The 272,084-nt window shown below is 32.8% G+C and overlaps 6 protein-coding genes and 1 long non-coding RNA gene across 18 annotated transcripts; 1 reads left to right on the plus strand and 6 right to left on the minus strand.

Moving 5' to 3' along the window:
• Positions 1-7,480: 7,480 nt before the first annotated feature.
• On the minus strand, positions 7,481-28,183 carry LOC134700533 (uncharacterized). Of its 5 annotated transcripts, none has more exons than XM_063561915.1 (9): positions 28,099-28,183; positions 20,912-20,990; positions 18,454-18,514; positions 14,307-14,469; positions 12,481-12,768; positions 11,700-11,766; positions 11,344-11,414; positions 9,163-9,240; positions 7,481-8,452 (listed from the first exon to the last, which is right to left on the minus strand). In XM_063561915.1, the coding sequence occupies exons 3-9, from the start codon at positions 18,487-18,489 to the stop codon at positions 8,130-8,132; spliced, it is 1,026 nt and encodes a 341-aa protein (XP_063417985.1). In that variant the 5' UTR covers positions 18,490-18,514; positions 20,912-20,990; positions 28,099-28,183; the 3' UTR covers positions 7,481-8,129. The 5 variants fall into 5 exon arrangements, with proteins under 5 accessions (XP_063417985.1, XP_063417984.1, XP_063417986.1 ...); XM_063561914.1 differs by lacking the exon at positions 28,099-28,183 and adding an exon at positions 23,094-23,190; XM_063561916.1 differs by lacking the exon at positions 28,099-28,183 and adding an exon at positions 21,729-21,769.
• A 36,188-nt stretch (positions 28,184-64,371) lies between these two features.
• Positions 64,372-91,788, minus strand: LOC134700559 (fibronectin type 3 and ankyrin repeat domains 1 protein-like). The gene is made up of 8 exons (XM_063561938.1): positions 91,689-91,788; positions 91,177-91,292; positions 90,518-90,616; positions 88,647-88,754; positions 79,015-79,086; positions 66,666-66,717; positions 65,979-66,138; positions 64,372-64,516 (listed from the first exon to the last, which is right to left on the minus strand). Exons 1-8 carry the CDS (start codon positions 91,786-91,788, stop codon positions 64,372-64,374), a joined length of 852 nt encoding a protein of 283 aa, XP_063418008.1.
• A 1,900-nt stretch (positions 91,789-93,688) lies between these two features.
• On the minus strand, positions 93,689-104,829 carry LOC134700520 (uncharacterized). Of its 2 annotated transcripts, XR_010103911.1 has the most exons (6): positions 104,766-104,829; positions 101,156-101,241; positions 98,492-98,611; positions 96,697-96,779; positions 96,127-96,150; positions 93,689-93,767 (listed from the first exon to the last, which is right to left on the minus strand). It is a non-coding gene; the product is annotated as an uncharacterized LOC134700520 (long non-coding RNA). The 2 variants fall into 2 exon arrangements; XR_010103912.1 differs by lacking the exons at positions 93,689-93,767; positions 98,492-98,611; positions 101,156-101,241; positions 104,766-104,829 and adding an exon at positions 93,797-93,880 and having other exon boundaries at positions 96,697-96,930.
• Positions 104,830-131,866: 27,037 nt separating this feature from the next.
• On the minus strand, positions 131,867-160,009 carry LOC134700487 (myotubularin-related protein 9-like). 2 transcript variants are annotated; one of them, XM_063561876.1, is made up of 16 exons: positions 159,917-160,009; positions 155,584-155,752; positions 153,986-154,151; positions 152,186-152,337; positions 151,712-151,840; positions 151,026-151,128; positions 150,158-150,211; positions 149,200-149,304; positions 145,946-146,071; positions 142,539-142,641; positions 142,063-142,201; positions 137,459-137,543; positions 136,575-136,644; positions 135,499-135,598; positions 135,064-135,191; positions 131,867-132,567 (listed from the first exon to the last, which is right to left on the minus strand). In XM_063561876.1, exons 2-16 carry the CDS (start codon positions 155,728-155,730, stop codon positions 132,483-132,485), a joined length of 1,692 nt encoding a protein of 563 aa, XP_063417946.1. In that variant the 5' UTR covers positions 155,731-155,752; positions 159,917-160,009; the 3' UTR covers positions 131,867-132,482. The 2 variants fall into 2 exon arrangements, with proteins under 2 accessions (XP_063417946.1, XP_063417945.1); XM_063561875.1 differs by lacking the exon at positions 150,158-150,211 and having other exon boundaries at positions 150,972-151,128.
• Positions 160,010-160,163: 154 nt separating this feature from the next.
• On the plus strand, positions 160,164-198,801 carry LOC134700523 (zinc finger C2HC domain-containing protein 1A-like). 6 transcript variants are annotated; one of them, XM_063561906.1, is made up of 12 exons: positions 160,164-160,200; positions 169,423-169,478; positions 170,392-170,514; positions 171,060-171,071; positions 174,960-175,098; positions 176,342-176,493; positions 178,159-178,246; positions 182,485-182,579; positions 187,608-187,762; positions 190,002-190,031; positions 191,896-191,913; positions 194,643-198,801. In XM_063561906.1, exons 1-12 carry the CDS (start codon positions 160,185-160,187, stop codon positions 194,950-194,952), a joined length of 1,194 nt encoding a protein of 397 aa, XP_063417976.1. In that variant the 5' UTR covers positions 160,164-160,184; the 3' UTR covers positions 194,953-198,801. The 6 variants fall into 6 exon arrangements, with proteins under 6 accessions (XP_063417976.1, XP_063417977.1, XP_063417979.1 ...); XM_063561907.1 differs by having other exon boundaries at positions 160,177-160,200; positions 182,488-182,579; XM_063561909.1 differs by lacking the exon at positions 191,896-191,913 and having other exon boundaries at positions 160,177-160,200.
• An 11,261-nt stretch (positions 198,802-210,062) lies between these two features.
• Positions 210,063-235,938, minus strand: LOC134700518 (GTPase IMAP family member 4-like). The gene is made up of 2 exons (XM_063561902.1): positions 235,835-235,938; positions 210,063-211,196 (listed from the first exon to the last, which is right to left on the minus strand). The coding sequence occupies exon 2, from the start codon at positions 211,177-211,179 to the stop codon at positions 210,310-210,312; it is 870 nt and encodes a 289-aa protein (XP_063417972.1). The 5' UTR covers positions 211,180-211,196; positions 235,835-235,938; the 3' UTR covers positions 210,063-210,309.
• A 7,035-nt stretch (positions 235,939-242,973) lies between these two features.
• LOC134700560 (uncharacterized) lies at positions 242,974-245,076 on the minus strand. The gene has a single exon (XM_063561939.1). It carries the CDS (start codon positions 245,074-245,076, stop codon positions 242,974-242,976), a length of 2,103 nt encoding a protein of 700 aa, XP_063418009.1.
• Positions 245,077-272,084: the final 27,008 nt, after the last annotated feature.

Raw genomic sequence — 272,084 nt, forward strand, 5'->3', positions numbered from 1 at the left:
TTATTTATTACAACATTTCGATGTGTTTACTTTATTTTACGTGTGTGAAATGAGTTTTTCTTTTCCTGTATTATCTGTGTAGTTAGTATTTTCACTCTTGTGTTGTCAATGTTATGACCACCACGACAACTTATTAACGACAATAGCAATCTTTACAATCAGATATAATAACAATTGATTTGAAGATAAAAAGAAAAGGTTGTGATAATGTTATAGCATATATAGATGGGCATTTTTGCAGGTTATATTATTATCAGAACGACCTATGTAAACTATAAGTACAGTAATACGTATAATATTTACTTCCTAGATATGACTCTGAAGGTCGGACTTGCGGAATTTATAACTTTATGTTTTTCCTTCAAAAGCTTTGATCGTAAAAAAGTGGGGTCCAACTCCGGACCAACTGGATCCGCCACTTGTGCAAAGAACTGTCAATAGGAATGTATGATCATATATGAAATCGTTTTTCATAAATTTGAGAATGGAAATTGGGAATGTGTCAAAGAGACAACAACCCGACCATAGAGCAGACAACACACATCATGTTTATAAATAAATCAACAGGTTGGGGACAATCCACCCAAATAGGGAACTGTTCTCCAAATGAGTAACAATCTCTCATTTGAGTAATCATTTTGTAGTGCAAAAAACTATCAAACTTTTCTTAAAAGAATCTTTATCTAAAGCGGCACATATTCATGAAAAATGCAGCAAATTTTCCATAAGATGATTACCCCATATCTTCATTTACTGAGAAGATACAAGCCCTTGAAAAATTATATAATTTGACTATTTTCAAGGCTACCTACTTTTTTAAAAGCCATAATAAAAATATAGTTCTTTGGTAGAAGTTGTTCCATATTCAATGAATTTTTGCCATTTCACATAAAAAAAATAAAATTTTTTTTTACCACTTTGAAAATTATTCAAATGAGGGATTGCTACTTGATCATATTTCACATTTTGCTTTATTTAGACAGAGACTGCCTCTTAATGAAATCACAGCTTTGTCGATTATCTATTACAAATCTTCATTTTGATACTTTTTTGTAGATTTATTCAAGTTCATTTCGAAAGACGAAGAGGATTGTATTCAAATCTAACCATCCAAGACTTGGAGGAAGATAATTTTCGAAAAGATGGCATTGGAGTTACAATATTTTTATCTATACTTTGCGTTGTCGGTGTATTTGGAAATGCGCATGCGTTTCTGATTTACACTTTCCGTTTTAAAACAACGAATTGCCGTGTTTTTGTTCAATGGCTGTCAACGGTAGATATTGCAGTATGTGTTATCTGACATTTAAGTATGACATCGTTTGCAAACTATTTCGTTTTCTTAAGCATGTTCTGGTGATGTCATCCAGTTTCATGTTAGCAGTCATTGCAATCCACCGGAAGAGAAAATTAGGGACTTCCCACGACAGACAATTTACACTAAAAAGGGCACACATTGCTTGTTTTGTAGTTTTAATAATAGCAGAACTTATCTCTGTACCAAGTGTTTATTTACTGGTGCTGTAGAAACTGGAACTTTGGATGTAGAACGTTACCAGTGTACAGTCGACCCGAAACATTTTATTTTTTTTATTATATTCATTCCTTTTTTATCGGTTTTATTAAATATTTCATACATAATTTGCATTATCGCATAGTCAATTGTTATACAGATAATTACAAGCCAGATTAATAGTAGGTTATCTACAATGCTGCAGACAAATGTGTATTTACAAAGAAGCATCAGTGATCAAAAGGAAAAGACACGTGATAAAACTGAAAAACCGAATGACAGTCTTAAATACTCGCGGGATATTTCATTTTTATTTTTATTCATTGCGGCATCAACTATGTCTTATATTGGATAATTGTTAACTGTGATCAGTTTTCTAATTGATTTTATCAATCCAGACGCTACTGGCTCCTTTAAATCCGTGTCGGCCATTTTGTACAGAGGATTTTTCATTAGTAGTGCGGGAAATCCTGTCGTTTATCTTTTTCTGGAAAGACAGTTCAGAGTGGAATGCAAAATCATTTATTACAAAATTGTTTGGAAAATGTTGTTTGAGCAAGGAAATAAAGATTACCGTATACATATCATTCATAGCAAGGAAATAACGATTACCGTACGGTATAAATATCATTCACAGCCAGGAAATAACGATTACCATATAATTATCTAAATAGCAAAGAAGATAGCTACAACCGACCGTAAAAGGTCTGTATATATATATATATATATAGCCAGTCAAGGTCGTTCAAAACTTTGAACATCATCATAACTGTAACCGTATAAAATTAAGATCTATCGATACTGACGAACTCATATGAACATACAAAAATCACAGTCCTATCTTTTGATCAGTTGGTATAATAGTCTATTACAATTATTCTAGATGTTCTCTTACACACATCTGTTAATATTAAAGTCAATAGACAACTTTCGAGTGCGTTAATTCCGTTAAAATTTTCGGTTTTAGAGAACATCATTCGTGTGTTTATGGACGTCGTTCAAAATTTAGAATTCTGAACAACAATCTAGTTTATCCTTCAGATCGAATGACGAACACGAAGACGCTTGATGAACTTTAATAGAAACAACTCGAAAGAGAACTGTTATTTATATGGCTATTTTGTTCTGTCGATTTTATAAATAAATATATCTGGCTTCATTTAGTGAGATATATTATGGACATAATTGTGCAAATCATGATACAAACATGACATTTGGTATACAGGTGAACTAAATGATAATAGAAAAAAATCAAGATGGCCACCTCGTATTTTACAAATGGCGTCATATCTAATTGGCTACATTACGTAAATCCTTTGAAAGCTGTGTTATAGGTAAAATCCAATGTAATTTTTGATACAACGTCAATTACAGTTCCTAAAATACAAGGAAGCAATACATAAACGACGAAAAAGTGACTTCCGGTTCCAAAATGGCGGCAACAATGTGGAAAATTTTCATTTATTTTTATTTTTCCTCTAATTAACATGATATATGTATATCACTTAATTTTTGTTAAGTTTAAATACCTAGTTTGGTTAAAAAGAAACGTTGCTTATCTGAAATTATCTGACAGTTGCCAACACACAACATGTACAAGGAAGGCCAGATCGGTACAATGTAGCATTCACAGTTACCAACACAGCTGGATCTCTTGCATCCTGATATGAAAAAAGGGTGCAACGGCAACCAAAGAAGTCCGTTTTGGTTTCCAACTGTAATTTTTTTTATCCATACCCAGTGTTCAATACCTGTCGAATGCAAAAATATCACAATTCCTGTTGACCCCACCTTGATATGCTTGTTTTGTATGTGCTTCGGGAGAGAACCTTTGGTAGGCATTATAGCAGCATAAGGCCGCTGCATCCTTGCAAATGAATCAAATATTGCCTCTTTGACAGCAAATATTGATGTTGCCATACATGATGAAAACAAATGCTTTTCTGATGTCCATGTCTGTGTCTTCATACTAAATTAAAGCAGGCAAAAACGTCCGTTACATTTAAAAAATACGTCCCATGTCTGCCAAGCTGACCTCTTTACTATCCCCAAAAATGCTGACACATGTTCACATCCACATAATGCATGGAAGGAAGGAATAGCAGCTACACGAGGACCAAACTCATTTGATATTTCATGAAAAGGAAGCCATCATAAGTCTTTATTCCTTCAAAAACCTATCCGCAATGTTTTCACACCTTATAATCTTGTGAGTGCTATAATTCCTAATACTGCTACATCTATGGCAGTACTACTTGACATTACTTTTATCAACCATTTATCATAGACACACACTCGTGTATCTGCTTCTTCAAGATTACAACGGGAAAGCTGGGAACTATCAGTATTAAATTTGCAAAAAATATTTTCACCTTGGGTAACATATTATATAATAAGCATTTATATTAGTTTCTAAAAAAACTACGATGTTGGCAAAAAAACATTAACAATTCTGTTTTGTTGTCATCTTCACAGAGAAAATATTCCAAAACTTTGACGTCTTACCAGAACCAAACTATTCTCGTCTAGCATCAGCACATTGCCTTTTCTCGTCCCAGCCTTTAAATTATTCATTTAAACATCAAATACAATGTCTTCTGTTCAATATTTTTTCACGCAATTTTTTTAAAAAATAAATCAGTATGACATCATTTGCATAATCATCAAATATTTTTGCACGTGGTGGCCCTGGAATTAACTATTGCTGCCCAATCAACGATAACTGTGTCAGTGTTTGGAATAGTTAATGGCAAATGGCAAAATGTTTCAAGTATACCCACTTCCTGACATTTAATACCATTGTTTAAGTAACATCCTTAGACAGAGACATAGGAGCAATAGGTTTCCCTGGATAAAGAAATCTTCCAAGTCAAACGGTCTAGAACAGAGTTTGCAATCCTTTTTACAAAGCAGATTCTTCTTCGTTTTGCATTTGCTTCAAAAGATCTTTGAACTGTTTGGCCCACTATCTTGGAGTTTATATACATATCTTACCTGCTTCCGAGTTATCAATTTCATTAAAAGAGTCCATTTAGTACAAATATTATGACTGCCATAGAAATGAATTTCCAAACTAATCCATCACTTTAGAAACCTTAGAGGTTTTTCGAAGAAATCCTTTGTGTTTTCATAGAGTCTTCATGATGTCGTTCATCTGTTCTAGAATGACTTACACAAATAGATCTTTCAAATTCATCAACCAGTCTACTGACGTCTGGTCCAGCTACCATCCATCGTCTCAAAGAGATCTTCTGTTTAACCTATGGCAACAACATCGCCCTTCATAATTGCATTATTCTGTTTGTGTGCCTGATCAATTGGGATATTAGAAAACAACTTGCTGGTCATACATACAGTGTAACTACTATTTGTAAATTCCATCGCTACATGTGAATGATGTTCGTCAAGAAAAGCCATAAAATTAACTTGGAGATTGTTCGGTAACCATCGAGCATAATTTACGATGAGTTTATTTACTAGATGAAATCCCAATAATACGATATCATGCTTTAATACTATAGACTATTTTAAAGTACGATTTCAGACTCATGAAATGAGCCTACTACCGAAAGTACAAAAAGTTCTTAATTCATAATTGAACGCTAGAAATCAAACTGTTGTCGAGATGTTTCTTACACCAGCTGTCTATCACATTATCGAACATCACAGAATCATGAGATGTATTTTCTGCTTTTACGCTTTCAAAAGTCGACATAAATGATTCATACAAAACACATGCAGTTATCTGATGTACGTATCTAGTCCTAGGTACAATTGAACATACATGAACATGAACAGATTGTGCCGTTCTATATGAAGCAATATCGGCTTCAGTGAGGGCACTTTTCCATCCGTTATCACACAATATATGACCCAGAATTAGAAAATAAGCCATTTCAATGTACAATCCACCCAAATATGACTATTTACTTATCTTCGCCGTACAAAGCTGGCTATTCCTACTGAATTTGAATAGCCAATACTAAAAGTGGTTGATCTGTAGCTAAAAGTGATGTTTGCCCGTGATTTAGAAAGGTAAACACTTTTTACCTCTTATCCATCGAATGCTTGATTATTGCAACTGAATTAAAGTGTTTATAAACAGTGGCATCAAAGAAGTTACACTTACTTGAACAAAATAGCCTAGACTTTTATAGGAATGAAATGAGAACCAAGATATGTTTACGAAATAAAATACTCGTCTGTGAGATGAACTACGATTTACACCAGTGTGCCCTGGTAGTACGTGGAAGTCACTATTAAATATGTTTATAAATAGTTTTCGCATGCACAAAATTGATAAACTCATGTATTTCATAACTTTTTAAAATGTTATCAAATCAATTTATAACATCATTTAAAATCCAAAAGCACTAAATATAAAGTGAATTGTTCAAATATTTATGTGTGAATTTTGATATATTTTTGCGCAAACCCTGAAGAGTCAAATATCTTTTTCTTGTGTATACAGTCACTTGTTGCGGAATGTAGCCATCAAACGTGATAATAAGTTTACCGAAGGTTACAGAAAAAGTTTTCTTGAAAAAAAGTATTTTCGAACTGGAAAAAAAAAGCAGTTTTTAAAAAGGCCGTGGCCATCTTGAAAAATTGATGTTTTTTTTAATGGTCAGCGTTTTTTTTTCTTAAAAAATATATAATTTTCTTGCTTCGTGCTAATTTTCATGCCTGTATCATCATTCGCACAATTCCCTCGATTTTGCTTGCTAAGATCTCCCACTGGTAAAAATAAGACGATTATATCGTTTGATCTTTGATAAACTTAAGTTTGTAATCGTGTAAAGTATGTTGGCTTTTTTAAGTGTCCGATTAAAAAAAAAAAATTATTTTTCACTTCCGAAAGTACTGCTACACATTTGAAACTTTTTTTCATGTTTCTTTTTTTTTACCGACACGAAATAGCTTATTGTTTGTCATCATCGACGAGAATATAAAATACAATAGACATGATAGAAAGTTACAAGTTAACTTAATCATGTTTATATTATATACCTACAAGGTGTTATTGACTTCCGGTCAATTATTAAGACCAAACAGGGATTATCTCAAGTTTTCATGTAGTTTAGGGCAAAACTTATGGCCTGCGTTAGGTAAGAATTTACCTTGATTTAAATGCAATCTACAGAGTATACACTAAATATTTAATTTGTGTTTTAATGACAATAAAAGTGTTACTGTACAATTATCTATCTTTCTTTATTTTAAAAATTTCGGCAGTAACAACTCTCCGTTTATTAGGCTGAAATAAATACCGTTTACTCATTTACTCATTTCGATGACAAAAACGAGAGTTCTTTGATATAACCCTGGTTCTTCACTTTGTCGCTTATACACTTAGTAGTGACGTTTAAGTCTTGAGTAGCAGCGTAAAGCTCTCGAATATTGAATGAGTTTGGAAATGTGTATGTATATATGTATCCTAGCCTGTTGAAACTGGTATATTGATACTGCCGGGGGAAAGGGGGGGGGGGTATTCGTCTCGTTTGTCATAGAATTTTGTACAAAGTTGACGGCTTATGTCTTATTCGAGGTATCAGTCTAAATCAAAGCGGAAGAAGACGTTTCTATTGTGTCTTTAAAGTCTTGTTCATGAGAATATAAAAATGGAACCCAATCAGAAAAGAATGGTTTGTTAATGGAAAGAGCATAATCAATATATTTGAACGTGAAATTAAATGATCTGGCTTCATTGAACGTCTTGCTTTTGGCAAGTGTCTGTAAAGGAAAAAAAGAAGAGGTCGACAAGGAGAGGCGCACAGTTTGTTCCGCTGTGTAGCATGCTTCACCTTTTTGTACACTATACAGATACAATGCCATATGATATCGCAAAATAATACCGTTGTTGCTTATACTTCCAGTCTATATTTGAAAGCATTGTGGATTATTGTTTTAGATTCATTTCTAGTTTTACATGCGATAGTGTTGTGTACTGCGTTGAAATAAATAAAAAAAGAGATAACATTTATTTCAGAGATATAAAAATATCCAGGAGTTCAAAAGACAAATAACTGACCACTTCATTGGTGAGTTTATCTGGACACACCTGTCTATAGATGGAGTGGTATTAAATAATGGAACCGGTTAAACACCGCCCAGTCAAGTTATACCGAAAATCCTCACTTATCAGGAGAAACTGGAACTTTTCCCGTAGTTGTTTTATGTCTATGGTACACAAGAGTAAGCTGTAAAACAATTTTGTTTTTTTTGCACCTCAACATCAGTATTTATTTTGGTTAATTAAGAGAAACAATATGAAAAAAAATTAGTTAGTTCATTGTAGAAGAAAATTAAGACGGGTTAAAATAGAAAAATATTATATAAGCAGATAAACTGCACCTTACAACCAGCATGAATTTATAAGATGACAATACGAATGCTCGAAATCAAGGCTTCAAATAAGGTAAAGTTACTTTAAGTCAGTCGACGGTTCTGCAGGCGTGTTCTAGTTTTGTGTATAGCAATGAATTACACAAATAATCCTAAGTATCGAAGGAACAACATGTTTATCCGAAATTGAGTTTTGTCTCAAAATTTTTTCAAAGTTTCGTTCACACATGGTCATACATGATTTGATCATCGTTCATATTACTGCTCTATGTTAAGTGTTCCTTTGACAATTTTGAAATGCTATCCTATCGTCATCTGTTACAACTGTGTTTTCTATTCCATAAACGAGGTCATCATATTCCGAATATCTTTTTAGAAATGTTAGAAATTTGATATAACCGTTTTCGTCTCCAGATAAAAGTTCTCCCATTAAGATCCTATTCTTTTCTTTTTGTAATCGTTCAATTTCTATCGAATCGCCTTCCGTTTCATTCAACAAATTATCAGATACATCTTGATCTACCAATAATTGTACTGTTGTGTTGTTATCTGTTAAACGATCGCCATATAAAACATCATTCCACTCTAACAATCCTACAAATATTTACAATGTTATTTTATCAAATTCCTTACAAGTTCAGTATCAAATGAAATAAAAGTACTACAAAAAACATGAAATAATATGAATACATGACCCAAATTAATGCAGTTACAAAAAAATGTAAATAAATCGAGAAAAATTGAGAGATCATTTCTCCTCATTTTGTAACACTCGTACAGACTCAAAATACTTAATAAGTTTAAAAGTTTAAAAAAAGATATACAATGCTTAGAGCGATTTAAATAAACTTCATTTATAAAAGTCAATTATATCCGATGTCATTGCAAACGAAGTAATGATCTATGATTTTTGTGTTAGGGTTATAGAGCGTTGACAAGGCAATTGTCTCTTGCAACAGCCAATCAACATATCCTCCTTCTTTTTAAATATATCGAAGCTGTTTAATGGAAGGGTCATTACATAGTGAGAACACGCGTTACGTTTGAGCAGAAATGAAAAAGCCATCCAATGGAGCAGATGGTATGGTTTTGCTTACACATAGAAAGATTACAACTGGAAAGTTAAAAACATCAGCTTTGTGATTGATTTTATTTTAAATTACCTGATAACGTAGTGAGAAAGAAATCATATAGATTAAGTATGATCAGGGTAGTTTTTTGCTTGTGATTTTAGATCTGTTCACCTGTTTATCAATAGCATAACATTTTATTGTTATCGAACATTATATTGAAAATATACATACCAATTACCGCTAAAACAGTGATCATAACAATTATTAATGCTTTGCTGAAGTAAACATATGTTAATCTATATGTTCTGCCTGTAACGAGAAAGATTTCTGCTCATATGTTTTCAATACACGATCGCGATACTGTTTTTCTGTACCAGAAATAACCTAATATATATATATATATATATATATATATATATGTGTAGGACTCTAAAGTGCGATGGTACTATTAAGTGCGATGGTCACGCTAAAGTGCGATGATCTACGCTCAAGTACGATGATGTTTCGCGCTGAAGTGCGATGATTGTTTGTTTTCTTAAGTGCGATTGAACAAAAGAGACAGGTTCAAGGGCACTAATGTTCATATTTTGTGTGTTTAATATGTATGTATATATGTTTATTGTGTTTATTGTATTAATATATGTTGGTCACAAACTGTAAAGTTTATATGACAATAAAATATTTGATTTGATTTGATTTGATTTGTTAAAAACAAGTCTTTTTGCAAAATCTAGTTTGCTATGATAAACCATATAATGCGATAGGCTTTTACTTTACCGGTAGTCTTATGTGACTGTTTCTAAATTTAGAAGACTGACCTAGTAATAATTGCTAAAAGTATTGATTAGGTGTCACAAAATACTATATTTCCTTTAAATAATTTTTTAATAGCTCGGTCGTATTGGATTGATTGTTGGTTGCTGTTCAGTGGCAAATGTTTCATGCATGTTCAGGACGAGGGACGTATTGGATGTAGCTTGCCGTTTACACAGCCTATTAATGTAAATACATACCCTTAAAGTTGTCAGTTGCAAATACAAAATTCAGTCATTGTCGGGATAAATACAATTTTTTTGAACAAGCTTTAATTTGAATGCGAGATGAAGGGGTTGTAGGTTGAACTTCCCCCTTTTCGTAGCGGGTATTAACACATGTTATATCTTACTTTACAATGTACACATGATGTGTTTATGGACAATTTATGATTTACGCTTGAACACGTGTACCTTTATTTTACTTACGTTTATTTTCCTCAATAAAATCGACAATATTTTAACGTAAACGTAAACATTTATATCTGATCTGTTCGCTTCAATTATTTATTTCATCTTACGGCATGTTCATTTTTTGGTTTGTATAAACGACTGTTAACGTCATTATCCAACTACGTTTCGTACGTCTATACTTTCGCGGACCATCGCATTTTAGCGTATGAAGGCATCGGACGTTAGCGTGGACCATCGCACTTTAGCGTGACTATCGTACTTTAGCGTCCCCAACACACTTTAGTGTCCTACATATATAACGATATATGCGCTAACATTTGGTCATATCATCAATGTACATGAACACATATATAATATCATGCTTGTATTAGAGACAAGAATCCAATGTCTGGGAAACTTTTGACAACACAACTGTCAGTTCACTTATAATGTTTCCGTAGCTTTGTAATGAATTTGGCCTTTTAACATTAAAACTTTTGATTCGAGCATCAATGATAGGTCTTGTATGGTTGACGTACCATTCATCCGGTGTTATCAATAATATTTGTATATACCTACTATCTCTGTGTATTTTATATTGAAATGATTACAGGATATATCAGATAATGTATTTCTGGCTTTCATCTGTCATTAGTCAGGAATCTGTCGTTTGTTGATGTGGTTCATAAGTGTTTCTCGTGGCTCGGTTTTTAAATACTAGTATATTAGACCGTTGGTATTTCCGTTTAAATGGTTTCACATTAGTAATTTAATGGGATCTTTATAGCTTGCTGTTCGGTGTAAGCCAATGCTCGTTGTTCTTTGACCTATATAATTTTTTATTTCTATAGATTGTGACTTGGATGGCGAATTGGCACATTGACACTCATACCACATCTTCTATATCTATTAAACTAAGTATGTTGGACACAGGTGAGAACAACTGACCAGCTCTCCTTTTTTTTTAAATTATTGGTCGATCTATGACTGAACATTGGTCTTTCGAATGCTAATCAAAATATTTCCGATTATTAAATTTCCCTACTATCAATGATAACAACATCTATGGATCATGTTAGTTTTGTTTGATACAAAGCATGCAACATTGAGTAGTATAACCCTACTATGAAATTCTTTTTTTTCTTGTTAAATTTTATTAGAATATTTATTGTAATTTGCCAAGGACATACATGAGATACTTACTTACCTTCATAATAACTACTTCTACCGTCGGTAAATCTGTCTACTGATGTTGAGGACTCATTCTTTTGTGTTGACCTGTGGAAAGTTATTTTCGAAAAATTCACCAATCTCAATAGAAAATAAATGTAAAAACTTTAACTGATTATACAGAAAACAGCAAACCTAACGTAATAATTGTGGTTTGCATGTCTTGGCCTTTTCATAGCCAACAACACTTTTTTGGTTTTGACTGTTTAAAGGAATTGAAAAACTATTCTTGTGGTGTAAAAAAAAATCCATTCATTAAAAGTAGTAAGCATGCAACTGTAATATTGAATGGTTTTACTGATTTTTTTTTTATCATATAATCAATAAACTTACGGTCTGATAACAATTTTTGGACAAGATACATTCCGAACAGCAGAACCAATAAAAGGACAAAGTGTATCTGTAAGTGCAAAAAACAATGAAAGAATCTAATAGAATTGAAAAGCATTATGAAAATAACGTAATATATAATACACATTTTGAATATGACATTATCATAAGTCAAATCGAAGTAGAAAAACTTACGTTTATTGCTGATACATGGAATAGAGGGATTGTGTGCCTTGACATTTAGGTTTAAAACCTTCTTTACACTTACATTTCGTAGCAGATACACTAATAATGTGGATAAATTATGTAAGTTGAATTAACTAAGAAATGCGATAAAAGTAAAATAACAAAAAAATGAACCCCGAGGAAAAATTAAGTCCCACAATCAAATGACAAAATTAAAAGCTCAAACACATCAAACAGATACAAATTGACAACTGACATATTTCTGACAGGAATTTTCGTATGTCGAAAATGATTGTTAAACGTAACTAATTTAGATTTTACAACTTAATTGAATTCATAGTTTAAACTCGGATTTTAAGAGGAAAAAGTCCGTTTGATTTGCAATGCTAGAATCTGAATCCAAATTGAAGATTCGTGTTATCATCCCTTATTATCAATACAGATGTTTCAGTAGTATAAAGAACTAATGGATCAAACTGACCTCCATAGTTAAAAGATAATTACAGAGGAAGACTGCCACTGCCACAAATTATCTTGTAACTATGGAGGTCAAAGTCTGAGAGTATATATTAACGTGAAGTTGAATATGAACATTTACCTTTATCATTACATGAAAGTTTGTGACAGGAGCAATCTTCTTGTGATGGTATACAATAGCAGTTGTGTTTTGGCGTGGTGACAAATATGTACCCTTGTGAAGAATCGCATCCACAAGTTGCATCATTTCTCATACTTCCTTCACGGTGGACGATTTGACCCTTTTCATTACAAAATGACTTTTGATACACACACTTATTGTTACCATCAGTTGAGAATGGGAAAGGCTGATATCGGTTGTAGCTGCATCCTGCTTTGTTGAAATATGGTTCAAAAATAAGTTTGCTGCCTATATTTGAAATAACAGTAATTTGATATAGATTACTTGCATTATAAAAAAGAATACAGTAACAAATAGAAAAACGTGCTTTGATTGCAAGATGACAAATTAAAAAAAAAGACACAGATATAAACAACAATAGGTCACCGTTCTGTCTTCAGGAATAACCAAAAGAAAAACAGTACATTAAGCAATGTGAAAAACAACAAAACTACGTTCTTTGAATATGAAATGTCACTACGGCCACAAACAACGAACGTGTTGTTAGTATTTATATATATATTCCGTATCAACTTTACAATAATAATACATGATGGTCTTGATGTTTAGATTCTGCGTACTGACGTTGTTTATTATCTTAACAACATGTTATATTGTATTTTCATTTGTCTTTTTTCTATTACTAATATTACTTTTTCTGTTGAATAGTTTTCTATGATATCCATTTAACTTGGCTCGGTACTTGTACATCCCGTCAATGTGTTTGTGTTTTCTTTCAATTTTGCTAGTGTGTTTTGTATATGCGACTTTTTGATTTTTGTTGGTTCTTAAAACATGACTCTGTACTTTTAAAGATCCTGTCACTATCCTATCAGTATGTTATTGTTCTATAATATGTCATTATGTTATAATTCTATTAGAAATTAGAAAATACGTTGAACCACAAACGTCAAAATTCATCTATTTAGTGAAATGAACCATTTGTGGATTCTCAGAAATTCTATAGAACTTTTTGATTAATTGCAATCTCGGTCTATTTCTGAAATTGATTTTACATAATTTTGATTTTTTAACCCTGCAAGCTAATATTGCCCAAGTGACTTTAAAAATTGTTTGTTTAAATATTGAACGACAAAAATATGTGACGTATAAATGTTTTTGATGTCAGACACGCGAAATGGTTTCTTTTAATTGTAAAACGATGCTGGCTGCTGTACCCATATTTTGACTATTTTATTGATCATGTCTGTTTAGTTTACGCATCATTGTGAATATAACGGAATTTTATATACAAAGTGAGAGGTTTAGCGCTTTAAAACCAGGTTTAATCCACCATTTCCTACAATTGAAAATGCCTGTACCAAGTCAGAAATATGACAGTTGTTGTCCATTCTTTTTTTAAGTGATTTGTCATTTGATTTTGCCATGTGATTAGGGACTTTCCGATTTGCTTTTCCTCTGAGTGAGTATTTTTGTGATTTTACTTTTTCCATGTGATTAGGGACTTTCCGATTTGATTTTTCTCTGAGTGAGTTATTTTGTGATTTTACTTTTTCCATGTGACTAAGAGGATGAAAGAGCCGGTTGTTAAACAGTAAAACATTGCCAACATTGTAAAACATTGTTGGAGAGAGTCCATTGTTGGAGATGCTAATACACCTTTACGAGGGTAAGTTTCTTTTTCGACATTGAGTTTTAATATCACTTGGTAGATTTCGTCTATCGCTTTCTCATGATTATATAAAAGGCTCGTATTTGACTTTTTTTTCTTAAATAGAGACTATATGAAGAGGTAATAGCTGGTTAATAAATAATAACAGTTTTACCTGAGCTGCTGTAATCGAGTCCATCACAGGTCTCTCGATACGAATTCTCTGGTGAACGTAATAAACATACATAGCTCTGACCACAATAAAATTTTCTTGCTCTCAGACGCCAATGTCCTGGAGCTGGACATTTAAGTTCATATACCAATGTAACAACAACGAGCTTTAAAATATCAAGAGTTATTACGAACATAACTGTTTCATTGTGATCATATCTGTTATCAATATATCAAATTATATGATAAATTTATGTCAACATAATAACTATCAAAAAATCTCTCCTAACTACCATTGATTATCAAATTGTAATATTAACAAATGTTCTCTTTTCTTTTGTCTCATTAAAGCTATGGGTATGGAACTATTTTTTCTAAAATAATTAGCATAAATGTTCATAGAGACCGTTCATACACACTAAACGTGTTAAATTTAAATGTATAGTATTACAATGTATAGATTTCATTTGACACTTAAGGATGTTCGCTTGTCATGTTTTGGGTTTTTTTGTCAGATTTTCGGAATCTTCTTGTTTTATCCATTTGAATTCCTTAAAAAAAATTGCCCTTGGCCCCCCATTTTTAGCTCACCTGGCCCAAAGGGCAAAGTGATCTTTTCCCATGACCTTGCGTCCGTCGTCCGTCGTCCGTCGTCGTTAACTTTTACAAAAATATTATCCGCTGAAACTACTGTGCTAAATTAATCCAAACTTGGCCACAATCATTATTGAAGTTTCTAGTTTAAAAAATGTGTCCGGTGACCCGGCCAACAAACCAAGATGGCCGCCATAGCTGAAAATAGAACATAGGGGTAAAAAGCAGTTTTTGGCTTATAACTCAAAATTCATTGCCTTAAGAGCAAATCTGACAGTGGTAAAATTGTTTATCAGGTCAAGATCTATCTGCCCTGAAATTTTTCAGATGAATTGGACAACCCCTTGTTGGGTTGCTGCCCCTAAATTGGTAATTTTAAGGAAATTTTGCTGTTTTTGGTTATTATCTTGAATAATATTATAGATAAAGATAAAATGTAAACAGAAATAATGTTTAGCAAAGTGATATTTATAAATAAGTCAACATGACCGAAATGGTGAGTTGACCCCTTTAGGAGTTATTGTCCTTTATAGTCAATGTTAAACCATTTTTCGTAAATCTTAGTAATCTTTTATAAAAATCTTCTTCTCTGAAACTACTGGGCCAAATAATCCAAACTTAGCCACAATCATCTTTAGGGTATGTAGTTTACAAAATGTGTCCGATGACCCTGCCATCCAATCAAGATGGCCGCAATGGCTAAAAATAGAACATAGGTGTAAAATGCATTTTTTGGCTTATAACTCAAAAATCAAAGCCTTTAGAGCAAATCTGATGAGGGGTAACATTGTGAATTAGGTCAAGATATATCTGCCTTGAAATTTTTAGAAGATCGGATTACCAGTTGTTGGGTTGCTGCCCCAGAATTGGTAATTTTAAGGATATTTGGCGGTTTTTGGTTAATATCTTGAATATAATTGTAGATAGAGATAAACTGTAAACAGCAATAATGTTCAGCAAAGTAAGATTTACAAATAAGTCAACATGACCGAAATGGTCAATAGACCCATAATGAGTTATTGTCCTTTATAGTCAACTTTTAACAATTTTCAAAAAATTTGTAAATTTTTACTAACATTTTCAACTGAAACTACTGGTCCAAGTTTATTCAGATAGAGATAATTGTAAGCAGCAAGAATGTTCAGTAAAGTAAGATGTACAAACACATCATCATCACCAAAACACAATTTTGTCATGAATCCATCTTCTTCCTTTGTTTAATATTCACATAGACCAAGGTGAGCGACACAGGCTCTTTAGAGCCTCTTGTTTCTTTTATAAATCCTTTACATGTATAATTATAAGTCATCTGTAATAGCTTTATAGAATCGTTGTTATTTTCTAATAGTTTTTTGAGAACGTACACTTGTCAATGATTAAGCTATGAAAAATCAAGATGGAATATATTCCCGCCAAAATTGCAATGGCTAATATCTTGAAAACAGGCACATTGACCTAGATAATTATGTTTTTTGCTATTTCCTTTATTAATCACCTATCAGTTTATACTAGTGTAATGAAAAGCCTGTTAATATACATATGTTACGGCTTGAGCTTGTAATATTAGATGTAAAATGTATGACAGTCAATAAAATTTGATATTGCAATGACAAAAACAAAAACTTTATTCCCAAACATTAAATGTTTATACACAAGTAAATCATTTCGTTTAATATCAATCCCGAAAAGCACGAAGGATATTTTAAAACAAAGTAACCGCATTGAATAGTCACCAGTAAAATATAAAATAAAATAGCTAGTCTGCTATGAAATTGGATATAACTAGTTTTATTAATATGATAGGACATTGTTATTTTATTGGTGAATCAAGTTGATCCAATCTTTATTTGTATATCGAAATATGACCGTTAAAACCAAGAATCGTTCATAAAATTCCTTTACTGCAGTCAGATTATGGAAATGTATGACAGCATATCCATATACTTCTTTATTCCCTTTTTTTTTTTATTTATTGAAAGCATGTTGTCTTGCAATTTGCAGATATGAGCAACAAAATTATACTTAAACAGGTAATATAGACTGATAGACAGTTTTTGTTTATGGTAAAAATGTCAGTATTCACCTCAGAAGCTAACAAAACCTTTAAATAAACTTATTAAGAAGTTAGATAGTTACGATACTGTTGTCAGGTTAGTTAAGATTGCATATTTTGGCTTTAATTTTGATTCACGTATAGGGTCTTTGCATCGGAAATAAACACATTTATTTAAAAACCAGTTGCTAACATGACACGGGTTGTGTTCATCTCATATATGTTGTGATGGTATGAAACTAAACCTCTAACGGGAGGGATTGTGCCTGATATTCATATGATGAGGACATAAGCTTTAAATCAGTGTAATTGAAGTCTTGAGCTGGCATGTCAGTTCACTGCTAGTAGTCTGTTGTTCAGTATTATTGTCATTGTGTTTAGCTTTTTTTGTGACATCTTCTGACATCAGACTCGGACTTCACTTGAACTGATTTTTAATGTGCTTTTTGTTATGCATTTACTTTTCTACATTGGTTAGAGGTATAGGGGGGAGTTGAGATATCATAAACATGTTCAACCCCGCCGCATTTTTGCGCCTGTCCCAAGTAAGGTGCCCCTGGCCTTTGTAAGTTTTGTATTATTTTAATTTGAGTTTCTTGTGTTCAATTTGAAGTTTAGTATTGCATTCATCATCACTAAACTAATATATATATATTTGTTTCGGGGCCAGCTGAAGGACGCATCCGGGTGCGGGAATTTATCGATGCATTGAAGACCTGTTGGTGACCTTCGGCTGTTGTCTGTTCTGTGGTCGGGTTGTTGTCTCTTTGACGCATTCCCTCTTTCCATTCTCAATTTAATTTCAATATTAATATAAAAGTTTGTGGTATGATTGTCAATGAGATAACTTTTCAACACCGATAGCTTAGCCCCAGGCCACATAGAACATCCCGAATTCAAGGCCAATACAGAAATAATCTTCAGGGGAGGATACAGCCCTTTTAAAAAGTGGGTTTCCAACCCAGGAGACTTGGGGCACGGTTACAACTATATGTCCCTATTCAAATGCATTGATCGTCCTAAAACAGGGTTCTAATTCCAAGCGGTAAAGGAGGAGGGAAGAGATCTCATAAACATGCTTAACCCCGTTGCATTTTTGCGCCTGTCCTAAGTAGAAGCCTCTGACCTTTGCATGTCTTGTATTATTTTTACTTAAGTTTCGTGTAAATAATTGGAGTTTAGTGTGGCGTTCACTGACCCTCGTCTAGGTTTATTAGTATCTTGAACATTATCAACAATGGCTTCGTCAAACACATTTCTAAGTTGGCATTGTTTTACTGTTAAACAAACTGCTCGATCATCCTCTCAGTCACGTAGAAATACTTACAACACGTTTGGTGACCTTCTACTGTTGTCTGTTACATGGTCGGGTTGTTGTCTCTTTGACACATTCCCCATTTATATTCTCAATTATATTTACACATTTTAATGAAATAATTTGGACGTAGTAAGTGTAGGAATCAGTGTGGTTCTTCACAAAGTAAGGACACAGAAATGTTCTTACCTGACAAAACCAACATAGGAAAAGTGTTTTCATCATAGAGAGTGTAAAGAGTCAAGTCAATCTACAAAAAAAAATCGTATGCATGTTTTACTTTAGGATTCCTTGTCATGATTATATATACACTGCTTTTAACTATCAATCGCATTGGATTTTATTTTATTCCGATAACATAAATTAATATGTTCTTCAGATGTTATGCTCATAGATATAGGAAGAAGTGACATGAGTGTTAATGAGTCAACTCTCTTTCCAAGTCACAATTTATAAAAGTTAACCATTATAGGTCAAAGTACGGTCTTCAACATGGAGATTTGGCTCACACCGTACAGCAAGCTATAAAGGGCCCCATAAACTTAATAGTGAAAAAAACATTTAAACAGGAAAAACAACGGTTTAGTCTGTATAAAAAGCAAAAAACGAGAAAAACTTATGAACCACATAAACAAAAGATAACTACGGAACATCAGATTGGACAGGTGCAAACGATTGCAGCGGGATTCAACTTTTGATGGTACACACTATACAATATAAATTGTAGTGGCTTAACAAAATCGAAAAACGTAGTAGCACAAATTTACACACAATGCACGTATACATTTGATCTAAGCTACAATGTTTTCAAAAAAGGGAGAAGGTGTGGTTTTATTTCAATTGGGCAGTATTTGAAATTTTCGAGAAATGGAATTTTAACGGTGTCCGATTTCGTACGAGATTTGAAGATGCCGAGGACTTTTTACCGTCAGCACCGAAATTGTTAAAATTATCTCTCAATACGGTCTTAAACTATTCTAACAAAATGTATAGTATTGATTTTTTACATTAAATGTCATGAATCAATTTATGAATAGGATTTTTTTTCGTTGAAGCGTCGTCTTCGTCATGCAGGAGTTGTCTCTCTTTGCCTACTTCGTCGAAGTGCCTCATTTTTCTTTACCGCTCCTCTCGATGAAATGTAAATCCTGACGGTGAACAACATGGAAAGCATTGCTGGAAGTGAAATGAAGTTGACTGACCAACTGTGAGCAGAAGCAATTTGAAACAGACGAATAAACAGTCAAGATTTGACTCAAAATAGACCGCACGTTTGGTGGTGATAATCGAGATCGACTTGAAATCGGGTGGAACTTTCACTTTCAGACAGAGCCTCCAGTTTACACGCAGGTAATTTTGCTGAAAGGTCAATATCTAATTGATAGGTGACAGTCATACATTTTTTTTCAATTGTTATTAGTGGCGGATTCAGAACTTTTCCTAAAAAAGGGGGTGCGTTCTAGTCATGCTTCAATGATCCAATTTATAATCAACCAAATTTTTCTCACAAAAGGGGGGCCCAGGCCCCTCTTGGATCCGCATATGGTTATGACAACCTGAATAAGGAGGGGCCAACCGTTTGATTCTAGTTGTTTTAAGGAGATGACGGCAATATCAATACTTTTGCGTCCTATCCCCATCTTCAATGTGTCCAAAGAGAAAAAAATGGTTGATAATATAAACACAACCGACAACCTCAAGAAAGATGAGTGAAGAAATTAGGGAATTTTATCGACTTGTCATATATTTCTGATAGATTTCCCGACCTATTCACATATGTTTAAGCCTGAAGAGGTGACATATTCAAGCAGCATGTCCTTTCACATTGTATATATTTGATATTATAGGAAGTGCCCCATTATACATATCACCGAAATGCCAACATAGTAAGAGACAATTTATATGTTTAGTCTCTTTTGTCGAAATCTAGTTGAAAGGTTTAATCAACAAAAATAAAACAATAACTTGAGAATCGTTTTATCCGAACACAGAAAAAAAATAGTTACTGCAACGACATTACTTAAACCTTAATTTGATTCTAATTAAACCAAACATACATTTATACCGCGAAGAGAAATAATGATTATCGTAAAAATAATGAATAGCCAAGGGCTTTGTGTTTCTCTTTAGTTATTTTCTGTAGTGTTTTGTTTTCTGTATTTATCTGTTTTTCTTGTTTTGTTTAAAGGGCGTTTTCACTTTGGTCTCTTCAATTTCTTTCGTCTCTCGTTTATGGAACGTCAATAACCAATTACAAATAATCAAATCTAATTCCAAAGCTCAAATTACTGTTGTACGAGGGAAATCAAAAGCACCTTACATTAGCTCATGTAGTTTTTATTAAACCAAGTGTGTAATGTTCCTTAATTTCATGCTTAGTTATATAGAGACTAGTTTGTTTTGAATTGTATCATATGCAGAATATTAACAAAGAACACATAAGATTGAATTGAAGGGCCAACACAGTGGTATGTGTGTGTATGTAGACAAAATCATTTCTTTAGGTGATTTTTTTTGGCTAAATCATATCATAACAATATATGAACTAAAACATTGAATGAAGAAATTGAGCAATGATTTTCAAGAGTATACAATACTTCACTTATTGATACAAGATGGACATTTCTCGTTCTTTTACAGTACTTACACTAATACATTATGTATATTTGTTCTGTTGGCTCCTTCGTCTGAGTAAATATACTTACAAACAAACGAACAAAAGGTGTCTGAAATTATCAAATGAAACATATGACTTGCTGTTGTTGTCTGCATCTACACTCCATCGTCATGATCATTGTTATAATATATATATTGAACCACAACGACTATCTTTGATAGACACCATTCTAATGTATCAATCAAATTGCAGGATGCATTTAATCATACGCCTTTTAAAATATAATATGATGTCGCAGGTAAATAAAGGTATCACAACAAATTCAATGTCCAAGTGTTTATTTTAATTTTCCCCTTTTGTCTTTCAATTACTGACACAATTGTTCACTACAGTGCATTATCACAAAACTAACCACACAAATGAGTTGTGAAGAGGAGATATGTACATACATTGTATATCGTTTAATATACTTATTATATTTGAACTTCAACTGATTGGTCCAATAATCTATCTATTATCTGCATGTAAACAATACTATGTGTGCTTTCAATATCAATATCATTACTTTTAGGAATTAAAACAACAGGTGATACTTTAAAAATACTTAAATGCCACCTTGAACTCTCACGATTGTTTTAAAAAGTACTTTGTAACAATACATACACATATAGGAAGGTACACGTATAGTGTATTGAATTAACAAGAACTGATAAATTACCAACAGTTGAAATATAATGACACCCTCGTACTTGATTTCAAAGTTTGATGCAGACAAATGTGAAACTACAAAACAGCAACTGATTAACGTAAACATGATAAAGCAACTGATTCAAATATAAACACTTACGTTTCAATCAACGTGATCTGTCAAGCCTGATGCGCACAATACAGTCGTCGGTATTTAATTTAAGACATTTTTTCGTGTATTCAAATCAATTCACACTAGGTAAAAAAAACTTAAAAAATTGCACACATTCATTGTAAAATTGATTTGATATATCGTACACACGTTGGGTATTGTTGTCCTTATTCTTTTTTCACATTCAGTTCCAAACCTAAGTTTTAGAAAGCTTATGTTGAAATCATGTAAAAATTGGCTTGTTGATAATAAATTGTCTTTACATTTAGGAAAGACGGAAAACATTTTATTTCGTCAAAAGATTTATAATGTTAATGTAGATGATTTGTCTATTGAATGTGATAGTTTTTAAATTGAGGGTTAATCAAATGTGAAATATTTAGGTATCATTTTGGACAATTTGTATCTGGTGAACAAGTTGTTGATAATATTATTAAGAAAGCTAATCAAAGACTAAAATATTTATATAGATTTAAAGAACATTTGTCTCAGCAATCTAGAAAACATTGTGTACTACATCCATACAATGTCATCTTGATTATGCTTATGCTTGTTAGTGAATGCTTATCCAAGAAACTTAAAGACAAGTTTCAGGTTATTCAAAATAAAATTATACGGTTTATATTTTATCTTCCTTAAAGTAAACGAATCACTGTAAATGAATTCGAAAAATTGGGATTATTGAATGTGTGTAACATAGTGAAACAACTTCGTCTGAATCATGTATAATACAAAATAATGACAGACATCAAGTATTATGCAAATTGGGTTAAATACCAAAAGGTGCTTCTTAAAAAAAGTTTAAATGTCATCTTGAACTATGACGACTTTTTTCGTAATCAAAACATTCAAACGAAAGTAGGTACATGTAAAATACACTATATAGTGTATTGAATTCAAAAGAACAAATGATTGTAACAAACAAAACCAAGGAGTAAACAAAGACTCACTAAAAACGAAAGGACATTTACATCAACATCTCCGGAAGGGTAAGCATTTCCTGCACCGTATACGGCAGCGGTCGTGTTATTTCTTTGTTCAGTCCGGTAATGATGGAAGGTTTTTATGACTGCGGATGAATATTAGATATGATTTCTGACACACTTTTGTCATAATGGCCATTCAGCTCATGATGGCGACCGTAAAATTTCTTAAGTGATGACCTTAATTATAAGATTTGAAGCGATTTTTTGAAATGAATATGCTGTGTTATGGATCAGTAGTTATCTTTTCATACACAATTAAAAGGTGTTTGCACCTATGTTTTGAGTTTAAAGTGTGATGCCAAAAAATAGAAAACTACAAAACAACCGCTGTTTTACTGAAGCAAATGAATCAAATATTAACACTTACTCTTCCAATATAGTTATCTATCAAGCATGAATTAATCTGTTCGTCGGTATGTGTTTTTCAACACTTACTATTCTACCAGAACGATGCTTTTTAATCTTCTAAGCATGAAGAAAACTGGTCATCAGTGTGTATTTAGCAACACTTACTATTCTACAAGGACGGTATTGTAATCTTCCAATCAAGAAGAAATACGATCGTCTGTTTGTATTTGTCGACATTTTGTTCATGTGTATAAACCGTATCACGCCAGGTAAATGATTTGTATAAAACAAAATTTTGAATGAACAATCGGTTTCTTTCATTTCAAGTTCATTCTGAATGGTCAACATGTCACCGTGGAACTCGAAACTTGTTTTAAGTGTAGCTAAAAACTCTAAAGGCAAAAAAACAAATACGCATATCACATAGAAAATATTGAGAAAGTATGCTAATTACGGATTATGCAATGAATGTGTTTGGGCTAGACAACCTTCATTTGAAGGATTCAACATTTTATAACCAGTAAATCAACAGAAAAAGGTATACGATCTAAAAGGTGTGGTAAAGTTCACAATAAGAGAAAAAAAACACCATAGGACACTATAATTTAACAAAAGAAACGAGGAATGTGTCAACATCGTACTTTATTTGGACGTTTTAACTGTTTTGGATTCGAGCGTCACTGATGAGTTTTTTTGTAGACGAAACGCGCGTCTGGCGTATATACAATATTTAGTTCTGGTATCTATGATGAGTTTATTCATAATCAAAAAGTCAACTAAAGAGCAAAAACGTGTCCAAGGTCATCAGTGGGTTAATAATTCAGTATGTTTTTTTTTTTATTTCAACCGGAAGCAGGTTTCAACTCGCTCTTAAAATAATGTATTATAGTTGTAACATGACACTACTTTAACTCCAAAACGTACAGAGGATGTTGACTATGAGCCACCATTTTCTACATTTGAAAATGTCTGTATTAAGTTAGAAATATGACCGTGCTCCATTCGTTTGATGTGTTTTATCATTTGAATTTGTCATTTGATTAGGGACTTTCCGTTTTTATATTTTTTTAGCTAACACCAGCTAATTTCTAGAAATGAATATCAGTACATATTGTGTACAACTGTCAACCCTGTCATGATCTGTTAAAGTGGCGAAACAAGAAAATACGGTATTGTTGTTTTGAATTATTGAATCGTTCTCGTATCCGTCAATGTCTTGAAATAAGAATCTATACATTTTATTAGATATCTTCACTTTTCTGTGGAAAGACCTATTGGTTTTTTTCTGATTATTATTATTATTATTAGGTCTTTCCACTGTTTTGTGGAAAGACCTATTTGTTTCCACTGTTTTTCTAAAATTATTAGGTCTTTCCGCTTTTCTGTGGAAATACCTATTGTTTTTCTTCTGTTTTTTTTTTTTTTTCTTCCGCCTAATTTTGTTCTTGCGATAAACATTTGTTTCGCAATATGTCGCTTAGATATTTGGTATATGATATCGAACAGTTTATGCGCTTTTGAAATTTACCCTGCGTAAACGAATACTTTTCTTTGTAAGAGTTATCTCCCCAAACACTGTTTTCCTTGTGAGCGCAACTCCTTCCCAACCGTAAAATATTATGACAAATTTATTTTACAAAATTGCTCGTTATATCCTTCGCATGATTTGTTCTATTTTGACCGAAGTGATATGAACGCTCCATATCAGAGTTATTTCCCCTGATGCATTTGATATAAGTGATATGCATTTCTATCTTGTAAACCATAAGTGCTAGAGACCAAGGATCTTTTGATTTGAGGTCCTTGGTCCAAAGAAATGAAAATAAGGTCAAGGTCAAAGGTCAAGGTCAAATTCTAAATTTTGATTTTGGCTTATTTTCACTCTTTTTCATTAACTTTATAAGATTTCGACAAATTATTTTTACTAAATTGTTAGTTGCGACATGTCGTAACTTATAAATTTTGATTGGAAGGGTGCGTAGACAATAAATGGGAGTTTTTGCCCCTTTTATATTTAGAATTATACGTAAAGGGATATTACTCATGAACCATACATAATACAGACCTAGGGTCTTTTGATTTGGAATCCTTGGTTTATTACCTTAAAATATAGGTCAAGGAAATAGGTTAATTGGACGTTCTAGATTTTGACCTTTGCTTGAAATTCATATTTATACATCATTAAGCCATAGGAACTGACTTTTCAACTGAATTTTAATATTTTCATATCAGAATAGATACTTATTGGTGGAAAGACCTTCAATTGTTCTTTGACCAATTGGTTTTTAATTATTATTTTTTTTTCTTCTTTCTCCACTATTTTTCTGACGGTGCTTTTGTGGTTCGCAAGATGTCGTTTAGATTTTTTTTGTATTTGATATCGAACAGTTAATACGATTTTGAAACTGACCCTGTTAAGCCGAACACTTTTTATTGTAAGAGTTATCTCCCCAAACACTGTTTTTCTTGTGTACAAATCTCCTTCGCAACCATTAAAGATTACGACAAAACTATTTCATGTATTTGCTCGTTATATACTCAGGATCGTAAAATTAATTTTACTACATATGGGATATATTTCGCCTCTTGTATTTTTTATAAGAAATATGTAGTTGTTATTAGTAAACCAGGAGTGATAGAGACCTAGGATGTTTTGATTTTAAGTCCTTGGTAAAAAAACAATGGTTTAAAGGTACTTTTGATACATGTACATGTAACTATTTACACCACTGGGTCGATGCCACTGCTGGTGGACGTTTCGTCCCTGAGGGTATCACCAGCCCAGTAGTCAACATTTCGGTGTTGACATGAATATCAATAAAGTGGTAATTTTTATAAATTTCCTGTTTCCGAAAACTAAGGATTTTGTTGTGCCAGGCATAGATTACCTTAGTCGTATTTGGCACAACTTTTTTGAATTTTGGATCCTGAATGCTCTTCAACTTTGTACTAGACTTAGTTTTGCTTTATAAATATTTGGATATAATCGTCACTGATGAGTCTTATGTAGACGAAACGCGCGTCTGGCGTACTAAATTATAATCCTGGTACTTTTGATTACTTTTAAAGTGTACGCTTACATAAAATTATAGTTTTCTCCCCTCTTTTGTTTAAAAATACGCATATGATGATGTAACTCGTTAACCAAATATAATTAAGACCTAGGGTCTTTTGATTTGAGGTCCTTGGTTTATGACATTGTAATTGAGGTCAAGGTCATAGGTTAATTTGACGTTCTAGATTTTGACCTTTGCTTTTACCTCATATGTATACATGATAAAGCCATGGGACTTTTTGCATTAAGTGCCAAGCAATTTGACATCGAAAAGGGAACCGGGAGTGACTCTGTGTAACCTTGAAGTAGCTATTTTTTGTACTTTTTTTAATATAAAAGTATACAGAACTATATATTTTTTTGTAAACAGTGTCAATTGATGTAACCGAAGTTACATTTTTCAAACCAGTAGTAACAAATTATCACCCTAATTAAAAAAAATATTGTACAGAAAGCATAATTTTTTTAAATCAGCATACTATAAGCTATCATTTGACGCTGCTAATGACTTGTGGAAAGACCTTGTTAATTATTATTATTTTTTTCTTCTTTATGTTCTTCTGCAACTTTTTTCTGACGGTGTTTATTAACTGACCCTGTTAGGCGGAACACTGTTTATTGTAAGAGTTTTCTCCCAAAACACTTTTTTCTGGTGTACAAATCTCCTTCGCAACCGTTTAATATTACGTAAAAATTATTTCACCAATTTGCTCGTTCTATCCTTATGATCTTAACAATAATGTTGAGCGAAGTGATCCGGTCACTCCATATGAGAGTTATATCCCCTTCTGGATTTAAAATAAGTAAAATGTAAATGGAATTGGTAGACATAATTGATAGAGACCTATGGTCATTTGCTTTGAGGTCCTTTGTCCAAAAAAAAAGTGTCAAGGTCAATGGTCAAGGTCATTTCTAAATTTGGATTTTGGCTTATTTTCACCTCTTTTCAAACACATATTTTAACTTAATTGTTAGTTGCAACATGTCGTCACACATACATAATGGTTTAAAGGGTACGCTTACATAAAATTAGAGTTTTCTCCCTTCTTTTATTCCAAATTACGCATATGTCTGTTTAGTTCACGCATCATTGTAAATATAACGAATTTGATGATACTGTCGTACAAAGTAAGAGGTTTGGCGCTATAAAACCAGGTTTAATCCACCATTTTCTACATTTGAAAATGCCTTTACCAAGTCAGGAATATGACAGTTGTCCATTCGTTTTTTTATATTTTTTGTCATTTGATTTTGCCATGTGATTAGGGAATTTCCGATTTGATTTCTCCCTGAGTTTAGTATTTTTGTGATTTTACCTTTGATTTAAATAAATACTTACTGTCTTGTTACAGATGTCACATGTGGTGCAGGGTCTGCTAACCCTTCCGGAGCGCCTAATCTTGATGGGGTTTGTGTTGCTCAGTCTTTAGTTTTCTATATTGTGCGTTTCGTCTACATAAGACTCATCAGTGACGCTCAGATCAAAATAGTTAAAAAGCCAAACAAATACAAAGTTGAAGAGCATTGAGGACCCAAAATTCCAAAAAGTTGTGCCAAATACGGCTAAGGTAATCTACTCCTGGGGTAAGAAAATCCTTAGTTTTTCGAATAATTCAAAGTTTTGTAAACAGAAAATTTGTATAAATGACCATATAATTGATATTCATGTCAACACCGAAGTGCTGACTACTGGGCTGGTGATACCCTCGGGGACGAAACGTCCACCAGCAGTGGCATACCGACAAATAAAAGAGTACTGTAACACGTTATTAAGACGACAAACAACGTCACTACGCAGAATCTATACTGTTTACAATCGTGTATTAATTGTAAGTTGATACGCAGACGGATATTTATCGACAAGGTCTTGGTACCTTCAAATGAACGTTTTTAGAAATTCGTGTTATCAGTGTAACTCAGCAGATTATATAATATTATGAAGCTTTGTTGTTTGTTATTTGATTCTTACAATTTGAGTGTTTAGTCTTTATATAAACAAACCACTGCTTGGTTTTTTGTTTGGTCTTCGTAAATCATTGGAATCCACATCATATCTCCTTATTTTCAAGTAAAATCATCAATTGACTAATATTATGAAGCTTTTGTTGTTTGTTATTTGATTCTTACAATTTGAGTGTTTAGTCTTTATATAAACAAACCACTGCTTGTTTTTTTGTTTGTAAATCATTGGAATCCACATCACATCTCCTTATTTTCAAGTTAAATCATCAATTGACTAATCCATTTCTTCAAAGACAAAGCAAAGCCTAAGAGATAGACCATAGACGTGTTAACAAACTTAAAAAAAGAACAACAGAAATGTACTTATGCCAAATTATAAAAATATACTTATTTGAAACAAATAAAAATACATACTTTAAAAAACCAGGGTAATACTGCTGTTTTCCTTATACAGAAGCCAGGGAATGACTTCAATCTGCAAACAATTTCAAACAAAAAATTATGGCACCTTATTAGGTATTACTGCCTTTTCATATTGGCACACTTTTGCTACATACATATTGCACACATATATATATATCACAATAACAAAACACACACGTTGGGTCTTTGAGATTAAACAGCAAATTAAAACAACAACCAATGAAATTTTTCGTACTAGATTAAAAAATGCAAAACAAATTTTATAAGTAAAACGTTTCTTCACGTTATATTCGACGATTATACTTTTTTAACGCGGTTGGAATCACTCCAAAAAATGAACATTCAGACAAATGGTCACGTATTCAATTTCCCCAAAGCTGAGAGGCCAGTTTAAAAAAAAAAACATTACAGACTGTTTATCAGCATAAAAACTGAAAAAAAACAAAAATCATAAGTCCTCATTAGTCGTTTTTTTTTCACAATTTCTTAACTACACTAGTGATCTTTCAGGATAATAACATGAAAGCAAAACGTTCCCGATACCGCTAAATTTAAAATTTTAATTCATAATTGACGATTATCGAACCTGAATTTGAATCAAATGTCAAATAATGATTTCGAATATTTTCAGAATCAAGACAAGGTTTACATATTACCACAATTGGTTTTTTTTAACATTGAAAGATGGTCCTATTTTCTTTTAGACAGCGGAATACCAAATAAACACTGTACCATGTCAGGAATATGACATTTGTTATCCATTCGTTTGATGTGTTTGCCGCTTTTGTTTGTGCCATTTTATTAGGAACTTTCCATTTTGAATTTCCTTTGGAGTTCAGTTTATTTATCTTTTTTCTTGATACTACTGTTGCCTTTATTTATGTAGTAGCAGTTAAAATGTTATGTGGTTTATGGACCAAAATAAAAAGTTGTCAAAGAACAAATATCGAACACACAAAAATAATTACTTGATATCAATTGAAAACCTTGAATTAGAGGTATGTTAAGTGCTATATTAACTGTTTTTCTTCTCATATATCTATCAATACAACACATAAATGGTTATGTAAAACATCAAGCACCAAATCGGCTATGTTCGTGGTCTTTTTACTTTGCAAGTTGTTGTTACAAAAAAATAAGTTACAATCAGACCATTATTTTGACTAATGTCTAAAGTTCAGTTTATAATCACCCATGTCTACGTATATGAACATGATAAATTAATGTTCTTTCAATAGTATGTCAACAGTATAACAATCTAACAACTACACAGCTACTTTTCCAAAAGTACTATTTCAGTACTAAAATCTGGAGTACTTGAAATCTACTTTTCATATTCAGTACTATTTTGTTACTATAGAATTATTGTAATATTTAGGTACCTGTATTTTACAGTACTTTATTTGTACTTGAAATTTAGGTACTACAAATTTGTGGTTACTACCGTCACATTTCCAGCATTTTGAAAGTTTGTCTATTCTAAATCTCTTAAAGTTACGATTTCCAAATGGAATATTGTGATCACTTTTGGTATTATTTCTGTACCAAAATATTTAGTACAAATCAAGTACTGTAAAACACAAGTACTAAAAAAAATAGTACTAAATATAAAAAGTTAATTTCCAAAACTACATATTTTTAGTACAGAAATAGTACCTATGAAAAAGTAGCTGTGTATAATTGTTTCAAAAACTGTGTTATTGAGTACTGTACACGTAAAATACACATTTGTATTTATTAAATATCCGTTGGAGAGAAGCCTATATTTAGAAATTAAACACACATTTTAATTGTGTAAGATAACATTCAATATTATTGAGGGTATTGTACCCACTGTTGATCATGAGCAGCGATTCGCCATAATTGTAAAAAAAACACTGCAAATTTCAGAATGATTGCCTCATTTCAAGGACATGTGTCTTAATGTTAATAATGGTGGCATGTTTGTTCATGGACATACATGATTATTTAGGAATGCACTGTTTTTTGCAGTCATCCATTTTTCTTATTTTTTAGAACTTGAATAAGAAAGACAGTGTCACTGCCCTATTATTATTTAATTTTCTTTATTTGTTTTATTGTTTGTAATTGATAATATCATAAGTATTTAATCTCATTGTGTTTGTGTAAATGAATAGTGTTTTTTGTAACATAATAAAAGAACTTTCATCGAATTTATTATGTAAAGTTATTTCTACTTACATTTTAATTGACTATGACACTTGAATAACCAGTAGATCTTTCATTCCTTAATTTCTACAGCCAACACTTTATAGAGACATCTTCCAAACATAAATACATCTGTGTATGTAAATCGGTGTATTCCAGGTAAATGAACTTTAAAAAAAACAAATATTGAGTGAATTATCGTTCTTTGTCTTTCAAGTCCATTCGGAATACGAAATATTTATTGTGTAACCAGCACAAAATTATACATGTAAATATAAAAATAAAAAGTCTAGTATTCTCATTAATTTTTTAAATGATAATGGCCCCCCTTTTTTTATTTTACTTTTTGTTGCAGCGAATCTTAAAACCTCGATTTAATGCATGATTATACAATTATCTTAAAAAGTTTCTTTCATGTTTGTAGAGCATTGCAGATACATTTCAAGTATCCGGTATTTAGAGATAATTAAATTCGCACTTTGAAATTAACAAATATATTCCCAAAACAAAATTGAAAATTGAAACTCATCAAAGATATAAAGCTTCTAAATTTGTAATTTTGCGCCGCATCAGTTGCTCGAATCAAAACGGTCATAGGGTGTACGCAAATTCGAAATTGAAGCCGATAAACAAAACAAAAATACTTAGAAGTTGTGTGTTTAATACGGCAAATGCGCCTCTTGCATTTGGGATAGAATAACCGAGAGTTTAGATTGATTTAACATTTTATAACCAGTAAACTAGAAGAAAATGTAAACATGTACAAATTAGTGGATGAAGAATGACATTTTTGAAATTAACAAATATATTTCCAACAAAAAATTGAAAATTGCAACTCATCAAAGATATCAAGCTTCTACATTTGTAATTTTGCGCCGCATAAACAAACCAAAAAACAAAAATACGGAGAAGTTATGTTTAATACGTCAAATGCGACTCGTGCATTTGGTTAGAAAAAAACAAAACTTTTGATTGATTCACCGTTTTATAACTAGTAAATTAGCAGGACATATATACATGTACAAACTCTGTGGTGAAATATGGATCCCAGTAAGACAAATATTCACTAAACAACAAAGGAAAATAGAAAACAGAATGAAAAAGGGGAACGTATCCGCATCTGCAGATTTATCAAAAAACAGTATGTGATCTCCCTCTATTTGAAGGACGTGAGGGTACCTCTAGTTGGTAATTTCTGTGACATGTAGTCTCTTGTGAAGAGTTGTCACAATGACAATCATACCACGTCTTTTTAATTTATATTTTGAACCTTGCGACATTCTTTAATTCTTCTTTCAGGTACTAGTACATTGTTTATGTCTTATCATTGAATACCCCATATTTCAGCCAATATTTTCATCTCATGAACTTGAATTAAAGATACTAATGATACTAGTAGGAATGTTCCATAGATATAGGAAGATGTGGTTTGAATGCCAATGAGACAACTCTCCATCCAAATAACAAGTTATAAAAGAAGCCATTATAGGCGAAGGTACAACCTTCAACACGGAGCTTTGGCTCACACCGAACAGCAAGCTAAACACGGCCCCCTATTGATTTCGTCAACCTAGGCAATATCCTTCATCATAAATTAGTTCAATCGAAAATACCTTCTTGTCTCAAAGACCAGTCTGTACCAATCATTCTTATACCTATACCAAACCTATTGCAACTAAAATTTTCAATTACGAACACGTTTTGCAGGATCTCAATATTGACGACTTCAAGTCTAAACCTACTGGTTGCACTTGTGCTAGTTCCCAATTCACATATAACCCGCTGGCCCCGTTATTACCGATGACCTCAACATTGTTAATAACACTTCTTTACGAAATGTGTTATCGCAAGATCTAAAAAAATATCGTGAGCCTAAATCCATCAATTGAAAATACAACTTTAAAATGTTGATGGATTCAGTCAAAGATTATATCAGGCAATAGGCTAATCGCGAGAAGGAAGACGTAGACACTCTTTCCAAATGGATTAAGGCAGTGAGGTCGTTGATACAAACCAGAATTAAGAAACTGAATGGGTCTATCAATGTCCATGCAACGTCAATCGTTAACGACCTAAATGTTGAAAAACACTTATCCTACCTTCATAACAAAAAAGTTGTTGTCCCCGCAGATAAAGCCCAAAACAACATCGTTTTTGTGTTTGTAATATTTATTACAAGTACTGCTTGATAAACGAATTAGGTATTGCCAATTCACTTGGAAACGCAACATATACCCTCATAACACTTACCAAAGAGGAAATCCTGAATAATCATAGGTCTGTTCTATGATCCTTTTGGATTTCAACCAAAGATGAAAAACTGGATCTTCCATCACTGTATTGAATGCCAAAACTACATAAGTGTCCTCACAAACAACGGAATCAAAGACGGGCTTAAAAGATATTGTGCAACTGCCTATTCTAGAGGTGACGTGAGTCAAATGTGGCTACTTAAAAATTCCAAATATCTTTTAGAGTACATACAATCTAACTCTCTTTTATCTTGTAATAGTATTAAAACATTTGACTTATCTACACTTTGCACAAGTATTCCACATTCCAAAGTAAAAGACAAATTGAAAGAATTGGTATTGCTTTGTTTAAAAAAAAAAGAATGGCCAACGTAGATACAAGTATCTTGTCTTAGGGAGGGAAACATCATTTTCTTGCCGACTTGTTTCTTTATTATTATGAGCCTGACTTCATACAGGAACTTATTAGGAAGAGAGATAAGAAGTAAGCAATATCCTTGAACTCTACTTTCCGCTATACAGGTGATGTTCTTTCACTAAATAATTCAAAATTTGGTGACCATGTTGAACGCATCTATTCCATTGAACTAGAGATAAAGGACAGAACAGAAACAGTTAATTCTGTCTCATATCTTGACTTACATCTAGAAATTGACAATGAGGGTCGGTTGAAAACAAAACTTTTAAAAAAAATACGACAAAAGAGAGGATTTCAGCTTTTCAATTGTGAACTTGCCATTTCGTAGTAGCAACATTCCAGCAGCACCTGCATACGGTGTATATATCTCCCAATAATACGATATTCTCGTGTTTGCATTTCCTATCATGGTTTCCTTAATAGAGGATTGCTGCTCACAAGGGAGGTATTAAACCAAGAGTTCCAAATGGTGAAGCTAAAATCATCACTTCGTAAATTTTACGGACGCCATCACGAGTTGGTTGACCGTTATTGAATAACCGTTTCACAAATGCTATCTGATATGTTCCTTACGTAGTAACTACAACCCTTCCCTTTCATGAATGTGACCTACGGAATAAGACTATTTACCGGATTTGTTATCAGATAAGCAACACGACGGGTGCCACATATGGAGCAGAATCTGCTTACCCTTCTTGAACACCTGAACATCCCTAGTTGTTGGTGGAGTTCATGTTGTTTATTTTAACGTTTTCTATGTTATGTCATGTGTAGTATTGTTTGTCTGTTTTTCTTTTTCATTTTTAGCCATGGCTATGCCAGTTTATGTTCGATTTATGAGTTTGACTGTCCCTCTGGTATCTTTCGTCTATCTTTTAAAATGACCTGTACCAAGTCAGGAAAATGCATTCGTTACCTTATAGTTCTTTTTTATGTATATTGTATTGTCGTTTGTTTTTTGTTGCAACTCTGGTTTCTGTTGTTTCCCTGTTTTCTTCTTACAGTGTATGTTTCCCTCGATTTTAGTTAACTTGTTTCCCGGATTTGTTTTCTGTTATTCGACTTATAACTATTGAACAGAGGTTTACTACGGTTGTCTTTACTTTAGTATGTAAGTATATGTTCAATGAGAAGACAGACAGATATAAAATATTTATTGTTTTCATTTCCTATCACGTGTTCTTGTTAATTGTAGATTGATACACCACCAAAACACCCGGCTTCCTTAGCATTGCTTTTAATCACAATGACAAATGAGCTTTAAGCACGATACACGTGAACTAAAAGTTACAAAGACGTTGTTCGAAAATAACGCGTTCCATCTATGTCAGACACGAAGTAGACCCTATCACTAAAAGACGAGGTTATATTTTTTTTCAGGCAATCCCCGATTTCAAGGTACACCAATTTTAGAGTTCAAAAACTAATTTTAAAAAAGAATTAACCCTGCAAACCAAAAAAAAAGAAGTTATTAAAACTATTGAAGAGTCCAAGTACTGCGTCATTGAACCGATCATAGTATGAAAGATTTTTCTTTTATTTAATTGTACAATTATATTTAACAACTTCTCCAATACCGATGTTTGAATAAGATTTCAAGGATTTACAAACACATGATATAAAGATATCATATATTCAGAATATGAGGTAAATGCCAATAAGGTGCGAAACGGGTTTGATCATTATGTTAAATGTTGGGAACGAGTTGGTACTTTTGATTGCGAATTGACAGAAAGACGAAATGGTCAGTGTACAAAATGAATTGTAACGCCATACAAATAAGCTTGCAAAAGTAACAGTTAAAAATATTGATGGGATTAGAACTACATGTAGTTGATACTTATAATTTGGCATTTGGAACAATCGTATTTTTATTACGATTGATGATGACCTCATTATACTTAAGGATGTATTCTTCTGACTTTTCAGTCTCGTTCAGTCTCGTTGAAATCTCGTTCTTAAATTATTTCCAAAACATATGATAGAAGTGGAAAATATCAATGAATTTTAAAATATCATAATCAAACATAACTCTGCGAAAAAATTGTGTATTTACCATGAACGGTTTTTGAATAATCCATTTTTCAAATTTTACGACCATTCAAGTCAGTATTTTTAGTCAAAATTTTGAGAAAATGGGTGAGGGATACAAAAAATGATTTTACAAGAATAATATACATCCCATCTCATTTTGGTCTTTTCAAATTTCTTAGATATGTATTTTTTCAATCATTTATAACAAAAAAGTTGAATTAATATGCATTTTGTTCTTTAAAATGAGAAAAATCATAAAAATACAAAATTGGCATTATGGTAAATTTTACACAAAAAAGCATCATAATATGATAAAACTTTCTTATATTAACACCTACCTATAGTTTTTGTAAGTTAAATTTATTCAGATTGGTCCACTTCATCTTTATGGAAAGTATGAAAAAAAGTTTAATTGTGGAACTGTGATTTTTTTCACGATAATAGCCCAAAAATAGGTAAAAATCGATGAAAAGTGAGAAAATCATCAAAATTGGGCATTTTCAAAGGGCCGTAGCAAAAAAAGAAGCACACCACCATATGATTTTTCCTTCACCAATTGTTTTGTTACAGTCTTATAAACCTAAAAATCAGGTTAAGAAAAAAAGTTTAATTCTAGAAATTTTTGGCTCCTCAGAGGTGTACATCCTTAATCCTCTATGTTATAACTGGATCGGAGAAGACATAATTTGTTTATTAGTTTAATATATTATGTGCTTTATTTATTTGCTAGTTAAAATTTGTGTTTTTGCTGATCTGATTTCCCCTTCAATACAAATTTTTACTTCATTGACTTAATGTTCCCAGCTAATTCGTTATGCATGCTATATGGCTTTCCCAAAGTGGTCAGAAATATATGTTTTTTTTTGGGTTTTTTTACAAAAAAGCAGACTGATCTGAACGACAAATATACTAAATCAATATCAGAATGCTTAAGCTATACACTATAGTCAGTGTCTAATGATGGTTTCCGCAGTTCCGAATGATGGCATAACTTCTATTGTAAAATTATCTTTCTAGACATCAAGTCTGAGTTCAAACTATTTTTGATTATCCAACCCTGTAAACCACCTTGTCCTAATGTAAGATTGAAACATTATCAAAAAGAAATAATCCACAACGAAATTGAACATAAAAATTAAAGCATACGCTATACATGTATAACGTAAGGATATCATACATCATGTACATCTTCTTGCCATCCTCTTCTTATTTTTATTTGAATCGGAGAAGCCAGTTAATTCAACTTCACATTTAGATATATTGATGATGTTCCGAATAACAATCCATACTTCTCTGATTGATGTCCATTACTATATATCCCATAACTAGGAATTACAGATGCAACAGACACGCCTCACTTTTAGACTTTAATATACCTCGAATTTGATAAACACGGTCATCTCAATACCAGAATCTAAAACAAAACAGACGATTTTAATGGGAAATTATCCATTTCCCCCACTTTAGTAGCAATATATAACTTCGCCTGCATATGTGATATATATTTCCCTATTTATTTGGTCTTCTAGAGAATGCAGCTCCTACTCTGACTTTGTGAAACGTCACTAATGTCTTCGAAAAATGTGAATGAACCACGGGTATGACAAAGAACGTCTCGTCCTTTTTCTAAATGTTCATCGGAAGGTATCATAGCCTTGTTGATAAATATTCCGTATCAATTTTACAAATACAGGATGGTATTGCAGTATAGATTTTTGGTAGTGACGTTGTATTTTTTTATAGTCTTTATGAATATTACTTTTACTGTTTAGTCTGTTTTTGTCGATTGACGTGGCTCTGTAATTATATATCCCGTTATTGCGTTATTGTTTTTTGGTCGATTTTTGGTATTTTTGTTTTCATTCTTGCTAATGTGTTTTACCTGTAGCCTTTTTTGTTTTGTTACATATGACGTAGACCTCTACTTATACATACCGGTATACCTTATGGCAATTTGGTCTAATCAAGAAAAAATAACAGTTATTTAGACAACTTTCGGTGTAGGTCATCAGTAACGAGTCGAGTGAAGGAAACAATTAAAAAAGCGACCAATAAGAGACTTTTATAGGTTTTGATTCACCTATTCGAAATCCAAATTATAGTAAAAAAATATTTGGTTGAAGTATTTACGATAGTTTAAACAGGTCCCATTAAAAAAGTTCCATGCATGGTGCATTGTTTTAAGAGGGTCCAAGATATCGTCATTTGAATGAAAAACTTATCTGGAATTGAAGAGCGATGAGGTGTAATACGTCATTGTGTCATGCTACATTTTTATTTTGTATTCTTGTCTTTTATTTTTACTAATGTACTTTGTCTTTATGTCTTTTGTTGCTTCTTTATTACCTATTTTGTTTTGTTTTATAGTATAAACGATTATAATGCAATGTTGACTGCTGTTCCCCTATCCATTCGTTTGATATGTTTGACCTTTTTAGTTTGCCATCTGATCAGGGACTTACTGTTTTGAATTTTACTAGATCAGTATTTTTTGTAATTTTACATGTGTATCAGGATATGCGTACCCTTTTGGGGCATATGTGATCCCCCTAGTTTTTTTTTATCATCTTTCGTTTTCTATGTTTAGTGAACTATTGTTTGTTTGTTGTTTGTTTTCTATTTCTTTGTCAGCTATGTCGTTGTCAGTTTTTTTTCGACTTATAAAATTGAATTTGTTTGTGGTATCTTTCACCTCTGCTTTTACAGGAAAATGACCAACTACAACAAAACACAGAGTACTACATCTAATTATTGATTTATTTGATCAAATATTAATTGTATAAAAGTCATATAATATATTCTTTACTTTAATGCAACAGTTTTAGTTGTAGTAAATAATGACATGTATTTTTATAACTTTATTGGTAAATATAGCTATACTCATATATATTACAGATAGTACATGCTTGATAAAACATCCTTCAGATTTATAACTTTATTGGTAAATATTGCTATACTCATATATATTAAAGATAGTACATGCTTGATAAAACATCATCCTCATAGAATTAAACCTCAATTCGAAAAAAAAAATCTATTATAAAAGCTTTACATGGGCAGATCACATAAAAATTCTCACTTTCAATCCATTCCTTATTTTTTTTTTTTAAATAATTCAAAATGTCGAAAATATATCTTATACAGTTCAGTTTTCATTGGACAGAAACAACAAATCGAGTTAATTTCAAACAAATTCTAGACCATTAGGAAAGGCAAAAAAAAATAGTATTTATCATGACATCATTCTGTCAATATATATAATAAAAAAAATATTAATTATAGGAAAACTAATCCCAGAAATTAAATCATCAACGAGTGACCGAACAAAACATAAATTTAACCTTGCGCATAGTGCATGTGTTTTTTTAATCAGGGTTGTTCGATAACGAAGTGACTATTTTAGTTATACCATTTTGTGTAATTATATGTAATTAAAGTAAAACAATGAAAGGAATTATATCTTTTTCTTATAATTCACAATTTGTTTTGATCAGACGTCTTAACAACGCCTATTGCTGTATGACGTCAGAGGAGTGAAATAATCACTTTTATTTCACATGTGAAATTATCAGTCTTTATTTAACTGGGTAATTAATATCTCTCAATTTAACAAAAATGAATAAAGAATTCATTGAGCTGTTCATCAATAATTTTAAACAAGAACAGATAGAACGATTGCCATCCTGTCTAATAGAGGGTTAACCCTAAATTGATTAACACATATTTTCCCGACAAACCGTATGCAATGTATTACCCCACCAAATGACTCGTGAATCTCAATAAAATGCTGAAAAATCATACTGAAGTATAAAAACAAAAAAACTAAACGTCGCAGGAATTAACATTGAAATGCCATGCACAATTAAACGACTCGAGAATCAAAAATATCATGCCTTGCAATACTGCTACATGTACGTAATAAGGACTAAACGGTACAACTTCCCGTGTACTCACATTTTAACTTATATACAATAGACAAAAAACGTATAATAATCAAAGGTACTGAGGAATACAATGTCTCACAAAGGTGCATTAAATGAAATGAACAATTTCATGATTTAAGAAACAGCTATAAATAGGTCAAACAAAAGTAATGAATGCACTCTTTAATTGTAAGAAACTAACTTTCAAAAATGGTGACGCTGTTTTGAACAAAATACTTGGCTTTGATCACACATTGATCAAAGCTAAAATCAAAGGGATACCCTTATAATTTCTATTTTCATTTGTTAATAACAAGGTTGAGGGAAAAAATCACCTTATAACTAAATATCCCCGAACTCCTATCAATATAACATCATATACCTGTCGACCTTTTTTTTTCAACGCAGTTCATGACCTGCATTGAAAAAAAAAGAAATCTCAGGTCATAACGCGTACGAACATTATTTCAATTTCAGTATTTAGGGGACATTTCTTTTTATTCAAATCTAACACTTTCCTGAATAAGTTCTCTGGGGTATATTATTTTTCCTTCCATGCCTCACTGTACCCTCTCTCCTAGAATCATTCATTGTATTATATCAATTTACAAGCTAAAGTACCTTAGTGTTTTTTTTAATCTCTATCCAAATATTCAGCGTTTATATACAATATATATATTACATAATATACTAAAATATTCACAAACCAGTGGTAAAAAGTATAATGACAAAGACATCAACACAATAATAAAAAAAATAAATGCAATGATAACTTTAGTCGCTTGCACCAAAATGTTTCATGCATGCACTTTAAAAAGTTTTCCAAAACATTTCTCATAAATTTTACTCCACACAAATATTCAGTTGTTATACACTGTTTATCTGAATAGCTTAATAAAATCGACATTACTATTTACATTTTTAAGTTAATTCCTTCTTGTTAAAACATCTCACTATACATAACTTGACTAAAGTCCTTGCGTCTCAGTATTTATCATTAATTGCAACCTCTACTTAACTGTGAGGGTTTCAAAGCCCTTATCAACTCAAAGGATTCTTGTTATTACAATAATAACGCATGGAAAGAAAGTAGAGATGAATAAAATACAAATCATTTAAACAACTTGTTCTTTTTCTTAACACACAGGTGTCTATCTTTTCTCTGTACTTTCACTTTCACTGTTGTTGTACATCTACTTGTCGTTGTGTTTTAACTTGTTGATTATTGCTAAGTAATTCTTCTGTAGACGTATTTTATAATCTGGAACGTCTGGTAGTTCTAAAATAATGTAACAAATGTGTTATTAATAAAATATTCAGTAACATGTCTTCTTACTGTCTTTTCATTCACTACTATACAAATAGCTTCCAGTATAAACCAATACATTGATTAAACTATCAACATGTACTCATTGAAATCCGCTGTAGTTGTATTTATCTTATAATGCATAATGAAAATAGTTTCTTTTCATCAATAATATTTTAAAACCATTTACAAATGTCATGTTATATAGTTCAATGGATATTGTAAAGTAATATGCCATCAAAGAAAGCATTTAGTAGTTTCAATTCTATTTTTTCTCCTTTTTGATATTCCTGATTATATTTGTGGTTTATAAAGATACAAATCAATAAAACAAAATCATCAACCATTAATCTATCAAAATGATTATCGTAAATAATGAAAATATTGGTGTAAATAAAGATTTGTAAACAACAATGTATTTGTGCTTGTTTTATCTATTGTCTTAACCCTTCTTGATTGCTTTATTATTTTGGCTACAAATCGATTAGTCAACCAATCTTTCCTACTGTCTTATAATGCGAAATACACAATAGTAAGATTTCTTTGCGAACAACATTTCTAGCTAGAAAATACACCCAATAGTTGAGACCATACAAATGAAAAGGGTAGAATAAGTATAAAAAGAAGATGTGGTATGATTGCCAATGAGACAACTATCCACAAATGACCAAAATGACAAACATAAACAACTATAGGTTACCGTACGACCTTCAACAATGAGCAATAAAAGGCCCCGATATGACAATGTAAAACAATTCAAACGAGAAAACTAACGGCCTTATTTGTATAAAAAAATGAACAAAAAACAAATATGTAACATATAAACAAAACCACTGAATTACAGGCTCCTGACTTTGGACAGGCACATACATTAATAATGTGTGTGTGTGGGGGGGGGGGGGGGGGGGGGGGGGGAGAGGGGGTAACATGTTAGCGGGATCCCAACCCTCCCTCATATCTAAGACAGTGGTATAACAGTACAATGTAAAAACAAACTAACAGTTGAAAAAAGCTTAACTCATCAGATGGACAAAAAATCAAGTGGACGTAGTAGCATTCTTGATGCAGTAGCACTTATTATTAATTAGTGCACACGATTCCCTTTTAATGGTGTACATTTGTTGTCCATACAATAAGGGAACAGTAAGACCTAAAGAGCTGTACATTACACTTTTTTAAAGTGTAAATATGCCTCAGAAATTGCATTGTACCATGAACAAATAGTGTATACATTAAAAACGTCGAGTTGATTTAATTTTTTGAAATGAAAAATACCAAATTTTGTAAAGTATTTATTAACTCATGATTTACCTATATTGACCCTTCTTTTAGCATTGTTATGAGCGTAAAAAAAAACAATAGTAGGTATCTTATTCTCTCCATAGTGAATGGCTTGATATGTTTTTTAATATAATAAGTTGAAATTAGAAAATATGATATCCTTGTGGCAAAGTACTAACAGTAGGAGTGAAATACAGGTTGTCAACCGGAGTGATGGACTTTCGAATCATGATATGCTATGCAAGTTGTTGTGTATGGTATAATATAATAGTACAGTTTCTAGGTTTATTACAGCTATTTCTAATATAAATAAAAGGATCAAATGCACACAAGGGATCTCTATGCTATTTTTTAGGAAGACAAATACACATATTACCTGTTTTAGTTGGTGGTGGCACTGAGCTTTGTGAATTAGACTTCAATTTTTGTGCTAGACCTTTGTATCTTCTATTTTGCATTAAAACATCAATACAAACAGATTTATTAGGCTCTCCCCTTTTGATTACTATATCTAGCATTGTGTTTTCCTGGTCAGTATTTTGTTCAATGGTGCGTCTGTCGTCCACTGATATCACTAACTTTGTTATCATTTGATCCAACATGTCACTAAAGTCTGATTTGGTATCTACAATTGTATAAAATGACACACTAAACATGAATGATATAGACAATAGACAATATTCAATAAGAAAATGTGGTCATCAGTGTAATGAGACAACTATTCATCGACCAAAGGACAAAACAATTATAGGTCATTGAAAAGCTTTAAATTAAATGAGCAAAACGGAAAGCTGTAAAAGGCCTTAATATCAGATGATGTGAAACAATTCAAAAGAGTTAAACACAAATGCTATACAGTTACACTAAAATAAAACAAAAACAATAGAAACAAGTGAAACTGTGAGGTACTTCTCACTGATGATACCACCGCTGCAAGTGGATATTTTTAATAGTGTAAAAATATATGTAGGTGTTCAGTTAACAGGAAGTTGTTGAGTGATGAAACTGAAAATGCATCACAAAGTATAGCTGACTTATATCAACCCTGAAACCAAATTTTAGAAACCTTGTTTTATAGTTCCTGAGAAAAAAATGACGAAAATTTTCAACCTGAATGTCATGTGTAAATGATGAAATATTGGGTAGATAGAAATTTGTTGAGTGCTGAATCTGAAAACGCATGAAACGGGATAGCTGACTTATACAAACCCTAAAACACAATTTTAGATATCCTTTTTATGTAGTTCCTGAGACAAATAGGACGAAACTTTTCAGTTTGGATGTCATGTGTAAAATAATGTAAGTGTTTATAATTTTTTGACGTAATGTATCTGTTCTCAAAATGAAAATAAAAAAACAACAAAGGAATACAAAAATAAAATACAAAATATATCACTTACCTTGACTCGTATCTTCCTGTTGAATAAAAAGTAAAATATTTTAAAATATGAGTAAAATTAGTTAATGATTTATATGTATACCAAACTTCACACCATTGAATGAAAGATGGTGGTTACTAAAAAACTATAACACAAGTGGTTAATTGAGATACATTTGTAGTTCGGGTGCATGACATTGAGAACGTGTTGTTTTCATCTTATTGTAGAATTTCTTGTCTAATCTTATTGTCCTGTATTCTTTAAAGATATAATCAATAGACAGCAACCATTGTATTCATTCACATTTTTTTTAGAATTTATTAACACCACTTGCTTGGTAGAGATCTTTTGTGTTATTTTGCTGCTGTCTTATTGAAAAACCTCTTCATATATTAAGCTTCTTATGTTGTTGTTGTGGTTCTGATGCAACAATAGAATAGACAGTTTTTCTGTTATTTAATTTGAGGGCCATTTTACATTTTGTTCCAATTGTAAAATTTTAAACAGGTTGTAGTCTTTGCTGGTAGATTAATGTGCTTCCCTATTGACTGTCAGGAAATGCATTTGATTTTCATTTGTCATGTCATTTTCTAAACTATGCTGAAGCTGATTGCTTATAAAAGTTGCATTGGTGATTTATTGTCCACACTCTTTTCTACAAATATCAACGTATTGCACTTCAACAAAGTAATAAAGAAAGCTATATTTAATGTATTTGAATATAATGTTTCGCTGAGTCTGATACGACCACCTGATCGAAACCTAAACAGCTGGGGCAAAATTGGATTGGGATCAACATTTTGACATAATATATGTTTCTGACACAAAATAAATGTGGTAAAAGATCTTTCAAATCTGACGCGCAATACTGTGCAATTGAAGATTTCTTATTTAAACTTTTAAAAGCTTCCACGTAAATTCACATGTATTGTAATCTATGTGCAAACACTTTGTCGATTTCGCTCTGTTAAAAATTACAATTTTAAAAACCTTACCGAACCTTTATTCTTATTCTGAGGCATAACAAAAATATTTTTTGCATTAGAGATCGGAAAAATGTACAAAATCATAATAAATTAAAATTCCGCGAAATTCCATTAATGATTTTGGCGCATTAACGTCGTTTCAAAAGATGACGCCATATGATTGAAAACCCCAAATATTAAGTTTTTTTCCATTGGGTTTACTTTGTAAACTCGAATAATAGTGCATTAAAATAAAGTTTTGCTAGGTTGGTGTTGCTTTTTTTCTATTATATTGCATTATTCGTACATTTACTGATTTCAGCGAGTCAACATGGTGGTTCCTTGGTTACAAAATGTCAACAGTGAATTTGACGGTAGCTTACGAGAAAACAATGTAAATTAAAAAAAAGACAAATGCTGGGTTTGAGAATTAGAAGAATCAACCACATTTTATCTAGCGGTTATTTAAGAAATGATTCATGCAAGCTACAACAGTGAATTTGACGGTACATTACGAGAAAACAATGTAAATTAAAAACAAGACAAATGCTGGGTTTGAGAATTAGAAGAATCAACCACATTTTATCTAGCGGTTATTTAAGAAATGATTCATGCAAGCTACAGATTTGTTAGATTTGTTTTACATTTATCTAACAGTGGGTATAATAGAACAGCCCCACACACAGCATACCCAGCCTTGCTTCAGTTTTTTTATGACCGTATCTGTCCTATAAGAATCTAATAATTCATGAAATCCATAGATTTGTTGTAAATTTACATATGGCCTGGGTCGTGATATTTGAATTGTATTCGAGCGTTAGCGAGGGATACAATTAACGCTTATCACGGCTCAGGCCATGTGTGAATGTATGAGCCTTGATAAGCGTTAATTGTATCCCTCGCTAACGCTCGAATACAATTCAAATATCACGACCCAAGCCATATGTAAACAGAATTGAAGGAAGTGATACATATTGGATTAAAATATTGATTGCTAGTTTTCTCTCCCTATTTAACAGAACAGGACTTGCAGTAATAATTGTTTTTGTAATCATAGCATGAAAGTATTCTACATTATCAAGCAATAATGGCAGCTTTTTGTAAAATATTTAGACGATGTCTCCTTAAATGATACAACTTCTTACGTTTTTCGATATACATTGAGATAGGCTGGTGCTTTCGGTGTCAGATTTTACTACAGAGGCAGCGTCGGAACTCTTTGGAGGCTGAAATGATTTTCAAAATGTTAGTAAAATGGTCATCATTGTCTGAATTAGAAACCACAACGTCAAAACATTTAAAATCACATTACAGTTCATGTGTGAGTTTAAGCATTGATGCAATGTGACAATTTTCCCCAGTGTATATTTACATTTTTTTTAAATGTTAGGAATCAGAGTGTAAAAGATCTTTACGATTATCAAGCAATAATAACTTGCAAGTAAATAGTTGGACCTCATCAAATCCGTATTCATTTGACCCTTTAGCTGAAGATGGGTGACCTTAGTATTCAGCTAGAAAAAGGAAAAGAATGTCAACACTGAAATACACGATGATAAACATTCTTTTTACCTACAATATGAAATCAAACAGACCTAAAAGAAAAATCCAGTTGCATGTGATCCCTTTTTATTCATATTTATTTTGTCTCTATTGTATGACCCCAGGAGTCTTCTGATGTTATTTCTACGGTTGATTAGATGAGGTCTAGAAAAAATATATACACAAAACTGATACATATTACCAAATCCACACATTGATAATTGTTTATTTTAGGCTTTCTGTGATTTGAAAATACGTTTTAGTGTATTACAAATCAAATTTCAGAATTTAATGTACCATAAATTTGACAGCTAATACCCTGTTAATAAAAAAACATCTATCAAATGCTCAAATATTAAAATATAAGTGTCCAGCTCCTTATGAATTATTACATGAACATAAATGAACAGAGTTCTAATGTCCCCCGCGTTGAACATATTTGATCTATCCGAGGATTAAGGGAATTAACTAAAAGCTACACTTTGTATTTTTCTTTAAAACTGTTAATATCTTAGAGAAATTAATGATTCTGAGTAAATTCAATGTGACTGCCAATTTAATAAAACTTCAAAGTCCACAACTCGTCAAATATATTTGATAAGTACTTATTTTAAAAAGTATCAGATATTGCTGATATAAACCTATAATGTCAATCTCCTTAAAGAAGAATTGTACACATGTCTGATGATTGCACTATCAAACAATGCAATATTCCATATAAACAATATATCCAAGGGGCATTACTCTTTGATATATAATAGATCTTCAAAGATGTTGAACACATTCAAGACATTGATAATAGAGGTGATATCTTGTTTCGCCACAACTTATTTGCTCCAATCCTACTTTTGCGCCACTAAAAAGTAATCTAATCAATTTTGAAGACACCCAATAATATCGCTCAGATACCTTATCAGTAACGTGCTTTTTTGTTTGCATGCAGTTCTCAAAATTTGTCTTTCTCTTTCATAGTAATAGTCTGATGTAAACGATATAATTCCCCACTTTAAAAAATTGTATGTAAACGATTCACCTACACCCGATTAATTGTGAGAGCACTAACAATACTGGACAGACGGACCGACAGAATCCCGGTATTTCTGTGCTTTCCCCACCTCCAAAATGCGTTAACTACAGGAGTATGAAAAACATGTATTTGTTTTCCAATCAACAAGTTAAATTCATTTATTACCTTAACTGGTTGATGCTCTGACCATTCATTGTCATGTCTTTGGGTACAAATATCACAGAAATAATCTGTTTGCATATCATTCCATTCACAAGATCCTTTCACACAGTCTGGTTTTTGAAGGTAACATTCCAACTTTTGGTCAAATGTAACAGTTGTCATTTTGAATCTTCTACTTATTATTTGTTTTATTTCTGCTGTTACAAATTCAGCAATGTTTTTGTAATAACATTTATCAATGTTATCATATTGCCCAAATTCCCAAACCTGAATCTGAATATGATCGGCAAAAAACATTATAAGTAAATTGGTTGCCTCCAGTAACTTAAAGACGGCTTTGCTTTTGAAAAGAGCAATTGGCCGTTTATTTGTTCCACAGACAGGCACTTCAGCAATTTTGTACTTTCTGCTCAGTGAAGCAATCAAATGATTCTTGAGATGAGGTGGCAGAAACATAAACTTGATACACAACCAAGTTGATTTTTTGCAGGTTTCTGACACATGAAACATTTGATAAATGTCAACATCAGGGTCCGCTTTAATCATGCATGGTACATAGTAAGGAGGTTTTTCATTAGAAGCATCTTTGTCTGGTATATTCGGACGTATAATGATATCAAATTTCTCCATTACTCTTAGGATATGATCTTTATGCTCATATGCATTAAGCCTTTCCGAGAATTTAAAGATTGTAGGATTTGTTTCTAATATTTGTTCCAAAACTACACTATTTAATATTCCTTTCGTATTGAACTCATTCCATTCACTTGGAAATTGATGTCGATTAAAGTTTGATTGAAATTTTTCTGCTGTAATTATACATTTAAAAGCATTAGACAACCATTGTGTATCTAAAATTATATACTCCTTAAGATCCTCAAAAAAAACCAGAGCCCTAATTTCGTGATGAAATTTTAGAAATAGCATGAGTTCTTTTTCATTTAATGGCATTGGTGTTTCAGTTGAAATTTTTGAAAGGTCATCAAAGGAAATAATTGGCAACTCCTTTTTCATTTCTTGCAAATGTTTTTCAAGCTGGATAAACTTTAAAGGATACTTTGTATTCCATGTTGTCATTTTTCGGGCTAACTTTAAGACGGATTGTCTAAGGTTTTGGAATACAATATCTTCATCGGCAGTCATGGCAGTATTTGAAATGAAGTGTTCATCCTGTATATGTTTTTGTGCAACTTTAGGAATATCATTGACATATGTATCAATGCATTTTTTGCATAAATCCACAATCTGCAATATAATGTATGACTATATATATTCTTTATTAATCAAAGCACCAAGAAAATGTTAAATATTTAATGACCATTATCATGCAAAGAAAAGTTTCAACTGACAAACGAAAAATTAAAATTTCATTCAGTGTGTGAAGTGGTAAAGCAGGAAAAGTATATAAAGATAACAAAAACAAAAAGGAATTTAGAAACAACAACTACAGTTGAACTTCGTTATGTCGAACTGGGTTAAATCAAAAACAAGAATGAGTCGAAGTAATCTCTAGGTCCTGTTTGATCAAAGTATTATAACGCTAAAGACTCAAACTCGGTTGATCTGAATATTCAGTTAAGTCATGTAAATTTTATAGTCCAGTTTATGTTAAAATTAATTTTAATTGACATCGATGTCCCAAATTTTGAAAGTAAGAATTCTCGAAGGATACAGACATGTAACCTAATCTCTTCCAAAAGCTTTAAAATGTTTAAAATGACATGTTTATGATGACAAGTAATTAACAACTTTGTTGATCGTCCAAAAGAACATTAGTATATTGTACATATTTCACCTGACATAAAAAAAAAAAAGAAAAGAAAAAAGAAACGAATGTAATGTCCTAAGCCGAGATTAAATAAATCTTTAAAATTAAAATGCATTCATTAAAATGAATTAAAGAACTAAGACATTTATATAAACCTCTAACAATTAGACGTAAAGCAGACGACCTCATCATAGACCATCAGAAAGTGATTTAAAAAATTAGTGAATGATACATGACCTTTGTAAATATATGCAGATATGTGCACATGTTTATACTATTGACTTTTTTATACATGATTTGTTTGTCTGTTTGCCTTTTCGTTTTTAGCCATGGCGTTGTTAGTTTATTTTCGATTTATGAGTTTGACTGTCCCTCTGGTATCTTTTGTCCTTTTTTTTTATCGGTATTGCTGTGTTTAATTATTATGAAGATTGAATACACAATGATAAATTGTCATATCAATAAAACTAGAGGCTCTAACGAGCCTGTGTCGCTCACCTTGGTCTGTGCATATTAAACAAAGGACGCAGATGGATTCATCACACAATGTTTTTTGATGATGGTGATGTGGTTGTACATCTTACTTTACTGAACATTTTTGCTGCTTACAATTGTCTCTATTTAAAATGAACTTGGCCCAGTAGTTTCAGTGGAAAATTATTAAAAATGAGCTAAAGGACAATACCTCCTGAGGGATCAACTGACCATTTCGGTCATGTTGACTTATTTGTAAATCTTACTTTGCTGAACATTATTGCTGTTTAAAGTTTATCTGTATCTATAATAATATTCAAGATAATAACCAAAAACAGCAAAATTTCCTTAAAATTACCAATCCAGGTGCAGCAACCACATCAGGTTGTCCGATTTATCTGAAAATTTCAGAGAAGATAGATCTTGACCTGATAAACAATTTTACCCCATTTCAGATTTGCTCTAAATGCTTTTGTTTTTGAGTTATAAGCCAAAAACTGCATTTTACCCCTATGTTCTATTTTTAGCCATGGCGGCCATCTTGATTGGTTGGCCGGGTCACCGGAAACATTTTATAAACTAGATACCCCAATGATGATAGTGGACAAGTTTGGTTTAGTTTGGCCTAGTAGTTTCAGAGGAGAAGATTTTTGTAAAAGTTAACGACGCCGGACGTCAAGTGATGGGAAAAGCTCATTTGGCTCTTTGGGCCAGGTGAGCTAAAAAACACACTGTTCGAAGTGTCTAAGTTTACACAAATCTCATAAAGAAAAATATCTATTTTGTCCGTGTAAACATGTACTTGCGTTCAATTGTTTTTGGTTTTCAGAAATAAATAATAAGAAACAAGAAAAAGAAATGGCTTTTGTTTTTTATTTTTTTTATTTTTGGCTTGTTGATTATGATATAAAAAAAAAAAACATTTGGATAAAATTTCTGAATAGTGTCCGCCATATTATTTTTTTCATTCAATATGAACAAGGTTTTCATTTTTTGTTCATAGTCATCGAATTAAAAATAGGTCATTGTAGTACGTTTTCGATCAATTACTGGTAATAACCTAAGTTTTCTAACAAAATAGACTGCCCGAAAATATGAATCAAAATAAGATATTTTTCTGTATCTATCTTTAAAAAGTATTAAAACTTGCAATGAATTTAATTTGAAGATGTGAAAAAAAATATATACTGCATTACTATACTACATTAGCAAGGAGGTTACTACTGAGCAATTGTGAAGGCTAGCATGGCCGTTAAGTTTACAAGAAGGCAATTATTGGTAACACAATTTCAAAAGGGAAGTGATGTTCCATATTTTAATTCTCGAAGACTTCACAAGCTAGAAAAAAATGGTTAAAAGTTCCAGTTATTACAAATGTCAGCGTTGCATGATAGCCAAAACAATGTATATGGTCATGCAGCAAAAGTTGACTAAAAATGTTGCATTTATAAAACAATAACCTTATTTTCGCTTCATGAAAAAGGTCAAATCTTATTGGCTCCAACGTGCAGAATTAGGATTTATTTTCAGTTTTTTGTAAAATATGAATTTTATTTTTCTCTGGATATTTAAACCTTATTGGATAAGCTATCGATTAAAAGTAATTTCAATTCCGTGTCATCCAATCAGAAGCTGTACAAGATGCCATTCTCAGTAGCATCTTTGAATTAGAGTTATACGGCAGTTATCATATCAAGAGTAAATGTTTCAAAGATAAAGTCAATAAATGAAAAAGACATCATACCAATATACGACGCATCATTTTTTTCCCGGTCGTATTAAAAAATAATACAGAAGACCAGCTAAAACTTCAGCTCATGTCAGTTCAAGTTACTCTAACTGCTTAATAATTCAAAATATAAACCGAAAACTGCATGTCACCAATATGTTCTATATTTAGCAACAGTGGCCATGTTTATAAATGGATCGCTTTTTTCGGATAGAAATCTTGAAATATTCAGGTAAATATTAATAAAATTTGTTTCAAAAGAATTTTAAAAGCCAGGTGAGCTAAATAAACCAATTGAATTGTTTGCAGTGGTGAGAACAAAATGCATTCAGAAATTAGATTCAGTTGTCAAACACCCCATGACGCTTACTTTAAGCTTCAAGGATGTTCTTATTATGTAAAAATATATATCATATATTATTTAATATTTCTATAACATTTCTCTACTTGTCCTGTGACTCATTAATAAACATATCCTATAAATGCTATGCCATATTTTTAAAAAATCTCTAAATATACCTCTTCTCCAGCAATAGGTGTAACTTGGTCTTTATGTGAACCAACAAGAACTACTGGAGGGTCCTTCATATCACTTTCTGTTGTATTGTTACCAGGATATATTTTGTGATCATCAAGTCTACAGTAGCAATGTATTGAATTCATCCACAACTGAAACATTTCTACAAGGAAAAGATTTACTATCAGCGTTTTATTTGAATCGATCTATCCACATATGCTAAAAGTGAGGTAAAATATATCAAAGGAACTCAGAGGTATGTCAAATGAAATAAACATTTGAATTTTTAGTTGTTTATAAAAAACTAGAGGCTCTAAAGAGCCTGTGTCGCTCACCTTGGTCTATGTGAATATTAAACAAAGGACGCAAATGGATTCATGACAACATTGTGTTTTGGTGATGGTGATGTGTTTGAACAGCTTACTTTACTGAACATTCTTGCTGCTTACAATTATCTCTATCTATGATTAACTTAGCCCAGTAGTTCCAGAGGAGAAGATTTTTTGTAAAAGATTACTAAGATTTACGAAAAATGGTTAAACATTGACTATAAAAGGCAATAACTCCTAAAGGTCAACTGACCATTTCCGTCATGTTGACTTATTTGTAGATCTTACTTTGCTGACATTTATTGCTTTTTACAGTTTATCTCTATCTATAATAATATTCAAGATACTAACCAAAAACAGCAAAATTTCCTTAAAATTACCAATTCAGGGGCAGCACCCAACAACGGGTTGTCCGATTCAGCTGAAAATTTCAGGGCAGATAGATCTTGACCTGATAAACAATTTAACTCCGTGTCAGATTTGCTTTAAATACTTTGGTTTTTGAGGTATTAGCCAAAAACTGAATTTTACTCCTATGATATATTTTTAGCCGTGGCGGCCATCTTGGTTGGTTGGACGGGTCACGCCACACATTTTTTAAACTAGATACCCAAATGTTGATTGTGGCCAAATTTGGTTTAATTTACCACTTAGTTTTAGAGAAGATTTTTGTAAAAGATTCAGAGATTTACAAAAAAAGGTTAAAAATTGACTATAAAGGGCAATAACTCCTAAAGGGGTCAACTGACCATTTCAGTCATGTTGACTTATTTGTTAATCTTACTTTGCTGAGCATTATTGCTGTGTACAGTTTATCTCTATCTATAATAATATTCAAGATAATAACCAAAAACAGCAAAATTACCTTAAAACTACCAATTCAGGGGCAGTATCCCAACAATGGGTTGTCCGATTCATCTGAAAATTTCAGGGCAGATAGATCTTGACCTGATAATCAATTTTACTTCGTGTCAGATTTGCTCTAAATGCTTTGGTTTTTGAGTTATAAGCCAAAAACCGCATTTTACCCCTATGTTCTATTTTTAGCTGTGGCGGCCATCTTGGTTGGTTGGCTGGGTCACGCCACACATTTTTAAAGCTAGATACCCCTTTGATAATTGTGGCCAAATTTGGTTTAGTTTGGCCTAGTAGTTTCAGAGGAGAAGATTTTTGTAAAAGATAACTAAGATTTACGTAAAATTGTTAAAAATTGACTATAAAGGGCAATTACTCCTAAAGGGGTCAACAGACTATTTTGATTCTGTTGTCTTATTTGTAGATCTTACTTTGCTGAACATTTTTGCTGTTTACAGTTTATCTCTATCTATAATAATATTCAAGATAATAACCAAAAACACCAACATTTCTTTAAAATTATTAATTCAGGGGAAGCAACCTATCAACAGGTTGTCCGATTCATCTCAATATTTCAGAGCAGATAGATCTTGACCTGATAAACAATTTTACCCCATGTCAGATTTGCTCTAAATGCTTTGGTTTTTAAGTTATAAGCCAAAAACTGCATTTTACCCCTCTGTTCTATTTTTAGCCATGGCGGCCATCTTGGTTGGTTGGGCGGGTCACCGGAACCAATTTTAAAACTAGATATCCTATTAATAATTTTGGCAATGTTTAGTTAAATTAGGCCCAGCAGTTTCAGAGGAGAAGATTTTTGTAAAAGTTAACGACGACGGACGACGACGGACGCCTGACGCAAAGTGATGAGAAAAGCTCACTTGGCCCTTCAGGCCAGATGAGCTAAAAACCAGCTAATACTCTAAAGTAATTTCTCGGTTTTGATGAAAAAATTGAAAATCTACAATTTAAACGATGAAATCTGAGAAATTCATAAATTATATGACAAAAACATAGATAATATAGTTGTTAGAATACTTAAATGCAAAATTAAGATTTCAAGAGTCAGTATGAATAATGTTATAGGTGCCTATTTAGCTCTAGTAACATAGCCAATGATTGCAAAGAACTAAGCTAATTGAGTTTAACCCAGTATTGAAATATTAATTATCACTATATGGAATCATTATATTACAGAAACTTGACCAATTAAATATTTGGCTTTGAGCACTCCCAATAAAGGTTATTCCAGAAAAGCGCTCTGGATGCGAAACAATTTGAAACGTGTTGAGTTTAATGCTTACTAATCATGCATATTGATAAACGTTATATATTACCTTTTGCCTTTCTGTCATCAGCCTTAGTGAGATTTGTAACAACTAAATAAATCGCATCGGGAGATAAAAAAGTTTGATGTGTGTGATAAAATTCTTTATCTCCGGCAAAATCCCATAACAACAATGTGGCGTACTCCTCTTTGTCTTTAAAATCAACTTTAGATTCTGTCATGGTTTTAATAACCTTTCTTGCCTCTTCGAATACTTTGTTTGGCTGCAATGAAGCAACTGTAGATTCAACTTGAGGTTCACTCCCGAATGGCTTGACTAGAAGATTTGGTTTTTCAGTCTCTAATTTCTCTGTTTCATTAACATTTTTTCTTGGTTTGTTTTCCTTATTGGGTTTGCTTGCCTCGGCTGCGACTGGTGTATCAATCTTTTCTTTGTCTTGACTCAGCCTTTCTTCGATTGGTTTCAATAGTCTTGCATGGATTTCTTTTTCTTCATTTTTTCCTATTATTTGAAAATTTAAAAAAAAGTGTGTTAAAACTTATTTCATTAGTGACATATTTGTATTGATATTTGTACTGATTAGTCCACACTCAAATATATTTGTGATGCTAGTTCAAGGCACTTGAGCAACTTTTATCACTATTCTGTTTTCAGTTAAATATTATATATGCTATCATTTTGAATGTATTAAAATGCTAGCATTAAAAAAATTTCCTCAAATTGATTTAACTTCAGGACATATGAGACCAATTTTAAAATCATAAAATATCTATTGTAATCACCCTTGGCACGAGATAAGTTGAAATGCAAAATCTCGACACAACAACTTTGCAATTCTTATTCATACTTAAGGAAACTTCGAATTGCTGAGAACGATTTGTCTTTTATAAATATCAAAATCATACCATCTAATTTCTTCCATATGCCATCATCAGACATTGCTTTGCATTTTATTTTGTGAATTTCGATTCCATTTGTTCTGTCAACATTTGTAATGTCTTCACCAAACAGTCTTCTGATCATTGAAGTCTTTCCAGCACCTTTTTTTCCAACAACTACTAAACGTATGTCTCTCTTTTCCTCAGACCCTGACTCAAGTAATTTGAGGTACAAATCAATTGATTTTTTGTCAGCCATTACTTTTATTTCAGTTGGCACCATATCACCTAAAACGATATTTTTCATAAATGTTTTATTAAAGCATAGCATAACTTTACTCATCTATATACATATAACTATTCTTTAAAGTGCCTGTTTTCATTGTATGTAAGTTTTAGAAGTTTTGTTAGAATCTATAGTTTTAATTGGAAGTCTTAGTGAGTTGAATTGTCATGATTCGTTCAAAAATTTAATATTTAACTAGACTTAAGCTCGGACATACAGATGGACATGAGTAACACGTAATGCTCCCTTCTTTTCTATCTGGACTCACAAATCATAACAAAGTAAACAGCTATACAGCAAGATTCGTCCTTTTTATTCATATCTAAATTAGTGAAAAAATCAAACAGAAAATTAAAGTAGCATACTCCTGGGAACAGTATATCTAACTCCAAAAATAATTTCGTGATTTGTCTCCTTGTAATAAAAAAAATCCTTTTTTCACACAATAAATTCTTTGATAATTTAATACTTTGTATACATATAAATATAGATACTTACATTGATACCAGTGGATTATTGGATTTATCCAATCGAGATAGTTAAATTATCAATTTTAAAGTTCGAGCCGACTCAGCGAGTACTTTAAAAATTTTAATTTAACTATCGAGATTGGATAAATCCGATAATCCACGAGTAACTATGTAAGAATCTGTTTCTCTAATGATTAAAAAGACATTTTCTTTTTTTGCTTACCGAAAATCCCCTTCGAGTGCCTTTCACATTGCATGAAGTTGTCAATTTCATTAACACCTGTCATCATATTTTGGTTCATACAGTCAGCCAAAAAGGTCATGACCCTTAAAATCATCCAATGATCTTCTGAGATCACCAGCAACCACACGTTGATTAAATTTTTTTATACAATGGGTTCGAAAAGGGATAAATTGCCATAGAATTAGAGAAATAATAATACCACTTAAGTTTTTACCCATTCATTATATGGTCCATCTACTTTTTAAATCCACACAAATGCTTAAACTCAGTCACTTTTTGAAAAAAGAAACATATGTCCAATATTACTACACAGAATCCCACACAACTATTTTTGCAAATTGGCCCAAAATAGACTCAGTAAAATCAAAAAGAACTTATATTGATACCCAATAACTTATATTCCATATGATCTGCATTTTTGTTTCATATAGTGCTGTGGAATAAATTATCATTAGCACATCTCATTTCAATGGAGATTAGTTTGTCCTGCCCTTTTCAAATGTGGTCAATTGGTTCGAGCACACAGTTATCGTCCCTTGATTTTCGTTGTCCACAAATATAGTCCCTAGTGTGGACAGTGTGTTACTTAATTGCCAATCTGTTTTATACCCCTTCCAAATTTATTTCTTCATTTTTTATGCCCAAAAAAGCAAGAAGTGGGATAAAAGTACACTGTGAACAAATTTAATTCATGAATTTTAAAGTAAAGTAGTGATTTGGTTCAGCTGAAAAAGGTTAAAAATAAGCATTTCGGAAGTTGTCAAAAGATTTCAAGACCCCCTGAACCTAAAATTGTCCATATTTTGAGTTAGAGCCGATGAATTTTCTATTTTGATTTAATTTGTCCCAAAGTAGTACACCACACTGTAAAAATATTATTGAGAAAGCGCAGGTGGAATTTTTGTTATGTTCATTTATTGTCTAAAAGAAATGCACTACGAAATAACTGTGTTATAACTTGGACCAATTGACATTTTGATTATTGCTTATTTTACATAAGATTGTGATAAGTAAAATTAAAAGAAAACAAAGAATTGACCCAGAAATTAGAGACAATAATCGGACAAAATAACAGAAAACATAGCCTGAGGCCACTGCCACTAGCCTCTTAAAAATAATAGAAAATTAATGGTTCACAGTTCCATCATTAAAAATAGCTGATCTGCCCTGATTTTTAAATTCATGTAAGACATCAATGACATAATTCTTTGTTTTAATGTTAATAAAAATCTAGCAAGAATTGTGAAAGCTCTTACAAGACTAGACGGACGTAACATGTGATGGTATTTCTGTGTCCTCAGCAGCATGTCACATACGGGACAAAAACAATCAGGCCTCAGGGTATATATTTCCCAAATGAAAACCCTTCATTGACATGTTGAAGACAAACGGACAGAGAAATGAACAACGGTATACCATAACAATTCCTGTAAACAGGCGTATAAAAATGGGAAAAAAATCGTAAAATTTGCCATTGATGGGCAATAACTTCTATAAGAATTTGTCTAACAGTTTAGACGTTTATATGGTAAATATAAACAAGAGGCTGTCACAACGACAGCAAACCGGATTTATTAGCATTTATTTGTGTCCTGGCAATATCACAAGAACCATTACTGATGATTGGTGAAGTGAAAATTGTCAATATCAAATTTGACCTCTATTTTGTCATCAGTATCAACATATTAAAATTTGAAAAGCTTAGATTGAATGGTTTGTGAGTAAATGCAACAATGTGAATGAAAACACCATTTTACGATCTTTCAAGAACCATAACTCCTGAACGGTAAAAGTCAAAATCGTCATTATTGAACTTGACCTCTATTTTGTCATCAGTAACATCATATTAAAATTTGAAAAGCTTTGGTTGAATGGTTCATGAGAAAATGCACGGACACGACTGGAAACATCATTTTTCAATCTTTCAAGAACCATAACTCCTGAACGGTAAAAGTCAAAATCGTCATTATTGAACTTGACCTCCATTTTGTCACCAGTAACAACATATTAAAATTTGGGAAGCTTTGGTAGAACAGTTCATGCGTAAATGCACGGACACGACTGGAAACGCCATTTTTCAATCTTTCAAGAACCATAACTCCTGAACGGTAAAAGTCAAAAACGTCATTATTGAACTTGACCTTCATTTTGTCACCAGTAACAACATATTAAAATTTGGGAAGCTTTGGTAGAACTGTTCATGCGTAAATGCACGGACAAGACTGCAAACGCAATTTTTCAATCTTTCAAGAACCATAACTCCTGAACGGTAAAAGTCAAAATGGCCATTATTAAACTTGACCTTCAATTAGTTGTCAGTAACAACATATTAAAATTTTAAAAGCTTTGGTTGAAATGTTCTTGAGTTAATGCACGGACAACATTTGATTGCCGCCTGCCCGACCGACCGCCCGACCAACCACCCGCCCTGCCGCCCGCCCGCCGAGCATCCCCAATTTAATAACCTACATTTTTGTCACAAAAATCCGGTTAAAAAGAAGATGTAGTATGATTGCCAATGAGACAACTATCCACAAAAACCCAAAAATGACACAAACATTAACAACTATAGGTCACCGTACGGCCTTCAACAATGAGCAAAGCCCATACCGCACAATCAGCTATAAAAGGCCCCGATAAGACAATGTAAAACAATTCAAACGAGAAAACTAACGGCCTCATTTATGTAAATAAATGAACGAAATACAAATATGTAACACATAAACAAACTACAACCACTGAATTACAGGCTCCTGACTTTGGACAGGCACATACATAAATAGTGTGGTGGGGTTAAACATATTAGCGGGATCCCAACCCTCCCCTAACCTGGGACAGTGGTATAACAGTACAACATAAGAACGAACTATAAAAATCAGTTGAAAAAGGCTTAACTCATCAGATAGACAAAAAATACAAGTGGACGTGGCCGGGTACTTATACATCCCGACACAATGAACAGATCTGAGAGTCTACTCGCAGTTATCTGACAGCTCGTTCAAAGCCACTAACAACTAATAAAAAAAATCATGCCTCTAAGACTAAACACTCAATCCGTACACATCCAACGTACAATGGATTTAGTGTAAAGACGTCATAAACAGCCAGAGAAAAACATGACCTTGTGCAATGCCAAGTTACAGGTATCGACAGATTGTAGATCCATGAAAATGTATATGTTTATAACATACTAGTAATATTTAGTAAGCTTTTAATCTACTGATAACAAAATCGATATTTATACCAATAAAAACAATAGTCAATGATCATATTACAGTGTTGAATAGGTAACCGTTTAGTTTTAGAATAAGTTTATTTAAAGGAGTAACAAGTTTATATGGATCATTTCTAAATTTCCGGGCACGGTTAACAACATTTCCGTAAAAAATGAGGATGTGCTATCCCGTTTGAAATAAGTTTTCTACAGGTACAACCAAACTTCAAAACCAAATCTTTATATCTATGGAAAAATTTAGTAAAGGTTTTAAGTTATTTATGGTAATGATATCCCTGGTTTAATAATTTACATAGGTTGCAATCGTTAAAATCAAAAACGTCACAACAGACACGGGCATAGCGAACAAGTTGTGAAATATAAACACCGTAAAGCTCATTATTCTGAATATATGTTTTCTTTCAAATTTTCTCTATTTATAACGGTTAAAAAATACAAGACAAAACGTTTTATTCCTATGTTCAATTTATAGCAATGACAGCCATTTTGGTTGGTAGGCAGGAATATCTCACACATTTTTAACTAGATACCTTGATGATGATGTTGGCCAAGGTTGGTTAAAATTGTCTCAGGGTTCAATTGACCATTTTGGTCATGTGAACTTATTTTGCTGTTTACAGTTTATCTCCATCTATTATAGCTGTATTCAAGATACTAACCATGTGTAAAATGATGAAAGTGTTTGTTTAACAGAAACTTGTTCAGTGATTAATCTGAAAACACATCGCACGGTATAACTGACTCATTTAAACCCTGAAACGAAATTTCAAAAATCCTTGTACTGTTCCTGAGAAAGATGAGACGAAAAATATTCATGGGACGGACGGATGGGCAGATGGATGGACTGACAGATGGACTGACAGATGGACAGACAGAGGTTAAACAGTATTTTTAAAGCTGAGTTATAATTAACCTAAAAGTGGTACACTACACTGTAATTTCTTTATTGATAAAACATGATTGTTTTAATTAACATGTTTTGTTCTAAAAAAAAATGCACTATGAAATAACTGTGTTCTGATACGGAGAGTTGCTATTACATGGAACTCTCATGTTTGATCATATATTAGAATGAAGAACAGAAGGTTCTGAATGTTCTGAGCCATACCAATACCGCAATCTGTACCATAATCCGAATATCTATTATAACTGCAAATATCTTTGACTTACTATTTGTGGTTCATCTTAAACTGACCTAATCACAAGTTTGACATGTAAAATATATGCATACTTTTCAAAGTTAACAGACCATGATTGTGGGAAGAAAGGCCAAATGATCTCCATGAATATGAGATGTGCTTATTCTAATACACCTGCATATCAAACACTGTTGGTCTGCCTTAAATTTATCTAATCATCTAAATTTTAAGATTTATACTAAGTTAACGAATAAGGTTGATAGCCAGAGAAAGTTTGAAATTGACATTTTTAACAAGGCAAGTGACCATGATACATTACTTGTAAGCGAGCATGGAGATAGAAAACAAGTTGTCTAAATTTTGTTCTTGGTTTATAAAATGTTAACTGCCATTTATGGATATATTGTAACGCCGCCTCCCTGGTGTTAGAGTCGGCCACCAGAGAACACAGGGTCACACAGAAAAGGGATTTTAAAGGATCTATAAAGTGTAAGGTTCGGCGTCCCCTATTAACCGTCAGACCAAAACACGTTACAGAAAGGGAAAACGTATACGTGTATTTATATATAATTCTTAGTTATGAAATAAAATATCTGAATAATATAAAGTTTCATATTTTATTAATACATTATAGAACTAATAGACAACAACTTAGTTTAACACCTTAAATTGCATATTAATCATGCCAAAATCGCCAACAGAACTCAAAATGTGCACCTTCAATAGCAATGTCACCATCACCGGTAACCGTATTTAGCACAGTCACCGTTGATTGGTGACTATTTGTCACCGTCACCCACAACCTTAGCACCTATAACCTCAGCACCGTCACCGACAACCTCAGCACCGTCACCCGCACCCTTAGCACCGTCACCGACACCCTGAGCACCGTCACCGACAAGCCTTAGCACCATCACCGACACCCTTAGCACCAGCACCGACAACCTTAAATTAAAACAAAGGTAACGTTCAATAAGCTACATATTCCAGCATTTATTAAAGTTTGTCACTACCCATTCTTGTCGACCAAACACTCTGTCGTTTCTGTTGTTGTTTTGGTATTTATACTTTCGACTGACCAATGACAGAGCTTGTTACATATTGTTTACCAATCGGCAACCATGGATCATGTTAGGGAAACTCCCGTAATGTTGATACTGTTTGTAAACAACGATTGATCTTCATCAATAAAGATGGGTTTCGACTTTAAATTTATTAGTAGATCATTAGAACAGTTTTATTTGAGTTTATTGTATAATAAGGTAACTACCGCGAAAATACGGAATCAGTACGTGAACTAAAACTTCTTAACAAACTAACATACACAAATCTGTCGTATCATGAAAACAACAGCCAAAATAACAATGACAAGTTTTACACTACTTGTAACATTAGACATCTCACTAACATCTATCGTTTTATCCTCAATAATTTCGAGAAACTATACAGACATAGGTTTACTATAAAAAGGGGGGAATGTCGGCATTACATTGCCCCCACCTTTAAGGATTTGGTCCCCAAATACATTCGTTTTTAAGGTTTAATTAAAGTAGAACCAATTCATTATATTATTATTCTTAAGATGACGAACATACAAAAAGAATTACACGAATAAACTCATTCATGTCAACAACCTACACTTAAAGAACTTTTGTACTTTGATTTCTGTCCACTCTGGTTTCAGTTTTTTCCTCTACTTCTGATACTTAGGCTTGCAAACATTGTAAAATGTTTAACCAGCAAAACCATTTGATCATTCATTGCTCCATAAACACTGACCAGAAGTTAGGTCACTCATGTGTCTATCTCTATTGAACAAATCTGTCGTTTCTATCTATCCCTAAATAATTATTACTTTCTTTTTCTCTTAGTTTCCTATACAGCCCTATTTTGTATTACATATACCTATTTCACTTTAAATTATACATTCTGGCTTGCAAATATTGTAAAGATATTTAAGCAAACCCGCTTTTACTAAGCTTTACTCCATAAACATCGACCAATAATCTGGTCACTGGTGTTTATCTCTATTGAGCAAATTTCTCTTTCTATCAATTTATTATTCTTTACTATTTATTTTTCCAGTTTTTGACAACATTATTTGACATTGCCTAGACTATTTCTCTCTTTTATACATGTACTTGTATTCGGGCTTGCAAACATTGTAAAGATATTTAAGCAAACCCGCTTTTGTCAAGCTTTGCTCCATAGACACTGACCATAAATTAGGTCAAACCTGTGTCTATCTCTTTTGAGCAATCAATTACAACTTTAATATCTGATCTGGAAAATATGACATGTACACGCAGCCTTTCTTTCGGAAGGTGCCTCGTTGTGTACCTCTCGTTATTTTCAGATCAAATGTCTACTACATTCTTATTGATCAATTCTCAAGAATCATACCTTCAAAGTATACATTTGACTGGCCAAGCCAAAATATCTACATATCAGTATTTAACTGAGACATTCTTGTCATGTATTGAGCTTTTATCATCTAGCTCAACTCTACATACTCTTCTATTATTTTTTTTTAACATTTTACTCATAATACTAGTTTTGAGAACATTCTCTTGATAGGACTACCGACTAAGATCGTAATAATATATTTGCATCATGCTAGTGTGCTCAACAATTGTATAAAGCATTACTTACAACCAGAGTTTCTAACCAAATTATCAGTTGACCTTCTATTTTGTTTTTAATTTCTGCATCAGAAATGACCAGTACAGATCAGCATATTCACTTAACGTGTTCATAAGTTCTAAACAAATTATAGAAATATAGTGTTTAGCGCCACTGCAGTTTTTGCCTTTATTAATCATTTATATCTAGAGCGGAACTTCTACAATCTCTGCTACGGATATTCTACAGCAAGAGGCATTACCTCTGATTTTGAGACAAAGAACAACATCATCTTTAATTATTAAACAATCCTTAGTGAAAGGAAATCAACATCACATCTATACATAAAACATCTGTTTCGGTATAATAATTGTCCAAAACAAATCGGTCTTCACAATAAAAATTTAAATAAACTAGCTCCAACTAAAACGAGCGTGCGAACTTTTAATGCATATATACATGTACATCTATATAGTAGCCAAAACAAAACAACTGTTTTGATGGCACAACACAATATTAAAATAATAGTATTTACAGTGTCGAGAAATCATTCTCGCGGCTGACTGGACATTTGTCCGTTTTGCTAACGACGAAATTTTTATCAATTCTGTCTTGCCGGGTTATTTGTTCCAGACTACTTGCTGGAGTTTCTACTCCCCTTCCTAAAATTGGAGTGGACCTACTTTCCATAGCGTGCCTTTCAAATTTTGCAAACAACTGATTCATATCCTTTGAAAAATCGGAAAAACATTTTTCCATCCATAGTTTCATTTCTGAACGTGCTTCTGCCAGTATTCTCTCCGTTGTTCTAAAAATTTCAGAACTTTGTTTCTGTAATAAATTGTCATGCATAGTTGCAGCAGCTTCATCACCAATCTCATTGAGATGTGGACCAAACGTAACAACGTTTGAATCATCCATTTTATATAATTAATTTGCTTAAAGTACAAACACTAACAGACTCTATAAATCAATCCCACCGCTGCCACCAAATTGTAACGCCGCCTCCCTGGTGTTAAAGTCGGCCACCAGAGAACACAGGGTCACAAAGAAAAGGGATTTTAAAGGATCTATAAAGTGTAAGGTTCGGCGTCCCCTATTAACCGTCAGACCAAAACACGTTACAGAAAGGGAAAACGTATACGTGTATTTATATATAATTCTTAGTTATGAAATAAAATATCTGAATAATATAAAGTTTCATATTTTATTAATATCAATAATAATCCACGCTGGAGAGAATGGGTCTTGCAGGATTCGTCACGGGTCGGGTCAGGTCCCTGGTTCAGGATGGTCTTCCATAGATACACACAACTACTACATGTTTAATTCAACATTCAAGTAACAAGGTTGCCACTTATTTTGTATCTTTCTATAATCTTAATTAAAGGATAAAAAAAACACCCCTCTACATTATAGAACTAAGAAGACAACAACTTAGTTTAACATCTTAAATTGCATATTAATCATGCCAAAACCGCCAACAGAACTCTAAATGTGCACCTTCAATAGCAATGTCACTGTCACCGGTAACCGTATTTAGCACAGTCACCGTGATTGGTGACTATTTGTCACCGTCACCCACAACCTTAGCACCTATAACCTCAGCACCGTCACCCACACCCTTAGCACCTTCACCGACACCCTGAGCACCGTCACCGACAAGCCTTAGCACCGTCACCGACACCCTTAGCACCAGCACAGACAACCTTAAATTAAAACAAAGGTAACGTTCAATAAGCTACATATTCCAGCATTTATTAAAGTTTGTCACTACCCATTCTTGTCGACCAAACACGCCGTCGTTTCTGTTGTTGTTTTGGTATTTATACTTTCGACTGACCAATGACAGAGCTTGTTACATATTGTTTACCAATCGGCAACCATGGATCATGTTAGGGAAACTCCCGTAATGTTGATACTGTTTGTAAACAACGATTGATCTTCATCAATAAAGATGGGTTTCGACTTTAAATTTATTAGTAGATCATTAGAACAGTTTTATTTGAGTTTATTGTATAATAAGGTAACTACCGCGAAAATACGGAATCAGTACGTGAACTAAAACTTCTTAACAAACTAACATACACAAATCTGTCGTATCATGAAAACAACAGCCAAAATAACAATGACAAGTTTTACACTACTTGTAACATTAGACATCTCACTAACATCTATCGTTTTATCCTCAATAATTTCGAGAAACTATACAGACATAGGTTTACTATAAAAAGGGGGGAATGTCGGCATTACAATATTTCATGTAAATGCATTTCAAAACGGAATAAAATGTAGCCGTTTTGCAAAATTGCAAACGAAGGCATTTAATCCACCTAAGTCCAAATATTTATGATGAGATGTTTAAGCAAAATATCAAAATAACATTTCAAGACGTCATTATTATTTGGATTATATTGACCAAAGAGCAAAGGAGTAGGTCCGGTTAGGACCGATTTTGGCCTCAAATTTCAGGTTCATCTGACGAAAGATATTGATCACTTATTTTATTTGATTCAATTAATTTATGTGAAAGATTTTAACTAATTTAGTCATTAAAAACGCTCCGATTCAAGCTCAAATATGAAAAATCTACCAAATATGCTGAAAAATGTCACTTTTAAGATGTTTTTTGGCGAAAATGAAAGTGGCCGCATCCGTGTTCATCCTCAACCTTTATATATGTTATGTATTATCATCAAATACAACTTACATTTAAATATTATGGATGAACACGAATGCGGCCACTTTCGTTTTACATGAAAACCGTCTAAAATTTAACCAAAATGCTAGAATTGTGAAGATTTCAGTAATTTAGCATGTCAGACTTAATGGTGCTAGTACTCGATATATGTACATCGTATTGTCAAAAACAGTCACATAATGGAAGGGCAGACACTAAAATTACTGAACTGATAGATTGATATGTTTTCCTTCCGAGGTAATTTTGTTTTTTAAATCAGAGATTATGCATTTTTTTCATCCAACTTGAAATATACCCATGTCGTCTACTTGATATCTAATTGTTCTGCTAAACTATGTACTAGATAAATTGAAAACTTATGCAAATGGTGTTTTTAAAATAAAACACTTCGTAATTGAGAAGAAAATTGTAATTTTGTTTGTTTCTTTTAACTTTTAACTTTTTTGTCACTAAAGTAAACATTACAGTACACATTCATCACCTTCTCTAGCAAAGAGCTTCGATTCTTTTGTTCTATTTCAACCGGGTTTCCGACTGTAAATAATATATCAATGCTGGTCGTAGGCATCGTTAACATAATCATCCTGATCAACGGATCACCAAAGGCCATTTCTTCATAGGAAACAACGTCTGTTTACAAAATATTTTGTACACAGGTTGATAATTTTGTATTGGACAAATTTTTTTTTGAATGAACCCTACTCTTCAAGTATAAAGACACAGAGTAACGTTCGTCGTATCATGATTTCAAAGCTTTCAACATCGATTTCAAACAAATGCTTTGAAACTCTGAGTGTTCATGTCAAACGCTCACGTGATACAAAACGGACAAGACCTCATACAGGAAAGATAAAACCCGAGGATTCCGGTAAAAAAGTTTTGAGCGGGAAATACAAATATAAGATTTTTTGTAGGAACGGAAAAATAAAATAAAATCTTGCTGGTAAATACAAATAAAAGATTTTCAGGCGGAACGAATTTATAGGGTCGGTCGGTAAAGGGCAAACAAACAATATTTTAATTTAAGCCTCATCAATACAATGCAATTAGTTGGATAAAGTCGTACAGTAAACATGTTGTCATTCTGCAATTCCTAGAGTGGGGTATAATCATGAAAATGTGTTAAAACTAATGAAATAAAAGTCAATAAAAATTACCTTCTCTCTCTTGTCCAGCAGTGTCACCTGGAGATTTCTCTGACATGACAGTCTGAAAAATGAGTAATATGCACTGTAAATATATTTTTAATCATATCACTTGTAGAACTATTAAAATTTTAAGTTATAAACCACATAGAAATAACTAGAGGCTCTAAAGAGCCTGTGTCGCTCACCTTGGTCTATGTGCATATTAAACAAAGGACACAAATGGATTCATGACAAAATTGTATTTTGGTGATGGTGATGTGTTTGAAGTTCTTACTTTACTGAATGATTTTGCTTCTTACAATTATATCTATCATGAACTTTGCCCATTAGTAACAGAGAACTATATTTGGTAAAAATTTACATAAATTTACCAAATTAATGAAAATTGTTAAAAATTGACTATAAAGGGCAATAACTCCTTAAGGGGTCAATTGACCATTTAGGTCATGTTGACTTATTTGTAGATCTTACTTTGCTGAACATTATTGCTGTTTACAGTTTATCGCTATCTATAATAGTATTCAAGATAACCAAAAACGGCAAAATTTCTTTAAAAATTACCAATTGGAGGGCAACAACCCAACAACCAGTTGTCCAATTCATCTGAAAAATTCAGGGCAGATAGATATTGACTTGATTAACAATTTAACTTCTTGTCAGATTTGCTCTAGATGCTTTGGTTTCATAGTTATAAGCAAAAAACTGCATTTTACCCCTATGTTCTATTTTTAGCCGTGGCGGCCATCTTGGTTGAATGGCCAGGTCATCGGACACATTTTTCAAACTAGATACCCCAAAGATGATTGTGGCATAGTAGTTTCAGTGGAGATTTTGTAAAAGATTACTTAGATTTATGAAAAATGGTTAAAGATTGACTATAAAGGGCAATAACTCCTAAAGGGGTCAACTGACCATTTTGGTCATGTTGACTTATTTGTAGATCTTACTTTGCTGAACATTATTGCTGTTTACAATTTATCTCTATCTATAATAATATTCAAGATAATAACCAAAAACAGCAAAATTTCCTCAAAATTACCAATTCAGGGGCAGCAACCCAACAACTGATTGACCGATTCATCTGAAAATTTCAGGGCAGATAGTTCTTGACCTGATAAACATTTTTATCCCATGTCAGATTTCCTCAAAATGCTTTGGTTTTTGAGTTATAAGCCAAAAACTGCATTTTACCCCTATGTTCTATTTTTAGCGGTAACGGCCATCTTGGTTGGTTGACCAGGTCACGCCACACATTTTTTAAACTAGATACCCCAAAGATGATTGTGGCCAAGTTTGGATTAATTTGGCCAAGTAGTTTCAGAGGAGAAGATTTTTGTAAAAGATTACTTAAATTTACGAAAAATGGTTAAAAATTGACTATGAAGGGCAATAACTTCTAAACGGGTCAACTGACCATTTTGGTCATGTTGACTTATTTGTAGATCTTACTTTGCTGAACATTATTGCTTTTTACAGTTTATCTCTATCTATAATAATATTCAAGATAATAACCAAAAACAGCAAAATTTCCTCAAAATTACCAATTCAGGGGCAGCAACCCAACAACCGATTGACCGATTCATCTGAAAATTTTAGGGCAGATAGATATTGACCCGATAAACATTTTTATCCCATGTCAGATTTCCTCAAAATGCTTTGGTTTTTGAGTTATAAGCCAAAAACTGCATTTTACCCCTTTGTTCTATTTTTAGCCGTGGCGGCCATCTTGGTTGGTTGACCAGGTCACGCCACACATTTTTTAAACTAGATACCCCAAAGATGATTGTGGCCAAGTTTGGATTAATTTGGCCAAGTAGTTTCAGAGGAGAAGATTTTTGTAAAAGATTACTTTAATTAACGAAAAATGGTTAAAAATTGACTATAAAGGGCAATAACTCCTAAACGGGTCAACTGACCATTTTGGTCATGTTGACTTATTTGTAGATCTTACTTTGCTGAACATTATTGCTGTTTACAGTTTATCTCTAACTATAATAATATTCAAGATAATAACCAAAAACAGCAAAATTTCTTCAAAATTACCAATTCAGGGGCAGCAACCCAACAACCGATTGACCGATTCATCTGAAAATTTCAGGGCAGATAGATCTTGACCTGATAAACATTTTTACCCCATGTCAGATTTGCTCTAAATGCTTTGGTTTTTGAGTTATAAGCCAAAAACTGCATTTTACCCCTATGTTCTATTTTTAGCCGTGGCGGCCATCTTGGTTGGTTGACCAGGTCACGCCACACATTTTTTAAACTAGATACCCCAATGATGATTGTGGCCAAGTTTGGTTTGATTTGGCCCAGTAGTTTCAGAGGAGAAGATTTTTGTAAAAGTTAACGACGACGGACGACGACGACGACGGACGACGGACGACGACGGACGACGACGGACGACGGACGACGGACGCCAAGTGATGAGAAAAGCTCACTTGGCCCTTCGGGCCAGGTGAGCTAAAAATATAATACAAATGCTCCACATTACATGAAACATATTGAACACTTTTTCCTATTTTTCAAGATAAAAGAGAGATATATTTAAAAGTTTAAAGGGAACAGGTTTTTTTGAATTTGTAAAATCCCCTTGCAGGTATTTCTGTCCAAACAAAAATTACACATTATGCAGGAAAAACCTTATTGATCATTTTGACCAAGTGTTAAAGTTTTAAAGATAAAACACAGAAATGAAAATAAACAAGAGGCTCAATCAAACTTGTATCGCTCACTTTGGCATTTTTGCCAAAACTAAATTGAATTCATTACTTGATTGATTGACGGTGGTAAACACAACTTTCAGAATTATTTACTTCATCATTGCGGTAAATTTTTATTGGTGGAGGAAGCCTGAGTAGCCTCGGGTAACCATGGACCTTCGGCTGGTCAATTAAGATTGGAGATGAATGCACCTCACATTAGCTCATTGTCGGAAGCAGTGTAACAAGATTATTTTGTGAATATAGGAGGTATGTAGATCTTGACAATCAGAGCATTTTTGCTCCTGACAGATAGTTTTTCAATCAGTTGTGGTTTTCAAGATAAAAGACAATTAATGATTGATTAATTGTTGGTTCTTTAACATCCATTAGCAAGACAAATACAGTTAATGCATTTGACCCTCATGTTCTATTTATATGGCAGCCATATTTCGTATTTTAAGGCTATAATTCCTTTATCAGTCATCCAGTTGTTAAGGTTGTATCAGCAGTTTTATAGACCGTGCATTTCTGATTATTTTTGCAGTTTCAGTTTAACTTCTTAATCATTGTTTTCACAGATATTGGAAAGCATTATAATTTGTAAAAAAATGTCATTTAAGGTCCATAACTCCTATGGTCCATTGTTTTTGGTCAGGTTGACATTTTTAGATCATGTTATATTGATCTCTTCTGCTTAAAAAAAGAAAACAAGAATTTGCATGTTGGAGACTATTGCATTGCAATACAGCCCCCCCCCCCCCCCCCCACCTGTTAAAATTCATTTTATCAAAACAAAATTATATCTTGATCTATTAATTGTCATGTTGTCAACTATATAACAAATATTACATCAATATCTTCAACCATGACGGAATAAGATGTCGTAAACTGAGTACCTGCGCGAATCCCAAGAACCATAACTCTGCAAACTGATTATCAGAACCAAAACAAAATTTGATCTTGAACTATAACTTGTCAAGGTAACACTATGTACCAAATATCAAATCAATATCTTCAAACATAATAAAAAAAAGCTTTTTGAAAAATTGATTAATTGCATGAATTTTTCAAGTCCAAGGACGAAAACTCAGAACAAATATCCGAACTTGATCTGTAACTTGTCATGGTCAAACTATATACCAAATATCAAATCATAATCTTAAAGCATGACAAAAAAAATGTGTGGAAAACTGATTACTTGCATGACAGGACGATAACTCTTCAAATCAAAGCACCAAAGACGCTGTAGGCAGTTAAGTAAAAAAAAGCAGAGGCAAACTTGGCAGAACTTGCCAGAAGTTAAGACGAATATTGTGGAATAATTGGTGAAAATATTTATCTCGGCTATTTCTCAAGTATTGAATAATGTTTGTACCCTAAAGTTTTCACTATCCAATCCTGCCACTTTCAAAAGTTATGTCCAATTATTTTTTTTAATGTTCAATATCTGTGATTATGCACATACTATACATGCTGTACACTGTCCCATGTAAGGGGAGAGTTTGTGCCTGTCCATATTGAGGACCCAGTAATTTGGTTATTGTTGCTGTATATCATATCCATTTTTCATAATTGTTTTGTACATAAATCAGGCTGCTTTAGTTTTATTGTTTTACATTTGTAATTCCTGGTCTTTTAAAGCTTACTATGCAGTATACATGTAGGTTTTGCTAATATTTACAGGCTGCATGGAGGAATATTCTTATCAGAATAATAATTTCAATAATGGGGTCCAGCAGTGGTGTATGGTTTAATTCAACTATATTCTAGAGTATGAATATGCCATATAATCAGTTTTAGTTGCATCAGCTGGTGCACCTACATTGTATGCACGATCATCAAATCATAGCTGAAACTATCTGAAGTGGTGTAATTTTCTTGTAAGTTATATTACAATATATGCTGATGTTGTTATAATGGCCTAGCAATGAAACAACATTTTTTGGAAGCCTGTACGGTTGCCTAACTATAATTGCTTACTTTCTTCATTTGCATTTTGGTGGATATATATATATAGTTGTCTCATAATGATGCATTGGCTATCATTCCACATCTTCTTATCTTTATAATAATTTTACATGTCTTATCTATAATCAGCTGTTAATGCAGGGACATGTTTTGCCTATTTGTTATTTTGATAATGCAAATAATACAATTAAAATAGAAACGCACTAACATGTAAGATATATTCATTGATATTCAAAGACAATGATCCATGACTGATTGTACAGGGCTGAACAATCCCTATGGAAATAAGATGTGCCAACACTTATACAACTGCTTACCAAATTATTATTATGTTCAAATACCATTGACTTTTCATAAGTTTTCCCCTTTAAACAAACCTTAACACATATCTTATTTCTAAGTCATTCAATGAACAATAATGAGAGGGTGGGGTTATATAATATCCATGGAAATGAAACTTTTAAATACCAATATGTTTGCATACCAAATGGCTTTGACTTAAGATTACTGGTATCTTAAACTGACATAATTATAATAATAACAAAATAATTCAAGTAAACTAGTTAAAAGTTCAAGGTCAATAGATCATGCATATGACTGAGGGGTAAGGACCAAATATCCTCTATGGAACTGAGATGTACTAATACTTCTTCACCTGCATGGCAATCATCATTGACTTACGACGATTGGTTTCCTTCATAGAAAATAATCAAAAGCTTTATGAAATTTCAAAGTAACATAAGTTTCCAAGTAAAAAAAGAATAATTGAGGGGGTAGGGCCAACCGTCCTCAATAGAAATTGAAAGTGACAAAGTTCATACAACTGCAAACCAAATATCATTGACTGTTCACTAGTTGTTCCCCAATAACTGACCTAATCAAACACTAACAGATGTAAACTAAGTTTCAGAGTCAATAGACAAAGGGGACGGGGCTAAATAGTCTGGTAATGAGATATACCTATAGATGCTACCACAATTGCTTACCAAATATCATTGACCTCCCATAAACTAGACCTAATCACAAAATCACAAACTATATTTTTGTAATACATTGTTGATGCTGCCAAAACAACACACCTATATATACATGTATGCCTCTCTTTTTGACTCTGTCATCTTTAATTTTGGCAAGACAAAAATTCCAACAAATTTAATACAAATATTTTGTCCATCTTTTTTAATATTTCTATATTCTAAATTTATTAAATAAATCGATGCTGCATTTACACATAATTTGATATCAATTCGAAACGTTTATTAACATGTTTAATGTCTACTTCAATACGCGTCAAAATCACTACACTGTCCGAATAAGCTGAATTTTTAACTCAATTAATAATATTCATTTGTTGTAATTGCTGGTAATTTTATAAATAATTCCTGTCAGAAAGCTGAATCAAAACTTGTTGTATTAGTCGACACGATTAGACCTGGCATAAACAATCTTCAAAATTGTTCAAATATGTAGATGTACATGTAGGTATATGTAAATATCTTCATAACATCATACATGTAGTAGTCTAGAGTTTCATTGTTGTTGTGGAACTATAGGGGTGAATAGACAATCCAATTGCTACAGAGAATCATGTATTGTACATATACATGTATGTCTTGCCTCTTCTTGTATTAGCCATTGCCAGAGATTGGAATCAAGCTGAAATAAAAACAAATACAAATAGGTATAATATTATTGCTTTAAAATTTTGACATATGGACCATAATTTGCTATTGGGCTCCGTTTCCTATAACTATAGAAAAGTGATAAAAATGTGTATTACTATAAGAAAAGTCGTAACTTCATCTAAAGATGCCATTATTTTTATCAACATACAAGTGTATGCTACTCTTCCCTAGAAAAAAAAATAAAATTTCAAAGATTCTACAACCGTATTTTTGTGTCGTTTCTCGCGTTACTTATTGCTTCCGAAGAGCATAACGCTGACTGATTTATAGATAATCGTGACCGGCAAATTCGTAACTTTTGCTTTCAAATAACAAAGAACATCGACCAATAAGAATAGTGAGAAGAAAATGCCGAGAACTATAAGTATTTATGTAGCAGATGTAAGAACAGTGGCGTGATCTTTCTGTCCGATTTCGTAACACAATTTTTAGATGATGTAATCTGCTTTGTTGTAATAGAATTCTTTAAAACAATATGCAAACATGAACTCTCGCGAGATGTTCAAACAGGTAAATCCGAGATGATTTACATTCTTGTTTTGATCTTCGTAATAATTAAATAAGAAAATTACGTTGTCGTTATGCGTTACATTTCACACGAAACAGAAGTCCAGTTATTTATTAAAATTGTTTTTGTCCTTAAGTTCTAACCATTTCCGGTCATACGTGAAACACGTGACTAACATGTGATAACGCCATTACGGCCGGATGTACAAATTTACTAGGTCTAAACATTGTTTTTGTTTCCAACGGGATGTTAGCAAACATAATCTGTAGACTTGTTTCGTCTTGTTAAAAGAGAAAAATACAATTGTCAAAGAGATTGCGCCGGTGGTCTGTTATTTTTCCTATGTGCATAATGTTACATACGATCCTGTGTGAAAATAAATGCCCAATGACTTGACAAAATCGATTTCATATTTATTTCATATTTGACAGACGTTAGAACACACTTCGTTTCCCGATAATGACGTGAAGAGTCCTTGGAAAAATCAATTGAAATTACGTCTCTTATCATTGTACCAATGCTCATTGGATTGATTTAACTTCAGCAGTAAATATTACTGGATATTTTAGGTGAATAAATATATATTAATAACAAATACGTGTTAATATACCGTTACACTTAGAATGTACAAAGTTGGAATCCTGTCACAGTTTTTAATTATTATTTTTTATTCATGTTCTGCAAACACTTATCAGAAACGCAATAAACTTGTCAAAGGAGAAGTAAACTTTTACCATGCATGACTTGGAAGGAAGTACTTTATTGATTTTAGCCCACTAAAGTAGGTTAAAATGTGGAAACCATGTAGATGGTGTACAGGTCAAAAGTATCACATTGTGACTATTTTAAAGATTTTAATTCCAAGTTAAAAGTTTTTTTCTTTACTGGATTTAAAGAATGTTACATTGCCAATGATTTGGAATAAATTGTATATAACTGGAATATCAAAACCAAATATAAATACATTTTTTTTGCTTAAACATCAAGATACAACGATTACGGTATCCTGTATCAATGGAGAAAATATGGAAAATTCTGAATAAATTGTACTAATTGTTTTCAAAACAAGCACATATTTAGGAGTTCTATAATACTGTTACATTTAAGATGGATTTTAAGAAAAAGTATACTGTTCAGATTATTTTAAGCAGATTTTGCAATAAAATAAAACTAAAAAAAATGCTTTTGGTTTCTTATGGTTTCCTGTCAGGTTTAAAAAAAACTTTAATATAACATTGAAAATAGATTTTAAATATTAACATGAAGCAAGTAACACTAGTAATGGTGTTTATTTATGCCTTTTGAGTTACACATGTAACAGTCTGTAACACCAAAGCCTTAACTAAAAACACGATAAAGGAAACCATCTTGAAATTACCTTGACATCGACAAAATCTATAAATACGTATTCAAATGAGGTCCCGATTTAAATTACAAAGGCCCTGATCGAGTATAATGGGGTTTTACACAATACATACCAAGTACGGAGAGACACGATGACTTATATAATAACATCAGCTTGCATTAAATAATAAAATAAAATACTTATCCTCATACAATGTACAAATAAAATAATCAAGTACAAATTCAAGACTTATACAGAGAGGAAGTAAGTCAATGCTTTTCTTCTTCTTCTTTCGTAATTCCCTCCTGCTTTTAAAAATATTTACCTTTATTAGGATGGAATCCACCAAATTCAACAGCGTCACTGATTAAAAATAGCCGCAAAATAATATCCATGCGCCATTTGGCAAATTTTAAGGCCTTCATTACAAACATTTTCAGCGATGAAATTATTCTTACAATAGTTTACTTACATCTTCATCAAAAGCACAGAGGATAAAAAGCTTTGCAAAACTTTTTTATTAGCACTTTTTCAAATGGGGAACATCAACTGTTTTGGGAAAATCGACGATCATTTAAGGTAATCTTCCTTATATTTATGTTTTTTCATAATAAAAAGTGTGAAAAAAATGTCTGATTAGTTATAAAGTTTCTACCAGACCTGCCAGATCAGACCAATGGCACTTTTTTCAAAAAAATCCCAGGGGGAACCCAAATCCAGGGTGCTCGCATAAGGCAGCTTAACTGCCTAAAAATCATCAGATAGATCTGTAATTTTGTCATGGTAAACTATATACCAAATATTAAATCAAAATCTTAAATATAAACAAGAGTACACACGCTGAAATGTCTCGCCTTCTTTACTTATCATTGATCTTATGTTGATAGTCCTAAGTATAAAGCTTTATTAAAAACTGTCACATAAACTTAACATTAACCAAGATAACTAAACATAGACCAATGAACCATGAAAATGAGGTCAAGGTCAGATGAACCATGCCAGGCAGACATGTACAGCTAACAATGCTTCCATACAACAAATATAGTTGACCTATTACTTATAGTTTAAGAAAAATAGACCAAAACACAAAAACTTAACACTGAGCAATGAACTGTGAAAATGAGGTCAAGGTCAAATAAAACCTCCGCGACTGACATATAGATCATAAAATATTTCCATACACCAAATATAGTTGACCTATGGCATATAGTATTAGATAAAAAGACCAATACTCAAAAACTTAACTCCTATATTTGAATAGCCCATCCACTGTTGAGATTGTCCAGATTGGAACGTAACATCCGTACTTTTGTACTTGTTCATTTTTTGACGTCATATTATCATGTGACAACTACGTTGGTGGAAATACATTTGTTGTATATGAATATAATGGCTAAACAGTTGTCTTTACATACATTGTCTTAATTATCATCTATATACAATCCCTCCTATATCTATATAGCCCATACACACCCTTCTATATCTGTATATCCATCCACACCCTCTTATATCTGTATACCCCATCCTTACCATCCTATATCTGTAAACCCCATCCACACCCTTCTCTATCTGTATAGTCCATACACACCCGCCTCTATCTGTATAGTCCATACACACCCGCCTATATCTGTAACCCCATCCACACCCTTCTATATCTGTATATCCTATCCACACCCTCCTATATATGTATATCCCATCCACACCCTTCTATATCTGTATATCCCAACCACAGTGACACCCTCCTATATGGGACAACATCCCTAATGCGCCTCGAAATGAGGAACTCAAAAGTCACGTGTAAAGAAAAAATCTCTGTGTAGTGATATTGGACATGTTTCTATTTTTAACAAATGACTGAACTTAATCATTTGTGGTGATTAGGAAAGTAGAGGAACATATAATAAATGTGCAAAAAACTATGAAGCTATTGAATGTGTTCAAAGTATTAAATTTTCAAAGAACTTATTGTGTTAAAAAGGGGATATTTTACCACAAGGAGTCGCATCACAAAAGGATGTTCGGGGTTTGCTAATTTACGGAAAAAGTAATCTCACTTCGTACCCCGAAAATTTAACCACATATGTGAAAATGTCACAGCTTCGAAACGAGCTATCATACATATCCAAGTTTACAATATGGACTGATCTACAGGAAAAAACGTTACCATTACCGCCTAGCTATGTAAAAACAATTAAAGATATTGAGCCAATTTACAAAAAGATTAATCAAAATTTGTCAGAGTGATCTATGGATGATTTCACCTGGTACACCCGGGAAAATTGTGAAAATGATGGTAAGTATTTTTTTATTTATACCTAGATATCCCAGATGATTTTAGACGTATAGATCATAAAATATTTCCATACACCAATTATAGTTGACCTTCATGGCATATAGTATTCGATAAAAAGACCAATACTCAAAAACTTAACTTTGACCACTCAACCATGAAAATGAGGTCAAGGTCAGACATGTACACCTTACAATCATTCCATACAACAAATATAGTAGATCTATTGCATAAAGTATGAGAAAAACAGACCAAAACACAAAAACTTAACTATAACCACTGAACCATGAAAATGAGGTCAAGGTCAGATGAATCCTGCAAGTTGGACATGTACACCTTACAGTCCTTCCATACACCGAATATACTAGCCCTATTGCTTATAGTATCTGAGATATGGACTTGACCACCAAAACTTAACCTTGTTCACTGATCCATGAAATGAGGTCGAGGTCAAGTCTGACGAGCATGAGGACCTTGCAAGGTACCCACATACCAAATATAATTATTCTATTACTTATAATAAGAGAGAATTCAACATTACAAAAAATCTGAACTTTTTTTCAAGTGGTCACTGAACCATGAAAATGAGGTCAAGGACATTTGACATGTGACTGACGGAAACTTCGTAACATGAGGCATCTATATACAAAGTATGAAGCATCCAGGTCTTCCACCTTCTTAAATATAAAGCTTTTAAAAAGTTAGCTAACGCCGCTGCCGCCAGATCACTATCCCTATGTCGAGCTTTCTGCAACAAAAGTTGCAGGCTCGACAGAGATGATGTGGTATGATTGCTAATGAGATATTCGTTCGGCCTAACCAATGTTCCACTACAAAACTTTGTTATAAACAATGTCATAATATCTGTTCCTGTCGGGAAATAAAATCTATATCATTTATTCCGTTAGCAACATATACTGTAATATTTTTTTCCCCTGGAAATAATATTCCAGAATACTTTTTCCATTTGGAACTTATATAATGAAGGAACTTCTATTTCAAGACAGAGACAACTCTTCATAAGAGACCAAATGACACAGAAATTAACAAATGTAGGTCACCGTACAGCCTTCAACAATAAGCAAAGCTATAATAGGCCCCAAAACGACAAATGTAAAACAATTCAAACAAAAAAACTAACGGACTAATTTCTGTCAAAAAAAATGAACGCAAAACAAATAGGTAACACAGCAACAAAAGACAACCACTGGATTACAGGCTTCTGACTTGTGACAGCAATACGAAAAAAATGTGTGGAAACCCAATTGCTGGAGTGAATTTAGGAAGTCCTGCCACATGAAGAACACAAACTCACAACCTGAATGTTAAAAGCCTAGTGATACAGAACTGAGAAGTCAACTAGGTAAAGGATACTTGCAAAGTTTTACGAAGGCAAAGCCTAAAATACATTACAGTTATCTCCATTTTTAAGCATTCTATATAAAATTTAAAAAAAAAAACACAGTTAATTGTCGACATACTGTCTGTGAAAGAATATTATAAATCGAATTTAAAAAACTTGCTCTCGCCTCGTTCACTCTAGAATGAAGTATAAAACATCCATAACTTTTGTTGATTATTGAAGAAATCACATAACAATAAATTGGTGAATTGAAAAATGATGGCTTAGCTAGTTAAAGTCCCCAAATATATGATGTTGTCCAATCAAAATTGTGTTTACAAATTATTGCATTACAATTTAAAATCTTTTTTTCAAGACTAATGTTTAATTGTTTAACGATTTTTCTCCTGAATAATCTTGGTTTTGCAGCATTTGTTTTCTTGGCTTTATATTTCTTTATATTTTGTAATTTATTTTCTTCTTAAAGCATTTGTAATTCAACACTATATTTGTACCTGTAAGTATTCCATCACTTCTTTATACTGTCCTTGCATACATTCTGCTGCTAAGTCGTATGGAGTCTGACCCTGAAATACACATAACAGATAAATCTTTATATTGCTTTCATCTTTTTTATTACAAAGAAGACTTTTTTTAACATATATCTTACAATTAGTAGCTTGGTGGTGTTTTATTTTATTTTTACATATACTAACCATATCATTTTCTTTCATTAAATAAATCTCTTCAGACAACATTCAGATTATTGTTCACAATTTTCTGAAGACTTCAAATAGGCTTTTAACTCTTTTTTTAAAGGATATGAATAAATGCTTCATCTGTCCCCATTTGGTCTTGATTTTTTTTTGCAGTTTGAAGAATGATAAATGCATCCTTATATCTACACAAAGGGTGTGGGATATGGGGGGATTTTATCCTTAACTATCTTTTTACATTTTTTGGACACATTACAAATGTATTATGATTATTGACAGTTCTTTATATTCTTATATTATTCTCTATTCTTTATATTATTGTATCGAATTATTCTATTATTGTATCGAATTATTCTCTATTCATTAACTGTTTGCCTATATCTCGATAAACCCTCTACATCCTCCTATATCTGTATAAACCCATTCACTCCCTCCTGCATTAGTGTACCCATCCACAACCTTCTATATTTGTATACCCAATCCACATCCTCCTATACTTGTATTTCCCACCAACACCCTCTAAAATCTGTATATCCCACTCACACCCTCCTATATATGTATACCCCCTCCCCACCCTCCTATATCTGTATACCCCTTCCCTACCCTCCTATATCTGTATACCCCTTCCCTACCCTTCTATATCTGTATACCCCTTCCCTACTCTCCTATATCTGTAAAACCCCTCAACACCCTCCTATGTCTTTATACCCTATCCAAAGTCTCCTATATTTGAATAGCCCATTCACTGTTGAGATTGTCGCTGGAACGTAACATCCGTACTTTTGTACTTGTTCATTTTTTGACGTCATATTATCATGTGACAACTCCGTGGGTGGAAAACATTTGTTGAATATGAATATAATGGCTAAACAGTTGTCTTTACATACATTGCCTTAATTATCATCTATATACACAGGGGTTAAGAAATCCACTAGCCCGACACCCGGGATTACAACATTTAGACCTCTGGCTACCTAAACTTGTAACCCAATATGCCCGACGGACTAGTAACAAAAAAATCTTGGCGTTTCTAAAATTGAAAAGGGGAAATCCCCTCATCACTTTTCTATCTTAGCCAATCAGATTCGACTACGTCATCCGGGATTTCCAGAATTTAAACTGATTTTGTACAAGTTTTTAAATAGAACAAATAACTCTGGGTGGATCCCGTACTTTCAATATCGATGTGTCTGTACAGGGGGTGGTATTATACATTGCTTATGCAACCTGATTGTACCTCCTTCTGATTAATTTATAGCAATATAAATGTGAATCCCTTTTGACAGCAGAAACCTGATTTTGTCAGATATCAATTTGAAACATGTGCACATTTTATGGACGCCATTTTGTTTTTGTTTACATACTGTGAAGAAGCCTCAAGGTTACAATGTACCAAATGAAATTACATGGGCGCAGCCATTTTATGACGGAACATGACAAAGAGATAAAAATAGATGGCTCTCTGTGATTGGTTGTTATATCATTTTTAGCTCACCTGGCCCGAAGGGCCAAGTGAGCTTTTCTCATCACTTGGCGTCCGTCGTCCGTCGTCCGTCGTCGTCCGTCGTCGTCCGTCGTCGTCGTCCGTCGTCGTTAACTTTTACAAAAATCTTCTCCTCTGAAACTACTGGGCCAAATCAAACCAAACTTGGCCACAATCATCATTGGGGTATCTAGTTTAAAAAATGTGTGGCGTGACCCGGTCAACCAACCAAGATGGCCGCCACGGCTAAAAATAGAACATAGGGGTAAAATGCAGTTTTTGGCTTATAACTCAAAAACCAAAGCATTTAGAGCAAATCTGACATGCGGTAAAAATGTTTATCAGGTCAAGATCTATCTGCCCTGAAATTTTCAGATGAATCGGTCAATCAGTTGTTGGGTTGCTGCCCCTGAATTGGTAATTTTGAAGAAATTTTGCTGTTTTTGGTTATTATCTTGAATATTATTATAGTTAGAGATAAACTGTAAACAGCAATATTGTTCAGCAAAGTAAGATCTACAAATAAGTCAACATGACCAAAATGGTCAGTTGACCCGTTTAAGAGTTATTGCCCTTTATAGTCAATTTTTAACCATTTTTCGTTAATTAAAGTAATCTTTTACAAAAATCTTCTCCTCTGAAACTACTTGGCCAAATTAATCCAAACTTGGCCACAATCATCTTTGGGGTATCTAGTTTAAACTAGAGGCTCTAAAGAGCCTGTGTCGCTCACCTTGGTCTATGTGCATATTAAACAAAGGACACAAATGGATTCATGACAAAATTGTATTTTGGTGATGGTGATGTGTTTGAAGTTCTTACTTTACTGAACGATTTTGCTTCTTACAATTATATCTATCATGAACTTTGCCCATTAGTAACAGAGAACTATATTTGGTAAAAATTTACATAAATTTACCAAATTAATGAAAATTGTTAAAAATTGACTATAAAGGGCAATAACTCCTTAAGGGGTCAATTGACCATTTAGGTCATGTTGACTTATTTGTAGATCTTACTTTGCTGAACATTATTGCTGTTTACAGTTTATCGCTATCTATAATAGTATTCAAGATAACCAAAAACGGCAAAATTTCTTTAAAAATTACCAATTGGAGGGCAGAAACCCAACAACCAGTTGTCCAATTCATCTGAAAAATTCAGGGCAGATAGATATTGACTTGATTAAAAATTTAACTTCTTGTCAGATTTGCTCTAGATGCTTTGGTTTTATAGTTATAAGCAAAAAACTGCATTTTACCCCTATGTTCTTTTTTTAGCCGTGGCGGCCATCTTGGTTGAATGGCCAGGTCATCGGACACATTTTTCAAACTAGATACCCCAAAGATGATTGTGGCCTAGTAGTTTCAGTGGAGATTTTGTAAAAGATTACTTAGATTTACGAAAAATGGTTAAAGATTGACTATAAAGGGCAATAACTCCTAAAGGGGTCAACTGACCATTTTGGTCATGTTGACTTATTTGTAGATCTTACTTTGCTGAACATTATTGCTGTTTACAATTTATCTCTATCTATAATAATATTCAAGATAATAACCAAAAACAGCAAAACTTCCTCAAAATTACCAATTCAGGGGCAGCAACCCAACAACCGATTGACCGATTCATCTGAAAATTTCAGGGCAGATAGTTCTTGACCTGATAAACATTTTTATCCCATGTCAGATTTGCTCTAAATGCTTTGGTTTTTGAGTTATAAGCCAAAAACTGCATTTTACCCCTATGTTCTATTTTTAGCAGTGGCGGCCATCTTGGTTGGTTGACCAGGTCACGCCACACATTTTTTAAACTAGATACCCCAAAGATGATTGTGGCCAAGTTTGGATTAATTTGGCCAAGTAGTTTCAGAGGAGAAGATTTTTGTAAAAGATTACTTTAATTTACGAAAAATGGTTAAAAATTGACTATAAAGGGCAATAACTCCTAAACGGGTCAACTGACCATTTTGGTCATGTTGACTTATTTGTAGATCTTACTTTGCTGAACATTATTGCTGTTTACAGTTTATCTCTATCTATAATAATATTCAAGATAATAACCAAAAACAGCAAATTTCCTCAAAATTACCAATTCAGGGGCAGCAACCCAACAACCGATTGACCGATTCATCTGAAAATTTTAAGGCAGATAGATCTTGACCTGATAAACATTTTTATCCCATGTCAGATTTCCTCAAAATGCTTTGGTTTTTGAGTTATAAGCCAAAAACTGCATTTTACCCCTTTGTTCTATTTTTAGCCGTGGCGGCCATCTTGGTTGGTTGACCAGGTCACGCCACACATTTTTTAAACTAGATACCCCAAAGATGATTGTGGCCAAGTTTGGATTAATTTGGCCAAGTAGTTTCAGAGGAGAAGATTTTTGTAAAAGATTACTTTAATTAACGAAAAATGGTTAAAAATTGACTATAAAGGGCAATAACTCCTAAACGGGTCAACTGACCATTTTGGTCATGTTGACTTATTTGTAGATCTTACTTTGCTGAACATTATTGCTGTTTACAGTTTATCTCTAACTATAATAATATTCAAGATAATAACCAAAAACAGCAAAATTTCTCCAAAATTACCAATTCAGGGGCAGCAACCCAACAACCGATTGACCGATTCATCTGAAAATTTCAGGGCAGATAGATCTTGACCTGATAAACATTTTTACCCCATGTCAGATTTGCTCTAAATGCTTTGGTTTTTGAGTTATAAGCCAAAAACTGCATTTTACCCCTATGTTCTATTTTTAGCCGTGGCGGCCATCTTGGTTGGTTGACCGGGTCACGCCACACATTTTTTAAACTAGATACCCCAATGATGATTGTGGCCAAGTTTGGTTTGATTTGGCCCAGTAGTTTCAGAGGAGAAGATTTTTGTAAAAGTTAACGACGACGGACGACGACGACGACGGACGACGGACGACGACGGACGACGACGGACGACGGACGCCGGACGCCAAGTGATGAGAAAAGCTCACTTGGCCCTTCGGGCCAGGTGAGCTAAAAATGTGTGGCGTGACCTGGTCAACCAACCAAGATGGCCGCCACCGCTAAAAATAGAACAAAGAGGTAAAATGCAGTTTTTGGCTTATAACTCAAAAACCAAAGCATTTTGAGGAAATCTGACATGGGATCAGGTCAAGATCTATCTGCCCTAAAATTTTCAGATGAATCGGTCAATCGGTTGTTGGGTTGCTGCCCCTGAATTGGTAATTTTGAGGAAATTTTGCTGTTTTTGGTTATTATCTTAAATATTATTATAGATAGAGATAAATTGTAAACAGCAATAATGTTCAGCAAAGTAAGATCTACAAATAAGTCAACATGACCAAAATGGTCAGTTGACCCATTTAGGAGTTATTGCCCTTTATAGTCAATTTTTAACCATTTTTCGTAAATTAAAGTAATCTTTTACAAAAATCTTCTCCTCTGAAACTACTTGGCCAAATTAATCCAAACTTGGCCACAATCATCTTTGGGGTATCTAGTTTAAAAAATGTGTGGCGTGACCTGGTCAACCAACCAAGATGGCCGCCACCCCTAAAAATAGAACATAGGGGTAAAATGCAGTTTTTGGCTTATAACTCAAAAACCAAAGCATTTTGAGGAAATCCGACATGGGATAAAAATGTTTATCAGGTCAAGAACTATCTGCCCTGAAATTTTCAGATGAATCGGTCAATCGGTTGTTGGGTTGCTGCCCCTGAATTGGTAATTTTGAGGAAATTTTGCTGTTTTTGGTTATTATCTTGAATATTATTATAGATAGAGATAAATTGTAAACAGCAATAATGTTCAGCAAAGTAAGATCTACAAATAAGTCAACATGACCAAAATGGTCAGTTGACCCCTTTAGGAGTTATTGCCCTTTATAATCAATCTTTAACCATTTTTCATAAATCTAAGTAATCTTTTACAAAATCTCCACTGAAACTACTAGGCCACAATCATCTTTGGGGTATCTAGTTTGAAAAATGTGTCCGATGACCTGGCCATTCAACCAAGATGGCCGCCACGGCTAAAAATAGAACATAGGGGTAAAATGCAAATTTTTGCTTATAACTATGAAACCAAAGCATCTAGAGCAAATCTGACAAGAAGTTAAATTGTAAATCAAGTCAATATCTATCTGCCCTGAATTTTTCAGATGAATTGGACAACTGGTTGTTGGGTTGCTGCCCTCCAATTGGTAATTTTTAAAGAAATTTTGCCGTTTTTGGTTATCTTGAATACTATTATAGATAGCGATAAACTGTAAACAGCAATAATGTTCAGCAAAGTAAGATCTACAAATAAGTCAACATGACCTAAATGGTCAATTGACCCCTTAAGGAGTAATTGCCCTTTATAGTCAATTTTTAACAATTTTCATTAATTTGGTAAATTTATGTAAATTTTTACCAAATATAGTTCTCTGTTACTAATGGGCAAAGTTCATGATAGATATAATTGTAAGAAGCAAAATCGTTCAGTAAAGTAAGAACTTCAAACACATCACCATCACCAAAGTACAATTTTGTCATGAATCCATTTGTGTCCTTTGTTTAATATGCACATAGACCAAGGTGAGCGACACAGGCTCTTTAGAGCCTCTAGTTATATTTTTATTCTGGAAAGCATCATGAATGAAGTTTCATGCAAGCACAAATTTGTCCTTAAATGTATATGATGAGGGGCCGGAAATATTTTTTTATGTTGATCAAAATTAGAGAAAATTTTTTGCGAAATCGTAAGGTATCGTGAAAAACCCCAAAATTCACCAAGAAATGCCATGGGACCATATATATTTGAGTGTGGTAAAATCACAAATAGATATCGAGCTTCAATTAGACAACAGCAGTTTTTCCATAATTAGTTTATTAAAAACACCTTTTAAGGAGATAATTGCTAAAAATAGCATTGCCGGCAATGGGGCCACCATTTAGTACTTATATTCTCAAGAACGGTGAACCATGACCTAAACATTAACAGTCTTCAGAAAACTTAAACTTGATGCAATAATATTTCATCAATCATGATTATCTTCCTTGATATTCAAATGAATTCGATTTTTAAAGAAATAAAATTTATAACAAATACAGTTTCAGTTTCGAGACTGTGCTCAGGTTGTAATCTATTTATAGCCCACAATTAGCTTACCTGTGTTAAATGTAAATATTGACAATACTGTACATCATTTATAAAACAATTATAAAAGACTCAAACTATGGATGGTGATATTTATGTAAAAGAGGGACGAAAGACAAAAGGCAACACAGTCAAACTCATAAATCTAAAACAAACTGACAACGCCATGGCTAAAAATGAAAAAGACAAACAGACAAACAATAGTACACATGACACAACATAGAAAACTAAAGAATAAATTTGTAAAGGTCATTAAATCTATTTTAATAAATAGAATTTAAAAACTGAAAACAAATATGAGCATTAGATAATTAACCAGCTGATAATTCTTTTACACAAACTGATGATGTACAAAAATGTACCTGATAAAAACCCCTTCAATCCTAGCTTTTATATACCCATGTATAGCAGTGGTCAAGACTTGTATCATCTCCAGATTTGGTCAACTCATTATATCAGAATATTCAGTGAATATTCAATTATCGATTAATTGAATATATCTACTAATGGGATATTTTTTGCTGACATAAGTTTTGGGTATCCAATTTGCAAAAATCTACTGTACAATGGATACAAATTGTTATGTTTATAGAATTCATTGTTATTGCAGCAAACTCTGAAATTGTAAGGCATTCTAGGGCTAGCAGGTAAGTTTTGTTGGACTTGTAGTTCTTCCAACAGGGCTAGTAAAATCCTGCTACCAATAAGCCCTGAGCTAGTGAGCTATAACAAAATTTCTTAACCCCTGATACACACCCTCCTATTTCTATATAGCCCATATACACCCTTCTATATCTGTATATCCATCCACACCCTCTTATATCTGTATACCCCATCCTTACCCTCCTATATCTGTAAACACCATCCACACCCTTCTCTATCTGTATAGTCCATACACACCGGCCTATATCTGTAACCCCATCCACACCCTCCTATATCTGTATATCCCATCCACACCCTTCTATATCTGTATATCCCATCCACACCCTTCTATATCTGTATATCCCATCTACACCCTCCTATATATGTATATCCCATCCACACCCTACTATATCTGTATATCCAATCCACACCCTTCTATATTTGTATATCCCATCCACACCCTCCTATATATGTTTAGTCCATACACACCCTCCTATATATGTATACCCATAAACACCCTCCTATATGTATACCCCATCCAATCCTCCTATATATGTATACCCCATCCATACCCTCCTATATCTGTATACTCCATCCACACCCTCCAGTATACCCCCTCCACACCCTCCTATATCTGTAAACCCCATCCACACCCTCCTATATATGTATACCCCATCCACAACCTCCTTTAACTGTATACCCCATCCACAACCTCCTATATCTGTAAACCACCTCCACTACCTTCTGTATCTGTACACCCCTTCCCTACCCTCCCAAATATGTATACCCTCTCCACACCCTCCTATATATGTATAACCCATCCACACCCTTCTATACCTGTATACCCCAACCACACTCTCCTATATCTGTTTACCCCATCCCCACCTTGCTATATCTGTATACCCCATCAACACCCTTCTATATCTGTATACCCTTTCCACACCCTCCTATGTCTGCATACCCTATCCACACCCTCCTATGTCGGTATACCCTATCCACACCCTCCTATGTCTGTATACCCTATCCACACCCTCATATGTCTGTATACCCTATCCACACCCTCCTATATCTGTATACCCTATCCACACCCTTCTGTCTGTATACCTTATCCACACCCTCCTATGTCTGTATACCCTATCCACACCCTCCTATGTTTGTATACCCTATCCACACCCTCCTATATCTGTATACCCAATTCACACTCTCCTATATCTGTATACCCTATCCATCATCTCCTATTTCTGTATACTCCATCCACACCCTCCTATATATGTATACCCCATCCACACTGTCCTATATCTGTTCCCAATCCATCTCCTATTTCTGTATACTCCATCCACACCCTCCTATATATGTATACCCCATCCACACTGTCCTATATCTGTTCCCAATCCACACCCTCCTTATACATGAATACTGAATCCACACCCTCCTATATCTGTATATTGTTATTTTACAGTATTTCATGGTTTTTAGTGTTTACATTGATATTGTATAAATAAGGAAATTAACAAATATGAAAACAGGAATTTGAAGAAATTTCCAGTTGTCATATGAGTATCTATTTCAAATAATTGAACTAAATTTTTTGAAACTGCCAATAATATGAAATAAATAGCCAATTTTTATTTCCCCTCTTTTGAATCATATAAATATTGTCTAGTTAATTTCTTGATTCAAAAAATTATCTGTCAAGTCCCACCTCAAGTCTTTGTTTGCATCTGTTTAAACATTTAAAACACCATGAACACATTGCTTAGAATATTTTGATACCAATTAATAATTTTGTTATAATTGTCAAGACAACAGATTGTTGTTTGACAGTTTATTTACACTGGTTTTAGTCCAATCTTATTGTTTATCCATACACATTTTTGAATAAAAATAAACATTTCTGGTACAACTTATCACCCAAAATGTGCAAGTGGTCTAATTAAAAGCATTAGATGTTGGAAGATTTTGATAAAAATATTATGTTCATGTGTTTTATAGTAAAATTTAACCATCCAAGTCTATAAAACATTTTTATATGTTAAGTCAAATTTAAATAATCATTTGACTTTTGACTATAGCCTTTAAAAAATCCATTTGACCAACCATATCTTATACATCCTTTTAGTGATTCATTACTCAATAGTTGAACACTGGGTATATACTATAAAATATTACCTCATGTGTTTTTACCAAGGGATTGGCACCTCCCTGTTCTACCAGACATCTTGTGGTCTGTAGATATCCCCTCTCAGCAGCTGCATGTAAAGCTGTGTATCCATCGTTCTATAATATAACCAAATAACATGTAAATATTATGGACAATACTGTGTTATCAATATCAATAATATACAACATATCCTACAACTGACATTAAAACTTGTCTGATAAACTGGACAATGTTATATATCACTTGAATCAGTGGTCAAAACTGAATACAATGACCAGTCACACTTGTATTTATGTTGTATTAAAACAATAAATAAACATGTTTTGTTGTGAAATGTCAAAACTTCCATTAAACCTGATATCTTAAAAAAATATTTTTTTCAAGAAATGTGTAAAATAATTATATCAATGGATTCAGTAGAACAAAACAAACAAAATGAGACCCCACTTTATATGATTCATACACATCTTTGTTTCGTTAAAACTGTCTGATTAACAACAGGATTTAGCGTAGATTCGAATTCAGTATAATTGTTCATTTTAATCAAATATTTTTTTTAAGAAACATGAAAAGGAGTAATATTTTCTAATTCAGAACAATAATACGAGTAAAATGAGACCCCACTTGATATATTTATTACAAATATTTGTTCATTAAACTTGTCTAATTAACAACATGATTTAGTGTAGATTAATAGTAATGTGATCAGACTAAGTAGATAACATACATTTGTGATGTCGATCTTACATCCTGTATCAATGAGGAGTTTACAGATCTCCAGGTGTCCTTCCCAGGCAGCCCTCATTAATGCTGTCTCTCCATCATACTGGAATAATACAACTGACATCAAAACTTGTCTGATAAACTGGACAATGTTGTGTAATAAATATAAACAAAATATATATCACATGAATCAGTGGTCAAAACTAAATACAATGACCAGTCACACTTGTATTTATATTGTACATAAACAATAAATAAACATGTTTTGTTGTGAAATGTCAAAACTTCCATTAAACCTGATATCTTAAAAAAATTTTTTTTTGAAGAAATGTGTAAAATAATTATATCAATGGATTCAGTAGAACAAAACAAGTAAAATGAGACCCCACTTTATATGATTCTTACAAATATTTGTTCATTAAAACTGTCTGATTAACAACAGGATGTAGTGTAAATTCAGTATAGTCATTCATTTTAATAAAAAAAAATTTTTTTAAAGAAACACGAAAAAGAATTATAATTTCTGATTCAGAACAATAATACGAGTAAAATGAGACCCCACTTTATATAATTATTACAAATATTTGTTCATTAAAACTGTCTAATTAACAACAGGATTTAGTGTAGATTAATAGTTATGTGATCAGACTAAGTAGATAACATACATTTGTGATGTCGATCTTACATCCTGTATCAATGAGGAGACGACAGATCTCCAGGTGTCCCCACCTGGCAGCCTTCATTAATGCTGTCTGTCCTAACAACTCCTGGAATAATACAACTGACATCAAAACTTGTCTGATAAACTGGACAATGTTGTGTAATAAATATAAACAAAATATATATCTCATGAATCTATGGTCAAAACTGAATAAAATGACCAGTCACACTTGTATTTATATTGTATATAAACAGTAAATAAACATGTTTTGTTGTGAAATGTCAAAACTTCCATTAAACCTGATATCTTAAAAAAATATTTTTTTCAAGAAATGTGTAAAATAATTATATCAATGGATTCAGTAGAACAAAACAAACAAAATGAGACCCCACTTTATATAATTATTACAAATATTTGTTCATTAAAACTGTCTGATTAACAACATGATTTAGTGTAGATTAATAGTAATGTGATCAGACTAAGTAGATAACATACATCTGTGATGTCGATCTTACATCTTCTATCAATGAGGAGACGACAGATCTCCAGGTGTCCTAACCTGGCAGCCCTCATTAATGCTGTCTCTCCCCAACCCTGGAATAATACAACTGACATCAAAACTTGTCTGATAAACTGGACAATGTTATGTAATAAATATAAACAAAATATATATCTCATGAATCAGTGGTCAAAACTGAATAAAATGACCAGTCACACTTGTATTTATATTGTATATAAACAAACAATAAACATGTTTTGTTGTGAAATGTCAAAACTTCCATCAAACCTGATATCTTAAAAAAATATTTTTTTCAAGAAATGTGTAAAATAATTATATCAATGGATTCAGTAGAACAAAACAAACAAAATGAGACCCCACTTTATATGATTATTACAAATATTTGTTTATTAAAACTGTCTGATTAACAACAGGATTTAGTGTAGATTCAGTATTATCATTCATTTTAATAAAATGTTTTTTTTTAAGAAACATGAAAAGGTGTAATATTTTCTAATTCAGAACAATAATATGAGTAAAATGAGACCCCACTTTATATAATTATTACAAATATTTGTTCATTAAACCTGTCTAATTAACAACATGATTTTGTGTAGATTAATAGTAATGTGATCAGACTAAGTAGATAACATACTGGTGTTGTGATGTCGATCTTACATCCTGTATCAATGAGGAGTATACAGATCTCCAGGTGTCCTCCACTGGCAGCCCACATTAATGCTGTCAGTCCTCTATACTGGAATAATACAACTGACATCAAAACTTGTCTGATAAACTGGACAATGTTGTGTAATAAATATAAACTAAATATATATCACATGAATCAGTGGTCAAAACTGAATAAAATGACCAGTCACACTTGTATTTATATTGTATATAAACAATAAATAAACATGGTTTGTTGTGAAATGTCAAAACTTCCATTAAACCTGATATCTTAAAAAAAAGATTTTTTTCAAGAAATGTGTAAAATAATTATATCAATGGATTCAGTAGAACAAAACAAACAAAATGAGACCCCACTTTATATGATTATTACAAATATTTGTTCATTAAACCTGTCTAATTAACAACATGATTTAGTGTAGATTAATAGTTATGTGATCAGACTAAGTAGATAACATACATCTGTGATGTCGATCTTACATCCTGTATCAATGAGGAATCTACAGATCTCCAGGTGTCCTTCCTGGGCAGCCCTCATTAATGCTGTCTCTCCACTACCCTGGAATAATACAACTGACATCAAAACTTGTCTGATAAACTGGACAATGTTGTGTAATAAATATAAACTAAATATATATCACATGAATCAGTGGTCAAAACTGTTTTTTTTGTGAGATGTCAAAACTTCCATCAGAACTGTCATGTTAATTTTTTTTATTTTTTTTTAAGAAATGAATAAAATATTTACATCAATGGATTCATTACAATTCTCTGAGTAAAATGACATCTCACTTTATATAATCCTAACAAGTATTTGTTGATATAATGATTAAATCTGTCTGATTAACATGATTCAGAATAATGATCAATTTTTTTAAAAAGTAACTTTTTCAAAGAAATATAATAATAGTTACATTTCCTGATTAAGTGCGAGTAGAAAAACAAAACGAGACCCCACTTTATATAATTCTGACAAATATTTGTTGTCCATTAAACCTGTCTAATTAACAACATAATTTTGTATATATTAAGGAATGTGGTCAAAGTGAAGCAATAACATACATGTGTGATATTTGTTTTACACCTTGGTGTAAAAAATGTTCTTGTAAATATTCAAAGTAAGAACTTTATCAACTATAATTCAAAACAAACAAAAACAATTAATGAGAGAGAAAAATACCTTTATGCATTTTTTTTCTCTCACTTAAACTGTTAAATATAAAACAGATTTTGATTTAATATCAAATTCAGTATAATGATATAAATATCAGTTTCCATACAGATATATTATTATATTATGTTCTCAAGTAACTTGTAGTTGTGTGTTTTATACTGGTAATGTACAATCTGTTATGTTCTAAGGTAACTTGCAGTTGTATATCTTATACTGCTAATGTACAATCTGTTATGTTCTGAAGAAACTTGTAGTTATGTGTTTTATACTGCTTGTGTATAATCTGTTATGTTCTGAAATAACATGTAGTTTTATGTTTCATACTGCTTGTGTACAATGTTATGTTCTGAAGTACCTTGTATTTGTATGTTTTATACTGCTTGTGTACAATCTGTTATGTTCTGAAGTAACTTGTTTTTGTATGTTTTATACTGCTTGTGTACAATTTGTTATGTTCTGAAGTAACTTGTAGTTGTGTGTTTTATACTGCTTGTATACAATTTGTTCTGTTCTGAAGTATCTTGTAGTTGTGTGTTTAATACTGCTTGTGTACAATCTGTTATGTTCTAAGGTAACTTGCAGTTGTATATTTATACTGCTGATGTACAATCTGTTATGTTCTCAAGTAACTTGTAGCTGTGTTTTTTATACTGCTGATTGTGTACAATCTGTTATGTTCTGATTTTATACTGCTGATGTACAATCTGTTATGTTCAGAAGTAACCTGTGGTTGAGTATATTATACTGCTTATGTACAATCTGTTATGTTCTGAAATAACTTGCTATGTGTTTTATATACCGCTAATGTACAATCTGTTATGTTTTGTAGTAACTCGTAGTTGTGTGTTTTATTATGCTAATGTACAATCTGTTATGTTCTGAAGTAATTTGTAGCTGTGTGTTTTATATTTCTTATGTACAATTTGTTCAGTTCTGAAGTAACTTGTAGTTGTGTGTTTAATACTGCTTGTGTACGATTTGTTCTGTTCTGAAGTAATTTTTAGAACTTTGTTTGTTTTATACTGCTTATGTACAATCTGTTATGTTCTGAAGCAACTTGTTTTTATATTTTTTATACTTCTGTTATTATAGTTCTAAAGTAAATTGTTGTCGTGTGTTTATGTACAATATTCAACATTTTGAAGTTACTTATAGTTTTCACTATTTCACTGTGCTTTAATTTTAAGTAACATGTAGTTTTGTGTCTTTTTTGTACATGTACCACAAAAGGCTGTATCTTCAAATGATTTTTCTATAAATTATTAAAATAAGGTAGTTTTGAATGTGACTATTTTACTTACATCTTGATAATCAATGTCTGCACCATTCTGTAGGCTTAATTTTAAGGCTTCTATATCTCCATTCCAAGCAGCTGTAGTAAGTTTCTGTAAGTATAACATAGAAATTACATTTAATCTTGATAATCAATGTCTGCACCATTCTGTAGACATAATTTTAAGGCTTCTATATCTCTATTCCCAGCAGCTGTAGTAAGTTTCTGTAAGTAAACCGTAATAAAAATATATTGTAATGAATGTCCTTACTGTTAAATTAGGTAATAATTATGTTTTCTTCTGTTTAGCAATGCCTACATAAATTAGTAGTATCCTTCCTTCAAATAACAGACAGAGAGGAATTCTTTAAATATCATATAATTGTTGGGATTTATGCATTTTATATTATAAAGAAAAACACCAAGAGTGCACACACTGAAATGTCTCGCCTTCTTTACTAATCATTGATATTATGTTGATAGTCCTAAATAAAAAGCTTTATCACAAATGTCACATAAACTTAACATTAACCAAGAAAACTAAACATTGACCAATGAACCATGAAAATGAGGTCAAGGCATGTACAGCTAACAATTCTTCCAAACAACAGATAAAGTTGACCTATTGGTTATAGTTTAAGAAAACCAGACCAAAACACAAATACTTAACTCTGAGCAATGAACCGTGAAAATGAGGTCAAGGTCAAATAAAACCTGTGCGATTGACATATACATCATAGAATATTTCCATACAGCAAATATAGTTGACATATATTGCATAATGTATTAAATAAAAAGACCAAAACTCAAAAACTGAACTTTTGACCACTGAACCATGAAAATGAGGTCACGGTCTGAAGACACCTGCCAGCTAGACATGTACACCTTACAAGAATTCCATACACCAAATATGGCAGACCTATTGCATACAGTATAAGAAAAACAGACCAAAACACAAAAACCTTACTGTAACCACTGAACCATGAAAATGAGTTCAAGGTCAGATGACACCTGCCAGTTGGACATATACACGTTACAGTCCTTCCATACACTGAATATATACTAGATCTATTGCTTATAGTATCTGAGATATGGACCTGACCACCATAACTTAACCTTGTTCACTTTTTCATGGAATGAGGTCGAGGTCAAGTGAAAACTGTCTAACTGGCATGAAGACCTTGTAAGGTACACACATACCAAATATGGTAATCCTATAACTTATAATAAGAGAGAATTTAACATTACAAAAAATATTGTTTTCAAGTAGTCACTGAACCATGGAAATGAGGTCAAGGACATTGGACATGTGACTGACGGAAACTTCATAACATGAGGCATCTATATACAAAGTATGAAGCATCCAGGTCTTCAACCTTCTAAAATATGAAGCTTTAAGACATTAGCCGCTTTCGGATCACTATCCCTATGTCGAGCTTTCTGCGACTTGACAAAAATTGTTAACCTTCAAAAATTATTTTTTTATAGAATCATGGACTAGATTTGGCATATCCTTGATTTTTCTTTCTTGTAGTATTTTCTGGACTTTGACGTTTGTCCTTTTAAAGACACGTAATACACTTAGTCCTTTAATTGCCCCTACTTTTGTCCTTTTTAAGACATGCAGTTGTGTTTTTCATTCACTTAGTCCTTTAATTGCCCCTACTTTTGTCCTTTTAAAGACATGTACATGTAGTTGTGTTTCATTTACTTAGTCCTTTAATTGCCCCTAGGTACTTTCTCATCCTTTTTAATATCAGTTAGTAGAAATCTCTCTATTACTTTACATAAAGAGATACATATATAAATGAATGTAGACTGAATGAATGTAGATGTGGGATATTAAAAAGCAATGAGAATGTAACCTAACAAGAAAAAAAGTATGTTGTATCAGTCAGCTCTGTATACCATACAATAGATTCGTCTTATTTAACTCACATGAACTTAACAATGGCAAGGGGAGATAACTTCTGTATTTTTATTTTTTTTTTTATGTAGAAAAATTGTCCAAATATTTTTTTCAAATAACTCTTCAGACCTTCTTACAGTTACATATTTGAAATTGTAAACAAGGATTCTGAAGGTACTACATAAATAATACACTATCTCCCACCACCCCCTTTAAGGATATTTTTTTTTCTCTCCAACCTCCCGCCCCCACTTCCCATCTCCCTCAAAAGCTGTCCACCCCTCATACATCATGTACATTCATACCTGAAAAGTATTCCCTAAATTTCTTAAACTGCATTTTTGTTTGTCATCAGTTACTGAATACTGATTCAAATGCTGTTTGTGTCACCCGTGTAATGAGTAGAAATGTTTTAGAGTGCACCTTGCTTTGTCCCAGTTTTGTATTTTTTTGTTTTTGGAATAAGTAGTTTGGTAGTTCACTAAGAATTCTACTAGTTTTTGTCTAATTGTACACTAATGGGGAACAAAACCACACAAGGAGACTATTAAGTAAATCTTACCTCATGCCAATCCTCCATTATATCCTAAAAATAGAAAAGAAAAATTGTATTCGATATATACTGTTGAGTTATCATTGAGGTACATGTATTATAGTTACTGCCAATTAAAAATACATGATCATTATTGGATGTAATATACTGACCTAATATTTTTATATATTAATGTGACCTACCGAATTAGACTATTTACCGAATTTGTAATCACATAAGCAACATGACGGGTGCCACATGTGGAACAGGATCTGCTTACCCTTCGGGGGGCACCTGGGATCATCCCTAGTTTTTGTTGGGGTTCGTGTTGTTTATTCTTTAGTTTTCTACGTTGTGTCATGTGTACTATTGTTTTTCTGTTTGACTTTTTCATTTTTAGCCATGGCGGTGTCAGTTTGTTTTAGATTTATGAGTTTGACTGTCCCTTTGGTATCTTTCGTCCCTCTTTTAGATACTAATTTTAATTGAATAATAATAGCATTGAAACAGTGATTTATCTCAACTTTTCTGGCAATAAGACTGCACTATTAGAAGTTAATGAACTGAACTAAAAAAAAACTTGAAGATTTGATAACATACCTAAATGATGTACAAATGTATTCTACAAGCAGAATGTGACTCTTTCCATGGAACACCAGAACATCTGTTGCACTTTCCCAGGTCTAAGAATTTCAAAAGGTTTTTTTATCAGCTTTAAGGCACACATAAAAAATATCAAGAAACATTTTCTTAAAACACTATTGATAATCTACTAGAACAGTCACAATAAATTCAACTAGTTTTTTTTTTTATTTTCTATGTGCTTTTCCTATAACATAGTGGATGTAGTTAGAAGTTGTGTATAATCTTTGTTTTTCCTTCATTGTTGTTTTCAGCAGTGGATTTTTTCTTTTGAAATATTTAAGATTTATCATACCAAGGCTATTTATAGATAATTATATGGCACGGGTTTTGCTCCTTGTTGAAGACTGTTGGACAGCCTGTAATTGTTTATAAATGTGTCCTATGGTCTAGGAATAATGGTATCATTGTTAATCATACCACACCTCTTTTTTATCATATGGTATGGGTTTTGCTCATTGTCGAAGGCTGTTGGACAGCATGAAATTGTTTATATCTTTGTCCTATCGTCTAGGAATAATTGTATCATTGTTAATCATACCACAACTCCTAATTATCATATGGCATGGGTTTTGCTCATTGTTGAAGGCTGTTAGACGACCTGTAATTGTTTATATCTTTGTCCTTTGATCTAAAAATAATTGTATCATTGTTTATCTAACCACACTTCCTTATGATTATATGGTATGGGTTTTGCTCATTGTTGAAGGCTGTTGGACAAACTGTCATTGTTTATATCTTTGTCCTATAGTCTAGGAATAATTGTATCATTGTTTATCATACCACCTTATTTTTATACAATAAAATGATCACAGATACCCCTCCCTCTTAACATACTTAATGTACTTACAGGATTGAAGCTATAAGTAAGTTTTACAATTTGCCTAAAAATATGTTAAGTCCTGGACCATTTGAAGTTTCGAGTGAAAGGCCCTCCTCAAGAAATTCAATGGTCCTAAAATAAGTACTAATGTAACAGATTGTAGGCCATGGACCTTTGTTTTCCAAAATTCAAAGGTTCTCTCACAGAAATGAAAGGTTCCTGACCATTGGGCCCACACTAATTTAAAACTATGAGAAGTAAAGTAAGAATAATGTAATGGTGTGTTATATTGCCATATTTTAGGTTGTTGCTTGGTTCTTAACTAAAAGCTCTTTTCAAAAATGGCACTAGCCTATGCTGTGGGACCATAACTTCGAACAAGACAAATAGATCTGTGTCGCTGCATGCAATTGATTGAGGTAACATATTTACTGAAGCATAAATGATCATTCCTTAAAATCATAAGAGCCAAGAAATTTACATGAAAATTATCGTTGTACAATGAGTGTTGCAAAATTTCAACTATTGACAAACAGGGAAAAGCTGCACAGCCGAAAAAAAATTGCTAACACGCTACAACTCAAATTTGTCAAACTGTTCATCTAATATAAAATCATTCTCTTCTATAGAAGCCAAGAAAAGTTCAAAGAAAGTTTCATTGTACAATGAGTGTTGTATAATTTCAAACTATCGGCAAACAGGAAGCGACTGCATGGTAGATGTGAAAACTGCTTCGTCTGTATTGATTTACCTCATTTTAGAGAAGCAGCAAATATTAAATTTTCAAGTCTTTGGTTGAACTGTCCAGGGTTCAAACCCACCACCTCCCACACTTAAGGTTAACACAATACCACAACACTGTGAAGATCAACGAGGCAGTTTTTATGTGAAAAAACATTGTTATGCAATCTTAAAAAATACAATACATACTAATTAGATAAATACTGATGAATGTACCTCTGAGGTCAGCCTATTTTATAAGTATAAGGTTGTGCCATCATCTAAAGCATCTGTGAAAATTAACTATAAATCATATTTACTTGTTTAAGCCTGAAATATGTAAAATATATGTATCACTTAAAAATACTTCATTGGTACTTCTATTTATAGTTAACTGTTATGAATGTTTCTTATAAATATATCAATGTTTGTGTGTTGTCTCCTTGTATAAACCTATCAATGTTTGTGTTTTATCTCATATCAATGTTTGTGTATTATCTCCCTTTCTTATAAACATATCAATCTTTGTGTGTTATCTTCCTGTATAAACATATCAATGTTTGTGTGTTATCTCCCTGTATCTTATTAACATATCAATGTTTGTGGAATATCTCCCTGTTTCTTATAAACATATCAATGTTTGTGTGTTATCTCCCTGTTTCTTATAAACATATCAATGTTTGTAGGTTATCTTCCTATATAAATATATAAATGTTTGAGTGTTATCTCCCTGTTTCTTATAAACATATCAATGTTTGTGGGTTATCTCCCTGTATAAACATATCAATGTTTGTGGGTTATCTCCCTGTATAAACATATCAATGTGTGTGTGTTATCTCCCTGTATAAATATATCAATGTGTGTGTATTATCTCCCTGTCTCAATAAAATAAACTTTATATTAAAGTTATATGGTTTGCTACTGACCCCCTACGGATCCATAGACTAGAGGGTTATTAAAATCCATAGGGTTTGGGGCCAAAGGGGGTCAGTAGTTAACCGTATATAGGATATAGCAAATTTATTGCACATGGGATTTTTCCTGTTGCATTTTGTAGAAAAATAAACAATGAAATACAACAACATCAATAGATGACGTCACCATTAACAATAGACAGATGTCATGAACCCATATGAAATTTACTAACCCCATACGGATCCATTTGGGGTCACCATGTGACGGCTTTAAACCAATCACAACATCATAGTTCACCCGCGGAGCGATAAAAAGGTATAATGCGCAATTATTTCATTAACATGAATAAATCCTAAATGTTATGGCCAGCTTCATAAAAATGTAGAACTTGTCATATGAGGTTATTTTTGAATTGTTGACCTGTACACATCTCCAAATATTGACCTGTACACATCTCCTATATATTGACCTGTACACATCTCCTATATCTTGACCTGTACACATCTCCTACATATTGACCTGTACACGTCTCCTATATATTGACCAGTACACATCTCCTATATATTGATCTGTACAGGTCTCCTATATATTGACCTGTACACGTCTCCTATATATTGACCTGTACACATCTCCTATACATTGACCTTTACACATCTCCATTCTTGACTTGTTGGGTTGCTGTCTCATTGACATTTATCTCACTTTATTTTTCTTTAGGCCACGTTTTTTTAATTTGTTGGTTTACGGATTTTCTCCATGAAAAAGTCGGGTCGGTCAGTCGGAAAAAAAAAGAAAAAAAAGATCTTTCAAGACAGAAAACTGATATGCAAAATAAAAATATATTTCACCTTTCTAATATATGTTTGTAATACTATTTTTTCATCGTTCTTAAATTTTAGTTTGATAATTATTATTGCTCAGTTGTAAACATCGCATGACATTGTCTAATAATTTCCCGTAAAAAAAGGGGGGGGGATACACTGACAAAGACGAAATTAAATCGTCAATTCACAAACAAGAAAAACAGATTCACGTCAGTTATTTGACTTAGCTTTTAATCAAAACTTGGTGAAAAATAATAAGCACGAAAACTGATAAAGAAAAAAAAGTAAAAACGTCGTACGAAAATAAGTTTCAACACACGTGTCAAAAACGTAATAGACTCGTCCATTGCAAAAACGAGAATATCAGGTTAAATAATCTGTTGTCATGCATTCCCGTTTTTTTATCCAAATGGACGATATTTTTTTTATTATCTATGAAACAAGAAAATATCAAATGATTTGTTAAAATTCAGTATTTTAACTTGATGTCTTGAACTTCCACTTGTCCACATTTGGACAAGTCTATTTATATGAGAACATGCATCTTACGGACTGGTGACAAATAAGGGAAACGAACTTATTGTGTAATTGGTTTTAAACACAGGTTTCGTTCCGCAAAATTATTTGCGCAAACAACATTTCAAGGTCATTAATAATTGATTTGTCTATTTTTAGAAACGTAAACTGAAAGTTTCATTTTTCACAACAGAAAGGGTCATCACTTCTGTTAGTGATTAATGCATTTTATTTCATAAAAAAGAACATTTTAATTATTTTTCAGGGATAATGCATTTCTTAGGGTCGGCGAGAATAAAAAAAAGCCTGTAAATTCGATTTTATTTTTATTTTGGAAATCGGCAAAATCGGGTCGGCGGATCCGTAAACCAACAAATTAAAAAATCCTGGCCTTAGCACAAGTTCCATGCTTAAGTTCAACCAATCTATTTTTGAAGGCAAATAACACTGTAATGATGGCATGTGTCTTGTTTACTATAAAACATTAGAGTTATGGTATTTTGAATACATGTAAAAACTATATGTTGATTATCTCCCCTTATAGAGTTTGAATATTTTACATTGGAAACAAATTTCAATAGTAAATGATCCTATATAGTTCACTATACTGTACACTTACCTATAATAACAACTTGGCTGGACCAGGATCACATGGACTATAATAGCAACTTGACTGGACAAGGATCACATTGACTGGACATGGATCTAATAAATATAAATAATAGAAGTTCAAACTAAAAACATGGCTAAATAAGAAAAAGACAAACAACAGTACACAAAACACAAAATTAACAAGAATGTGTCCATAGTACACAGATGCCCCACTCACACTATCTTTTTCTGTGTTTAGTGGACCTAAAAATTGGGATAAAAACTATAATTTGACATTTAAATTAGAAAGATCATATCACATGGAACATGTATACCAAGTTTCAAGTTGATTGGACTTCAACTTCATCAAAAACTACCTTGACCAAAAACTTTAACCTGAAATTTGCACTATCATCATGATCATTTTCTATGTTCAGTGAACCGTGAAATTGGGGTCAAAACTCTAATTTGGCATTAAAATTAGAAAGATCGTATCATGGAGCACATGTGAACTAAGTTTCAAGTTGATTGGACTTTAACTTCATTAAAAACTACCTTGACCAAAAACTTTAACCTAAACGGATGGACGGACGGACGGACGGAAGGACAGACGGACGCACAGACCAGAAAACATAATGCCCCTCTACTATCGTAGGTGGGGCATAACAATTAAAGACTGAGCAACAGGAAACCCATCAAAAGTTGAGGGCTATCTCAGGTCTCCACATGTGGCACTTGTGTTGCTCAATAATAAGTCAGGGATGATTCCAGGTGTTTTTAAATGGGTCCCTTGAACATCAAATTGGGAATTTGTATCCCTATTGGGAATTTTTTATGCATACAATCTAAGACGAAATAATATCATTTTGCTGTAAAAACGGAAAATGTTTATTAAATTTCGCCTGTACACTGATTGAAGAAGTTATTGGATTGAGAGCAGGGAAGTTGTAATACATGAATAAACTTTATAAGATACCTTATATACTTTTTAAGATTTCTTATATACTTTATGAGATATCTTATATACTTTATAAATTATATAATCGTGTGGTCTAGTGGGACACCTACCGTGCAGGCAATTTGGTGTCATGATATCTCAGAAGCATGGGTTAGAATCACGGCGAGGAAAGAACAAAAACTTTGCAAAAGCAAATTTTCAGATCTTACATTGTTGGGTTGATGTTTAGACGAGTTGTATATATATACATAATGTACACAGCCAGGTGTCACCATCACTGCTGGTGATCCGATGAATAAATCTGTTGTAGAGTTGTCACTGGCTATCTTATATAATATAGAAGATATCTAATATCGATTATAAGATATCTTACATAGTATATACGATATCTTATAATATAGTTTATATACATGATATATTATATAGTTTATAAGATATCATATATAGTTTATAAGATATCTTATATAGTGTATAAGCTATCTCATATAATTTATAAGATATCTGATATCCTTTATAGGATATCTGATAAATATACAATGTACATACATTACTCCCAACACTTTAGTAATTAAATCGAAATCATTGTCTGTAATTTTCAAAGAAATCGAAATAGTTGAAACACGGAAAACGAAGAGGACCCTAAAATGAACTGGTTAGGAAACAGAAATATGCTCTTGCTCAACGTGGAAGTGGGGTAACAGGCGGCCATAAGTACAAAGAAAAATTATATGAGATATTAACCACTAAAAAAGTCATCCATTGGGTATTTTTTCAACAGATCATCTTTATTAACTTACCTTGAATCAAATGGATTTCAAATTGAACTGGCCAATTGTTGAATTCAGAAAATCACTTACAATAGTTTATATACTTAATTGATAAGATATTTAAAGCAATTGAACCAGTGAATTTTAAAATTATTTGGATCATTTTCATATCTTTTGAAACAGTTCCATAATGATGACATAGTATATTTTGGGGGGTAGGGGGAGGGGGGCATTTCATGAATGGTCTATCATCAACATTATTTTCAATCAGTTGCTTCACAGGGCGCAGCACTATACGACCGCAGATGTAGAACCCTGAACAGATTGGACAAGTATGGACACAACTTTTAAGTTTGATACAGCTATAAATGTGGATTGTGATTAAATAGTTGACACAACATAGGTTTATGTCACATTATGAATTTGGTTTAAGAAATGAAAATTAGAATTTAAATTTTTTAAATTGGATATTTAACTATTATGGTTCAATATCCAAAATGTAGATACATGATTATATTCAGGATATTATAGAATTCTAAAAATTAATTTTACCAAAGAACCCCATTTATTCATTTTTTGATGAAATCAAACAAAGTTTAATTTTGGACCCCGATTTGGACCAACTTGAAAACTGGGCCAATAATTAAAAATCTAAGTACATTTTTAGATTCAGCATATCAAAGAACACCAAGGATTCAATTTTTGTCAAAATCAAACAAAGTTTAAGTTTGGACCCTTTGGACCTTAATGTAAACCAATTTGAAAACGGGACCAAAAATGAAGAATCTACATACACAGTTAGATTCGGCATATCAAAGAAACCCAAATATTCAATTTTTGATGAAATCAAACAAAGTTTAATTTTGGACCTTTTGGGCCCCAAATTCCTAAACTGTTGGGACCAAAACTCCCAAAATCAATACCAACCTTCCTTTTATGGTCATAAACCTTGTGTTTAAATTTCATAGATTTCTATTCACTTATACTAAAGTTATAATGTGAAAACCAAGAAAAATGCTTATTTGGGCCCCTTTTTGGCCCCAAATTCCTAAACTGTTAAAACCAAAAACTCCCAAAATCAATACCAACCTTCCTTTTGTGGTCATAAACCTTGTGTCAATATTTCATGGATTTCTATTTACTTAAACTTAAGTTATTGTGCGAAAACCAAGAAAATGCTTATTTGGGCCCTTTTTGGCCCCTAATTCCTAAAATGTTGGGATCAAAACTCCCAAAATCAATCCCAACCTTCCTTTTGTGGTCATAAACCTAGTGTTAAAATTTCATAGATTTCTATTCACTTTTACTAAAGTTAGATTGCGAAAACAAAAAGTATTCGGACGACTATGACGACCATAATGATGACATAGTATATTTTGGGGGGTAGGAGGAGGGGGGCATTTCATGAATGGTCCATCATACCGACTTTTATTTTATTTTCCTGAATTGGGAATTTATATTCACAAACAAAAAGCTGGCCGATTTAAGGGCTGCTAAGCGGCCCTAAACTGTATAGTGGAATCATCCCTGTAAGAACAAAGTTTTCATTGGTTGAATACAATGTTGACCTCTTTCATTGAATGGTTGCTGTCTCATTGACATTAACATCCAATCTTCAATTCATACACCACAAGTGACTTCTTTGTAATGATTGCAATGGTTTGTTTAGTTTGGACTCCCTAAAGCAATTAATTACTCATGGAAAGATTGGAAGAGTAGCTTGAATAATTTCAAATCATGTTAAGATATGGTGCGGACAAAAAAGAACAGAAATAAGTGCTGGTGTAATACTCCTTTGAATTATCTCCCCTTTAAGAATGTTAACATTTACGATTGAAATTTAGTTCTGAATTTCATTTGATAAAATAAATAACCAAACGTTCCAAAACAATTTGACTATAATATTCACTTACCTTTACTAAATTATCAATTGACTGGACTTGAATCAAATATAAATGGACAGTAGATCTTTAAACTGAAAATATAAAATAGCTCAATTACAGTTTCAGATAAATATCGGTTGAACCCTTTCTGAACATGTATATATATATATACTTTTTTAGCCTGTGACAAGTAACTTGTTGTGTAGATTGCGTAGTTAACTTTTTTTCCTACTTATAAAAAAAAAAACTGTAAACAAGAAATAATTGTAACAGGATGCTGCTACGAAGTCACCCAAACAAAGCACTCAAAATAAGTCATTCCCACGGTCGCCTGACATTGAGCATGTTCAATACCATGAATACGTCCAATACAAATTGGTCTGGTCTAGTAAAGTGATATATGCACAAGTGACGTCTAGGTATTACACCTGTATGTCATTCAAATCTTCTTGATATCATGTACAGCAATATTCATGATTCAGGGGTGGGGATCTTGACAGTTTACAAGTTCTTAAACAGGCAGGAGATAAGGATAAGAGTGACCCTAGGGGACTAGCCTTTTATTTCATCTGATTTGTTTTATTATCCAATACAATAATATATATGGTTAAGGGTAGGGGATCACAACCGTTTACAAGTTTCAAAAAGAAGGGGGTGGGGTCACCCCTGTGGACTTCTTCTATATTTCATTTGATTTATTTTATTGTCCCATACAAAAATATATATGGTTTATGGGTGGAGATCTCAACAGTTTATGAGTTCTCAAACAACAAGGGGGTGTGAGTGACACCTTGGGACTCGCCTTCTATTTCATATGATTTGTTTTATTGTCCAGTACAAGAATATATATGGTTAAGGGTAGGGGATCTTGACCATTTCCAAGTTCTCAAACAAGTGGGGTGGGGCTGACCCAAAGGCACTCCCACTTTATTTCATTTGATTTGTTTTGTTGCCCCATACAAAAATATATATGGTTTAGGGGTGGGGATCTCAACCGTTTACGAGTTCTCAAACATGAGGGGTAGAGTTGACCTGACTCCCACTTTATTTCATTTGATTTGTTTTGTTGCCACATACAAAAATATATATGGTTTAGGGGTAGGGATCTTGACTGTTTACAAGTTTTCAAAAAGAAAGGGTTGGGGTGACTGACCCCTCTGGAGTTCCTCTATATTTCATTTGATTTATTTCATTGTCCCATACAAAAATATATCTGGTTTATGGGTGGGGATCTCAACTGTTAACAAGTTCTCAAACAAAAAGGGGTTGGGAGTGACCCTAGGGGACTCGCCTTTTATTTCATTTGATTTGTTTTATTTTACCGTATAAGAATATATATGGTTAAGAGGTGGGGATCTTGACTGTTTTTAAGTTCTCAAACATGAGGGGTTGGGTGGGGTGACCCCATGGACTCAATCTAAATTAAATTTTATTTGTTTTATGGTCGTGCGATCATTACTAAAAACCATGTGTGTCTGTCACTTACTGTTTTCAAGTTAGTCATTTGAAAATTTAAAAAAAAATCCCATAGGGTTCTATAGTAAATTCATCCCTTCTGTTGGCCCCTCAAAATACACCTAAATAGACCACAAAAAGAAAAATAATTTAAGAACTGAGCAAAAACTTTGTTTAGGAGTCTTAATAGCAAAAAGTATAATTACGAATTTTGTTATAGTCTGATTTTCTAATTTTCTAATGCCAAATATGGAAAAGGTCAAGTTTGTTGTGGGCTGACATGAGATGAAATACCATGATACTTAGAGAGGCCGGCAATGTCAAAATATGGCCGCCATTTTGTTTTCTTGAAGAAAAATTCCACAAATCATGTCATCTTTGAATTGAAAATTTACTACTTTTTCGTATATTTTCTTCTAATACAATTGTAAAATTGTCTTGTTTAAAACATAAATATTTTAAGGGAGATTGTTTTCTTTAAAGTATATTACTTTGTGTTGAACGGTTATTGTTAGCTTTCTAGCTGCATTTTTGACGTTTTTTGTTAAACAAAATATGTCGACTTTTTACGGACATCGAATCAATGTTTTATTTTCAACGGCAGCCTCCATATTTTATCATGCGAAACACATAAAAGAATTTATAGAATTATATTTTGATGATAAACAGAATAATCTTGTGTCATGCTTAGCAAATTATGTGAACAATAATGTGTACTTGGCAGGTTGTCGAGCTTTAGGAATCATTGATAAATTATGTACCGGTCCTTTATGGAGACAGATCGAAGAGTCTAAACATATTCTCGATTTAAACAACGTTTGGCTAAATTTCTACAATTTTTTAGATGAATTTTCGAAAGATTCCTCTGATTTACTACGCGGTAAAGTCATATATCCAGATTATACAATTAAAGACGAGGTTTATAACAGTTTATTTATGGAGTGTGAAAAAGAAATTGATATTTTAACAATAGAAGCTTTGCAAATTCTTTGTACAAACTTTTTAATTATTATTAAACGTCAGCTTGGTGATAATCTTCCCAGTGGCAAATTTAGCGTGGATAGTGCAGAAAATTTTGAGAATTTGAAAAACATTTCTAGAAATGTATCGACAACTAACATTATTTCTGGGCGTGACTTTGCAAATTTAGATCGTTTAACAAGGGAGAAACCAAATGCGAATACAATAGCGGTTGAAGGAATGATTTTATTTACAAACAATAAAACTTTACAATGGTTGGACAGTTTAAATCCTGATAAAAAGACAGAAGTTTTTAAAATAGCCCGGGAAAATGCTCCTAAAATGATTAAAAATTATAGAAAACAGAAAATTGTAATTAAAGAAAAACACATAGAATTACTCAACTAGAGGCTCTAAAGAGCCTGTGTCGCTCACCTTGGTCTATGTGCATATTAAACAAAGGACACAAATGGATTCATGACAAAATTGTATTTTGGTGATGGTGATGTGTTTGAAGTTCTTACTTTACTGAACGTTCTTGCTTCTTACAATTATATCTATAATGAACCTTGCCCTTTAGTAACAGAGAAAAATATTTGGTAAAAATTTACATAAATTTACCGAATTAATGAAAATTGTTAAAAATTGACTATAAAGGGCAATAACTCCTTAAGGGGTCAATTGACCATTTAGGTCATGTTGACTTATTTGTAGATCTTACTTTGCTGAACATTATTGCTGTTTACAGTTTATCTCTATCTATAATAGTATTCAAGATAATAACCAAAAACGGCAAAATTTCTTTAAAAATTACCAATTGGAGGGCAGCAAGCCAACAACCGATTGTCCAATTCATCTGAAAATTTCAGGGCAGATAGATATAGACTTGATTAACATTTTAACTTCTTGTCAGATTTGCTCTAAATGCTTTGGTTTCAGAGTTATAAGCCAAAATCTACATTTTACCCCTGTTCTATTTTTAGCCGTGGTGTCCATCTTGGTTGAATGGCCAGGTCATCGGACACAACTTTCAAACTAGATACCCCAAAGATGATTGTGGCCAAGTTTGGATTAATTTGGCTCAGTAGTTTCAGAGGAGAAGATTTTTGTAAAAGATTACTTAGATTTATGAAAAATGGTTAAAAGTTGACTATAAAGGGCAATAACTCCTAAAGGGGTCAACTGACCATTTCGGTCATGTTGACTTATTTGTAAATCTAACTTTGCTGAACATTATTGATGTCTACAGTTTATTTCTATCTATAATAATATTCAAGATAATAACCAAAAACAACAAAATTTCCTCAAAATTACCAATTCAGGGGCAGCAACCCAACAACAGGTTGACCGATTCATCTGAAAATTTCAGGGCAGATAGATCTTGACCTGATAAACATTTATATCCCTTGTCAAATTTCCTCAAAATGCTTTGGTTTTTGAGTTATAAGCCAAAAACTGCATTTTACCCCTATGTTCTATTTTTAGCCGTGGCGGCCATCTTGGTTGGTTGACCGGGTCACGCCACACATTTTTTAAACTAGATACCCCAAAGATGATTGTGGCCAAGTTTGGATTAATTTGGCTCAGCAGTTTCAGAGGAGAAGATTTTTGTAAAAGATTACTTAGATTTATGAAAAATGGTTAAAAATTGACTATAAAGGGCAATAACTCCTAAAGGGGTCAACTGACCATTTCGGTCATGTTGACTTATTTGAAAATCTAACTTTGCTGAACATTATTGCTGTTTACAGTTTATCTCTATCTATAATAATATTCAAGATAATAACCAAAAACAGCAAAATTTCCTCAAAATTACCAATTCAGGGGCAGCAACCCAACAACAGGTTGACCGATTCATCTGAAAATTTCAGGGCAGATAGATCTTGACCTGATAAACATTTTTACCCCATGTCAGATTTCCTCTAAATGCTTTGGTTTTTGAGTTATAAGCCAAAAAACTGCATTTAACCCCTATGTTCTATTTTTAGCCGTGGCGGCCATCTTGGTTGGATGACCGGGTCACGCCACACATTTTTTAAACTAGATACCCCAATGATGATTGTGGCCAAGTTTGGTTTGATTTGGCCCAGTAGTTTCAGAGGAGAAGATTTTTGTAAAAGCAAACGCCGGACGACAACGGACGACGGGCGCCAAGTGATGAGAAAAGCTCACTTGGCCCTTTGGGCCAGGTGAGCTAATAAAAGGAAAGAGGAAAATCTCAGGCTGCAGCAAAATAAAATGGACGAGCTGAATAAAATAAGGGCGGATGTTGAAAAAATCGGTGGTGAATGGAAATGTCAGAAAGGGCTAGATGATAACTTAAATAATATTGCAAAATCAAAGAAGATCGAAGCTGTAAAAGCTCAAATAAAATTTCAGCGTCTCATTTTGAAAAAAAATCCATCTGAAAAAGCCATATTTAAATTTTCAATTCAAGGAAGGCAGTTAGAACTTTGCGAACTTTTAGAAAACTTAACAAATTTGATGCAATTGTCTAGTTCCCCTGAAAAAGTCCAACAGTCAGAAATTCTTACTAAACTTATCATAAAAAGTAAAGAAGAAAGAGAGCAATTCATGGCTGAGCAGAGAGGTTCTATAATGGAGAAAATAAAGAATTTAAGGGGGAAAATTTCAGTTAACAATAACACTATAAAGGAAATTGATTATGTACCTCCAAAAAAGCGACCAAAAAAGGCTCTGTTACACTCTGTACATGAAACAGATAGCGACAATGTGTCAGATTTGTCAGTAGTGTATAACTTTAAGTTAGGAGATGTCGTTGCAATTGCATATTCAGATAGTTGGTATCCTGGTCAAGTTGAGGAAATAAGTGATGATAGTTTTGCAAAAGTCAAATGTCTGCATCCGACAAATTCAAAAAAAAATGCTTTTCATTGGCCAAATAAGGATGACATAATTTTAGTGGAAAATATCTTTATATTTGAATCTGAATTTGAGATGGGTGCCAAAGGACAGTAATTGTCGATCATTTGCCATTCCTGAAATAGAAAACATCAACAAAAAATATGAAATATATAAAGCAAAGTATTTTTTGGCAGGAATTTGCCCCAAAGTGGGTCAACAGGTGCAAAAAGCGTCAATTTTGCCGATTTTTCACCCCTTCTCTTGACCCAGAAGACCCAGGGTTGCTGGTTAAGGTATCCAGCTGTAGCCTGCGTGTAGAGTGGACCCTAGTGAACAAATTGACCCCAACAGTTGTTAGGTCGGAGTGAATCTGATCTTGATGCATCCGTCTACAGAAGGTCATTTGGACCCAAAATACTGAATTTCACAATTTTTGCAGATTTTTGACTTCGAATGGACCCAAAACCGGAAGTAGTTGTTTCCTATGCGTATTTCAATAATAATTATGAGCAGCAGTTATATGGCTGTGGGTTTGCACTATCTTTGCCAGTTTTATGCCTCTGAACTTCTTGTGTAAGATACAGATGTGAAGCCTACCCCTCCAGAAAACCAATTTTTAGCCAATTTCAATTTTCCAAGTCCATATTTGTGCTCAAAATGCTACTTATACATGAGAAACGTGAATATGGATAGCCTGAGGTTGACGGAACATGCATAACTTTTAAAATAAGTATCATAAAGTGGACTTCTAAAAGTATGGAACGCCATTGGAGCCAAATAACGGTTATTAGGGTCCGCCCGTCAAAAGACGGGTACCGCATGGTAAGGGTTAAGAACACTGCTCATTTACAAGCCCCTAAGGGGCAATTTTTGAAGTCCTTGCTCTTTGCGCAATCAGTTTCTTTATTGAATCAATGAGATGAAACATTGAACTTTAAACACAAATTATGAGCTAACCTGAGAAAAATTGTTAAAGGCATGTTTTCACATCTCAAAACTTGAGAATTTTTGTGGGATTATGAAAAAAAATACTTTAACAAGTAAATTTTTGAGAAAATTAAGGAGAAATTATTCAAACATTATAATTAACTTATATAAGTATACATTATTTACTTCTACTTCTTAACTTACTGTGTCTTTGAGATATAGAACAACAATAAAAGCACTTTGCTTTCTATGTGTGAGTTTTTGTTGTGCATGTACTGATAATGTGTAATAAATGGATACCACACATAGATGCCAACCCCCTTTTGACACAATCAGTAACAATCTATCAAATTTTCCGTAATTTTGAAAAGTTTTCAGTAATCATTCAAAAACGTGCAATTACCAAAAAACATAATGACAAGTGGTTGCAAAGTGATGTGCAGTAACATGTTTCTTCAACATGTTATCTGTAGTATGTATTCCATTCATTAATTGTTCAGATGTTCTCTACTCATACATTTTCGTTTCGTCAAGGAGAAGTAGAGAAAGGGGGAAAGCTACTTCATAAATGCAAGTTTGTCTCTTCGGAAGTCAATTAGTTACCAAACGATAGGACGATAACTCCTGAGAAAAAATTGGCATTTTCTAAATACTGGACCAAACCAGAAAAGAAATGATAAAAATCGGTGTTTTACAAAAGTGAACGGCGATGACTGGGAATCAGTAACTATTCAATTTTGACCGTAATAGTGTAGTTTTGATTGCAAAATCGGAAAAATTACAGAAAAATCGTAATAGTTGGCATCTATGTACCACATATCATATGTTTTTCCTTTATACATTTTATATTATTCATTGTTTTTCAATGGCAGCTTCAGAACATCCAGTATGTGCTTTTGGGTGCCTGTTTTACAAATTTTGGTAAGGTGGAACAATTAAAAACAGCCATCACAAAAAGTGATGCTGCAATATGCAGTTAAATTCATAGAAGTGAATACTTTTCTTCTAAAAATGGAACCATAGGACTATATTCTTCGCCTTTGGCATTACCAAACTAGTATTATCTTGAAGAACATATGATATATTAAAACAATAAATACTTAAAAACTATTTGACCAATATTATTTGTTGAATAAAAATACTAATAGAAACAATAATGATAATAACTATTATCATTTTTATCGAGCATACATCCCTGTATATCGGAGAATTCAGCAAAAAAACTAAAAATCAGGATCAAGGCGGTTTAAATTTTAATAAATCTAACGTATCAATAACACAACTTAACTGAAACACAAATAGTATTGTTACATTTGTAATTAATCATTTATTAATCCAGCCTAGCATTCCGAAAATTAATGTCCAACGTAACAATAACTATACAGTATTATATGGGAAGCAAGTTAACTCGTACCACCGAAAACTCGTACCACGTCAACTCATATAAAAAACGTTAACTCGTACCACTGGGAAGTCGTACCACTGTAAACTCGCACCATTAAAAATATGGACCATAATTTGCTATTGGGCTCCGTTTCCTATAACTATAGAAAAGTGATAAAATGTGAATTACTGTAAGAAAAGTTGCAACTACATCTAAAGATGCCATTTTTTTTATCAACATACAAGTGAATGCTACTCTTCCCTAGAAAAAAAATTTAAAATATACGAATTTCAAAGATTCTACAACCGTATTTTTGTGTCGTTTCTCGCGTTACTTTTTGCTTCCAAAGAGCATAACGCTGACTGATTTATAGATAATCGTCACCGGCAAATTCGCAACTTTTGCTTTCAAATAACAAAGAACATCGACCAATAAGAATAGTGAGAAGAAAATGCCGAGAACTATAAGTATTTATGTAGCAGATGTAAGAACAGTGGCGTGATTTTTGTGTCCGATTTCGTAACGCAATTTTTAGATGATGTAATCTGCTTTGTTGTAATAGAATTCTTAAAAACAATATGTAAATATGAACTCTCGCGAGATGTTCAAACAGGTAAATCCGAGATGATTTACATTCTTGTTTTGATCTTCGTAATAATTAACTAAGAAAATTACGTTATCGTTATGCGTTACATTTCACACGAAACAGAAGTCCAGTTATTTATTAGAATTGTTTTTGTCCTTAAGTTCTAATCATTTCCGGTCATACGTGAAACATGTGACTAACATGTGATAACGCCATTACGGCCGGATGTACGAAATACTAGGTCTAAACATTGTTTTTGTTTCCAACGGGATGTTAGCAAACATAATCTGTAGACTTGTTTCGTCTTGTTTAAAAGAGGAAAATACAATTGTCAAAGAGATTGCGCTGGTGGTCTGTTATTTTTCCTATGTGCATAATGTTACATACGATCCTGTGTGAAAATAAATGCCCAATGACTTGACAAAATCGATTTCATATTTGACAGACGTTAAAACACACTTTGTTTCCCGATAATGACGTGAAGAGTCCTTGGAAAAATCAATCGAAATTACGTCTCTTATCATTGTACCAATGCTTGTTGGATTGATTTAACTTCAGCAGTAAATATAACTGGATATTTTAGGTGAATAAATATAATTTAATAAAAAATACATGTTAATATACCGTTACACTTTGAATGTACAAAGTTGGAATCTTTGTCACAGTTTTTAATTAATATTTTTTATTCATGTTCGGCAAACACTTATCAGAAACGCAATAAACTTGTCAAAGGAGAAGTAAACTTTTACCATGCATGACTTGAAAGGAAGTACTTTATTGATTTTAGCCTACTAAAGTAGGTTAAAATGTGGAAACCATGTGGATGGTGTACAGGTCACAAGTATCACATTGTGCCTATTTTAAAGATTTTAATTCCAAGTTCAAAGTTTTTTTCTTTACTGGATTTAAAGAATGTTACATTGCCAATGATTTGGAATAAATTGTATGTAACTGGAATATCAAAACCAAATATAAATACATTTCTTTGGCTTAAACATCAAGATACAACGATTATGGTATCCTGTATCCATGAAGAAAATATGGAAATTCTGAATAAATTGTACTAATTGTTTTTAAAACAAGCACATATTTAGGAGTTTTATAATACTGTTACATTTAAATATTAACACGAAGCAAGTAACACTAGTAATGGTGTTTATTTATGCCTTTTGAATTATATTGTGCAAAATAAAGAAAATAAAGATTGGTTTCCTGTTTGGTTTCATGTCACGTAAACGGTGAATCAAAATGTATTATTTTTTTCTCGAAAAACTCAATTGTTCCATTCATACTATTCTAACACCAACACAACCCACAAAATAAAAGTTAAAATTTTAGAACTTATAAAAAAGGATACAAAAAGAAACCAAAGACCGAATACCAAATTATGGTCCATATATTAAAAAAAACCAATGTTTTATGTTTTTTTTTTGTAAAGTTAATAAAAATAAAGTTGAATTACTTGAATTATCTGGATTTAAATGAAAACTTACACAGAAAAGCGGAATGTTTTTTAAGCTTTAATTTTTAAAGTGATCTTTCAAAATAGAACTTAATACAGAAGAAAGTTAAAACATTGCTTCAACTGTACCTTAAAGACAAATCCTTCTATTCAGATCTACCAATAATATCTCCTTTAAATTTTATCTGCACTTTGGCCTAGATGTAAAAGCTTCAAAATAAACTAAAAAAAATTGGGGTCACTGACCTCTTTTTCGATTTGGAACACCATCTTTTTTTGAAGAATTTGAAAATCTTGACTTGTAGTTCTTTGCCATGTAAAATTTTATAAAAAGTCTGAATCACTTGAAAATTGCTTCTTTTGTTAACCTTATTGTTTGCAGAAACTACATTATTCGTATTCTTATTTTCGAAAGATCAAGAGATATCGATAATTTGCTATAACAATTTTCCCGCCTTTTTATGGTGGAACGTTGAGGTTAAATATAGTAATTTTAAAAAAAATGACCAATGATTTTTTCATAAAAATTCAACACAATATTAATTTTTATCTATTAAAAAAAAATAAAAAAAATAAAAAGTAGGGTTACCGTACTCTAAAAAAAGATATTCAGACATACATATATATTGTAAACAAAATTAAAATGGCGGGAACAAATTGCACCAATTCTGAAAGCAATGTTGTTAACAGTTATTTGTTTGATCGTTGTTATTGATATGGTTTTACACACAGCATTAAGTTTTCTCCACAGAAGTGTTTAAAAGATATATATGTGATGAACAAATATCTCAGTGACAGTTTTTTTTCTGAATTTATTTTTTGTGCTTTGTCCTGATCTGAAGAGTCGTCTTTTTCAACAGACTGATTTTCCAGTTTGATATTTTTGAGTACTTTTACATCCCTTACTACGTGAATCGGACGGCCACAGCTTGTATGTGCCTGTCGTAATTGTTGCCGGTTGTTACTTTGTAATATATGTGGTGAACTAATATCTCATGACTGGAGGTTTATTTTTTTGGTAATAATTATTTTGTTGCTTTGTCATGTTTGTGCCGATCTTAGTCACCTTCTTCAACTGATTTTTCAAGTTATTTTTTTGAGTGTGCTATAACACTACTTTTTCTAAAATTATAGTTTACTGTACGGTATGGGTTTTTGCTCATTGTTGAATGCTGTATGGTGACCTCAAATTATAACACTTTAGTAAATTATCAAAAATGTAGCAAGGTGCATTTTGAGGTACTGTAAATGACCACTACAATTTGGGTGCGTTTATTCTTCCACTGTCAAAACCACAAGGAGGCGATACAACTTGAATTAGCATACCTGTCAACCTGTGACGATGAAAATGCAGGTCATGACCTGCATTGAAGAATCAAATCTCAGGTCATAACGCGTACGAACTTCTTCGAGCTGAATTTCAGTATTTATGGTACATTTTCTTATAATGTATATCAAAGATACCAAAACATCAATGCATGTTCCCTTGGTGAAGTCATTTTAAATCCTATTATTTATTATTTTATGCACTTTTAAAGGTTTTTATAATTTTGTGCAACACAGTGTTATGTTCTTTACTTTTTGTTATCATCAATTTTAATTTTAGAATTTGTTTTCAAATGTATTTATGAAATGTTTGAGATTACTGGCTATGTAGCCTTTTAACATTCTAACATTGTATACAGTAGGAAATAGGAGTCTGATAAAATATAGTAATACAGTTAAAGGAAGTATAAATGTAAAAAATAATTTTCAACTTTTTTTTAAATATTGTATAAAAGTAATAAAATAATGAAGTTATTTTTCAATATGTATTTAAATTTTTATATTATCATGATTAAATCTTTTTCACCCATAAAACATAAATGCAAGGAATAATTTTGAATGGTGACAAATAAGGGGAAGTAACTCAATAGTGCAATTTATTTACGACCTAAAGCTGAGGTAAGGCTTAAATTAAAATATTGTTTGTTTGCAGTTTACCGACCGACCCTTGAAAAACCTCGCGACTGTGAACATTTTATTGCTTTAAACTTGAAGATTTTTTTTTTAATACCTCTATTGACGCGATCCGGAACTTTGGGTCCTTTCCGGTAATGATTTAAAGTCTGGGTCAATTACGCATTTCAAGTTCCGTTTTTCTTAGCTTCCCGTCAAGCGTTCATGTGACCATTTAATGATAAAGCACATGGAAATTGTTTAAGGGTATCCATGAAGTCACGTAGGAGTACTTTATGCTGTCGTCTCGTGTCAATTTTAAGACAAATAACAAACAAAACAGTTTATTAGTAAATTGTTTATACAGATTCAGGCACATGTAATCATGTGTGATGATATCATTGACGATGATGCAGCGGATATTCATAACTGACACGATAAACATTCTGTCTCAAACAAATCGGGTTCAGATTCTGTGGAGCCTGACTTTATGGAACCAATTTCAGTGGTTAAATAATTCGACAGCAGCTTGAAGTTAAGCATATTTTCTACAAATCGTTGTGAAGACGACAAAGATGAAACCACTCCTCCGTGACTTAAATCTTCATGGGTATCTGTAAACCCGCCTGTACGGAGGAAGGGCTCATTTGAAATGTTTATGAATAAGAAACTTCTTGATCATGCCAAATCAATAAGAAGCAACCCTAACTACACAAAGATGTAGAGAAAATGAATGGTTAGCTTGAAAAATAAATATACTCTCTCTATATTAAATCTTTCTTCGATTTCAATGAGTATGCTCCTTTAGGATAAGGGGGGCTGCCCCACTCATTGCAATTATTCTCTTTCTTACAATATTAAATATACCCAAACTGTGTGGCCTGTGTGAATTCAATTAAAATGTCCTTAGGAGCTATGCTGCCAAATTTTTATGCATTAAAAACATTTCAGTACAGACCATTTACTTTTAATGGGGTACTATGGATTTCACCCTAATCTTTAGATTTCTTTGGTTTTCATTAAAGCCTGGCAAAAATATAACCTTATCATATATAATTAAATATTGTTAGAAATATGAAAACAGTCTGATGTCTTAATACTTTTTTTCAAGTTGCCTTTTTTTTCAATTGAGGAAGATTCAATGGTTATTTTTTTTTATTAAAAATACACTCTTTAATAATTGTCTTATAAATCTATAATATATATACATTTTTCTGATGAAAATACTCTACTCATGAAAACATTCTAGTCAAGCAGCATACATTTCTGAATATATTTCTTTAAAAAACAGTTCTAGTCATAATGACATTCCTTGTTTATAAGTGTTCCAGTATTTAATAATTATATCATATTCTATGTCATAAATTGGATAATGACACTATGTTAAAGTTTCAGTTTTGGTTAAAAAGTTTTTTTTATCTGAAAATGCCTGTTCATTTGATGTTGGTTTTCAGCATGTCCAGTGTTAGTTGTTTTAAAATGTTGTTTTTTTCTTCACAAGAAACCTGGTTTAGTGTAACTGCTTTTTTAAACTGTATTTTGGCTGATAAAATAAAATATTTTTCCTACCTACCGACCCTTCAGTCTGAAGGTACAGTCGGAAAACTGCAAACAAACATATTTTTAAGGTTGGCCTAATTGGTGTTAATTAACAGTGTGTTTGACACCAAAGCTGTCAGTTGAAGCCATGCACTTAATGGGTCACTTAATTTGACAGTTTACATAGCTAGATGAACTTCCTGTTCATTGAAGAATTACGAATTTGCCGGTATTTCAAAGGAATATTACTTATGAAATCACTTTCAAGGTTGAAAATACGGGTGAAATCGGGTCATTTTCGGAATTCCCGGGTTATTTCAATGACCCGGCGGGTGTCCCGGGTGATCCCTCACAATTGTGAAAATCTCGGGTCACACCCGCAGAAAACGGGTCAGTTGACAGGTATGAATTAGATGGAAGTAAAGGAAGTCATACAGCACAGATGAAAATCTAGTATTACAAAAACCAGAAAGACCATATAAAATATACTAGTACCAACGCTCAGGAGTCATTTTCTTTTTGTTAACGATCGGCCTTTATCATGAAAAAAAGTAAACAAATTTTAAATGAATGCAAGAAATGCTACCTTTCTTAGTGTAACAGACAAAATTTAAAAGATAATGAATAGTTTTATTAATTCAGGTAATCTGAAATCTTTGTAGCTATTCTTTTGCAGGCAGTAACACAAGGTATGTCACTGACACTGGTTTCAAGTGTAGCCTGTACCATTGGTGTGTGGGTGGGGGGGGGGATGGGGTCCCCCTCCCCCCTTTTTTGTGGGAAAAACTTGGTTATTTAGGGAATCACTGGAGCATGACTGGAAGCGGGACCCCTCTTAGGCAGTCAGTGGATCCGCCACTGCTTGTAAACTATGACTATTTAGTATTACATGTGTGTATATTTTACTGTTGTTTGGAACTAGGACCACCACTGCACCAGCTGAGAGCATTTCAACTTGCACGTCTTATTTTAACATACTTCTTTGTGTATTCACAAAATATTGGATATATCTTCGAGTATGTTTGACAAAACCGTCTATTCTTACCATTTTCTATCCAATCGTTACAGGAAACATACTTTGACAGGCGGCGGGAAACTATTGTACTATGCATAATATACAACTCGTTACAGGACTTGTTTCCGGAAATTTTTCTGATAGGATTTTTTTTTAAAGTAAGACAGGTTGCAGTCGTACTGGTTGATCCAGGGGTACGTAGAGGGCGTACGCTACACGATCGTCAAAACAGTTTCTCATTGTTCTCACGATTTATATGATTATAAAAACGTTAAACAAAATCCGCTCTAAATATGTAATGTTCCGTCAGTTACTTTGTTCCGGCGGAAATTTTCAAATAGTTATTTCGTTCCGATGGAAAAAAGTCGAAAAGTTCCGGAAAAAAGTAGCTAGTTGAAAAGTCCCGGAACAATGTAGCTAGTTGAATAGTAAACCCGAACCCTAACCCTAACCCTAACAAAGAGGAACTTTGTGACTAGTTAAGGTAGCACACTACAAAGATGTTTTCACTCCCAATCAGACAACTTTTAACTGTTGTACATGTATTTCATTTCATCCTTCTTTAAATTTTATAAATGAGGTACCAAAAGAAAGAAGCCCTTGAAAGATTAATCTTTCAAATTGTGACAATTTCATTATGACATATAATTATTACATAATCAATTGTTATGTAATCAGTTGCTATATTGTGATGTCCACACTTGAATGAAATTATAGCTTCTTTGTTATTCATAGCATCACAAAACATTTTATAGATTCTTGTACAACACAGCTTGACCTCCAAAACTGTGTCTCAGATTTCCAAAAACATCAATAGAACAAATTTTATACCAAATTAAATTTAGTGATCTCTTGTGAATTGATGTTGCAAACTTCATTGAAGATTTATGAGAGAATGAAATACATTTAGGAAAAAATCTGAGACACAGTTTTTGAGGTCAAACTGTGTTGTACAAGATTCGATAAAACATTTTGGGATACTATGGAATAATTATTTCATAATGAAATTATCATAATTTGAAAGATATATCCTTCTTCTTTCTTTTGGTACCTCATTTATTAAATTTAAAAAAGGATGAGAGGAATTACATCAGTTTAAAGGTGTCTGATTGGGGATGAAAAATCTTTGTATTGTGCTACCTTAATAAGTTCCGTTTGACTTTTGTGGCTAGTATCTTTGTTCCCCTTTGAAAAGGTTCAAAGATAATATGTTGCGCATTTACTTTACATCAATTCTTCAAATGGAACTTTCAGTGGCGGATCCAGAAATTTTCATAAGTGGGGCCCCACTGACTGACCTAAGAGGGGGCCCGCTCCAGTCACGCTTCAGTGATTCCCTATATAAGCAACCAAATGATTTCCAAAAAAGGGGGGGCCATGCAGCCCCCCCCCCCCCCCCCCCCCGCCTCCCCCCTAAATCCGCCTTTGACTTTGTGACTGGTTGACAATGGTTGATAAGTTCCGTTGGAACTTTTGGGCTAGTTTGTTAGTTCCGGTTTTGACTTATTTGCCAAAGAGGAACTTTGTGGCTAGTTGATAAGTTCCTTTTGACTTTTGTAATCAGTATCTTGGTTCCCCTTTGAAATGTTCAATTTATAATATGTTGCACTTTTAGTTACTTTGCATCAATTCTCCAAATGGAACTTTATGCCTGGTTGAAAAATTCCGTCGGAACTTATGTGCTAGTTTGTTAGTTCCGGTTTTGACTAATTTGGCAAAAAGGAACTTTCTTACTAGTTGATATGTTCCGTTGGAAATTTTCAACTAGTCACTTTGTTCCGGTGGAACTTTTAAACCAGAGGAAAACAAAATAACTGTTCGACTAGTTAGTTCTTTCCGCCCGGAACTTTCCAACGTCGGAACAAAAAAGCATTTACAAATACACCTTATAAAAGGAGCCTCCTCGTGGGGTTTTTGATTATGTGATACATATTGCGGCAAAAACTGTTTTCTGTTCTTCTGTGTGGTAGGTCTCCCCATGTTAGATGTTCTATCATGTCACTAACGCTTGAGGTGTTTCTGTTTCGGTTAGTGACATATCTAGCAGCCCTTCTCTGTACTTTTTCTATTTTGTTAATATCCTCAGTAAAGTAAGGGTCCCAGACTGAACAGGCATATTCTAGTGATGGTCTGACTAAAGATTTATATGCCTGTTCCTTTACTGAGGTGGAACTGATGTTAAGATTCCTTCCCAGAAAACCTTGTACTGTTGGCTTTATTATGCCCCACCTACGATAGTAGAGGGGCATTATGTTTTCTGGTCTGTGCCTCCGTTCGTCCGTCCGTTCGTTGTACCGTTCGTTCGTCCCGCTCCAGTTTAAAGTTTTTGGTCGAGGTAGTTTTTGATGAAGCTGAAGTCCAATCAATTTGAAACTTAGTACACTTGTTGCTTATGATATAATCTTTCTAATTTTAAAGCCAAATTAGACATTTGACCCCAATTTCATGGTCCACTGAACATAGAAAATGAAAGTGCGAGTTTCAGGTTAAAGTTTTTGGTCAAGGTAGTTTTTGATGAAGCTGAAGACCAATCAACTTGAAACTGAGTACACTTGTTGCTTATGATATGATCTTTCTAATTTTAATGCCAAATTAGATTTTCTACCCAATTTCACGGTCTATTGAACATGGAAAATGATAGTGCGAGTGGGGCATCCGTGTACTTAGGACACATTCTTGTTACAGATGGTGTTTATCAGTGGCGGATCCAGAAATTTTCATAAGTGGGGGCCCGCTGACTGACCTAAGAGGGGGCCCGCTCCAGTCACGCTTTAGTGATTCCCTATATAAGCAACCAATTTTTTTCCCAAAAAGGGGGGCCCGGGCCCCCTGCCCCCCCCCCCCCTAAATCCGCCTCTGTTTATGTGACTGCTATTTTAGGTCTGATTGAATTGTCACGCCTAGGTATTTTGCCTTATCAACATGTTCAAGAATGTGGCCGTGTATAGAGTGTAGTTATATGCGAATGGATTTTTATTTCGGCTGATGGACATAACATTAATACACTTAATTGTCATGGTTAAAAGCCATTTTCCATGTATTATCCCAAATGCCTAGTGTGTCAATGTCTTTTTGTAGGGTTTCAAATAAAAATAGACTTGGACCAAGAACAGATCCTTGAGGCACTCCTGACCTCACATGGACATAGCCTGAAGTCTCACCCTCTAGATAACGGCTTGGGTGCGACATGATAAAAAGCCCTGTATCCATGCATTTGCTTTCCCATGTATCCCATAGTAATTTAGTTTGAGTGTTAACAAGTTATGACTGACTTTATCAAAAGCTTTAGAGAAGTCCATTATAAGTACATCTGTTTGTTTTGAGTTTTCAATATTTATAGTAACATCGTCTATAAATTCCAAAATATAAAAAAGAAGATGTGGTATGATTGCCAATGAGACAACTATCCACAAAAAAACCAAAATGACACAAACATTAACAACTATAGGTCACCGTACGGCCTTCAACAATGAGCAAAGCCCATACCGCATAGTCAGCAAATTTGAGTTTCCGCTCGTCAGTAGTAGATAGATTCCGTTTTCTGAAATAACGCCGCACCCTCGTGTGAAAAATCCTGGACCCGCCCTGAGTCTTGTATATTGACTGATCCATAGTCTTATATGGTAAACAAAAAAGCTGCATAGAAACAATTTCGTAATGGGACATTCCATTTAATATATGAAAAGCAGGGGGGATTATACCTTGTCAAAGACCCCTAAGAAAAATTTCAGGCAAATTTCAATCACTCTCATGCTTTTTTTTCTAAACCCCTCAGATGCCAAATTGTGCCAGCATTTCCTCAATTTTTCATATTAAGACAACAAAAGACCCATCAGAAACAAATATGGGCACCCTTCAGATAGTTATTTGAGCCAATCGGGCCTAAGAAATGGCTTTTGATGTCCCTCAGAAAAAAAACATCCACCTCTTTTAAGATATATTAAATGAGTCTGAATTGTCCAATGTACTAGTACTAAATGTGATCATGCGAACAGTTTTCTTGAAAGAAAACAAAAAAATGTTGCATTACAAAACATTATTTGCTTTGCAGTATGAAGATCACATAGAAAAAATTAAGAAAAATCTATCAATTGGTCGTCAATTGGCAATACTTATACAAATAAATTATAAGTGACCGCTGTCGACAATTTATGGAAGTATAACACAGAAAACACAAAAAAAAATTATTTCAATTAAAAGAAAACAAAAAATAAGGGATTTTGAAATAAGGTGGAGGGCAAAAAAAAATGTCCTGTCTATAAGTTCAATGACACTCCGGAAGGCGCCTGCTAGAATGTCCCTCTGGTATCTTTCGCCTCTCTTTTATTGATTTATTTCCACCTACACTAAAACAACAATTTAGGCACAAATCATTCGTCTTTTTTTTAGATATAGTTAAACATTGTTCATTAAAAAAAATATTTAAAAAAGTAAACAACATTGACATGACATAGTATGCGTAGTAAAGACGGAAAATTAGCATCTATCTAGAGTACCACTTGTAGTAGCAGGCGCCTTCCGGAGTGTCATTGAACTTACTTTTTGTGTTTTTCTGTGTTATACTTCCATAAATGTTTACTTTTTTAATTTTTTTTTGTAATGAACAATGTTTAACTATACCTCAGAAAAAGACGAATGATTTGTGCCTAAAGTTTAAATTGTTGTTTTAGTGTAGGTGTTGTCATCCAGAGGAAATAAATCAATAAAAGAGAGGCGAAAGATACCAGAGGGACATTCAAACTCATAAGCCAAAAACAAACTGACAACGCCATGGCTAAAAATGAAAAGACCAACAGACAAATAATAGTACATACAACAACATAGAAAACTAAACACTGAGCAACCCCATAAAAACTGAGGTTTATATCAGGTGCTCCGGAAGGGTAAACAGATCCTGCTCCAAATTTGGCAGTCCCGTCGTGTAGCTCATGTTAGTACAAATCCGGTAAAAAGTCTAATTCGGTAGGTTTCATTTGGGACTTTTTTGTCTAGGTCACTTTACTGGATCATTCAAATTGCGTGTGCAATGAATAAGGAAGTATGTATTCTTATTTAGTTGGACCTTTAAATAGATTAACCTTTCAGTGTTAGCAACCCATTGAAAAAGCACCGATAGTTATTTCAAATCATTCATTGCGCGATACACAAAGACGATTGAAATACATGTAAGACTTGTTTATAAGTGTATTTTAAACAAAAAAATTATGTACATCTTACGAGGTTTTACAAGTTTTATTATGAAGTCCAGCTTTTCTATTTGATATACTATGATTTAAATAACTTAGTAAAATAATAACTTGAATAGTTGTCTTCTCATATTCCAGAATGAGGTGCTCAAAGGGTATACATACTTGTAACATATGGTATTTAGCACCATGCAGTAGCAGATGGAGGCTCTCATAGAGGGAGGAGGAAATAGAGGTGTAAATTATTTGAAGCAGGCGCTCAATATTAAAAAAAAAACTTAAAACTTAAAACACATGTTTCAAAAGAAGATATATCCCTGATACGCCCATGTTCACAAAAATCTACAATTGTGTTTTACTCATAAAGGTCATTTAATGTAAAACACAATTATAAAAAATAACTTTACCTAAAGTTCTGTCTGAATAATGAAAAAGAAGTAACCAAACTGCCGAACTCAAAGAAAATTTTAAATCGGAGAGTCCCTTATCAAAAGGCAAAATCAAAAGCTAAAAACATCAAACAAATGGAAATCAACTTCATATCATATTGCTATTTCAAATAAATATTCAACAGAGCTTACTAAAATTACCTTTAAAAGTAGTCCTGTTGGTTAAAGAGAATTTCCATTTTCGTTTCATTTATAAACATTGCCGATTGTCGACACTTCATTTCTACATACGGGTATCTAGTACGGTAATACAAGACCCATCAATGCAATATAACATATATATGTTTATTGAACCGATACCAAAGATCAACTTTTAAAAGGCTTTTGTACATAATGCAAACTAGTTTGTGATTTTTCATATGTTAGCATTTACTTATAATGCGAATCTTTATGAAATAATGCAAACAGTTGAGTCATGTTTTTCATATTTAAATTGCAAAGGTAGCTGTTGTTAGAATGAAGTAAGCTGCATGCATTACCCTTTATCTGTTTATTCACTTATTGCAAGGTAAAATGTTGGAGTCTTAAGTAAATATTGATGGCATGGTGATGAGCGGAACAAAGAAATTTAAAAAACAAATTTAAAACCTTATTGTTAATGAGGATCTGTATGGGGTCCTTTATTTGTTTTCTATTTATGCTCTATGTTTATAGCAACCAATTATTCTCTCTTTTTTTTGTTTGCCCTACTTTACTTTATTCTTTTCTTTTTTGTTGCCATGTCTTTTGCACATTTTAGTCATATTCATTATTATATATAACAAGCGGTCGTATAAGTCTTGTGCAGGATTGGTTAGATACAAAACAAGCGTTTATATAAGCCTTTTATTATATAGGTTAGATTCAAAGAAAACGCCCTCCTGCTTAGTTGCCACACCACTGATTACTCAGGTATGTCATGACCACGAATAAAATTAAAACTTTTCATTCTGAATAAAATACAAGAAATATAAATGTGCAGGTGTTCGTCAATGAATCACATTTTGTTTGATTCTTATGTGGACTTTTACTTATATGAGTCTAAATGTACTTGGAGACAGGACAAGTTTTTTTTTGTCCTCCTCCTTTTTTTTCAATATTTTCTTTTCATTTCAATTATTTTCATATTTTTTTCTCTTTGTAATATTTCAACAAATTTACTAAAACAACATTAAATGGAGAATTTGCCATCAATTGTAGTAAAATTACGGATTTGTGGGGAAACGAGACGGAGGATAAGATAAATGTCCTGTCGGTGAGTTCAAAGCACTCCGGAAGTAGCGTTCTACTAAAAGATCACTCTAAGTGGTGATTTTCTATAAACGAAATCTTTACTATAAGTATACTATGCCATTTTAATGTTGAGTACCTTTTTTTAAATTTTGATAACTAAACTATTCTTCTAAAAAAAATAGTGTGTGTCGAATGTTTTATGTTCTTAGTGCAGGGTTTGGCATGCGGAAACATGAATCTATATTTATTGTCTTAATTACCTGACTGGATAATTCAAATGTCGTATAATCAATGATACCTGTGCATATTAAAAGAATAAGGAAGTTATGTCTACTTCGTTGTTAGATGGACATTAAAATATATTTATCTGCGTTTTAAACCCCAGTTCTATTGTTATACTTCGTTGTTAGATGGACATTCAAATATATTTATCTTCGTTTTAAACCCCAGTTCTATTGTTATACTTCGACTGAGTTCCTAAATGTCTGAAACAAGTGTAATAAAATTAACGGTACCAATTTTCTTGCACCAGATGCGCATTTCGACAATACATGTCTCTTCAGTGATGATCTGAATAGATCTATCGCTACAAATAACAATGGATTTTGACCTCAAGGTGTGGATAGCGGGTTTCTGGAAACCCCTGTGTCTACATGCCGAAAACACTAGGCATTGTTACTCATAACAATAAAAATTGTTTATTTTTTGAATATCATGAACATAAGAACTTACTTATTGTGTTCAACACATAGTGTGTCAAGATATAGATTTTTTTTTAGGAATTCCAATAGCAAAAGCAAGATTAAGCATCTATTTTGAATTCCGGAAGGGTGAGCAGATCCTGCTCCACATGTGGCACTGGTCGTGTTGCTTATGTAATAACAAATCTGGTAAATAGTCTAATTTGGTAGGTCACATTCATGAAAGGGAAGGGGATATTAGTTACGACGTAAGGAACATATCCGATACTATTGTGAAACTGTTATTCCATAACCGTCAACCAACTTGTAATGGCAATCGTAAAATTTACGAAGGGATGATTTCAACTTCACCATTTGGAACTCTTGGTTTAATAGCTGCCTTGTGAGCAGCAACCCTCTATCAAGACAATCATGATAGGAAATGCAAGCAGAGCATATCGTATCAATTGGGAAATGTATACCCATTATGCAGGTGCTGCTGGAATATTGCTACTTAGAAATGGAAAGTTCACAATCGGAATAGTTATCAAAGGTACCAGGACTATAATTTAGTACGCCAGACACGCATTTAGTCTTCATAAGACTCATCAGTGACGCTCATATCAAAATATTTTAAAGCCAAAAGAGGTACAAAGTTGAACAGCTTTGAGGATCGAAAATTCCAAAAAAGTTGTGCCAAATACGGCTAAGGTAATCCTTGCCTTGGATAAGAAAATCCTTAGTTTTAAAAAAAATTCAAAGTTTTGTAAACAGGAAATCTATCAAAATGACCACATTAATGATATTCATGTCGACACTTCGTACTGGGCTGGTGATACCCTCGGAGACGAAACGTCCACCAGCAGTGGCATCGACCCAATGATGTAGATAGTTATCAAAGGTACCAGGATTATAATTAAGTATGAGACGCTCGTTTCGTCTTCATAAGACTCACCAGTGACGCTCATATCAAATACAAAGTTGAAGAGCATTGAGGATCCAAAATTCCAAAAAAGTTGTGACAAATACGGCTAAGGTAATCTTTGCCTGGAATAAGAAAATCCTTAGTTTTTCGAAAAAGTTTTGTAAACAGAAAATTTATAAAAATGACCACATTATTGATATACTGGGCTGTTGATACCCTCGGGGACGAAATGTCCAAAGCTGAAATCGCATATTTTGTCGTAAAGTTTTGTTTTCAACCGACCCTCATTTTCAATTTCTAGATGTTAGTCAAGATATGAGCCCGACTTAACTGTATCCGTAGTATCCTTTATCTCTAGTCCGATGGGATAGATGCGTTCCACATAGTCACCAAATTTTGAATTCTTTAGTGAAAGAACATCATCTATATAGCGGAAAGTAGAGTTAAAGGATATCGCTAACTTCTTGTCTTTCTTCCTAAGAAGTTCCTGTATGAAGTAAGTCTCATACTAATAAAGAAACAAGTCGACAAGAAGAGGGTCACAATTTGTTTCCACTGGAATGCCGATAGTAGAAAAACATGTCCTCCGAACGTAACAAATATGTTGTCAATCAAGAAATCAAGCATCTTGATAATTTCAGTTTCAGAGAATTTTTTGTTTGAATCAGAGTGATCCTTTACAAAGTAGGATTTATCCCTCCCTAAGACAAGATACTTGTATCTACCTACGTTGGCCATTCTTAAGTTACACCAAAAAGGTTATCTTGATATAAAATTTAAAGGTGTCCAGTAAAACCCGAAGTAACGTCCTCCGTGATTCTGCTCAAATAATATCAGCACAATTGATAATCGATAATTGTAAAACGAGGAACACTTGCAGTAATTAATTACATGACGTTTTTCCCCTTTCGAATGATGTGTTTGAGCTTTTGGTTTTGCCATTTGATAAGGAACTATCTGTTTTACATTTTCGGCGATTATCTTTTTATAAAAAGTACAAAGATTATTAATGTTATATATTTCACAAAAATGTTGCATTGGTTACACATGATTATACAGCGTCATCATTTGGTTTAGATTTTTTTTCGAATCGCCTTAAAACATAATGCAGGGAAAGTTTAAATAGAGATGTTAAACCAACTCAAAATTGTAATACATGAAAATATTCGTGACAACCACACTCGATTCAAACAAAACAAACTATGTGCAGATCAATTAGAAACGTGAAGTATCATCCTTAAACAAGCCTGAAAGAGTTCAATTAATCACTTTATTCTGTTTTTATATATATATATAGGGACCTTGTATTTGACTTTAAAACATTGATTTTGTTGTGATTTATGGAAAGGCCTGTTTCTGATGCTCTCTTTTCATCCTGCTAGTTTGTCCTGCATTTGGTGGTGGTTTTGGGACAGCAACACAACGTCATCGGCAAAGTTTAGGTCATTCAGCTGGGTGAACATAGTCCATTGAATACAGTTTATTCTGTCTTCTGTGGGTGAACATAGTCCATTGAATACCGTTTATTCTGTCTTCTGTGGCATGCTTCATGATCCAGTCAACTGACAGGAGGAATAGCATAGGTGAAAAAAGACAGTCTTGTCATTGTTGAAGGCCGTACGGTGACCTATAGTTGTTAATGTCTGTGTCATTTTGGTATCTTGTAGACAGTTGTCTCATTGGCAATCATACTACAACTTCTTTTTTTTTATTTTTACCCAGTTGTAATATCAAATGCCTCTATTTGTTCGCCTCCGTGGATGATCTTACTCTCCATTCCTGTATAGGTGTTTCAGATGATTGTAACAAATTTTCATGAATGCCATAGTTTCTCATCAACTGCCACAACACACCTCTATCTAAGTTGTCAGAGGTTTTAGCGAAGTCGACAAAAACAGAATAAAGTGATTAATTGAACTCTTTCAGGCTTGTTTAAGGATGATACTTCACGTTTCTAATTGATCTGCACATAGTTTGTTTTGTTTGAATCGAGTGTGGTTGTCACGAATATTTTCATGTATTACAATTTTGAGTTGGTTTAACATCTCTATTTAAACTTTCCCTGCATTATGTTTTAAGGCGATTCGAAAAAAAATCTAAACCAAATGATGACGCTGTATAATCATGTGTAACCAATGCAACATTTTTGTGAAATATATAACATTAATAATCTTTGTACTTTTTATAAAAAGATAATCGCCGAAAATGTAAAACAGATAGTTCCTTATCAAATGGCAAAACCAAAAGCTCAAACACATCATTCGAAAGGGGAAAAACGTCATGTAATTAATTACTGCAAGTGTTCCTCGTTTTACAATTATCGATTATCAATTGTGCTGATATTATTTGAGCAGAATCACGGAGGACGTTACTTCGGGTTTTACTGGACACCTTTAAATTTTATATCAAGATAACCTTTTTGGTGTAACTTAAGAATGGCCAACGTAGGTAGATACAAGTATCTTGTCTTAGGGAGGGATAAATCCTACTTTGTAAAGGATCACTCTGATTCAAACAAAAAATTCTCTGAAACTGAAATTATCAAGATGCTTGATTTCTTGATTGACAACATATTTGTTACGTTCGGAGGACATGTTTTTCTACTATCGGCATTCCAGTGGAAACAAATTGTGACCCTCTTCTTGTCGACTTGTTTCTTTATTAGTATGAGACTTACTTCATACAGGAACTTCTTAGGAAGAAAGACAAGAAGTTAGCGATATCCTTTAACTCTACTTTCCGCTATATAGATGATGTTCTTTCACTAAAGAATTCAAAATTTGGTGACTATGTGGAACGCATCTATCCCATCGGACTAGAGATAAAGGATACTACGGATACAGTTAAGTCGGGCTCATATCTTGACTAACATCTAGAAATTGAAAATGAGGGTCGGTTGAAAACAAAACTTTACGACAAAATATGCGATTTCAGCTTTGGACATTTCGTCCCCGAGGGTATCAACAGCCCAGTATATCAATAATGTGGTCATTTTTATAAATTTTCTGTTTACAAAACTTTTTCGAAAAACTAAGGATTTTCTTATTCCAGGCAAAGATTACCTTAGCCGTATTTGTCACAACTTTTTTGGAATTTTGGATCCTCAATGCTCTTCAACTTTGTATTTGATATGAGCGTCACTGGTGAGTCTTATGAAGACGAAACGAGCGTCTCATACTTAATTATAATCCTGGTACCTTTGATAACTATCTACATCATTGGGTCGATGCCACTGCTGGTGGACGTTTCGTCTCCGAGGGTATCACCAGCCCAGTACGAAGTGTCGACATGAATATCATTAATGTGGTCATTTTAATAGATTTCCTGTTTACAAAACTTTGATTTTTTTTTAAAACTAAGGATTTTCTTATCCAAGGCAAGGATTACCTTAGCCGTATTTGGCACAACTTTTTTGGAATTTTCGATCCTCAAAGCTGTTCAACTTTGTACCTCTTTTGGCTTTAAAATATTTTGATATGAGCGTCACTGATGAGTCTTATGAAGACTAAATGCGTGTCTGGCGTACTAAATTATAGTCCTGGTACCTTTGATAACTATTCCGATTGTGAACTTTCCATTTCTAAGTAGCAATATTCCAGCAGCACCTGCATAATGGGTATACATTTCCCAATTGATACGATATGCTCTGCTTGCATTTCCTATCATGATTGTCTTGATAGAGGGTTGCTGCTCACAAGGCAGCTATTAAACCAAGAGTTCCAAATGGTGAAGTTGAAATCATCCCTTCGTAAATTTTACGATTGCCATTACAAGTTGGTTGACGGTTATGGAATAACAGTTTCACAATAGTATCGGATATGTTCCTTACGTCGTAACTAATATCCCCTTCCCTTTCATGAATGTGACCTACCAAATTAGACTATTTACCAGATTTGTTATTACATAAGCAACACGACCAGTGCCACATGTGGAGCAGGATCTGCTCACCCTTCCGGAGCACCTGAGATCACCCCTAGTTTTTGGTGGGGTTGGTGTTGAGAATATAATGCAAACATTAACGTTATGTTTCCCGTATTAACGTCTTATGTTTATGACGTTACTTTGTACCTTTGTATGGGCGCCTTAGATATTAGATTTTGAGCATAAAAGTAACACAACGCAAAGTATCAGGTTTCAGTCGTTTATTACAATACAGTTGGTGTTGCTTATGCTTTAGTTTTCTATGTTGTGACATATGACCTATTGCTTGTCTGTTTGTCTTTTTCATTTTTAGCCATGTTGTTGTAAGTTTATTTTTGATTTATGAGTTTGACTGTCCCTCTGGTATCTTTTGTCCCTCTTTATGGAATTCACAGAACGCCTTTTAATATATTCAGGTGTTAGCACAATCATGGAAAAAATTCGAATCTACAGGACAAGCTTGATATTCACATACCACTACTCAATTGTATGTTGCTAGCAGAATTAAAAAAAAGTTTGGAATTCACAGGCCACCATTTAAGTGTCACTGATTGACACTTTAACATAACAGACATAATAAACTTTATTATTTATCACAGAAGTACATACATAAACATGATTACATCAACAATTAAATATTGCACATATTGTCAAAAATATTTCATCACTTGAAAATATTTATATTCCTCTATTAGAGTTCAAATTATATAAATTCACAGTGCTGAACTGTAAACTAATTATATGACTTTAAATTGCAGTATACTGCATTATTATAATAATAATTACTTTTAATCTACCATGTAAAAAGATAATTTGATGTTTTTTTCCTTCAACACAGGATAAAATATTTTACTCCATAACACCAATTTTAATGTTCATATAAGACTTTAATAGTCATTCACCAATATTTAAGGAGATTTTAGAATTATGTTCTTTCGAGACCCACCAAATAATACCAATGCAAAAATATGAAAGACTTAGTCAGCCTTAAAAAGTTTTCTTGCAATTTAAAAAAAAAATCAATTTCTTGATAAGGAGCTCCATAACCTATCAATATTTTTAGCTTATTTTGGTTTTTTTAACTTCAACTTATAGTACCAATTTTAAATTCTATATTTTTTTTATTTCACCTATTTACATCCTTAAGACAAGATGGAATGTGAAAGTGTCTATCCTGGTATTTAAAATCTGTAGATATATATATCATAAATTAGTCCAGCAAAGTTTGTCCTGAATATTGACCTCATTCTGGTATACAATCAACACCAAGTTCTGAGGGAAGAATCAGTCCAACTCCTAGTGCTTCTCTTTCTAATGAGGCAAGTTGTCTGAAATAAAATAACAACAGTCATATATTATCAACAATAACAATCAACCAAAAATCAATCAATCAATTAATCATTCCAATGCAACATTGTTCATTTTCATTGGATATGTTATCAATTTTCATGGTGTCAATTCAAAATTGATGCTATGAAAATGTATTAGCAAACAAAGGCAACTTATGACAGATTTTAAATGCATGATTTGACGTTGGTTTCTGCCAATTTCTTTATAATGGAGATAAAAATAACTCATTTTAAGCTCTGATGACATTGAATGGCTAACATGTAGCCAATAAACTTAATTTGCTACCATCATCAAATCATCAATAAAGGAAATAAATTATAATTTGATGATTATCAACTCACTTGTCCCATTGGACATCTAATATGGTGATACAACTTGTCTGACACCTATTTTTACTTTTTGTTGGTGGAATGTACAAGTACCTTTATTTTTGTTAGATATATTTCTATTCAGTGTTCCAGCTAGGCCGTTTTCAGAGTGGTGCCCTGTGCCCTTTTTACAGTTTCCAGGGCGCCCTGCCTTTTTAGAAGATCGATTGCATATTAATTTGCGTATTGATATGATACGCTAATTACTAAATTTTACCTGGGGAAAAGTTTATGACTTTGTTTACGACCCCAAGCTAATCAATGATTATAACTGGTGTCATAATCTGTTGTTATAGGTAATCCGTTTATCGGATGGGTCATTAATGATCATCAACATTAATTGGTTCAAATAGAATCCGACAGTTGGCAATTATCTTTGAAGAAATGTGGGCACAATTTGCGATGTTTACCGTAGTTTCATGGAGGAAACATAATGACAGAAAGTTGGAAAACCATAATAAACTCATTGAAGACATTGTTTTACTTGTTTTCTGTAAAATAAACACAAAATTCAGACGTATTTGTCATTGACTGCCTTCATTTTTGATACAAAAATAACAAAATAGGCCGCCATATTGTGATCATATTTACATCATATTTACGTACTGTTATAATCCTCCAAAGAAGGAGCACACCCGAATAAAGAAAGATAACTCAATCTGATTTTTTTCCTACCATTGAGTAACCCATTTACATATTCTAAAATATGTCTCCATACTTCTTACTTAAGAATATATATGTTTAGGTATTTATTTTGAGTTATGGGAAAAGTTAAAGAGGGTCTTAGTAGCAGTGTTGGTAGGATGCCTTGGTCATCTTTTTCTGTATTCTTTATTTTTGATACTATTTTTCACTGTTGCTTTAATTTATATCCTAAAATTGTGAATTTACTTAGCACAGCTGTTTTGTGCTGTATTGCCATCAAGCACAGCAGAGGTAGAAAGGTGAAACTGGTAAAATGTGGTATACCATAGAAACAGTATGAAACACGTCACCTTTCAAAACATACTACATATAAAGTTCAACTGTGCCAAGCAATGATAAAATAACTTGTGTGACAAGCTGCTTGACAAGTTTTTCAGCCTTAAAAGAAGAAAGATAGAGTTCTATATGGGCTGATGATGTTGTTCTTGTATAACCTGTGATTCAACGAATAAACACAAATGTTTGATTAACATCTTTTATTAAAATATGCCCTTTTCATATTATCATATCGCGCGTTAAATGCCCTTTTTCAGGATTGGCACCCTGCCCTTTTGAAAACCTAGCTGGAACACTGCTATTTGTATCCATCTGATGAGTTAAGCCTTTTTTTGACTGCTTTTTATACTTTGTTCTTATTTTGTACTTTCCAGGTAAGAGGAGGGTTGAAATCCCACTTTGATGTTTAATCCCGCCACATTCTATCATGTATGTGTCTGTCCCAAGTCTGCAAGAACTTTCAGATCTGTACTTAGTGTCTTTTTGTTGTTGGGATGTACAAGTACCCTTCCGTGTTGCTGTTGCTGTGTAACATATTTGCTTTTTGATAAATTTTTTTAACATAAATTAGGTCGTAATTTTTTTCGTTTTATTTGTTTTACATTTGACATTTCAGGGTCTTTTATAGCTGACTATGGGGTATGGGCTTTGCTCATTGTTGAAGGTCATATGGTGACGGTTAGAGTGGTTGCAATTGAAACTTTACAGTAACTATTATAACTTTTTATTAAATATGTTGTCATTGTTATATATTTTATTGAAAGCACTTTACGCCAATATGGGCCAATGGCTTATACCATTATACATAATATACAGTTTACATATATAAAACAATGAAAATAAACAATGCAGACAGTTTGAACTATAATCCTTGTCTTTCTTTAAATTAATAATCATTTTTATAGAATGTAAAGGCTATGTGGAATCATGGAGTAGAGTTCACAAAAGTCATAACTGTATCATTATTTGCCTTCAATCTTTTATGTTATATTTCAGTGGTTATCATGTTTAATGGTTGTTTGGTATACTAATTTTGTTCACTTTTCACAAAACAACAAAATGAGACAAATTTGAGCTCTAACTTTATATCTATATCTATTTAATATCAGTAGTAAGTATGGTTACCTCCTTAGTTTGGTGACCTTTGACCTTAATTCCTTGTCATACTCTCTAATTTTACTGACTTCCTGCCAAGCCTCCTTCTGTTTTGATTGGTCAATTATTGATCTCTGGTATAACCCAGACCACAACACCTGAAAAAAACAAAAATAACTGAATATCTTGAATAGACGGATCAGATAAAAGTGTGTGAAGATGTAAAATTTAATACACTTACAACAGGTAAAGAAGTAAGTAGTATTACAAACAAGAATGTGTCCATAGAATACAGATGCCCCAACCAAACTACTTTTATGTTGGACAAAAAGACAGACAAATGGACGCACAAACTGAAAACATAATGCCACTAGGTGGAGCATAAAAACCTACTTTTCAGAGTACTTCAGATATGATATTTGTATATGGTTAATTTAATTAAAAGAGAAATGCTATATTACATACCAAACTTTGTGGAGCTACAGAGGGCCATATAACTCTAGGATTAGGATCATACATAGGATTAAGATACTTCTGTAAAACTTCTGGTCTTGCTAAATATGTCCTGTAAATAAAGTTAATTTTTTTTTTATTAAAAAATAGTTTTAAAGGAGTTGGATAAATCTACTATTCAGTGCTAAAACATTTTAACAAAAAACAAGTACATGTAACATATGTATGTCCTGTGTAACCTAATGCCAACATTTAAAATGGTAAACCAAAGTTGCACTTCCAAGAGGGGAGAAACAGGAATGATTTCAGTGTTTATACAAGTTCCAATAAAAAAAATGAAAAGATATTTTCTCAATTTATATTTTAAATACAGGTTGCCAAAATTTCAAACTATACAATATATACAATATTTTTTTTTATTGTCAATCAAGGACGCCCTAAAAGAGCGGTATAATTACAAGCAATTTGTTACAATGATTATTATTAATTCTTAATGATATGCAAATGACAAAATATAGAATAAAGAAAATGAGCCCAAAAGTAAAATTAAAACCACAGATATTTATATATGCATATATTGATCATGTAAAAATGATTTTAAGCTGTTTATGGATACCATTAGTGCCATAAAAGTTAAATTTGGTCTATGAATGATTCACTGGGTCAGCAAATTGGCATTATTTACATTTTTATCTGTTTATTCCTCTCAGTCCAGAGACTGATTATTAAATTACATAAGTGTTTTAGAACTTCTAGATTCTCACAACCTATTAGCCATATAAACATATTTTCATCATTACATTTCTTTAAGTTAGGATAAGAAATACAAAGTTCTTTAATAAAAGTCATTCTGTATGTTTCTAATTTTTTGCATCGTAGAAGAAAGTGGATCTCATCTTGCACCTCCTCCTCACAGAGTTTACAAACACGCTCATGAATGACCATAATACCATCCATCAATAAGGACATGTGTTACTTTTAAATATAGCAGGTACAAATTATGACTAGAAACAAGATAGTTGTAGCCTTTTATGGGGATTTTTTTTTTCAAAATAATGATGATTTAATTAATACTTTTCTTCAATTACCATAAAGAGACTGTTCTGGAGGACAATTTACACTCTTTTCTTTCCTTCTCATTATTGCACAGGAATGTACCTAAAAATAGAATAAAATATCCAATAACAACAAGCACAAAAAGACTGGTCACAAAATCAGGGACAAACAAACTGGTTGACACATGTAATAAATGGCTGACACTTGTGTGACATATATATGTTATATAGATGGCTGATTTATTTTTTAAATGGTCTATTTTAATGTCACCTTGTTGACAAATGATCTATTTTGATGACAACTTATTGACAAATGGTATATTGTGATAACACTTGGTTGACAAATGGTATTTTTTTATGACATCTGGTTGACAAATGGTCTTTTTTGATGACACCTAGTTGACATATGGTCAATTTTGATGACACCTGGTTGACATATGGTCAATTTTGATGACACCAGGTTGACATATGGTCAAATTTGATGACACCAGGTTGACATATGGTCAAATTTGATGACTCCTGGGGGATAAATTTAATATATGATTGACACCTGGTTGATAAATGTTTTTTTTATTTTGTTTGCAAACTGATTGGAATATGGTCTTTATGAATGTCATATAGTATAAACTGATGAAAATGTATATATGGTGGGCAAAGTGTATACATGGTTGATCAAGATGTATATGATTGATACATGGTGTACATGGTTGATATATGGTATCATGCTAACCTCTTTCTAATTGTTACCATGCCTGACGACATCTCACTAAAGGTTACCATACCTTATGACCTCTGACTTCAGATTATAATGCCAGATGGTTAACCTCAAGACATATGTCAATGTAACATGGTTAATCTTCTTCTTAATACATTGTAGACTGAACAAGATTAAGTGGAAGTTTTTGTTTTCTACTTACCAAATTGTGAAGAGTAGGTGTGTTCGAACAGCAGGATAAGAAACTCTTCATTGAATTCAAATGAACAAGGAAACTGTTGCCATATCTACAATGTAAACAACACTTTAATAAGTGAAACTGGGAGCTACAGCTCACTGATGATACCCCCGCCCAAATACTTGACAGAAAACAGGAAGTTTTTGAGTGATGAATCTGAAAAAGCATCATACTGTATAGCTGAGTTATATAAACCCAGAAACCAAACTTCAGAAATCATTGTATTGCAGTTCCTGACAAAAATATGTCGCAATTTTCAACTTGGATATTATGTGTTAAATGTAATTCACTGCAACCAATGTAATAATGTATATATGTACATGCCAGTGTAACAGGTCTGTCTCAGAGTATTTAGGACAACAATAAAAAATGTTTCATTGATAAATAGTTCATGTGTCCAAGAAGGAATAAAACTCTTTGTCGAATAGCCTGTAATAAACATATTTCACCCTGCTGCATTTTTTTTTAGACTGTCCCAAGACAGCAGCCTCTGGCCTTTTTTCTTCATGTATGATTTTAAATTTAAGTTTATTTATGTATTCCAGGGTTTAGTATGACATCCATCTTGACTGAACTAGTCAAGAGTTGGGGTAATTGTAATTGTAATCGTTAATCAGCTGTAATTGATTACAATTTTTCATGTAATCATTGTAATCATTAATCAGCCAAAAATCTGATTACATGTTATTTAAGGCCACGTTTTTTTTATTTGTTGTTTTTACGGATCCGCCTACCCGATTTTGCCGATTTTCAGAATAAAAATAAAATTGACTTTTCATGCTTTTTTGTTCCCACCGACCCTTATCAATGAATTATCCCTGAAAAATAATTAAAATTCTCTTTTTTTATGAAATGAAATGCATTAATCATTAACAAAGTTGATAACACTTTCTGTTGTGAAAAATAAAACTTCCAATTTACGTTTCTAAAAATAGACAAATCAATTATAACTGACCTTGAAATGTCTTTTGCACAAATAATTTTGTGGAACGAAACCTGTGTTTAAAACCAATTACAAAATAAGTTTGTTTCCCTTATTTGTCATCAGTCAGTAAGATGCATCATCTCAGAGAAATAGACTTATTCAAAAGAGGGACGAAAGATACCAAAGGGACAGTCAAACTCGTAAATCTAAAACAAACTGACAACGTCATGGCTAAAAATGAAAACGACAAACAGAAAAACAATAGTACACATGACAAAACATAGAAAACTAAAGAATAAACAACATGAACCCCACCAAAAACTAGGGGTGATCTCAGGTGCTCCGGAAGGGTAAGTACAAATGTGGACAGGTGGAATACATCAAATAAGTACTGAATATCAACAAATCATTTGAAATTTTCTTGTTTCATAGATAATAAAAAAATTCGATCATCGGGATAAAAACAGGATTGCAAGACAACTGATTTAACCCCATATTGTTGTTTTTCCAGTGGATGAGTCTATTACATTTTTGGACACGTGTGTTGAAACTTATTTTTGTACGACGTTTTTACATTTTTTTTCTTTATCAGTTTTTGTGATTGAAGATCATTATTAACAAGTTTTCTGGAATTGATTGAGAGCTACTACGGGAATCTGTTTTTCTTGTTTGTGAAATGACGATTTAATTTCGTCTTTGTCCGTGCAACCCCCCACTATTTTACAGGAAGTTATTAAACGATGTCATGCGATGTTCATGATCGTTGATCAATAATATTTCATCGAACTAAATGTAAAGAAATGATGACAAAACAGCAAATAAGACAAATATTTCGTTAGTGAGGTGAAATATATATCTATTTTGCATATTTTTCTGTTTTTAAAAATATTTTTTTTCTTTTTTTTTTCCGACCGACCGACCTGACTTTTTTATGGGAAAAAAATCTGTTAAACCAACAAATTAAAAAAACGTGGCCTAATTTAATCAATTACTTTTCAAAATATCCTGTAATCCTGATTACTTTCTGATTACATTCTGATTACAATGAAAAAAATCTTAAACTGTTTATGGTCAATAAATGAAAAAAATTGTTATTCTTATTCAATTTATATTGAACATGTTAAGATAGTTTGGTATACTTTTTGATATATAAAGCATGACAATTGGTTTGTATACTTCAGTAAATAAACAGCTGCGCCATGAGCGCATGATACGCCCAACGTCTTATGTGGAAGTTATATGCAATATTCATCAATAGTTTCTGAGAAAGTTTTAAGCAATAACCATATATAGTTTTTGAGACACGGCGGGAAACTCTCCACCCTGTTTTTTTTTTATAAAAAACTTAAATATCACTAAAATAAAATTTTGAATCAAAACCAAAAAGTTTAAAGATCTTTAGATTAACATAACAAAGAAGTGTGTAAAGTTTTAAGCAATAATCATAAATTATTTTTGAGATACAGCGCGACATGTAAAAAAAACCTCCCCTGTTTAACAAAATACTCAATAACTCAAAAATAAAATTTTGAATCATCACCAAAAAGTATACAGATCTTTAGATCAATATAATAAAGAAGTGTGTAAAGTTTTAAGCAATAATCATAAATTGTTATAGAGATATGGCACAACATGTAAAAAAAAAAACCTCCCCCTTTTTCACAAAATACTCAATCACTCAAAAATGAAATTTTGAATCATCATCAAAAAGTATACAGATCTTAAGATTAATATAACAAAGACATGTGTAAAGATTGTAGCAATAATCATTAATCGATTTTGAGATATGGCGTGACATGTAAAAAAAAACCTCCCCCTTTTTTACAAAATACTCAATAACTCAAAAATAAAATTTTGAATCATCACCAAAATGTATACAGATATTAAGATTAATATAACTAAGAAGTGTTTAAAGTTTTAAGCCATAATCAAGAATCGTTTTTGAGATACAGTGCGACATGTGAAAAAAACACACCCCTGTTTTAGTTACAAAGTACCGTAAATCAAAAAGTTTAAATCTAATTTTCACCAAAAAGTATACAGATCATTTGACCATCATAAGAAACAACTATATTAAGTTTCATGAAATTTGGATAAGTCGTTCTCAAGTCACAGTGCGACATGTTTACGCCGGACAGACGGACAGACACCGGATATGTGTATACCATAATACGTCCCGTCAAAATTTTGACGGGCGTATAAAAATTAACTATAACAGTATTGAAAAGTCATCAATAGCCTAAGTAGAAACATATAATACTAATATATGTTTCAGGCCTTAGCAAAATATATCGTATGATTTTTTGTCAACTTTGAATTGACAGGTAGGAAACCAATTAAGGTTTTTTTTATTGCAATTACCCACTGCGTATAGATGTAGGACACTGTATACATGTATGGTAAAAGATAAATCAGACATGTGATCATTTATCTAATTAGCACAAACATTTATTACAAGTTGGACAAATATCTTGTTTAAGATAAGCAAATTTTTGTATGTTTTGGACTGTACATGTAAAATGCAATGCTTTTTAGCACTTGTATTTTGTTTTCTATTTGATTATACTGGTAAATTCATTTCATCCATTCTTTAACTCCCATAAATTGCACCTTAAACAAATATCAATAAAAGTCTAGAATAGGTCAGAAGACAAACAGCAAACGGTTTTTATAAAGCTATATTCAATTGAAGTCAAAAGAATTCAGAGATTAATGATGATATCCAGTAACACAATGTTTATGTATGAATGAAGTGAACTTTTGAGGTTTATTAAAAAGATTAAGTTTGAAGTTATCATTTTATAATATACCAAACACAATACTTTCTAAATAATGCTATAGTTATATATTAAACATGTATTCATTCACATCATGCAAAATGTTTTGTTTTTAATTCATTGTAATCATGATTACTTTGCCAATGTAATCATTAATTTAATCAGACACTTTCAGAACTGATGTAATCATTAATTTAATCTAATCGTACAAATGACAAAGTAATTGTAATTTAATCAATTACATTGAAAGTAATGAGAGCCATCTCTGAAACTAGTACACATTTTATGTTTAGGGGCCAGATAAAGCACGTCATTTAGTGTTGGATTTTCTTGCTGTGTTGATGACCTATTGGACGATTACAGCTATTTTCCACTTTTTTCGGTTGTTGTCTCTTTGATACATTCCCCATTTCCATTCTTTACTTTATAAAATAATTAACTGTTGATTCAGAAATATGTCGTCTTTCTGTTATTCTAATATACATTTAGTAAATGTATAAAGCAAATATTGAAATTAAAATGGCAATACTTTAACAAACTCTGCAAGGCATTCAAAGTCAATGGAACTTAAGGTTTAAATTTATATGAAGGATAAATGCCAATAAAATTGCATTTATCAAATATCTATAAACTAAACTACAAACCAAATATGTGATTTTTTTATGTTCAGTTAACCATGGAAATGAATTGTGCAAATGCTAATACAGTTGCATAACTCATATTATTGGCTTATTATGAGTGGTTAATTTCAAAATAATTCAGTCTTTGTTTTGTGCCATGAAATATTTAATTTCAAAATAATTTATAGTATTTGCTTTATGTGCCATGGAATATTAATTTATTGAGAAAACTATGAATATACTAACCTGCCAGACACAATCTAAAAAGAGAAGAAAAATAGGAGATTCACTTCTCTGTTTAGTGATGGCAAATGCCGATTTGGAACAGCGGTCAGCAAATGGATGACCACCTTGTAACCATTCACGTTCTACTAAGGCTTCAAATCTATAAATAAATAAGATAAGGACCAACTTGTGTCAAAGGTCATCAAACAAATATTTTAATTTCACCATTCATGTCCTGCAATAATGGCTTAAAACTATAAAGCAAATAAACATGTAAAATGGCAGGTCTTTACAATGAAATAAAATTTTAGTTGTGTCACATTGTAGCATATTCTTTCATTAAGGAAAAATATAACTGATTGTTTCATTTTTATTCATTTAAGTCACCTGACATTAAAAATTAAACAAATATACAATTGTGGTTTAAATAAAGTCATATTTAAAAAAAGCTGCATTTAACTGCTTGAAAAAAGACCAAATAATCTAAAATTGTTTACCCATTAATGGTCCTACAGTCATGGTCCAATATAAGTTGTACAAGGGAGGTAACCTGTAAAGTTGTATCAAATCCCTCAGATCCATGGACCAATACTGAAGCCCCTGTAAAAATACAACAACAAAAACTCAATTATAGTGTGATGGACTAGCACAGGGGAGGTAATCCTGTGTTGTATCAAATCCCTCAGATCCATGGACCAATACTGAAGCCCCTGTAAAAATACAACAACAATAACTCAATTATAGTGTGATGGACTAGCATAGGGGAGGTAATCCTGTGTTGTATCAAATCCCTCAGATCCATGGACCAATACTGAAGCCCCTGTAAAATACAACAATAACTCGATTATAGTGTGATGGACTAGCATAGGGGAGGTAATCCTGTGTTGTATCAAATCCCTCTGATCCATGGACCAATACTGAAGCCCCTGTAAAATACAACAACAATAACTCAATTATAGAGTGATGGACTAGCACAGGGGAGGTAATCCTGTGTTGTATCAAATCCCTCAGATCCATGGACCAATACTGAAGCCCCTGTAAAATACAACAACAATAACTCAATTATAGAGTGATGGACTAGCACAGGGGAGGTAATCCTGTGTTGTATCAAATCCCTCAGATCCATGGACCAATACTGAAGCCCCTGTAAAATACAACAATAACTCGATTATAGTGTGATGGACTAGCATAGGGGAGGTAATCCTGTGTTGTATCAAATCCCTCTGATCCATGGACCAATACTGAAGCCCCTGTAAAATACAACAACAATAACTCAATTATAGAGTGATGGACTAGCACAGGGGAGGTAATCCTGTGTTGTATCAAATCCCTCAGATCCATGGACCAATACTGAAGCCCCTGTAAAATACAACAACAATAACTCAATTATAGAGTGATGGACTAGCACAGGGGAGGTAATCCTGTGTTGTATCAAATCCCTCAGATCCATGGACCAATACTGAAGCCCCTGTAAGAATACAACAACAATAACTCAATTATAGAGTGATGGACTAGCACAGGGGAGGTAATCCTGTGTTGTATCAAATCCCTCAGACCCATGGACCAATACTGAAGCCCCTGTAAAATACAACAACAATAACTCAATTATAAATGATGGACTAGCACAGGGGAGGTAATCCTATGTTGTATCAAATCCCTCAGATCCATGGACCAATACTGAAGCCCCTGTAAAATACAACAACAAAAACTCAATTATAGAGTGATGGACTAGCACAGGGGAGGTAATCCTGTGTTGTATCAAATCCCTCAGATCCATGGACCAATACTGAAGCCCCTGTAAAATACAACAACAATAACTTAATTATAGAGTGATGGACTAGCACAGGGGAGGTAATCCTGTGTTGTATCAAATCCCTCAGATCCTTGAACCAATACTGAAGCCCTTGTAAAATACAACAATAACTCGATTATAGTGTGATGGACTAGCACAGGGGAGGTAATCCTGTGTTCTATCAAATCCCTCTGATCCATGGACCAATACTGAAGCCCCTGTAAAATACAACAACAATAACTCAATTATAGAGTGATGGACTAGCACAGGGGAGGTAATCCTGTGTTGTATCAAATCCCTCAGATCCATGGACCAATACTGAAGCCCCTGTAAAATACAACAACAATAACTCAATTATAGAGTGATGGACTAGCACAGGGGAGGTAATCCTGTGTTCTATCAAATCCCTCTGATCCATGGACCAATACTGAAGCCCCTGTAAAATACAACAACAATAACTCAATTATAGAGTGATGGACTAGCACAGGGGAGGTAATCCTGTGTTCTATCAAATCCCTCAGATCCATGGACCAATACTGAAGCCCCTGTACAAATATAACAACAAAAACTCAATTATAAATGATGGACTAGCACAGGGGAGGTAATCCTGTGTTGTATCAAATCCCTCAGATCCATGGACCAATACTGAAGCCCCTGTAAAATACAACAACAATAACTCGATTATAGAGTGATGGACTAGCACAGGGGAGGTAATCCTGTGTTGTATCAAATCCCTCAGATCCATGGACCAATACTGAAGCCCCTGTAAAATACAACAATAACTCGATTATAGTGTGATGGACTAGCACAGGGGAGGTAATCCTGTGTTGTATCAAATCCCTCAGATCCATGGACCAATACTGAAGCCCCTGTAAAAATACAACAATTAATTGCTTCCCAGAGGTCCAACCCTGAACAGTTGGGGCAAAAATGGACACAATATTCGCGCTTGATACAGGTCTGAATTTGGATTGTAATTAAATATTTGACACAAATAGGTTTCTGACACAGAAGAACTGTAGTCAAAGAACTTATAATTGGTAATATAATTTGAATTTATATTCAAGTTATGCTTTTGTGCAATATATTAAGCTGTTTCATATTGACCCACCATCCACACACATAAAAAAAATCTTTTAACCATACCTTCAGAATATATACTCTGTGCTACAGTACAAGCACACACTACAATCATACCTTCAGAATCTATACACTGGGCTACAGTACAAGAACACATTACAATCATACCTTCAAAATCTATACACTGTGCTACAGTACAAGCACACATTACAATCATACCTTCAGATTTTATACACTGTGCTACAGTACAAGCACACATTACAATCATACCTTCAGAATATATACACTGTGCTACAGTACAAGTCACATTACATCATACCTTCAGAATCTATACACTTTGGCTACAGTACAAGCACACATTACAATCATACCTTCAGAATCTATACACTGTGCTACAGTATAAGCACAAATTACAATCATAACTTCAGAATATATACTGTGCTACAGTACAAGCACACATTACAATCATACCTTAAGAATCTATACAATGTGCTACAGTACAAGCACACATTACAATTATACCTTCAGAATCTATACACTGTGCTACAGAACAAGTACACATTACAATCATACCTTCAGAATCTATACACTGTGCTACAGTACAAGTACACATTACAATCATTCCTTCAGAATCTATACACTGTGCTACTGCACAAGCACACATAACAATCATACCTTCAGAATCTATACACTGTGCTACAGTACAAGTACACATTAGAATCATACCTTCAGAATCTATACACTGTGCTACAGAACAAGCACAAGTTACAATCATACCTTCGGAATCTATACACTGTGCTACAGAACAAGCACAAGTTACAATCATACCTTCAGAATCTATACACTGTGCTACAGTACAAGTACACATTACAATCATACCTTCAGAATCTATACACTGTGCTACTGCACAAGCACACATAACAATCATACCTTCAGAATCTATACACTGTGCTACAGTACAAGTACACATTAGAATCATACCTTCAGAATCTATACACTGTGCTACAGAACAAGCACAAGTTACAATCATACCTTCAGAATCTATACACTGTGCTACAGTACAAGCACATGTTAGTATATCTTTGACATGTGATAACCAGTTACTGGATTCTAACTTCGATAGCCATTTGTCCATACTACTGGTGTTGTCAAGAGATGCTGAAATAGAAACATTACAAACTAAACATCTGACATGTCAACAAGGGCACCACACAATGGGGAAGCAACTTAAAAAACAGCTATAAATCACTTTTTGTAATCAAAGCGCTGTAAGCACTGTAGGCAATTAACCAAAAACCAAGGCAAACATAATTATGAAAACTGTGGCAATGTTGCTTCAACTTTTTTTTTAAATTTAAAAGAACAAACATTAAACATTCATATATAATTGTACATTTATGTTCATTTGATGAATTAATCATTAGGGCAAATAATTCATATTTTATCAAGGTTTTCAATAGCAGTGGCCCCACGAACTCCACCTATATTTCATATGATTTGTTATATTGTCCCATACATGAATATATATGGTTAAGGGGTGGGGATCTTGACCGTTACCAAGTTTAGGTAATTTTTGTCTCTTCAAGTCTTGTTGATAGTTGTCTTATTGGCAATCACACCACATCTTTTTTTTTTATATAAGAAACTTCCAGCTATTTTAACTGACCTATCAAAATTGAGAAGAAAACAAGAAGTAATTGTAACAGGATGCTGTTACGAAGTCTCCCAAACAAAGCTCCCATAACTCGCCATTCATATGGTCCCATGTTCATTTGATTTGATTTTTTGTCCCATACAAGAATATATATGGCTTACGGGCGGGGATCTCCACCATTTACAAGTATTCAAACAAGAGGGGGAGGGGATGACCCCCAGGGACTTTACCTTTATTTCATTTGATTTGTTTTATTGTCCCATACAAGAATATATATGGTTTAGGGGTGGGGATGTTGACTGTTTGCAAGTTTTCAAACAAGAGGGGGTGGGGTGACCCCCTCAGGACTTTCCTTTTATATCATTTCATTTGTTTTATTATCCCCTACAAGAATATATATGGTTAAGGGGTGGGGATCTGGACCGTTCACAAGATAAAAACACATTCTCAAATTGAACAGAGTGGGGGTGACCCCCAGGAACTTCCATTTAATTTCATTTGATTAGCCATATTGTCCCATACAAGAATATATATGGTTTAGGGGTAGGGATGTTGACCGTTTACAAGTTTTCAGACAAGAGGGGGTGGGGTGACCCACTAGGGGCTTCCATTTAATTTCATTTAATTAGTTTTATTGTCCCATACAAGAATATAAATGGTTTAGGGGTGGGGATGTTGACCGTTTACAAGTTTTCAAACAAGAGGGGGTGAGGTGACCCCCCACGGACTTCCCTTTTATTTCATTTCATTTGTTTTATAGTCCCTACAAGAATATATATGGTTTAGGGGTGGGGATCTGGACCATTTACAAGATAATAGCACATTCTCAAATTGAACGGGTTGGGGAGGACCCCAGGGGACTTCTCTTTAATTTCATTTGATTTGTTTTATCATCCCATTCAAAGAATATACGAGGTTTAGGGGTGGGGATCTGGACCATTTACAAGATAAAAGCATATTCCCAAATTGAAGGGGGTGGGGATGACCCCCAGGGACTCCCCCTATATTTCATGTGATTTGTTTTATTGTCCTATAATCATTTCTGAAGACTACATGAATCTATCACTTACAGTTTTCAAGTTATATTCATTTAATAATTTTAAAAAAAATAAAATCCCATAGGGTTCTTAGTAAACCCCACCCTTCTTTCTGCCCCCAAAATACCCCTTAATAGACCCCAACGCACAAACAAAAGATTGATGGCTCACCTAGACATATTAGTCTAACATTCTATGAAAGCCTAAGTTAAACTTTGTTTGGGAGACTTGAAAATACCCCTTGAAATTGCAGTAATATGTTCAACTTGAAAAGCATTTAACATGCATTACCATCATTTATCACTGATAAAAAAAAAAAATACTGTTACCCGGAACATATATATATATTGTTAGATAAACTGTTCCCAGCTGTAACAATGTATTGGATTTTCAAATTAAAATTGGTGTACAAAATATTTTCTGCTTTTTCTTTCTTTTACATATGTCTTTTGGTTTTCAATTCTAGTGTTTGTATTTATTTACCATGCATAGATGTATTTTGTCACCCGTCTGGATTTTTTTAGTAGCCAAATCCGGGATTACCCTTATCCGCTTCCGGAATCGAATCCGATATTGTAATCTCGTAGCAGCCATTTTGGTTTCAATGTTGTTTTTGACAGATAGTGAGATACAATTTTTACTCGGATTTACACATTATTTCTCGGTGTTTTTATGTATAAAGCTAGCGATTGAACAAATTGAACATCGCTGTCATGAATAGTAATGATGAAAACAAGTGTGAGATCGTAATATTAGGAAACTTTGGCAAAAATGTTTGCAAAGTTATTTTTTTATATTCTTTCAAGGTCCGTCGGGCATGTGCATAGCTAGTAACCAAGTAGAAAGTCCGACTGCAAAAGTGGAAGGTCGCAGACCTCGCTAATTAGAACTCCTGCGTCCAAATTATAAAGATACGAAAATTTCGTCTTCTTTTAAATTCAAAATTGCCGCCAACAGCGTGATCAGTTGAACTTATATACATAGTTGATTACGTATTGACGACAAACAATATTCCTACGACTTTTGCAATTTGGGAAATCTTAACTACTTGTCTTTAGAGATTTTCGGCGATTAGATATTTCATACATTTGTTCTTTGACATCTTAGCCAAAAGCTCAGGAGATAATAAATTACATAAAGATTCCTAATGTGCTCTACTTCCTATGTACAACTTCAAAACTTTTGGGAAAATCGACGATCATTTAAGGTTTTTCTGGTCATATTTTTTGTAATCCAGAATGAAAAGTATAAAAAAACTGTCCAATAAGTTACAAATAATATAGTAGCCAGCTAGATGATAACAATGGCACGTATTTCAGCATTTATTGGGTAGCACACAAATCAAGGGTGCTCCCATAAGGCAGCTTAACTGCCTAAAAATCTGTGCACTTAAATTATGATTTTCAAAATTAAAATTTGTATATTTATAATTCAAAAATATTTTTTATTCAACTTTACACACAAATGATCAACAAAATAATTTTTGCCATAGCAAATCAATTTTGAATATTATTTTATATGTTTTACGTGGTAAGAACAATGAGCAGGAAACTTGAAGTTCTGTATAAATTAGTATTGACGTAAAATGAACCTACATTCCATCAATTTGATGAGTGAGTCATGGAAAGCTTGTCTCCTATCCACTGACTGATGTATCCGTCTCCACTGTGGATAATATACTTCAGGTTCATAACCTCCACCTAAAACAGAAATCCATTTAGTATGAAATTTATATATATAACAGAGTTCAACGAAGATATGACAGTTTCTAATCCATTTTCTACAAAAATTAAAGCTTCCATCTCTCAAAATTGACTTAGAATTAAGAGAAAGAATGAGTCCATAGTTCATGGATGCCCACCTCTCACTATCATTTTCTTTGTTTAGTTGAAATTGGGGTCAAAACTTTCCAATTTGGTGTTGAAATTAGAAAGATCGTCGTAGGGAACATGTGTACTATATTTCAAATTGATTGAACTTTTTAACTTCAGCATAAATTACCTTTACCAAAAAAACTAACCTGAATTGGGACAGACAAACAAATAGACAGACAGAAGAACGAAGGGACCAACTTACAAAAAAACGTAATGCTCCTAGGTGGGGCATAAAAATCAGTGATATCCATACTGACAAAACAAATCAATGATATCCATGACAAACATTTCTGTAGCAGCTAACAATGTTTAAAGTAAGCAATGGAACATGGTTCAATTTAGGTTATCTCCCTTGCATTAGGAAAATGTCTCAACTGTGGTAACTCCCAGTGAGAGTGTCTTTATAGTATATTTTCTCAGATATAACAGAAGGCAGAAGGTAACCTTGTGTCTATGATATAACCTTTGTTGCCCCGCCCCATTACAGATTTCACTATACCTTTATTCTGTGCTGATTTAGCAGCAGAAGGTGACCTTGTGTCTATGATATAACCTTTGTTGCCCTGCCCCATTACATATTTCACTATACCTTTATTCTGTGCTGATATAGCAGCAGAAGGTGACCTTGTGTCTATGATATAACCTTTGTTGCCCCGCCCCATTACAGATTTTACTATACCTTTATTCTGTGCTGATTTAGCAGCAGAAGGTGACCTTGTGTCTATGATATAACCTTTGTTGCCCCGCCCCATTACAGATTTCACTATACCTTTATTCTGTGCTGATTTAGCAGCAGAAGGTGACCTTGTGTCTATGATATAACCTTTGTTGCCACGCCCCATTACAGATTTCACTATACCTTTATTTTCTGCTGATTTAGCAGCAGAAGGTGACCTTGTGTCTATGATCGATATAACCTTTGTTGCCACGCCCCATTACAGATTTCACTATACCTTTATTCTGTGCTGATTTAGCAGCAGAAGGTGACCTCGTGTCTATGATATAACCTTTGTTGCCACGCCCCATTACAGATTTTACTATACCTTTATTTTCTGCTGATTTAGCAGCAGAAGGTGACCTTGTGTCTATGATATAACCTTTGTTGCCACGCCCCATTACAGATTTTACTATACCTTTATTCTGTGCTGATTTAGCAGCAGAAGGTGACCTTGTGTCTATGATATAACCTTTGTTGCCCCGCCCCATTACAGATTTCACTATACCTTTATTCTGTGCTGATTTAGCAGCAGAAGGTGACCTTGTGTCTATGATATAACCTTTGTTGCCACACCCCATTTCAGATTTCACTATACCTTTATTTTCTGCTGATTTAGCAGCAGAAGGTGACCTTGTGTCTATGATATAACCTTTGTTGCCACGCCCCATTACAGATTTCACTATATCTTTATTCTGTGCTGATTTAGCAGCAGAAGGTGACCTTGTGTCTATGATATAACATTTGTTGCCCCGCCCCATTACAGATTTTACTTTACCTTTATTCTGTGCTGATTTAGCAGCAGAAGGTGACCTAGTGTCTATGATATAACCTTTGTTGCCCCGCCCCATTACAGAATTGACCATTCTTTCATCTTCTTTACATCTTTTGTTGTTCATTCCTGTCAATGGCTGACTACACCTCATCATCACAGCCTGGAAGAAGGAATAACAAATATTAATTAATCATGGTCATCAATTTGAAGAACCTCAAATTATCACTCCAACAGTAGCAAATAAAAAAAAAAGATCAAATTAATATTTATTTAGAAGTGTACATTCACAGTTTAAAGTAATGTTAATCACAAATAACCTGAACCTTTCCAAAAATTCAGCTGGTGTTCACCTGGCCATTTAAATTTCCACTTTTCAATATTGTTTTCATGTTTTTATAACTAAGAGTTGATATTTGTACAGCCAAGTTAATCAAATAAATAATTAATTGGTTTTTTTTAAGAAAAAAAAATCCCATAATGGTTAATCTAACTTCACAGAGTACAGCAGCTATTGTATGTGTTCAATGGGACAGTTCACTTTGTAAATTAATAAATGGTCAACTGATTCTTGGGTGAAGTTTCACTTCCCTTACATTAAATCAATTGTCAATTTTTAGGGATTTTTTTCTTTGTAATCATATCTGAACAAATAGAGCAATATATAATCAGCTGAACTAGATATTATCTTAACCTAAAGTGAATTTACTATTCTGTATGAATAGAGATTTTTTTCATACTGGTACCTTTGTCTGTCTATGATAATAACTGAGAACAGGAAACCTGCCGTTTTGTCTGAACTGGGAAGCCTTTATAACTGTTTCATCATCTATAGATTTAGGTACAATCACAGCATGGGGATAGGATGCACAAACCTGTAATATCAATCAAATATAGGAATATATTCAAGTAAAAAAAAATAAAAAAAATACAGTAAACTTCTCCATATTAATTTCTTTGAGATAAAAACTTACCTTTGGGAGGCAAGTTATTCATCAAATTAAAGATTTACAGTGGGCAATACAATACTTTTATTCCTACTTAATTTAGTTTAAATTAGCCTTGTAGTTTCAGAGACTGACAAAATTAGAAGAGAGAGCATAAACATGAAAATGGCTGCCAAATGATATTTGATGCACCTGCAATATGTCACAATTTGTTCACTTATTAATTCAAACAGCAATCTTTAAACCTGGTGTATTCACCCTTAAGTAACATACCTTATAATCTTTGTTAACATAACTAAGTCTCCATTCCTCAGAGCAATCTTTAAACCTAGTGTATTCATTCTCTGGTAAAAATGCCTGCCAGCCGTCCTCTAATGGCTCAAATCCAGCTCGATAGAAAAATGGATACTTCAAGCTAATATCATCTATAAATAAATTCTGACTGATTAAAAACTGTTTATATACTGTAATTTTATTGTATAATACAACATGAAGCACTATTTTCCATGTCATTACATCATAAATGCAGATTACACATATTAGCTGCGACAGAATTGACCTTAGGCAAGTGCACCAATAGTTCTATACATGTACATGTAAAAGACTTTAATTGAATTTGAAACATGCAATTACGAAATAAAAGATGAATTTTGATCAATTTTATTCTTATAACAACTCAATTTTCAGACAGTGACAGACTTTCTGTAGATTTTTTTTCAACCTGAAATATAATTCATATAAATTGAAATACAAATGCTTATTGTTTCATATGACCCCTTTTTTCCTTCCGTACAACTTACCAACATGAGACAGATTTCCCTCCCCTTTTCCTTGTGTACCATTTACCAACATGAGACAGATTTCCCTCCCCTTTTCCTTGTGTACCACTTACCCACAAGAGACAGGTTTCTCTCCCCTTTTCTTTCTGTACCACTTACCAACATGAGACAGGTTATTCTCCCCTTTTCTTTCTGTACCACTTACAAACATGAGACAGGTTTCTCTCCCCTTTTCCTTGTGTACCACTTACTAGAAAGATTCCACTCCCCTTCTCCTTGTGGACCACTTACCAACATGAGACAGATTTATTTCCCCTTTTCTTTGTGGGCCACTTACAGGGGTAAATTCTATAAATAAATATTCGTCATCAGGGACTGCCCATTTAGGGGAGAGCTTTCTGTATAACACTGAAGTTATATGGTCTTCTGATTGGCAGATAATGTTTGTAATAAATATTTTTTGGTAGATGGATCAGAACTAGAGTTAAAAAAAAAAAAAAAAAAAATGCTGAATGTACTAATTTTTCTCCCTTCAGGGTTGAAAAGTAATGGGGGTCAGTATGGGAATTCAGTGCGAATCTACATTGTTTGTAAACAAGGCCATGTGAATGCCCAAAAATGCTGCATGACCCGATGTTTTTATTGTTGCAAAAGATAGGGCTACATTTGTACTTTCATGAATGATATATGAAAGATTTTAATTTCTAAAGGTAAATCAGGTATAAATTTATTTCCACGCATAGATTAGCATTAAAGTCAATGGGAGATTTTTTACTGAATTTACCCCTACAACATGAGACAGGTTTCTCTCCCCTTTTCCTTGTGTACCACTTACAAACATGAGACAGATTTCTCTCCCCTTTTCCTTGTGGACCGCTTACCAACATGAGACAAGTTTCTCTCCCCTTTTCCTTGTGGACCACTTTCCAAAATGAGACAGGTTTCTCTCCCCTTTTCTTATGGACCACTTACCAACATGAGACAGATTTCTCTCCCCTTTTCCTTGTGGACCGCTTACCAACATGAGACAAGTTTCTCTCCCCTTTTCCTTGTGGACCACTTTCCAAAATGAGACAGGTTTCTCTCCCCTTTTCTTATGGACCACTTACCAGCATGAGACAGATTTCTCTCCCCATTATCCATGTGGAACACTTACCAACATGAGACAAATTTCTCTCCCCCTTTCCATGTGGAACACTTACCAACATGAAACAAATTTCTCTCTCCCTTTCCATGTGGAACAATTACAAACATGATACAGGTTTCTCTCCCCTTTTCCTCATGTACCACTTACCAACATGAGACAGATTCTCTATTGATGATGCTACATCTAAACAGTCATCACCACCATTGAATTCTAACTCTATCATCTGCAAGTCTTTACATTTCAGAATCAGTACATATTTTCCATTGGTTTGGGTCATTTTTTTCTCTGTACTGTCTATAGCGCTGTGTAGAAGCTGGAATAACGTTTTTATAAACTGTAAATACTATAAGTTATTGACATTCATATCCGTAGATATGGATATTTTAACACCCTGAAGTATCCAAGTACACCCTGTGGCAAATGCAACAAATAAACTGGTATGGGTCAAATTTGGGCTCAATGTTGTGAGAGTTACGTCATAGACTGTGTGATGTTAATGTGGGTCATTTGCATATCTAGGTTAGAAGTCCAATTCATTGACAATGTGGGAGTCAAGTGATGCATTTACTTAAATGAGTGCAAATGATCTGCATAATAGGATGAACTCGTTAGTGGATTAAGTATCTAAGTATACAGACATCATGGATAATCTACAGAATTCCATATTTCATAAACTACCATGGAACTAAGGAAAACATGTGTGAAGTTCCCCAATGTAATGGGTAGCAATGTCCAGGGATATGGGTTAGCAACACCCAGGGGCTTTGGGTGTTGTAACAACGTGCGTTAACCAATCAAAATCCTAGAAATATACTAAGCCAGGGATAAAGATATATACATGATATATGTCTCACCTTTTTTGTTGTTTTGATAGTATAACAGTATAATCATAATGCTGCAAATATTGAATTAAAATGTCAATGCGTCAACATGTAAACCACCATGAAGAATGCCACATGCAGGGTGTCAGCTATGTTTGACACAGGGTGGCAATTTCGAAGGGGAGAAAAACTATAAAAGTAAGTTCAAGTATCAAAATTTCTTTTTTTAGAATTCTTAGTACCATATAAGATCATATAATGTATTGCACGGAATGAGCTGAAACATAAAATAGAGAAAGGAAATTGGGAATGGGTCAAAGCGACAACAACCCGACCATAGAGTAGACAACAGCCGAAGGCCACAAATGGGTCTTCAATGTAGCGAGAAACTCCCGCACACGTAGGTGTCCTTCAGCTGGCCCCTTCAAAAATATATATACTAGTACAGTGATAATGGACTTCATATTAAACTCCGAATTATACACAAGAAACTAAAATGAAGTCCTGTATAACAGTAGAAAAATCAATAAAAAAACATAATCTACAACATGTACAAGTTGGTCCAAATCAGGGTCCAAATACCAGCTTCTTACTTAAAATGAATTGGTTTTAAAACTAGTTTTTCATCACAATATATATATATGAAGTGTCGCTCGGGGTGTCAGATTTTTGCATCTCAAGGGGTAGAGGCTTTTAATAAAAATAGAATAGATTTGCATATAAATCAGTCTTTATCTTTTTAGTTCAAACACAGATCTACACATGTGTGTGAGGTGTACTGTTAAGATGCCTTTCAACCCATTTTATATTCATGATATTTATTAACTAATTTGTACAAAATACCCACAACTCTTCATGATTTTCTGGTCTTGAGGACAGTATTACAACCTGTAAGAGTTCAATAGATGACTCTTATTAACTTACCCACAACTCCTCATGATTTTCTGATCTAGAGGACAGTATTACATGATGCCCTGTGATACAAAGTGTACCAGTAACTGCTTTAGTAAAAGGACGTTTCATACAGACATTCTCTACTGTAGGGGTCTTGATAAATTCTGCAAATTCCATTTCTTAGAACATGTAGAACACACTACAAAAGAAAAAAATAAATGAATGCATATAAACTCTACAGACATGACAGGAGACGACTGCACACAGACTCTACGGACATGACAGGAGACGACTGCATACAGACTCTATGGACATGACAGGAGACGACTGCACACAGACTCTACGGACATGACAGGAGACGACTGCAAACACTCTACCGACATGACAGGAGACTACTGCAAACACTCTACAGACATGACAGGAGACGACTGCACACAGACTCTACGGACATGACAGGAGACGACTGCACACAGACTCTACGGACATGACAGGAGACGACTGCACACAGACTCTACAGACATGACAGAAAATGACTGCATACAGACTCTACAGACATGACAGAAAATGACTGCATACAGATTCTACAGACATGACAGAAGATGACTGTACACAGACTCTAAGAACATGACAGGAGACGACTGCACACAGACTCTACGGACATGACAGGAGATGACTGCACAGACTCTACGGACATGACAGGAGACGACTGCACACAGACTCTACAGACATGACAGAAAATGACTGCATACAGACTCTACAGACATGACAGAAGATGACTGTACAGTCATGACAGTACACATTGCTAATATTATAAATACATAAGTACATTTTTTTATTGTGTATCACATATGATCTAGAAAGGCAAAGGAGGATATTTGTATGGACATAAAATGTTTTGTGCATGAACCAAGTCATACTTTCTATTGTTTGTTATGGTATTTGCTTATTACATTTGTTTTTGAAGATAAATCTACTTTTGATGGTTGGTTCTAAATAACTCCATCTAAAATAATCTCAGACTATAGTGAATTCAGATACTAACTCTGCCTAAAAGTAAAACATACTCAGGCTATAGTGAACTCAAGATTTTCTAACTCTGCCTACAACAGATTCTGGCTTACATGGCTAAAACTAGCTTTGCCTAAAACAAACTCTGGCTATAGCAAATTCAGACAAACATGACTAATTAACTCTGTCTAAAACAAGCTCTGGCTAATGGAGACTTACTAACTCTGCCTGTACCAAACTTGGGCTAAATGGAAATCAGAAATTAAGAAGATAGGAATGTTGTATAATTGTAGCGGGGTTCATTGTAGAATCGAAATGAGGATGTAGTACCATTGTAATAACAATGAAAATGTAGGCCGCTAATACTGCAACCTCACCATGATTTATTGAATTTATTTTAGAGACAGTCATGTGTCATTAATGGATTATGCATCTCTTGTTAAACAAACATCAACATGATTCATGAATTTAAGCATTCATAAGGGGACGAAGTCCCGTATAACAGTAGAAAAAATCAATAAAAAAAATTAAAATAAAATAAAAAAATCGGGGAAATTTCTCGAAATCTTCATTATACTAATCATCATGATCATGAACTCAAAATCGTTAACTTGTTTTTGTTACTTTTTTTAATTCCTGCATTTGGCAATTTTGCGCAGAAATCTACAGTGTAATTCCTTTTCCCAGTCTGGTTTGCATGAATATTTGAGTAAAATATATATTTATCAGTCTAGTATAAAATAGGAATGAACGCAATACCAATTTCATTTTTAATAAATCCATGATATGAAAAAACTTTACTTTATGATGTTGTTTCTTTTACATTGCATATGACGTCATAACTTTAATTACGTCACAATGAAAATCCCTAACAACAGAACCAAAAAAGGAAACGCTACGGTATTTTCATTTTGAAATTAAAATATATTTGAATTAAAAAAAAAAATCATATAGATTTCAACCCCTTTCACAGGTAAATCCTGCCTCATATTACCTATAGATATATCTGCCATCTTTTTAAAATGCCCAGAGGTTTGCGTGCAAAATGGCTGTCATAGTCCTTTAAAAAACTTCAAGGGGCCTTCAAATGCATTTCAATGTGTTTTTGTGCTTCTTCATACTTTTGACCGATGCAAGACGTAACGGCCATACTACCATGACGGCCATAGGATGAAACGGCCATACCCCGAAAAGATGAAACGGCCCTAGTACAAAAACGGCCATACTTTGAAAAGACGTATCGTCCATGGTTTTTTTTTTTTTTTAGATGTTATAGATGAATTATTTTGATACTTATACATGGTTATTATAACTTTTAAATAAACTATGCTGTTTTTACATTATTTTTCATCTTAATTTTTGTTATATCATTTGTTTACTCATTATATATTTATCGTAAATGAATGTGTTTAATCTAATAAAATATTAAAATATCTTATTGTTTTCTAGATGATTGTTTGATATCTTATGTATAGCAAATAGAACAAAATGAATAAATATTAATGACTATATCCGAATGGGAGACTAATTTCTGTCATTATTAAAACAATGAGTTCAGTTTTGAAATATAAAAGAAGGTAATCAGCTGTAATCAAGTAATGATTAAGTTGGAAATTTAAGAAGATTGTTGAGGAAGACAGTATCAGAACATCAGACTTTCTCCGTTCCGTAGGCCATCTGTATGCACCACCTGTTCCTCAACCAGAGACCCTCCCAGAGTCCGACTCGATCTGAAGATTCCGACTACGAGTCAGATTAAGAGTTTATTGTAGTGACTTGATGAACATATTGCTTGTACTTATTATGTGTATACTAGTGCTTTGTTAAAATAATGAGTTCAAGATCGTAATATAGTGCATTTTGGTATGTTTGGTGCTTTTGTTTCAGTTGTGACTTTTATAACTGCATGTTTATGTTGTGACTTTTAGAACTGCATGTTTATGTATTTTAGTGCTTTATGATATAGGTTATATGTGTGAGTGTGAATATAAGTGTTTAAATATTGGGAGAAATGTGTATGCAGTGGAATAAATGAATGAGTGACAATAGCATATGAGAGAAAACGTATGAGATTGTTAATTTTAAAAATGTATATAAGATGAATGTCCTACATGTATGAACGAAATGTATATATGAATGGTTTGTGTGTGTTGTATGTATGATGTAAGGTTTATATGTTTGTTGTATATTTGTTTATCTGTATGACTGAATGAATAAATAAAATATATTAAAAAAATATCATCTTTTTGTTTCTTATACTAGAGTATATTGGTATCATTGCCCATAATACAATTTTCCATCAACAAATGCACAAAAATGGGAACATTTAAATGGTCAAAAATAGTATTCAACACAATTCAACACAAATAACAACGCAAAAAGAAACTTCAGTATGATAAAAATGAAACTGGCCATCTTTTATCATGTAATTAGCCAATCGGGTGCACATTCCTGTCAGATTTTACGGGTAATTTGTTTTGTTATTGGAAAATTCTGCAGCAGTCTCTGTCTTGGAAAGATGTTCAGCAAATAGAATGACTCTAAACTATAAGAAAGAAAAACAAAATATTAAACAATGTGTCTGATGATCATGACAAATATAACTCGAACTTGATGAATTGCCTTCCATAGAGTTGACCTTTACACTGTGTCCTGTTTTTAATTTCACCAACACTGATATTGAGAAGATTTTTATAGTTTAGAATAATATATATTTTTACGGATATAATAAAAAGATCTGTAACATGTGCTTGTATTTATATATCGACATTGACAGTCAACATTACTACAGTTTAAACTTCATATAAAATATGATGCCTTTATATCTCATTACAATAAAAATGATTCTTTAGAAAATGTTTACAACTGATAATGAAGAAATAATCAATATACTTACATAATATGGCCGTAACAAGTTGTAAACACGAGCGATGATGATCAAGCAAAGATAACTCTTACAAGAATAAATAAGATCGTATGTGCAGAAAAAAACTACTTCACAATCATATTTATGTTATTATTATGAACAAATACTTATTTTTCGTATTATATTTCATGTAATAAACTCAATAAAAAAAAAAAAAAAGTGTGGACGATACGTCTTACAATGTGTGGCCGATATGTCCCATGGACGATATGACGGTATGGCCGACACATCCTAGGGCCGTCATGGAAGTATGGCCGTCGCGTCTCGAAAGCCTTTTAAAAGCCTATTTAAAGTCATTGTAAAATTCATTGTTTTGTTTAAAATAGTGGAAAAAATTGCTCTTTAAAAATTTCTCTTTGGGAACCCACATGTGGGAAATCCCCCGCAAGTAGTGACAGTTGGCAGGTATGACTTGGTTGGTAAATATACCTAGATTTAGATATAAAGTCAGCTTCTGGTTTCGTGCTGAAAATTTATCATAATTTTTTAGACCGGAAGTTGCAGACAACTCTTTTATTTCCGAGGCAAATACGAGTACAAAAAATATATAATTAAAATCAACACAATTTCAATTTTTTATTTTCAAATAAAGGAAAATAAACTGTCCTTTTTTAAATTTCAAAAAACATTTTTTTATACCCTCAAAGAGTGAAAGAATTTAATTTTCTGCTGAATAGTGTCGCTGAATATTTGGAAGATGGCGGATTACGATGGTAAACAACTTGGTTGCTGACCAAAATATTGCTGTATTTTTCATATTGACATTAGCTTGTCGAAGTCAAGTTAAAGCTTCACTGCAACAATAATTCATCTTTCACATAAAATTTAGTTTTAGATTACCAGACAACCAACAAAATGTTTATTTTTTAACTTTGAAAATAAGTTTTGACAACTGCCGTGAGCTGGTGAGTGGCACAGGCACTTGTTTCTATCCAAGTGGGTCTTCCCATGGATAGAAACAAGTGCCTTTGGTGAGAGGGCCTGCTTTTACTTTAGGGACACCATCAACTTATTTTAATGGCACATTAGTGATATAATTACACCTTATTTAAAAAATAAGGCCGGATTTTGATTGGTTGGTAGCCGGTGTATTTTTCACATATTCTATCTATATATCTGGTTTTCCTCATTTCAAACGAATTAGCCTGTTTTTTACAACTATCACGGGTATCGGTGAAAATGCCGTGGTATCGGCCATTTTGGATACTCATTTAAAACACATTATCGCTTAAACTTTTGACACATACAACAATCACTTTCCATTGTGGCATCAGATTTTTTGTTTTATGTCTTTTTATGACATCAAAATTTTATGGCAACCTGTGTGGTATCCAGCTGTAATAGCGGACAAATAGTGATAATTGAGGTGTAAATGAGGCAGGCAATACCAGTGTAAGAGGACTAAGTCTGTATGATTTTTTTTCTTATTCAATACATTCCTTTCTTATTTTTATTTAAACTTCAAAATCTGTTTAAAAAAAATTCTGATTTTGGCTCTGTTGTAAAAAAGTTAAGCATGTTCATTTTGATGTTTAATTGTGACGTTATTTAAGTTATGTCATGTATGTATGATTTATATTCAATATAAACATGGTAGACAAAGAAACACTATCATCAGGTAAAGTTTTTTCATTTCAAAAAATTATTAAATATGAATTGGTATTGTGTTTGTTCTTAAAAGTTATATACACTTTATTGCTATTCCCGGCTGACCCAAGAATCTGTTCTGCTTGATCTTATGACGTCTTTTGATGGGATTCGTGTTGCTTATTCTTTCGCATGTTTAGTTTTCTACGTTGTGTGTGCTATTGTTGTCTGTTTGTCTTTTTCATTTTTGGCCATGACCTTTTCAGTTTATTTTCGATTTATGAGTTTGACTGTCCCTTTGGTATCTTTCGTCCTTCTTTTACAAAAATCACTTTTCCATTGTGGTGTCAGATATTTTGTACAATTGTTGTATTACAAATGTTTTATGGTGTCAAGACTTTATGGGAACCTGTGTGATGTCCAGTAATGGTAGACAAATAGCGATAAGGTGTATTTCACCAGGCTGATTAATATATCAGTAAAAATATTTTACTCAAAGTCTCATGTCAGACAAACAAGACTGGAATAAGGAAGTACAAAATGTAGATTTCTGTGCCAATGCATACATGTATACAAATGTATATTTGCGATAAAATAAAAATGTCTGAAAAATAAAAGTGAAGCAAGAACAATTTTGAGATTATTCTTCATGTTAGTCAATGTTAGCTATATTTAGTAGACTGATTTGTTTGAGGGAAATTTTTCAAAAATTAAAAAAAAAATAGATTTGTCTTTGTTTTTTTATTTTTCTACTGCATGTACTGAAATAGGAGACTTTATCCTCTTTTTACCCTCAGGAGGTTCTTCTCATGATTTGATTGATAGCTCTAGGTACATGTAATTCAAAAACTGTAAAAAAAAAAAAAAAAAAAAAAAAAAATGGAGAAAATGACTGCACTGTACTGATCTATAAAAGTTGAAAAAAGAAGTCTTTATTTTTTACAAATGAGTTATTTTAGAATGGATTGACATTCATGTTTATGTCATATATACCATGACTTTACTTAAAGACAGTGCTAATCATGTTAATAAATAAATTAAAATAATACATGTATAATTCCAAGATAGTCTACTTATAAATCCTAAAACTAATGCATAAAAATGTACATGTATGTGCCTTTCAGCCCCATAGATGTTCCTTCACCTGTTCAGAGAGCTTCAATCAAAATCTATTTGGTGTAATAAAACAGATATGTCATAATTGTAAAACAGTTTTGGGACCACAATTCCCTTGCCTTGTGGCTTGGGAAATTTCACAGTCCCTTGACTGACATTTTTGCAAAACTGTTAAATTAACTCCTGCCAACTCGCCTAACTTATGGAAATAAGTGAAATCTAGATAGATTTATAATAAAGGTCTTCAAACTCGCTAATATATAATAAAGGGCTGCGCTTTAGTGAATAATACGCCCGTTGCCCTTTTAACTTGTCTTTTATTGGAAAATTCCCCCTTTTTTTAGCATAAAAATTCATAACAAGAAAATGTGAAATCTGAAATTTATAAAAATTAAAAGGGAGTTTACATCAATAGATATAAACAATTCACCAAAGTTTCATGGACATAGGTGAAAGCCTTTTTGAGTTATTGTCCGAAGTGTTAAAAATCCCCCTTTTTTTTATGAATAAAGCCTCATAAATCCAAAACTAAAAATCTGAAATTTATAAAAATTAAAAGGGAGCTTACATCAATAGATATAAACAATTCACCAAAGTTTCATGGTCATTGGTGGAAGCCTTTTTGAGTTATTGTCCGAAGTGTTGAAAATCCCCCCTTTTTTATGAATAAAGCCCCATAAATCCAAAACTTAAAATCTGAAATTAAAAAAAAAACGAAAGGGAGCTTACATCAGTAGATATAAACAATTTACCAAAGTTTCATGGACATTGGTCAAAGCCTTTTTGAGTTATTGTCCGAAGTGTTGAAAATCCCCCCATTTTTATGAATAAAGCCCCATAAATCCAAAACTTAAAATCTGAAATTAAAAAAAAACGAAAGGGAGCTTATGTCAATAAATATAAACAATTCACTTAAGTTTCATGGAAATTGGTGAAAGCGTTTTTGAGTTATTGTCCGAAGTGTGGACGACGGACGGACGGACAGACAACGGTATACCATAATACGTCCTATCCCGGGCGTAAAAAAACTCAAATTGTTTGCCATATTTTTGAGATAACTGTATGCATTGTATTTTAACCATCACACAATAATTAGTTCTTTGAAAATTTAATACTTTGAATAAATTTATAACTCCATACTTTTTACACATTTATTCTATAGTCCTCAACTTTTTACACAAACACAAATGGTTAAGCTCAGTCACCATCACTCACTTGTTAAAAATACATGTACATGTAGATTATGATACATGTTCAATTTCACTATATATGCACACAGAGATTTTTGTTTACCCACAAATTTGGCATGCTTAGTATGACATCATTATCACAGAACTGGTATACTATTACATATTTGTTTAGGGGCCAGCTGAAGTGTGTGGTGTGGGAGTTTCTCACTGCATTGAAGACCCATTGGTGGCCTTTCGGCTGTAACTTTGTCTGTTTTATGGTCAGGTTGTTGTCTCTTTGACTTATTCCCCATTTTTTTATTCTCAATTTTATTGTACATTTGGTAAGCATGGTAAGAACATGATGATTATGATCAATAATGACATTTTACAATAAAGGAAATCTTATATATAGATACGTACATTTATTTCAGAAAATGCATTGAACTTAAAATCTTTTATAAATTTATATAATTTTTTTCTTGTTTTGAATTTAACTTAATAAGTTTCCCATAGATGGATTTTAAAATGAAGAAAGGCTGAACCACTGAAAAAAATTTTGACTGAAAAATGTGTTTACCTAATGTACCATCCCGTATTAACGTATTAACGTATTAACGTATGAACGTATTAACGTATGAACGTATGAACGTATTAACGTATTAACGTATGAATGTATTATGAACGTATTAACGTATGAACGTATGAACGTATTAACATATGAACGTATTAACGTATTAACATATTAACGTATCAACGTATTAACGTATTAACGTATGAACATATTAGGAAAACTTAAGCTATTTATTCAAACACCTTGTTAAAGAATTTGCGATTCATTTTATAAAACTCAAAAAATCAATTTCAGTCGCTGCTGTCAAGAGAAACCTAAGATGACAGAGTACTCATATACAGTGATACTACTTTAAATAATAAACTGTGTATCTTTAGATGATTTGATTTATATCTAGTATTTACATGGAGATGTTGTGATAAACACAGATACCGCCCAGAATTATTGTAATGCAGCGTTGCAATCTCTCAGCTTAAATGAACAGAAGCATAGTGTACACAATATCATTAAAGAATTTAAACCACCACCCTTATTGAGCTGTGCTAATCTCAAGTATCATTTATTTCCATTTATAGGACTTTTAAATGAGGCATAAAGTACACAGGCTTCTATTTAAAAATAGTTTAAAGATCTAATTACAGATAGCGTGTGGAATTTTGAATATATTTAAAATTAGACCTAAATTGAAATTGAAATTGATTAACTTTAAATGAAACGGAATGTTTTTAAAATATTTATTTAATTTAATTTGTTAAAAATATACAGGCCAGAAAGTAGCACAGGATAGCCATGACAATCAATGCTTTTGAATGGGGATATCTGGTTGGAACCCCCTTTATCCTGGGTTGAGAAGCCCCCTTTATCCTGGGTTGAGAAGCCCCCTTTATCCTGGGTTGAGAAGCCCCCTTTATCCTGGGTCGAGAAGCCCCCTTTATCCTGGGTCGAGAAGCCCCCTTTATCCTGGGTTGAGAAGCCCCCTTTATCCTGGGTTGAGAAGCCCCCTTTATCCTGTGTTGAGAAGCCCCCTTTATCCTGGGTTGAGAGGCCCCCTTTATCCTGGGTTGAGAAGCCCCCTTTATCCTGGGTTGAGAACCCCCTATTTACTGGGTTGAGAAGCCCCCTTTATACTGGGTTGAGAAGCCTCCTTTATCCTGGGTTGAGAACCCCCCTTTATACTGGGTTGAGAACCCCCCTTTATACTGGGTTGAGAAGCCCCCTTTATCCTGGGTTGAGAAGCCCCCTTTATCCTTGGTTGAGAAGCCCCCTTTATACTGGGTTGAGAAGCCTCCTTTATCCTGGGTTGAGAAGCCCCCTTTATACTGGGTTGAGAACCCCCCTTTATACTGGGTTGAGAAGCCCCCTTTATCCTGGGTTGAGAAGCCCCCTTTATACTGGGTTGAGAAGCCTCCTTTATCCTGGGTTGAGAAGCCCCCTTTATACTGGGTTGAGAACCCCCCTTTATACTGGGTTGAGAAGCCCCCTTTATACTGGGTTGAGAAGCCTCCTTTATCCTGGGTTGAGAAGCCCCCTTTATCCTGGGTTGAGAAGCCCCCTTTTATAAATGGCTAGATTGACTATGTACTTTTTCTTAGCCTTCATTGTAATCGTGTTAATTTTTCATTTTGAAAATGCAAACTCAGTCAGGGTGATCTTAAAGGGGCACTAGCTGTCAAATCCATGGTCACCGATTTGACTCAAATTTCATATTTGATTGATAACAATGTAAAACATTTATCCAAACTACCAGAAGTTTAGAATAAACAGTCTACAGAGCATGGGGTAGATAATATGTAGGTTTGTTTCGTGTGTATTTTAGTCCAGACGCCATCTCAATTAACTATAGATTTGACCTCAGATGACCATATATAAGCGATGTAAACATAAATAAAGATGTGAATAGATTAAACCAACACATGCAATTGGATTTTAATAGGTCTGTTTGATTTTATTTTATAGATTAAAAATATATATGCTACTCATTGTTTTAAACCGTATTAGAATGATTTTTTATGGATCGAATCAGTAATCAAATGATTTATCGTAGTTTAACTTTCATTGTTGACTTTCTTTTTCTTTAAATAACCAGAACACATTTACAGTGCATGCGTTGGCAATCCGTAGCTAGGGGTTAAATTAAAGTTCACATGAATACGGATTTAATGAGGTTGAGTTATTCACTTGCAAGTGAATAAGTAATTATCAATGTTTCTTTGCTTAATTTGACAAAATTCAACCATTTTGGCTGCTAAAAGCGAATTATTATTTCACTATTTCACTTTCATTATTGATTGAACAAAAAAAAATCTTACTTTGGATTTTTTGTTTATCTCGTAGCTAGTGCCCCTTTAAGGGTTTTTAGGAAAAACATCTACATAATAATTAATCTAGTAGATGATATTTAATTATTTTATTGTGGTCATCATGGTCATTAAATAAAAGATTTTTTTTTCATGTTATGATTATTTGACAGTACATGTGTATCACTGTATTTAATATATACATGTATCTTTAAGGTGACTAGCGGGTCTAAATCAAATTTTTAATTTAATATAGGATTTTGTTATATTTTTCTATAAATGAACTTTATCTTATACTTAATAGAAAAATGGGGAAAAAATGGGGTCACCGTTCATTTACCATGTTTACTCTCACAATCTGTCTTCGAAGAAGCATATATTTTATTAAATGTCCTTTTTTTCTGTTGAACTAATAGGAGAAACAGCGGTAATATCGAAATAAAAAAAAAGAACTAAATTACAGAAATAGCTTTAATTTTACAATTATTTAGTTTATGTACAGCTTATTCGAAAACAACACTAAAAAATATAAGTCACCAATGAGTTAAAAAAGATTTTTCAATTGTAATGCCAAAAAATGGCATTTTTGCACCAAAGGGAGATAATTTGGAGCTTTGACAATGATATATTCTTTTAAAAGTCATCAGGGGCCAAAACGAATTGATTTTTTTGAATGATTGTTGTACCATATCATTAAGTAACAACTACTAAAGGTAATAAATAAAATTTGTAATAAAAAATAAAAGTTTAAATTTTTTCTGAAAATCCTCCTTAACATGCATGACATGTTTAAAAAAACTAAATCTATAATTTAATGCATGTTTTACACAATGTATAATGACATATCATTTATGAAATTTCTTTTTAAATCTCATGACCTGCAAAGACTTGTTGGACAGTTGTTGTAATTTGATATTAGAGATCTATATAAGATTAAATGATTTGTCTATGAATGGATCAGTTGTGTATCATAACACGTCAGCTGTTTTCTCCGTTTAATAAACTGTTTGTCAGAAAGTTTTGTCAAATATGAAATGTTGCAAGTTAAATAAAATATACATCATAATACATTGAAATTGAAAGGGTGACATGAAAGATTAATGATTTTTTTTTTTTTAAATAACGCCAGGTTAAGTTCAGTGCAAAGTTGATTTAAACAAAATGCAATACTATATTTTAAACTATATTCATATAATGATATCTTATTACATGTTACAATCAAACTTCTGTAGATTTAATGCCATAAAAAGAAGGATGTTTACTGAAACCTGAAGGTCACTATAAATTAAAGTTATATAAAATGTCAGTGCAGCAATTTTAATGTATTATTGATGACAAGACCTAAACAATATTTGCAAAATTTTTAAAATGCTGTCATTTGAATTTTGCAATTTATTTGTCTTTGCTGCTTGTTTTTTTAAAATACAAATGTATTAATCAAAAGATCCCAAAATGGCTTTTTGGTCAGTTTTTTACTAAATTTTGCGGTAAAAAAACTTTCCAGCACAATTTTTGTCCTCATACTCAAGAATCAACCAATCAAAATACTGCATTTTGTGTTTCAAGCATGATTTTTGTGCTCCGAGCACTGAGCATAGATTTATGTACAATGTACACATATGTTAATCGAAATTCAAAAATGATCGATACTTTTTAATTTTAAAATGCAAGAGGCATGATCTATCTCATTTGTTCTCTGGTGTCTCGTTGGCAGCTGTCATACCACATTTTATTTTTTAGTTTATACATGTACATTTGTATGCCTCATCATACCTTCTCTATCCTTTCTTAAACACTTAAAAATTGATTAAAGCAACAACCAAGTTAAAGGTTTCTTCAGATATTGACACAATATATACATGATATAATCTGCTCTCAAAAAATACAAATCCCGTTCGAATGGTTTTACATTACTAATTTTTGGGGCCCTTTATAGCTTGCTGTTTGGTGTGAGCAAAGGCTCTGTGTTAAAGGCCGTACTTTGACCTATAATGGTTTACTTAAATATGAATTGTTATTTGGATTGAGAGCTGTCTCATTGGCACTCAAACCAAAAAATCTTCCTATATCTATATACATATATATATATAATTTTTGCTACATAGTTTTATGTAAATATTATGACAGTTTCATACACTTGAAACACAACAGAGTATATACATTTAATAAAACAAATTAAATAGACCAAAGAGTTGCATCAATATAATCTATACAATAACTTAAATGAAATAAAATGTAAACTTTAAAGTACTTTTCTTTGAGTGTATTACAAGTTAAGAATTTTAATTCCATGTGATTCATGCATGAGTTATTGTTGACTGTCACACCTGGTTTAATAGTATTGATGTCCATTAACTGTTACTGTAAATAAAATCGATATTATGACTTAAAGTAAATTATCTGATTTATAGATGAGATGATGAAAATTTGTTCATCGAACAAAAACAAATATGTCTGATGTAGCAGGTAAATGCAGGATTGTTATTTTTTCTTCTTCAAATTTCTTTCCCATCAAACCAGCTGTTCATCCAGATCAACCAACTTTTAACTTAATTAATAACTTGTTTGAGTCCTGATCATGGATGAAATATTTGCCACTGGACAATAAGGGAACAACAATCAATGGATCTTTTTATGGGTTCATTAATTTGTTGAACAATTTAGTTGAGAATTTATTATTTATTGTCAGAAGTGGTGTCATTAGTTTTCTCTAATTCTTGATTTATACTGTTCCTAATGTACAATGTATTGTTTCTTTGAGTAAGTTTCAGATGATGATTCTCCCAACATTTTTTTAGAAAGCATATGATTCACCCTGTCTGTCCGTCCTTTTATCCATGTGCCTTGTAAGCAGATCTTCTAATTAAAATTAAATGATATTGCTGAAACTTTACTTAACCTGAGGATTTGCATGTTAAAGAATAAATTATGGTTAAGGGGAGATAATCAAACATGCAAAATTTGGTGGTGGATAATAAGGATATACCTGTTTCTCTTACACATGTATATATATGGTTGTGGCTTGTTATCTATTACTTGTAGTTGTATGATGAGATACATGTATTTCTAGCAATTTTGCATCACACTGCAACAATGGCACAATATAATGTATGTACTGGTAGCAGACCGTTTGAACTGTTAATAATTGTGTTTTTTATTTAATCTAACATAAGTATTTTTTTTTGTTTACAGTTGGAGTGAGAAAGCCCTGCAGGATTTGTGGTAGACAATTTGTTCCAGAATCATTGGTAATTATATATATGTATACAAAAAAGTATCTCAGAGGCAGGTTCTTTATTTAAGGAATGACTAATATTTTTTCTGTCTATGAAGAAATAACATAAAAATTTGGTGCACACTGAATAACGCCTGTAGCGGGTTTAATAATTTAACAGTGTGCATCACATTTTTTATGTTATTTCGAATAGACAGAAAAAATATTACAGTAATTTCTTATAATTTAATTCTAAATTCCATATTAAACCGTAGAAAACCATGAAAAAACGTTGATGACGTCACGGTCACATGACTAAATTATGTCTATGGGCTGATAACAAAATAATGTCAGCCAATCAGAAGAGGCGTTACATCCAAAATAAATTATAAAAATATAGACCAAAGAGAAAAAGCAGATCAAATGAATGGATGATTACATGTTATTATATCCCTGCTTTATGTTTGTCTGTTTCTCCTGATGCTGGACCTCCTTATACCACTATTATAAATGTAGAATTCATGTTGACTGGAAAAAATTTAAATTAGTAATTCCTTTCCAGAACATTAAAGAAATGTTCACGACATTGATGAAAATAATTCCGTTTTTATAACAATTATTTATACGACTTTAAAAAATGTTGTTAAAACTGGTGGCATCATTTAAACCAATGAAATGTTTAATACTGTACTGTGGGTTATTTTCGTGGTGTGTAGATTTTCTCTTATTTTCACGGATAGAACAACATTACCAAAATAAGTTCCACCAATTTAACATGTTTAAAAGAGCTAATGCAAAGGTATACATAAAAGTTTTGAATCCACCAAAATATTTCGAACACCATATTTAATGAAAATCACGAAATTTTACACCCTCGGAAAAAACCTGCTATACCGTATGTAAATGATTTCTAAATTTACAGAATTGTTCAAATTAATTTTTTTTAGTCCAAGCATGAACCAATTTGTAGAAAGACTGCAGCAAAAAAGCCTAAAGTATTTGATTCAGCCAAACAGAGGGCGGAGGGTACAGAAGTCAGCTATAAACAGATAAAACAGTCTCAGAAAAAGGTATGGTTCCTTGGTGCACAGGACCTAGTACTGATTTTCAATGTTAATTACAAAAACAATTACACATAAAACTTCAAATTGGGAGGATCCTGATGATTAAAAAACAGAGAGGATGTTGTTTATCATAAATTACACACACAAACTCACAAATTAATAAGGCATGTCTGATTGTAATTGTATAATCACAAAAGATTGAATCAGCTGATGGACTATGAGTGCACAATTCTTTGAAAAGACAAAGCAGATGTATGTAGACTTAAGTAAAGGGAGATAACTCTTTAAATCAATATTGTGTTTATTATAAGCAGTTTCTTCATAGCTTTATAAGTTTTTTTGCGAAACAGAACTTTTATAATCTACATTTATATTAAAACTTTGAAGCTTAGAAAACAATTATAAAATGAATTTACACAAATGTACAATAGATATAAGAGTTATGTCCCTTATCCTAGGTCTACCTAATTAATCTGAACCAAGATTTGGTATTATTTACATGTATTCTTGTCAATATTAAATGTTATAATAAACTTATCGACCAATTACAGGCCAAGCAAGAGGCAAGTATAAAAACAAACAAAGCATTGAAACAGTCAATCTCATACTCAAAATCTTATTTCACTTATCAAACAATCTAATTATAATTAGTTCTCCGCACTTTCTCCTCGTTGTTTATATGTCACATGTGGGCCTGCGCAACATATAACAACAAGGCACAAGTGCTGAGAACTGATTTTGTTTAGATTGCTAATCATTTTCTGATGCAGTGATTTTTGGTAAATTTTACACTGAGAAATGTCAATTTTAATTTTTAGCCTTCATTCGTCAAAGATTCTGGAAATGGAATTTCTAAAAGTAAACAAAATGACATGCTTAGTAGCAAAGGACTATCATCACATCATGCTTATTTAGAAATTATACTGATGAAATATATCCTTCGTATTAAAATTGAAAAGTCATAATGCATCTGAATATTTGTCAACATATGTCCTTGATTTTACAGTTGCAAATTTAGTTACATTGTAGTATGGCTCTATTATACATTGCTGCCAGACTCAAATTTGCAGCATTTAAATCAATGGTTTGTGTTTACTAGTCTTGGAAATACAATTATTACTAATTGGCCAAATAAATAATTTCTTTTTCTTAAATTTCTTAAATTCTTTTTCTCTTTGACCAGAAAATATTTCATAAAACTGAATTGGAACAATTTGTGACTTGTCTCTAATTATCCCAAACAAAAATGAAACTTAAAAGTAAATTTTAAATGAACTAGAAAAAATTGAAAAAAAAAGATTTATTTAGTTGGCTTGACTTGTACATTTTAGGAGTAAATGAATATGATCATCGATAGGATTGTGACTATTAAAGTATGACTGTTAGGTGTACCCATCATTGTCGTAAATCATGCATCTTAAGACTCTGCAGAATATTTCACTATGAACCAAATATGAATGTCAGTACACTGGCATATATACCCTTCCATAGCAGTTGGAATTATTTTTAAAAAACCCAGTTCATTACAAAATCCCTGGATTATACTCCACTGTCAGTTACTGAATTAAATTTGGTGTTATTTTTCTCTTGTTTGATGTTTACCTAGTCTAAAAAGGATTGCTGTAAACCAAGTATTGTGGATTCAGTATTATATGAATAAAACAGTATTTTTCTCGATATCGCAAATATTAAAACCGCATTTAAGTCAAAAATGACAAAATCGCAATAATAAATGCACACAATGATTTCTGAATTTTCAATAAAACCTCAAGCTAAATTTGAAATAATTGCCAATTGGAAGTTAGTCATATCTTTGGTTCATAATGGAGTTTATGGAACATTTATTGTGTCATAATAATGTCAGAGACAGACTTATCTATCACATTGAGTCTTTGTTGTAGGAAGATAAAAATGAATATCAAATACTAAACAGTTAACATAACAAACAATTATATTATGTTTATCTCTTGAAGAAATATGAAATTATAGAAGAATTCTAAATTGATAGTGTCAAATATTTGTCCTTTTGTATCTTGATTTTGAGAATAAAAATTGTCATTTTGTTGCATGTCTCATCACAAAATGATGCACTCTGGGTAATATTTTCAAATGCACTTAACCAAAAACCCGTAGATTTTGAAACCGGGAATTTTAGTTTCTTGAAAAATAAGAGACAATTAATGAATAGATCTTAATGTAATCCTAATTGTGCATTTATTTGAGCTTTTAATATCACCAGTTTTATTGTTCATTCAGTTTAGCACGGATATAATGATTTTTACACAAACAGAGATCATTGATAAAATGTTATTATGTCATATAATAGATAAGTAATTTCACAAATTCTTTTTCAGAGGACTCTGACAGGACTGATAATATAAAAAAGAAGATGTGGTATGATTGCAAATGAAAAAAACTCTCCACAATGACACTGGAATTAACAACTATAGGTCTCTATACAGCCTTCAACAATGAGCCAAGCCCATACCCCATAGTCAGCTATAAAAGATCCCCAAATGAATAATGTAAAACAATTCAGACGAGAAAACTTACAGCCTAATTTATGTATTATTTTATTCATCCAAAATAGGATTACATTTTGTCCTCAAACTTGATATAAAGGACAAATAACAAATGAAAACAACACTTTATAGATTTCATGCATCAGAAGCCTTATTCTGGATTTACCTTCATCAGAGAGGCTCAAAGCCGAAAACTGAATATGTTAAAGCCAATAATGAATAAAAACTGAAACAGTTTAGCTACATTTGTACATATTGACCTAAAAAGAACTAAAAATGATCAACCTAGACATAATTAGATTTGACTGTATATATATATATATATATATATATATGTTACATTGAATTTGTATAATCAGGGATTATGTAGAATCCCTGATTTTTCAGGGAATATGTAGAATCACTTAAATCATTAGTAATTATATATAATCCCTGAAAATGACCAGTGATTTTACCTAATCACTGAACATTTTAATAATTATTCTACAAATTCCCTAATATAATTTCAGGGATTATGAATAATTTAAGGATCCTTTGTTTGATAAAAAAAAAATATAGACAAATTATCATTTTTTCCTTTCATATTCCTTGCCAGATGAAATAATATTGCTTTTAAACACAGAGGATGATCTTAAAGATATAACCAACACAGGGTTTGGAGATAAAGTTGAAGACTTCAAAATTAATAATATCAAGATTCCCTTTATAGTGATAAATTTAAATGAAACAGGCTATTATTTGAACTTGGAATTATTTTTAATTATGGAATTTGCTTAATTTCTTGAAATTTTAATAAATTCCATGTTTATTCGGTACATGTATTATAATCTTTTGAGCGGTTAATAACACTTTCCATACAATATATTTTGGTTAAATAGTGTTGTGCGCTGCACAGAACATTTCAGTACAGAATAAACATGGAATTTATTTAAAATTTCAATAACAAGAATTCAAGCAAATTCCATAATGAAGAATAATTCCAAGTTCAAATAATAGCCTGTTGTGTATAGTTTGTTTATTAAAAGCCAGCGTCAAAAAATGGATATTTATGTCCTATTTGTAAAACCACAGAGCATGTTATTTGTGGTACATGTAAAACAAATGGTGAAGAAGATTATGGAACATCTGTTTTTTGTTTTTTTGTTTTTGTTCAAATGAAAAAGAAATTCAAACAGAGTGACTGAGTCTGAGAGAACTTACACATCTAAATGTATAGAAAAACTAAGGATTGACAATTAAAACAAAATTTTAGAGGATGTTGGCATTTGGTGTTATATTCTCATAGCAATTCCACAGGGTAAAAAGGAAAGAGAATCCCAAAAAAACATAATTGTAATTGTTCATCAGAAGTCTGAAAAAGGATATCGCCTGGCCAAAAACATGGTATCTTGCTCGAACGAGTTCAAGGTTTGCTAATTCCCTTTTTTGAGGGGGGTACCTACAGGTGTTTTTACTGAACACTTTATTTCTCTTAGGCGGGTTATAAAATCTTATTCAATTTGTGAAGATTTATTTTTCTAAAATGTAGATATTTTGGTAAAAACAGATGTTTAGCATATCATTTTAATACATTGTGTTTAACATTTTAATATATTGTGCATACCATTTAAAGCAATAGGGTTATCATTTTGATATTTTGTGCTTAACATTTTACAATTGATGTTTATACAGTGTAATGCTGTTTTAATATGACTTTTATTAATTTTCTTTATAAATAAAACTATTTCACCATTTCAGTTATTATGTATAATCCCTGAAGTTTTTTCTAGTGATTATACATAATCCCTGAAGATTTTAGTGATTATATATAATCCCTAAACTGGCCAGTGATTCTACATAATCACTGATTATACAAATTCACTGTAATATAGAAGGTTTGTAAAGTGTAGTAATATACAATTTATTAAGAAATGAATTCTCTCTTTTCAGGTTGTAAAACCTCCAAAATCTAACTGGAGATTGCAGCATCAAGACTTTATCAATACTGTCAGAGCAGCTAGGGGTGTAACACAGGCTTTGGAAAGAGGAGAACCCCTGCCCCCTCCTCCCCCTCCCTCCATCAACCCAGGTAAGTCAGGGAGGAAACTCAGCTTCTCCTGTCCTCCCACCATTAACCCCTCCTCCTTATCCTCCTATAAACCCAGGTAAGTCAGGAATAAAACTCAGCCCCTCCTCCTCATCCCACCATTAACCCCTACTCCTTATCCTCCTATAAACCCAGGTAAGTCAGGAATAAAACTCAGCCCCTCCTCCTCATCCCACCATTAACCCCTACTCCTCCTCCTTCTATAAACCTACATTTTAGGTAAGTCAGGGATGAGACACAGGTTTTGTAGAGAGGATAATTCCTTCCCTTCCATCCATTAACCCAGGTAAGTCAGGTTTTATAGAGGAGAGATCCCCTACCCCTCCTCCCCTCCCTTCATTAACCCAAGTAACTTACTTGAAGTAAGTCAGGGATGTCTCACAGGCTAAAAAAAAAAGGAGTTACCCTACCCCTCTTCCCTCACCCTTCTTTAACCCAGGTAAGTCATAGATGCCAAAAAGGTCTAAAATATAGGATTTACCCTACCCCTCCTGCCACTCCCTCTTTTAACCTAGTTAAGCCAGGAATTTTATACAGGCCTTAATACGAGGAGATCACCAACCCTCTTTCACCTCTCTCTACGATTTCAGTTAATATGTAATAGGAAAAACAAAAAATGTTGTGTAACAATTCTTGACACAAAAATCATAACATGCACAGCAAAAAAAAAACAACACAAAAATCAAAGGAACAGTGCTTTTATTACTGTTCTTCATCTCAAATTTGTAGTGAGGTCTTCGACAATGAGGAAATTAAAGGTTAAGAGAATCTATAGCAACACCTGAGTGGAACAATAGAACACATTTAATGTTAAATTAAGCCAATTTTTTAAAAATAAAATATTCTTAAAAAAAGTGTTAGAAACTGAAATGGCTTTTACTGTAATAGACATTTGGCATGAATGTTTGTTCTGATTATTATTCAGACTAAATATAAAATGTTCTAACAAAGTCAATCTCAATAAAAGAATTCTTATATTTAACCCCCCAAAAAACATTGTTTTAACATTGTATACTATGTAACGTTGAAATGCTGTTACCTAACAGTGCAAATATTAAATCACCAATGTGAAGATAGAATATACTCTTTATTTCTGACTTTTTAGATTATGAGCAATGTCCCCAATGTGAAGATAGAATATACTCTTTATTTCTGACTTTTAAGATTATGAGCAATGTCCTTACTGTGAAGATAGAATATATACTCTTTATTTCTGACTTTTTAGATTATGAGCAATGTCCTTACTGTGCCAGAAGATTTAATGCAAAAGCTGCTGAGAGGCATATAAACTTCTGTAAGGAGCAACAATCCAGGATACCTAACAGGGCAACTAAGGGCGATCCCAACGCTAAAGCTAAAATGAATGCTCGTAATACGGTAAGATTAAATGATGGCTTGTAATACCGTAAGCTAAAATGATGGCTCGTAATACGGTAAGATTAAATGATGGCTTGTAATACCGTAAGCTAAAATGATGGCTCGTAATACAGTAAGCTTAAATGACGGCTTGTAATACCGTAAGCTAAATTGATGGCTCGTTATACGGTAAGCTAAACTGATGGCTCGTAATACGGTAAGTTAAAATGATGGCTCATAATATGGTAAGCTAAAATAATATTAAAAAAAACAAACTAGTTATGATAGAATAATGACATTTAATTGAGTTAAGTCAAATTATAGTACTATATGAAATAAGGAGATTTAGTATGACTGCAAATGAAACAAATATCTGCCAAAGACCAAATGAAAAAGATTATAACAGTATAGGTCAAAGCAGGGCTTCCAAAAAATATTTAAGCCAACCAAACATTTTATATCTGATCCCAATTTTGACCCCTAAGACTTAGTCACAAAAGGCAATTATGGTAATCAGATGGCCATCCCAATGATTGACATTAGATTAAAAAAAAATGATGCTTTGATATTCTGACGTAAACTGTTAAATTGGCAGTGCATCATTCAAAGTGTGCACATTAGCGTGCTCATATTTGCCATAAACACTTTATTTGTTCAAAATGACGTTGTCAAAAACTTTACTGTCGTTTTTAAAATCACATTTTCTTAAAACTGGATGTTGACTTGACAATGTTAAAACATGGACCATAAACTATTTAACATATATGTAAAATCTATGTTTGATTACAAAACATAACTGAGTGAAGAAGCTCTTTCCACATTATTTCTTTAACAAAATACTTGAAATGAATGTTAGATACAGGTATCAATGATAATTTTAGCATTTTTGAAGAAATGTAGGATGCATAATTAAATTTCCCGCCTGTGCACATGTGCACACGTGTTCTAGTTCATATAACATAGCTCTGATGATTTTTCATTTAAAACCTTTTTAATTTTTTATCAAATCATGTTTATAAAACATATTTCTTATAATTTTAATCTTTTGGACTTAATCAATTAGATGCAAACCGTTGAAATGTAAGAAAATAATTTTGAATAGACCGATAAATTTATACTATGTCCTGTACTGAAAGTAGTTTACCTGTCACCTGAACAGGTAGATTTCAGCTGTCCAACAACTTAAATAAGCCTTGATTAAAATTAGAAAGTATTCAATTAGTGGTTGTTTTGATAGTAAATAATCATCATGTCAATTTTATGACCGGAAATGTGTGGATGTTAAAGGCAAAAGGTTGGGTCAAAAAGATCGTGAATTATGTTAAAATGACTGAAAAAGCCTTGAAAACTAAAATGTAGATGACCATTTCATGCTTTGCCCAGCCAGACTTTTACTGGACATTATACAATTGTCCCGAATATATGACTGTTTTGGAAGCCGTGGGTCCAACCAACCTTTAACAATGAGCAGAACAAATACCCCATAACAAGCTGTTAACAACAATGAACAGAAATCTAACACTAGTTTTTTATCATTTTTATTTTTTTAACATAAAAGTTATTACAGAAGTGTTCTCACAAAATATAAGTTTCAAGTTATTTATTAACTTTTTATACAAAGGATTTCTCATTTGAACAAAGTTTGGATTGTATAATTTATTGATAGACTGTACTTGTATTTTACAGTATCAGGCGCCTAAGCCAAAGGCAAAAGCCAGCCCAGGAGGAGCAGGAGATAGTCCAGGTTATGGCAGGGCACCAGCTTCTCAACCAGGTAATGCATTGTGGGTAAATCATTGGTCTGTATACACAAGTATTTCACCTTTCTGTCAATTTTGTAATTGGAACAGTATCACAAATATATTGTATACGGTAGATTGTGATTTATATCTTGAAAGAAGAATTTGTTTACTTGAAAATTAAAGGAAGAAACTAAGCGATTACAGATTAATTTATGTCTGAGTTTATTTTTTTTAAATTATACAACAAGAATCAACCAAAAAAGTATGACAGAAAGGACCATTTTCAGTTAATGCATTCCTCAATTTGATTTCTGTTTGTTTTCATGTATGATTTATCAAGACACAAACTTTCACAAAAATAAGTACTGTGGGTACATTTATTTTCGTGGGTACCAATTTTTTATGGATTATGGAGAACTTACATATTCACGCTATTTATGATCATGGTTTTGCCACAGTCTGCATACAAGCCGATAGAAAAAATTTTATTCATTGAACATTAATTTCGTGGTTCACATGTGACCATGATATCCACAAAAAATTGGTGTCTGAGGACTAATTATGAATCTACACTACATGGACGTTAATTTGAGGATAAGAATGATACTAAGATAAATAGTTACTGAACAGAGAATTCTAATATTATTCCATTTATTTCCCTAGGCAAAAAATTGAAAAAGCCTCTGTCAAAAAAAAGTGACAAACAAGCAACCAAGTCTTCATCGTGTTCTATCTTATGACAAGGTATCTGAGATGTGTTTTATCCTTCATTAGAATGCTAATACCGAGGACATACAGGGTCGGCACTCGTCTGTTCTGATTTCTGTTGATTTTGGGTTTTAGGACAAATATTTACTATCACTTCCTTCATTGGTAGCAGCTGTTGGTCGAAATTGTTTAAGTGAGAAAATAAATTACATTTTAATAGCTCATCTGTCCTCAAGGCCATTTTGAGCTATTGCTTTCGCCTGGCATCTATCGTCTGACTAATAATAACTTCAGAAAATGTTATATGATTAATAGTTTTCCGTCTCCTTTTCCCCCTTTTTAGAACTCTTTGTCATGAAATTAATGTACCCAGTTGCATTAATCTCAATAATGAATATTAAAACTTGCAATAATTTCTTAATTTACAGTAGATGTTGACGTTTTGACCAAACCCCTATTCTCCTTATAAAATGACATGAGTTTATCATGCATACACTGCATAGTTAATGGGTGAAGGATACAGGCTACTTGGATTCTATAGAACTAAATAAAAAAGGAGATAAAAATATTTATTCAAAAATCATTGATAAATCAGAAAATGAGCTGACCCGTTATCCTCATAGTAAAAATGTAATACTGCTAAACCCATAATGATAATGGTGTTACAACATGTACAATGCTAAGTTACAATTTGACTTTACAATAATTAAATTAGTGGAAACTCACATCTAAACATATCTTATTTTTCATGCATGGCAGCCTAGTTAATACAATAGACAAAGCTTGTTCAACTATTGACTTTTTATTTTTTAGTCTAATTTTTAAGGTGATTGACAATTGCTTAAAAAACAATATTTGATAAGTAAATTAATGGCTTTATAAGCTAACATATAATGTTTGTTTCAAACATGCTGTTTTAGCTAGATTAAATTTTAGTGTTATGTAGGTAGAAACCTAGGTTAATTTAGAGAGCTGATATTAAAATCAATGTGGAGATTTTTTATTACATGAAAGGACAACGAAATATTATTAAATTCAAAATGTATAAGGACTAAAAATGGTACCCAACCCCTTGACAAAAATTAAGTTCGCTCGTTTGATTTTAATAAAATTTTGACAAAGTATTTACTTTGACCCTTTGACAAAAATATAAAAATTTCAAAAAATTTGAACCAACCATTTTATGAAAAAAAATACACTGGTTATATAGGTTTGACAAACACTTATTTTGATCATTTAGAAGCTTAATATTCACTAAACAACGCAGTGTAATTAAAGTGTTTAGCTGATTTTACAGAGTTATCTCCCTGTAGTGTTAGGTACCACATTAAGATGTACTGTATTGGGGTTATCTTGTGTTGATTCGTTTCTATATACTGAAAACCAACTTATTTTCACGGACATTATCACATTTAGCGGCTTGAGCCAGTTCACAACAATTCTTAAATTTACTTAAAGAAAACAGAAAAAGAATAGTCCAAGTTTGACATATTTGTGACTATTTATATTTGCAAAATTTTCTACTCATGAAAGTCGCGAAAAATAAATAGCTCGCAAAAAAAAAGCTGCTTTACAGAACACCATTGGTATTTTTCATTTAATTTAAAATTTTTAGTGAAAGAAAGAATAAATATCAGATTTGAGTTGATTAATCTACACAGTCATACATAAAAAAATATAAGAATTCCATTGGCTACAAATTCCTTGTCAAAATGGGTTTAGTAAGTCTATAATACCATACAGTATGCATTAAACTTTTAAATGAGACCCAGCTACTACATTACTTAATTATAAACCAATATTTAATCTATCAATTTATCTATTAAAAGCATAAGACATATATACACTGTAACTGCCTAATTCGACACCTGAGTATTCCAACAACCTGCTTTAAATGACACATTATCTTGGTCCCATAGTATACCTTATCCTTGCAGAAAAACCCTGAGTATTCCGACACTCTGCTTAATCCGACATTTCTTTCTGGTCCCCCTGTGTGTCAGATTAGGCAAGTTACACTATATATATTTATGCACATTGCACAGTTTTTGGTAGAACCTTTTTCCTAAATACATTCACAGTATATCTAACTTATAAAACTCCTTGATAACAATTTTCAATTCTTTTTATCATAAATTTGTCACCAGTTTTCGTTATTTTTATCTTTGACGAAGTATTTTATTTCTTCCTTTATAATAATGTATGGTAATTCTTTCCTTTTTTTCTTGTTTCTGTTATTGTCCATGGTGCTCATTGCTTCCTTTAGTATACATGGTATACTTCTTATCTTATTTCAATTGTAGTTTTATTTTTAAATTATAATATTTTTATATACATGTATTAAACATCAATATAGAAAAAGAGTAAAATCATTTAAATAAGGATTCGGACATATTTTTGGGAAATACGTATTCTTTGATTATTTTTTGTTACAGATATCTCCTGTTCTGCTTATAGAATGACTTTTTTGTACTAAATGGATTGAATTATCGACCCTATCTTAATAATTATTAAATTATCTCATCTATTGTTAAATAATTTATGAATTTCAGAATTTTAGCAGAACAAACTTAACCTGCTATAGTCCAATTTCAAATTCATGTATTTTCCCATATTAATGTAAACATCAACATCATCATAGACAAAATTGTGATAAACATATTACCAATGGTCTTACGAACTAGAAGATGTCTCTCAGTCACATCTCATCTGTTACTCTGCAATGAGATTGAGAAACACTCTGGTTTAAATAACCATTGATAATGTATTAACATAACATTGAAATTATCTTGATAACAATGATTCAAAATAAACATTACATAAGTAATCATGATTCATAATATAAAGATTACTGTAAACCAACTTATTTTCGCGAGCGATTTATTTTTTGTGACTTTCGCGAGTATAAAAATATCGCGAATATAAATCGTCGCGAATATGTCAATCTTTGATCTTTCCTTAATAAACTTCATCAAGTAAATCAGATAATCGGGAAATTATATAGACGCGAAGTGGTCAAGAAAGGGTAAAATGCGAAATAAAGTATCCGCGAAAATAAGTTGGTTTACAGTAATTATGTAATGCTATTAGTGGAATATAATCAAAATGACTGCTCCTGGTTGTTTTTTTTGCAATCCTATTTAATTTCTCATCCTATAATGTACAGAAGGTGTAAGCATGTTTATTGTGATCTCAGATATCTAGTCATAAGTCCCAATTTAACTTAACAGATACCATTAATTATACTCAAAGCCTAAATAGTGTGAAAAAAGAGGGAGGAAAGATACCAGAGGGACAGTCAAACTCATAAATTAAAAAAAAAGGACAACGCCATGGCTAAAAATTTTAAAAAGACAAGCAGACAAACAATAGTAAACATGAAACAGCATAGAAAACTAAAGAATATAAGCAACACGAACCACAACTTTATAACATCCACCTTGGATGTCTTTTCGTCAAATTTTGCTGGTATGATACACTCTTCCCATTAGCTATTCTGGTAATACATATTAATGATATTATTACTGATGTTTTAATTTTAATTTCTTAATTCTACTTTTAGCAGGAGTTGGTAGAACTCCCCCTGGTGCTAGTAACGGTTACGGTAGAGGTGGAACCAGCACTAGAGGGCGTTCCACTGGAACCACATCATATCAGGTAAGATTTTTGATAATCTAATTTACATATATTAGATTTGATAATCACTTCAAGTAGATATTAGGAAAACTTCACCTTACATATATTTTCAAGCCAATTTTTTAGTGAAATGCGCTTAACATTTCAATGGTTCATAATCTGATGCTTTGTGGGTAAATTGGTGAGTTAACTATGTCCTTTAAGCAATTGCTGTGTTAAAACATTCTTTTTTTCTAAGGGGGGGGGGGGGATTGCCCACAATTCCTATTTTTTAGAATTAGATTCATACAATCAGCATTTGCAAATTTATATAGTTCTATGTTTCTGGTTTTTTTTCACATATTACATAAAAGAGTAGTTCAATAATTAAGAAGTATAGTTTAAATGTAATAATAGACTTGATTTATACTTTTCTTTTGAGCTAAGCTTAGACACATCTGACAAATGTATTAGAAATGTGTCAAAGGGAGATAATTCAATAAAATCAAAGTTCAAGGGAGATAATTTTTTATGTTGAAAAATAAATCAGATTTAAAAGTATTTAAAATGGTAATTTAACTAGGACATCCATGAGGAGCAAGCTATAGAACCACAGCCACACAAACCATGGGCCAACCGTGTGTCATTTCGACCAAGTTTTTTAGAACCTGTCGATGAATTTGTTCACACGGTAAAAAATGTGATCTAATACTGCTTCTGCATGATAAAAAATGTTAACATTCATAATTTTTAACGCTGTAGATATGGATTGGAGATTCAGGATAAATACCCAAAAAAAAACATTTTGAAATTTATTTGACACTTGAATTCAGTAATAAAAGAAAGCTGTTGTATGCCCTTTGCGCTGGCATTCGTTATATTATGTCAGTCTTGAGTATTTAAATGTAAACAATATGGTTTTAATGATATATTTTTCAATCAAATTGCAAGAAAATCTGTGAACACTATAACGATTTTAGTTGTAATGCTTGAAGTTGTTGATTAAAAAAAGCTGTTGTATGCCCTCTGCGCTGGCATACATGTGTTATATATTATGTCAGTATGGAGTATTTATGGAGACCATATGGTTGTAATGATAATTTTTTCTTCAATCAAATTGACCACTTGATTTTAGTTGTAATGCATGATGTGGCAATATTAATGGAGACCAGTAACATACTTGTTTAATAAGTTTGAACCATTGCTGGTTGTACATGTTGTGTACGTTGATTAACCATTCATATATCAGTCAGCTTTATATAGCCAAGGGACTGGAGTAATTAAGTTATATTATCATTATACTATTTCTGTATTTGTAATTTGTTAAATAAAACAGAATGAGATTATTTTTCTGTCGTGAGAAAACTAGGATAAAATTTTCAATTTTTCAAGGTTTAAATTTGTTTGAAAGAACAGCAAAGCTGGTGTTGCCAACCAAGCTACAAATAATATCTAAACGAATTAACCACCAATCACAACACTTGAAACAACCTATTTATTGCCCAGACTGGGTTGAAATTATTTTTACTCACCATGCTTAACATAGTATTAGACGTTATATTGATGGGAGAAATTGCTTTTGCCAGTGTCCTTTGTTCACTAGTCTATAAAAAAATAGAATTCAAAATTTAATGGAATTTTATAATATTATCTGAAGCATTAGCTATATCACCTACCAAATATTGATTTCTAAATATTAGAAATGTGGTAAAATTCTAAACAAAGCAAGAAAATTGTTTAGTAAATGTATGATTTTTAGGGCAATGAATATGTTATATTAATATAAAGATTAGCAGTATGTTCTTTCTTTTAAATGATTTATTATTAAAATTCTAGGAAAATGTAAATATTGATGAGGTAATCTGTCAAGGAAATGTTTTTGAATAACAAAAAGGGGAGGTAATTGGTATTGTATATTTAACAAAGGGAGGTAATTGGTAGTGTGGAGTTAACAAAGAGATACTTTATGTTGGGATAACAAGGGGAGTTAATTCTGATAATTTTGTGTTGGATTTGTAAATTTAACTATAGGAGGTATTTTATATTAGTAATGAACATTGTACCCTTAAAAAAGGGAGGTAAATCATGTCTGGGATTGTACCATTAACAAAGAAGGGTAATTCATGTTTGGAATTGTACCATAAAAAACAGAAAGTAATTCATGTTTGCAATTGTACCATATTATAATAGGAAGGTAATGTAGATTAAGGGTTGAAAAGCTAACAAAGGGAGTTAATTCATGTTTTGGTTTTGAATTAACAATTGGGCTGATTGGGGGTAATTCTAACATGCTTGAATAGAAATAAAATCATGTTTTTAGGTGGTATGCTAATCTAAACATTGGGAAAATAACTTAGAAAAGCTTTAACTATTTAAGAAATCCTTTGACATTTTATTTTATATTATGTTAAATATACAGTTTATGCCCTGGCCATCAAGGGAGGGGCTATAAGTGTAACCCTTACCCATCTGTACATATATTCATATGAATGTCCCAACATTGGTTTTCATTCTAGAACTTTAGTTTGCTAAAATCAAATATTATGAAACTTATACACAATGCTTATTACATTGTACCACAAAACACAGATTAATTTTGAATTTGGGTTGTGTCAATTGTACCATTCAGGGCATTCTTGAGTTATATCCCTTTACTATTATATATGGAAAAGTAGTTGCAATTTTCAATTCACAATATTCCATTCTACATTTAGTAAGGTAAACAAATTCTATAATATTTTGTTTATACTGTCATACCACCTTCAGCAACGTTAGTAATAATAAAAGGACAGATTATTTACGTTATAGCTCAGGAACATATTGTCATTTCAATCTTCCAACAGTCCACACCCTCACATTTGAAGGGAAGATTTTAGGAAAATATTCTTTGAATGTGAAACATAAGTGTCAAAGGGAGATAATTCAGTTAAAACTCTTGATGTGTGTTAACCACATTGATGGCCGGTAGAAATGACAAATTCCTCCCGAACTGCTGTGAATATTCTACTAACTTGTGATAAAATAAGTACTAATTTTGAAGTGTTATTTGTAGCTTTGTTAATCTTCATGGGAGTCAAGAAATATTTATCTTTAAAAAAAACATAGTTCGCCAAAATATACTGTTCATTCAGAAATTGAAAATTCAGAAAAATCTGCATACAGATATATATTTATTTTATGTAAGAATGAGAGTTTTTATAATTACAAATGTAACCCACTAGTCTCATTATTCGCATTAATAAAAAAACCTCAATGTTATTTCATAATTTACAATACTCGAGATTTATGAAACAGTATTTAATTTTTAGACTGGTTTCCATCTCTATAGTAAGATATTCTGGTACTGTACTCGATCAAGAAAAAGCGACAAAAAAAAGTAAAATCAAGCAAACAATCTGCAAATTAGGATAAAAAAGAGTTAATTATTTCCCCAAGTACTGGTTTAACTTCTTTTAGTTGTTCATAGGGAACTACCATTTGATTTAAAAGGGGGAGGGGGGCTAGTATGAAATTCTAAAAAAAAGGCTGTACAGGAGCTTTGACTACAATAAAAAGGCAGGATGAGCACCTTGGCAGGCCAGAGAGAGTGAAAAATAAACAGGCAAGACAGGGATTTACAACTTAAAAAATGCAGGGCAACATTTTTCAATCCCTCTATAAAAATCAAATGATAGCTCCCTGACTTGACCGGGTACCAAAATGTCCAGCTACTACAGTGGAGGTAACCGACAAACCAAACTATAAATCCAAAGTCGGTAGAATGAAATCGTTCTATCGTTATATTGAATGAAAATTTATGGTACAGCAAATACAAAAAGTAAAGCATTTGAAGCAATGCTTATTAAATGCATGTTTTAGTATATTGTATACTTTATAGTAATATATCATTTAAAATTGCATTATAAGATATAAAAAAGAGGCTTTTTAGGTGATTAATCACCAACTGCAGTATTGTGTTATGTATTGTTGTAAGCTATGTTATGTCACCAATTTATGAACTTAAGTCCTGACCTATGACTTACTATAAATTCACCCCATACTTAATTATCATTACAATTATGATTATTGTCAGAAAATATTCATGTTCAATAGAACTAGTCTTAATTTCACAGAAAATATTTGTTTGGGCTGAAAATGACATCATTGCTAGAATATAGTATAACATATAGGTTTCTATTGAATTGAAAATTCATGTTAAAAATTGGCTGATGAAAACTTAACCAAATTTAACCTTCTAGCAGGATCAATTAGATCATTGTCTCGTGAATTTTTTTTACGTAGAAATTTCAGTTGCTGAACTATTCATTACTTAACAAGATCACTTTTAGATGTGTTCTTCCAGTCTTCAGTTTAAAGTAGACATTGATCATGTGACATAACATTGTTTACACTGTACACTTTTTAAAATATATCAAATGCTTTGTAGATTTTTTTCAGTGTTATTACTTTCACTTTGATTTAGGAAGCATGCTTCTGTAGATTTTTTCAGTATTTTGCTCACCTGGTTCAAAGGGTCATACTAAGTTTTTGCCATCACTTGGTGTTTGACATTCTTTGTCCATCATCTGTCGTAAAATAATCTGTCATGGTTGAAATTATTAAAAAGTCATGATTTACCAACTTTCATTTGTAACAAAATTATCAAATCGATCAGTCAGTAAGATTTAACCAAAAACAAACCAAATTTTTGTTTTAGTATTTACCCCGTATAAGTTAAAAACACTACAAAATTTGTAAACAATAATAAAGATATCCAGCTGTTGGTGATTTAAAAAATGCTCATATGGTATAGTATTATTTCTACCTAACAGAGTTATTGCCCTTCAAGAACTTTCTTTCAACAAATTTTGGCGATGTTACTTTTTATTTTTGTAAAAATGATTAATAGACTCAACAATGTTTAGCAATAGTAGATTAAAAGGAAATATTGTTTAAATTAATATTTTTTGTCCTTTGGCATATCTTTACCAGGTGAGCAATTCAGGCCCTCTGGAGCCTGTAGTTACTTTCACTTTGACTCGGGGAGCATGCTTTTGCTTGTTTATTTCTACAATTATCACAATTATATAGGCACAAGATTACTCTGACAATCAAAGTAACGGTCACGACAATGGAATGAATGCAGGCAAGGCCTTACGCACTGGCAGAGGTGGGCGAATTTACCAAGAGGCAAAACGGGACATTAAATCTGCCAGTAAACTGGGTTCCAACAATTCTTTGTTAAGGTACCAGTTATTTATTTTTCACAAGCATGAATCCTAACCTCTTTATGTTGGTGTTTGTTTAATGTTTTGACCTTTGTTTATATTTCTGCATCTTTATAATTTATCCAGAGCAACTGCTATTTGAGTTCTGTTTATTTTCTGTTATCTTAATTAGCTGTATCGCATGTATGTTTAAATGGTGTTGCCTTTGTATACACAGAATTTTGGATTACTAGTTTGCTGAAGAGCCATAACTCCATATTGTTGTCACTAAAGATGTCCTATTCTATTAGGAGTTAATTGGCCTTTTGGTTTGTCATAAAATCAAGTTGGTGGTTGACATGTTTTAGGCTGACAATTATTTTCTTCATCATATTATTGACTTATTTACTAGGATAAGGAGAGGGTTGTTTCTTAAAATTTGTTTAACCCTGCCACATTCTGTATGTGCCTATCTAAAGTTAGGAGCCTGTAGTATAGTGGTTGTCTTATGTTGCTGTATATCATTTTTGTTTTTGTTCATAATTATGCTCCATTTATGGGCATTATGTTTTTCAGTGTGTGCGTCCGTTTTTTTGTTCGTCTGTTCTTATGTCCCGCCTCAGGTTAAAGTTATTGGTCAAGGGGTAGTTTTTGATGAAGTTGAAGTCCAATGAACTTGAAACTTAATACACACATTCCCTTTGATACGATCTTTTTAATTTTAATTCAAAATTAGAGTTTTTACCCCAAATTCTCAGTCCATTGAACATAAAAATGATATTGCTAGTGGGGAAGCTGTGTACTATGGACACATTCTTGTTTTGTACATCAATTTATAGGTCATAAGATTTTTTTTGGAATAATTTTACATTTGTCATTTCATTGCCTTTACTATGTGGTATAGGTTTTGCTCATTGTTGAATCCCATACAGTGACCTATATTTGTTAACTTCTATGCCAATATGACTCTGTAGGATTATATCTCGGACATCTTTGTTTTATATCTGCAAGTCAGAATTAAAGTTATGCAGATAGTGTAAGTTAATTATTGGTTCAATTCAGTCATTCCTGAACTCCAGTTTATATCAGTATAGAATTAAGTGAGAGGTTTAGTAAGCTATAAAAACAGGTTTAATCCACAATTTTCTACATAAGAAAATGCCTGTACCAAGTCAGGATAATGACAATTGTTATCCATTCTTTTGACTTTGCCATTTGATTAGGGACTTTCTGTTTTGAACTTTCCTCAGAGTTTAGTATTGGGATTTAATTTTTTTTCTGTAAAGTCAGAAAATCTGTAAGGTGTAATAATGAGCTTTTTTTTAGTATCATAACTTCTTTTATTTCTAAGCTCAGGATTAGATGATGCCCCCTACAAGCCATTAAAAAGGAATCTTGACCTAGCAGATTCATTGTAAATTGGTCTTGCACTATGGATATGCATGAAATATTTGTCACTTGACATTTAGCAAACAACAATCTATCAATCAATGGTTCTAAAGTCTTCTGTCACAACAGTCTGCATGGTTAGCCACTTAAGTCTGATGCCCCAGATTAGTAAAATTTCTTTCAGACTAGTTAGTTTTTGCAAAACTTTGATTGGACCACTAAGAAAAAAGTCAGGATCTTGGTCTTAGGACTAGTAGTTGAAAAAGTTTTTGGTGCAGACTGTTACAACATTGCTATACTCATCAGAGAACTTACACTTTTGTTTTGTGAAACAAGAGGATTTTATTGTTTTAGTGATTTCTGTGGAAGATCTTATTGTGTTTCTATTTATGCACATTTTTATTAGTTTGAACTAAAACCTTTGTGTGTCTTCTGCTCTTTTCTTCAGTAATAATACTCAGCTTGTAGAAAGCTTTTTAGTGTGCTTTAAATGTGTTTAATATATGTCTACTGTAAAAATATATGTAATGTCAATAGTTTAATGCTTTTCAAATACATTTTCATGTTCCAGGATTTTTGTTTGCCACACCGTCCTCAATTTGGGGTCAGTCTATATAATATTTATATGTTTGCAAAATAATGACTCATGGTCTGCTAGATGTATTTTGTTTACTATATTGATATATGATAAAAGGATATATGTGTAAATGAACTTACTGCTTGTTCACACTGGTGTCAATTGAATCGAATTTTTGTTTAAGTCATTTGATGCTCAATTTTTGTGGTTTTAATTATTAGTTATCAAAAAGTTTCTTATGTACATGAGAAACTAAATTAGTGGGAATAATCTGTCTGATTTTTTTCTTAAATAATTTGATATGATTTTCAGCATGTCCCCGGCCAGTCTAGCTCCAGATTGGTATGTGGCTGTTCATTACTAACAAATTTTACAATTACATTGTTTAAATTTTGTTCACTGTTTCAGGGACGTATATAGACGTATATATAAGTCCTTGACTGTTTTAAGTTCACAGTATTTTGTATTCAATTATGTTACAAGTTGCACTTATTTGACTAAGAAATTGAAAAAAATATGCAGGGAAGCCATGATAAAATAATTTATGTTACAACTTATGAGTATAAAATAATATTTATGTGCCGTGTTGAAGCGAGTTTCTATATTGTGTATTAGACAGACATATAAGGTCTAATACATACTTACTAAAATAATTCAAACCCCATTGGCCTATTCTGTTTGTGGTTGGAAAATGAAATGTAAAGACAAAATTATTCTGCTTTATAAGCACACAAAATTGTGTCAAGGTAGCAGACTGCATATTCATTTCTCTTCTGAGATAATTAAGTTTTTTTCAAGTTTAATTTAATGTCATGATGATATGCCAACAACAAATTTTAAAGTCCGTCCATTTACTTTTTCATTTTAAGCATGCTTGTTAATAGACGTATTTACACTTGTATGCAAATTTTTCCACCATTACATAACATCACACAGGTTCCCGTAAACTTTGTCTTCATAATTCAGAATATTTGACGTCACAACTAAAGAGTGATTTTTGCTTGACGTCAAAAGGTTATTCTTAGATGAATTATAAGGTCATTCGGAGGCAAAATACAGTTAAATACCAAAAGTGTAAATACGTTAATTGAGATTTTGATGTTCCTTGTTGGAACATAGATGTATTACATCTATCATACTATAGTTGGGATTAGTAGCATGGAATGTTATATTACTCTGTGGAATCGTACATTTTAGAACTTTGATAAATTTATTCATCATTTTATGTTCTGATCAAATTGTTGTTTTACTAGACAAAATGATTTTTACTTAATTATTGGGCAGGATTAGGTTACACAAAAAACTTATGACTAAGATTATAATAGTAAGTCATGAACAATTAAGTATACTTCAGATACTCTTTGTCATAAGTTGTTTTGTGAAACCATCTAAAAAAAAAGTGTTTCCAAAAACTGCCAAAACACTCCATGGATTAAAATGGCCTTCACTTAAGTTAGTCACTTTAGGTAGATTCAAATGTCCTTCACCTAAGTAAGTCACTGTGATTAGTTTCAAATGACCTTCAACAAAATAAGTCACAATTAGAGATTTAAATGGCCTTCACCTTAGTAAGTTACTATGTGTAGATTTAAATGACCTTCACCATAGTAAGTCACTAAATGTAGATTCAACTGACCTTCACCATAGTAAGTCACTATATGTAGATTCAAATGACCTTCACCGTAGTAAGTCACTATATTTCAATTCAATTGACCTTCACCTAAGTAAGTCACTATATGTAGATTCAGATGACCTTCACCATAGTAAGTCACTATGTGTAGATTCAACTGACCTTCACCATAGTAAGTCACTATGTGTAGATTCAAATGACCTTCATCATGATAAGTCACTATGTGCAGATTCAAATGAACTTCACCATAGTTAGTCACTATATGTAGATTCAACTGACCTTTACCTAAGTAAGTCACTATATGTAAATTCAACTGACTTTCACCTAAGTAAGTTACTATGTGTAGATTCAACTGACCTTCATCATGATAAGTCATTATATTATATGTAAATTCAACTGACTTTCACCTAAGTAAGTCATTATATGTAGATTCAAATGACCTTCACCTAACTAAGTCACTATATCGAAACACCACAAGATGATTTTCAAAATGTAAAATAAGAAAAAAAAAATTATATTGCACATGAGAGGTTTTTACTACAGTTTGAGTAACATCACTTTTTTCACTGTTTACAGTCGAAGAATAAAGTCAGCGTAAGTTACAACAACATGCATGAACTACGTGTATAGCAATAATGCATGACAATAACACAAAAATTATCTAATAACATATAGCATAATAATTCATCAAACACTGCTGGTCAGGTAGATTGTCTCAATTCCATATTGACCATGGCAGGAGTCAGCATAGAGTGGGAAATGCTATTCAATCAATAAGTCCTTTTTGCCCACCTTCAAGTTGTTGAATGGACATGTGATATCCTTTTCCCATGATAAGAAATGAGCATACAGTACTAAGAAAGATGAATTGAGTTTTTGTATTCCCCTGCTTTGATAACTTTCTGGTATGTCCCAGGTTAAAATCTTGGTTTAAGGTAGGTTTAAGTTTTGTTTTATAGAATAAAAAGTATTCTTAAGGTGGGTTCAAGCATGGGTTTTAAAGTGTGTTAAATTCTTGGATATAAGGCAGGTTAAAGTCATGGTTTAAGATGTTTTAAATTCTTGGTTTAAGGTATGTTTAAGTCTTGGGTTATTGTTTGTAAAATTTTGAATCAAGACATGTTAAAGTGTTTGTTTGAGGTCAATTAAAGTGTTGGTTTATGATATGTTTAAGTCTTGGTTTAATGTAGTTTGAGGTTTGATGTAAAGGCATGATTAAGTTTATAGTATGTTACAGTCTTGGTTGAAAACATGGTAAAGTCTTGGTTTTAAGGCAGGTAAAAGTTTTGGTTTGAAGTAGGTTAAAGTCTTAGGTTTAAGGCAGGTATAAGTGTTGGTTTAAAGTAGGTTAAAGTGTTTGTTTAAGGTAAGTTAATGTCTTGGTTTGAGGTAGGTTAAAGTCTTGGTTTAAGGTAGGTTAAAGTCTTAGTTAAAAGTAGGTTATAGTCTTTGTTTAAAGTAGGTTAAAGACTTGGTTTAAGGTATGTTAAAGTCTTGGTTTTAAGGCAGGTATAACAGTTGGTTTAACGTAGGTTAAAGTGTTGGTTTAAGGTTTGTTTAAGTCTTGGTTTGAGGTAGGTTAAAGTCTTGGTTTAAGGTAGGTTAAAGTCTTGGTTAAAAGTAGGTTAAAGTCTTGGTTTAAAATGGGTTAAAGTCTTGGTTTAAGGTATGTTAAAGTCCTGGTTTTAAGGCAGGTATAAGTGTTGGTTTAAAGTATGTCAAAGTCTTGGTTTAACATATGTTAAATTCTTGGTTTAAGGTTTGTTATAGTCTTGGTTTAATGTATGTTAAATTCTTTGTTTAAAGTAGGTTAAAGTCTTGGTTTAATGTATGTTGAAGTCTTGGTTTAAGGTATGTTAAAGTCTTGATTAAAACTAAGTTAAAGTCTTTGTTTAAGGTATGTTAAATTCTTGGTTTAATGTATGTTAAATTCTTGGTTTAAGGTATGTTAAATTCTTGGTTTATGGTATGTTAAATTCTTGGTTTAAGGTATGTTAAAGTCTTTGTTTAAGGTATGTTAATTTCATGGTTTAAGGAAAGTTAAAGTCTTGGTTTAAGGTACGTTAAAAGTCTTGGTTTGAGGAATGTTAAAGTCTTTGTTTAAGGTATGTTAATTTCATGGTTTAAGGAAAGTTAACAGCTATGAACTGGAGGTAATGATTTGATCTACCTGAACTTCAGCATATATATTACATAGTTTCCTGTAATTTTTAACAACTGCATGCCGTGTCTTATATATTTGGGTGTCTAAGTACACGGTGATAATTATGACTTTAATGAGGCTGGGTTTTTTTAAATAATATATTTGAGCATATGCATGCATCGTTAAAAAAACAGCTGAATATATACATATATGGTTGGAATATTTACTTTTAATGAGGTTATGTTTTGAATAATATATTTTTTAAAGCAATTATATATGCATGCAAATATAGCTGCACGATATAAAAAAAGAAGTCTTTTTTTTTTTAAAGTTTAATATAGAAATCAATCATACATTTTATATCTTTGCTTTGTATATAAATACAATGAAGAAATGAGGTTTATAAAACAAAGTTGAAGCAGCCGATCAACCAATAATTCAGCTTTAAACCAAAGAAGTTCAGATGATGTTTTAATAATATTGAAACAAAGAGTTTGAAGCTTATTTGATATGACAATACAGCTTCATCTGTGGTCACATTTCCACAGGGCAAGACCCTCACTTAAATAAAATTGACTACTGTTACTATTTTTGTGGAAGTCGAAAAGTAATGAAAAAGACATGGACTACAAGTTATATTACTCTTTTTTCTTAATATAAAAAAAATATAACAAGAATCATTAAAAATATTCAAAAATATAACAGACTACATCAACTACTGTACTTTTCCCTAAAAAAAAAGACAAAATGGAGGTCAAACAACACAGAATAACACATGGTCAAGATAGCTGGACTTTATATAATATCACAAAATGGAGTTACTGTTAATTCAGAAATTATTCAGTGTTTTTATTTTTACGAAAAATGTGACTTGGCATGTTATAATCGCATTGATTTAAACTAATTTGTTTATATATATGAATTAAACTGTATTTTCTCAATATAGCAAAAATTAAAATGGCATTTTAGTCTAAAATGACAAAATCGCAATAAGAAATGCACACAATAATTTCTGAATTTACATTTACCAGATTTACATGTACATGAACCTTCTGACTAAATTAAAAAACAAAAATTGCAGCTACAAACATGATGAGTTCATGATGTTATAACTGGTTTCTACTTATGAAAAAGAGGACAAGAAAAGATTTTTTAAGCTTAATATTATTTATTTTTACAGGGACGCTATGGGAGGTAGTAAGTACAGCCCTGGTGGTAGTACTGGCGGTAAAATTTCTATTCACGGTGGCGGAAATCATAAAGAAGGAGAATCTGGTTACTATAGCAGCAACTCAGAAACAGAACATGTCAACTTACAATTCCAGCGTCGTATCTCTAGTGCTAGCTCATCTTCCTCAACTCATCATCATCATCACTCAAGCTCACAGTCTCAGAACATGCCTAAGTTTTGTCATGAGTGTGGAAACAAATACCCCATTCAAAATGCCAAATTTTGTTGTGAATGTGGAATGCGACGGATTGCTATATGACAAAGTTGTAAAATTATAGTTTGTTAATGAATTACGAAAAAATTTATATATTTTGTTAATGTTTGAACAAGTTATACAGATATAATAATGAAAAACCCTGTACTCACAGAAAATCTTTTGTTTACAGCAAATAAATAAAACACAGACAGGGATTATACAGGCCTCTGTAGACTTATCTGAATAAGAATTAACTGTGATATTTGTATAAGGTTGTTATGGATACAAGACTTGAAACATGAATATCACATCATAAAAGATAAATCTAGCTAAAAATTCTCAATGTAGATTGCTCATAAATAGCTTTTAATTGAACCGGTACTCTACCATATTTTTATGGATGGTAACAGTTAGGTGTATCCTGACCTCAAAAATCCAAAAATTTACTGGTTTTTTTTGGGGAGGTAAAGATTGCATCAAATGCAATCAAAGCCCTATGTTACTGACTTGATATATAAATCTTCTAAGGCTTATCACTACCTTTTTGATACACAAAGTATAGTGCATTGATCATAACATTCTGTACATCCTGTCCATGAACGTTTCCAGAAATTTACCAACATAATATACGCTCAGATATTCAAGTCAAAAAATTATGTTATATATATACACCTCTCAAAAGAAATTCCATAACTTTTTCAAAGTGCAGAAATCTGATATCTGTTCTAAAAATATATATGATGTCATTGTTAAAGTCATCTTTAAAATTGGAGTTATCTCCCATAGTCCAGAATTTTAGTTGAATCAACTACAACTAATGCTTTATTGACAATGCAATATTTAATTTTACTTCCTATTGATAAATTAACACAATCTTTACCCTTATGTGCTTTTAAGTACTTTCACTTCTAACCATATTACTTATGAATTTGATGTTCGGATGTAAACTGTTAAATTGGCAGCACATCATTCAAAGTGTGCACATCTTAGAAATATTTAACCCTATATTACTTTGGATGGTGGAGCTAGATGTTTCATCAATCATACAATAATTCTACTGATCTCTGTCCCATATATACTAGTATATAAAGCACTTTGGAGGTTAACAGCTAGGTGTATCCTAAATCCAGCAAATTGTGTTCATAAGCTGACATTGGGTTGTTCCAGTTAATATCTGATAATGGGGGATGGATGGTCCTTTCTGAGGGGTGTACAATTTATACATCTTAGTGGTGGAATTTTTTTTTTTTCATCTGACAGGTACACTTTTACACAACAATTTCTGAGGGTCTTGCAACAGTAAATAATTAAAAATAAGTACATCTTAGGGGTTACAAAAAATACCTATTTCATATCTTAGGGGTGCTTTGGAATGTAGACAGTTTCATTTTGTGTATTACCTGGTATTAGATTTAAAATTCTAATGGGTACAATCCTTGCAGTAAAAATTCTGATAGGTCAATTTTTCCCATGAAAGCCCATCCACCCAATATGAACAGGAACTCTACATCTGATAGGTCTTAATTTATAGATCTGATAGGTTAGTTTTTCATGATGTTTTTTTCTGATAGGTATGAACAAAAATCTCCCCATCAATCCCCAACTGTCAGAAATTAATTTGAATGGCCCATTGTATTGTTGATACCTAAAATGTTAAAAAGTTGTTCAATTTGCATTGTTTATTCAGAAGATCAACTTGCCATATATTTTTATATTTTTGTACAATTTTAACATTTGCCTTCACAAAAATAACTTTGATAAGATTGGGTGTTCTGTTTTTGAGCTGCCACCAGTTGAAACGTGATCATTATTTATTTGTGTGTTTTAGTGTTGATAGCTTGTATTATTCAGGTATTTTGTGATATTAATGTATGTAAAAACAAATTTGCTGCTTAATTTATTATGTATTTCAATAGGTTGTTTCATATGAATTTAGTTGCTGTCTTTGGTAGAAATTTGTAATTGCTGTTATGAATCAGAGATGGGTTTTAGCAGAAATCCTCTATTTTAAATTTATTGATCCATCACGATTTCATACATTTAATCTGTCATTATCTGAATGAACAACATCTCTTTTGTGTGGAATTCTCAAATTTTGTCATTTTTAATGTGATTAATTAAAGAATTAAGATTAAACTTAAATTGATTTGAAAATAGTTAGATGCACATGTTCATCCTCAAAAGTGTTTCTCATTTTACTACCAAACCAGGAAACCTGACAATTTGATAGAACATTTATGCTCTCTATACATATCGAAAAGTACCAACCTCATTTCTAATCTCTTCAAATACTTTTACCATTATTTTTTTTAAATACACATGTTCATAATACCTTTAAACCAAAATGTTTTTCAAATTTTATTTTTGAATTCAAATATATTGCTTACTTTGATAGGCTTTGTAACTGTAACAATCTATTAACACAAAAAAAAAAAAAAAAAAATCCAAAGGTTGGTATTAAACACAGCAATAGAGCAATTTAAATTATCTGTACAGTAGCTCATGTTTGTGTAATGAAATTTTTGGAATATTGAATAATGTTTTTCCAATAATTTAGAATTTGGTTTTAAAAAATGAAGATAAATACAATTTTAGTTAACAATCTGAATCATATTTTGTTTATTTTTATGCTAATGAAAGAAATCTCAAAATTTTAATTGTTCGATTGATTATTCTTTGTGTTTTGCAATTTTATTTATGCTCAGTGTTTAACACATGAGCTGCTTCAAATAGAAATCGACCTTATGCAAGTTCACGTACACATCTACATGTATAAAGCCTTTGGTCGATTTTGGAACATTCAAATAAAAAGATGAACTTGGGCTTATTTTGTAGGGTTCTTATAACAACTAAATTTTTCAAATAGTCACAGACTTTGCATAGATATTTTGTCAATTGTCAACCCGAACTAAGATAACATATGTACATATGTATTTATTTTTATTTGCATATGGTCGATAAAAGACGATCACTATCCGACGCAGCCCACTTAATAATAGATTATCTTATTTGTAAGAAGTATATTTTTCTTCACTAAGTGAAAAGTTTATTTATTATGTGATAAAGCAGCTAGGTTGTATCGCTTTATATGTACAATGTTTATATGTTACATTAATCATATGATATTATGTAGAGATTTTAATTCTAGTAGGAGGTACTGACTCAATATTATACATCTTAAGGTGGTACCTAACACTACAGGGACATAACTCTTTAAAGTCAGCTAAACGTTTTAATTATGTTTTGTTGTAAAAGGAATATCAAGCTTCTCAATGACCAAAATTGGCGTTTGTCAAACTGCTATATAACCAGTGTAATTTTTCTGACAAAACGGTTGGTTAAAAATTTTTGAAATTTTGAAATTTTTGTTAAATACATTGTCAAAATTTGATGAAAATTAAACGAGCCAAATTAATTTTAGTAAAAGTGTTGGGTATCACCTTATGCATTTCACTTTATGAAGTGATAAAAAATTTCCGTCCAATTATTTATTGCAAAATATTTATATTTGCTGACTGTGACATAAGATGTTTATTGATGTTTAAATTGAATCTGTCTTCTTAAATGATAGTATTATAATTTGGCAATCTCACTTTTGCATGTACAATTGTTTGGTATTAGTTTATATTGGCAAAATACTGTATTAGGTTGATAAAAATGGCAACATTTAGAAAAACCTGAGAAGTTTTACAGCTGAACTATTAGACTGTGTATTGTAATTTGTGCATACATATCCTTCTGTTTTGTTAGATGGACCCTGGATTAATGATAAATTTCAGTACTTGTTAAAATCACCTTCGTTTATCTAAGTAGATATTAATTGATCAAATTTAATAGAAAAGGTTTCAAATGATTCCTCATTGGCAATTATTAACCGCTTCTACTTTTTTATATAGGTAGGTAGGGATTATTAATTTATTTTTTTTGGGGGGGGAATCCAAAAAAAGTTCAATGTTTAAGACAGAAAATCAATGTTGGAACTAACAAAAAACTAAGTAGGCAAGATCAAATAATTTTAAATTTTATTTGTGGCCTTAGATGAATGAGTTTTGAAAAGTTTTTAATCGAATGTCGAAGCTCTTCTAAGATAAGGTATGACATAATTTTTTAAGACAATAACTTGCACTGTTTGAACATTGCAGTTTCTGTAGATAAATATTTTTATTACATTGGTTGCAATGAATTACACTGATTTTCCAGTTTAATAAAATAAACGATAATTTCACATGTGAAATAAACGTGGTTATTTCACTCTTTGACGTCATACAACAATAGGTGTTGTCAAGACGTAGATACCGGCGGATCAAAACAAATTGTGAATGTGTAGAAAAAAGATAGTTTCTTACATGTTTTACATTAATTTCTTTAAAAAAAAGCCATTTGCCAATGCAATAAAAAGAATAACTAATAAAAGAATTCAAATATCGAAAAATATTCAACTCATGACCGAACAACACTGATAATTAACTCATGCGCTATGCACATTAGCGAATTAATGTGTTGTTCAGTCACTCGTTGAATATTTTTCTCTATTTGAAATTAATTTGTTATTCTATAAATAAAAATTATATTAAATATAAGATTTATATTATTACATAATTGCTATTTTTAGATTGTTCGTCATCATTCCAATAATTATATATATATCTTGCACAGCTGTTTTATTTTGATGCTCATATTTTGCTTTACAATATATCTGTTAAAAATTAAATGATACACGTAATCACATCTTGAAAATTATTTGATGTCTGATAAAATTGGGAGTTTGTTTTTCAATAGGATCAGGATCTGCTTACCCTTCCTGAACACCTAAGATCGCCCCCTAGTGGGGGAAATGTCTGTCAATAGGATCAGGATCTGCTTTCCCTTCGGAGCTCCTAAGATCGCCCCCTGGTGTGGGAAATGTTTGTCAATAGGAACAGGATCTGCTTACCCTTCCGGAGCACCTAAGATCGCCCCCTAGTGTGAGAAATATTTGTCAATAGGATCAGGATCTACTTACCCTTCAGGAGCACCTAAGGTCACCCCCTTGTGTTGATTATTTTTTATCTTTTTCTATGTTGTGTCGTGTAGTGTTATTTGTCTGCTTTTCTTTTTAGCCATGGCATTTTCAGTTTGTTTATATCTATGAGTTTGAATGTCCCGCTGGTATCTTTCGCCTCTCTCAAATAGAGGGACAGATCAGTCGAGTAAAGACGAGTGTTGTGAATTAGTTATAGCTTCAGTTTAGTATATAATACTCTTTTATTTGCTTAACGTTTTACCGCCATTTTGACGTAACAATAGGCCTGCAACGTCGTCACTTGCTGACGTCTCTTTGTATATCTTGGACTCTAGTAAAGCATACAAAACATTGAAGACGCTTTTGTGTTACTCGCTTTTATTATCGATACGTCCAAACATTGATAAAATCAATTGATCAAGAGAATTTGTCAACACCATGGTCTATAAAAATATAAAAAAGCTCAAACATATCAAACGAACGGAACACTGTCATATACCTGACATCTCCTTATGTCCAAAATGGTGGATTAAATCTGGTTTTATAGCTAGCTAAACCTCTCATTGTATGATAGTCACATTAAACTCCATTATATTGTGAATCCTGTGATCCTCCATGCACAATATCTGAATCCTGTGATCCTCCATGGACAATATCTGAATCATGTGATCCTCCATGGACAATATCTGAATCCTGTGATCCTCCATGGACAATATCTGAGTCCTGTGATCTTCCATGGACAATATCTGAATCCTGTGATCCTCCATGGACAATATCTGAATCCTGTGATCCTCCATGGACAATATCTGAATCATGTGATACTCTATGGACAATATCTGAATCATGTGTTCCTAAATAGACAGTATCTGAATCCTTTGATCCTCAGTGGACAATATCGGAATCCTGTGATCCTCCATAGACAACATCGGAATCCTGTGATCCTCCATGGACAATGTCTGAATACTGTGATCCTCCATGGACAATATCTGAATCCTGTGATCCTCCATGGACAATATCTGAATCCTGTGATCCTCCATGGACAATATCTGAATCCGGTAATCCTCCATGGACAATATCTGAATCCTGTGGTCCTCCATGGATAATATCTAAATCCTGTGATCCTCCATGGACAATACCGGAATCCTGTAATCCTCCATGGACAATATCTGAATCCTCTGATCCTCCATGGACAATATCTGAATCCTGTGATCCTCTATGGACAATGTCTGAATCCTGTGATCCTCCATGGACAATGTCTGAATCCTGTGATCCATCATGGACAATATCTGAATCCTGTGATCCTCCATGGACAATATCTGAATCCTGTGATCCTCCATGGACAATATCTGGGACAATACCCCTAATGCGCCTTGAAATGAGGAACACAAAAGTCACGTGTAAACAAAAAATCTCTGTGTAGTGATATTTGACACATTTCTATGATAAACAAATAACTGAGCTGAACCATTAGTGTTAATTTAGAAAATAAGGGAACACAGAATAAATGTGTAAAAACCATGGAGCTATGAAATGTGTTCAAAGTATTAAAATTTCAAAGAACTTATTGTGTTAAAATTGGGATTTTTTACCATGAGGAGCGGCATCGCAAAAGGATACTCGGGGTTTGCTAAATTACGGTAAAATGAATCACACTTCGTACCCCGAAAATTTAACCACATATGTAAAAAGGTCTCAGCTTCGAAACAAGCCATCATACATATACAAGTTTACGATATGGGCTGAGCAACAGAAGAAAACGTTACCATTACGGCCTATGGAATAACAATTGCGCATATTGCCCCATCTGAATCCTGTGATCTTCCATGGACAAGACCTGAATCCTGTGATATTCCATGGACAAGACCTGAATCCTGTGATATTCCATGGACAATGTCTGAATCCTGTGATCCTCCATGGACAATATCTGAATCCTGTGGTCCTCCATGGACAATATCTGAATCCTGTGATCCTCCATGGACAATATCTGAATCCTGTGATCTTCCATGGACGATACCTGAATCCTGTGATACTTCATGGACAATGTCTGAATCCTGTGATCCTCCATGGACAATATCTGAATCATCTGGTCCTCCATGGACAATATCTGAATCCTATGGTCCTCCATGGACAATATCTGAATCCTGTGATCCTCCTTGCACAAAATCTGAATCCTGTGATCCTTCATGGACAATATCTGAATCTTGTGATCCTCCATGAACAATATCTTAATCATGTGATCCTCCATGGACAATATCTGAATCCTGTGATCCTCCTTGGACAGTACCTAAATCCTGTGAGCCTCCATAGACAATATCTGAATCCTGTGATCCTCCATGGACAATATCTGAATCCTGTGATCCTGAATGGACAATATCTACATCCTGTGATCCTCCTTGGACAAAATCTGAATCCTGTGATCCTCCATGGACAATATCTGAATCCTGTGATCCTCCATGGACAATGTCTGAATCCTGTGATCCTCCATGGACAATATCTGAATCCTGTGATCCTCCATGGACAATGTCTGAATCCTGTGATCCTCCATGGATAATATCTGAATCCTGTGATCCTCCATGGACAATATCTGAATCCTGTGATTCTCCATGGACAATATCTTAATCCTGTAATCCTCCATGGACAATATCTAAATCCTGTGATCGTCCATGGACAATATCTGAGTATTAGTATATATTACTAAAAACTCATTCACGCCATCCCTAAAGAAAGATAGTTTAAGAATAACTTTGAAGATTGGCTTTGTTTCTGATAAAATAGATGTAAAACATATAGAAAGAGGTTTCGTGGAAACCGAGCAATAAAACGTTGCATTTACGGACATGTATACAGTATATACAGATACCCAATACATTGATCCAATTTTAAATTATGATATTCAATGCTATCCTTTAATGAATGACAACTAAGTTGCAAAAACAACTAAATAGATGAGCCATCGTGTTTTGCATTTAGAATTATAGTTCTTGCAGCATATTTTTGCAGTTTGTATATGACACATGGATAACGCTATGTTTAGAAAAAATATCTCAATTTCAACGTGCAATTTATCGGATTGTTCTACGTTACATTCTAGATGAAAATAGCGTTGACTACCGATAACGACGTCAAATGCGATAAGTGTGGTTTTTGCTTGACGGGCGTCATATCTTTTAAAAATTGGAAAAAGATATTTCGCTTCAATTTACTACAAAAATAAAAATATAATCATTGTATAAAAGAAGATCCTCACATTTCTAAATTTACACATTAAACTCAGCGGATATGAACTAATTTAGCCATATTATGACTTTCCGAAAACAATAGTAGACAAGTGTCATTCAAAAAAGTTTAAAAATATTATTACCATCATTTGTTTTGTTTTTAATTCACCTTATACCTTTGTGAAGGCAGGACAAACATAAGAATATAAATGGAAACTTTTCAATTGACACTGATATTTGGGCAAAATAACCCCTATTCCTCTAAGTCCAAATTTAGAACCTCTCGGCTGGTTCTTTTCTTTCATGTTATTTCAGATCTAATGAATTATGTGCTCATTACTACTTAGTAATAAAAGATACATGCAGGCTGAAAATATTATAATGATTTTTATTTCTTTTTGGCCATATCCTGTCTTATTTATACTGAAGTGAGGCGAAAGACACAAAAGGGACATTCAAGCTATATGACCTTTTCATGTAAAGGGTGGTCATTTTTGTCGATCCTGCGAATTTGTCGCAGAAAGCTCGACATAGGGATAGTGCTCCGGCGGCGGCTACGGCTACAGCAGCGGCATAAGCTAACTTTTTAAAAGCTTATATATTTTAGAAGGTTTGAGAACTAAATGCTTCCTACTTTGTATATGGACGTTTCATGTTACGAAGTTTCCGTCTGTCACAATGTCCTTGACCTCATTTTCATGATTTAGTGACTAATTGAAAAAAAGTTCAGTTTTTTTGTAGTGTTAAATTCTCTCTTACTATAAGTTACAGGATAACTTTATTTGTAATGTCCATTTTTTTCAAGTTCCTCATGCCCGTCAGACAGTTTCCACTTGACCTCGTTTCATGGATTAGTGAACAAGGTTAAGTATTGGTGGTCAAGTCCATATCTCAGATACTATAAGCAATAGGTCTTGTGTATTCGGTGTATGGAAGGACTTAAAGATGTACATGTCCAACTGGCAGGTGTCATCTGACCTTGACCTCATTTTCATGGTTCTGTGGTTATAGTTAAGGTGGTATGGGTGTCTTCCTCCGTCTTGGATTGTAAAAAAACAGTGAACCAAAGGTCCAGATTTACATCAAGATAGCAAAATTTGATGCATGATTGCAGATATTTAATATAAATTTTCATTTAAAAGAACCATTTTATAAGAAAATAACTTATAAATAATAATATTTTTGTTTGTTTTAAAAAAAAAATTTAAATTGCCATTTTAAGGGGAGGTAACTCTAAAATAGTGCATTTTCTGAAGGATTCTAAATGAAATTTTCCTTTTTGTATTTTAGCCGTAAAAAACTTACGGTGACCCTATCTTTTCTTTTGAAATTCTCAAAGCATTGTCTGAAAGCTATCTTTTCCTTAAATATTTAACTGTTCTATCATTTTGTTTAGTTTCGAACCACAAAATGGTGTTTTTTCCTGTATAATCCATACAAAATGAGTCATTTTGTAGCGTCCTGTAGCTTGAGAAAATGCGCGGTGACCAATCGTTTTTATTATATATTTCAACATATATCAATAGATACTATGTTTTGGCAAAGTTTGAACAAATTCTATCATTTTTATTTTAGACTCCCATACCACCTTAAGTTTTTGTGTTTTGTTCTGTTTTTCTCAAACTATAAGCAATAGGTCAACTATATTTGTTGTATGGAAGAATTGTTAGCTGTACCTGCCTGCCTGACATAGTTCATCTGACCTAAACATCATTTTCATGGTTCAAATGGTCAAAGTTTATTTTTTGAGTTTTGGTCTTTTTTTCTAATACTAATTGCAATAAGTCAACTATATTTGGTGTATGGAAATATTTTATTATCTATATGTCAGTCGCCCAGGTTTTATATGACCTTGACCTCATTTTCACGTTTCATTCCTTAGTGTTAAGTTTTTGTGTTTTGGTCTGCTTTTCTTAAACTATAAGCAATAGGTCAACTATATTTGTTGTATGGAAGAATTGTTAGCTGTACATGCCTGCCTGGCATGGTTCATCTGACCTAAACATCATTTTCATGGTTCATTGGTCAAAGTTTAGTTTTTTGTCGAGCCTGCAACTTTTGTTGCAGAAAGCTCGACATAGGGAAAGTGATCCGGCGGCGGCGTTAGCTAACTTCTTAAAAGCTTTATATTTTAGAAGGTAGAAGACCTGTATATATATGCTTCATACTTTGTATATATAGATGCCTCATGTAACGAACTTTCCGTCAGTCACTTGTCCAATGTCATTGACCTCGTTTTCATGGTTCAGTGACTACTTAAAAAAGTTAAGATTTTTTGTAATGTTAATTTCTCTCTTATTATAAGTAGTTGGATAACTATATTTGGTATGTGCGTACCTTGCAAGGTCCTCATGCCCGTCAGACAGTTTTCACTTGACCTAGACCTCATTTCATGGATCAGTGAACAAGGTTAAGTTTTGGTGGTAAAGTCAATATCTCAGATACTATAAGCAATAGGTCTAGTATATTCAGTGTATGGAAGGACTGTAAGGTGTACATGTCAAACTGGCAGGTGTCATATGACCTTGACCTCTTTTTCATGGTTCAGTGGTTATAGTTAAGTTTTTGTATTTTGGTCTGTTTTTCTTATACTTTATGCAATAGGTCTACTATATTTGGAGTATGGAATGATTGTAAGGTGTACATGTCTAACTGACAGATGTCATCTGACCTTGACCTCATTTTCATTATTCATTGGTCAAAGTTAAGTTTTTGAGTTTTGGTTTATTTTTCTTATACTTTATGCAATTGGTCAACTATATTTGGTGTATTGAAATATTTTATGATCTACAGTACTACCTGTGACTTTATCTTATCAATGGTGGCCATAAAAAATATGTTGACCATGGTGGCCCTATATGTCCATCATTATACCCCCTGTTGCTTTTTAAATACACAAGGTATTAATCAAAAACTAGTCAAGGATGAAGGGAAATCTTGAATGCATTGAAGTGTTAAAATTATATAACTAGTTACAGGTCATGTGTCTCAGGTAAAATATACATGCATGTGTTTGTCAAATTTAATAACTGTGATTATGATTCAATAGTTTATTAAAGTGATAATGACAAGAAATTCAAAAATAAAATGAAATAATAAAACTAGTTGAACAAACAGCTTAATTAAAAAATAATTGTCTCATGACTATTAGTTTTGATATTATACCTTTTAAATAATTTTTGATCAATTTAAGTTAATTTTTATATTAAGTCTATTTTTTGGTAGTGAAGAATAAATTAATATCATTTTCAAATATACTGCAAACATTTACAATGCCTGCCTTTTTCTATTGACAAGGTGTTTCTCAAATGAATATTGTAAAATCAAAATGGTTTATTATTGTAGATAGACTGATCTGCATTCAACATTGTTTAACATATGATTAAGATTGTCTTTTGGACTTACCTAAAATAAAATTTTAGGCAATTCATTATTTCTTTATTGAATAAAATATTTATAAGTATTAGAAATATTCAATACAGCAAAATTTTATAGTATTTTTATTGTCATATGATATTTTAAACATGATCCATAATTTTTACTTTTTGTTCTTGGGTTAAAGACATTTTAATGAGAAGGTAAATAATTTTCAAATAGATTATCTCAAACTTGTTTTGTTAATTTTACAATCAAGGAATAGGTGTTCTTCATTGACCTACAAGAGGCACAGTTTACACATTCTATCCTTTCTAGGAATTTTATATTGTCCACTATTTTCTATTTCTAAATTATGACCAAAAATTCTCTACCTATTATCACAATCGAAATGACAGTTTTTATCATAAGTTTTTATTATTAGATTTTTCTTTAAATTCATTTTTTATAAAGGACTTTAAAAGTCTTCATTCATTTAAGTCCCTGCAATTATTAACTTTATTTAAAAGGCCTAGGTTGATTGAAATATTTTTTGTAAATGTATACCAAGAATATGTATCATGCCAGTCCAGCACCATCGACAATATAATACACTAAAAAAATGATTTAATTAATAGACCATTAAATTGTCATCATCTATAGAAGTGCACTTTATTTTTTCTGGAGACAAATTTTGAAAGAAATTAGAAATTAACCAAACTGAAGATAACATATTTATTAAGTTTCAAGACAATTTCTTTAAATAATTTCTTTTCATATGTTTCACTTGATTCAGATATATAAGAACATTTTTCATTATGATTAGCATTTTCAATGAACATTTATCAAAATTTGATGATAACTAGGTGGGCATTTGGAAAATAAGTCTTTTTGGTGATTGTTTGTGCACAACCATGACAACTCTTGTTTTGAGATTTGAAGAAAATTTAGTTTTTTCCTAAACCATATAATGGTAGTATTTCTAGTTTTCCTGAATACTATTAGATGTTAATATCAAAATTTATTGTAAAAGGATTGATATTGATCTTATTTTGTTAAGAAACCAAATTTTTTAATTACTTTCATTTTTTTTAATTTAAAATATCACTTGCATGATTATTAGTTATTATTAATAGTAATAACTCATATAATAATGTTAACAAACAGTTGAATACAATGTACATCATATACATTTATATAAACCTTTTACTTAAAAAAAACAATTATTAAAAGTCTGTGTATTTCCAATGCTTAAGTCAATAACTTTATCTTTGACTTTTTGCCATTTCTATTCAAGATTCTTACTAAGAAGAAATTAAAAGAATAAGAATAAAAAAAGTAAGAAACAAAACATACAAAAATGGAGAAAAAAAAAAAAAATATATATAAATTAAAGACAAAAAAAATAAATAAAATTAACAGACTAAAACAATATTTTATTCTACATTTTCAAAAAAAGGTGAAATGTCAATTTTAAAAAAAACCCAAGTTACCTGTACAGGTAAATTTTAATGAAACATATACCAGCTGAAAACTTCAACCCTGATTGATTTTAACAGGTAACATAATTAGATAAAAAATCTGCCTATGATTTATGACCCCCAATCATGCCAATAAATGGCCAACATCTCAAGATTGAAAACCCCAATAAATGTCCACCATTGGATGTTGACCATGCAAGAGGGTGGACATAACTAAGAGGAAGTCACAGGCTGTACTGTATATATGTCTGTTACGCAGGTTTTATTTGACCTTGACCTCATTTTCACAGTCCATTGCTAAGTATTAAGTGTTTGTGTTTTGTTCTGTTTTTCTGAATTTATAAGCAATAAGTCAACTATATGTGTTGTATTGAAGAATTGTTATCTGTACATGTCTGCCTGGTATGGTTCATCTGACCTTGACCTCATTTTCACGGTTCATTGATCAATGTGTCGTTTTCTTGGTTAATGTTGATTTTATGTGACCGTTGTAATAAAGCTGTATATTTAGGTCTATCAACATAATATCAATGATAAGTAAAGGAGGCGAGACATTTCAGCGTGTGCACTCTTTTTTTGTTTAGTTTATGTGACAGTACGTAGCGCTTTATAAGATGTTTCTTTTATATATTCTGAACGACTTTAGAAACGCAACACTAGATTATTTTTTTGTTATTTTTAAATGAATATGTGAATTATGCGGTTGGGACTAGTCTTGATGGCTTTAAAGGTTTTCATTCAGTCGATTTTTTGGCGATTCAGTTGATGGGAAAACATTTATGGCATGTATCTTTACGCAATCCGCACACGGCAATTTGATGAGCAGTTGACGTTGCGGCCGTAAACATGTCTGGCAAATGACCTTGCGTTATCAATTCTGTTGACGTTTCATTGTCACTACACGTTTATCTGTTCATTGATGGCCTGCAACAAATCTGGTCTAGTTGTATCGTTGTCGGAAGGACAGTAAGACGAGTTTTTGGAGTCATATAGTATGGTTGCAGCACGTTTATGTTTTCATGTTTGCAGTATTAGTAAGGGCTAATTCAGTTTTTTTATTTCTCAGTTTTGGCAATATGGAGATGCAATATTTTTAAACTGGTTTAAGTGAGGCAAAGGATTGAAAGAACTGTTTTACAAAGCAAAACAAACTGAAACAATTTTTCATGGGTCCAAAATTTCGCTTTAAGAAATTCGTGCGACTTCAAAAATTCGGTGTGTTCAATAACCACAGGTAAGTCAGATGTTGATTTGTTGTAAAGAGAAAGAAGTATGATAAGCATGAAAATTATTTGTAAGAGAATAAAAAAAGATTTGGTAAAAAAAAATCAACAAAATCAGTGTTACGGTTTTAAAGTCGTTCAGTATATTTTTTGTTATATATACATGGTACAAAACCTTCATCCTCCAATGCTAACTTATAGATGTACGTATCTGTCAAAAACGTTTTATAACTGAATATCATCTCATCTTATACACCCGTATTACCATTTTGTACGCCAAAAACGCATTCTGTCTGTTTATTGGTTTGCATGTGCCATTGGCTCAAGGATATTCAAGAAGATGCCTCTAAATAAACTTAACCTTTACCCGTTTGCATCTTTTTCATTTAAACAATCGTTCTAAAGTGTGGACTTTGCAGATTTGTATAGAGCACAATAAGATCGGATAAAACATACTGTACACTGAGCTACAAGAGTTGGGTAGCTGCATCAAATTTCATAAATAAACGTACGCCCGGTGAAGTTTAGTATATAATGAAATATTGTGTTTGTTTTGTATTAAATCGTATTTATATAATTTTACATTCTAAACCGTGTTTATTAGGCAAATAACACACATTTGCAATCAAAAGTTGTACGCTAGTCTCTCGAGAGATGACGTAAACTTTAAATAATATTTAATGAATGGCTATTATTTATTTTGAATTTATTGAACCATAAAACTTATTTTTGACTCTTCACATTGAATAATCCGTGGAGCGGATTATGTAAAATTTGAAGAGTCAAAAATTAGTTTTATGGTTCAATAAAATCAAAATAAATTACTGCCGTTCATTATAAATAAATTTCTATCAAAAATAAGGCTCAAAGAACTTTCTATATTATTTATCTTGACAATAACAATGTACACACATGTTGGCGTATGAATACACAACGTCAGAGAGGGCGTGTCGCCATCAAATTTTACAACATTGAAAATAAAACTAATAGTTTTAACCAATCAGAAGACAGTAAATACACAACATGTATTTATTCAACAATATTGTGATGATATCATAGTCGATGCAATAACTGCGGGTGAAAACAAAACTCGAGGTCAATTAAATTTTTAGCTTTGGTGTTCGTTTGCAAATGTTGGTCTATTATAAGACTTCACACTTTCCACAAATGGAAGGTTTGAGCAAACCTTCACGGCGAATATTTTCCATTTCAAACTGAAGTTGTTTTTCTCGTATTTTATATTGTTCACGAATCAACGCATCTGCTTCTTGTCGTATCCTTTTTTGTATATCAAGCATTTCCATTTGTTTTAAATTCTTCATTTCGGCAATTTTATCCTGAAGATCTTTTTCAGCTTTTGCATAGTCAGCATTGGTATAATGATGGCCTCCGTTATTCTTTACTATTTCATCAATCATATTTATAAGTCGGTTTACTTGCTCATCTGATTCATTTCCTTTTAAAGTATTGTCGAATGCTATCCAGCGATTATTGCACTTTTGAAGAAAAGATTTGGCATATGGACCTAAAGAGCTTATAAAGTCATCCATAGTAGTGCCATTTTCACGTTTCAATTCATCGTACCATGTAAACAAGACTATAACATGCTGAATTAATTCTTCACCGAAATAGCTAATAAAATGATCGACAGTGTCGATATCTTCCTGGGTAAATCGCCCAATTGGCACACAAAAGATGACGGCATGTGCACCCGGTGCTGTAAACCTTGTTACGCTTTTTTTTATTTCGAGTTGCATTTTATCATTGTCTGCACGTGTATTAGACACCCCTGGCGTGTCCACCACAATAATGTTCCTTTCAAATCTAGTTGCCACCCCTAATTCGCAAACTTGTGTAATTGACTGGGCGTTACATCCGCAATCGAATACAGCTTTCCCCAAAATAGTATTTGCCGTCTTACTTTTTCCACAACCTGTCTTTCCAATTACAACTATGCGTAATTCATCTTTATGAGCTATAAACAGGACATTTTCGAAACCCATTTGTGCCATTTTTCTAATATCAACATCTGAAAAGAATACAAGAAATAAGTATATAATGAAATCACACAATGTACAGCATTCTTATTTTAAAAATCTGCTATTGGTTTTAGAATAGTACATTTAGTGTACTTTCATAATTGATGTAGTAAGGAAACCAGAACGGATTCAAACAGGAAGATTTTATAAGCAGAGAAAACAGTGACCCTTTAGGGACGACATCAAAAGATCAATTTAAGATAAAAAAAAAAAAAAAAAAACTTAATTCAAATAGTTTTGGGTTGGGGGGTTGAACTGCTGCAAGATGTGGTTATCCGACATTTATTTTTACATATATCCATATGGGTCAATCAATTTTTCCCAAATTAAGTTTAGAGGGGGGGGGGGGGGTCAGTGAAAAAAATATGTGAATTAAGTTTTGTATCCTTCATTGAACTTTTGATGTCGTCCCTTAAGCAATAAGATTGTCTGATTATCGAAAAAGAGATTAAAAATCCAGGCTTAACATTATGCGCAGGTACCTTCCAATGTGTCAGCCGGTATGGCGTAAAAACAACGAATCAAAGAATTCAACTATACATATTTAGATATATAGGACAATGGTGTTGATTAAAATGATATTATCTATGTGGCCGAGGGGTCTTTAACAATGAAAACAGTGCAGATTGTGTTGTGTCGATGTCCCAATAGTACTACTAGTAATTCGAATCCCGACAGGGAAAGAACAAAACAATTACTTCCGCAAATTCACAGGTTCAATCTTGTGTTAATATTTGAAGTAGTTTAAACTTTTTAATTAAATAAAATGCCGACTAAGGTATCTTTGACATTTTTTTACAGCCATTGTGCGATGTCTCTTATGATAGAAATTTATTCTGTGATGGTGTCCCGAGGCATATATATATCATAAACAAGACTTTACACAACTGCGGGAGTTTTTGATTTTCAATGCCCTTTATTTTCGTGATTAATTTTACTTTCTATCTGAATTTCATCCAATTCCACACGGGCGCCTTTTCGGGGCGCATTGGGCATACTAAACCAAAAACCTGGTATCTTTGAGAAAGTCACTTTAGAATTAAAGCATTAACAGATACAACATTACAAATTGTCATTCTGCGTCTCTTAAGAATATTTTCTATATTTGCAGCATAAGTCAATGAAAACCGTTTATATATCAATTCAAGATTTACAACACGAACACTCTTTTAAAACCGGAAATGTGCTTTGGAAGGGTAATGGGTTCCCGATCTGTTATTAAACTTTAACCTTGGTAATTGCAAGTAAAATGGTGATGAGTTCGCATGTCACAATCGATGTCAAGTGGAGGAGATTGTGTCTATCGCAAATGGAATATGAATTTGTCGTAGTATGATGCATTTTATATTAATCGATGTTTTAGTTTTTTTACATTCTTCACAAAAATAAGATTATTATTATTTTTTTTTTTTTTCAAGAATTACATGTTTTGAACTGCGGGTAGGTATGTCATGAGCAAACTAATTGACAGTAGCTGTATGATTTTACACTGTATAAAGATTTCATTATTAAAGCCCCCGTCCCACTAGACCACGATCGCCTCAACACGTCCTCACTCACGGTGGGTATGGTTGTCCTGCGAGAGAACGTGCTGGTGATTTGGTCCTGTCAGGTGCTGGAGGGTCCTGATTCTATGCTGGTGGGTTTGTTTACATTGTATCAGAACGGCAATAAAACGGCTGTTTTGTTGCTTAATTTTTCTCTGATGCGTCAAAAGTACCATGCATTGTATATTACAACAATATCATATTGCAAAAGTCGTGCAAGTTCGTTAAACGGAATTGTCCTGACGCTGTGCTGGTGATAAAAAAAAACGGTCCTGGTTCTGTGCTATTATGTCCTGGTTCTGTGCCTTTATATTTTAGTAAAAAGTGGCATATATTCAAGATCATTGATGCTGTACTGTTATTGACTAATTATTAACTGTTGTCTGCTTTCTTGAAATTGACATTGTTGTGAATCTGTTTACTGTTATTAGGAGAGAAAAAATACCCCTATTTTTTTATTTTTTTTTAAAATTAACTGTAATCTTATTTATTGGCCTGTTAATTGAACCCTTCTTGCCCCCTTTTAAGATAAGAAAATATGTTTACGATTTTCGGGATTACGATCATTTTGCAAAATCACCAAAATACGTTGTAATTTATACAATACTTATATAAAGTAGATGATTTGGTATGTTTGTTGTAAATGGACAAATTTCCATAAGAAACCAAAGGAAGTATGTGTAAACAACCATACGTCATCGTACGACCTTCAACAATAACCCATAAAATAAAAATGTAAAAGGTTTTGCATAAAAATGGAGAGCAAAAAATATGAACAAAGGACTTTCTGAGCGTTTGAATCATATGTCTTTAGCAGCTTAAAACACATTTGCCTGTGAACAAGTGAGAGCTGACTATAAGAATGACAATAGTATTGCGGGTTTGTTTGGGGTGTTTTTTTTTTGGGGGGGGGGATAATTTAGAGCGAGGTTACAGTGAAAGTTTTAAGCTATAGTTTCCCGTAAGATTTAAAAGTTGTATTTTAAAAGAAAAATGTATCTTTAAAGCCTCGGTCACACCTTACCGGATAGCACGAACGGTCGCCTAACGGATGAAAATAAAAGTTGTCCGTTGACAAAATTGATATCCGTTGGGAGTCCGTTGATGTACTGACCGAATAAAACGAACGTGTAACGGATGAATAACGGACACACACCGGATATGCATACGTACGAGAAACGGACACGTACCGGACAGAACGGATATCGAACTTACATCCAACGGACGAGTACCGCATAAAACGGACACCTAACGGAAATCGTAATGGATAAAACGGATGAACAAGATATACGGCAAAATCAAAGGCGACAATAATAATAACAAAAATATTCAAAATGTTTCTATGTAACTGAGTTGGTTTGTTCTTCAAAATTCCGCCAAAGGGTAGTGTCTGGCCTAAATAAGAACTGCTTGATTGTGAAGACGTGCCTATACTCAAAGATTGATTATGAATAATAATAATTCATGAACCTTAAGAAATCTGACATACCAATAATTGGCATTTCTGACGCGAAGTTTGCAATTGGCATTTATCCGTTTCAGACCCGTTCATCATCCGTTTTGGTAGCAATACACAGTTAGGAAAAAACTTAAAATTGACACTCATAATTTTTAAACACCCTCTTTCCCTTCGTCTGACAAAGAAGGCTTTATATGTGTGTTATGCATGTATACTTATAGAAAGAGAATCTTCCATAGACTTGATTTCTAATAGTTATAAGGGTGAAATATAATCCCTTTTTTGGTGTAACCATGGCAACAATCTGCATTTCTTAGATACAAAATATAGCAAAAAAGGTGGGTGAACATGTCACAAAAGTCTCCAAAATTTGGTTTAAAGGAAACTTTCAATCAATTGCAGTGATACCTTTCCTGAATATATAGGTTTATATCTATCAAGTGGTCTAAAAAAATCGTATGCATTTCTGCTCGTTTTTCTATAAAATTGAATATTGAAAAATCGAGCGCAAAATCTTTGTTGATAAACACTACAACAATTTATGGACCTATGGACGGTACGGATAGGAAAATACGGACTGTCAATCATATAAATGGCCTATAAAACATGTTAAAAACAATCTAAATGTTCATATAAACCCACTAAGAAGTCTATATTATTCTTTAATTATCTAAAAATCAATTTTGTTGTACAAAATCTTTCATATTTAAAAAATTCACAGTGTACAATTTACTGTGTATTGCTACCTTTATCCGTTGTACGTCCGGTAGAAGTCCGTTTCTCGTCCGTTCAACATCCGTTTTATCCGTTAAACGTCCGGTAGAAGTCCGTTGGTGAATTTATCTTCCAGACGGATGTTTAACGGACACGTAACGGATACAAAGTGGAGGAGTACCGTACAAAGCGGACGCCTAACGGACGCCTAACGGACGTTCAACGGACCACTAGTAACCCGAATTTATCTTGATCGGACAAAAACGTGTTAACGCTGTTTAAATGAAATTAATCGTCATTTGATAAAGATTGACAAAAATTAAAAATCATTTTTAATTTATTTCAATGTATATCAAATCATTTTAATGCCAGTCAAATAGCTTCGCTTGCAGTCGTTCAATTTAAATCAAGTTGGTGGTAAGTTACGTCAAACAAATAGGCCACGCCCCCGTTAAACTATTTCAAACTGGTATCAATTCGTTTTAAACCGTGTTGCGACCCGAGCTTTTAACAGGTAAATCACTCAAGCAAAACAACATCGATGTATCTTTCGTTTATTTGTTTCAAACTTTATCGACTTAAAATTATATATATAAATGCGTGTATTCTTATTAAAGTAATATACTTCACAATTTAAACAAATGAATGATCAATACACATAACATATAAGGAATGTAAATAAAAAAATTATAAAATATTGATGCACGGTTTAAAAAAATCAAAACTTATGAATCTGTTAAAAATAAAATAGTTAGATGTTTAACATATTTTTGATTTGCCCAAATGCAGTAGATCTTTATCTCACATATTCGTTTCAAAACTCGCTGAGTGCTATGAAAACTTGTGACATGTAAGTAACGTATGGTCCATTGCAATGTCTTACGAAACTTTAGGTATTCCTGTATATTTCCTTTTCTCATTTTCTGTCTTACTATAGTGTACTCGTTAATTAAATATAGACACGGAAATTAAAGTGACTTACAAAAATTATTTATTTTTCAAATAGTTTAAATCGATGTATCTTATAGTTTCGGTCAACAACAAATATTCCCTAGCTGCATATTGATATATGAAATAGCTTGTAATAAAAACAATGATGTGTTAAATAATAAAATTAATGAACATAATGTTGACATTTGTTGAGTCTTGCACACAACATTGTAAATGAAGGAACAGCTCAATAAACTTTTAAAACTGTGTCAAATTGTAATATCGGTCACTGACGCGAAACGGGCGTTAATTGTGGAAAAGCAACACTACGAAAATTGTGAATTGTGGTTCCGATCTGTAAAGGGATTATTGTGCTGTCATGCACCGTGACTTACAACAAGTCTTGCTATAAATGAACATATATTCTGTTTATTTGAGATCAATTTTAGTCTGCGATAACGATGGGTTGGTTGATTTAAGTTTTACGACCTTGACTTGCTCTAAGTCGACATTCTCTTACGTCTAATGCATTTAAAAAAAAAACAAACGTATATTTACGTTCAGGGCATATAATATAAGTCTACCTACAAAATTAAAATCAACATCAACATTATTAAAATAAACAAGAATGGAAAAGAAACAATCATGCACTGTTGCTTTGATATATTTTTTCTTAACTATATTTAAGGGGTAATGTCTAAAAAAAACTAATTGTCGTACAAATAAAATATTTCATCTAGGCGCTTTCGTTGAAGTTCGCGTTACATATCAAAATGAATGTCATTGGTCGGAACTTTTGCAAACTTTCAATCCTGGTGTTCTCATCGAGGTCCGCGTTCATTTTTCAATTCAATACACAATATTTCATCTAGGTGCTTTCGTTGAGGTTCGCGTTACATAGTAAAATGAATTTCATTGGTCGGAACATTTGAACACTTTCAATCCAGGTGTTCTCATCGAGGTCCGCGTTCGTGATTCAATTCAATACACAATATGAAGTCCGATATGGTAAAAAAAAATATTTTAAACTCTACGATGTCCGAGTGAATAAATAGAATTTAGAAAATAAAACACTTTTACGATTTTACGTTGGACGTCCGTTCAAAGTTTTGAACACGCTCAAATTTTTCCACCGTACAGAACGGACGTCGACGGATAAAACCTACCGAGGCTTTACCAAATGATTTTTCAAGAGTGAATCTAGGAAAAACAATATTCATCAACAAACATGACCACTGTCTGTTAGAATGTATTTGAGTTTTAAGTTACAGCCGATTCCAATGTAGGCAAAGGTAATATCTTTGGTTAGCTTGCTTGTTATCTAAACCGTGAAGTCATTGTTAGGTAAGGTATACTACCCTCCTTTCGAAGTAGCCTGGTCCTACAGACAGAAAGATGTGTCATATGTCGGACTAGTCTACTCTTAAAGTAGGATAGTTTACATAACCTAACAATGACTTTTCTGTTCAGCAAGCAAGATAACCTTAGATATTCCCTTTTTCTACACACTCTTTGAAATCGGCTTTAATATTGCAAAAGTTCAAGCAATTAGGGCAAAACTTACCGAGTAAAAAAAAAATCAAAATGTCTATCTAACTTGCACATTTCAGAAAATTCAGATCAGATAACGAAACTGGATCCAGCAACATTTATAAGCAATTTCAAAATTTTGACCCTTACAGGATCTATTCACCACAAATATTCTCGTTATAACGAATCATTTTAAATACAAAAATACCAGTTGCAGCCTTTTGTTTGTCTATTAATATATGTTTACGGATAAAGTTATGAAAGGCAGCAGGGTCACCAGGATGAGGAGTCCATGTCATCTGAAATAAATGCTAAGCATAGATCTAGAAAGCGACAGATAATCATGACATTAAAAAAACTCTATTCTTTTCGACTTTTTTCGAACAAATTGACACATACAATGAATTATATGTAGTATTGTGGAATTTTTAACTCGTGTTCAATTCATTGGTTACACCTTTTACTAGGATAACAATCCTGTCAAGTATGAGCTGGGTAAAATATTTCAGAAAAAGAAGATGGAAATAGGAAAGTTTTCGTGCGTCAGGTGCAACAGCATACGAACAAATAACATGCCTCGTCAGGGTGGAAACTAAAAAGTCTGAAAATTTGATTTAAAACCTTTATTCGTTCCAACAAAGTTATTAAAATTTTGTTGAGGATTTAACCATCTACGACAACAAGATTTTTTTTTTAGAATTTACAGCTCTTCCATAAATATATGCAAAGCAAACCATTGATTAAATTGCTTGCTATGATTGTTTGGATGTTTGTAAAAGAGGGACGAAAGATACCAAAGGGACAGTCAAATTCGTAAATCTAATACAAACTGACAACGCCATGGCTAAAAATGAAAAAGACAAACAGAAAAACAATAGTACACATGACACAACATAGAAAACTAAAGAATAAACAACACGAACCCCACCAAAAACTAGGGGTGATCTCAGGTGCTCCGGAAGGGTAAGCAGATCCTGCTCCACATGCGGCACCCGTCGTGTTGCTTATGTGATTACAAATCCGGTAAATAGTCTTATTTGGTAGGTCAAATTCATGAAAGGGAAGGGGATTGTAGTTACGACGTAAGGAACATATCCGATATCATTTGTGAAACGGTTATTCCATAACGGTCAACCAACTCGTGATGACGTTCGTAAAATTTACGAAGGGTTGATTTCAACTTCACCATTTGGAACTCTTGGTTTAATAGCTTCCTTGTGAGCAGTAACCCTCTATCAAGAAAATCATGATAGGAAATGCAAGCACGGTAATTACGTATCAATTGGGAGATATATACCCCGTATGCAGGTGCTGCTGGAATGTTGCTACTTAGAAATGGAAAATTCACAATTGGAGAGCTGAAATCATCTCTTTTGTCGTAAAGTTTTGTCTTCAACCGACCCTCATTGTCAATTTCTAGATGTAAATCAAGATATGAAGCCGACTTAAATGTATCTGTAGTATCCTTTATCTCCAATTCGATGGGATAGATGCGATCCACATAGTCACCAAATTTTGAATTGTTTAGTGAAAGAACGTCATCTATATAGCGGAAAGTAGAGATAAAGGATATTGCTAACTTCTTATATTTCTTCCTAAGATGTTCCTGCATGAAGTCAGCCTCATAATAATAAAGAAACAAGTCAGCAAGTAGAGGGGCACAGTTTGTTCCCATTGGGATGCCGACAGTCTGTTTAAAAACTCGTCCTCCAAACGTAACAAATATGTTGTCAATCAAGAAATCAAGCATCTTGATAATATCGGTTTCAGAGAATTTTTTGTTTGAATCAGAATGATTCTTTACAAAGTATGAGTTATCCCTCCCTAAGACAAGATACTTGTATCTACGTTGGCCATTATTTTTTATGAAGCAAAGTAATACCAACTCTTTTAATTTGTCTTTTAGTTTGGAATGTGGAATACTTGTGTAAAGAGTAGAAAAGTCAAATATTTTAATACTGTTACAAGATGAAAGAGAGTTAGATTGTATGTACTCTGAAAGATCTTTGGAATTTTTAAGTTCCCACATCTGATTCACGCCACCTCTAGAATAGGCAGTTTCACAATAACTTTGAAGCCCGTCTTTGATTGCTGATAAAATGGATGTTAATAATTTAGAAAGGGGTTTCGTGGAGCACTTGGAAGACCCAGCAATATACCGTTGTTTGTAAGGACACTTATGTAGTTAGGTATCCAATACAGTGATGGAAGATCCAGTTCTTTATCTTTGGTTGAAATACCAAAGGAACAAAGAACAGACCTATGATTATCCAGGATTTCCTCTTTGGTAAGTGTCGTGAGGGTATATGTTGGGTTTCCAAGTGAATTGTATATACCTAATTCGTTTATCAAGCAATTAATGTAATGACTTTTACAGATAAAAACGATGTTATTTGGGGCTTTGTCTGCGGGGACAACAACATATTCATCATGGAGGTCAGATAGGTGTTTAGCAACATTTGGATCTTTGAAGATTGACGTAGCATGGGCATTTATGGACCCATTCAGTTTCTTAATTCTGATTTGTATTAACGACCTCACTGCCTTAATCCATTCGGATAGAGTGTCTACGTCTTCCTTCTCGCGCTTAGCCCATTGCCTGGCATAATCCTCGACTGAATCCATCAAAATGTTAAAGTTGTGTTTCCAATTGATGGATTTAGGCTCACGATATTTCGGACCTTTCGATAACATGTTTCGTAGAGAAGTGTTATTAACAATGTTAAGGTCACCGGTAATAACGTGGTCAGCAGGATTATATGTGAATTGGGAACTAGCACAAGTGCAATCAGGAGGTTTAGACTTGAAGTCGTCAATATCGAGATCCTGCAAAACGCGTTTGTAATTGAAAATTTTAGTTGCAATAGGTTTGGTATAGGTATAAGAAATTATTGGTACAGACTGGTCTTTGAAATAAGGAGGTATTTTCGATTGAACTAATTTATGATGAAGGATATTGCCTAGGTTGACGCCATCGAGACCTTTGTTGGCAAAGGAAAGATTTAGAAAAGATCTTTTCTCTTTTTCATCTTTTCCAATGCGAACTGGCTTGAAAAGTCTGTGACTAGCAATATCCGAAATTATAGCTTGTAGTTTGTATTGGTTTGAATGAGGGTTTGTAACAGTGGATTCCAAACATAAATTGAACAGAGAATGAAGTTTTGAAAGGGGTAATGAATAAAGTTTCGTGCGAATGTGATGAATACCTAACGGTTTTTGTATGCATGGCAGCAAGTCATTAATAGAGACATCATGCAGAGAGGGTGATGTATAATGACGATGGCCATGACTACGTCTACGTCGAGGAGTCGAGTTGAAAATATTCATCACATTCACCGAGTTACACGAAGGACTAGATAGAATACCTATACCATCAATTTTGTCATTGCAGCCATACGGTGTTGCAGTTCCCAATTGTCTAATCCAGTAGTCTTCTTTTTGTCTACGGAGAGTCGTTGAAAGATTAGGATTGTTCGAGCTATGGTATATTTTTTCAATAATTCGAACTGTCATAGAAACGATGGAATGATCGGGCTGATTGAAATGCTGGTATAGAATGTCGTTAGCATTGAGGTTAATGTCTGATCTATGACCGCACATACGTTTGTTTAGCCTTCCTTTAGTTTCACCGACGTATACCAAGCCGCAAAGGTTGCACTCTAATCCGTAGACGACATTTATCGATTTACAATTCAGATCATCGTAACTTCTGGTAAAATATGACTTCTTGGTCAAATTGCTAGTGAATTCAGCATATGTAATTAAAATAGCACAAGTTTTGCAGCCTTTGGTCTCACATTTTGAAATGCGACAGTGTTGTACTGTGTCATCAAAAACCAAAATGTCTTTAAGGAGAACTGAACAAGGCTGTATATGTGTAATATTGCTGTTGTCACTAGGACGACAGGTAAGTATTTTGTTTACTATATACTAGAATTTATTTGGACAATAAACATTAACTTCAATTCCTGTCAGTTTGTATTTGTCCAATCAAATCCCAGTTTGTATTGAACTCCGCCTACCTATTGTTTGAAAACATCCAAGCAAACATAACAAGCAAGTCAATCAAAGTTTTTTTTTTTGCATGCTTTTATAGAAGAGCTGTATTATATAATGCAAAGAAGCGTTTGAGTCTTACGCCAAAAAATACTATCAATTTCTTGTTGTCCTATGTAAACTTCCGTACCATTTCCTTCCATTCATGATCATTAAATTGAACTGTAAAATATTTCTTAATTCCTTTATAAGTCTTATGTTAACATAATTATGACAATAACTGTTGTCAGCACAAGATTCACTGCACACTTTTAAAGTTCTGCTTCATCAAACATTAAAATGTGAACTTAAGTTTTGAGACTTTTTTATTCGACACGATTGGGATTTTTGTATATGCGAACATGGTCCGTTTATCTATTAGTTGAAAATGCGGCTTAGAACTAGCGTTCAGTACCTGCGAGCATTCGTTGTTCAATAATATGTGTCTTTAATTGCGTTATTATTTTATGTGATGAATATTTGTGTTGGTACACCACTTTAACAATGAAGAAGGAAATGAGGAGGGTTGGTTGGGTGGAGGTTGGAAAGGGGTATGCGGAGCGCTAACAAACATGTCTATGCGACATGGGCTTTGATCATTGTTGAAGCATCAATGTAAGGGGCATTTAATATCTTAAAAAACTATTCTTATTTTAGATACTTAATATTGTTATTTGATATTGGACGAAAGATGTTGCCCTTTTATGTAATTATGTAATACAAGTTAACTTAAGATCATTTGAAAACACATATCAAACAGCCAGAGGATGCACAAGAGCTAAAATAGGAGTCATAGATCCTATTGACAACAATTATCTGCCCAATTTTATTGATTTTGTAATATTTATTCCAAATATGACCAACTTCTTATCCAAAATCACCAGCACCGTATCAGGACCCATCAGCACAATGACAGGACACAGCAGCACAGTATCAGGACATGAATAAATTGAGAAAATGCTAAATTTTAATAAATTGCAATGTTTTTTCACAAAATAGTTTTGTCGTGTGGATTGCGGTATAGAAAGCGGACTCTATGAACATTTTTGTTTTATTTTTTCAGTTCTAGATTTTCTGAAAATGAGCTTTTTCATGTAACGCTTACTGAAACAGTTTAAAGGGTCAACTTTTTAATGGTTTACATATGAACCAATAAGAAACAAAATTGAAAAATCTCAACTGTTTTCTTCCATTTTTTATGAGTGAAAACGTCAAAAGTCATCATTTTCGTCTTTGTTTACATTTTTTCATTGATCACCAGCACCCGTCATAGTGCAGTGACAGAATAGGAAAAAGTCGATTATTAAAGGGGTTTAATTTCACTTCACGGTACACGGCTAAAAGTTGGCACAGTCCTAGAAAAATGATTTTACTTGAATTTAAGATTGGTCGTCAAAAAATCGTATGGTGCATTTTTTTTTCAGCTTTTAGTCATCAAATTTGACATCAAATGCAGATCATAAGTGACATGCAGTTTGGCTTTTTATTCAAAAGCTGCCATCGCATATCTTTCTTTTTTGTTTTATTTAAACGTGAAACATAATGTTCTATGCATTAGACAAAAAGGGTTATCCTCAATGCCTTTTGATGACAAATTATGAAGGTTAAAACTACTGTTAACGGGCATATTTTGTGTTTTACCCGATTCCAAAATCAAACAACAAAGCGCTGATTAATGGATTATATCGTATCTACTATAAAGTAATAAAACTACATCTTTTCTTTTCATGTACACATGTTTTTATGAGGTCATATTGTTTAAGACGATATTTTTTTAATTTTAAAAATCTCTTCTCATCAATCATTTACTTAAAAATATTCCGGATAGTTGTGTCCCGTCCATGATTGGGCTGGGACATAGTTTTCCTGTAATATTTGGACTTGATATTACTTGTTTTTGTTGATTGTTTATTGTTTCGTTGAATTATTTTGGTGTCCGTAATTCTTTTTAAAGGTTGTGTTATTTGGATTTTATTTATTCAAAGGGCGAAATATAAGTTTTTCAATGATTTATTTAAGAAATAGGGATCTGACAAAATCCCCAAAAGATAACAAAACTAGAAAGTCCGTTGAAACTTTGCGTTATCATTTCAAAGAAGCAAACATTTTAATACCTTAAATAGTGCTATTTTATTAAATGCAGAAGTAGAATAATTGATTTATTTTTACAAACGTACAGTAAATTGAGGTATTGTGACACAGTTGATTGGTGTAATTCTAAATATAAACAAGATTGTGCATATAATTGTGACTTTAATTCATAAATGTACATCTATCATCGGATTCATTCTATTGGCTTAAAAATTGTTCATCATAAAAAATGTATACGAATGATGCATAAGTCTACATGACATAGTGATATCTACAGTTCGCACTGCAATTTGAAATGCAAAACATTTAAAGACCTAAAGTAAACCGTTTTGCTTAGTTCTATGATTTCAAAATTCAGATGTATTGAAGATTACCTTTCTCTTTTTTACCTACATTTTAGTCAGTCAGTACTTACATTTCCTAGTTAGCTTGTGATAAAGGATACTACAGAAATTAGAATGTTCGCTTCATATCTTGGCCTTTTTCTTTGATATTGAGACGGATTGACGACTACAAACAAAAAATCTATGACAAACTTTGGAGGGCGATTTTAACTTTCCAAATGACAATTCCCAAGCTACTAGGTCTCAATGTACTACACTCCTCTGCGCCATCGTATAATGTGCACATATCTCAAATAATACCCTATGCTGATGCTTGTTGAGTCAATACAGTCTTCTTGGACAGGGGTGTACCCCTGACTACTTAAAACAGGCCGCAGAATTTTAAGGGATATTCAAACATATTAGTCGACGATAATATCAAAACGACATGGTAAAATTAGGAGAACGACGTAAATGACAAACAAAATTCTGCAAAACTATTCATAGACCACCAAAGATAAACACGAAACATACTGAAAACAAGGTTATCTCGAATGCCCCCGGAATGTTTAGAAGATTCTGTTTCGTTTCTAACACCTGAGTGTCGAACGTGGAAATTTAATTTTGGTGTCATGTACCTAGTTTATATGAAGAACGTGCGACTGAAATAGACACAACATAGGTTTTTATATTACCGTATCATAAATAATGATACATTTAAGCTCTGTCGTGGCCCAATTCACTAGCACGTCTTTTTACGGTTTACAATTTTAAGTTACTAAGTGTCAGATCAGATCTGAAAATTTGCAATTAATTTGTGTTTCATTCCTGTTTGTAATATAATGATACTTTTGATTCGCATGACACGGTTAACATCTTGTTGAAACAAACCAAAATGAACTATATTTTGTTTTATCTGGAATTCCCAATGCTTTGTTTTAAACATAATCATTGGTAACTTACGTACGATTGCCTGTGTTTCTTTGAGACATACAGACAAAATGGCAGTCGGCTCAAGTCAAGAACTCGAAGTCACGGCTATCAAGGGTTGTGCTATGTGTACTATTGTTTGTCTGTGGGTTTTTTTCTTCATTTTTTGGCCACGGCGTTGTCAGCTTATTTCGACTTATGACTTTTAATGTCCCTTTGGCTTTTGTTTAGAGATATTTTGAGTTTCAAGCAGCAGGACAAGACGTTTCTTTCAACACAGGGTTCTTTTGACATTTGTCCTAGAGGTGCACTGATGTTTCAGTTGTTTTATGTCCCCAATAAAATAGATTGACATGGCCAAAGTGTATTTAGCAATGACGATGATGTCCAATGGTGATGGATAAAAGCTCGCTATATGTGGTACACAAACATTTGACCAACACTTTATTGCAAGGCATAACACGTTAGATGTCCAAAGTTTAACATTGATATTCGCAATATCATTATAGGATTCGTGGCTTAAGAATTTAGTCGTGTTCGTTAAACACTACGGACCAATACTGACATTCGAGATTTGCTAAAACTTCCACTTGCGAACATACGTATACCAGCCAATGGTCAGAATGTCCTAATAACGTCCCCGCATTACTAAAGTCATTTGAGGTCTAAATTACTGATTAAAGTTAGGTATATTTAGTGCTATGTCAATATATCCCGCATAAAAAAATATGATCTTGCGTCACTTAGTTTGGGATTGAATAACGGAAACGTTCTTCATTTTCAAACGAATAAAAGGCTATTCTTTCATAAAATATACCTTTTTAAAGTTGTTAGTTTATCTCGAAATGATTTATTTTCCTATTGATAAAAATTTATTTCATAAAAATCGTCATGACATTGTCAAAACTCAGCTATTAGTATGTTTTGAAATAATTTGTGTTGTCTGTTTTGCATGAACCGAGTTTAACGTATATGGCAAACACTTAAGTTTTCACTTTCATTGATGTATACTAGATGGTTATATGAATAAATACATATTTCTTCATAATTTTCTATAAAATTTGTTAAGTTTTGACAGACATTGTTCTTATAATTTGAAAAAAAATACAACATGTAAAACTGAAAACTATCCCCCTTTTTTGTACAGTCGCATACGTGTGTTCGGAAATCTCATATAATGATGGATTTTCTTTTTTTGGACGCAAAATTGAATAAGGAGGACAATAGATTTAGGATTTTAATCATTCTACTGTAAAAGTGGTATTTGAATTGGAGTTGGATATTCAATTTTAATTTTCCTTGAAAACGACATATGACCTTTGATCAAGATTTCTGAAAAAACTGCACCATATTTTCATTTGACGACCAGAAGAATCTCAAAGTACACATATTTCCGAATCCGATGATATATGATACAGCCGTGTACCATTTTTGACGATTAAAATTTTAGAAAACCGACTTTGGTCACTGGCCTATCAGGACCGAATCACCAGCACATAACGTTCTCTTGCAGGACAACCATACCCACCGTGTCACTACGACCATACAACGATTTATCCGATTGCAACACGCTATTACCACGCTTTTACTGTGAGTATAGCACGCTCATACCACGACCAAACTACTATCATAACACGTTCATACAGCGATCTTACTACACTCCCAGCAATAACGTAAATATCGTGTTCCAAATAAATAATGTATCATTCCTTCTTTTTCTCATTGATACGTAGGGATTCTCGAAAACAACACAGTCATGATAATAAAATCTACGCAAATGTAAGAATAGAGGTAGAGGCAGAGGGAGATATGATAGTAAAGAATCTTGATCCAGAATATATATGTCGGACCGACTAATCCAACGTGAATCACAACTTATTGATTGTCCATCAAGATCAAATGACGATGCTTAAGTGGACGATGGTTGGGTAGGGATGACACAGATGTGTCAAGAATGGGCGTACTAAAATCGTAATATGGTCTTAAACAGCGTGGTATAAGCGTGGTATAAATAGTTATCAAAGGTACCAGGATTATAATTTAATGCCCCAGACTCGTGGTATAGTCGTCCTGGAAGCGTGTTTGAGTCGCAGTAAGAAGGTGATGGTCGTATTGAGTTCGTAGTAAAGCCGCTGTGAGATCAAAGCGTAACGACTAGAATCGCGCTTTCGCTAGGCTTTCGCTACGATTTTACAGCGACCTTTGAGATCTTACCACAACCTTACTGCGTTCGCACGACGCTTCTACTACAACCTGATTTCGCCCCGACCGCACCCGATTGTTTTGAAAATGTTCAAAGTTGGCCACGCTCATAACGACCATGAAGACCAAACCACTACCGTCATACGACCTTACTACGACCTCTGCATTTTCATTTTTTTCACAGATCGTTGTACGATCGTTGCCTTGTGGGATTGCGGTACTAGTATTACAAAGTGAAGGTTTCACTTGATATAAATTGTGTGTCATTCAGTTAATACCGTATTGCTGCTAACTCTATGACTATTTCAGTTTCTATCAAATCGTTTCCTTTTCTTAATTGCTCATTCCTAACAAGGCGGTTGGTAAATACATGAAATAATTACGCTTTAATGTCATCAGGCCGTTTCTAAGGCGAAATATTTATAATATCAAATTGAATATTAACTATATACTTGTAAGTAAATACAAATAAAGTGTATGTTAATACAATCATTGGCAAACGTGCTTTATCATCCACCCGTTCAATAATTTATTATCAGGGATATGTTAATAACCCTAATTTTCAAAGATCTAGATTTTATTAATAGACATTTAAATTCTATTTTGAAATATGGAAAATCCAAAGAGGGTCATATTATAAAATGTCATGTATATCAAACATTTCAATTCCTATTTGAAAACATCAACAAGTTCATGCTGGTTAGACTATAGTTTTAATGAAACTGCATCAAATCACTTCACCTGAGTTCAGACTATTTTCTGATAAAATATCTTTTGCAAATACTCCAGCATTCAATTATAAAAATATCTGCCCTGCGAGCATATGACAAGCTCGTTTTTCTTGAAATGAAGAAATGTAATGGTTTCCTGTTCTGTTAGTCAAAACGATGATGAATTCGGATTTGGTGATTTCACATTTGAAGAAAGGATGAAGAGATTACAGCTATCACAAATAGACTGTATCCATGGTAAAAAAAAACATATGTGTATTTTTATGCACTTGTTTCTCGCTGGTTTATTATTTAAACAAAATTGCCGCATATACTATTTATTATTTAGTTCTTCTATCTATAGAAGAGGGACGAAAGATACCAAAGGGACAGTCAAACTCATAAATCTAAAACAAACTGACAACGCCATGGCTAAAAATGAAAAAGACAAACAGAAAAACAATAGTACACATGACACAAAATAGAAAACTAAAGAATAAGCAACACGAACCCAACCAAAAACTAGGGGTGATCTCAGGTGCTCCGGAAGGGTAAGCAGATCCTGCTCCACATGCGGCACCCGTCGTGTTGCTTATGTGATTACAAATCCGGTAAATAGTCGAATTCGGTAGGTCAAATTCATGAAAGGGAAGGGGATTGTAGTTACGACGTAAGGAACATATCCGATATCATTTGTGAAACGGTTATTCCATAACGGTCAACCAACTCGTGATGACGTTCGTAAAATTTACGAAGGGATGATTTCAACTTCACCATTTGGAACTCTTGGTTTAATAGCTTCCTTGTGAGCAGTAACCCTCTATCAAGAAAATCATGATAGGAAATGCAAGCACGGGAATATCGTATCAATTGGGAGATATATACCCCGTATGCAGGTGCTGCTGGAATGTTGCTACTTAGAAATGGAAAGTTCACAATTGGAAAGCTAAAAGCATCTCTTTTGTCGTAAAGTTTTGTCTTCAACCGACCCTCATTGTCAATTTCTAAATGTAAGTCAAGATATGAAGCCGACTTAACTGTATCTGTAGTATCCTTTATCTCCAATTCGATGGGATAGATGCGATCCACATAGTCACCAAATTTTGAATTGTTTAGTGAAAAACGTCATCTATATAGCGGAAAGTAGAGTTAAAGGATATTGCTAACTTCTTATCTTTCTTCCTAAGAAGTTCCTGCATGAAGTCAGCCTCATAATAATAAAGAAACCAGTCAGCAAGTAGAGGGGCACAGTTTGTTCCCATTGGGATGCCGACAGTCTGTTGAAAAACACATCCTCCGAACGTAACAAATATGTTGTCAATCAAGAAATCAAGCATCTTGATAATATCGGTTTCAGAGAATTTTTTGTTTGAATCAGAGTGATTTTTTACAAAGTAGGATTTATCCCTCCCTAAGACGAGATACTTGTATCTACGTTGGCAATTCTTTTTTATGAAGCAAAGTAATACCAACTCTTTTAATTTGTCTTTTAGTTTGGAAGGTAGAATACTGTTACAAGATGAAAGGGAGTTAGATTGTATGTACTCTAAAAGATATTTGGTTGTCATAAACAAATGAGAGACTAATATAAGAAACTATTTATCAAGAATATCTGATTAATTAAGCCAATAAAACTTGTTTTCGATTATTTTGCAAGAATGATCAATTTTAAGCTGTGCACGCAACTCTCTATTTTAGTGTCATATTGTCTTATACATGTTATAGTAGAATAACTTTGAGTACAAAAAGGATAGCTGTGGTGTACGGATTTTTTTCTCGAAATATTGAGATAATAATTATTACAAAATTGATTGTCATTTTCAATCTATATAATTATATTCGATAATAATTGTTTCGACACATCTAATTCAAATCAATATTTTTACAACTTATTGTGGTATTGCTACTCGTGTCGACATAACATTTATCGATAAGTATGATATGTATACATTTGTATTAATACATCGAATTGATTAAATTATATCTGTAAAAGGTCCATTAATGGCATTTTGGTTTTAAATTGATATTACAGTATCGTATAATTAGAATCCAAATAATATTGCGAAACATTTTAATCCCCCTTATTATCAAAGACCCATATCTTTTAAATAGACCTTTAAATTCAATTTTGAAATATTGAAAATCCATACAGGGTCATACAAGTCATTTATATTAAGTATTTAAATTTCTGTTTAAATGCATCAACATGTTCATTTTGGTATTAAAATATAACTTAAAGTCTTTTACTTTGTGAATAATATTGTCCTCTAATTTTTTCAGATAATAAATTGTCCAGTAAACACAGTGATATTATTTTAGTTTTTATAAATTACCACATGAAGTGCATATACAAATTTTCTTTTTGATATTTTACATAACAATTATATGTAATCATTTTTGTCGGGACTGCGAACTTGTCGCAGAAAGCTCAACATAGGGATAGTGATCTTACTTCTTAAAAGCTTTCTATTTTAGAAGGTGGAAGACCTAGATGCTACATACTTTGTATATGTATGCCTTATGTTACGAAGTTTCCGTCAGTAATATGTTTAATATCCTTGACCTCACTTTCATGGTTCAGTGAATACTTGAAAAAAAGTTTTTTTTTAATGTTAAGGTGGTATGGGAGTCTAAAATAAAAATTATAGAATTTGTTCATACTTTGCCAAAAAGTAGTATCTATTGGTATATGTTCAAAAATATTATAAAAATGATAGGTCACCGCGCATTTTCTCAAGCTACAGGTTGTGACAAAATGACAGATTTTGTATGGATTATACAGTTGTGTGAATAGAAACTAAACAAAATGATAGAATTGTGAAATAAATTAAGAAAAGATAGCTTTCAGACAATGCTTTGAGAATATAAATAGAAAAGATAGGGTCACCGTACGTTTTTTCCGACTAAAAGACAAAATAGGAAAATTCCATGTATAGTCCTTCAGAAAATGCACTGTTTTAGAGTTATCTCCCCTTAAAATGTCAATTTGAAAATATTTAAAACAACCAAAAATAATCAACACTTGTAACAATATTAATATTTTAAAGTTATGTTCTTATAAATTGGGTCTTTTAAATGAAAATTCACATTAAATATCTGCATTCCGCATCAAATTTTGCTAACTTGATAGAAAATACGGACCTCAGATTCTCTGTTTTTTACAATCCAAGATGGCGAAGACACCCATACCACCTTAAATTCTCTCTTATTATCAGTAATCAGATAACTATATTTGGTTTGTGCGTACCTTGCAAGACCTCATGCCCGTCAGACAGTTTTCACTTGACCTCGACCTCATTTAATAGATCAGTGAACAAGATTAAGTTTTGGTGATCAAGTCCATATCTCAGATTCTATAAGCAATAGGTCTACTATATTCGGTGTATGGAAGGACTGTAAGGTGTACATGCCTAACTGGCAGGTGTCATTTGACCTTGACCTCATTTTCATGGTTCAGTGGTTATGTTAAGTTTTTGTGTTTTGGTCAGTTTTTCTGGATACTGTATGGCCTTGTTTCTAATACTATTTCCATTAGTCAACTATATTTGGTGTATTGCAATATTTTATGATCTACATGAATATGTCAGTTGCGAAGGTTTTATTTGACCTTGACCTCACTTTAAGGTTCATTGCTAAGTGTAAAGTATTTGTTTTTGGTCTGTTTTTCTTAAACTGTAAGCAATAGCACAACTATATTTGTTGTATGGAATAATTGTTAGCTGTAAATGCCTGCCTGGCCTGGCTCATCTGCCCTGGACCTCAATTTTATGGTTCATTGGTCAATGTTTAATTTTCCTGTGTAATGTTAAGTTTATGTGACAGTGGTAATAAACCTTTATATTTAGGACTATCTAAATGATATCAATGATTTGTAAAAAAGGCGTCGCATTTCAGTCTATGCACTCTTGTTAAAAAAATGTCCATATATTTTAAAACGAAAAACAGTTGGTCGTAATTTTTTTTTTTGTCATCCTTTTGATGTGTAAACAATAGTAACACTTGCGTTACCAAAGAGTTCCCGCTTTGCCAGCAATAAATGAAAATAAGATTTTCGTCCGTACAAAGTGGAAATACTGAAGGACAGGAAAATAAAATGATGTGGTGTGATTGTCAATTGTACTACTTTCCACTGGAGTTCAAATGACATTTAAGTAAGAATATCAGCAAACTGCCTTCAACAAAGAGCAAGATCTATATATCATATATCAAAGACTACCACTGATTAACAGGCTCTTGATTTTAAACTGTCACAAATAGAAAGTTGGGTAATGAAAATATTTCCGAACGACCAACCCTCTTCATCACCTGTGACATTGGTGTAATAGAATACAATTAAGAACAGTAAGATCAGTTCGAAAGCGCTGAAATAAACAGACCGACAAATATCGCAAATATGAAAGACCATATGGATCGAGGAAGCAAACCACCTATTCATGTGTACTTGCAGTTACCGATGAAGACAATATTCAAATATTGTTCTGTAGTGTTAACTGATAACCTTTGGGAATAAGTCATTTTAAAGGAACGTCTATTGACCGCCCGTCCGCCATTTATCCCCAAATCGATAACCAATTTTTCCTTCTATCTTAATCTTTAAATATCTTAATTGATTTAATCTTCCATCTGTTTTCTTTCTTTCTCACTCGTGATAGGCGAAGCTCGCATCCAACATACTATAAAATGTGATATATTTGAAAAGTTTAAAACTCAGGATTTTCTTATCCTAGGAAAAGATTACCTTAGGCGTCGTATATGTCAAAGTTTTAAGGAATTTTGGGTCCTCATTTCTCTTTAACTTTGTACTTGCTTGTCCTTACACTTATATTGATCTGAGCGTCACCGATGAGTGTTATGTAGATAAACGCGCGTCTGACGTATTGGATTACAATCCTGGTAACTTTTATAACTATTTACACTTCGGTTTTGACATGCAAATCAAAAATAAAAAATAAAAAATGTTCTTGAAAGATTTTCACTTGAAAAAGTTTACATATCATTTGTTCGCCCAATTCTTGAATATGCCGATGTCGTTAATTTGGGACTCCCAAAATCAGAATCCAGCTTGACGCAGCGCGTATCGTCACGGGGGTACTAAACTTATATAAACAATTTATATGTTGAAACTCGATGGGAAAAATTTTCTGAAAGACGACGCAATCATAAACTAATATATTATCACATAATTTTGAATAATAAAACTCAAGAATATTTAAGAGAGTTATTGCCTGATTCAGTAGAAAGTAGGCATGATAATACAAGACAAAGAAATAATATTTCACAAGTCAACACACGGACCCGTTTATATTCTGAATATTTTATCCCTGCAACAACAAAACTATGGAACACTCTTAACTTAAACATAAGAAAATGTGAATCTCTATCATTATTCAAAAAAGAAATTAGTACCCAAAATAGTAAGGTCCCAACGTATCATTATATAGGACATTGTTTTGGTCATGCTCTCTTAAGAATGGATTCAAGTTCATTGAGTTCTCACCTTTTCGTTCGTAATTGAGTAGACTCTCCAAATTGTCGTTGTGGTGATGTAAAAACATATACTCACTTCCTATTATCTTGTCCTATATACACTAATTTAAGACATGAACTATTAGATTCTTTTTCAGTTCTTCCTGTCCAAGTAAACACAAAAACTTTGCTTTTGGGATCGACGGTACTCTCAGATGAGCAAAATAGTATTTTATTTAGTTTGGTGCAACAATATATTATTAAAAGTAAACGTTTTTAGCCTTGATGTTAATGCTCCATCACTCAATAGGAACCAAGCATTTCACACTGTATACATTACAATAATTCATGTTTATTTATTATAATATTAACTTTATTTTTTTCATTTATCTTTTTTCTTCTTCTTTTTGCACCTTTTTCATATTCATATATTTATTACAGAGCATGCCAGTCATAATATTTATGTATTGTTCAATAAGTGTATTGTTTTTGTGAAAGGAGACAGATTTGTAAAAGCAAATTGCTTGTTTCTGAATCCTTAATATTATTTCATGGTATAATATCGTTCAATGTTGATTTATCTGAATAAGTATTCTGTGTGTGTTACATTTTAATGTTGTGTCGTTGTTCTCCTTTTATATTTAATGCGTTTCCCAAAATTTTAGTTTGTTACCCCATTTTTGTTTTTTGTCCATAGATTTACGAGTTTTTGAGCAGCGGTATACTACTGTTACTTTTATATATGGTCATTTTTATAAATTTCCTGTTCACAAAACTTTGACTTTTTCGAAAAAAAAAAAGGATTTTTTCCAAGCAATAGATAACCTTAGCCGTATTTGGCACACATTTTGAATTTTGGGTCCTCACTGCTTTTCAACTTTGTACTTATGCAAATAGAGATGACTTCCGCGAAAATTTGTATAATCGTTCGGAATTTTTGTTATTTCAGTGTTCTTAAACTCTGTTGGCTTTCAAAATGTTTTAATTTTGAGCGACTTTTAAACCTTAAGTAAATGAACCGCGTCCCTAACGTTCCAAATTATAAGCCTGAGGTAATTTTAATTAAACCATCGACAAATACAAAATTAAGTAATATATTACAAAAGAAGCAATTTATACTATCTTAAAAATGCATTTCCATACTTGAGTACTCTCTGTAAGTGGTTGTTTTATTATCTAAAGAACTCAAGAAGGGTAACGCAGATCCTGCGCCATATGTAGCACCCGTCGTGTTCTTCGTGATAGTAAAATCGTTATGAAAAGTCGCATGTTTATCATTTAAAAAAATGCCAAAGACATCACGCATTTTTATTTATGCTTTAGTTCTGTAGTGTTAAAAATAAATAAGAAACAATATTCGAAACTAAGGACAAATACTTAAAAAAATGAATATGTACTATGATATAAATATATAAATACATCGAATTGATTAAATCATATCTGCTTGTAACACGTCCGTTATGGCATTTTGGTTTTAAATTGATATTTCAGAATCGTATAATTAGAATCCAAATAATATTGAGAAACATTTTAATCACCCTAATAATCAAAGATCCATATAAATTAAATAGACCTTTAAATTCTATTTTAAAATATTGAAAATCCACAAAGGGTCATTAGAGTCATTTATGTTAAGTATTTAAATTTCTGTTTATATGCATCAGCATGTTCATTCTAGTTTTAAAATATAACTTAAAGTCTTTTAATTGGCGAATAATATTGTCCTCTAAATTTTTCAGATCATAAATTGTCCAGTACGCACAGTGATCGAAACATATAGTCACTGGTATTATTTCAGATTTTATAAGTTAACACATGTACAAAATTTTCTTTTTGATTTTTTAGATAACAATTAGATGTTATCATTTTTTTAAAGTGTCCATTTATTTGTAACGAAAAAACAGTTGGTTGTGGATTATTTTCTGATCCTTTTGTTGTGTAAACGATATTTTACACTAGCGTTATCAAAAAGCTAAAACTTTGCCAGCAATAAATGAAAATAAGATTTTCGTCCATACAAAGTGGAAATACTGAAGGACAGGAAAATAAAATGATGTGGTGTGATTGCCGATTGTTCTACTTTCCACTGGAGTCCAATTGAAATTGAAGTAAGAATATCAGAAAACTTCCTTCAACAAAGAACACGATCTTTACCATATAGCAAAGACTACCATTGATTTACAGGCTCTTAATTCTAAACTGGCACAACTAATAGAAAGTTGGGGAATGAAAATATTTTCGAACGCTCAACGCTCTTCATCACCAGTGACAGTGGTGTAATAGAATACAATTAAGAAATGTAAGATCAGTTCGAAAGCGCTTAAATAATCAGACCGACAAATATCGCAAATATGAAAGACCATATGGATCGAGGAAACAAACCACTTATTCATGAGTACTTGCAGTTACCGATAAAGACAATATTCAAATATTGTTCTGTAGTGTTAACTGATAACCTTTGGAAATAAGTCATTTTAAAGGAACGTCTATTGACCGCCCGTTCGCCGTTTATCCCCAAATCGATAACCGATTTTTCCTTCAAAAACCCGGTTAATCGTTTAATGAAATCTCTTCGTGTTTTCTTACCATATGTAATGATCAATTGTTATTCATAAACTGTTTTCCAAGTAATGAAGTTATGAGCAAAATACTAATATATTTAAAAACATACAAGAAAAAAAAAACACTTACCGCTTTACAGTTCTTTAAAATAATTTCAACCTATACATTTCTAAGCTCTATTATACGTTTCAAATCTGAATGATTTTTTTTGGTGGGATGGGTTTATTCAAATAACAATCACATTCTTATTTTTAGAATATTTATAGGAAAGGCCAGATTTTAAACTTCCAAAAAATTGAGTGTTATATTTAGACTTTACGTACGTTCGGATGCTCGATGTTATTTTTAGCTTATCTTAAATTAGACAAATATCGATTTCATTAATTAGAGTATGACATTGAAATGATTATTCATTTTTGGCAGCTTTGTGACACCCTTCCTGAAACTGCCTCGACACTTTATCTTTTTAAATTCTGTTTGATTCTTACTATTAATATAACATGTTTGTAAAATTGAATGCCGTCTAAGGTAGCTTTGTGATAAGTTTCAACGACGATTGTCCGATGTCTATTATGATCGACGTTTCGTCTTCTTATAGTGTTCCTTAAGACAATTTTGCACAACTACTGGTATTGTTTTATTTTTGTTATTTTTAAAACCCTACAATATCCTTATTGATTTAATTTTCCATCTGTTTTCTTTCTATTTCACTCGTGATAGCCGAAGCTCGCATCCAACGTACAAAATGTGATATGTTTGAAAAGTTTCATATACCGCTGGATCGAAGCCCCTGGAAGTCAATTGTAGTGGACGTTTCGTTTTGGAAGATATGACCAATCCAGTAGTCAGTGTCTTGGATATAGTCATTTAACCTTTAATAAACTTTGAAATCATTCCAAACAATAAGGTGTTTTCAGATAGAGATGGCCTCTGCAATAATTGGTATAACCGTTCGGAATTTTTGTTTTTTCAGTGTTCTTAAACTCTGTTGGCTTTCAAAATGTTTTAATTTTGAGCGACTTTTAAACCTTAAGTAAATGAACCGCGTACCTAACGTTCCAAATTATAAGCCTGAGGTAATTTTAATTAAACCATCGACAAATACAAAATTAAGTAATATATTACAAAAGAAGCAATTTATACTATCTTAAAAATGCATTTCCATACTTGAGTACTCTCTGTAAGTGGTTGTTTTATTATCTAAAGAACTCAAGAAGGGTAACGCAGATCCTGCGCCATATGTAGCACCCGTCGTGTTCTTCGTGATAGTAAAATCGTTATGAAAAGTCGCATGTTTATCATTTAAAAAAATGCCAAAGACATCACGCATTTTTATTTATGCTTTAGTTCTGTAGTGTTAAAAATAAATAAGAAACAATATTCGAAACTAAGGACAAATACTTAAAAAAATGAATATGTACTATGATATAAATATATAAATACATCGAATTGATTAAATCATATCTGCTTGTAACACGTCCGTTATGGCATTTTGGTTTTAAATTGATATTTCAGAATCGTATAATTAGAATCCAAATAATATTGAGAAACATTTTAATCACCCTAATAATCAAAGATCCATATAAATTAAATAGACCTTTAAATTCTATTTTAAAATATTGAAAATCCACAAAGGGTCATTGAAGTCATTTATGTTTAGTATTTAAATTTCTGTTTATATGCTTCAGCATGTTCATTCTAGTTTTAAAATATAACTTAAAGTCTTTTAATTGGCGAATAATATTGTCCTCTAAATTTTTCAGATCATAAATTGTCCAGTACGCACAGTGATCGAAACATATAGTCACTGGTATTATTTCAGATTTTATATGTTAACACATGTACAAAATTTTCTTTTTGATTTTTTAGATAACAATAAGATGTTATCATTTTTAAAAAGTGTCCATTTATTTATAACGAAAAAACAGTTGGTTGTGGATTTTTTTCTGATCCTTTTGATGTGTAAACGATATTTTACACTAGCGTTATCAAAGAGCTAAAACTTTGCCAGCAATACATGAAAATAAGATTTTCGTCCGTACAAAGTGGAAATACTGAAGGACAGGAAAATAAAATGATGTGGTGTGATTGCCGATTGTACTACTTTCCACTGGAGTCCAATTGAAATTGAAGTAAGAATATCAGCCTTCAACAAAGAACACGATCTTTACCATATAGCAAAGACTACCATTGATTTACAGGCTCTTAATTCTAAACTGGCACAACTAATAGAAAGATGGGGAATGAAAATATTTTCGAACGCTCAACGCTCTTCATCACCAGTGACAGTGGTGTAATAGAATACAATTAAGAACTGTAAGATCAGTTCGAAAGCGCTTAAATAAACAGACCGACAAATATCGCAAATATGAAAGACCATATGGATCGAGGAAACAAACCACCTATTCATGAGTACTTGCAGTTACCGATGAAGACAATATTCAAATATTGTTCTGTAGTGTTAACTGATAACCTTTGGAAATAAGTCATTTTAAAGGAACGTCTATTGACCGTCCGTTCGCCGTTTATCCCCAAATCGATAACCGATTTTTCCTTCAAAAACCCGGTTAATCGTTTAATGAAATCTCTTCGTGTTTTCTTACCATATGTAATGATCAATTGTTATTCATAAACTGTTTTCCAAGTAATGAAGTTATGAGCAAAATACTAATATATTTAAAAACATACAAGAAAAAAAAAACCACTTACCGCTTTACAGTTCTTTAAAATAATTTCAACCTATACATTTCTAAGCTCTATTATACGTTTCAAATCTGAATGATTTTTTTTGGTGGGATGGGTTTATTTAAATAACAATCACATTTTTATTTTTAGAATATTTATAGGAAAGGCCAGATTTTAAACATCCAAAAAATTGAGTGTTATATTTAGACTTTACGTACGTTCGGATGCTCGATGTTATTTTTAGCTTATCTCAAATTAGACAAATATCGATTTCATTAATTAGAGTATGACATTGAAATGATTATTCATTTTTGGCAGCTTTGTGACACCCTTCCTGAAACTGCCTCGACACTTTATCTTTTTAAATTCTGTTTGATACTTACTATCAATATAACATGTTTGTAAAATTGAATGCCGTCTAAGGTAGCTTTGTGATAAGTTTCAACGACGATTGTCCGATGTCTATTATGATCGACGTTTCGTCTTCTTATAGTGTTCCTTAAGACAATTTTGCACAACTACTGGTATTGTTTTATTTTTGTTATTTTTAAAACCCTACAATATCCTTATTGATTTAATTTCCCATCTGTTTTCTTTCTATCTCACTCGTGATAGCCGAAGCTCGCATCCAACGTACAAAATGTGATATGTTTGAAAAGTTTCATATACCGCTGGATCGAAGCCCCTTGAAGTCAATTGTAGTGGACGTTTCGTTTTGGAAGATATGACCAATCCAGTAGTCAGTATCTTGGATATAGTCATTTAACCTTTAATAAACTTTGAAATCATTCCAAACAATAAGGTGTTTTCAGATAGAGATGGCCTCTGCAATAATTGGTATAACCGTTCGGAATTTTTGTTTTTCAGTGTTCTGCAACTTTGTTACCGATATGGCTTTCAAAATGCTTTAATTGTGAACGACTTTTAAATCTTAAGTAAATGGGTCGTGTCCTGAAAGCTCCAAATTATAAGCCTGAGCTAGGACGAACAAATGTCAATTAATTTTAAGAGGCGTTTAAATTTGTAATTTTAATTTAACCATCAACAAATACAAAATTCGGTATTATACTACAAGAGACGCCATTTAGAGTATCTAAAAAAGTTTTTCCATAATTTAGTTCATTCTGTACGTAGTTGGTTTCTGATCGTGTTCTTCGTTAAAGTAAAATCCCGGTCATTAGTCGCATAAATTGCGAAAGACACCATGCATTTTGATTTATGCTTTAGTTATGCAGTGTCCAAAACAAATAAGAAACAAATATTCGAAAGTAAGGACAAATACTTAAACACCAAATATGTCCTATGATATAAATATATTAATACATCGAATTGATTGAATTATATCTGCTTGTAAAACGTCTTAAATGGCATTTTGGTTTCAAATTGATATTACAGTATCATATAACTAGATTACAAAGAATATTGGGAAACATTTTAATCACCCTAATTATCAAAGATCTATATCTTTTAAATAGACCTTTAAATTCTATTTTGAAATATTGAAAATCTACAGAGGGTCATACAAGTCATTTGAATTTCTGTTTGAATGCATCAGCATGTTAATTCTGGTATAATAATGTAACTTCAAGTCTTTTACTTGGAGAATAATATTGTCCTCTAAATTTATCAGATCGTAAATTGTCACAGTGATCGAAACAAACAAACATATAAACAAATATTTGATTTGCTAATCACGGTGCCCAAAATAAGCAGAATAATTACAATATAATTTTCAAACACAATGTAAAGTAAATAAAAAACAAAGTACATATAAATAAGATTTATTTTGATTTAATTGATTAATATAAAATATTAAAGCAAATGAAGTGAGCAATTTGTACTTATAAAAAAAATATATAATATAATATGACCCATTCTCTGTTACTCTGGTCCCTTGATTGGACAGCACACCTCATAGTATACTAATAATTTATTAAATGTAAAAAAAATAACTAATGTAAATGCATATAAATAAATTAATCATAAATACCAGAACTCAAATTTTGTATATACGCCAGACGCGCGTTTCGTCTACAAAAGACTCATCAGTGACGCTTATCATTCTATATCTTTATATAGAGAAATTTAATTTAATATAATATTACTGTTTATATTTAAAACCTCTAATAATTGACAAATTATTATCAAATAATTATCAAAGATACTAGGACTATGATTTAATACGCCAGACGCGCGTTTCGTCTAAATAAGACTCATTAGTGACGCTCAGATCAAAATAGTTATAACGCCAAACAAGTACAAAGTTGAAGAGTTTTAATCTTTATTTCCCATATGCCAAATAAAAAGAGATTTGCTATCAAAGTTATGAAATATTTTTATTTTTTACTGTGTATTTTGCTTAGAAAGGCATTTATAACATTATCCAAAGTGTTACATGTTAAAAGAAAATGCATCTCATCTTCTATTTCCTCATTACAGAGTTTGCATATTCTATTTTCTAGTTTAATATTGAGGTAACGACGTTTTTCTATTTCAAGTTTATGAGCTCCAATTCGAAATCTTTTTAAAACACATTTTTTATTATATGTTAATTTCAATAAGTATGGCTCAAAATTAATATTTGGTTTGAATAATCGATAATTTCTAAGTTTGATTCCAGAAGTCTAATTTTGTCTTTTATCATTAAATAATTCTTTCTTCCATATGCTACAATACTTTAAATATAATTTCTTTTTCACCATATGATTAATGTTTATTTTAGATGAGAGCACTTGATACTCTTTTAAATCAAGTAATTTTCAGATAACATCATTACTATTTCCCCAAGAATTCTTTCCAGCTTTCGATATAAATGTATTTGAGAGAGAGTATGCATTTGTTAACAAAATATTATTTTTAACATGAATTCTTTTCCAAGATTTATTCATGTTCCTTAAAATATCTATCATTAGAGGATAACGACCTAAAAATGGCCCAATTTGCTGCGTGCTTATTCACTCATTATGTAAATCTGCAGAATTTCAGATGCACTTTTTTTCATTTTGTTAGAACTTTACACAGTCTATAGAAATAACTTAGTTCTGTGTCATTGTTTAGTTTTTTAACCAGATGCACTAAAAGTTACGCCAATATAAGTATAATGTTGGGTACGTTGGATTAATGTGTCTTTATATGAAAACTGTGCATCTTTAATACGGCCAGATTTTATTAAAAACTACAGACTTTGTCTTTCTTAAATTAACTTCTAACCCCTAATTATGACAAATGATTTCAAGCTTATTTAATGCATTCTGTAAGCCCTACAAAATCATCAGCATAAAGAAGACAATTAGATGAAACATTTGATAGCAATACTGGGTCACAGGTTTCATCTCATAAAGATTTAAAATCATTTGTAAATATTTTAAAGAGACGTGGGCTCAGATGATCTCCTTGTCTTACTTGTGATATAAAGTCTGAAATTATCAAAATGGATTCCTACTTCAATTTTACTAAGTTTATAAAACAGTCCTGAATGATTAACCGTATCAAAAGCTCTTCAAAAGTAAACAAAACATGTGTATAATGGTTTTGAGCCTTTTTGTGTGTGTTTATCTGTTAGAGTTTTAAGACAAAAAGACGATCAGTAGCCATTTTACCTTTAGAGACACCAATTTGTTCTTGGGATATAATGTCATGCTATTCTAAATATTTTTCTAGTCTGTTATTTAATATTCTAGTAAACAACTTTCCAATGTTACTTATTATTGCAATTCCCTTGTAATTACTAGGTTCTGAGGTGTCACTTGACTTGTGTATAGGAGTTAAAAAAAACTTTTACACAAATTTTAGGAAAGATTCCTCAAGTTAAGACATTATTGAATGTTTTCAAAATGGGTTGAGTAAAATGTAGAAAAAAAAACATATTTCGTTTGATATTTGGTTAAATCCGCAGGCTTCCTTATATTTTTAAGATATCAGTGCATCAAGAACCTCTTTTTCAGAAATTTCAAAATCTAGCTCATTAAATTGCTGACATTTCTCCGCTTCAGCGAACAATTTATTTAGACCCTGGTTATTTATATTTTTAGTAGTATTTCAATCCCTGAAACCATTCTTCGGCTGATACATTGTCTTGTGATTGTACTCTAGAATCTCCACCATTTCCAATAATCTTTTGGATTATTATCTTTTAAAGTATCGAACTAATTTACTAAATTTTCTCTATAGAGACGTTTTGTGTTTTTTCTAGATTTTCTAGATTTTCTCTAATTCTTTAAAGCTGTGGAGGTTAAAAGTAGGATATTTTCGCTAATATAAACAAATACGTCTGTTCAGCCATAACTTTTAATAACAACTCAAAGAGCCCACGGTGACGTCACTGAAGTCGCCAACGTCGCCAATGGTAATGTACAAACTTAGGAACGTCGTGATCCCGCGGTAATCTCGAAATACTGGGGGCCGCAAAAAGTGCAAATTATCTTAAATTTCACATTAACTGTCCATATTTGTAAAATAATCAAATTAAAAAAGTCTCTATCTCCATGAATGAATTAAATTGAATTAACTAAGTTCTTGTTCACATAAATGAAAAATTTGAATTAACTTTGAAAGTACTTTTGAAAATTTGTAATTCTCCCTCATCATTTTCGTCTACATTGGTTGTCCACTTTCGTATCCTCTCCTCGCATTTCGTTTCGGTCTAGTACTTCTTTGCGTTGTGTCTTCATGTTGCTCGTCAGTGTGATCGCTTGTAGCATCCGAATGTGTCCCCGATATCTCCAACGGAAATAGTTTAACGATTGGTCGGGATGTCTCACCATTGCTGTCTGTATTCGTGCTGCCCGTACATGTCCATCATTGCCTCTGATAAGTTCATTAACTATACCTAGTTTCCAATTAACTCTGGGCGATTCATTGTGTATTTGAACTATGTCCCCAATTTGAATAGATTGTTCGTTTTTTCCTAACGTTTTGTGAAATTCGCGCAATGAAGTTAAGTACTCGGACTTCCATCTGGTCCAGAAGTGTTGTATTAATAAAGTTTGTCTTTGTGCACATTTGTTGAGTTCTTTATGATTCATATAGATTGGATCGTTGAATTCCTCTTTGTCTATTTGCGGATATGGCAGCGTTGATATCCTTCTACCATACAAAAGATGAGCGGGGGTTAACGTCTCGCAATCTTTGATATTTGATGAAAAATATGTAAGTGGCCTGTCATTTAAAATTCTTTCTATTTCTGTCACGACAGTCTGTAGAGTTTCCATACTAACTTGAGTTCTTCCAAGTGTCTTTTTCAAGCTTGTCTTTGTTAGCGTAATAAGTCTCTCCCAGAATCCACCATACCACGGTGCGCGTTTTGGTATGAATTTCCATTCTATTCCTCGTGTAGACAACGTTTCTTTTAGTGTTGCCGATTCACATAATCTTTTTAGTTCCTCTGCTCCTGCGATGAAAGTAGTTGCATTATCTGATATAAGTGTCTCAGGTATTGATTTGCGGCTTACGAAACGCCGGAAAGCTTGAACAAACGACTGTTCAGTTAGGTTCGGTACCACCTCTAGATGAACGGCTCTGGTAGAAGCGCAGGTAAACAGGCATATATATGCTTTTGTTAAAATTCTATTTTCGTCTCTTACAAGTAATGCTCCTGTAAAGTACACTCCTGTGACTGTAAAGGGGGGTACTTCCTGTAATCTGATTTTCGGTAAAGGTGGTGGGTCTGGTGCAACGTACGATTTTTCATTCACTTTGCGGCAAATAACGCATTTGCGGAGTAATTTCTTTGCATACTGTCGAATAGTTGGTATCCAAAACGTTTGTCTAATATAGGTGACTGTAGCATTCATTCCACTATGAAGTAATTTTTCGTGTGCGTCCAATACAATTAGTCTAGTTAACGGATGATTTGCCGGTATAAGGTACGGAAATTTCGCTGATTCTGATATTGGTGCGTTGTGTATTCTCCCGTTACATCTAATAAGACCGGTTTCGTCTAAGAAAAGTCCCAATTGTCGGACTCTTGGTACTTTATTTGTGTTTCTGTGTTGTGCTCCTCTCAGATATGACATTTCATCTGTATACGTAGACTCCTGACAATCTAGAATCCAAGTATTTACTGCTATTTGAATTTCATTGACCTCCAGTGGTCCACTATTTCTGGAAATCGTATCTCGTCTACAGTTGCGGATAAAACGGATGACATACGCGGTAATACGTAATAACTTCATGTAAGATCCATAGTTCGAAATATTCAATATGTTTTTTATACTGCTTAGACTATTTTGGTGCGTCATATTCAAGTTGTCCAATTCCTCTTCATTTTCTCTGTCATCTACCAGTGACGTCAAAACGGTGTTTGTTGCGCTGTTTAGTTCTGGCCATTTTGTACTATCTGTTAACCAATGTGGTCCTTTCCGCCAAAGTATACTCTGGTCAAATTGTTCAAATGTAAGTCCTCTTGTAAGAAGATCTGCCGGGTTGTTATCAGTGGGGCAATACCGCCATTTGTATGGATGCGTCAATTCTGTTATTTCCTTCACTCGATTAGCTATAAAACGTTTCAAAGTCTTCGTAGATGTTAGCCAATGAAGAACGATGCTGCTATCTGACCAAAATACAATTTTTTGATAATTAAGTGTTGAATGAAGATGTGCAGCTAGTCGTGCGCCGATGATTGCTGCCATAAGTTCAAGTTGTGGGAGGGTTAAGCATTTGACTGGTGCTACTCTGTTTTTCGCCATTACTAAAGTTGTTTCGTTTTCGTTACTCAAATAAGCTGCTGTGCCTTTGGACTTGCGTCTGTAAATACATGAAGTACTAATTCTGTTGATGTTGATGGCTTGCTAAAATAATATCAAGGCATAGTGAATTGTATTGCCTTTTCCAAATCTGTGGTCAAATCTATCCACGTAGTCTTTAAATTATCTGGTATAAGTTCGTCCCAATCTAATACACATTTCCATAACTCTTGTATCAGGATTTTCGCTCTAATTGTAACCGGACTAAGTAAGCCGAGTGGATCATAAATCTTTGAAGAATATTTCAAAACTTCTCGTTTAGTAACATGTTGAAGTAGTTCTGGTGTAGGAATATCACGCTTAGGGTAAAAAATCTCGTCGCTACGACTGTTCCACAACATTCCAAGAGTTTTGGTATACTTATCCGTATCTAGGACGTTTTCTTCTTTAGCTAATTCTAGTAATTTAGCACTGTTTGAACTCCATGATCTCAAGTTGAATCCAGCTCCAGCCATCAAGCTTCTTGCTTCTTTGAAATACGTAAGTAAATCTTCCTCTTTGTTCATACTAGACAATATGTTATCAACGTAAATATCTCTTTCTAAAATTTTAGCTGTTTCACTGTTTCCGAATTGTTTCAAATGTTTCTGGATTGTGGCGTTGAGTATAAAGGGCGAAGACGTCGCTCCAAATAACACTGCTTTGAACCTATAAGTTTTCAGCTTATTTTGATTTGTAGAGTCACTAAGCCATAAAAATCGGGTAACATCTCTATCTTCTTCGCTCAATCCAACATGTAAGAAAGCTTTCTCAATATCAGTACATGTAGCAAACTGGTTGGCTCTAAACTGTACTAGGAGTTTTGTCAAATCATTTAATTTTGGTAGTGTGTCCATAAGACAATCATTTAGACTTGGATGACTTGGTGATTGACGACAACTGCAGTCGTATACTATTCGTATAGGAGTTGTGCTAGATTCCTTGTGTATAGGGTGGTGTGGAATGTAATGAATTTTTCCCGCCTTTTTGTTCTTTTTCATCTACTGTCTCAACAAATCCTCTGCGTTCCTGTTCGGCGATTATATCTCCATACTTCTTTAGTAGTTTAGGATCTTGACTAAGTTTCTTAATAACGTTCTCTGTTCTTCTTCTTGTGACTGTATAGTTTGATGGTAGTTCGTCATGTTCCTGTTTCCATGGCAACTTTGAAAAGTATTTATTACCTCTGAGTTCAATCGAAGTGTCTTGATATGTTTCCAAAAAATCTGTATCGTCTATGTCTGTTTCCTTCGAATTAATACCAATCGATTCCAATCTCCAAAATGTTTCTATATCATGCTCCTCCGTTTTATGATTAACAAGAATATTAAAAATGCTAGTACCCATCAACGAGTTATCCCTCTTGTCGCTTACTTGACCGGAAAGTAAGAAACCTAACTTTGACCTCACGGCGGTTGGACCATTTCCCCGTATGACTTCATCCTCGACTAAGTCCCAGTAGTAGTCAGCTCCGATCAATAACGATATTTCGAAAGACTCTTCCTGTGTTACCGGACGTGCTAACTTAAGTCCCCGTAAATAATTCAGTCCTCTGTTGATGTGACGAATATTGTTCTGCAAAGGTACGGCAATCATTGATACAATTAGAACCGGTATCGGTATTTTCTGTCCTGCATCTGTTTCTACGAACACTGCCGATTTATCTAAATGTCTTACGGTTTTCTTTCTATCTCCAAATGATGATAACTGTAGAATTTCAGTTCCCTCTGACTGTAAATTAAGTTTTCTTGCTAAATCTTCGGTCACAAATGATCTCTGTGCTCCCTCGTCAAAAAGTATATGGGTATCTCTACATGAGTGGTCTGACCATACGGGTGCTACTGCAGTTTTTAAAAGAACATTTGTACGTACCTCGACTGACGATGAGTATAAAATTGACGTGTCCTCTTCCTTCTGGTGCGTGTCATTTACCAAATGTACAGATGTCTGATTAAATGTAGCTTGTCCATTGTTACCATGAAAATTCATATGCTGTTGGCTGTAATTTGTATTTTGCACGCTTTGTCTACTTCTGTCATTATCGTGGTTCTTGTTGTTAAATTGACGTACAGAACACATACTTGTGTGATGTCTTTTGTTGCAATTTCTGCATAAGTGTTTTGACTTACATTCATGTATACGATGTGTTCCAAGGCAGTTGAAACACAATTTCTCTCGTTTTACAATGTTCATGTGTGCTGCTGGATCCGATTTGTTCGCGCAATGCGCTGGTGCGTGTACATCGCGGCAGAATACACAAGGTTTAGTGTTTAAATTCTGGCGTGTATTTCTTGTGTTTAGAGCTTGATTTTGGCGGGGTTTTGTTGATTTAGTTCCAGTAAAGAAAGATGATGTACTTGGTAAATTGTCAGAAGTTTCAGTGTCTTGTCCCGCATCAATTATGTTTATTTCATTGCAAATACTTTTCCGGAGGTCTCGTAATGACCAGTTTTCTGTTCCATGTTCACGGGCAAGTTTTTTTTTAAATTTCTCCCGGTAATTTTTTCAAAATAATTGGTACTTGTAATATTCCATACGAGTCTTGTGACTGGCCCAAAGATTCTAGCCCTCTGATGTAAGTTTCCATTTGATCATAGAATTGTGTCAAACTTATAAGATGGTTTTGTGGTGATGGAATGTCTATTAATGCCTGTATGTATGCTTGCGTGATTTTGTGTGTTTGTCCGAATCTTTCCTTCAATAAAATAATGGCGTCCGCATAGTTTGCATTGGTGAGCAGCAATGGTGCGTAAAGCTTCATTTTGTAACTGCGCTTTGAGGTAATTAAATTTCTGGACATCGGTCAATGAGGGGTTTATATGTATGGCGCATTCATACGAATCCCAGAAAGTTTGCCACTCTAATATATTCCCTGTGAATATCGGAAGTGAGAGTTTGGGTAAGTAGTGATTCTGACTGCTTGCGGATGTATACGAATTTATATAAGTACTTACTGTGTTACTCGCTTGAGATAACGGATTTTGTGACGACTGCGTGCATGAGTTTTCTGTGAGGTTTGCTGAGACGAACGGTTGAGAGTCAACATTTAATATCAGGGATGAAGTTTCACTCTGACGTGTCTTTGGTGTGGTATGAGTATCTCTAACAAAATTTCTTATGTGTCTGATTTTGGTTTCTAACGTTATGCAATACTCATCTGAATCTAGAATTTCACTTTCAATATCTTCTGCTTCCGCTAAGTTGTGTATCTGCTCGTTCAAATTGTTCAGTATTTTTTGTTTCTGAAGAAGGTTTTGAAATGTCGCTGTCAATTCTTCTGGATTGAAATCTGTGTCTTGCTTCGCTGCATCTATCTTCCGAAAAAGTTTTGTGACAGCACTTCTGTTCCCGGATCTTATCGATTTGAGCTTGCTTAAATCCATTGGTCACGGTACCATAAATGTGGAGGTTAAAAGTAGGATATTTTCGCTAATATAAACAAATACGTCTGTTCAGCCATAAATTTTAATAACAACTCAAAGAGCCCACGGCGACGTCACTGAAGTCGCCAACGTCGCCAATGGTAATGTACAAACTTAGGAACGTCGTGATCCCGCGGTAATCTCGACAAAAGCACTTAAATAAGATGATCTAATATATGGATCTGTATTAAATTTTTTTTTAAATATATTGTCTTTATTGATGTTTTTTTTCTTAGACTTTTGTTTGCCACATAATTAAATTACCTGATTAAGTAATTATCTAAAGATATCCTGATTCTATTTGATCAACATGTAATTTCATGAAATTGGACAGATCATTTTGGAATTCCGCAGAAAATGTACCTGTCCATATAACGAGTCGATTCTTGTTTTCTCGGAGTCAGCCGGACCAGAGAAATATTTCAAGACACACGTAGTTCGACTCAAACGAAAACCGGAAGTTTGACAGAACAAGGGACACAACTATTACTTAGCTTGGTAAAGCTAAAATAAATCCGGGTGAATATGGAAAGGGGATCGATATTCTGGTATCAGATCGATGTATTTGTATGTCATGGTCTTTCATAATTATAATAACATTATTTTACAGATTAAATTGTTTCGGTTACATTTTTTTCCTATGGCTATTATCCGATAGAGTAATTTCCAATCGAGAGTTTCATTATTCAGGTCGTTTATAGTTAACAAAATGGTTTATTTTCGGATACAAGGGATTTCAGAAAATTTAGATTTCTCTTCATTTTGTTTTATCTCACTCTTTCTTTTCAAAAGAAAACACAACAAGATTAAAGACGTCGATTGAGTAGTTTTTAATGATCATCAACGGAAGTCATAATCCTTACTTTATACACACCCAAGCTCATTTGTTTAAATCACAATTAATTGTTTTGTAAACATTTTAAATACTTTTTCGAACATTAACAATGTATCACTAATTATTTATAAAAATTCTATAAAAGATAATCTCAGGTAAACACTAGTGGAAATAGCATGTCATAAATCAATACAGTGGTCAGTGACTGGAAATTTAATTACACGTGTATTGTCAGATTAACTCTTCGATCCATTTAAATGCCGGAGGTCATGTTTTGACATATGTGTATTAGTTCGAGATAAATAATAAATTTTGAATGCTCCTGTTAACCTTGTGATCATTAATTTAGTTCGACTCAACCAAAATTTCGACTCATCCAATTTCGACTAATCAGGAGTCGAATTACATACATTTATATGGAACAAAGTTTGGAACCACGTGAAAACTTCGACTCATCAAAATTTCGAGTCAACCGAGTTCGAGACAACGGGAGTTAACTGTATATGAAGGTGGAAGAGGTTGAAGAGGACAAACACCATATTTACAATCATGTTCTTCAGAGTATTTATCATTTAACATCATAGATATATGACAATGGTTAGACATTGTTCCAATGAAATAATGCTCATGAAAAAATAAAAATATATTTTACTAGACATTCAGATACAATGAAATAATCTATGACGCTACTATCAGGTTGATGTAAGGTGTACTTTCCAAAAGTATCTCCAAATGTTCTACTATCTATAATTCTTAATTTATCTTGAATACACCAATCAATTAAAAAATTTTGTCCTTTAAGAAAGTATATTATCTTGACTATTTATAGATGGTAAATCTAAAGCAGGGCTGTATGAATTAAAAAGGGGGGGGGTGATTTTCGCCTTGAATTAGGTCAGGTTAATCTCCAGTCCTGGCGTTAAAAATCCACTGCCAATATAATATCCCCATCTTTTGAGTGTTTAGAAATATCTTTCTCAATTAGTGACAGAATGTCAGCATCTAATTGGCTACTATAAGTTGATTCCGCTGGTGGGTCATATAGGAAACATATATAAATATGTCTTGATCTAGGCCTTATAAAGTTAATCACGTCAAATTCGTGTACTTTGAGGCAACTTTGCAAATCACAATGAGTTACCCCAGGCATAGATGATCTTAACCGTATTTGGCACAACCTCTTGGAATTTTGGATCCTCATTGCTCTTCACCTTTGTACTTGTTTGGCTTTATAGATATTTTGATATGAGTGTCACTGGTGAGTCTTATGTAGACGAAACGCGCGTCTGGCGTACTAAATTATAATCCTGGTACCTTTGATAACTATTTCCATTAGACAGAATATATCCTTATCACAGACCAGAATACAAACACAGGGTTTTCAAACTTAATAACATCTTTTGATTTGTACCAATTGATATTCAAACTAGCAATATGAAAAAAGTAAAATCACAAAAATACTGAACTCAGAGGAAAATCAATACGGAAAGTCCATAATCACATGGCAAAATCAAGTAACAAAACGCATCAAAAACTAGACAAGAACTGTCATATTCCTGACTTTGTACAGGCATTTTCAAATGTAGAAAATGGTGGATTAAACCTGGTTCTATAGCGCCAACCCTCTCTCTTTAATAACAGTCTCATCAAATTCCGTTATATTTACATGAAGCGTTAAATAAACAGTCACAATTAATAAAATAGTCAAAATATGGATACATCAGTCATCATCGCATAACAATTTTAAAAGGGTTGAAGTGATGTTTTTTTTCATTTAATATATATCTTATATTGAAATAAGTATTTTACCCGAAAAAATGAAGATGTCACTGATATTATTTCAGTTTTTATAAATTACCACATGAAGTACATATACAAATTTTCTTTTTGATATTTAAGTTAACAATTATATGTAATAATTTTTTTAAAGTGTCCATATTTTTAACGAAAAAACAGTTGGTTGTAGATTTGTTTTCTGATCCTTTTGATGTGTAAAAGATATTTTACACTTGCGTTATCAAAGAGCTAAAACTTTGCCAGCAATAAATAAAAATAAGATTTTAGTCCGTACAAAGTGGAAATACTGAAAATAAAAAGATGTGATGTGATAGCATATTATACTACTTTCCACTGGAGTCCAAATGTAATTGAAGTAAGAATATCAGCCTTCAACAAAGAGCAAGATCTAAACCTCATAGCAAAGACTCCCATTTGTTTACAGGCTCTTAATTTTAAACTGGCACAAATCATAGTAAGTTGGGGAATGAAAATGTTTCAGAACGCTCAACCCTCTTCATCACCAGTAACAGTGATGTAAAAGAATACAGAACATTCGTTTGTTTCTCTGTCCTATATTTTTTCCCATTTATTTATTGTAGCCCTGTCGTTAATGTTGTCATTTGAATTAACACTGCGATTAAAGCGGGAGGTTTTGCATGCCACAAAACCAGTTCAACCCACCATTTATTTTCATAAAATGCCCTGTACTAAGTCAGGAAAATGGCCATTGTTACATTAAAGTTCGTTTCTGTGTGTGTTACATTTTAGTGTTGTGTCTCTGTTTTGCCGTAGTTCTCTTATATTTTTGACGTTTCCCTCAGTTTTAGTTTGTTACCCGGATTTGTTTTTTCTCTATCGATTTATGAATTTTGAATAGCGGTATACTACTGTTGCCTTTATTTAAGAACAGTAAGATCAGTTTGAAAGCGCTTGAAAAAACAGACCGACAAAAATCGCAAATATGAAAGACCATATGGGTCGAGGAAACAAACCACCTATCCAATAGTACTTGCAGATTTCAAATATTGTTCTGTAGTGTGAAACTGATAACCTTTGGAAATAAGTCATTTTAAAGGAACGTCTACTGACCGCCAAATCGATAACCGTATGTAATGATCAACTGTTATTCATGAACTGTTTTCCAAGTTATAAAGTTATGAGCAAAATACTAATATATCTTTTTTTTTTTAAAAAGAACAAAAACACTTACCGCTTTATAATTTTTTTTAAATTATTTTAACCTATACATTTCTAAGCTCTTTCATACATTTAATATCTGAATGATTTTTTGTAGGGATGGGTTTGCATTTGGAAATCACATTTCTTTTTTTTATACCGCTATTCCACATACTAAACTTAAAGCTCGACTGAAAGAACTCGTCAGCTTATGTTTCTTTAACAGTAAGGGCATTAGATTATATATTTAAATATCTAGTTTTGGGCAGGAATTCAGCTTACTTTGTGAAAAATAATACATAGTCAAGCAAAAAATACAGCGAATATAATTGGTAAGGTGACATATTAGAACATGCATCCTTTAGTCTTCCGGACGAACTTAAATCAATCTCAGCTTTTGTTGGGAGCTTATAATATCCTAATACTCAGTTATATATTTCGTTTACAAATTTTCTATTATCGTTCTTGTCTCTCTGCCAAGCTGGACTTTTTGATTGACAATATACTTGTTGAATTTGGAGGTTTGGTCTTTCAACAGACTATTGGAATCCCAATGGGTACCAATTGCGCTCCTGTACTTGCAGATTTGTTTTTTGTATTCCTATGAAGCAGACTTTATTCAAGGGCTTGTACAGAAAGGAGAAAAGAAATTAGCCAAGTCTCTTAATTTCACCCTTCGACATATTGATGATGTACTGTTTCTTAATAATAATAGATTCAGTGATTAATTACATTTAATATATACAAGTGAACTCAAAATTAAAGATACTACCGACACAGATAAATCTGCTTCGTATTTAGACCTTTTTCTCGAAATGACTACTGATGGTAGATTAAATACCAAAAATTATGACAAACGCGATGACTTTAATTTTCCTATAATCAACTTTCCATTTTTGTGTAGCAACATCCCAGCGACACCAGCATATGGAGTATACGTGTTTCAATTGATACGTTACTCTAGTGCTAGCCCAAAGTACGTTGATTTTGTTGAACGAGGAATATTGCTTTCTCAAAAGCAACTAAAACAGGGCTATGAATCAATCAATTTAATGTCTTCACTCCAGAAATTTTACCGTCGCCATCACGAGCTGATTGGCCATTATGACAAAAGTGTGTCAGAAATCATAATAATATTCTTCCTCAGTCATAATAACCAGACTTGGGGTCAATTACATTGGAATGTAATTAATTAAATTACACATTACATTGCAAAAATGTTCAATTACACTAATTACACATTACACAGTTTTTTAAATGTAATTAATTAAATTACAATTACTTCACGAGCATCACTGAAGAGACATGTATTGTCGAAATGCGCATCTGGTGCAAGAAAATTGGTACCGTTAATTTTATTACACAAGTTATTAATTAAATTACACATTACATTTCATCATGGGTTTTTTTAACAATATTATACATGTATATATAATGCGTGTGTAAAATATTCGTGTAAGCATAGTTTAAGCGTTGCATTTGATAATCATTAGTTATTTTAATGTTTTGTCATTTAGTCTAAATCTCTCTGGTCTGAAATCTTTGACAGCAATTCTAAATAGTCTTTTGACATGAGCGCATCATGTGGCAGATATTGCTTGATCAGAAGATCATATTACAAGAAAGAAAAATATAGGCTCGGGATACCTGAAGAGGATAAGCCTAGGTCTCACGACCATAACCAAAACACCTCCTTAAATATTTGAAACACAGACTAAATCTAGATTTCTATTCTAAAAATACACACATACAATAATTATTCTGCAAACATGCAGATCAAAGATGCAAAGTTCTTGTTGAAAAAATATATTCCGTAACAAGGAACAGTTATGATACACATTGTACATAGAAAATGGACTTAATTGCAAAGGATTTTAATAAGATATACTAGCTGGATTGGTCCTGGACCTGATTGCTTTTAAAATATTAAAAAGTGTGCTTGTCACAATATAGAATTTTTTTTTAGTACAAACAATGTACATAATGTCTAAATATTAGCAATATTTTGCTAATTAGATAAAATACATGTAATAGTGGCATGGCCCCCGGACATTTTAATCTGATTAATCGCTGTTTGTTTTTACAGCTGTTAATTTTTTATTTCTATAATTCTTTTGTGTCTACTAATTTTACACAATGATTGTGTGCAGTGATTTTTAATTCTAAAAGAATGTCTTTGAAAGATTTTTCACAGTGACACATTTTTTGTTTTTGTTTAACAAGGTGATTAATTACTTATCAATCTATTTAGTTAAAAGATCTTTCTTAAAAACTGAAAAAAACTAATAAATGATCCTCACATTTTTTAATTTATTAGACTATTGAAAAAAAATCTGTAAGTCAAATAAATAATATAAAAACTTCAGAATAAATTACAGACTTCATACATGTCATATGTTAAAAAAGTATGTGATATCAATATTTGAAAAATAAAAATAATTTTTAAATTTATATTATTAAACACAAATCCCTATCTTTACCACCATAAAAGTACATGTAATTGAAATGTCATTCAAAAGTAATTGAGCATTACATGCTTTTTTCAATGTAATTAATTAAATTTCCATTACATGTAATTAAAAAAATGCACAATTACACATTACATTCAATTACATGGAAAATTGTAATGCATTACACTTAATTACCATTACATTTTCAATTACCCCATCCCTGATAATAACCTTCCACCCATTATCGAACTGAACAAGGAAATAACACGACGGGTGCCGTATACTGTGCAGGAAATGCTCAACCTTCCGGAGCACCTGATTTCACTCCTGGGTTTTGGTGGATTTCGTGTTGTTTCTTATTTATTATTTGTAACTCTTGATGTAAATGTCTTTTGGTTTGATGAGTCTTTGTTTACTCCTTCGTTTTGATTCAAGTCAAAACATTATGTTATGTATACACCTCTCGAAAGAAATTACATAACTTTTTCAAAGTGCAGGAATCTAATATCTGTTCTAACAATATAAATGATGTCATTGTTAAAGTCATCTTTAAAAATTGGAGTTATCTCCCATAGTCCAGAATTTTAGTTGAATCAACTACAACCAATGCTTTATTGACAATGCAATATTTAATTTTACTTCCCATTGATAAATTAAAACAATCTTTACCCTTATGTGCTTTCAAGCACTATGAATTCTAACCAGGGCTTCAAAAAAATATTTGAGCCAGCCGGACATTTTATATCTGATCCTGATTTTAATCCCTTTAGACTTAGTCACAAAAGGCAATTATGGAAATCAGATTGCCATTCCAATGATTGACATAAGTTTAAAAAAACGATTTTAAACTTTACTTTGATATGAATTTGATGTTCGGATGTAAACTGTTAAATTGGCAGTGCATCAATCAAAGTGTGCACATTTTAGAATTTCTAACCATATATTACTTTGGATGGTTATAGCTAGATGTTTCATCATTCATACAATAATTCTGCTGATCTCTGTCCCATATATACTAGTATATAAAGCACTTTGGAGGTTGACAGCTTGGTGTATCCTAAATCCAACAAATTGTGTTCATAAGCTGACATTGTATTGTAGATATCTAAAATGTCAAAAAGTTGTTCATTATGCATTGTGTTTATTCAGAAGATCAACTTGCCATATATTTTTATATTTTTGTACAATTTTAACATTTGCCTTCACAAAAATAACTTTGATAAGATTGGGTGTTCTGTTTTTGAGCTGCCACCAGTTGAAATGTGATCATTATTTATTTGTGTGTTTTAGTGTTGATAGCTTGTATTATTCAGGTATTTTGTGATATTAATGTATGTAAAAACAAATTTGCTGCTTAATTTATTATGTATGTCATTAGGTTGTTTCATATGAATTTATTTGCTGTCTTTTGTAGAAATTTGTAATTGCTGTTATGAATCAGAGATTTTTTAGCAGAAATCCTCTCTTAAATTTATGTATCCATCACGATTTCATACATTAAATCTGTCATTATCTGAATGAACAACATGATTACATCTCTTTTGTATGGAATTCTCAAAATTTGTCATTTTTAATGTGATTAATTAAAGAATTAAGATAAAACTTAAATTGATTCGAAAATAGTTAAATGCACATGTTCATCCTCAAAACTATTCTTAATTTTACAGCCAAACAAGGAAACGGTAACCTGACAATTCAATAGAACATTTATGCTCTCTATACATATGGAAAAGTAGCAACTTTGATTCTAATCTCTTCAAATGCTTTTACCATTATTTTTTAAATACACATGTACATAATACATTTAAAGGAAAATGGTTTTCAAATTTTATTTTTGAATTCAACTATATTGCTTACTTTGATAGGCTTTCTTCTTCTGGTATTCAGGAGTCGATTTCACAAAAAATCTTACGACTAAGATTTGTCTTAAGTCATGCACAAATCAGTATACTTACGATAAATCTTAGTCATAAGTTTTTTGTGAAATCGACTCCAGGTATTTGAAGGCTTTGTAACTGTAATAATCACAATTTTATTTTCTAAAGTTTGGTATTACAGTAGGAACACTGTTACACAGCAATATAGCAATTTAAACAATATGTAGGTAAAATGAAAATTTTTAGAAAATTAAATAATGTTTTTCCAATAGTTTAAAATTTGTTTTAAAAATGAAAATAAATACAATTTTAGCTGACAATCTGAATCATATTTTGTTTATTTTCATGCTAATGAAAGAAATCTCTAAATTATATTTGTTAAATTGATTATTCTTTGTGTTTTGCAATTTTATTTATGCTCAGTGTTAAACACAGAATGTTAGATTATCTTTATTTGAAAGAAGTATATTTTTTCTTCACTAAGTGAAAAGTTTATTTATTATGTGATAAAGCAGCTAGGTTGTATCGCTTTATATGTACAATGTTTATTTGTTACATTAATCATATGATATTATATAGTGATTTTAATTCTGGTAGGAGGTACTGACTCAATATTGTACATCTTAAGGTGGTACCTAACACTACAGGGAGATAACTCTGTAAAGTCAACTAAACGTTTTAATTATGTTGTGTTGTAAAAGGAATATCAAGCTTCTCAATGACCAAAATTGGCGTTTGTCCAACTGCTTATAACCAGTGTAATTTTTCTGACAAAACAGTTGGTTAAAAATTTTGAAATTTTAAAATTTTAAAATTTTTGTTAAATACATTGTCAAAATTTGATGAAAATTAAACGAGCCAAATTAATTTTAGTTAAAGTGTTGGGTATCACCTTAAACATTTCACTTTATGAAGTGATAACATTTTTCCGTCCAATTATTTATTGCAAAAATATTTATATTTGCCGACTGTGGCATAAGAATTTTATTGATGTTTAAATTGAATCTGTCTTCTTAAATTATAATATTATATTTTTGCAATCTAACTTTTGCATGAACAATTGTTTGGTAGTAGGTTATATTGGCAAAATACTGTATTTGGTTGATAAAAATGGCAACATTTTGAAAACCTGAGAAGTTTTACAGCTGAACTATTAGGCTGTGTATTGTAATTTGGGCAATACATATCCTTCATTGTCCTTCTGTTTTGTTAGACAGACACTGGATGAATGATAAAAAGGATAACTAATAAAAGAATTCAAATATATCGAAAAATATTCAACTTGTGACCAAACAACACTGATAATTAACTCATGCGCAATGCGCATTAGCGAAGTAATGGTTTGTTCAGTCACTCATTGAATATTTTTCTCTATTTGAATTCTTTGATTTGTAATTCTATAAATAAAAATTTTATATTAAATATAAGATTTATATTATTACATCATTGCTATTTTTAGATTGTTCGTCTTCATTCCAATAATTATATATATGTCTTGCACAGCTGTTTTGTTTTGATGCTCATATTTTGCTTTACAATATATCTGTTAAAAATTAAATGATACACTTAATCACATCTTGAAAATTATTTGATGTCCGATAAAATTGGGAGAAATGTTTGTCAATAGGATCAGGATCTGCTTACCCTTCCAGAGCACTTAAGATCGCCCCCTAGTGGGAGAAAAGTTTGCCAATAGGAGTAGGATCTGCCTACCCTTCCAGTTCTAAGTTCACCCCCTTGTATTGCTTATTCTTTATATTTTTCACTGTTGTGTCTTGTGTACTGTTATTTGTCTGTTTGTTTTGATATATGAGCTTGAATGACCCTCTGGTATCTTTTGCCTCTTATTTTTCAACCCTTGGTTGACTCCCCTTCTCTCAAATAGAGGGACAGATGGGTCAAGTTAAGACGAGTGCTGAGAAAAAGGTACCAAAGGGGTAATAAAAAATAGTTTTATCAAGACAACACCATGGTCTTCAAAAACATGAAAAAGTTCAAACATATCCAACAATTGAATGTATATACCGGATTTGGTACAGGCATTTCCATACATCGAAAATTGAATCTGGTTTTACAGCTAGCTAAACCTCTGATTGTATGAGAGTTGCATTAAACTCCATTATACTGTGTGAACAAAACAAACAGACATGATATTATAGGTAAAAATGTTAAAAAAAAAAAAAGGGGTACAGCTCACAGGCACTTCAAAAAAATACTATATACCTTAATATAACAAAAGTAGGCGTGTTGTACATCATAATGTAGAAAAATCAATTTCGAATAATGCATAACAAATTTTAGTGGGATTGCCAAACAAGAAATTGGCATGTAACAGTATTTAGGGACAGGCTGGCATTTTTCAAAAATGCAAGTTAAGTACCTTGTGTTATATAAAGGTATGTAGGACTTTTTTTACTGAGACAAGTGCCTGTGGTACAGCTGCCAACATGATGAATGTGAAACAAGAATGTGTCCCAAGGACACAGATACCCCATCCACACTATCATCTATGTTCAGTGGACCGTGAAATTGAGATAAAATCTGTTATTTGGCATTAAAATTTGAAAGATCATATCATAGAGAACATATTAACTTAGCTTCAAGTTGATCCTACTTCAACTTCATTAAAAACTACCTCGACCAAATACTTTAATCTGCAGCTGCACAGACGGACGAACAAACAAACCCACAGATCAGAAAACCTAATGCCAATGAATGGGGCATAAAACATAAAACCAATCCTAAATTTGGGTAAATTCAGATGCTTTGGACGCATTAGAAAGTTTCTTCTCCACAAGTGGTACATGTCTTATTGTTCAGTTCAAGTCAGAATCAAACGAAAGAATATGTTCATCTGTCAATAAAAACAAAAATCTATCAAAAATGGCAACACTAAATCTGTAATGGTAAATATATAAATGCTGTTCTCCTAATCCATTGATATTCCATGGACACTGATCATGTAATCCGCCATGGACACTGATATCTTAATCCTGACCATGTAATCCGCCATGAACACTGATATCTTAATCCTGACCATGTAATCCGCCATGGACACTGATATCTGACCATGTAATTCGCCATGGACACTGATATCTTAATCCTGATCATTTAATCCGCAATGGACACTGATATCTTAATCCTGATTATGTAATCCGCCATGGACATTGATATCTTAATCCTGATTATTTAATCCGCCATGGACACTGATATCTTAATCCTGATTATTTAATCCGCAATGGACACTGATATCTTAATCCTGATCTTGTAATCAGCCATGGACAATGATATATGAATCCTGACCATGTAATCCGCCATGGACACTGATATCTGAATCCTGGCCATGTAATCCGCCATGGACACTGATATCTTAATCCTGACCATGTAATCCGCCATGGACACTGATATCTAAATCCTGACCATGTAATCCGCCATGGACAATGATATCTTAATCCTGACCATGTAATCCGCCATGGACACTGATATCTTAATCCTGATTATGAAATCCGCCATGGACTTTGATATCTTAATCCGCCATGGACACTGATATCTTAATCCTGATTTTTTAATCCGCAATGGACACTGATATCTTAATCCTGATCATGTAATCCGCCGTGGACACTGATATCTTAATCCTGATTATTTAATTCGCAATGGACACTGATATCTTAATCCTGATCATGTAATCCGCCATGGACAATGATATATGAATCCTGACCATGTAATCCGCCATGGACACTGATATCTGAATCCTGGCCATGTAATCCGCCATGGACACTGATATCTTAATCCTGACCATGTAATCCGCCATGGACACAGATATCTTAATCCTGACCATGTAATCTACCATGGACAATGATATCTTAATCCTGACCATGAAATCCGCCATGGACACTGATATCTTAATCCTGATTATGTAATCCGCCATGGACTTTGATATCTTAATCCGTCATGGACTTTGATATCTTAATCCGCCATGAACACTGATATCTTAATCCTGATCATTTAATCCGCAATGGACACTGATATCTTAATCCTGATTATGTAATACGCCATGGACATTGATATCTTAATCCTGATTATTTAATCCGCCATGGACACTGATATCTTAATCCTGATTATTTAATCCGCAATGGACACTGATATCTTAATCCTGATCTTGTAATCAGCCATGGACAATGATATATAAATCCTGACCATGTAATCCGCCATGGACACTGATATCTGAATCCTGGCCATGTAATCCGCCATGGACACTGATATCTTAATCCTGACCATGTAATCCGCCATGGACACTGATATCTTAATCCTGACCATGTAATCCGCCATGGACAATGATATCTTAATCCTGACCATGTAATCCGCCATGGACACTGATATCTTAATCCTGATGATGTAATCCGCCATGGACTTTGATATCTTAATCCGCCATGGACACTGATATCTTAATCCTGATTATTTAATCCGCAATGGACACTGATATCTCAATCCTGATCATTTAATCCGCCGTGGACACTGATATCTTAATCCTGATTATATTATCCGCAATGGACACTGATATCTTAATCCTGATCATGTAATCCTCCATGGACAATGATATCTGAATCCTGATCATTTAATCCGCAATGGACAATGATATCTGAATCCTGATCATTTAATCCGCAATGGACACTGATATCTTAATCCTGATTATGTAATCCGCCATGGACACTGATATCTTAATCCGCCATGGACACTGATATCTTAATCCAGATTATTTAATCCGCAATGGACACTGATATCTTAATCTTAACCATGTAATCCACCATGGACACTGATATCTGAATCCTGATCATTTAATCCGCAATGGACACTGATATCTTAATCCTAATTATGTAATCCGCCATGGACACTGATATCTTAATCCACCATGGACACTGATATCTTAATCCGTCATGGACACTGATATCTTAATCCGCCATGGACACTGATATCTTAATCCTGACCATGTAATCCGCCGTGGACACTGATATCTTAATCCTGATTATTTAATCCGCAATGAACACTGACATCTTAATCCAAACCATGTAATCCGCCATGGACACTGATATCTGAATCCTGATAATTTAATCCGCAATGGACACTGATATCTTAATCCTGATTATGGAATCCGCCATGGACACTGATATTTAATCCTGATCATTTAATCCGCAATGGACACTGATATCTTAATCCTGATTATGTAATCCGCCATGGACACTGATATCTTAATTCTGATTATTTAATCCGCAATGGACACTGATATCTTAATCCTGACCATGTTATCCGCCGTGGACACTGATATCTTAATCCTGATTATTTAATCCGCAATGGACACTGATATCTTAATCCTGATCATGTAATCCGCCATGGACAATGATATATGAATCCTGAGCATGTAGTCCGCCATGGATACTGATATCTTAATCCTAACCATGTAATCCGCCATGGACACTGATATCTTAATCCTGACCATGTAATCCGCCATGGACACTGATATCTTAATCCTGACCATTTAATCCGCCATGGACAATGATATCTTAATCCTGACCATGTAATCCGCCATGGACACTGATATCTTAATCCTGATTATTTAATCCGCCATGGACTTTGATATCTTAATCTGCCATGGACACTGATATCTTAATCCTGATCATGTAATTCGCCGTGGACACTGATATCTTAATCCTGATTATTTAATCCGCAATGGACACTGATATCTTAATCCTGATCATGTAATCCGCCATGGACAATGATATATGAATCCTGACCATGTAATCCGCCATGGACACTGATATCTGAATCCTGGCCATGTAATCCACGATGGACACTGATATCTTAATCCTGACCATGTAATCCGCCATGGACACTGATATCTTAATCCTGACAATGTAATCCGCCATGGACACAGATATCTTAATCCTGACCATGTAATCCGCCATGGACAATGATATCTTAATCCTGACCATGTAATCCGCCATGGACACTGATATCTTAATCCTGATTATGTTATCATCCATGGACACTGATATCTTAATCCTGACCATGTAATCCGTCATGGACACTGATATCTTAATCCTGACCATGTAATCCGCCATGGACACTGATATCTGAATCCTCTGACCATATTATCCGCCATGGACACTGATATCTGAATCCTGACCATGTAATCCGCCATGGACACTGATATCTTAATCCTGACCATGTAATCCGCAATAGACACTGATATATTAATCTTGAACATGTAATCCGCCATGGACACTAATATCTGAATCCTGATCATGTAATCCGCCATCGACACTGATATCTTAATCCTGACCATGTAATCCGCCATAGACACTGATATCTGAATCCTGAACATATCATCCGCCATGGACACTAATATCTGAATCCTGACCATGTTATCATCAATAGACACTGATATCTTAATCTTGAACATGTAATCCACCATGGACACTAATATCTGAATCCTGACCATGTAATCCGCCATGGACACTGATATCTTAATCCTGACCATGTAATCCGCCATGGACACTGACATCTTAATCCTGACCATGTGATCCGCCATGGACACTGATATCTGAATCCTGACAATGAAATCCGCCATGAACACTGACATCTGAATCCTGACCATGTAATCCGTCATGGACACCGATATCTTAATCCTGATTATGTAATTCGCCAATGACACTGATATCGTATCCCTGACCATCTAATCCGTCATGGACAATGATATCTTAATCCTGACTATGTAATCCGCCATGGACACTGATATATGAATCCTGACCATAAAATCTGCCATGGACACTGATATCTGAATCCTGACCATGTAATCCGTCATGGACACCGATATCTTAATCCTGATTATGTAATTCACCAATGACACTGATATCTTATCCCTGACCATCTAATCCGCCATGGACACTGATATCTTAATCCTGACAATGTAATCCGCCATGGACACTGATATATGAATCCTGGCCATGAAATCTGCCATGGACACTGATATCTGAATCTTTACTATGTAATCCGCCATGGCCACTGATGTCTTAATCCTGATTATATAATCCGACATGGACACCGATATCTTAATCCTGATTATGTAATTCGCCAATGACACTGATATCGTATCCCTGACCATCTAATCCGTCATGGACAATGATATCTTAATCCTGACTATGTAATCCGCCATGGACACTGATATATGAATCCTGACCATAAAATCTGCCATGGACACTGATATCTGAATCCTGACCATGTAATCCGTCATGGACACCGATATCTTAATCCTGATTATGTAATTCACCAATGACACTGATATCTTATCCCTGACCATCTAATCCGCCATGGACACTGATATCTTAATCCTGACAATGTAATCCGCCATGGACACTGATATATGAATCCTGACCATGTAATCCGCCATGGACACTGATATCTGAATCCTGGCCGTGTAATCCACGATGGACACTGATATCTTAATCCTGACCATGTAATCCGCCATGGACACTGATATCTTAATCCTGACAATGTAATCCGCCATGGACACAGATATCTTAATCCTGACCATGTAATCCGCCATGGACAATGATATCTTAATCCTGACCATGTAATCCGCCATGGACACTGATATCTTAATCCTGATTATGTTATCATCCATGGACACTGATATCTTAATCCTGACCATGTAATCCGTCATGGACACTGATATCTTAATCCTGACCATGTAATCCGCCATGGACACTGATATCTGAATCCTCTGACCATATTATCCGCCATGGACACTGATATCTGAATCCTGACCATGTAATCCGCCATGGACACTCATATCTTAATCCTGACCATGTAATCCGCAATAGACACTGATATATTAATCTTGAACATGTAATCCGCCATGGACACTAATATCTGAATCCTGATCATGTAATCCGCCATCGACACTGATATCTTAATCCTGACCATGTAATCCGCCATAGACACTGATATCTGAATCCTGAACATATCATCCGCCATGGACACTAATATCTGAATCCTGACCATGTTATCATCAATAGACACTGATATCTTAATCTTGAACATGTAATCCACCATGGACACTAATATCTGAATCCTGACCATGTAATCCGCCATGGACACTGATATCTTAATCCTGACCATGTAATCCGCCATGGACACTGACATCTTAATCCTAACCATGTGATCCGCCATGGACACTGATATCTGAATCCTGACAATGAAATCCGCCATGAACACTGACATCTGAATCCTGACCATGTAATCCGTCATGGACACCGATATCTTAATCCTGATTATGTAATTCGCCAATGACACTGATATCGTATCCCTGACCATCTAATCCGTCATGGACAATGATATCTTAATCCTGACTATGTAATCCGCCATGGACACTGATATATGAATCCTGACCATAAAATCTGCCATGGACACTGATATCTGAATCCTGACCATGTAATCCGTCATGGACACCGATATCTTAATCCTGATTATGTAATTCACCAATGACACTGATATCTTATCCCTGACCATCTAATCCGCCATGGACACTGATATCTTAATCCTGACAATGTAATCCGCCATGGACACTGATATATGAATCCTGGCCATGAAATCTGCCATGGACACTGATATCTGAATCTTTACTATGTAATCCGCCATGGCCACTGATGTCTTAATCCTGATTATATAATCCGACATTGACACTAATATCTGAATCCTGACCATGTTATCCGCCATGGACACTGATATCTTAATCCTGACCATGTAATCCGCCATAGACACTGATATCTTAATCCTAATCATGTAATCCCTCATGGACAATGATATCTGAATCCCGACCATGTAATCCGCCATGAACACTTACATCTTAATCCTGACCATGTAATCCACCATGGACACTTTATCTGAATCCTGGACATGTAATTCGCCATGGACACTGATATCTTAATCCTAACCATGTAATCCGCAATGAACACTGATATCTGAATCCTGACAATGTAATCCGCCATGGACACTGGTACTGGTATCTTAATTCTGAACATGTAATCCGCCATGGACACTGATATCTTAATTCTGACCACGTAATCTGCCATGGACACTGATATCTTAATCCTGACCATGTAATCCGCCATGGACACTGATATCTTAATCCTAATCATCTAATCCGCCATGGACACTGATATCTGAATCTTGATCATGTTATCCGCCATGGACACTGATATTTAAATTCTGGCCATGTTATCCGCCATGGACACTGATATCTTAATCCTGACCATGTAATCCGCCATGGACACTGATATCTGAATCCTCTGACCATATTATCCGCCATGGACACTGATATCTGAATCCTAACCATGTAATTAACTACATTAATAAACTTTTTTTAAGGAAATCAATGCTAGTACTGCATTCAATAATCCTGTATCTATCAGTCATCAAATTGTCAAATATGAGAGTACAATGATAAAGGCTGTGAATTTTCTATAAAGGAGTTTTTAAAGTTTGGAGATATTCTGATTCCTCCGGTTTTATCCATTTTGCGTTATTAAAAAAAATCCGCGCAAATCATTTTTTCTTCTTTTCATAATTTTACTTATATACATATAGTTTTAAAAGTCATACTTGAAATCCTATTAGACCACTACCTTATATAGAAATGCATAAATTAGCATACTTATGTTCTCGCACATGTAATTGTTTATTTACATGTGACGCAATTTATTTTTACCTAGGTTTTTGACCAATCGACTAAATAAGTCACAATGCATGATGGACTACTACGTGTTTATAATCAACCATGGTACACGTGTTATTTAATGAAATACAACACATTTTTTCGTGCAATGCGGGATTCACAATTTCGCTTAGTTTTTCATTTTCTGAATCTTCATTTATAGTTCGTGATATAAAGTATTTCTTTCATGCTCAGATTAACGAACAGTTGTTTCTATGCGAATAAAAAAGGGTTTGAATTACCCGATATATAGCCATTAACATGTTTGATGATGACACATTTTATGTATTTGTCAACCAGACAGCAACGAAACAACAGCGAAAAAACACAATTACCCATGATACAAACTTACTAGTGTAAAATATTCACGAGTACAGCAATGTTCGTATAGGTAATTAAAGGCAAATGTGGGATCCTTGAATTTTGTGTTCGTAAAAAAGGCGAAGAAATATTTACATACATGGCAGTGTTAACAAAATCTATAAGCAGTTTTTAGGTCACATTTCATTATATGGGACTTCCAAACTGTTCCCTTTGTTTTAAAGGTAGTGAAGTCAGTAACTGTAGTTTCAGTTTGTTTGATTTTTAACAGGCTCGGACTTTTGCCAAACTGAATAAAATCATTACAGCTGATTTCCTATACCTGCAAAGTAAAACTTTGGTTGGCTTGCTTGCTTTGTTTGTATAGTTGTTTATACAAGCTTCGAAAAAAAGATTGACATCTTTAAACATAAATATACATATAGACATAGTTTAACTTGTATATTTTATATTTTGTTTAATATACAAACAAAGCAAGCAAGCTAACCTTACCAAAGTTTTGCTCTACATGCATTAGGAAATACGCTGTAATGATTTTATCCATATGTATGTGCGACAAGGTGGAAAATTTGATATGTTTAGTGAAAATTGCAGCGTTGAATTTATAATAAAAAAGAAGATGTGGTATGATTGTCAATGAGACAGCTGTCCACAAGAGACCAAAATGACACAGAAATTAACATTTATAGATCACAATGATCAAAGCCCATACCATATAGTCAGCTATAAAAGGCCCCGATATGACAATGTAAAACAATTCAAACGAGAAAACTAACGGCCTTTTATAGTGATATATCTTTTTTTTATGGGATAGATTTGTTGTCCTTTTATATATTCAATTGGGCCGGTTTTTTTTGTTTTTTTTTGTTTGGATTGTTTTACACAAGTAATTTTTGGGTCATTAATAGCTTGTTTGTCAGCATTGCACATATGACTGCTTACTTTACTAAATTATGTCTTTGTTGGAAAGATGTTTCATTTGGCACTCATACCTCATCTTCTTATTTCTATATACAAAGCACGTTTTAGAAAAAAAAATAATAGGTAATATGGCACCCACTATGATCCACAGATTTTTAATATTGGAGATATTTTAACATATGTCAACAGGACAGCCGCCGAACGATAAAAAACCTCTGAGGTATATTTTGTGATAAAATTAGCAACAAAACGGATATTTTCGATGGATGAAACTATAAGAAATGCATTGAGCTATTTACATTACCCGCTCAGTGGTGGATCCAGGGGGCGGGGGTTCCGGGGGATGGACCCCCTTCTTTTATGACGATCAGTGCATTTGGATGGGGACATGTAGCTGGAACCCCCTCCCCTTTTGTCAAGGGTTAGAACCCCCCCCCCCCTTTTAAAATGGCTGGATTCACCCCTGCAGCCTTTATAACACTTATTCTTAGCAAACTGAATATCATGATGTTCTTGCTATTAGTTCAGGTCCTGATAAAAAAAAATCACATTCAGTACATAAAGAAGTGTTTCAATGAAAGGTTTCGTGTTTTTCTAGGCAGAAATGGTTTTTGAATGACATTATACAGGTTTAAAAGAGCTCAAATGATTTTCTTATTGCACAGTGGTCGCTTCATTGGACATTTCACTGTGTCCTGTCGTGAAATAAATGCAGGTTCAATTTAAAACAACTGCACAAAACCGGTTCAACTACTTTTGCAAGGCGAAAAAAGAAAGTCGAATCGTGAAGCCAATAAACAATATTTTTTTAATCTGAGCATGCAAATTGAAGATTACGTGATATATTTTACATTAAAGATATTTGCAGAATAAAAACTTTGGTAATGAGAGTCCCAGACAATATATTAGTTGATTGTTTTCCCACTAATTCCACGTGTTTTAAGTAGTAGTTTACTCGTAGTAGCCCACAATGCATTGTAGTTCATTGAGTCGATTGGTCAGTTTTTCAAGGCCATATTGGCCTTGTGTTTTGGAAATTACTATGCAAATATATTCTGACGTCAGAAAATCTAGAGTTTTCGACCTGGCTGATTAAAATACTTCTTATTTTTTTTTATCGTTTTCCTGAAAGAAAAATGATGCCAAGGTAAATGTAGGAAAAGTCTAGAGAGAATAATTTCTCGCAACTTTTTCTATTGCTTTTATCCTGAAAACAAGCTCATCGACAACAGGCACGAATTACGGTCTCAGAATCCCCCCCCCCTAATATACCTTAAATTTATGTCATATAAAGGTTAATAGGGGGGAAAAGTGAGTCATTTATCTCTCCGGGTAAAAAATATTTTGTCTCTCAAGATCTGGTATCTTAACATTGAAGGTATTGAAGAATCATTGAAATAAATGCGGTTAAATATATTTAATTCAGAGAGATGAACTCCGCTAAATATTTAAAGGCAGGTGTCGATTCATGTATCAGTGGCGGATCCAGAGCTTCTAATAAAAGGGGGCACTCATGCATGCTTCAGTGATTCCCTATATTATAATCAACCAAATTTTTTTCCTACGAAAGTGGGTCCTGGGCACGCTAGATCCGCCTATGCTGTATAAAACATTTTCTTACTATAGATCTACTAAAAACACTGATTTTTATCTCCCCTGGATTTGATCTGAAATCATTCTTTTCTATTTTTTGGTCTTTTGTGGAATTTGATCATGAAATGAATAATATTGAAAATAAAAATACTATTAATTTAATTTAATACAATTACAAATCTTCAAAATTTAAATATGATAAATGTAAAATTTGTAATGTGGCTTATAAGATTTGCCCGTAATGGTATGTTTTGTAATAGAAGTTTATAAACATTAAATTTGACAATGTAAGATACGACGACGTGATAGCAATATATATAACGTTAGGGCGCAGCTTTATACGATTATATTAGAATATTTGAGGCTTAGAAAGCTAAGCATATAAGAATAAAAATGATAGGAGACAGACACACCTTATTCAAAGATAAGTAACTATCTGTTGATTACAAGCTAAACTGTAACGCTCCTTGTATTAATATTTATTTATATCTACAAGAATCAAGTTAAAACAATGTAATAAAATTCCATCTTTTAAAAAAAATGTATCAACAAATATTTTATTTAAATTAAGATATAATTTTGAATGTAACGCGTCTGCTTATTGGCTGACGTTATTTTTGTTATCTTCCCATAGGCATAATTTAGTCATATGTGACCGTGACGTTATTTTTTTCTGTCAATTCGAAATAAGATATAAAAAAAATATGGTGCACAATGACCACACTATTAAATAACCCGCTACGCGTGTTATTCAGTGTTCACCAAATTTTTTATGTTATTTCATAGACAGAAAAAATATTACAGTCATTCCTTAACTAATAACAGTATAAAGAGGATTTGAGTTTGCAGAAAAGAGAATAATGGGCAATTTGTTTATTATTTTTTTTGGCTAAATGGGTATCAAAATAAATTAAAATACAGAAATGAAGTCCCCCTTTTTTTTGCAGACGCTCAGTATAACAGTTGTTTAATTACACCGAATAGATTTGATTGAAACTCTATTGTCACAGGCGAAGGGGGAATCTGTTCAGTTTATTTATTTGTAAGCGGGATTCCATTAACGTGTTAAAATTTTGAGGATGCATGGTGACTAGCATAGTTACGCGATAATTATACATGTATACTTATATGCCGGCGTTCGTGTTGTCTTTATATGTAACCTCATATCCACATAAAATTGACAGGAAGAGGCTTGCGAGGCTAAATCAAAGTACTGAAGTACTGAACATAGGACCATGATGGCAAGTTTTTGTGGATGGCCAAAAGCAATTAAAACAGAAAAAAATCACCCTCTTTACCCGAAACGGAGGTTTATGTACTGAGATTTTGATTTTCTGAGACAAGTTCGCATGTGGATGATGAATAAAGGACGGGAAATTCAACCTCAGAAGTTACATGTATATATAATTTCCCTCCATTTGTATATCCTTCTTTTCGACTTTTGTAATAATAGTGCAGTGCAAGTGCATGGTGCATGGACAATGTAAAACTTCGATTTTGTATAAAGTATACAGTCCAAATTACTTTTTCAAAATGTCACAAGTATCTTCGTCTTTGAAATTTTAAATTATATCTGATTTCGCTTTCTCTAATGCTTTAGGTCATATATAGATTATTTATATGCTAATATGATATGTTTTACATTTAAGGAATGACTGTAATATTTTTTCTGTCTATGAAGAAATAACATAAAAAATTTGGTGCACACAGAATAACGCGCGTAGCAAGTAATTAATAGTGTGCACCACATTTAAAAAAAATGTTTTTCGAATAGACAGAAAAAATATTACAGTCATTTCTTATAATTTAATTTTAAATTCCATTTCAAACGGTAGAAAACCTTGAAAAAAACGTTGATGACGTCACGGTCACTTGACTAAATTATGTCAATGGGCTGATAACAAAATAACGCCGGCCAATCAGAAGACGCGTTACATCCAAAATTAAATAATGTATACTTAACAATAATTATATATGTCTTATGGGAAGATTAAAAAAATACAACTTGAAGAATATTGTATGACATGTCCGTTGTACAGGACCATTGATTGAACTTTAGAAATAAATTGTTGTGTATCTTCTTTATTTGGGTTGTTGTCTAAATTGATTACATATACTTCATATCTCCTTTTAAATCTTTGATGGAGATTAATATAAAACAGAAATTGTCGGGTATAATTGCTAATGAGACATCTCTTCACAAGAGACAAAAAGGACACAGAAATTTACAGCTATCGGTAACCGTACGGCCTTCAACAATAAGAAAAGTCCATATCGAATAGTCAGCTCTATATGGCCCCAAAATGACAATGTAAAACAATTCAGAAGAGAAAACTAACGGCCGTATTTATCATAAAAATGAACAAAAAACAAAAATGTAACACAAAAGCAAACGACGACCACCGAATAACAGGCTCCTGACTTGGGACAGGCACATACATACATAATGTGGCGGGGTTAAACATGTTAGCGGGGTCCCAATCCTTCCGCTAACCTGGGACATGTACATTCTAAGAACCAATACACCATGGGTGTCATTCGGTTTATCGAGAGAAATGATCGTGAGAGAATATCTAACGGCGGTATAAGAAGAAAAGTGAACTTCGAGACTCTGGTCCAATACAGGTAACCTCGAATCTATAACAGGGTCAATACAGAAACAGCAATTAAGTTAATTATACACTATAGAATGGTCAACAGAAAGGCCAGTTAATTATACACTATAGAATTGTCAACAGAAAGGCCAGTTAATTATACACTATATAGAATAGTCAACAGAAAGACAAGTTATTTATACACTATAGTATAGTCAACAGAAAGGCCAGTTAA

This window comes from Mytilus trossulus, unplaced genomic scaffold, assembly GCF_036588685.1.
Source record: "Mytilus trossulus isolate FHL-02 unplaced genomic scaffold, PNRI_Mtr1.1.1.hap1 h1tg000158l__unscaffolded, whole genome shotgun sequence".
Classification (NCBI taxonomy): domain Eukaryota; kingdom Metazoa; phylum Mollusca; class Bivalvia; order Mytilida; family Mytilidae; genus Mytilus; species Mytilus trossulus.

Coding starts and splice junctions, on each gene's coding strand:
- LOC134700533 (XM_063561915.1), bottom strand. CDS start 18,489: ATGATGAAAACACTTTTCCTATGTTGGTTTTGTCAG. Junction 14,470..18,453: donor TCCTATGTTGGTTTTGTCAG/GTAAGAACATTT, acceptor GATATTTTAAAG/CTCGTTGTTGTTACATTGGT. Junction 11,415..11,699: donor CCAAAAATTGTTATCAGACC/GTAAGTTTATTG, acceptor AACTTTCCACAG/GTCAACACAAAAGAATGAGT.
- LOC134700559 (XM_063561938.1), bottom strand. CDS start 91,788: ATGTCAGTTGTATTATTCCAGGGTAGTGGAGAGACAGCATTAATGAGG. Junction 88,755..90,517: donor GTAAGATCGACATCACAGAT/GTATGTTATCTA, acceptor GTTATATTATAG/AACGATGGATACACAGCTTT. Junction 64,517..65,978: donor CTAGAGAAGGTGATGAATGT/GTACTGTAATGT, acceptor TTTTAATTTAAG/GTTGTCTGTGCTGGTGCTAA.
- LOC134700487 (XM_063561876.1), bottom strand. CDS start 155,730: ATGGAATTTGCAGAATTTATCAAGACCCCTACAGTAGAGAATGTCTGT. Junction 136,645..137,458: donor CACCTACTCTTCACAATTTG/GTAAGTAGAAAA, acceptor TTCTATTTTTAG/GTACATTCCTGTGCAATAAT. Junction 135,192..135,498: donor CTGTAGCTCCACAAAGTTTG/GTATGTAATATA, acceptor TGTTTTTTTCAG/GTGTTGTGGTCTGGGTTATA.
- LOC134700523 (XM_063561906.1), top strand. Junction 169,479..170,391: donor AATTTGTTCCAGAATCATTG/GTAATTATATAT, acceptor AATTTTTTTTAG/TCCAAGCATGAACCAATTTG. Junction 175,099..176,341: donor CCCTCCCTCCATCAACCCAG/GTAAGTCAGGGA, acceptor CTGACTTTTTAG/ATTATGAGCAATGTCCTTAC.
- LOC134700518 (XM_063561902.1), bottom strand. CDS start 211,179: ATGGCACAAATGGGTTTCGAAAATGTCCTGTTTATAGCTCATAAAGAT.
- LOC134700560 (XM_063561939.1), bottom strand. CDS start 245,076: ATGGCGAAAAACAGAGTAGCACCAGTCAAATGCTTAACCCTCCCACAA.